The sequence below is a fragment of the Eulemur rufifrons genome, chromosome 23 (assembly GCF_041146395.1).
Source record: "Eulemur rufifrons isolate Redbay chromosome 23, OSU_ERuf_1, whole genome shotgun sequence".
Classification (NCBI taxonomy): domain Eukaryota; kingdom Metazoa; phylum Chordata; class Mammalia; order Primates; family Lemuridae; genus Eulemur; species Eulemur rufifrons.
In genome coordinates, this window is record NC_091005.1 from 4,562,532 (window position 1) to 4,836,675 (window position 274,144).

The 274,144-nt window shown below is 53.6% G+C and overlaps 7 protein-coding genes and 1 pseudogene across 17 annotated transcripts; 4 read left to right on the plus strand and 4 right to left on the minus strand.

Moving 5' to 3' along the window:
- Nucleotides 1–533: 533 nt before the first annotated feature.
- KIFC3 (kinesin family member C3) lies at nucleotides 534–36,883 on the minus strand. 6 transcript variants are annotated; one of them, XM_069456653.1, is made up of 21 exons: nucleotides 32,764–32,972; nucleotides 29,811–29,953; nucleotides 25,722–25,860; nucleotides 22,678–22,880; nucleotides 12,773–12,838; nucleotides 12,175–12,318; nucleotides 11,789–12,028; nucleotides 11,110–11,283; nucleotides 10,418–10,565; nucleotides 10,204–10,334; nucleotides 8,494–8,605; nucleotides 7,213–7,394; nucleotides 6,385–6,489; nucleotides 4,621–4,751; nucleotides 4,082–4,205; nucleotides 3,385–3,514; nucleotides 3,060–3,289; nucleotides 2,605–2,739; nucleotides 2,102–2,210; nucleotides 1,506–1,532; nucleotides 534–1,168 (listed from the first exon to the last, which is right to left on the minus strand). In XM_069456653.1, exons 1-20 carry the CDS (start codon nucleotides 32,933–32,935, stop codon nucleotides 1,528–1,530), a joined length of 2,823 nt encoding a protein of 940 aa, XP_069312754.1. In that variant the 5' UTR covers nucleotides 32,936–32,972; the 3' UTR covers nucleotides 534–1,168; nucleotides 1,506–1,527. The 6 variants fall into 6 exon arrangements, with proteins under 6 accessions (XP_069312754.1, XP_069312760.1, XP_069312756.1 ...); XM_069456655.1 differs by lacking the exons at nucleotides 534–1,168; nucleotides 22,678–22,880; nucleotides 25,722–25,860 and adding an exon at nucleotides 36,785–36,883 and having other exon boundaries at nucleotides 1,439–1,532; nucleotides 32,764–32,974; XM_069456657.1 differs by lacking the exons at nucleotides 534–1,168; nucleotides 22,678–22,880; nucleotides 25,722–25,860; nucleotides 32,764–32,972 and adding exons at nucleotides 32,429–32,714; nucleotides 36,785–36,806 and having other exon boundaries at nucleotides 1,442–1,532.
- Nucleotides 36,884–76,830: 39,947 nt separating this feature from the next.
- On the plus strand, nucleotides 76,831–76,915 carry LOC138374082 (U4 spliceosomal RNA; annotated as a pseudogene).
- A 14,349-nt stretch (nucleotides 76,916–91,264) lies between these two features.
- On the minus strand, nucleotides 91,265–160,532 carry CNGB1 (cyclic nucleotide gated channel subunit beta 1). The gene is made up of 34 exons (XM_069497848.1): nucleotides 160,448–160,532; nucleotides 150,017–150,195; nucleotides 147,443–147,503; nucleotides 147,109–147,181; nucleotides 146,191–146,278; nucleotides 146,075–146,105; nucleotides 145,817–145,862; nucleotides 144,109–144,184; nucleotides 143,802–143,841; nucleotides 143,230–143,383; nucleotides 142,029–142,104; nucleotides 140,527–140,563; nucleotides 133,978–134,134; nucleotides 133,154–133,366; nucleotides 128,147–128,234; nucleotides 127,390–127,498; nucleotides 122,767–122,929; nucleotides 117,781–117,888; nucleotides 115,655–115,812; nucleotides 114,367–114,522; nucleotides 113,106–113,314; nucleotides 112,166–112,216; nucleotides 111,633–111,719; nucleotides 109,587–109,651; nucleotides 109,226–109,348; nucleotides 106,333–106,474; nucleotides 105,479–105,638; nucleotides 104,230–104,327; nucleotides 104,053–104,136; nucleotides 101,167–101,285; nucleotides 100,793–100,939; nucleotides 94,475–94,694; nucleotides 91,556–91,684; nucleotides 91,265–91,489 (listed from the first exon to the last, which is right to left on the minus strand). Exons 2-34 carry the CDS (start codon nucleotides 150,185–150,187, stop codon nucleotides 91,280–91,282), a joined length of 3,849 nt encoding a protein of 1,282 aa, XP_069353949.1. The 5' UTR covers nucleotides 150,188–150,195; nucleotides 160,448–160,532; the 3' UTR covers nucleotides 91,265–91,279.
- SPMIP8 (sperm microtubule inner protein 8) lies at nucleotides 156,503–163,979 on the plus strand. The gene is made up of 8 exons (XM_069497847.1): nucleotides 156,503–156,593; nucleotides 157,397–157,621; nucleotides 160,949–161,010; nucleotides 161,270–161,444; nucleotides 161,886–161,947; nucleotides 162,134–162,198; nucleotides 162,558–162,590; nucleotides 163,725–163,979. Exons 2-8 carry the CDS (start codon nucleotides 157,399–157,401, stop codon nucleotides 163,753–163,755), a joined length of 651 nt encoding a protein of 216 aa, XP_069353948.1. The 5' UTR covers nucleotides 156,503–156,593; nucleotides 157,397–157,398; the 3' UTR covers nucleotides 163,756–163,979.
- A 4,207-nt stretch (nucleotides 163,980–168,186) lies between these two features.
- ZNF319 (zinc finger protein 319) lies at nucleotides 168,187–174,128 on the minus strand. 4 transcript variants are annotated; one of them, XM_069456358.1, is made up of 2 exons: nucleotides 173,917–174,128; nucleotides 168,187–171,646 (listed from the first exon to the last, which is right to left on the minus strand). In XM_069456358.1, the coding sequence occupies exon 2, from the start codon at nucleotides 171,643–171,645 to the stop codon at nucleotides 169,897–169,899; it is 1,749 nt and encodes a 582-aa protein (XP_069312459.1). In that variant the 5' UTR covers nucleotide 171,646; nucleotides 173,917–174,128; the 3' UTR covers nucleotides 168,187–169,896. The 4 variants fall into 4 exon arrangements, with proteins under 4 accessions (XP_069312459.1, XP_069312458.1, XP_069312457.1 ...); XM_069456357.1 differs by having other exon boundaries at nucleotides 168,187–171,901; XM_069456356.1 differs by lacking the exon at nucleotides 173,917–174,128 and adding an exon at nucleotides 172,974–173,644 and having other exon boundaries at nucleotides 168,187–171,901.
- Nucleotides 174,129–174,947: 819 nt separating this feature from the next.
- Nucleotides 174,948–191,502, plus strand: USB1 (U6 snRNA biogenesis phosphodiesterase 1). Of its 2 annotated transcripts, XM_069497949.1 has the most exons (7): nucleotides 174,948–175,102; nucleotides 175,965–176,131; nucleotides 181,216–181,399; nucleotides 185,556–185,609; nucleotides 187,925–188,030; nucleotides 189,269–189,352; nucleotides 190,407–191,502. In XM_069497949.1, the coding sequence occupies exons 1-7, from the start codon at nucleotides 175,005–175,007 to the stop codon at nucleotides 190,509–190,511; spliced, it is 798 nt and encodes a 265-aa protein (XP_069354050.1). In that variant the 5' UTR covers nucleotides 174,948–175,004; the 3' UTR covers nucleotides 190,512–191,502. The 2 variants fall into 2 exon arrangements, with proteins under 2 accessions (XP_069354050.1, XP_069354051.1); XM_069497950.1 differs by lacking the exon at nucleotides 185,556–185,609.
- Nucleotides 191,503–195,530: 4,028 nt separating this feature from the next.
- On the plus strand, nucleotides 195,531–214,595 carry MMP15 (matrix metallopeptidase 15). The gene is made up of 10 exons (XM_069456592.1): nucleotides 195,531–196,391; nucleotides 206,093–206,241; nucleotides 206,882–207,010; nucleotides 208,294–208,601; nucleotides 208,931–209,092; nucleotides 209,969–210,222; nucleotides 210,549–210,687; nucleotides 211,422–211,572; nucleotides 211,697–211,812; nucleotides 212,938–214,595. Exons 1-10 carry the CDS (start codon nucleotides 196,230–196,232, stop codon nucleotides 213,387–213,389), a joined length of 2,022 nt encoding a protein of 673 aa, XP_069312693.1. The 5' UTR covers nucleotides 195,531–196,229; the 3' UTR covers nucleotides 213,390–214,595.
- A 38,173-nt stretch (nucleotides 214,596–252,768) lies between these two features.
- CFAP20 (cilia and flagella associated protein 20) lies at nucleotides 252,769–266,271 on the minus strand. 2 transcript variants are annotated; one of them, XR_011231290.1, is made up of 6 exons: nucleotides 265,929–266,271; nucleotides 256,112–256,191; nucleotides 255,300–255,411; nucleotides 254,503–254,691; nucleotides 253,693–253,941; nucleotides 252,769–253,196 (listed from the first exon to the last, which is right to left on the minus strand). XR_011231290.1 is itself a non-coding variant. In XM_069456439.1 (6 exons), exons 1-6 carry the CDS (start codon nucleotides 266,010–266,012, stop codon nucleotides 253,191–253,193), a joined length of 582 nt encoding a protein of 193 aa, XP_069312540.1. In that variant the 5' UTR covers nucleotides 266,013–266,271; the 3' UTR covers nucleotides 252,769–253,190. The 2 variants fall into 2 exon arrangements, 1 of the variants encoding a protein (XP_069312540.1); XM_069456439.1 differs by having other exon boundaries at nucleotides 253,693–253,803.
- Between the last annotated feature and the right edge of the window lie 7,873 nt (nucleotides 266,272–274,144).

Genomic DNA, 274,144 nt, shown 5'->3' on the forward strand with positions numbered 1-274,144 from the left:
ACCCCACTGAGGCCCTGCACAGGTGCCCCCAAGCTGGGGTCAGGTGCAGGCCAGCACTACCCCGGGGTGAAGGGGAGGGCTGTACTGGTGCTCAGGGTCCCCTGGGCACTGGGAGGAAGGTGGTGCTCGCTTCTCGCCAGGGCCGAGGGTGGCAGTGGCGCCAGGCAGCAGGGCTGGAAGGCCAGCCGTGCTCTCGGCCAGCCTGACGAGCCTCTGATGATCTCTTGAGCCTCGGCAGCTCCATCAGTTACCGTGGGCACAGTAGGCACCTCAAAAGGATAACTGTGACTACAAACAGAAAAAGTTACCCAAGGTAGGGGCAGTGCTGGCTCCCGGGCTCCCCTCTCCAGTGTTCAGGACACTGAGGGGACAGAGCTGCAGGAAACAGCCAGCAGAGTGAGTAGCCAGCAGAGTGAGTCCACAGGGCATGGCCGTGTCTTGCCCCCCCCGCCACGAGCGGACCGAGAGGGGCTCACAAGACCAACTCTTTCAGACTATACTTGTGTAAAAGGCTTTTATTTTAATAAGTAAAAATGGCTAAGCTTCCAAAAGTTCTTAAATAGCATCTCCAGGGGAGGAAGCCGTCAAGAGGCCAGTGAGCAAGGACAGCCCGGTGCCCGCAGACGAGGGAACCGCCCACCGGCCTCCTGCCAGCCATAAATACAGCCCGGCCCGCGGTAGGAGGGCCAGGCCCTATGTACACCTAGGAACACTATGTACAGTCCCACTGTGGGGTCCCCTCCTTCGGGGACAGTGGTGGGCAGGGCGGCCCTTGGTGCCACCAACCAGCCCCAGTTCCACAGCTCCTGTGCCTGCCTGGAGGCTCCTAAGTCCACCCCCTAAGGAGGGCGCCCAGCGCTGCCGGCCGGCCCGGGCACGAGGCCCCCTCCCACACACTTGTACCCGTCCCACGCGGGCCCAGCTCTGATGGCCGGGCCTGCCCTTCCAGCCCACGCCGTTTGCACCCAGAGCCACAGCCGAGAGCCACCGTTTCCTTCTGAACATGTTTCTCATCTGAGGGGCGACAGGGCCAAAGAGGAGCCTCCGCTCTCGCCTCGGCCTCCCGGGGTCCCGGCGCTGCAGCAGGCGCAGACCAGCAAGGCCTCGGGGCCCAGGTCCCGGCCCGATAGGTGGCACGTCCATCACACAGGCACCGGCCGCGACTTCCCTGCAGGAGCACGAGGATCATCAGCTCCTGGCTACTTACCTGCGGACAGTGGCCCATGGCAGATGCCACCAAGAGCAGGAGGGAGCGCAGCAGAAGCACACAGACAAGCAGGCAGCGGAGGGACGGCCCCAGCCCGGGGCCGCTGGACTCCCCGGCACAGCCCTGCAACCCGAGCGGGCGGGCGGGCAGCCCTGGGCCGCTGGACTCCCCGGCACAGCCCTGCAACCCGAGCGGGCGGGCGGGCGGGCGGGCAGCCCTGGGCCGCTGGACTCCCCGGCACAGCCCTGCAACCCGAGCGGGCGGGCGGGCAGCCCTGGGCCGCTGGCCCCACACTCACCTAGAGACTGCAGCCCCAGCCGTCAGGCTGAAATCAAAGCGACAGGCGTCTCACTGGTGGACTTGCCTCCGGCCAGGACCCCACCGGACTCTACTCCCCTCACCCCTTCGGACTCAAGGACTGGCCAGGCCCTTCCCTGAGTGGGGCCTGGAGCCCTGGATTCTAGTGCTGGGGGGGCTCACCCCTCATCGGGGACATGGAGCCAGCCCTGCCCTTTCCACCACCACCCTCGCCCCAGGGAGCCCGAGGCCTGGGGCCGGGGCACCAGGCCTGCTCTGCAGGGGGTGCTGCACGAGCCCAGCCAGCCACCCTCGGAGAATCGGGTGGGCCTTGGGGCAGCAGCCCCAGCTAGGAGGCTGGGTTCTTCCTTACGCTGCCCCCTCTCCAGAGGCCTCAGGTGTCCCATCTGTAAAATGGACACGGCATAGTCTGCCCTGACTACTTCCCAGGGGCAGAGGAGACTGTCAAACAAGTTCCTGGAGAAATCATATAAACATTTAAAAATGAAAGAAAAGAAAAAGCCCATCCAGGTAAGGCAGCCTGGTCACCCTGGGGGGACAGTCCCCACCCACCCCGGCCACTCCCTCGGGGCTCACCTGAGGGCTGCAGCTTCCTGCGGATGGAGCCAGGGCGGCTCGAGGTCCCGGAGCTGGGGGCCGAATGGGCTCGTGCTGAGGGCTGTGGCGTCTGGCAAGCAGGCTCCCACTGCGGGCAGGGACAGGCACGTGGCCAGGGGCCCTGGCTGCACCCCACCCTGCCCCACTGTGCTTCCTTAAACTCAGTTTCCTCGTCTGCAAATGGGCATGATGACGATACCCTGCGCCTTGCAGTCATTGCCAGGAATAGATAACGTGGGGAAGGAAGTAAACTAGCTATTAACAAGCACCCCATGTGTGCCAGGCCTGCAAACTGCCCCACGACCAGGCAATCACCGCGACAGGTACCTCTGAGGCCAAGAAGGAACACGTGGACGACAGAGGCTACTGACTTTGGGTTCAAGTTCTGGCTCCCGCCCCACCACTCCCGGCTGTCCTCGTGGGCACGGCCTCCTGCCCGTGACCCGGAAGTCTCTGACCCAGCGCCAGCCTGGTCCGCATACCTCTAGATGCTCCTGGCTCGACCAGGACCCGAGCTCGGCCCGGCGTGGCCCGGGGCCCAGCTCCACCGAGCGCACCCGCTCCGCAAACTTGAGGGAATAGAGCGTCTCGCTGGTGTTCTTCTCCACGGGGGACACCTAGGGGGTGCAAGCGCTCACTGCCCACCCAGGCCAGCCGGCCAGCCCCATGGAACCGAAGGGGCCACCGGAAGGCACTGGGCCCAGGGAGGCGAGAAAACTTCCTGGACAAGACTGAGAGGGACAGGCCGGAGGGCGATCAAGGTGGCAGAGGTGACGCAAAGGCGTAGAGGGACTGGGGTACACAGGTGTGTGTGGCCAGGACGGTGGAGACCGAGGGGGCGCATGTCACTGACTCGAGCTGCTGGCAAGAAGGGGCCCTTTGCACAGCCTGGGGTGCCCGGGTCTGGGAGCTGCCCCCCACGGGCCCAGGCCCTCACCTGCACCACCATGAGGGTCTTGCTGTCACCACTGAGCGAGTCCTGCAGCAGGTAGGTGAGCTTGGAGTTGCGAAAGGGCACGTGGCCCTGGCGGGAGCGCAGGGCAGCGATGACGTCTCCCAGCGCCGACAGCGACTTGTTGATGTGTTGTGCCTCCCGCAGGCGGCTGCCCTCGGCCCCGGACTTGCCCACACGCTCCGAGCCAGCCAAGTCCACCAGGTTCAGCTTCCCTGCAGGGGAGGCGCCAGGCCGATGAGGGCTGCCCGCGGGGGGACGCGGGGGGACGCAGGGGTCCTGGGCCCGGCCGCCTGCCGCCCCCGCTCACCCGTGGTGCGCAGGCCCGTGCTGCAGTCCACGCCGCGCACCGTCACGATGAGCAGCGCGTGCGAGCGGGAGCTGTGCTCGTTCAGGTTGGTGAACTCGGTCGTGCGGTTGGTGTGGCCGAACTCAAACACCTGCGGGTGGGGTGGGGAGGGGAGGGCACAGGCACAGGGTTAGAATGGGGGCTTCAGAATCGCTGTCCCGGGATCGCGTGAGCTCTAGAGTTCGAGAGCAGCCTGAGCAAGAGCGAGACCCCATCTCTACTACAAATACAAAGAAATTCGCTGGACAACTAAAACTATATAGAAAAAGTTAGCCGGGCATGGTGGCGCATGCCTGTAGTCCCAGCTACTCGGGAGGCTGAGGCAGGAGGATCGCTTGAGCCCAGGAGTTTGAGGTTGCTGTGAGCCAGGCTGACGCCACGGCACTCTAGCCCGGGCAACAGAGTGAGACTCTGTCTCAAAAAAAAAAAAAATGACCCTGTCCCCCTGAGCACCCCATGAGGGGTGGTAGCGTCACCCTCCACGTGTTACACGAGGAAACTGAGGCTCAGAGAGGCGTGGGGACTTGCCTGAGGACACACACTCGGGACACTGAGTGTTTCCTGCACGCAAACAAGTTTCTGTCCTCCGAGCAGCTCGGCTGCAGTCGGGGTCACCCCAGCATTTCCCCGGCCCCCCAGGCCCCCCGCAGCCCCACACCTTGTTGATGTCATCCACGCTCTGCACCTGGAACTCCGTGAGCCCCGGCACGTACAGCTGCCCGCTGCCGTCCGGGCACAGCCGGATCTCCAGCTTCTCCTGGGGCTCCTTCCCCAGCAGGTCCCTGGAGGGGCAGGTGAGAGTCACTCCCTCCTCCCGCTTCCCGCCCCTGCCTGCACTGCACCCAGCCCACCGAACCTTCCAGAAGGCTCCTCTGACTGCCGGGCTAAGGCCACTCTCCTCCTCCAGCTCCTCCCCTCACTCGGCTGAGACCCGACTGGCGCCCAGAAGTCCTGGGGGTGGTGCTGCTCCCGCCTCCCCATGCACCGCGCCCCTGTGGGCAGGGCCCTGCCACCTCTCTCGCCACCGACACCTGGTGCAGCCCACAGGCCGGGAAAAGGAGCGCCTGGGTCTGGGCCTCCTAGGCAGGCTCAGAGAACCCCTCCTCCCCCCGGGTCCTCTAAGCCTGTCGGGACCCAGGTCAGGACTTCCGGCCAAGCCTCCTCACAAGCCCCCGACTCCGCGCTCGGGCCCCCCACCTGAGGACCTCGTTGTAGATCTCGGCCGCGCTCACGGTGATGGTGTACTCCCAGTCGGACGCCTTCTCCTGCACCTCGGAGAAGAGCAGCTGCAGGGCCCGCTGGTTGATGCCTGGGTTCTCGTGGGACCCCTGAGGGCAGGAAGAAAGGTCCCAGTGAACCAGGCCTCCCCCCGACTCGGGGTGGGCCGTGCAGACCCTCACAGGGCATCTGTCAGCCCCAAGCCCCTGGGCAGCGCTTCACCGGTGAGCCTCCCTGCCCCGACCTCCACCTGCGTGCCAGCCTGCCCCAAAATGCCCTCCACCAGGTATAGGCAACAGCACCTCCCTGGGCCTCAGTTTCCTCACCTTTCAAATGGCATCACCCTGCCAGGAATGCCCTGAGACTTAGAGCCCTGGGGTGAAGGCCCTGGCCCTGCTGGGCCACCAGAAATGAATGACTTCCCTGCCCACTGCCCAGAGGGGGCTGAAGGCCAGGGGGGCTATGAACCAGGCTCCGTGGGTGGCAGAGAGAAGGCCCAGACAGAGGGGAGAGGTGCCCTGGGGTCAAAGGGGCTGGCCAGCCTTTCTAGAAGGAAATATACAGTCTCCCACCCCCAGCCCTCGCCTCTCCTCTGACGGCACCTCCCATCCTACCCCCCATTCCTGCCGCAGGGGCCCCCGGGCCAGGCCTCCAGTGTGCCACGTGCACCTCATGACAGCCTGCTGGCTCTGCCCTGTCCCTCGGGGTCTGCCCTAGCACTGCCTCCCCAGGGGGGCTGCCCCCACACTCCCAAACGCCCCGTCCCTCCCTCCCAGTCCCTCGTCCCAGGCCTTGTTCTCTCCCTGGCCCCCACAGGCAGGTACTGATGCGCTTTTGTGTTCACTGCTGTCTCCCGCTGCCAGGTTGGCTCTGCGGGGACAGGGACTCTGTTTGGGCCTCAGCAGATAAGCTTGGAGAATAGACGTGGTCACCCCAACTCTAAGCAACCCCACGACAGAGCTGGGAGCCCAGGAGGGGCTGCACCCCTCCCCCCACTAGTCCCAGGACTGAGGGACAAGCAGGGTCCAGGCAGGGAGAGAGGGCCACCAAGGCAGGCTCCCGAGAGGTGCTAACAGCCCGGACCAGCAGGGCCTGGCCAGCCCTCTCCTGTCCCCCAGACACCGAGATACCAGCCCTCCTCCCTGACCTGGGAACCCCACGGCACCCCGTTGAGAGCCAGGGAAACGGTGACACCCCAGGGACAGCTTCCCATGGCTCTGTCCACAGTCGAGCCTCCTCTGGGTCCCACTCGCTGCCACCACGGAGGTGACTGGCCACCGCAGGGAGACGAAGCCCCGCCTGGACCCCGGGCTGCAGGTAAGAGCTGGGCTTCCCCCGACAGCCGGCACGTGGCCAGGCCCTCCTGGGCCCTCCTGCACCCCAGGGTCCCCCAGCCCAGCGCGGGGCAGCCACAAACCAGGAGGGCACTCAGGGAACAGGTATGGGCAAAATGAAAGACGTCGTGGTGGCCTGTCCTGGACGTTGGCTGTTGCCCAGCACGCTCGCCCCTGCCCCAGGCCTGCTGGGACCACCACAGGTGCTCTTGGGCACGGCGGCCCCTGTTCAGGCCTGGTGCCTCGGGGCTAACACAGGTCACTGCGCCTCTGCTTCTGGGAGGCTGCGAGGACCCACTGAGGCAAAACACACACTGTGCCAAACCCCAAGGCCAGGGAGGGAACCCCCATCGCTAGCAGCAGGGGGTGGTCTTCACCCTGAGCCCTGGCCCAGCTGGTGGGCACCCACCTCCATCGTGTACGTCTTGCCGGCGCCCGTCTGGCCGTAGGCGAAGATGCAGACGTTGAAGCCATCGATGCAGGAGGTGATCAGGGCTTGGACCTCCTGGAACACCTGGGAGGGAGGGAGGGAGGGAGGATGGAGGTGGGGGCTTCCAGGGCCACTAGGGCCAGGGAACCCCCAGCTGCAGGTCCAGCCGCCTCCCCGGACCACTCTCTCCTTCTGCGGTAACACAGCACGTGCGACTGCCGTCACCTGGCTCACTGCTGAGGTTCGTGACTAGCGAGTCACTCGCTGAGCCATCAGAGGCTGCCTGGCTACCGAAGGCCCCTCCAGCTGTGCCCCGCTGTCCCGCAGAGGGCTCAGCAAGGGGAGGGCAGAGGCTGGCACGTGCCTGGCACCTCTCTGGCCCGGGTTGCCGGTGGACAGAGGACGGGGAGAGGTGCTGGAGCCAGACTCGGGACAGGAGGGCACAGGCATGACAGGCCCCGCAGGCTGCCCGGGCGGCTGAGACCAGCAGATGCTGAAGCACGTGGTTCTCACACCGCTGAGGCCCAGCACTGGGGCGGGGTGGGGGTCCCCAGGAAGGCCTGTGGGACCGACACAGAGGACGCTCCCGGCTGGAGAGGCACGCGAGGTCGCAAAGAGGGGTGGGGCCTGGATCTCTCCTAGGGGAGGCTTCCAGGGCCTCGTCTTAGCTTCCCACCCTCTGCTCTCCTCCCCAGGAGGGACCCTGGTTCCTCAGGTCGCAATCCTGCACCCCAGTCTTACACTTCTCTCCCCTCTCTGCACTGGCACCCCTTCCCAGCAGGCGTCCTCCCTACGGGCCCCACTCACATCCTGCTGCGAGGCCCGCGGGGAGAAGACCTTGTCCAGCTCGAAGGACACAGGCTTGCCCTTGTGCAGCAGGTGGATGACGGAGTCGTCGTCGGGATCGAAGGTCACAGCGTTGGCTGCCTCGGGTCCTTCCCCGTCTTCTTTGGTGATTGGCCGGACACGAGCAATCACCCTGATGTTCCCTGGATAGGTTGGGGATGAAGGGGTGGGCCCAGGCACGGTCAAGACGAGACGGCCTCCACTCTGGCACCCACTGATGTCCTGGTGGCCTAGGGGTCCCCTGCCTTTTATGCAAAGCCCCCCAGGGCAAGGTGGCCCACAAAGCTGTCATCAGTCACTCACACTATAGTATGAATTCATTTAGCACATTTTGTTCCTGAGCAGACTCGTTGAGGGTACAGACCTTGCCTTGGGGACAGGCAGGAGAGGCCCGCTGTAGAGCTCAGCACTGTACCCATTCTGGCTGAGACACCAAAATGGACACTTTTTCTCTTTGGACTTCAGTGTCCTCATCTATACAGTGAGGGGCTTGGGCCCCAGTGAGCCAAGGGACTTGTCTCATCAGTCTAAAGGGCACTGTGAGCGCCAGGACGGGGCCTGGGCATCAGGGGGGCCAACGGGACCAGACGGCAGTGTGTGGCAGTGTGGGCTCATCACGCCACCCCTCGCTTCCAGCCCTGTGCTCTTGGGATGAAGAGAAAACGCCCCCCGCGGTCAGCATGGCCCCACCTTCCCTCGGCTCTTCACCCCCCCACTCCAGCAAGCCCCCCACTCCTGTCTATCCCAGCCCTGGCGCGGGGGCAGAGTCGGGGTTCTCTGGGTGATCGGCAGCCACTGTCCATCCTCCCAGCTAACGCGAGCACCCCAAGGCAGTCTGCGGGCCGCGGCCGTATGCGCGGCGTCTGGAACAGCACCCTGGCACAGAGCAGGCGCTCCCCAGACCTCTTTACACTGAATGGTGGAGTCTCCAGGTTGACCAGGCCCCAGGTCAAAACAAGTGGCCCTCCAGCCAGCCACCACCCAGTGCTCAATACCAGACCCCTCGGCCACCCAGGGCCTGGGGAGTAACCTGCCACGGACACTGGGGCAGGGGCTTCAGAGCTGGACTGATCCAAGGTGGACCATTTCCTAGCCATGTGGCTTCAAGCAAACTCCCTGACTTCTCTATGCCTCCACTTCCTTACCTACTAGAGCAGGACTGTAACAGCTCCTTAATGACAGGGCACAGCTCCAGGGATGACTGCCAAGCCCGGTGGACCCCTATGCCGGCACCGTAGTTACCTTTTAGCCGCACGAGCTCGTTGTGGCACTTCTTGCGTAGCTGCAGCTCCCGGCGGTACTTGCGCAGCAGCTCCTGGTTGTTGCTGTTGACCTCCTCGATGGCCTGGCCGATCTGGTGGGGGGTGCACGCCGCTGTCAGGGGGCCGGCTCCGTCAGCCTTGCTTGCCCGACTGCCCACCCTGACACGGCACTCACTGCCTCCCGCCCTGGGCTGAGCATTTGACACGCGCCATCATGTGTCAAACTGTCCCAGTCACTCCTCTGGGTAGGTACTGCTACCATCCCCATTTTACAGCTGAAGAAACTGAGGCCCAGAGAGGTTAAGCCAATAGCTCAGGCTGCTAATAAGCCCAGAGCCAAGACTCAGCCTTCGCTCCACAGCACTAGCACTCGACTCCAACATGATTTGGCTGGACTCAAATTCCAGCTCTATTCCTGAGTGGCTGGGGGACCCGAGACCATTGGCTCAATTTTCTCATCTGTAAAACGGGCATAATACCATCGAACTCATGAATCTGTAAAGAGATGGTAGGTAAGGATCTCCCAGTAACATTTCATAGGGGGGAAAAAAAGCAAGATGCAAAACCATTCGCACAGTACGCTGGGGTGAACGGGATGCGTACACAGTCATCTGTCCCTTAGTATCTGCGGAGGATTGGTCCCAGGACCCCTGCAGGTACCACCATCTGCGAACGCTTGAATCCCTGACATAAAATGGCGCAGTATCTGCACATGACCTACGCGCATCCTCCGTGTACTTCATTCATTTATTTCCTTTTAGAGAGGAGGTCTCCCTCTGTTGCCCAGACTGCAGTGCAGTGTGGGATCATAGCTCACTGCAGCCTTGAACTCCTGGGCTCAAGGGATCCTCCTGCCCCAGCCTCCCAAGTCGCTGGGACGACAGGCACGAGCCACTGCACCCAGCCTCCGTACACTTCATATCACCCCTAACGATTGTTATACCTAATACAATGGAAATGCTATGTAAATAGTTGTTATACTATGTTGTTTTTTTCTATTATTTTTTATTGTTACGTTGTTATTTTTCAAATATTTTTAATTTGCGGATGTGGAATCCGTGGATACAGAGGGCCTCCTGTGCACTCGTACACGTCCATCGACAGCCTTAATCACGCTCCGAACGCTCTGGGCCAGGCGATGCTGGGCCAGGCGATGCTGGGCCAGGCCGCCTTAGGGGGCAGGGTGGCAGCGAGGCCTTTCCTGTTCACCTGATGCCCTCGTGCAGGGTCAGGCTTCTCACCACGTCCACGTATTACTGATGTAATTTCTTTAAAGGAGAACTATTTTCTATTCCCCAAATATATTAGTCTCTGCAGAGCTGTCGTGCAAATTCAAGGAGCCAACGGCTATAAAAGGCTCAACACGTGGGTGGCACTTAAGAGATGTTGGCTATTCTCATACTGCACAAGTACAGCCTTAAAAAATTAAGTTAAACCTAACAGATCTGTGTTTGAGATACATGTAACAGGTGTGTCTAAAGAATCACAGTAAGACAAATACCTGCCCCCCAAGTCTATTTTCAAACAGGGCCCCTAAGGGGCAGCAGCGTGGGGCGGGTGTTGCCTGGGGGGCTTTGTCTGAGTTTTGGGAGGGGCCCCGGTGGACACTGTGTCTGCCAGAGGTTCCAGGCCTCTCCCCGGTGCAACCCCCCCCAACTGGCCTGCGGTCAGCCACCCGCCGCCGGCTCACCTCGGCCTTGACGCTCCTCAGGGCCTCCTGCAGCAGCAGCGGGAAGCTGCGCACCTGCCGCTTGAGCCCGTTGTAGTCGTTCGTGAGGGTCCGCAGTGCCGGCTGCAGCGTCAGCAGGTTGGTCCGGACACCTACGGGGACACGAGGGGTGTGAGGCACACGGGGACTGAGGGGCAGTGGTGGGGGGCAGGCAGGGCCCAGCCCGCTGGCTCACCTGCCAGGTTCTCGTGCACGGCCTTCATCTCCACCTGGGCTCTGGCGAAGGCCTCCTCGATGGCCCGGTTCTTGTCCTCCTCCAGGGACTGCATCTCCTCCAGCATCTGCCCGTGTGCCCGCTCCAGCTCCGACTCGTACATGGCAATCTGGCAGCCGGGCCGGAGAAGGCTCAGTGCCGCGGGGCATGGGAGGGAGAGGGGCAAGTACCACACCGGGAACGAAGCCCCACCGGTCACCTCACGTGCACACGCCGAGTAAAGGGCTAGAATGGCCTCCCCCCCCACCCAGGGCCGTGAGCTCTGTGCAGCGACTACCTCCCTGCATTAGCCCCGGGCACCAAAACGGTCCCAGACACTCTCCAGGTGCACGAGCCATGTGCCCCGGGAGAGCAGGGTGTGCGCGTGTACGGTGTACGACAGTGACAGGAGCAGCAGCAGAGCTTACTGGGCACAGTCTGGGTGCTGGGCCCTGGGCGAACAGCCTGTTGGGATCACGTTCTTGAGTCCCCACTGTGAAGTGGGTTCTGGAACCAGATCACATTACATATGACAAAACTGGCCCCTGGTCACAGGGCCATTGGGGAAACAAGGGACCGGACCCCAGGTGTGTTGGGTCCCAAATGCTGGACTTCGGCAATGTCCCAAAGGACCCCTGTTCCCGGCCCTCGTGCGCCCCACGCGGCCTGCACACCTGCGCCCGGAGCTGCATGGTCAGCTGGTGCGAGCTCTGCAGCTGCTGCTCCATCTCCTTCAGCACCTGCCTCTGCATGGCCACCTGCTCCTGCAGGTGCTGGTTCCGGGCCTGGGACTCACTGAGGGCCTGCTTGGTCTTGGGCGACTCCACCTCTATCGTCTTGATGACGTACTGCAAGGCGAGGGGGCAAAGGGCACATGGAGGCCTGTGGGCACCTTGACCTCACCCCAGGGCCTGAGACACAGTTTTTTTCTGGGGGAGGAAAAACTGGAGGAGCCTTAAGGTCCTGGCTTTGCATAAAGCTGTAGAACCTCCTGGAACCTTCTCATCTTAATGAGAGCCTACTATGAGCCTGGCTGTGGCCCCAGCCTGGGTACGGAACAGAGCAGAAGGGCCAAGACGAGGCGGAATGCAGAGGCTGCGCTGCATGTGCCTGGCACGCAGTGGGCACCTTGGCTGCAGGAAACCTACTCCGTGCCTGGCCCTGGACTGCGGAAAGGGGGGGGCGGGGCAGGCCGAGCAGCCAAGTGGAACGACTGCTGCAGCCACCCGCTCCCCTCGTGCCCCAGGGCGAGCCCCCTCGCAGCCAGCCCTGCCCTGGGCCAGGGGCCGAGGGCCAAGGTGCAGGCCAGGCTCCCACGGGGCCCCACCCTCGGCCGCCCGGGCCGTGGCTCACCTTGACAGGCGGGGACTGGGCCCGCAGGCTGGCGATGGTCTCGTGGCTGTCGCGCAGGCGCCGGCTGAGCCGCTCCTCCTCCTGCGCCTTCTCCGCCAGGCAGTCCTTGAGCCGCAGCTCCACCTCGGCCAGCCGGTCGGTCTTCTGCTGCACCTCCAGGTTCAGCTCCGACAGCATGCCTTTGTTCTCTGCCACCTCCAGCTGCAGCTGGGACAGCCTGTCCCGGAGCTGGGCACTCTCCTATAGGCGGCCGGGAGGTGCAGGACAAGCAGGAGGCAGACAGGCAGGGGTCCCCATTAGGGCCTGGGGTCCCCATCAGGGCCTGGGGTCACTGTCGGGGGCCGAGCCCTCCGGGCGCAGGGTGGGGGCCGCGGCCGCCTGCTCACCTGGCTGTGCTCGCAGCCCGGGCAAGGGGCGGCCGGCGTCGCCCGCAGGTCCTGCAGCTCCGCCTCGCAGCGCCGCATCTCCTGCCTCAGCCGCTCATTCTCCACCATCAGCAGGTCCCGGTGCTTCTCCAAGTCGGTGCCCCCCTGCGGACAGCCAGGGCTGAGCGGCTGCATGTGGCAGGGCAGGTGGGGCAGGAAGCGGGCAGGGGAGGAGGGCACGGGGCAGGGGAGAGAGGAGGAGACGCAAAGAGAAGGCAGAGGGAGAGAGAGCAAGAGAAAGGCGGACACAGGGCAAAGTGCCCAGGAGAGGAGCAGAGAAAGACGGTGGAGGGGAGAGGGGAGAAGGGGTAAAGCAGGGCCCGCTCCCGCCGCACCCACCCCTCGCTCTATTTCCTGAGTGTGAAAGTAACAAGAAGTCATATTTATACCAGAGTCACACTCCCGTTTTACGCCGGCAAACAAGAATTCACCTCCCTCCCCTCGGAGTCGCTGGGTGGTGACAAGTACTCGGGGTGGCGTGTTTTGAGACAGGTGGGGGGTGTGCGGGCCGGGAGAGAGGGGGTCACACCCTGCACGGGCCGGGCCAGGCCGCACTCACCAGCTCCGCCCGGAGTCGGCTCACCTCCTGGGCCTGGCTAAGGAGCTTCTCCTTCAGGTTCTCCACCTGCCGGCACAAAGCCAGGGCCAGAGTGAGTCTTGGTCCTCACCCCCGCCCACCCGGCACCAGGGGCGAGCGACGTGGCCTTGGTCCTCCCTGTGTCCAAGCACCGCGTCACACCTGGGACTCCCGGTGACAGGCCCCGGGCCCGGGCCTGACAGCCTGCAGCACCCTCTGCCCCCGCAAGGCCAGGTCTGGAGAGCGGGCGCAGCCCAGGTAAGCCCGACGCCACCCCGGGGACCCCTCGCTGGCACAGGCTCCCTTTGTGTATGTAGCTTCCCGTTCTCTTTCTTTAAAACAGCCCCCAAATCGTATCAACGCCCACAAACCCCAGTCCTATTCTTGCCCAGCCCCCAGAATTTTCCACTTTGGCCTCCAGCAAGTCGCCTGTGGAGATGGGCCTCCCAGCAGCCAGGGCACGTTTGGGACCCGTGTCCACCCTGGCTCCCAATCTGCCTTGCGGGACAGCAGGACAGCAGGCTGTCAGAGAGAGAAAGGGCCGTGTGCCCCATCAGGAAGCGACAGTGACCTGGCTCATCCGGACCCCGGCAGACGGGAAGACCACCACGGTGCCAGCCCAAGAGGACAGAGCCCAGGAAGGCCACCCTTCCCTGGAGCGGCCTCTGGCTGCCGTCTCCCCAAGGCCCAGACCCTGGTCTCCCATCAGCCCGTCTCCAGGAACCTCCTCAGGAAATAACCCAAACAGACAAAGACTTGGTCACTCGTGTCCAGACATCAGAGCATGTTTGGGGTTTCTCTCGCAGAATGTTCTGTGACGACCACAGCTCACCTGGGAGAAGCTGCAGCGAGAGGCAGACTCGCTCTGCGCTGGTACGAGAGGTTTACACGAGCAGGCCGTGGCACGCGGTTCTAAGTACTCAACAACAACTAATTCCTAGGTGACAACGTCCCCTGCCTACGGGGGACAGCCAGGTAAGGCTGGCGAGGGGCTGTGCAGGGCCGGACACCCAAGGGTGACCTAAGGAGGCAGCCACGACACGCTCCTCTCGGACCACAGCCAGGTAGGAATGCACGTGAGGCGTCACCAAACTTCTCATCTTTCAACAGAGGCCGGACGTTTGGATTTCTGAGGGGTGTGGGTAACATCTCCCTACTTTACGTGGCTGAGATGTCATCAAACAACAGTCTATGGGCAGCACTCAGCCTCGAAGGTCCCTGCGTCCTGGGGCTGGAGAGAGTGGCGGAACCACAGCAGCCAGGCCCCAGCTCCTCTGGGCAGGCAGGCAGGGGCCAGGGGCCACCCCACCTCTGAAAGAAAGGCCGGCGACGCCAGCCTCGCTCCCTCCTGGTGGGGAGGGGTATTCCGAGACGCAAGACCCAGCTGACGGGCGGGGAGGCCCAGCCAGGCTGCCCACGGCCTCCTGGTGGACAAGCAGGCGACCCAAAGGCTGGGCCCCAGGAGGCACCTCCGTCACTGGCTGCACCAGCATGTTCCTTCCCAGCAACGTGCTGGGCCACGGGCCAAGCAGGGAGGCGACGCTCGTGCCGCTTCTCTGCCCACTGGTGACACCCGTTTCTGCGGCTGAGCAGCGGGTGCGGGGAGTGCGCGATCCCTCTGGCCACAGAGCGGGGCCGGGCTGGCCTGCAGCAGGCAGCCCTCCGTGCCCCGGGCGCACAGTTGGCGACACCCCGAACCACCGTTAGCGGCGTGGCGCGTGCACATACGCTACACGGACTCTACGCAGTCGTCACGGTCATGCTTACCGAGTTAGAATGACACGGGGGAAGGCTCATCAACACAGTGAGCCGAAGAAAAATCTGGGGGAAAAGTCGAGTGTACAATACAAAAAAGGGGTCTCTGTGCTGTAGAATCATACTTGGCAAACTCCTTGTGTTTCTCAGTAATTCTAAGGCTTGAAGAATATTTATTCCTCGTGCACTCCCCCCACCCTGAAATACGGGGGCCTACTTCCCCTTGACGAGGCCGGGGTCCCCCACCCGCACTCCCCCGCCAGACGGCTGCGGCCTCAGCACAGGGCTGGGTGTGCTGACCTCGACTGTCTCCACGCGGCTGCCAGACGCTCAGACCCCGACACAGGAAAAGCGGGTTGGCCAGTGTCTGCTGGGGGGTGGGGTGCCCACCCACCACCCGCCACCCACCACCCACCACCCACCACCCGCCAGCCTGCACCCAGGCTCCTGCCCCCTTCTTGCATCACAATGGGAACCTGGGTGGCTCCTGGGCTCCGTCTGGAACCTCTGGGGGGTAAGGGGCACCCGAAGGAAGGAGGCGGCTGCACTGGGGCAGGCGTTGGGGCACGGAGAGCGAGGCTGAGCGAGGGGGAGTTGAAGAAGGGGCTGTCAAAGACCCCCTTGGGCAGCAATGTCAGACAGTAGGTCATCTCCAGCTTGTCTCCGGCAGCGGGCAGCAAAGCCGGGGGACGTGGCTGAGAGGCGCCGTACCAAGACGGGAGCCCTGGGCAGGGTGCCACCGCCTGCTCCATGGCGAGCGGTGACTTGCCCTGACCAGCCAGCCCCATCTGGGGCCGGGGGGCTGCTTTGGAAGGGCTTGCGGGGAAGACACCAGTTTTTTCCTGGACTTGAAGGTAGAGGTAGGGAAAACAGGCAAGAAGTCTGAGAGGAATGGAGGCACCCGGAGAAAGTGACGGGAGATGGGGCCAGGAACAGCAAGCGCCGAGCGTGGCAGGAGCAGAGAGCTGCGCCTTCACACGCTCCCCGCAGCCCCGAGCCAGCCGTGGCCGTCTGCACCTGCAAGCCCAAGCCGGGAGGGTCCCCAGCGAGTGCCAGCATGGGGTCAGCACGCAGTAGGTGCTCAATAAATACTTCAAGTGACCACCAAGGGGCAGTGTGCACAGTCCTGAGCCAAAGAGCCAGGCCAAGTGAGAAAACGGGAGTCAAGCCAGGCGGCTGAGAAGGTGCTGGGATGGCACCCCGGGCTGTGGCGGGCCCAGGCTGGGCCTGTGCAGCACCGTCCCGGGCCCCAGCTCCTCAGCAGCCGGAGAGGCCGAGCCCTGCCCTGCTCAGGGAGGAGGCGCTGGGCCCGCCCGCGACCTGACACGACCTGTGTGCACAGCGCGGGCACGAGCAAGCTCAGTGAAGGGTGGGTCTGGCCTGCTCAGGTCTGCTCCTGCGGCGGCCTGGCCAACGCCGACCACCTGCCAATTAGCTCCCTACCTCCCAGCAAGCCCAGTCAGACACCGTCACCTGCCTTCTGAGGACAAGAGGAAGCTGGGAAGGCCGGAGGGGCCTGGGACCCAGAGGCCCCACTCCCCTTCCTGAAGGCTTGATGCTGGCTCTCCGACCACCGACCAGCCCTGTCTGGCCCTGTCCACATCCTGCTTCCACTGCCAAGCCTTCACATCCAGGTCCTTTTGCCACAGAGGGGCAGTAACAGCAGTTGACATTTCACATTCTCAAGCCAGACTGCCCGGGTTCTAATCCAGACATTACCGTGCCTGCTGGGTAACCTTGGACAAGTCTCTTAACCTCTCTGTGCCTCTTGGTTTCCTCGTCTGTATAATGAGGCCGCTTCATCGAGGTTGTCTTGAGGATTAAATGAGATGCTGTATGTGATGTGCTCAGAACAGGACCCAGCGCATTTCTCCAATGAAAGGCCTGTGAAGGCAGGAATTTTTGTCTGTTGTGTTCAGTGCTGTGTCCCCAGCACCTGGGACAGTGGCTGACACACAGCAGCTATGCAGTGGGAAGAATGCCGACTGCATGAGGGGCCCGGCAGAGCGAGGTCTGGGGGGGGTCGGTAAGCAGGGCGGGGGGCAGGAGGCGGGGGACTGGGCCGCAGGGCGCTCACCTCGACCCAGAGGCAGGAGCTGCCACTCGACTCCAGGCAGCGGGTGCCACGCGTGGGATTGTCGGCCCAGAGATGCCACATTTCCCAGGATTTTATGACACAAAGGAAGTCCAGATTTTTATGTGACTTTAATTAAGATTTAAATATTGGCAACCAATTTGATTTAAAAATGAGGCCAACTAGAACTAATAAATTCAGCAAAGTTGCAGGATATAAAAATCAACACAAAAATCCGCTGCATTCTGCAACTAACAACGAACAGTCCAAAAAAGAAATTAAGAAAAACAATGCCATTTATAATAGCAACAAAAAAAAGAACAAAATGCTTAAGAATAAACTTAACAAAAGAGGGTAAAGATTTATATAATTAAAACTACAAAGTATCAATGAAAGGAATTAAAGAAGACACCAGTAAATGGAAACACATCCCGTGTTCATGTATTGGAAAATGTAATATTGTTAAGATGTCAACACTACCCAAAGCGATCCACAGATTCAGTGCAAACATCAACGATGTTTCCTGAAGAAATAGGAAAAAATCTTTCCTAAAATTCATATGGAATCTCAAGGGACACTAAATAGCCAAACCGATCCTGAAAGCGAAGAACAAAGCTGACAGTCTCACACTTCTGATTGCTGTACAAACCTACAGCAATCAAAGCAGTGTGGTAACTGGGCATACAAACAGACATAAAGACCAATGTAAGAGAGCAGAAAGCCCAGCAATAAACCCTACCGTATATGGTCAAATGGTTTTCAACAAAGGTGTCAAGATCATTCAATGGGGAAAGGACAGTCTCTTCAACAAGTAGTGCTACGAAAACTGGATACCCACAGGCAAAAGAATGAAGCTGGACCCTCACCTTATACCATATACAAAAATTAACTCAAAATGGATCAAAGACCTAAACGTGAGAACTAAAACTGCAAAACTCTTAGAAGAAAATATAAGAGAAAACATCATGACATTGAATCTGGCAATGATTTTTTGGATATGACAGACACCAAAAGCATGGACAATAAAAGAAAATATAGACAAGTTGGACTTCATCAAAATTTAAAACTTTTGTACAACCATCATGTATCTGATAAGGGGTTAGTAACCAGAATATACGAAGAACTCCTAAAATTCAACAACAAAAAACCCAATTAAAGAATGAGTAAAGAACTCAAATAGAAATTTCTCCAAAGATATACCAATGGCCAATAAGCACACAAAAGGATGCTCAATGTGATTAATCATCAGGAAAATGCAAATCAAAACTACAATGAGATGCCATTTCATACCCCTTAGGATGGCTATTAGAAAAATGAAAACAAAAGGGCCGGGCGCGGTGGCTCACGCCTGTAATCCTAGCACTCTGGGAGGCCGAGGTGGGCGGATCGTTTGAGCTCAGGAGTTCCAGACCAGCCTGAGCAAGAGCGAGACCCCATCTCTACTAAAAATAGAAAGAAATTATATGGACAGCTAAAAATATATATAGAAAAAATTAGCCGGGCATGGTGGTGCATGCCTGTAGTCCCAGCTACTCGGGAGGCTGAGACAGGAGGATCCCTTGAGCTCAGGAGTTTGAGGTTGCTGTGAGCTAGGCTGACGCCACGGCACTCACTCTAGCCTGGGCAACCGAGTGAGACTCTGTCTCAAAAAAAAAAAAAAAAAAAAAACAAAGTAATAAGTGTTGGTGAGGATGTGGAGAAATAGGAACCCTGCCTACTGCATCGCTAGTGGGAATGTAAAATGGTACAGCTGCTATGGAAAACAGTATTGTGGTTCTTCAAAGAATGAAAAATAAGGCCAGGTGCTGTAGCTCACACCTGTAATCCCAGCGCTTTGGGAGGGTGAGGCGGGAGGATTGCTTGAGGCCAGGAGTTCAAGACCAGCCTGGGCAACACAGCGAGATCCCATCTCTACAAAAAACATAAAATTTAAAAATTAGCTGGGTGTGGTGGCATATGCCCGTAGTCCCAGCTACTCAGAAAGCAGGAGGATCCTTTGAACCCAGCAGTTCAAGGTTACAGTGAGCTATGATCCTGCCACTGTACTCCAGCCTGGGTGACTAGCAAGACTCTTTCTCCAAAAAAAAAAAAAAAAAAAATTAATTGATTAATTAATTAAAAATAGAATTACCATATGAGCCATGCTTGCCTATTGGGATAACCGCCCATCAAAAAATGAACCACCATATGATTATGATTATAATCTGAGTATATACCAAAAAAACCTGAAAGCAGGGATTGTACATTCATGTTCACAGCAACATTACGCACAAGAGCCAAGAGGTATGGGCAACCCAAGTGTCCACCAACCACAAATAGATCAACACAATGTGGTATATGCACACAATGGAGTATTACTCAGCCTTAAAAAGGCCATTAACTACTGCCTATAAAAAAAAGACAGAAGGAAAAATGGAAGGACATTCTGACACATGCTACAACACAGATGAACCTTGGGGACATTGTGCTAAGTGACATAAGCCAGTCACGGGACAAATACTGCATGACTCCACTCACGGGAGGCAGCTAGAGTAGTCAGACTCAGAGACAGACAGCAGAAAGGTGTGTGGGTGGGGGGTGGGGGGAGAATGGACGGCACCGTTTGATGGGGACGGGGTTCCAGTCTGGGAAGCTGAAACGAGTTGTGCAGGCGGACGGAGGTGATGGCGGCACAACAGTGTGAATGTACTCGCTGCCGCTGAACTTTACACTTAAAAGGGCTTAAGAGGGCAAATTTTGTTACATGTATTTTATCACACTTTTTTAAATGGTGAAAATGGTGAAAAAGTGACAAAGCAGGCCAAACAGGACACATTTGAGGGCAAAATCCAATCTGTGGTCTCTGAGGACATTTTTTAGGGTTCCGTGTTGAGGTGCAGGGGCGGGTAAGGGGTAGGGGGACACGGGCAGGAACCCAGGAACTCGTGCCTGTGGCTTTGGAGACACCCACAGGAAGACAGGGGGAGGGGAGCCCAAGGCCACCACAGCAGTCCTGGGACTGCTGCTGCCCATGTCCGGGAGGGTCATATCCTGACAGCCACAGCCTCCTTCGGCCACCAGACCAAGACCAGCGGCCCCCGTGGCCTGGGTCAGCCGGGCACCCGGGACTGCAGACCTCTGCCGGAGCAAGCCATGAGTACATGCATCCCCTCCATGGGACACTGAGCGATGAAGAGACCTGAAAAGGCCCCTGCCGTCCCCACAAACGAGCCCAGGTCCCAGCGGTGGTAAGAGGCCCATTTCCCCAGTCAGCTTGGCCAGTGGGGCGGGCGGTGGGTTTCATAAGGTCACCACCTTGAGTCCCCCAGTAATAGGCAGGTGCTATTATTATCCCCATTTTACAGGAAGAAAAGCCGAGCTCCCCAGGGGTTAAGCCTTGCTTAAACAACTTACTTGAGGTCACCTGACCCCTCAGTGGCACGTGGGGTGACACCTCACGAGGCACCGCACTTTACAGTTCACCGTCTTTTCCCTCTCCCCGCTCACAATTGCGCCACCCCATGACCACAAATAAAGAGAGGTTTATTGGCCCCGTTCAGAGACTGGGAAATGAAGGCTGGGAGAGGAAGTGACTTCCTACAGCGGCACAGCTAGCGCGTGGCACAGCCAGGACCGGAATCCTGCTCGTGGGGTTCCTGACCCAAAACTCTTCTCGGTAACGATGGTGGCGCGGCAACAACCCCAGTTACTCCCTGGGGACCGACTCACTGTATACTCTGATAACGTCCATTTCACAGATGGGGAAACCGAGGTGCGGAGTGGTTATTAACTAGCCCAAGGTCACAGCTAATGAGCGGTGCCAAGGTCAGAGTTCGAACCCGGCTCCAGCCCCACGTGGCCGGCCACATCGCACAAGCTCAGACCTTCCAGAGAGTAGCGACGGAGACCAGGTGCATCCCCTCAGAAATTTCCAGAAAAGAGCTGGCAGTCACAGAATCCAAGGACAAACTGAGAGCAAAGACCAGAACGATTCTGAATTCCCAAGTCACAGGGGCGGGAGGTGGGGTATTTCTCAAAGTGGGGCTGGAGAGCGGGGCCCAAAGCCACCAGAAAGGCTGGGACGCCTCACCCTTTCAACTTCCCCTCCTAAAAAGTAGTAGATTTTGTTAATTAAAATAAAAAATATTTTCACAACCTTGTTTAGAGTCGCAAACGGCTACATATTGTTTCATTTGAATGAAATGTTCAGAAAAGGCAAATCCATAGACACAGCAGGCAGATTAAGGGCTGCCGGCGGCTGTGGGGCCGGGGGGGGGGGGGGGGGGGGCGCGGAGGGACTGTTAGGGCGTCTGGGGTGATGAAAACGTTCTTAAATCACACAGTGCTGACCGCATCATCCTCTATATGTACTTAAAAACCACTGAATTGTACACCTTAGAGAAGTGAATTTTATGGTACGTGAATGGTATCTCACCAAAGCTCTTTTTAAAAAACCTGTTTGAAAAATGAAGTGTCTGAACGGCCTAAACCAGGGAAGGCGGGGAAAGGAGGAGGTGCTGCCAGGCTCTCGCCTTGGGCCAGACACGGCCCTGCAGGGTGGGCCCTGGACCCCAGCCCCTCCAGCAGCACCCCCGCCACGCCCTTTCTGCTACCACAGTCCCTTTGCACTGCCTGGTCCTCAACTCCGAGTGCACGCCCCTCTGCTCTGCGCCAGACCTCAGCTCCGGCACTGCCTTCCCAGGGAGGCCGACCCTGACCTCCACAACGGGGTCATGACCCCCTCGGACAAGCACTTGCAGCCCCATGTGGGCCCCTCCCAAAGACCCCACTTTACGTGGGTATGTGGAGCAAACGTCTGTCCTCCCCCAGACGGAGCCTGTTTGCGTATCTCCGGTGCCCAGCTCAGTGTCCAGGACAAAAGAGGTGCACGCGAACATCCGGGGAAGGCAGGCGGACATGCGGCAGGCAAGAGAACCGCAGAGCTGGCCTTGAAGAGCCCCCGGTCAGTGGGGCAGACAGGCCCAGAGACAGCCCAGCAAGGCGGCGAGAGGACAGGAGGGAGACACAGAGTATGAGATGTCCCCAAGGAGGCCCACTCAACAGGGGCAGGTGGGCAGGACAGGAGTCCTTGAGCAGAGGACACACCCGTCAGCTAGAAGCAACGCTGCATCTCGAGAGCACACACAAACGACCTGCTGCCCTGGAACTGGGACCAAGCCACAGTATCCCTGGCACTGTCATGTGCCATGACAGACGGTCCACACGTCTGGGTCATGTCTTTCCTGGGACAGAGAACTTGACTCGACCGGAAGGCAAAGTTGTCAATAGAGAGCCCTGGGCCCAGAGCTCAGGGACCCAACGGCCAGGCCAGGGTGCTGACTCCAATGTGGGGAGGATGTGGCAGACTGGGCTGGGGACCCCGAGGAAGTGGATGAGGCTCAGACGGGCCACAGAGAGATGCTGAGGGTGGGAGAGGACAGAGGGCCTGGGGCCTGCACGGAGAGGGGAAGGGGAGGGGAGAGGAGCAGCCACGCTCGCAGAAGAGGGCAGCAGTCAGCCCCACAGGGCAAGCAGCCCACAGGCCGAGCATCCCCAGATGTCCTTCCGGAAAGCCAACAAAGGAAACGACATTCACGGACATAAACCTTGACTCCCCCTGGCTTCCAGAGGTTTGCGAGATCTTCCCCCACAGGCGCTCACGCCAGCCTCTGTCTTTGCCAAGAAAGCAAGAGAACGAGAAGTGTCCTCCGGTCTCCTGTGGGGTGACCGTCAGCAGCGAGTTTCGTCGGTGCGGCCTGCCCCGTCCAGGGCACCGTGGAAGACAGTGGATCAGCGCGGGCCCCGGGGCGGGAGCCCCCTGCACCTGCCTGCTCCACTCAGGTCTACGTCACTACCGAGGGGCAGGTCCTGGCCCCGGCAACCACCAGGACACGAAGCAAAACGATGACCAGGGTGGGCGGCCCAGGCTGACTCTCGCCACCTCCCAAGCCAGGAGAGGAGATCCCACCTGTCTCCTCTTGTTATGCCAGCGGCCCGGAGGGGCCAGGTGCCCAGGGTGGTCCTCGGACCTGCTCTGCACTGGGCAGTGGCCTCTGCCCATTCCAGCGTCCCCAGGTACCTGGTTCTGCAGCTGGGCGGCTGTGGCTTGCTGGTCACTGTCGCGGAGGACCAGCTGCTCCTGTAGGACCGCCAGCTCCTCCTGTAGCTGGGCTTTCTCCTCCTGAAGCTGGGACATGGCCTCCACCATCCTATGCACCACGGGGGCCGCACCTGGCGACCCCGCCAGGCTCGAGCACCTCCCGCTGCCAAAGAGCCGCCCACCTACGAGCAAAGCAGCGGCTGATGAGCTGGGCGGCAGAGGTCTCACAGCAGCTGGCGGAGGACAGGGGGTCCATCACGGCGGGGCAGGCCATCGGGGAGCAGGAGGGGACGCAAGCAGAGGGCGTGGGGCGATCATCTCGGGCCGGGGTGGCAGCGTGGGTTAGCCGGGGCCTGTGTCAGAGGAAGCCACTTTGGCGGGCAGCTTCTAGGGGGCAGAACTGCCTGGATCAGGACTTAGGAAAACAACTTTCACCGACTGCCCCTCTCAAAGCAGGTGTTCTAGGTCTCGGGGGCTGCTGGCCCCCTCCGCGGCCATGCTGCAAGGAATCACAGCCCAGAAAGCGAAGGGTTTTCACCCGGAAACACCGTCCTGGTAGGAACACGGTTTCTTTAAACCGCAAACCCTCTCCAGAGTGCACAGGAGAGGAGCAGGGCTGCCCAGGCTGCCCCTGCGGGAAGCGGCCCCGGCACACAGAGAGGGAGCAAGGGCAGTGTGTTCGCGTGTGGGGGGCAGCCAGACCAGGGCACGGAGACAGTGGCAACGGGCAGGATCATAGCCAGGCCGGCCCCTGCGCTCGCTGGAAAGGACCCAGCACAGGGACCGCACAGGCACAGGAAAGTGGTAAAAACCGAGCTGGGCAGGAACTCAGCCTTCCTCCTCCTCCTCCTCCTCCTCCTCCTCCTCCTCCTCCCACGGCCCTCCACTGTCCTGTCACCAGGAGCAAGAGAGAGACAGACAGAGGGACGAAGGCAAAGACACAGAATCGAGGCCCATGACCTGCCGTGGGCCTGAGATGCTCATCAGAGCTTGCTCCCCGGGCCCCGAGCACGGCCAGGTCTCTGCAGGCCAGGAGCTGGCAGAGTTCGGAGGACAGAGACAGAGGAGGGGGGAAGGGCAGGAGGCTCTGCCTCCTCCCTCAGGCTGCCCAAATGGAGGCTGGCAAAGTGTCCAACAGCAAAGAATGAAGAGGGGTATCACATCTGCCAGCCAGACGGCCCCCTCCCCCTACCTCGGAGCCCCAGAGCACTGAGCTTTCTGGAACTAGGTCCCCGGGATTCCCAGCCCTGTGCAGGCTGGCAGGGCAGGCATGCACGTGAAGTCACACACACCCTTGGCAGCCCTGACTGGGGGTGTGTCCGCTGCTTTGCAGGGACACCAAATGGACTAGGCTGGACAGGGGAGCTGGGTGGGAGGAGGAGGGGCAGGTGGGCACAGCCGGGCTCCACCCTAAGAGGACAAGAGACCTTCCAGAGAGCCGCGGCAGGGCAGTCCCCAGTTGGACAGTGACCCTGGCTGTGTGGCCTGCACGTGACACAGCATGCACGTCACGCAGAGCTGGCCGAGCTCCTGTGATCTGTTCTAGAGAGAGCCAGGTCAGACGGATGCTTCCAGGCCTGCACACGGGGCTGCTGTGAGCGGCATGTGACCAGCGTGGCCCTCAGCCCTGTGCAGACTGCTGTGGGGTGGCAGGGAACGCACTGGCCTCTGGCCGACAGCTGGCCCTGCCACTTGAGATACGTGTGGGAGGGGGCTGCAGGGTCTTCCCATGTGAAATGGGGACAACGGGCTCTGCCCAAGGGAACCCAGAACCGTGGGGATGCCCAGGTGTGGGCGAATGTTACATGACAGGCCACAGGGCTGAACCGAGACATCGGAGAGCATGTCTTGTCTGGGACGCTGCTCGCGTCACAGGAGGCCACCCTAGTGGGGCTCACCCCGACCCCAGCACCGCCGTGCACAGGTGCAGGGCAGCTGACAGGGGGCCCAGGGAGTGCTCATGGGGGCAGAAAAGATCTTCAAGAAGCCAAGGCGGGGGCCAAGGCAGGGGAAAGATAGGAGGGCGAGGAGAGATCAAAGGGGCACTTGGGTGCAAGGGACAGAACGGGCCCTCGTGCTGAGGAGGCTGCAGGCCCAGGCTGGCCTTGCTGATGGGGGTGAGTCCTCGCTCTTGGTTGGAGCAGGCTTTCTCCTCTCTGCTGTCCGGGGAGGGAGGCCCCCCTAATCAGCTGGACGATGCCCCTTCCCAAGGCCTACCTGCCCACCCCCCAGCCAGGCCCCAACACCTGCTGCCGGACAGGAGCGTCCCAGACAGGTGAACGCGGCTCTGGCACCACCTCGGAACGGAGCGGCTCCTTCCACCACCCAGCAAGTTCAGACACACGAATTAACCTCTTGGCGACAAGAGAGAAACAACACAAAGATCAGCTCCTTTTTCCTTCACACGCTCTTGGCCTTCCCCTTGGTCTCCTTGAGGATGCTGTGCCCCGTTACCACTGGGGACCCCAGCATGGAGCCAGGAGACTACACATAACGCTCGGGGGAGCCTGGAGAGCCTTCCAGAAGAACCGGCCTCTGGATGCCATGGCAGGCCTTGCGAGAAGAGCGGAACCACTGGCCCCTTGTTCTCAGCCTCCAGGCAGGAGAATCAGAGCCCTGTCCTGGGAGCCCCCAGACCCCACCAGCCCAGGACAAGAGGGAGGACGCCAGGCTCTCTGCAGGCAGTGGCGTCTGTGAGGCTGCCACCCTCACCCTGCTTTTGACAGGCGCTGGGAGAGACAAAAAGCGGGGAAATTCAACCCCGGCCCGCACTGGCCAAGGCCTCTTATCACTGGATGGGGCCTTGGTGGCTTTGGGAGGAGGGTGGCACTGAAAAGGGAGGTTATAGACACATCGCTGCCCCCAGATCCGGGGGAAGCAGGCTGGGGTCTCCCAGGGCCATGTCAGGCAGCCAGAGTCTGGCTGGGCAGGACAGGGGTTTGGGGACAGCTCGGCTGCCACAGGAGTCCCTCCTGTGCTGGCCTTGCCAGGGTGTTCCGGGTCAGCGGGCAGACCTCCTTTACCTGTTTTCTCTACATTCATGGCGCCACCAGCTTCCGGGGCCTCCCGGTCCCGCCTGGGGGCTGGCGCCTGCCTCTTCGGGAGCTTCTCTTCTTTCGTCCCCTGACTCTTGCTCCTGCACCCCTTGTCCTGCAGGGCCTGCTGCCAAGACACAACCAGAATCCTCGCGTGAAGGGGACTGCGCTGGGGAGCGAATCCCTCAAGCCTGAGGACGGTGCACACTCGGAGCCAGGGAGGACTCCGGGGCCCAGCAGGTCCAGTCTGTCACCGTGTGAGTGGGGACAACGAGGCCTGAGGTCTGGAAGGAAATGTGCCCAGATCCCACAGCAAGACAGCGGCAGTGGCTTCTCCCGGCCCCCTTGGCAGCCCGCCCTCTGCCCCAGCAAAGAAGGCTCGTGGGCACTGGAAGTCCTTAGGGGAAGCTCAGGCCATCTCCGAGGCAGGAGTCACAGCAGCCGGCTTGATTCGGACCCGCAAGCCCCGCCGCTCACAGGCAACTGGCCAGCCGCACCACACACATCAACCTCAGGCAACTCCCCCAGGATGTCACAGCTGCCACAACCCCCCTGTCACACAGCCCCCCACCTCCAGATGGTGACTGCCACAGGGCTGCACACAAGTCCACCCAAGCAGGGGGAGGGCCCTGGCCCTGCCTCCTTCACTCCCCTGCCCCGCGTGGCTATCCGGGGACCATGGGACCCCGACTCCTGGTCAGGGAGGAGCCCAGGCAAAGGAGGCTGGGACAGAGCAGACGAGTCACAGGCACGGGGAGGGACCAGAGAAAGTCACCCGCAGCTCGCACAGAAAGAGCCCCAAGGCAAGTGGCAGAACCACACGGGAAGTGCACTCATCAACACAAAACGGGTGTGGAAAACCATCCAGGGAAACACAGACAGCGGTTCCGTCTGGGAGGTGGGGGTGACGGCGTAGTGGCTGAGAGTAGAAACAAGCGTCATTCCAACTTTTTGTGAATAAAAAGAAACTTCACAGCAGAGAGGATGGGGGCACAGGGGAAAGGAGGTGGCCTAACATTTCACCTTGAAACTTTCTGGCATTTGAAGTTTTAACCTTATGAACATCAACGCTGTTTTGGGTTTCTTAATGTCAACAGGTTGTCTGGGAAGAGAGACTGGAGACAATTTTTGTGTGTCTTTGTGCCTCTAAATTCAAAGCAAAAAGACGAATGTTAGCTTTTAAAAAATGCTCAGTCTAGTGGTGCAAGGCCTGGTGTGAAGCCAGGCTCTGCCTCGAGTACGCTGTGCAACTGCGGGCAAGTTACTCACCTCCCCTGGGCTGCGTTTCCCTCATTCTTAAAACGGAAACTGTAGCAGCCCTCGTCTCAGCGAGACGGTGCGAACAGTAACTGAGAGAACGTCAGCAGAGGACTCGGAAGGCGGCTGGCAGGTAGCAAGAGCCCGACGCAGGGTACACCGGTATCGTTACGTTATTGCGGTAATCGTCACTTTTTTCACTTTGGTAATCAAAAAGCCAATAAACAGAGTTGAAAAGATCAGAAAATTGACATCAGCAGGCTTGGCGGCTTGCCACCCAGCCGGTCCCTCTCGACCCCACGCACCACTGGAGAAGGGAGGGTGGCGAGGGCCTCCCCTTGGACTTAGGAAAATTCCTGCCAACTTTATTTTGTCCCCTCCCTTTGGCCAACTGCCACAGCAGGCTCGTCAGGGCAGCAGCAAGGGCAGCAGCTGGGAGTTCCTGTCTGCCGACCAGGGCGAAGGTTACACTATTTCTGGCCTGCTGGCCGAGCCACAGGAAGGGCAGACGGCCCCCAGGGGGTTGGGAATTTCTGCAGCACCTCGGTGGGGAGCGTCTCGGGTTTTAATCACTGGACCGAGGCTGGGGGCCGGGCGAGTCACCAAGCTTACTCGGTCACCTCATTGCGCTTGGGACCCACTCTGGCCCGCATCCAGGACCCGGGAGCACTTATAAACGTAGCAGAACTTTACGGGGGCCCGGAAGGACGTGAAGGAGGAAGCTGGTTGCCGGTGGCACCTTCTCAGAGATCCTCAGCAGATCTGCTGACCCCGGGACTCGCGGCAACCGCAAGCCAGCACCCCGTAATCAAAACTCAACAACGGAGCCACCACCCAGCTTGAGGCTGCGCGTTTCTGACCGCCACGTCCCAATTTAACTACCAAGGGCTCAAGTCAGAGCAAAGACCAGGTTCTCTGGTTTCTTTAACTGTTCTCTCACCAGACCTGCTTTTCTCATGACCTTGCAGATAAGAGGAGGACCATCTGGTTCCGTTTTCAGACGAACCAAGCACAGGAGAAGGGCTGAGAAACACCTCGAAACACAAGACTGGCCCCGAAGCAACACCAACCGCTGGGCCCGTGTTCCCATTAGGGGCTGGGGCGACACGCCACCCGGTCCAGGGCTTCAGTCTGCACTAGAGAGGACATGTGTGCTGGGAGGACACACGTGTCTCCCACAGCCCATCCTGCCCACCGTCTGTACGTGTTCCTTCAAGGCTCTGTGCAAATGGGGCTTCCAGAAAGGGCGGAACCGGTGTGTGCACGTCGGGAGACCGTGAGCGAGTAGCGGGCCCTCTCGCACACAAGCTCTCTCGGGGAGGCCATGGCAACGCACCCAGACAACGCTGGTTCTTCATCCTCTGCCACCGTGTTCGTTGGCGCTTGCCGGGTTTGTGTTTGCACATTCACGATCCCCTGGTTATGCTCTGGTGCCTCCGCTAGACTCGCGTCTCTTTCCCTTCTTCACTGTGGCCCTGCTCCTAGCCCAGCACTGGTCACAGTGGGCACTTCATAAACACCTGCTGACCGGGTGTGTCCACCAAAACTGGGCAGAGCCTATCCTGCCCTGAAAATACGCAACACCAACAGCTGCGTGAACGCACAGATATTTGTCTAAGGAGCTCAGTGCAATCAGAAACATCACAGAGGATCGGTGAGATGGTAATTTATGGTAAACCTTGTAGGATATTACGCAGCAGTTTAAAAGAATGAGGTAGTTCCCGACATGCACGAAGAGATCACCAAGACTTACTATTGAGGGAAAGAACTGGTTGCGGAATGATATGTAAAAATAAATAATAAAAATCATCTAAATATAACTAAATGATTATGCAGGAAAAATAAATGGATAAAAACCAAACTCTTTTTTTTTTCTTTTTTATAATATAGATAATTTCTTTCTATTTTTAGTAGAGACGGGGTCTCGCTCTTGCTCAGGCTGGTCTCCAACTCCTGACCTTGAGCGATCCACCCGCCTCGGCCTCCCAGAGTGTTAGGATTACAGGCGTGAGCCACCACACCCAGCCAAAACCAAACTCTTAATAGTGGATTTCTTAAAGATACAGGGCTACAAGAAGCATTGAGTTTTTAGGTGCTATATATATATATGCCCTGTGGGAATTCCTTATACCACGTTATAAGGCCAGTTGTGTGCAGCCGTTCAGATCCCAGCTCACTGTGTGACCAGCAGCAAGTAACTTAACCTCTCTGAGCCTCCATGTCCACATCTACGAAGCTCAGATCAAACAGTAACCATGTCCTGGGACTGCTATGAGGAATATAAGGACAAATATGAGATATATAATGCCTGGCACAAAGTCAGCGTTCAGTAAACAGTGGCCATTACTACTGTTATCATTACAGATTAGCTCTACAACCAAATATACACATGTATGTGAGTTTGTCTTTTCAAAGTCACTTGGTGATAACCCCAAGGGCAAGGAACCGAGTTTTGGTGCAGGCCCCTGCGTAGCTTTGGACCCTCATTCCAACAAGGAAAGACACATGCTGTCCCCTCAGACTCACACGCCTGACGGGGAATGAACAGCTGTCCGAGACCTGACTATTTTCTCAATACCGTGTCCGGGCTCAGCTCATCCCAGCCAGGGTCCCGCTTCCCATTTCGACACCTCAGCCAGGGCGTGGCTGCAAAGCTTCTGTCACCTCCTGTAAGATTCTCCCCCGAGATAACAAAGCAAACTGCTCCATCCACAGGGGCTCGTGGGTGGGCTTGGCAGAGAGGCGCAAGGTGGGTCCCCAGCTCCCCCTCGGCACCTCCTTCCCCCAGGAGGCTGGCGGGGACCCAGGCACAGCGCTTACCTGCACGGTCAGGTAGAGCCCGTGAGGGCTCCCGGGGCCAGTCCAGTCCACACTGAGGGCTCGGCACTGAGCCAGGGCTGGGCGAACTGTACTTCGGGCACTGGACTCCTCGTCACCGCAGACTGGGGTGTCTTTGCCACGCCCTGCACCGGAACAGAGCAATAGGTAAGCCTCGCGGGCTGCTGGCTGAAGACGACTGGCCGGGGACCACTGGCCAGGGCCGAGGCTGAGCTCAGCCATCACACGCTCCCGGCTGGCCCAGGCAGGACCAGGAGGGACTCACACGCCCTCACACGCTTGCCCTACGCTCGGAGGGGAAGGCCCGGCACATGGCAGGGGCTATACTCCTTCCTTACGAAAAGCCACCCCACGACTCTTTTCCAGAAGGGGCCCAGGACCCCACCAGGGGCTCCCCTCCCCCCACAGTGGCTTTGGGGGCTGGCACTTGCTTGATAGAGTGGCAGAAGGAAGCCCATGCCAACTGGCCTGCGCAATGCTTCCAGGAGGTGCACCGGGGCTGTGGCTTCATTATCCCGGCTGCCTCTAGGTGGCAATTTCTCCCCTGCCTTCATTAAGACCAAACCCATGCAGGGCGGTCCCGTCTCCGCTGTCTCCGAAGGCGTATTCCAACCCAGCTAAAGCACATCCCTCATGCCTCTGACACACCACCTCCCCCCCCCACCTCCCGGCATGGATGCCCCCTCCACCCCCTGCCGCAGCCTGCAGAGCCGCATGGGGGACACGGGCTCACAAGGGCAAACTGCAGAGGGACGAATGAATATCCTGAGTGCCAGCCACTGGGCCAAGTGCTTTCTGGGCCCTACAGCCCTTCTTGATCCTCTCAGTTTACTTGTCAGTAAAATGGGGATAACGAACCAACCTTACAGCCCTGTGGTGAAGATGAAATGACATGAGACATATAAAGTGCCCACACAGTGCCAGGCACCCAAAAAGTGCCCATAGTACAGGCCACTAGGACCACAGCTGCAATCAGCTCCTCACAGCCACCCGGGGAGCAGAGAGGCACAAGGCAGGTCCCCGGCTCTCCCCCGGTGCGTCCTCACAGGCAAAGCACTAGGAGCCCAGAAGCGTTAACGACGTGCCCAGGGTCACATGGAGCCCGTATTCAAATCCCACTTGCTAACCAACCCTCTGCCAGCCTACCCCTCTCCAGGTGGCAGTAAGGGGGTTGGGAGGGGCTGCTCAGAGGGGCCCAGGGGCAGCTGAGTCGGCTGAGACCCCACTCAGGGGCAGGCACTGTCCCTGCATCTCACACACAGAATTTCCTTTGACCTCTATCTTAAGCAGATGAAAGTCTGTATAGTCATGTAATCTTTATAATACTCATTTAACAGGCCGGGCATGGTGGCTCATGCCTGTAATCCTAGCACTTTAGGAGGCCGAGGCTGGAGGATCGTTTGGAGCCAGGAGTTCCAGACCAGCCTGAGCAAGAGCAAGACCCCATATCTACAAAAAATAGAAAAATTAGCCGGGTGTGGTGGTGTACACCTCCAGTCCCAGCTAGCTGGGAGGCTGAGGCAGGAGGATCGCTTGAGCCTAGGAGTTTGAGGTTGCAGTGAGCTATGACAACGGCACTACACTCTAGGCCGGGTGACAGAGTGCAACCCTCTCTCAAAAAAAGAAAAACTTCATTTAATAGCCTATATGTGCACACACACACACGTACACAAACAAACACACAGCCCTGGAAGCAACTATATAAAATGTTCAGTGACTAGCTTAGGTGATTATTTTCTTTTTTATATGTTTCTGTGGTTTTTGGTTTTGTTTTCTAAGGAAAAACACTGTCTTACTGGAAAAGCAGTACTCACGTTACATTTGTAATCCCTACGACAACCCTGTGGGGTGCAGACCACCCTCTGCCCCGTTCATACAACAAGGTCCACCGGACCCACAGCCCAGGCTTTTTCCCAGAGGCCCCCAGGGCCCGCCCCAGCCAGGCTATGTTCGGGTGTAACCAGCCCCAGGCAACCACAGAAGCAGAGACCTCTGAAGGCATCGCCGTGGCTGCCACCGAGAGCACTTGTGTGGTGGGAGAGAGGAAACAACTAGGCGTTTGCTGTATGCCCTTCTCTGGGCCTCAGTTTCCCCTTCTGTACATCTAGGGGCTTGGACCTGATGGCCCAGAGGGACTATGCCAGCTCTGACAGGCTGATGGCCTAAGCTCCTTTCCCTGTAGGTCGGGAGCGACAGCAAACTCCTGAAGGCACCTTGCCCGGAGAGCCCTCTCCCCCCCAGTACCAGGGCGACCTGCCCGTGCTGAGCTCAGGAAAGGGTGGTGCCAGCTCCCCAGCAGTCCAGCCCCCGCCAGGAATCAGAGCAGCCACTCGCTTCTTGAGTTCGCGGCACCGGGGGACATGACCCAGAAAGGCAAGCTGGCGCTGACAGCTCCCTGGGGGACAAAGGGGGCCCAGACTCTGACACCCCTTCACAGCCCACCTGCTGCCGGGGGCTCTACAGAAGCACCTAAGATTGAGCACATGGCACCCAAGCCCCGCCAGCCGCGCTCTGAGCAACCTCGGTCGGCTCCTCACGCCGAGCCCAGGCGGGATCAAGTGTCAGTGGCGGCGTGGACGCCAGGCAGCCACTTCACCTACCTTGTTTACCAGCCTCGGGCAGAGACGGGCCAAGGGCCGGCACGGCGCAGAGCCCCGACCGGCGGGGCCAGAGCAGCGCCACCGTCCCCTGCTCCCCGGCCCGTGTTAAAGTTTAACCGGCTTCCGCGAGGCCTCCTTCCAGACGGGCGCGGGGAAGGAGCGCCCGGCGGGACTGACGCCCGACTCCAGCCCGCCCGGCTCTGGGGCTGCCGGCTACCCTGTAATTACCTGACAGCTCTGACCGGGTTTAGGAACCGGTGAGAAGCCTCAGTCTCATCTCTGGTATCTGGAGGAAGGAAGGGAAATAAAGAGGCATTTTAAAAATGCGGACTCACCAGTTCTCAACCTCCCCGGGCCGGTGTGTGGGAAAGGGCGGGCGGCCGGGCTGGCTGGGGCTGGGGCGGGGCGAGCCATCCCCGGCGCGGGCTCCCCGGCCCGGCCCACTCTCCACAGGCCCCGCAGCGAGGGCGTGGCTCCCAGGTTCCACGTCCTGCGAGAGGGGACCATGGCCCGGGGCTCAGCAGCCTCCTCCGGGCGCCGGGCAGCCTGCGGAAAGAACAAGCGGAGACCAGCTTGAGGACACGCCTGGCACCTCTGGCCAGAGCCGGCCACCTGGAAGGACACCCATTACCCAAGGCTGCAGACCCAGCTGCAGTGGCCCCCAAGGACCCCTGGGCTCACAGGACGAGATGGGGCCTGTACCCATCCGATGGAGTTTGTTACCACACAGGGAGGCCCGGAAGTGGGCAAGGAGCATGGCAGGTGTGTCTGCGGCGCCCTGTGGAGACCCCACACCTGAGCCTTCCCTCCCTGAGCCCGGCGGCACGAACACACGCCCGGTCACAGCCCCACGGGGAGGAAGCGCCAGGAGTCGGCAGCATCTCGGTAAGTCTGAGCCTTTTTCTTCAAGACATCTTATTTTTCTAATGGCACCTAACCACAGGCTTAACCCTTAGGCTTCAGGCTCCTCTCCCAGCCCTGCCCGCCAAGCAGCGAAGGCCCTGAATACCAACAGTTCACTCAGGGAAGGCTACAGCCAGTCCTCTGCAAGGCAGCCCACTCACATGCCGACTGGCCTGCACTCCATGCCCAGGTGTTGAGACACACAGATTCATCCAGCCCTCACTTAATAATTACATATAAATACCTGCTAGATGCCAGGCACCTGCCAGGGGACCTCTGTGATCAGGAGACATGTGGCCCCCAAAGCTCCTGGTCAGAAGGGAGATAAAGACTTCAAAACACCCTCACAATCTGAACAGGATTCAGGGAGGCGGGAGGTATGTGCCAGGTACCAGGTGGCACGGGGAATGGGGGGGGACACTTGAGGATAGAAAGCCCCACAGGTCCCTCATGAACTGAACGAATGAATAGAGTTCAAGCACCCACTGCAAAAGTCTTTACTGAGTACCTACTATGTGCAAAGCAGCCTTGAGAGCATTTAAGGTGATAAAACTACTGTCCCAGACTCACACAGTGACGCCATTTGCAGAAAAAGTGAGGTCAACTTGGAGAGGCAGCGTGGGGTTTGCTCTTGGTTTTGACTGAGCTGGGGACACCCGAGGGACTTCCTAGTAGAGCTACCTGGGCTGCAGACCCCTATCCCCATTCCTCACTGCAGCGACCACTTCCTGCCAGGCAGTAAAGACAGCTAGGCAACAGCGTCCACCTCCCGGCCCACTACGGCTCCCCGAGGGCAGGGCTCCCGGCAGCCAGCCTGGAGGTGCACCAAGTATTCACCCAAACCAAGTATTCCGCGATGGCTTGCTGGGTGAACGTCCTGAAACACACACACACAAAAGCTCAGACTGAAGCCCAGAAGAGAGGTCAGGGCTGGACACCAAGACTCAGAGGTAAATAGGGTCACCGATGCCACAGGTGGGGCGTCAGCCACCAAAGGCTGAGCAAGAGGAGAGACAGCTAGGTGGGGACAGAACTCGCTCTGGGGGTGGGAAGTTGGAGAACGGTCAGGGGTGGCAGGCGTGCCAGGCACATGCAGAGTCCTCAGAAGTGGCCGGAGGGCGTGTGGGAAGGAGAGCACGGTCAGTTCCCAGCGAGCCATGCCACAGAGGCACGGACGGCTGGAAGAAGCCGCGACAGGCAGAAAGCCCTGCGGACTCTGAGAGAGAGAAGGGTGGTGGGCAGACTTGGGGGGCTCAAGGAGTGGAGGAGGAAGCAGCCACTTCCTTCTATTCGGCGAAGTTTGGCCAGGACGGGGAGGATGTGGTGCTTAGAGCAGGGGAAAACGGCGAAGGGGAGGCCGAGGGGCAGGAACGACTGAAGCACTAGGAGTGCAGAGCAGGGGCCTGAGGATCTGCCATCTGACGTTTGCAGAGCCCAGCCCTGGAAGAGCGCCAGGCTCCTGGCCAGCGAGCCACAGTCTCTTCCTTCCTTGACTGAAAAAGACAACCAGGAGGAGGAGGAGGCTCCTGGGTGCAGTGTACTGGGAAGGGAACAGGAATGTGGGCCAAAGGAGAGGGCAGAGGCTAATCCAAATACGCGGGCCAGCTCTGAGGAAATTAAGACGGAGCAATGTGGCATGGAAGAAACCAAGCGTCCTCCTCCCCAGCTTGTTTGGCACAGTGCTGGGCACACAACCAACCCCGCAGAGCAGCTGCCCAGCGGGCAAGGGAGGAGAGAGACAGGTCCGTCTGCTTGCCCAGCAGCTGGGAAGGTGGGATGGTGCAGGGGGAGGTCTGCTAAGTCTAAGGGGGCAGGGACAGGAGGAGATAACATTTCTGTGACTCTCAGGAAGGGAAGTTGGGGAGGCAGCCAGGAAGATGTCAGGAAGAAAGAGGAAGGGTGTGTGCTAGATCCCAAAGAGGAAAAAGCAGCTGAATTTAGCAGCCGGAGGGGTGTGAGGTCAAAAGTATCAGTGAATCTCAAATAAGCCAAGAAAGAAGCACTCTCTTGCTCCTCATTTGCATGGGCATTTGATGCCCAACCTAACCTCCTAGGACCTCTACCAACCTAGGATTCATGGGTAGGGCAGAGGGACGGGCTCAGAAGCCTGCTGGTTCAGAACCTGGCTCTACTATGGATTAGATATGCGACCTTGGGAGGACTGCTGTGCCTCATTATCTCCATCCACAAAATAGGGAGAACTCCACCCTACAGGATGGGTGAAAAGATGAGACAATGCTCGCCGTATAAAGCATTCAGAATGATACTGGCACATAAAAAGAGCTCAAGAATTTTATTTTTCAGTGACTCCATTCCAGGGGTGGGTGAATGCAGAGGGGCTGGAGGAAGAGAGGGTATCTAGCTGCCTGTCCAGGTTTAGGCCCAGGGGGGCAGAGCTGCAGCCCTCCCACCTGCCCTAGACCAGGGACACTGCAAAGCATGGAGCACAGACTTGACGGCTTGTCCGGAGCCTCCTGCTGGGGAGGGTTCGGTCCCCCTGGGAGAGCAGGCAGAAGGTGGGGGAGGTTGGACAGGGGCTGGGATCTCCCTTGCACACGGTCACACATCCTGGTTTTTCCAGAGCAAACCAGATTTCAAATTCTCCGCTCCCTGGTGGTGAGCAGAACTCACCACCCTGTGCCCCTAAAGTTCAGTCACTGCAAATACAGGGCCCCATTCTCGGCTGCATTCCTAGCAAATGACTTTCCCTGACCAAGGAGATGGCAACTGTCTCAAGGGCATGGGGAGTCCGTAAGGGCAGAGGAAAAGCCAGGGAAGGTGAAAGGCCAGGGGTGGCCACAACGCCCAACCTTGAGACAGAAGTGTTGGGGGGTGGAGGTGAGGAGTGACAAATGGTACTGGAGAATTTAAATACAGCTTCCTCTTTAAAATCTCCCAGGACCAGGCCCTCCACTGCGCCAGCCAGAGTTCTGCTCCTGGCAGTGTGGGCTTGAAGGGGGTGGCTTCCGGGTTCACCCTCCCTGCTGAGACCTCCCAGCTACGGCTGTCAATGGCCCGATTCCCCACCGGCCAAGGCCCTCCCTCCTAACCTCGGGCCGGCACAGTCCCCCCCGGCCCTGCCAAGGGTAAGGCGAATTGCCCAAGGGACGTGGTGGAAGGAACCCACCGCAACAGCAGCCTTCAAGGGAGCCCCGAGGGCGGGGAGACCCCTGCAAGGAGAGGGGCGGCGCTGACTGACACTCCCGGTGTCAGAACCGGTCCGAGGCTGCTCCGATCCCACAGGACACGCCGCCCCCCGCCTAGCCCTCGGGGCGAACGCTCCACCGGGGACCTCGCAGGGTGGGTCTCGGGCCGGCCCTCCCCGCGCCCCCCGCGGGTCCGGGCGGGCAGGTCCCACGGGCAGGGCCGCGCGGACACAGCGCCCTGAGCGGGCCAGGCGGGGCCCAGCGCCCGGCCGCCCCCCAGCCCGCCCGGCCCCGACTCCGGACTCACCGGCCTGGCGGACGCAGGATCCCGGCGTCGCCGCAGCGCCCGGCCCGCCGGCGGGAGGCAGCTCCACGCCGCCGCCTCCTCTCCGCCCGCTCCGCCCCTCCCGCACACTTTCCACAGGAAATGATTAACTCGGGCCGCGGCGCGTTCCCATGGCAACCGGCTCCGACCCCGGCGGGGGGCGGCGTGCGTGCGGCTTCCACGGGCACTCACGCGCACGCGCCGGCCAGGGCACGCGCCCCCGCAGACCCGCACGCTCACACTCACGCGCGGAGCCTCGGCGCGCCCCGCACACGCCGGCGCACACGCACCGACGCACGTGCTCGTGCGTTCCCAAACGGGCTCTCACGCTACTCCACGCCCGCACCCAGGCTCGCACACACGGTGGCACACAGCCCCACGCCAGGGGGGCCACGTGTACTTCTGCACAACCTCAAACCACAGTGCAAAACTTTCACGTGCTGGAGCGACACCCGTACACTTCTCACTGGGGCTCTCACATAGTCTGTGCATTTTCTCCCCATTCCAGCACAATCACACTCCCGCTCTTACACACGACATGGGGCACGCACACACCTTCCCGTGTCCCCACACACTCTTGGTGCACGCACATGCTCTTGCGCGCCTGGCACCAACAGTAAGCCAGGCCGCTTCATCAGCCACAGCCCCTCTGCCCCACCCCTGCAAAAGAACATCTCCAGAGCAGAAAAGCTGCTTGCGGTCTTTTAAGGTAAAATATTGTTTCAAGCTCCAGTTAAAATGCTGGTAGTGCCGCAGCTCCCAGCCTAGCCCCAAAGGCCACCTCGCACAGCCCAGAGCCTCAGCAGCTGCTGGGGGAGACCAAGGGTAGGCGAGCACGAGAGACAGCTGACCGGAGGAGCCACTGTGTTCTTTGTCTCCCAAACAGAGGCGGCATTTTATTCCAGAGCCAGCAGCAATATCCACCCCCCCCCCAACACACACACACACACACACACACACACACACACACACACACGGTGCCAAAGAGGAGAAAGAAAGCGGCTCAGAACCCAGCCCAGTGCAGGCTGACAGTTCCAAAGATGACCTGAGTGGGGTAGGCACTCTGCCCCTTCCTGCTTGGCTGGGGATGGCCCAGGGTGAGGAGCACAGAGAGGACTGGAGCGGGGTCTCCAAGTCCAGGTGGGCTCTGTCTCCAGCAGCTGCCCGGGCACTGGGCTGGCAGTCAAGAATCTTGACCAGGGACAGAGCCAAGGGCCTGGGCCTCAGATTGTCCTGGATGTCAGACCAGGACAGTCACAGTCCCCCAGCTGGAAGTGGACTTGTGCATGTTTATTTTCTAACTGAGATTCCTGAGCGAAGGCCCAATAGAGAGTAAATGTCACTCTCTTGGACTCGTTCCCTGGAGAGTCAGATTTCTAGCCAAGAACCGGGAGAACCCTCCCAACGAGAGACAAAGCCTCACTTTGAGAGACACCTTCTCCGAATCCTCCTGCCTCTGCCCCCCAAACAGCAGTGGTCGGATGAAGGTGAAATTTCTCTAGATTTCTGACCATGTATCTCCCTTTGTTACAGTCTGTTAGCTGATGGGAGGGGTGGGGGTGGGCAGCGTGCCTGTCCTTAAGTCCTGGTATAAAACCAGAGGTCTTGTCTTACTCGGGAGTTGGTACATTGACAGTAACTGCAGGTTCCTTCCGACAAAGCCAAAGCTAGATTTTAAAATAATAACATTTATTGTGCTTTTTCTCTGATTATAAAAGTAATAGATGTTCATTGTAACCATAATCCCACCCACTGGAGATAAATGCTGCCAACACTTTTATACAGTCTTTTTTTGTGTGCACATAATAGATACCATTTATTCAAAGCTAACACTGTGCCAACCACTGCACTAATCTCTTTATAAACAAATCTCAACCCTGAACACCCTATGAGGTGGGCACCATCATATCAGGAGAGGAAACTGAGCCTCAGGAAGTTTCTTCACAGACCTAGCATGTAATGGAGCTGGGCTATGAGTCCAGTGGGTGTGAGCATGCACACATACACACATACAATACTGTCGTATCTATGTAGACATAAGAGTTTATTAAGATCAAAGCACCAGTAAAGGGAAAAAAATATTGAGGCGCTAAGGAGGAAGCATTTTTGGAATTCTAGCTAAACTCTGACTTGAAATGTACAAGTTAATTATTTCATGATTGTTGGAATTTAAGAATGCACAATGTCACCAGGAACTACATACTGACTCCAAGGTCATTTCTATGCCACAAACTTCACTCATGGTTTTATGCAGAGGTGGCTACCTCTCCTCTGGCCACAGGGAAGGTGGAGGATTTGCTGAAAACTGGCCACGCCAGCACTGAGGTCCCGAACCTGTGGGTGAGGACTCAAGTTCAGCCTTTGGCCTTGATCCTTCCTGCCCACTTCTGGCAGAGGCATAGCTAGTCCAGGAGGGCCAGATGAAAAGCAGTGGGCAGCACACTGCAAATCCATACCCACATCCACCCTGTCCCCAGGCAGGGGTCAATAGTGTCACCTTCGAATTCAAAGGGCCTGAAACCCCTTACCTCTCAGGCAGCCATCAGGAGTACCCAACAGCCCTGAGAGTTCTTCTCCCCAAAGGGAAGGAAAGAGGGGAAAGGAAAAGCCAGATTGTGTTTGATCTGATTCTCACAGCAACCCAACTTAAAGCACAGATAAGATTTACATGATTTTCCAGTTTTCACATTTAACTTGAGATCCAATCTCCTCCAGACCTTTGCAAATGTTGTCCTCCCTGCCCCGAAGGCCTTTCTCCTCCACTAACCTTTACCTGGCCAATTCCTGCTCCTCCCTCCTTTACGTTTAGAGGTCACTTTCCTTGACCCTCCCAGGTACCAGCAGGCGGCTCACCTCTCCCCCTGCGGCATCCGACTTTCCTGTCTACACTGCCTGCTCCTTGAGGGCAGGGCCCTTTCCTGACTTGCTCTCAGGGAAAGCCTCAGCGGACCCTAACTCACGACCTGGTATCACGACATGTGCATCCAACAAACCCACAAACCAGGTAGCATTCAGTGGGGGGAGAACAGAGAACGTGAGCCATGTCCAAACAGACTTTCCTCCCCTACCAAAAGGATCGTTAGCATTTATTTTAATTTGGTCAGTGAGGAGCACACTGCAGCTGTGAAAAACGCGTGTCCCCTCATGATTCTGGCTTCCAGACAGTTTCTTGAAATTAGAGAACATCATTCTGGGATTAAGAGTTGCATTAGCTGCTGTCTTGAACCCACACTTTCCAACACGCCCGCCATCATTCTTCAGGGACACTGCAGGAAGAACTGCAGGGGAACCCCGGGAGGTGAAGGGCCAGGCTCTGCACCCAGCCCCACGAACATGAGTTGGATTTCCAGCTTTGTCCCTTACCAGCTGCAGGACTTGGGCACACCACTCAACCCCTGAGCATGTTAGCAGGAATGGCACGAGGCTCACCCCTGCTAGCTCCTCGGTGCTAGGTCAGGGGGTGGTTTTGGCTACCCTTGGCAGGACTGTAAATTGCTCTCACCCACCCCCGCCATGTGCTCTAGACTCAGCTCCAGCAGCTCGATCAATATTTGAACAAATGGTACCGTCCCCACTGTTTTCCCCCATCCCCCTCCTGCTGCCTGTGTCCCTTCCTTTCTAACAGCTGTGTTAGTAAGAGGAAACAATTCTCCCATTTTCAGAGGTCCCTACAAAGAACCAAGGCAACCTCCCCCTCCAGCCCCGGCCGCCGGAATAAAACCACCTTGCTTTAAAATATCCAGAGGACGGGGAGACTGGACTCAAGAGAGCTGCCCTAACTCTCAGGTGAGCGCAACCTAAAACCTCCTTATGATCCGGGGAAGAATTTCGCAGACTCCCTCCCTCCTGGCACTCCAAGGTTGAAAGCAAAGAGAGGCCTTCTTTTTTTTTTTTTTTTTTTACTTTATCATTTCCTGTAGTCTGAAAAAATGAGAGGAATGCAAACACTGAGGAGATAATGTACTTAAGCACCAGGTAATAAAAAGATTTAGCAAGAATGGCCCTGCCAGAAGCCCAGCCAGATAAGCTCCGCCCCCACCCCCTCCTCTGACTCACGGGTCCTCCCACCGCCACCCAAACACTCCCTGGCTTCACTTCTGCTCCTAAATCGTTCTACCTCCTGGTTCTAAGCCAAGACATGCATTATTAACGCTGTTCCTACTTTTTCCCCATTTCCTCATTCATTTTTCTCCATTTGCTGCAAATTATAGGTGGTGGGTTTTGGGGTTTTTTTTGTTGTTGTTTTTTTTTTTTGACAGTGTCTCCTTCTGCCACCTGGGCTAGAGTGCTGTGAGGTCAGCCTAGCTCACAGCAACCTCAAACTCCTGAGCTTAAGTGATCCTCCTGCCTCAGCCTCCCGAGTAGCCAGGACTACAGGCGCATGCCACCATGCCCAGCTAGTTTTTCTATTTTTAGTACAGATGGGGGTCTCACTCTTGCTCAGGCTGGTCTCGAACTCCTGAGCTCAAGTTATCCTCCTGTATCAGCCTCCCAGAATGTTAGGATTACAGGTGTGAACCACCGTGCCCGGCCTGTTTTTGTTGTTTTAAAGCTTTACATATTTTTTGCACAAATGTAATAGAAAACCAAGAGAGGTGGTAAAAACCCCAAATCCCCAATCCCACCACCCTAGTCTATTGCCATTGGCCCAGACTATTCTTTCTGGTAGCTTGAGCAGACATCATTTCTGTATTAAGGAGAGACAGTATAGAGCAAGGGTTAAAAGTAGGTTTGGGGCCTGGCAGACCTGGGTTTGAATGCTGGCTCAGTCACTTCCTCTGTGCCTCAGTTTCTCCTGTGAAATCAGGGCAGTACTAGTACCGAACCCACTGGCTTATTATGCATGTAAATTAGAGCAAGCCCAGCGTCTGGCACACAATCAGCCTTTCTAGAAACACTTGCTGCAGTTCTGGTGCTAGGCAGAGACTGGATAGAATTTTCTACTCTGCCTTTTCTCACTTCAAATCCCATAATAAGTGCTAGGTGTGGTGGCACACACCTGTCGTCCCAGCCACTCCGGAGGCTGGGGCAGGAGGATCACTTTCAGCCAGGAGTTTGAGGCCAGCCTGGGCAACACAGTGGAATTCCATCTCTTAAAAAAATTTTTTTTCTTTAACATTTTCCATGTAACTTTTTCCTACTGAGGTCTGCTCTGTTCTGAACTACAGACTCGAAACTGAGGATGAGGCTGAGGTCCCACTCAGCACCGGGGTCCCAGTGGCTGGGGCACTCACTAAAAATGACTGGGAAGTGTCTTAAATGGCTGGTAACATTCCACTGACAGGCCCTGCCCCGACTGAGCTGCCCACCCCACGGGGCCCATATCCGAGCGGCTCCCATTTTCTTGCTTTTGTGAACCGCATGGCTGTCACCGTCTCCGCCCCCCACACAGCCAGTTCACTCCGGGGCAGCGGGTAGAGGGGAGGGAGAGAAGGGGTTGTCAACCTCACAAACTCATTCTGAATACAGAGTCAGAGGATTTTTTTTTCCACTTCCCAAACATGTTGACAGATTGCCCCTCAGAAGGGGTGTACCAAATTTACACTGCGGCTGGCAGCATTTTTTGACAAGAACTACTTTTCATGCTAATTTACGGTTTTTCTCTTGGATTTGGAATTCTCGCCCTGGCTGGTTCTCCCGTGAAGCATGAGGCACATAAAAAGACATCTGAGCGATGGCTGTCACCCGAGGGGGGTGTCTAGTTCCTACACGGGCGCTCGGGCTGGGAGTTTCTGTCTCCTGGGCGGGGCCGGGCGGGGCCGGGAGCACTGACTCAGTGCCCCTTTCCCTGGCCTGCTCCTGAGCCCCCAGATGCCTTCCCAGGTGGGTCCTGGGACATCCCAGCACCCTGAGGTCCGGGAGCACCCTGGGCAATCCTAGACGGATACTTCTGAAAGAAAATTCCTCCTGAGTGGGGAGGTGGGGGCAGGGCAGCAGCCAGGTAAGGGAAGCCAGGGGCTCCTGGGAAACCCCAGCCACAGCCTCTGACCACCCTGCCAAACTCCTGGCACCGCTGGCACCGCTGCCTTTAAACTGTAGCATCGCCTTGCCCCGTTCTGCGACAGCCCCAGCATCTCCTCCCAACCCGTCCTTCTCCTCCGAGGGTGGCCCTTGTTTGCAAACAGCAACGGGAAGTTTTGACGCTGCTGATGAACCAGACTCCCACAGCTCTCGGGGCTTAGTCATCAGCGCCACTCTCAACCTTCTGCCTGCCCCAGCGACATCACCAGCTTCCAGGTGACAGGGAAGTGACGGGATCCCTGTAGTTTCAGTGGCTTCCATCTGCCGTCTTCCAGGGGAGGGAAGGGAGGAACTTGCACCCACCCACAACTAGAACGTGCAGGGCCCTGAGTGCCAGGGTGGGCATCTGATCGCATTCAACTCAGCTTTCGCCTGCATGCCAAGCACAGGGCCAACCTCCACGCACGGGACTGGCCTCGCTTTCGTTTAATCTTCGCAACATTCCCTTGTTACAGATGGAGCAACTGAGACTGTGGTATAAGAATGGCCAGGGGAGGGCAGCTTGGAGTGCTGGCAAAGGTGGGTCCATGACACAGGAGATGGGTCCCCAGCCCCCTGTGTGAACTTGGGCAGATTTCCTTCCCTTTCTGGGTCTCATGCCCCTCCCTGGGTACATGAGGAGGGTGGGCTGGTGACCTTCCCGTTCACAGCCCGGAGGAGGTAAGTGGGTCAGTCGGAAGGGAAGCCTGCAACTCTGAGATGCTGCAAGCTACGGCCTGGTCCAAGGGACGGGTCATGGCACCTCAGCACCTGGGCTGGCTTCACTGTTTACAGCAGCTTCACCAGTGAACGCCAGTGCAAGAAAGGAGATCAGTGGTTGCCAGGGGCTGGGAGGTGGCAGGGAAAATAAGGAGTGACCGCCAGTGGGGCTTCTCTTGGGGGTGATAAAATGTTCTAAAATTAAATTATGGTGATGGTTGTACAACTCTGTGAATATCCTAAAAACCACTGCACTCAACACTTTAAATAGGTGAATTGTAGAGCATGTAAATTATATCTCAATAAAGCTGTTTAAGAGGGAAGGGAAGGAAAGAGGGAGGGAGGGAAGGAGGGGATGAGGGGAGGAAGGGGAGGAGGTGTACAGAGGTCAGGCCAGAGCTGCCTTTGGGATTTGCCTTCTAGGAGTGGGCCCCCAGCACCCAGCCCCCTCCCCGATATCCCTGTCCAAGCTCCCCAATTCCAGAGACCGGGAAAGGTATGTGTGAAGACACCCAATTGGCATGCAATTGCTCCAGCTGCCACCGGGGAGTGACAGGAGTCCTGGCTTTGGGTGGTCACCTTCCTCCGAGGGGAAGAAGCATAAATCAAAGAGCAGGTGCGTGGGGGCCTGGAGGAATGGGGAGAAGCTGGTAAAAAAAAAAAAAAAAAAAAAAAAAAAAGGGATGGCGGCCAGAGCGGGAAGCCCCCGAGATGAATCAGGGTGAGGTGTTGCTCAGACAGGGAGAGCGGAGACAAAGCCTGAACTGGAAATGCTGGCCGGCCGGGCGCTCTCAGTTGCCTGGAAACATCTCGGCACTCCAGCAAGCGTGAGGAAGAAATACCTGCCACTCCGGAGGGCCCCACCAACTGACAGCCATGTCTGCTTGGCAGCAGTCGGGGCGCAGACAGCTGCAGCCCGCCCAGGGCAACGCCAGCCCAGACTGCACCCCAAGCCAGGGGCACAGGTGCAGGGCACCCACCACAGGAGCAAAACTGGCCAATAAGAGGCAGGAGCTCATTCCACTCCTGCTGTTTGGGCAACTCGCTGTTGAAAGAGGAGAATCCCAGAGGGCCTTGGAGGCACAGCTTCCTGTCTCAATCTCCAAAGGCAGACGGCCCAGAAAACACCCCCCTGCCACCCCCCAACCAAACCTCCCCGTCCACGCAGGCGTGTGCTCCCCACACCCTCCTCCTGGGGCAGATGGCCCTGGCTGGCCCCATCCTAAGTGAACAAACGGAGACTCTAACCACCTTCTGAGAATCCCGGCCCTGGGGTCAAACCCGCATGGCTGCCAAGTGCCTGCACGGCAATAATTAGGGTTTCGCTCTGCTGTGAGCTTCCAGCCTGGCATCCTGCTCATGCCCAGCAACGCCCGGCAGCCGCGCACCGTGCACCCAGGTGGGCTCGGCGTCCTCACAGCTCCTGCAGCGTGTGCCTTCAGAAGGAAGCGATCTGGGGACTTGGGAGGCTCAAGCCATCTCGGGAACCACAGCCCGAAGACGGAACCGAGTGCTCCCCTGGGCACAATAAGCCACGTGGCGTCTGGCAGAGGTGGAGGAATATACCCGGCACCGCGGCCTGTTCCTCCTGCCATGGAGGGTACACGCTGCTACCTGCCCGATGTACAGATTTCACCCCGGCAGGCTGGCTCCAGAGCCCAGGCCTTGAACCACTGTACCCTACTGCCTCAAGGGTACAGTCAGTGGGGTCCTTGTCACCGTGGGTCACTCCTCTGCATGCACTCAAGGCTCTTCACCGTCTGCTTACAGCCACCCTGCCCAACCTTTTCTCCCACTGACCCCACCGCCACCAAGGCACCCTCTTTCTTACCTCCCTGCCTTTGCACTTACAGTTACCTCCATGAAGACAGCCCATTCGCCTCGTGAGGCCCGATGGAAATATCACCTCCTCCACGGGGCCTTCCTGACACCACCCAGTCTGAAGTCCCTCGGGACCACCGACCCTTCCCTTAGCTCACCTCGCACTGGATTGTGAGGGACTGTCCGTCTCCTACATTAGACTGGAGTTCCCTGATTCAGACTCTCATGCTGTGTGAGTTTGGGAAAAGCATTTGACCTCTCTGAGCCTCAGTGTCCTGAGAATGGGTAATATTTATCGAGCACTTACTATGTGCCAGGTATTATGTGCTAAGTACTTTATGTGCATGATCTCATTTAGTCCTTACAGCACCTACGAGGTGGGGACTATTAATATCCCACATTACTATTGTTAGGACCACTGCCATTATCATTATCGCCGTTCTTCCTGTCCGCCACAAGGCCTAGCATGCAGCAGACACTCAAACTCAGTTAAATTCAAATATGGATGGAAATAGGACGGGCCTTGGATAGGAAGGAGTTCCAGAAACAGAGCCCTGCACGTGCCCCAGAATGCTCCGGCCTAGCCCTGTCCTGGCTGGGTGACATCATCTTCGGAGGCTGATGATAACAGACTGCTGTGACTGGGGATCTGGGGTCACCTACTCTCACTTCTCCCACCAGCCTTTGCTCTACCTACAGAAACAGACTCTGCCCAAACCAGCCGTGCAGTGCACAGAGCCCCAGTGTGAACAGGCCAACGGGGTAAAAGGTGACCAAGATGCTAGGGGTCCCAGGAGACTGCCAGGAGGCAGAGTTGTGCACATGTATAACCAGAGTTGCTTCAGGTTGGTTTTGCCAGCCCAGGGCCACAGGTCCACAATGCATCTCTGTGCTCCAAGCTCCAACCTACTCGGTGTTTTCTAGGATCCACCTCCAAACATTTCCCAGCAGCCCCAGCGGCTGCTTGCAAGGTTCTCTGCCCATCACCTCCCCAATCTGGGTGGGCTGGGACCACATCAGCACCTGGCCTGACTCTTCTACCAGGATGCCCTCTAAGACCAACGCTGCTACCTGAGTCCCCTCACCAGGGTCGCTGCAGTGCCCCACGCGGGTGCTGCACCTGGGGTTGGAGACGGAGGCTCCAAAAACGAAAGTGACGTGAGCCTTCCTGCAAAACATTCCTGTCGGGGCCTGGGAGAAGGGGCGCAAGTGTGTCTGCTCCAACTCCGCCCAGCCGTGGCTTGTCCCACAGCAAAGCTGCCTGGCTTCGTGGGGCCACCAAGTTCTTCTAACTCACCACAAATACCCCAACACCCCCAGACTCCGTTCCTGCCACTGCCCTACTGCGGGTACACGTGCAGTGCTCAGCGCCTGGATGAAGTCCGCACCCTGTGGGGAGTACTGGGGGCTCCAGCGTCCATTCGCGGACAGACTTGAGTGGGCGGCCCCTGCTGCAGACGGACTTTTACATCCTTGAACTTCACGTGGGGTGGAGGGTCTTCAGGGGTCCTGTCCCTTTTCCCCCTGGGGCCTCCTCAGTGCTGATGTAAATCTGTGGCCATGAACAGCCACTGGCAGAAGGGGATGTGGTCAAACTCCCTCACCGGGGATCGGGGCCATTCGACCTGCTGCTGGAGATGTTGGGGAGAGGGGAGGGCGCCCCCACTTTTAATAGCTCAAGTCCTCACAACAACCCCTTTCACAGAGGGGAACACCGAGGCCCCAAACGAGGAAGTGGCCAGACCAAGGCAAGGGCCAGCACCAGGCATTCCGGGGCCGTTTCTGTCCACTGCCCGGGCGGGAAGAAGCCACTTCAACCCGAACGGCAACACCCTCGCCCCGAACCCAGGAGCGGTGACAGGCCTGAGCAACGGAGTCATAGCTGTCCTCCTCGAGTATCTTTAGAGTCCCAGGGGCCTGTCTCTGCTCCCTTCGTTTTGAGCAAGTCCCCCCCGCCGTCCGTCTGAGGGGAGAGGGGCGGAGAGGCAAGGGTTTTGGCTGCCACGGGGGAAACTCGGGCTCACAACTGCCGAGATGAGTCACGGCCGGGCTAGCAGCTGACGTGCCCGTCTGCGTTACAAAACCACAACAGGCTGTGGAGTGACAGCCGGCTGCTCCGAGTGTCGGAGGAATGTTGCTGCCAGACAGGTTTATGAGGCATCTGGGAGCTGAGCTGTGCGCTCCACAAACCAGGCCTGGCTGGTGCCACGCCAGGCAGCCTCCCAGGAGGCCACCGCCACCCCTCCCTGCAACGAGGACTCACAGGGGACCCCTCCCACAAACCTCAGCATAGCCCCCTGCAAGGATTCATGGAGGGCAGACACCCCCTCCAGGCAAGGGCTCATGGGACACCATGACCTGGGGATGCCATCTCTCCCCACCCCGAGCAAGACTGGGCGCCAGGGACGTCGCCGGTGTCCCCCTGCCGAGTCTGTAGGAATCACAGTCGACGCCGAACCAGAAATAAGATGATACAGGGATGATAACCACAAGAACAACAGCCAGACCTTAGCGCGTCCCACACGCTAGGGACCGCAGCAGCGAGCGTTTGTGTACGTTATCACGCGTGTTTGTTTCCTGTGGCTGCTGTAATAAGTCACCGCAAATTGCACGGCTTGAAACAACAGAGGTGGGTTCTCGCACAGTTCCGGGGGCCACAAGTCCAAATTCAAGGTTATCGGTAAGGCCATGCTCCCTCCAGCGGCGCCAGGAGAGGACCCTTCCGTGCCCCTTCCAGCTTCCGGCGACTGCTGGCAATCGTCAGTGCTGCTGGTTTGTAGACAGACCACTTCCATCTCTGGCTGTATCTTTGCATGGTGTCCTTCCTATGTGTCCAATTTCCCTTAGGACACCAGTCATACTACAGTTACTGTTGACTCCAATAGGGTGTGAGCTCTATACACACGCAAAGATCCTATTTCCAAATAAGGTCATATTCGCAGGTGCTAGGTGGACGTGAATTTTGGGGGGAAGCCATTCGACTCAACATAGCACATGTAATCCTCTCAACAAGACTGATACTACTCTTAGCCCCATCTTATACACAAGAGGCTCAGAGAAGTTAAGCGACTTCCCAGAGTCACACAGTAGGGCTTGGAACCCAGCCTCTCATTCTAGAACGCACGCTGTCTTTTCCCACCCATCATCATTGTCGTCACCGTCTCCTCATAGGGGCCCAGGTGTTCCATCATTCACAAAACTTCTCCTGGGCTGGGCGTGGTGGCTCACACCTGTAATCCTAGCATTCTGGGAGGCCGAGGAGGGAGGATCACTTGAGCTCAGGAGTTGGAGACCAGCCTGAGCAAGAGCAAGATCCCATCGCTAATTAAAAAAAAAAAGCTCCTCCTGGCCCTTGTCACATTTTCTTTTTGCTGGCACAACCCTGAACGGCCTGGGTTAAGAGTTTACAAAGGAAACAGAGGCTCTACTAATTAACTTGGCCAAGGCCACACAGCTAACAAGTGGCAGGTCTTTTGACCCCAGGTTGATCATGCTTCATTACATAGGCCCCAAACAGGGACCTAATGGGGACATTCCAGGGCTTTGCTAAGCCAGTGGAGGCTATTTACCCAGCGTGATCGATGGCACTGCTGTGTTTACTGATAGCACCCTCCTGAGCTGCAGCTGCCAAGCTGATAAAAGGTATTGTACATCTGTGGCTTAAATCCACCTCCTCAGGTAGCAACCCCTCGTCCCCTGGCGGTTTTTGGTCAGCAGCAAGACCAGCTGTTTGAGTGGTTACGACGAAGTGGACAAAATTTAGGTTCAAGAATGCACAGGGCCCTCACGGCTTACAGCTGAGCCGTGGAGGCTGGCGGGACAGCAACAGGTGCGGCAGGCGCTGCGCCTCCAGCCGCTCCCAGCGGAGAAGGAGCAAGATACAGACACGGCTCCAGAACAACCCAGAATTTTCTCATTTAATGTTCACAAGGGTCTTACAAAGTCGGTACTGTTGGCACCTGCATTTTTCCAGAAGAGGAAACTGAGGCTCAGAAGATGCTCAGTCTGCAGACACCTCCCGTTTGGACACCACTGCACGGCAGCCAAAGTCTTAACATACAAAAGAGAGTGCATCACCTTCCGACTTAAAAAGCCCCTCCGCGGCTCCCCGTGGAGCTTGCCAAGGAATCCAGACTTCTTACTATGGTCGACCAGGTCCTGCAGGGCTAGCCCAGCGACCGTCCCACCTCAGCTCGGCCCCGGCCACGACTTCCTCCTTGCTCCCCAAGTGTGTCACCATGCCTTTGCACTTGCTATTCCCTCTGCCTGGAATGCCGTTCCCTGAACTCCATGCACACTGGATCCTCATCCTTAGACTCTCAGCTCAGCTCTCCCCTCCCCAGAGTGGCCTTAGAGTCGGTGGCCTTATTCCTTGCTGACCCCAGCACCGGGCACAGTGCCTCGCACATAGTAGGTCCTCAGTGGATTGTTGAATAAATAAATGAATAGATTCAATAGGGAATACAGAGTCATAGGTGGATGACAAAAAGACTGGGAAAAGAGTGGGCCGGCAGGTGGAAGCTGGGGAAATATTGGGAGAGTGGAGGGGGCCGTCTGGGCCTCAAGCCAGGAGGACTTCCTGGAGGAGAGGAGCCAGACCCTGGGAGAGGATACTCTGCCTCTGGCTATAGCTTTGGGCAGGGCAGGGAGCAGGAAGGGGAACCAGGTAACCCTCTGCTGCTTCAGCTACAGACACCACCATAGAGACCAGACCAGGGAAGAATTTCTTAGTCCATGTCCTGCCCCAGGCCCTAACAAGGACTCGGGTTAGGAGACAGGTTTTTTAACTCCAAGGGCGAACTTTCACCCTGCAATCGTCTGTGCCCATCTGCTGGCAATCTGTGCAAAGTGCTGACGCTAATTGCGCCCTTGTTTCTTGCTGGCCTGGGAAAGTACAGAGGTCAGAGTTCTGATTTCTATCAGTACATGGGGGTGGAGGGACTCACGGGTAGGACATGGCTGGGGACCTTGACGACAATTTGCTGACCTCAGAGTTCCAGAAGTTAAAAGAAACAACATCTGCAAGTAAAACACCAAGAAAATTCCCCAAGGCGCGCCTGCCCAGTGGTTACGAGAATGGGCTCCAGGGCCGCCTCTCGTTGGCTGAGCAACCGCAGGCAGGCGCCTTCGCGTTCCTGAGCTGCTTCCTCCTGTGCAAAATGGGAGTCATCTCGCTTGTCCCTCGGGCCGCTGCTGAAGAGACGAATGAGATAAGGTACAGGAAGAGCCTGGAACGCAGAGATGCTCAATTCGCGGGAGCACTTGGGGGCCAGTTCTATGCTGGAGGGTCCCTCATTCTACAAAATACCTGGACTGTCCTCTTTAAAAATGTCAGTGTCATGAAATACACTGGAAAACTCAGGGACTGTTCCGGGTTGAAGGAGACGAAGAGACGTAACAACTGAACGTAACACCTGAGCGTGGATTTCCTTTGGCCGTGAGGGACATTCTTGGGAAAGTTGACAAAATCCCCACGGTCTGTAGATCAGACAGTAGTGTTGTTTCAACGTTAACTTCCTGATTACGATCGCTGTACATTGGCTATAAAAGAGAATGTCTTGTTTTTGGGAAAGACACACTGAAGTATTTAAGGGTAAAGAGGCATTGTATCTGCAACTTACACTTAAACAGTTCAGAAGGAGAGAAAAAAATAGATAAAGGAAATGTAATAAAATGTTAATATTTGAGAAACCTGGGTAGAGCGTATCTGGGTATTCTTTGTATTATTCTTGCAACTTTTCTGTGAAGTCTGGAATTATGAAAGAAAAGAAGAAGAAATGCCTGTCCCCCCCCCCCACCGCCCCTGCCCTTGACAGGATGCAGTCCCGGCAGGGAGAGCGCGTCCTGCTGGTGCCAGGCTTCCGGGGAGGGTGACCAACCGTCCAGGTGTGTCTGGGACCGTCCCAGTTCTAGCACTGAACGTCTCGCATCCTGGAAACTCTCAGTCCTGTGCAGACCAGGATGGTCGGCCACCCTCCCTCCAGGCAAACGCTGTAGGTGAATGACACGGGCACACAATGAGCCCCTGGTGGCCCAGTGAGGCTCCCTGCGTGGGGGAGCCGGGGGTGGGTGGCCATAGTGGGCTGAGTACAGACTGGATGTCTCAGCCCACCCAACACAAGCTGGGCCAGCGACTTCCTGGCAAAATCAGGTGTTCACGGCCCTTTGCCTGGCCTCTGCCGAAGCCCCACAGTGGAATGGAACAGGCGGTGAGGCCCACCCTGCCCGGCTGGCACCTCTTAACTAGGCCCTCGCTCAGCCTCAGGCAAATAGTTAACCTGCATCCCAAGCCTACTCAGCTGTCACCGCGGCCAGAACCCAACGAGAAGGATGGACGGATGTCAGCAACCTGCGCCCTGGCTCCGTCAACAGGGCACTTCACAGCGGAGGAATGTGGCCAACAGCACAAGGCGGCCCCAGCCTAGCCCTGGGGCAAGCCCCAGCTGCTCTGCAACTCCGATGGCCTCCCAGGGGACTTGCCTCCTGTTCCCCAGTGAGGGGGGAGCCTCACACCTGAGTGAGGTAGGGACAGGCGCCACTGTCTGCCCCCCCCTTTTGTCCCTCCCCCACAAATGCCAGGCGTCTGAGCCAAAGCCGGACTCTGGCTTGCTCCCAGCCTCGCAGGGCTCCGAGGAGGGAAAACGGGATTTGCACGCGAGCTTTGAGCTCCATTCATGAAAGCCGAGATGCATGTGATTATTACGAGGATACGAGCTTGCACGCGGCAGGCTGTTAAACACCGCGGGGAGGACGCCACTCCACTTAGCTCCTGCAGCCGCTGCGGGGCCAACTGTGAGTCAGGCTTTGACCTCGGCCATCTTCTTAATTTAGAGGAGTGGCAGCTGCCCACCCAAATTAGCTGCCCCGCGTTCCTCCTTGGCTCTGCAGCTCACGTGCCTGTGTCTGCCTGGGTTACTCTGAAAACCAAGTCGGCACGTTGCACCGGGAGGTGGTTTGCTTGACTGTTTTTAAGCCAAACACGTTCAAACGGTACAAACCATGGCGAAAAATCAGTCTCCCCCTCGCCCCAACCTCTGTCCTCCACCCACCTCCTCTGAGACAATCATTGTGACCAATGGCAGCAGGATCCTTCCCCAAAATTGTCCCCATGTATAAGCTCACACTAAAAAATCGTCCCCTCCCTCACAAATATTAGCACCGTTCACACGCCGTCCTGCATTTTGCTCCCACACCAACTCCTGGACAGCCTGCCACGCCACACAGACACATCTGTGCTTCCACGGGTGGGCTTTTTTAAAAAAGAGTGAATGTACCCAACTGATTTAACCAGCTCCCTACTGGTGGGTAATTGAGTTATTTCCAGTCTTTTGCAACCGCAAGGCTTCCAGACATGTCCTTGTACCTAGATCCTTGCTCTCATTTACAAGCACAGTAGGTATTCCTAGAAGTGAAACTGCGAGCATTATTGTTTTTAAATCGTAGGTAGGAACCACCACCCTCTTGAGAATCTCATGAAAATTAAGCATCCTCTCTCCAGAAAAAGACCCGTGCGGTTATTTTGCGTTCGGTTTCTGGAGGGAGACTCGCAGACTTCATTTAAAGGAGTTGAGGAGAACGGAATACATGCAGGAAGATTATATCCGACCATCACGTTGTGTGTGTGTGCGTGTGTGTGTGCATGTGTGTGAGTGTTTTGATTTGGTCGTTACACAGGAAGCAACCAGTGTGTTCTGCTCACTGCCACAGAGACGCCCAGCAGGGTTGGGTTCTGATTCCAGAAGTCAGATTCTCCGTCACGCTCTGCCGCCAGGGTACGTACCTCTCACTGTCGCCATGGTCCTTGACCCCAGACTCCGGAGCATGCTGCTGAGCTGCAGTGCTGGCCCTCAGGGGGCCGCCGGGGCTCGGGGACCTGCGGCAGACCCTGCCCACGGCCGCTCGGAGCTGTGAAACCAGACCCCGCCGAGGAAGCCTCCGCGGCTCGCACGCTCACCGAGGCTTTAATATTTTATGCCGCAGCCAGTAAGGACTCAGGTTCGCAACAGTGGCCTCAGGAAAGCACCGTGCAGGAAGCACAGACCCTGTCATCTGTCGTGCAGGGTCCGCAGCAGCTCCAGGGCTTGCACGGGAGAAGAACTCAAAGGAAACAGAGTCGCTGACAGCCCGGGGCTGGCAGGAACCCGGCGTCAGTGAGCTCAGGGTCTGACTTCAGTGCCCTTGGGAGCCAGGAACTTCCCTTGGGCCCCGGCCACAGGCCACATCTCGGTGTCCAGATGGCTGCACATCGGAGGGCACTGCCACCACGAAGAGCGGAGGCCGGACAGCCGAGGGCCTGGCAGACCGTCCGCGGGGCCGTCCACCTGGCGGAGCTCCACGCTGGGCAGTTCCCACAAATCTGGAGCCCAGCCAAGGAGCCACCGGCGTCTGGCACGGAGGAGATGCCCAGCACCTGTCACCCCGTCCCTTCCTGCTGCCTCTCCCTCCGAGTTCCTAGAGCTTGAACTCTCTCCCGAGCCCCCTGCTGCCCGTGTGACACGTCACGGCCATTTTCTGAGGTTGAGCAGTCAGCAGCGTGGGCTTCACCCGCCAGGCTGTGGATGGCCAGAAACCCTCCCACGCTCCCTGAGTGACAACTTCCCAGCAGGCAGAGGATGCGTGTCTCACACTTTGGAAAGGAAGGAACTAAGAACTCCCATTTCTGGAACCCCATGTCAGTTCTAGAACATTCCGTCTAGAACAACTAAAGCCAATTTGCCAGTTCCTACCTCACATTTTCCTGAGCACTCACTACATACCAGGTACTGAAGCATTTTAGATACGTTAACTTATTTCTTTCTCCCAAAATCCCTTGAGGTAAGTTCTATTAATATCCCTACTTTTGAGGTGAGGAAACTGAGGCACAGAGAGATGGAGAACTTGCTCAAAGTCACACAGCTGGTAAGCACGAGGGCTGACTTGTAACCCAGGCAGCCTCGCTTTGCCTGTGGCCCTCCTGGGGGCTTTTCCCTGAGCAGCCTCCAGCACGGAGAGGGGAGGCTCTGGTCCTCCTCCTCGCGAGGCAGCCCCTGCCTGTGCCTGTCCCCGCACAAGTGCTGTCCTGCGTCAGCTCTGTCACCTCTGCCACGGCCTGTGCGTTGGAAGCGTGCCAACGTCCCTCTCGCAGGCGAGGGTGCCGGCGTGCAGCAACCCGCCCAGCGAGGCGGGGGCAGAGCCGGGGCTCAGCCCAGGGCTGTGCCGTCTGGGAGCCCAGGCCTCGCCGGGCACCGCACGCGGAGAACCACGTGCAGACGTGGCGTGAGGACACGCAGGGAGTGAGGCAAAGGCCGGGACGCAACGTGGGCGGCGGGACGGGGAGAGAGAGAGAGGCTGGCGACAAAATCTTGTTTACAACTCTGCCAAGAAGACCTACTTGTCATCACCTACCTGAGGGTGGCACCCCTGAAGAGACAGCCTGGGTGGGGCCCCGTGGCACTGGGCTGGGGTCCGAGCCGGGGATCTTGTCCCAGCTCTGCCCTGACAGATCTAGTCCTTTCGTGGGCCTGGGTGGAGAGCAGCCCTGGTTGTTCCTCTGGCCCTGATGCTTTGTGACGCTGGAGCAGGAAGCAGGGCTGACCGCAGAAACCCTTGCCCAGAGTGGCCTTTCAGTAAGTGCCGGAGAACAGTCCACTCCCCGGGGGAGGCATCCAGCCATCCACACATAAGCCCCTCACCCCCGAGCAGAGGGCACCCACGTTAGCATTGCTGACTGAGCACTAACCAGCCACTAGGAGTCATGGAGCTACCTCTGTTGGCCACTTCTCATAGATTAAAGCAGACACTGCAGCTATACCCATTTTACAGATGAGAAAACTGACGCTCAAAAGTGAACTTGCTCAAGGTCACCACAGACCCAAGCACCAGGCCAACTTATCCAGTGAGGTGCAGTAGACACAGTGCCTAGGGCACCTAAAGCTTTTAGGGACCCAAAACATTTTAATTTCACTTAAAATCAGAAGGGAAAAACGGACTTTTAGGACAAAGAAAACATTTTCATGTCTAATATGAATATATTCATCTTTATACCAATGTAGTAGTAAAATCTATTTTTAAAATTTTCCTTTTTTTGGTGAAAAAGGGGAAATTTTTTTCTGGTAAAAGGGGTTCACAAAGACAAAAGTGCCCAGGGCTCGCACAAGTCATCGCGCCGCCCTGAGCAACCAGGACCGGAAGCCAGATCCATCCCCCTCCACAGGCTGTGCCTGTCAAAGAAACCTCCAGCCTCTCCCTCAGTGTCAAAGGAGCCACCAGGGCAATCCCGGGGAAGTGCAGAGTTGACACCTGTCCCTGGAAGGGTCACAGCCAGACGGCCACTCGGCCATGGGCATGTGCCCTGCTGGCCACAATCCCTGGTGGGCAAGTGGCCCGGGCTCAATTCCTGGCCTTCCGAGAAGCCACTAGAGCAGAGGAGCCACACTGCGGGGGCCAAGTCACTCACGGGGAGAAGGGGAGGACAAGGTGAACCCTGGGAGGCGCTTGTCCCCAAGCTGGGAGTTGCCAGAGAGGATGACCAAGATTATCTGGAAGAACATTCCAGCTTTTCTTCTTCACATGAAAGAGAAAAGGGGATTCTGTCTTTGGAAGTGCAGACATGGGCCGGGTGAACCAAGAGCGCTGCCTTTGGAGACACACAGATCTGGGTTTGGGTCCCCACCCCTGCCATTTAGTCTGCTATGTGACCTTGATAAAATGACTTTACCTCTCTGACTCTGGTTTTCCTTCTGTGAAATGGAAATCATAGCAATCCTCCACCCCCATAGGGCTGGCGCGAGAATTGGCTGAAATAAAATGCTTTCTATATAGTGAAGCAGTTGCAAAAAGTAAAAGCCAGAAGAATATTTATTCACTTGTTCGGGAAACAAAAAAATGGATCCCCACATTCCTTAGGGCTCTCGGTAACTGCCATGCCGTGGGCTTGGCTGAGACACTGATACATTTGGAGAAGCCAGCGTCATAATAACTGAGGTCACACCATGACATCAGCCTTTTTTCCCCTTCATCTTTAAAGGGACAATTTAGGCAGGAAGTAGGGTTCTTGCTAATGAAAGAAGAGCCACGCCTTCAATTAAGGTGTCATCAGAGTCAGAAATTCAGCAGCCGGGGTGACGGTGACCTAAGGCACACTTGAGCCTCGCCAGCCCAGCATTACACAACCCAGGGCAGAAACCGTGAAATCAGAACAAAGGCCTGAGTAATAAGCTGACCCGGGTTCTGTCCAGGTGAGTAGCCCTGTGGCTCAGGTGAGCCTGTCTCACCATGGAGACCCGGCGCTGTACTTAGAACCACAGAACCACAGCGGGGCCAGGAGGCGGAACCTGCTAACCCGGCAAGGGAGTTTGTCAAGGTGGTGTGAAAGCTCTTGGCGGTGGACACTCCTCTGATGACAGCACTGCCCGCCTAGCCCTGCTCTCTGGGAACGGTGCTTCTCCAACTGCGCCGTGGGCTGGGCGCGGTGGCTCACGCCGGTAATGCCAGCACTTTGGGAGGCTGAGGTGGGAGGATCGCTTGAGGCCAGGAGTTCGAGACCAGCCTGGGCAACATGGTGAGACTCTGTCTCTTAAAAAAAAAAAAAAAAATGTAGCTGGGCATGGTGGTGGCCTCTGTAGTCCCAGCTGGTTGCTTGAGCCCAGGAGTTTGAGGTTGCTGTGAGCTATGCTGATACCACTGCACTCTAGCCCGGGCAACAGAGCAAGACCCTATCTTCCAAAAAAAAAAGAAGAAGAAGAAATACTACACTGTGCACAGGAATCACCTGGGTTGTTGTTAATGCGGCTTAAGCTTCAGTGGGTCTTGGGATTCTGCATTTGACAAGCCCCCAGCTGACGCGGATGCAGCCGGCAGGCAGTGAAGGCCTAGACGTTCCTCCCACCCCACCGACCCCTTGGGCTGCCCTTCCCCACTGGACCAGGGAGCCGTGACCGGCTTGTACTCCACAACCGAGACTGGGGGAGCCAACAGCGCTACTGTACACCGGCCCCTGCATGATTCCCTTGGGGCTGGGGGGAGAGGAATGGGATACAAAATGAATTAAACGTAAACATTTGTGGCAGGATAATTTATTGAAAGGTTAGTTTTTCTCCCAGCATGCCACTGCCCACCCCCCATACTCTTTTCAGCTAGCAAGATTCTGGGATGCCTTCTTGCCACACAGATTTAAAAATTACAACGAATTACAGTCATCAGACATTTTCCTTTTACAAACAGAAGACTCCAGATAAAGGCCAGCCCTCTCCCATCTCCCCTACCCCCCCCTTAGGACTTCCTTGCCTACACTGATGAAAAGGTATTTTAAAAAGATTTTTGCAGACTCATCTTGGGTGGACTCTTCCTTTCTTTTATAAAAATGTAAGCCCAGGGGCCCAGGAAAGCAGAGGGGACAGTGGCTCCCCACTCCCATCTTGTGCAAGATGTGCTGGGTGAGGGGCGCAGAGAGGAGTAGTGATGACATCAAAAGGTCCATCAGGACCCCTTCCCTGAGTGTTGCGCATAGTTGAACCATAGCATTCTGGGGGTGCGAAGCCAAGCACCCTAGGGGAGAGTCCTTCCTGTAGGGACAAGCCCTGCACTGGAGAGCAGGGCTGTGCTCGCCGCTAGTGCAGCTGGGCAGGGCTGAAGCCCAGAGGGGAGCTTCCAGCCACGTCCCAGGCCCCTGCCCCAAGCATCCTCTGCCTGGAGGGAGCCCCCCCAGACTCCCAGGATCCAAAGGTCAGGGCACCCATGGTGTCAGCATCAGAGCCATGACATACGGACGTGCAGAGCTCCTGCCCCGACTCTCGGTGGGTTTCCCATTCTAGGAGGGGCAGGGGCCCCAATATTACTGAAAAGGAATTTGTAGCCACCTCTCTCCAAGGGAGCTTGGGGTCAGACCTAGAGGTATCAGTAGTAATTTTTAAAGTGGTATCATACACACTGCATATATTTAGTTTAATGATATTCGATACTTAGAAATGCATTTACCATTTTACTTTTAGGTATTTACTAAGAGACAGGGTCTCACTCTGTTGCCCAGGCTGGAGTGCAGTGGCATCACCATAGCTCACTGCAGCCTTGAGCTCCTGGGCTCAAATGATCCTCCCACCTCAGCCTTCATAGTTGCTGGGAATACAGGCACGTACTACCATGCCCAGCTAATTAAAAAAAAAATTTTTTTTTTTGTAGAGATGGAGTCTCACTATGTTGCCCAGGCTGGTCTCAAACTCCTGGCCTCAGGAGATTCTTCAGCCTCAGCCTCACCAAAGCACTGGGATTAAAGGTGTGAGCCACCGTGCCCATCCCCATTTTAAAGTACTACATTCACCATAGCTTAGGAACACATGATCAAATAAATTGTCTGAAAAAAAAATTGCTAAAGGTTACCATCTGTGAAAATAATCTCTTAGGGCTGTTTTTAAATGGAACTCTCCTTGTTTTAACTATGACAGGCCTAGGAAACATCAGCTTGTACCTAAGCAAACTGCATTCCCTGACATTTTTAAAACATTCAAAAAAATTGTTGCAAAGGTTATAAACATTATACAGTTCATTCATTATTCAACCAAATAGTCACCTTTAGAGTGTTAAAATTCTGAATTCTCTGTAAGACAAAAATACCTTCAGATGCCATCTAGACCCGTGTCACCGATCGGTGTCTGCCACACTCGACTCTGCAGAGGCAGCGATGAGTTAGTAACGCTCAGACCTCTGCCATCGCTGCTGGCCACTGTCCTCCAAGAGGGACATCTTGGAAACGGTGGGAGATACCCGGATGTGACAGTAAAATTCAGGAGGGGGAAAAAATGCAATAAAAACACTTCTTGCGCTTTTCTGTCTGGCAAGGCTGACTGAGCCCCCGCAGGCCCCTCTGCCCCAGGAGTAAGAACAGGGGAAGGCTCCCTCTTTCGTTCTGGGCACCCAGTCATGGGAGAGGTGCTGCCTCTGCCCTGCAGGCGCGACATCCTGATACGGGAGGAGTCGCTGATACCTGATTGCATTAGAAGGTTCTGGCAACAGGAAAAGAAAAACCAACAGCCTGCTCTGAAAATAAAGCTGGAACACATTTCAAAAAGCAACAAAGACGAAAGCCTGGAAAGTTAAGGCACCTATCTTCCAACTATGACGATTTGATAGCACAATTTTCCTCTGTGGATTTTCTGTAAAGACCAATATGACTATCGTAAGTGCTGACATTTAGTGGGTGCTCACTCCATGCTGGCATTTTCTGTGGCATTTTATTAGATTATCAGAACAACCCAATGAGATAAGCACTGCTCTTGTCAGCTCTGTTTCATTGACTAGGAACAGAGGAATTAAGTGTTTTTTTTTTTTTTTTTTGAGACAGAGTCTCACTCTGTGGCCCGGGCTAGAGTGCCATGATGTCAGTCTCGCTCACAGCAACCTCAAACTCCTGGGCTCAAGCGATCCTTCTGCCTCAGCCTCCCGGGTAGCTGGGACGACAGGTGCGCAACACAGCGCCCAGCCAGAGTTAAGTGATTCACCCAAAGCTTTGTGGCCACCAACACTCCACTGCAGCCCAGGCACCTGCCTCCAGCACTTGCTCCCTACCCAGAACGCCCTGCACTCCGCAGCGAGACCAGCCCGCAGCGGGACGCGGCCCTCAGCTCACACGTCTCAGCGCAACTCAAAGGTTGGTGCGGGCGTTTTCTCACCGGTCTTCATCGGAGCCCCTTGGAAGGGCTGAGCGTTATTTTCTCTTGACAAAGAGCTAAAGCTCTGGCTCAAGAAGTTGAAGGGCTGATCCAAGGTCAAGAAGGGAATTAATGGTAGAATCATTGTGGTCTCAGCCTGAAAATTCCCTCTCTCATTGAACCATCCCAAAAAAGGCACAAAAAGAAAACAAACGTACACTCTGGCCCCAAAAGCGTTTTCCTGGCTTTCGTCTCAGCCCTTTAAAGGTGCATCATTGGCTCTGTTTTTGTCAAACCAGTGTGCATAGTGTGTGTGTGTGTGTGTGTGTATGTGTGTATAGTGTATATAGTGTGTGTATGTGTGTATAGTGTGTACAGTGTGTGTGTATAGTGTATGTGTGTGTATAGTGTGTATGGCGTGTGTGTTTTGAAAGGGCAGCAGCGTTGGGGAGGGGGACAACTGAGGAATTCAATCATCTCAGTAGGAAAAAAACCATCACAACACTGAAAATGTAGCAGCAAATATGACGTTAGGTTGCCATAGCAACCACTTAATTGACATTTTCATTTTCCTAGCATTTGTTCCGGCCAGGTGTGGGCAGACTCGTGTCCTCAGGGACGTGCGAGGATGAGGGTGTGCCCATTTCCCCCGTTCGTGTTCCTAACTGGGGGGCTGGTACGGCTCCCAGACGAGGCCTTTGGAACCGGGTCTCTCCCGGTGCACGGAGAGCCCTCTGTCTCAGAGCGCCCACAGCACGCAGAGCCAACATCACTGTGGAAAGACGGTGGAGGAGATGACATTCCTGAACTTGTTCACTGCATGGATGGGACGCCGAGGCTCAGAGTGGCTGTGACCAGAACCCAGCCCAGACCCAGGTCCCCTGACTGGCTTGCTAGGCCAAAGTCAAGTGGCAGGGGACGGGCGGGGGGAGGTGGGGAAAAAAATGAGGGGAGGACAGAGTATAGCATTAGCTTAAATCCATGACCGTGAGGGTCACCTTTTATCCTCTCAAGGAGCAGTCATTTTCTGCACCAAACCACACACTCCCAGCAAATCTGCTGCCAAAGGACAAACAGAAAAACGCGGGCGACAAGCGGCATCTCCAAGCTCAGCAACCGGGGACGGAATGAAACTCGGATTTACCTGCCAGCGCAGCTGATGTTCCCTTGACAAACCTCCTCCCAGCAGCCTCTGCCATTCAGAATTCATGCGTCCCTCGAGCTGCACCGCAAGAGGAGAGGCAGCCCTGGCTGGGTCCTCGCAGCCACGCGGTTTTTGAGGATGACGCTCACAGAATACTAAACACATCCCGGGAGTTCCAGACACGGCCACCTGGTCACAGCCCTGCCTGCTCTTGTCTGCAGCAATTTCTCTCAAAGGTGAGGCTCCGTGCATGTCCGCCACCAAGGGTGTGCACACAAGACAGCGTTCCGAAAGCACAGGGCCATGCAGGGAAATCGGAGCCAACAGCGAATCATTTCAGCGGGGACAGGAAAATCTTTAGGTGGGAAATATTGCTTTTCGTGACTTCCCGGTGAGGGAAGAACAAGCTGAAATTGCTATGCTCCTTCCATATCCCAGAAGGCACCGTGCTTTCTAGAAACCCATCGGGGTAATGCTTTAGCATAGCTTTGCTTAATCCATTTCTTGATGGGTTTATGCCCTGTCATCTTTGCTTCCTGAACCATTCCTGCATCTTAGAGTCACCACAAATCTCATCATAGAAAAATCTGCACCATCTCTGTGTGTGAAAACCGAACAACAAAAAGCCACCGCCACGTGCAGGTGCGTTAAGCTCTTGGTGGAAAGATGACTTGGATGAAATGGCCCCTGGGAAGTGCAGGGAAGGCCCGAACAGCAGGGTGCAGGGGCGAGGTAGGGGGACACAACGGGGCTCTTCCTAAAAACCGAGGACAGCATCTGGGCACTAAGCCTTTTTCTCCCCTAAAACATTAAGGATTATTTGTAAATGTCTCTGCAATGGAAACAGCCCCCCATTCACTTTATTTTTAATTTCATTGAAATTTATCTTAAATCATTTCCTGGGAGTTGAAAATGCAGGCATTTTGGCTAACATTATCCTTCAATGCTTTATATTTGAATCCAATAAAAGCATCAGGTTATCCAAACTTATTCAGATGGAGGTTTTAGATTTTTTTTTTTCCCCAGGATCTAAAATTCCATCATACTTGAGCAACTCATATTTGTCAATTTGACAGTTTTGGCACTATTTTAAGCACTTTCTTTATCATCACCATCTTTTTCCATTGACAGCTCCACTCTTATCTGTCTGACGACTCCTTCCTTGGCCATTGGCCCGTCCCCTTCCTGATCTTTCCTCCCAGCCTTCCCAGTCCCAGTCAATGGCCTCGATTACTCAAGTCAAAAACCTGGAGTTCTCTCCCTCCTCAAAGCCACACGCCAGCCATTAGCCAATCCAGTGGGCCCTTCATGCAGACGGACATCAAACCCGACCGCCACCTTCCTCCTTGACGACTTTGGAAGCCTCCTCACTGCGCTCCCCGTGTCTGCTCTGGCCCCCCAGCAAGCCCCCCTCCCCGCCTGGGCAGCCAGAGGGACCTTGTGAACACACAGCTGACACCATGTCACCCTCTTCAGTCTCTCCTTCAACAAAGACTTGCAAACCTCCTGTGGGCGGCGCTGTCCTAGCACTTGTTGGAACTTGCATTCTCGTCAGAGAAGCAGCAGAAAATTAAAGAGTGAAATGCAGAGTGTGGTAGAGGATAAGAACTGCAGAGAAAAATAACTCAAAGAAGGAGCACATGGCGTGGTGGGTGGCTGCATTCATTCCGGCTCTTTAGGGGGCTGCAACTTCGGGTAGGGTGGTCGGGGGAGGCCTTGATGAAAGAGGCATCCGGGACCCAAAGGGGACAGAGGAGCAATCTATACAGCACCCAAGGGAGGGGCTGTCACCCTCCTACGGCTCCTTGTTACACTAAAATAAAACCCAAACTCCTTACCATCACCCATGAGGTCCTCCTACAGGATCGGGGCTCTCGAATCTTCTCTGCCTTCAGTTCCAGGCCTCCAGCCACATGGGCCTCTTGGGTCTGTCACCTTGCCAGGCTCTTTGCCCGAGTCTGGGCCACCCCGTCCACCCCCTCTACAGCCCTTCCAGTCCCCAGCTCTTCCCCTTTTCTCACTGGCTGGCTCCTGTCTACCCTTGGGGCTTACAAAGGTCACTTCCTCGGAGAGGCCCTCCCTGCCCACTCCCACCTCCCATCACCCACCTCCTGTCTGTGTTTTCATCTCATCAGGGTTCTTATCACTGCCTGAAACTATCTTGTTTACGCCGCTAGGAATGTGAGCTCCAAGGGGGCAGAACTGTGCTGGCCTGCTCAGGGCCAGATGCCCCCTGCCTGGCTGGGTATGGAGCAAACATTCACCGCTGATTTATGGAGCGAAGGACTTGATCAATCAAGTAGAAATAGGTAACAAACTTGTAACTAATTCACGCAATCAGGTGTAGCAAATCACTCAAAAACTCATATCCAATCCCCATCTCAGGCGCTACCATTTTATCAACAATAACAATAGCAATAAAAACAATTCAATAATTCATGAATAATTTCATAATTCAATTGCACTGTTCAATCCTACTCATAACTTGAGCATTGACGCAAAGCCCTTGGCACTCACTATCTCTTTTCATCTTCCTGACAACCCAGTGAGGGGGATGGTCCATTATTCCCATGGTAATAGGTCCAAAAACAGGTTTAGGAGATGTTTTGTGACTTGCTCGAGAGCACACAGCCCGGAGGGGGCAGAGCGGGAACCCCAACACTGGGCTACACAATTGCGTTCAAATCCCTCTTGGTAAATATCATGAGCACCCATTGTGTGCCAGGAACCGCTTGAGAAAGAATTTCATAGACAAATTAGAGTACCATGTTTCAGATAAAAAGGTTTTTCAATTAATTCTGAACCACTTGACGAGACTCAACCCTAGGATGGTAGGAATGTGACTACTAAGGACCCTCTGAGGAGCGCTTCGGGCCACACGCTTCTGGTCAAGGCCCTGGGCCAAGCACTTCACGTGCTTTAATATCATTGCTGCTAATATCCCCTTTGCACAAGCGGAGCAAACTGAGATACAGCGTGAGCAAGTGACTTGCCCGAGCCCCATGCCAGGAAGTGGTGGGGCTGCATAGATACTTAGCATTAGAAAAACCTGGTGCTCCGTGGGTCAGATCTGGGCAGCTGGCAGGGGCTTCTGAGAGTACAGAAGTCACCTTCAGACATGTCTGCAGGGCCTAAAGGAAAACATGCACACTCCACCCTGGAGCAGGTTCTTCCCCTTAAAGGTAATGGGACTCCATTGCCAAGGGCAGGTAACGGGCCCTTCTGCTCCTTACCTGCAAGCCGTGGCCTGGCGTCTCTGAGATCAGAATGCTTCCTGCGGAGGGGGCTTGGAGTCTGGCGAGAAAGTCTTCATTGGAAGGGCCAGGCCAGTCCCAGCCGGGGGCCTCCTCGTGGCCCGTGCTGGGGTCTCTGTCCCACGCTCCCCTCTGCTCCCTCCTCAGGGCCCAGCTGTTCGAGCTCAGCCACACCAGGGCTGGGACTACAAACATGGCAGCCCTCGGCTGCCCCCTCTGCCAGCCTGGGGGAGAACAGCTTTCTAGGCCGGAGCCTGCAGCAGCCTGTGCCCTGGAATTTTCTGCTCGGCTCACCAATTCCTAGCTGGACCCTGCAGCGGCTTCAGTGTTGAACAAGGCGGGTATTCAGTCTTTAATTCGGCAGTTAAAAGGCTTTGAAGACAGGATCTTCTTCAGTGTCCAGGGAATGGCCCGGGTCACAAGCAAGCACCTTGAAACGTTGCCCTTTGGGTCTTCTAGCCAGCACGCTCCTCTGCAGTCCACAGGGTCTTCAGGAGGATTAGAATTGTCATAGCAGGGGGGCAAAAATAAGTTAATTAGGTCCCTGACATCCAAGTGAGAACTCAAAACGTCCAAAATTGAGCTTTGGTTTTCATTCTTCCCCAAATTCCGCCGCACCCTCAGCCTTCCCAGCCCACCTACTAGCAACTGCATCCTTCCGGCGACTCCGTGCAAACTCCGCAGGTATCTTTGCTCCCTCTCTGTTCCATGCTGCACCTCATAGCAGTTGCAACTGCCGTGGGCTCTACCGTCAAATGTTATCCAGAACCTGACATTTTCATCACCTCCACTGCTCCCACCTGGACTCAACAGGCTCCAGCCTCCGACCCACCACAGCCACCTCTCAACTCGGCAGCCACAGTGATACTGATAAAAGCGAAGCCAAATCACCATTACTCTCCTGCTCAGTCTTCCGTGGCCCCCATATCACTCCAAGTAAAAGTCAAGGTTATACAGCGGCCCCTCCAGCCCTCTCTGCTCCAAACCTCCCACCGCTCCCTCCCTCTGCTCCCAAAATCCTCCAGGCACCTTTAGGGCCTTCGCATTGGCTATTTCTTCCACCTGGCTCCCTCCCCGCGTCCACACCTGCTCAAGTGCCTTTCCTCAAAGAGGCTCTCCCTGAACACGTTCCTCTCCCACCTCCACCTGGTCCCTTATTCTGTTTGATCGGGTTGTTTTTAGTCATAGCACTTAACACCTTCTAACATGCAGAAGGATCTATTTATTTGTTGTGCCCCTCCTGCAGTATCTGTTTGCCTCTGCCAGGGAGAGTATGATCTGCAGGGTGGAGATCTTGGTTGATGCTGTTGGCCGGCATCCCCCAGGCGGCTGGTACGGAGCCTGGCATGCCCATGGGGTTCTGGGAAGATTTGGGAAAGGAAGAGCAGCCCCGAGAGGGCATGGGGCTGTCGTCGAAACCAAGATGAGCAAAAGAGAGGGAAAGTTTTTGACTTTCCTGTCCCTCAGGGAGATGAGACCGGGAGAGGAGATAGGAACGGTGAAGGTGTGGGGCCCATGTAGGCACCCCCCCATCACAGCCCTGACACTTGTAAGCCTATGCCCACCCCCACCCCACCCCACAGAGCAGGAAGGTCCTTGGCCTCCAGGGGTGGGGAGCCAGGTGAAAAGAGAACTCCACCCCCATCCCTGGGTGGGGCTGGGCGGTAGAGGACCCTCACCGTGGGGTCCTCAGCTACCCTGAGAGCACCGTGGGGCTCCCGCGCCCGACCCGGAGCCAGGCTGGGAGAAGCAGACATGCACCCTTCCCTACCTGCAGCCTCCCAGCTGCCTCCAGCCCGCACGGGCCTCGCAGCCTTGCTAAACAAGCAGCACTGCTCAAGAAGGCGAGCGGGAGAAGGTGATCCCAGCAGAAGTGGGCTTGCCGCGGACGCTGCGATGCAAGGTTCTGCTGGGAGACCCGGCCACCTGGGCGAGAGCGGACCAAACGGGCGCAAATGCTCTGGTCAAACCCTTTAATGAAGCTGGTCACAGACAGCCCGGGCTCCCTCCTTCCTCTCCATCTGGTTGTTAACGAGAATGAGAAAAGCAGATTACAAGTGTCACCCCTGTGGCCGGTTCAGGGCTGCACCACGGGTCCAATTTCCTCCCCAAGCACACTCAGGTATTGGGTTTGGAGAAACTTTCTACTTAGATGAATTTCACGAGCTTGCCTGTGACCTGGGGTAATTCTTAAGAACAAAACAAACAAATGAATTCTACAGAGGAGTTTGTTTTCCTTTGTGATTCTGTGGTGTGAGAAATATATTTAGCATTTGTCCCAGGTTCCTGGCACAGAGCTCCTAAAACCCTCGGAATTTCCTAAATGACAGGAGTGCCTTTTGTTACTGGTTAGGTGCCCCTGTCAATCACGCCCGAGTTTATGCTAATGAGGAGTCTTAGGGTGGAGCCCCTAGATAGCCTCAGGATGGGGCTGGTGACGGGAAAGGGATTAAAAGGACAGAACGCTAAACCCCAACCATGACCTCGGGGAAGTGCCGGGTGGCGCTGGAGATTGAGCTATTTAAAAACTCTTTAAACAAGGAGATTTCAAGAGCTTCCTGGTTGGGGACTGGATCCACTGCCTGCAGGGTGGCCCACCCCACCCCCAGGGGACAGACCTTGCGCTAGCTACCTCTACAGCTGTATCCTCTGTAAGAAACCAGTCAATTGAAGTAAAGTGCTTTCCTGAGTGCTATGAGCTGTTCCAGCAAAGTATCGAACTCGAGGAGGGGCTTGTGGGAACCCCCTGAAGGCACAGCCGGTGGGTTAGAAGTCCCGGTGGTCTAGGGCTGGTGACTGGCACCTGGAGTGGGGGCGGTCTCTGGGGCTGAGCCCCTTAACCTGTGGGATCTGAGGCTAACTCCAGGGAGAGTCGGAATTGAATTAAATTGTAGGACACCCAGCTGCTGTCTCAAATAATTTGAGAAAAAAAAACCACACACACACGTGGTGCTAAGAGTATTCTATGGGCAGAAAGAGATCAGAGGTTCCGCAAATTGAGGCTGTGCATGTCAAACACACAGGGCTGCCCAATTTTGTCATCAGCAGGGGAGGCAAGCCCTGAAAAGGGGATTTGCAGGTGATACTGGGTGCGTGAGAGAAGATCAAAGACTTTCTTTCCCTTTGCCTTATTGCTGAGTATATATTTTTAGATTAAGTCCAGATGCCAGAAGAGTCCATTGCAAAACAACTTTGAAATACTCTGAGAAATTAGTTTTGGAGCATCTTCGTTGTTAACTAAGAAATAAATCGGAAGCCAAAGGTTTTTTATGGTTATTTTCTGTCTAATGCCTTGAATTTGCCATACGTTTTGGAGAGTCTATTAATGCTGCAAGCTCATTTTGTTCAGATGAGTATTCATTTGTTTTTATGATGCCCTGGGAAGAGGTGTCCGCATTGTTGTCATTTAGTCATTGTTTTCTTTAGTCCGAAGCCGGAGAGTGTTTTTTTTTTTTTTTGAGACAGGGTCTCACTTTGTTGCCCAGGCTAGAGAGAGTGCCGTGGCGTCAGCTTAGCTCACAGCAATCTCAGACTCCTCGGCTTAAGCGATCCTACTGCCTCAGCCTCCCGAGTAGCTGGGACTACAGGCATGCGCCACCATGCCCGGCTAATTTTTTCTATATAGATTTTTAGTTGACCATATAATGTCTTTCTATTTTTAGTAGAGACGGGGTCTCGCTCAGGCTGGTCTCGAACTCCTGACCTTGAGCGATCCACCCGCCTCGCCCGGCCTCCGGAGAGTGTTTTAACTGACAGAAAAAGGACCACACAGACAGCCAAAATTCAGGACTGGCGTTAAGATGCCCGTGTGAATCTAATTTCCAATTCTGTGTGCAGACCACTCAGTGTCTCTTTTGGGGCCAGATGAGGTGGCTCACGCCTGTAATCCTAGTACTCTAGGAGGCTGAGGCAGGATGATTGCTTGAGGTCAGGAGTGCAAGACCAGCCTGAGCAAGAGCGAGACCCTGTCTCTACCAAAAATAGAAAAATTAGTGAGGCGTGGTGGTGAGAGCCTGTAATCACAGCTACTTGGGAGGCTGAGGCAGGAGGATCGCTGGAGCCTTGGAGTTTGAGGCTGCAGTGAGCTCTGATGACGCCACTGCACTCTAGCCTGGGTGACAGAGCAAGACTCCCTCTCAAAAAAAAAAAGAAACAAAGAAAGAAAGAAAAAAGTGTCGCTTGCTACACAGAAGCCCTGAGAGTGACTACACAAAAAGATTTAGCGTGTCCTAGAACTTTATGCTTGTGATACCTTCAGGCAGCCATAAGGAAAAACTGCTGAGGTTTTTCTGTAATAAAAAAAAATAATAATAAACAATTTAGATTCCCTGGAGGCCGTGACCTTAACTTGTTTGTTTTCAGGGCAGAAAATACTTAACATAAAACTAAGCTTCCTGAGAGAATTTCTATGATGATTTAATTTCTTCTTTCTTCCCTTGCCCCGCCCCCCCTTAAACATTGATCCTAGAATCCTAAAAATGTTCTTCCCTTAGATGTCATAAGGAACACACTTTTCATGTGCTTTTGCACAGGCAGAGAACAATAGCGGCTGAGTGATCAGATGGTACAGGGATTAGCTGAGGAGTTAGTAATAAGCTTTAGAGGTTTATACCTGTAGCTCCATTAGTCAGAATTAGAGTCCTATTTGTGGGAGACAAAAAAAAAACAACCCTGTTAACCAATTCAAGGCAATGACCACAATAGTTTCTTGATAACTGGTGCTCTCAGTAGAAAGGGCGAGTTGTAAATAAGCAAAGCAGCGAAACCCAGATTTCACTCATCAATGTACTCCCTGCAGACCAGTTTAATTGAGATAAATAGCCTTGTAGATAATGGCAACGTAAATGTACACACACCAGATCAATTGAGATGAACTGCTCTGTGTGTATCTGTGGAGTCATTTACTTTGCCGTTACTGATTTAATTATTTTAAAGTCCTTATTAAGTGTTCCGTGGGTACAGATACTTCTCGAAGAATCTGAAAGTCAGTATAGTCTGTTAAATTACAGAGTTAGTGCTCTGTGTCTTAGGAAGGGAAGGAGTACATGAACTTGCTGCTTCTAGGTGTGAATACAAGTGCTTAGAGTGTTCACCGTTCTTAACAGCATGGTTTTCTTTTATTTTCTAATTTTTTTTTTTTTTTTTTTTTTTGAGACAGAGTCTCACTCTGTTGCCCAGGCTAGAGTGAGTGCCGTGACGTCAGCCTAGCTCACAGCAACCTCAAACTCCTGAGCTCAAGCGATCCTCCTGTCTCAGCCTCCCAAGTAGCTGGGACTACAGGCATGCACCACCATGCCTGGCTAATTTTTTCTATATATATTTTTAGCTGTCCATATAATTTCTTTCTATTTTTAGTAGAGATGGGGTCTCGCTCTTGCTCAGGCTGGTCTCGAACTCCTGAGCTCAAACGATCCGCCCACCTCGGCCTCCCAGAGTGCTAGGATTACAGGCGTAAGCCACCGCGCCCGGCCAATTTTCTAATTTTTTTTTTTAAGAGACGAGGTCTCGCTCTGTCACCCAGGCTAAAATGCAGTGGTGCCATCATAGCTCACTGCAGCCCCGAATTCCCAGGCTCCAGCGATCCTCCTGCCTCAACCTCTCAAGTAGCTCGGACTACAGGAGGACACCACCAACGCCTGACTAATTTTTCTTACTTTTTGTAGAGATGGGATCTCGCTATATTGCCCAGGCTGGTCTCAAACTCCTGGCCTCAAGAGATGAGTCGGTGGGACTGCAGGTATGAGCCACCTCGCCCAGCAGACAGCATGATTTCAAGATTCAAAGGATTTTCGATACTTCACTCTTGTTTGTAATGGGGAATTTTGTAAAGGGGGAACTTTATTAAAGGGAGAGATCAACTACTTTTTCTCCTTCACTGATACTTTTCCTTAATGGTGGAAATCTCTGAGTAAAACACGCTGAAAGTATTAATACCTGGAAGTGCCCGAGATGCCCACATCCTTAAAGAACGAGTCTTTTTCACCCAAGGTGCTCAGCTCTCAGCCGTCGGTCTCCTTTCAGTGTTTTAGCCGTGGGCAATTTTTCCTGCGTTATTTCTTTGATATTTTCCTCCCTTTCATTTTCTTTGTCCTCTCTGGAATTCCTTTGGCTCAGTTTTTTTGACTTGCTGATTTAATTCCTTTCTTTTCTCTTCTCTCTTTCATCTTTCTCTTTCTGTCCTAGTTCCTGGAAATTGTCCTCAACTTTATCTTCCAACCCACCCATTGATTTTTCTCCTCATATTTTTTAATTCCCCAGAGACTTTTCTTGTGTGCTGAATAGTCATTTATTCAACAGCGTTTCAAGAGTGTGCAATTGCATCTCATTTCTGCTACTAATTATACTATTAATTTTGGTGAGATTTTTTTTTTTTTCTCGTCTGCTCACTGGATTGTCTCTTTTCTCTGCCTCTTTTTTTCCTATTTGTTTTGGTCTCTAGTTTTCAGTTAGAGACACGCTGTTCGATTTTCCATGCTTTCTGCTCATACTTAAGACTGCGGCACCGCAGGGTCCATTGGAGACGGTGTACGAGGGCAGAGCGTGTGATCGGAGCAGTTCGCTGTGGGGTGATGGGGTGGGGACCTGGATTCCTGCCTGCAGGACCCCACTGTGGGTTTCATTAGATCCTTTCTCTTGAGCTGGTCTGTTTCCCCACAAGTGGATCGTCCCATCTTCCGCTCCCTCACTGGGTGTAACCCCAGCTGCCAATACTCCGAGACCTAAGAGAGGGAGGAAGGCCAGAGGTCGCACAGCTCAGAGTGACAGTTTCACTTAACTCCTGTTCCCGGTGCCTCATCGACTCCCACCTCTGTGCCAGGTGTCCCTAAATCCAGACTCCTTGTCACCTTTTGTCTGCTGTTGTTTTCCTCTTCTACTATCTATGTCCCTATGGATTTTTGCTTTTTAAATCCTTTACAACTATTTCAATTGAATTTGGATTCAAGAGATGAAAATGAATGCAAATGTTCCGGCCTCCAAATGAAAGTCCTACATGTTCATATCTTACATCAAGAGGTTTAGTTCATGGGTTTTAACTGGGCAACCAAAAAAATAAATAAATAAAAAAGAAAAGGTTTAGTTCAAAGTGCATTTATATTAGGAGTAATAATTGTTCCATAAGCTCCAATGAGCTCAACTGGGGGAGAGTAAAGGAACCCATAAGGTGAAAAGATTCGACGTTCCACTTGAAATGGTAGACTAGCAATTCTAAGTAGACTGTGAAAAGCTAAATATGTATATTGTAATTCCTAGAGCAACTAAAAAAACTTTCTTTGTGGAATATTTCTTTGTACAGAATGGCTAGAAAATTTTTTGTACCAAACTAAAACTAGTACGTTCTAGTATATTTCTTTGTATAGAAAAACTACGTAAAGAGATATAATCAAAACCCAATAGATAAATTAAAATGGTATCCTAAAAATCTTCAAATGATCTAAGAGAGGGTAAGAAAGGGCAAATAGAGAAAAAAATAAGGGGAAAAACAGAAGCAATATAATGGTGAACCTAAATTCAAACATATTAATAATTACATGTAAATATTCTAAACACACCAATTAAAAGACAAATTGTTACACTGGATTTTTAAAAAGACCCAACTATATAATGTGTATAAGAAACCCACTTTTGGCCGAGCGTGGTGGCTCACGCCTGTAATCCTAGCTCTCTGGGAGGCCGAGGCGGGTGGATTGCTCAAGGTCAGGAGTTCGAGACCAGCCTGAGCAAGAGCGAGACCCCGTCTCTACTAAAAATAGAAAGAAATTATATGGACAACTAAAAATATATATAGAAAAAAAAAAATTAGCCGGGCATGGTGGCGCATGCCTGTAGTCCCAGCTACTCGGGAGGCTGAGGCAATAGGATCGCTTAAGCCCAGGAGTTTGAGGTTGCTGTGAGCTAAGCTGACGCCACGGCACTCACTCTAGCCTGGGCAACAGAGTGAGACTCTGTCTCAAAAAAAAAAAAAAAGAAACCCACTTTATATACATTGATATAGGTTTATTTGTTAAAAGTATGAAGATGAAACAATATATACCATGCAAACAAAAAGCTGGCGTGGCTATATTAAGATAAAATAAATTTCAGAGCAAGACTAATTAACCATGGATAAAAAAGGATATTACAGGATGATAAAAGGGTCAATTTACCAAGAGACATAACTCTCCTAAATGTATGTGCCCCGACAACAGAGCTTCAAAATATACGCAGCAAAAACTGATAGAACTAAAAGAAGCAATGGACAAATCCACACTCAGGGCTGGAGCCTTGAACATACCTGTGGTATTATCATCTGTATATCATCTATAGCTATATGTTGGTTTTCATCCGAGGTTCTTGGCTCATAACTCCCATGGCCCTTGTTACAGTCTGTTGTTACAATGTTGGGCGTGTTAGGCCGCAGGAAACAGAGTCTCTCTGACCTTCTCCTGCCCCGCTTTCACCTGGCAGGCCTCTAATCTTCCCCACCCTTTCTGATTGTGGTTCATAAGACCCTCATTCCAGGGAGGGTCCCGGCCCACATCCTGGGGGAAGAATGTTGACATGAAGCTCTCATGAAACCCCCAGAGGACCGGGTTCTGAGAGCTTCCAGGTAGCTGAACGCCTGGAGGCTCCTGGAGGGTGGTGTGGCCGGAGAGGGCGGGAAGCTCTAACCCCCTTTCCCCCATACCTTGCCCTATACATCTCTTCACCTATGTCCTTTATAATATCCATGATAATAAACCAGTACACATAAACGTTTCCCTGAGTCTGTGAGCCACTCCAGCCAACTCATTGACCCAAAGAGGGGGTCGTGGAATCCCTGATTTATAGCCAGTCGGTCAGAAGTTCCAGAGGCCCGGTGTCTGAAGAAGGGGGGAGGGCAGTATTGGGGACTGAGCCCTCAACCTGTGGGATGGAGCACTCTCTCCAGGTGGATAGTGTTGCAATTGAACTAGACACTCAGCTGCACACACACACACACACACACACACACATTTGGGTACAGAAGTCTGTGTTGATTGTTGTGTGAGAACAGAGGGGAAAACACAGTTGGAGAGTTTTTCCGAAACAATACTTCTCTCGGTCATCAACAACACTTACTCGGAATAAGTAAGCAGAAAATCACCGTCAACCCCCTGGATCTAATTGGCACCTATGGAATACTCCACCCGGCATCAGCAGGATACGCATTCTTTGCAGTTGCACACAGAACATTTGCTAAGTTAGACCATATTCTAGGTCACAAAACAAATCTCAACAAGTTTAAAAGGATTTAAATCGTATTTAAACTGAATGAACATGAACATACAACATATAATGTGGGTACGAAGGGCTTAGAGGAAAATTTACGACATGAAATGCTTATCTTAGAAAAGGAGAAAAGCTCAGCTTCCGCCTTAAGACACTAAGAACAAAATAAATCCAAAACAAGCAGAAGCAAGGAAATAATAAAGTTAAAAACAGAAATCAATACAATTGAAAACGGAAAAAGAACAGAGAAAAACACTGAAACCAAAAGCTGGTTCTTTGAAAAGATCAATAAAACTGACAGAATGACAAATAAAAAGAGAGAAGACAGAAGGTACCAACGTCAGAAGTAAAAGAGTGGGTGCAGCGAAGACCCCACAGACGTCAAGGATAATAAGAAAATACTACAAATCACTCTACGCACATAGGTTTGACGATTTAGATGTAATGGACCCATTCCATAAAGCTACAAACTAACAAAAGTCACCCGAGAAGAAAGAATAGACTAGTGCTATATCTGTTAGAAGTTGAATTCATAGTCAAAATAATTCCAAAAAGAATATTCTAGATCTAGATGGTTTCACTGGCAAATTCCACCAGACTTTTTTTTTTTTTTTTTGGAGACAGAGTCTCAACTCTGTCACCTGGGCCTAGAGTCCCATGGTATCAGCCTACCTCACAGCAACCTCAAACTCCTGGGCTCAAGTGATCCTCCTGCTTCAGCCTCCTGAGTAGCTGGGACTACAGGCGTGCACCATGACGCCTGGCTAATGTGTTCTATTTTCAGTAGAGATGGGGTCTTCCTCTTGCTCATGGTCTCAAACTCCTGAGCTCAAGTAACCCTCCTGCTTGGGCCTCCCAGAGTGCTAGGATTACAGGCGTGAGCCACCGTGCCCCGCCCTCCACCAGACATTTAAAGGAAAGATAACCAAGGCATCGAAGCTCATGCCTGTAATCCCAGCAACTCAGCAGGCTGAGGAGGTAGGACTGCTTAAGGCCAGGAATTCAAGACCAGCCTGGCAACATAGGGAGCCCCTGTCCCTAAATAAACTGTTTTAAAAATTAGCTGGGCATGGTGGCACATGCCTGTAGTCCCAGATTGCTTAAGCCCAGGAGTTCGAGGCTGTAGTGAGGTGTGATCACACCAGTGCACTCCTGCCTGGGCAACAGAGGAAGACGCCGTCTCAAAAAAAAAAAAAAAAAAGATATAGAAAATACCTGTTCCTTACACAATCTCTTTCAGAAATAGACAAGGGAACACTTCTCATTTCATGAAGTCCGCGTTGCCCTGACACCAATGAACCTGATAAACTGATATTAGTAATGCCCACAATTGACCACGCACCACAGAATCCCTCTGCTAAAGGTACATCAGTGCTTCAGTTCCAAGGCAGAGAGGCACAGGCCCACCCTCCCTGTGTGCCGTGTGTCTTTCCAGGGATGTCCAGAACAGAAGCACATATTCTTCCGGTTTCTGCCAGCCTCCCCGGTTTCTGCCAGCCTCCCCGGGAAGAAGTGAACTTGAAGGTCAGGAATCCCCACACCTAAGATGCTGCCCCTCCTCCACGGGGAAGCCTATTCCCGAACCTTGCTCCAGGTCCCCTGGGACTCTTCTCCCATTTCCGACTTTGTGAATCTCCCAGAACCCCCAAAACTTCCTTCCTCTCTCTTTTCAAATTTCCTGATACTTAATGAGCAATGGAATTTAGCTTCTTTTCGCGTCAGAGCCACGCCACAACCCAAATGCCCACGGCAAGTCTGCCCAGGGTGAGGACCTAGAACACAGAAGCCGCTGAGGCCACTTTTAGTGTTTAGTTTTTATTGTTTCCTTCTGTCACACTGCAGGCATAGAGGACAGATGCCCACTGTGAGGTCCGTGAGCTAGTCACAGAACATCAAGGCACACATCATGACAGCCGGCGGTGTCCTCGCTGGAGTTCTGCTCCAGGTGTGTCACTGAGTGTCATCTACTTTCTGTAGCTCACCAACTCACAAGCATGCCTTTTTGGAACCCTCCCCTCCCCTAACAAATTTAAATAGAAGTACGTCACTGAATCCTCAAAACAAATTTAATTTCGATGTGTGTCAAGACAGACGAGTGCATGGAAAACCAGTCTACGAAGTATTCTTCGCTTTTATGACAAAAGAAGGTAAACAAAACGACGCTTTTCCTTTACACGCGTCTTGTCTTACTATGATACGTAGGACCACATCCACCTCTTTATTTCAGAAGATACTCGAACAGTTTCTATTCGGGAGACGCCAGAGTGAGAGTTCCCTGAAGCCGTGGTTACCCCACGACTGTGCCCCGTGGTGGGCAGCGAGGATGACACTGGGCCTCACCCCAAAGGGGACACCCAAAGCCTTTCCAGAAACATCTGCGCTAAAGACATCTGTCTCCCACACACCCAAAACAGGCGGAGAGATTATAGTGTATATTCTCCACTGAGTACTTCTCCCTGCTTCATTCCGGATGGAAGGACAGGGGGTGCTCCTCACCGTCCTCCTCCGGGCTCTGCTCCGAGCGGTTAGAGGAGCACCGACAGGGGTATTAATGACAGCCGTTTCCACTGCGCGTTCAGCGCGGACCCCAGCATGACGTTGTCTACACCCGGCGTGGAAATTCCCCTCGCACATCCCCGCAGTAATGCCACACTTCCTGCGTTGGTCACACGCTCCCCCCAGAATTGAAAAGGGAGGCGAGCGGGGCAGGGAAGCTCCCACTCGCTGCCGTGGAGACTGTGCAAAGGCAAGGTCAAGTTCAGAACGTCAAACCGGGCGTCCGAAGGAGACGGACTTGCATGATTTCACTCACCGCCACCTGTTTCAATCTTCTGTCTCAACACCTTTCCCTCTAATCCCGTCGCCACGCAGCCTTAGAGAACGAAGCGGTCGACTTCGTAAGTCAAACGGAGCTGACCAGGGCAAACGGCTGGCCGGGACATCCTCGAGGGCTCGTGGACGCTCGGGAACCAGTTTGCACCGAGGGTGCCGAGGGCCAGGAGGGCGAAGGCAGCGTTGTGATAGAAGCCAGCTTCGCTACAGGTAAAATATTGTCACGCTGAAGGGGTGGACGCACCCGTCATCACGTATATAGCGAACAGATAAGGAATGTGCGGGTGAACTTCTGGGAGCACATCCTGGCAGGGGAGGTTTCTGGAGACAAAATACTAAAAGCTAAAATGCTAATACTAAAATACTAAAAATGCCTGGCACTTAGTAAGTCCTCAAGAAATGGCAGCTAGTTTTGCGCAGTGGCAGTATTGTAGCCAATGAGGTTTATCCGAGATGCAATTACTGCTAAAGTTTAAAAAATTAAAAAAAAAAAGAAAAGAAATGGCAGCTATTATCGCTCTTAAAGTAAACCCCAAACTTGGAAATCTATACAAGCAAAACAAATTATCATGAGCTTAAAACATTTAAAGGATCCTCTTTCACCCAAGATTTTACTGCACCCCTTTCCAACCATGCCCCCCCCGACACATCTGAAACACGATTCAGTTCACAGGCCATTTAGTTTGAGGTGCCAAACGACATTAATAGTAATAAGTATAATGAGTGCTTGAGCAGGGCAAAAGGAAAACAGGAGGGTTCTGGACTTGGAAATTCTTAAAAAGGCAGTTTCTCCAGGGCAAAGGGGCAGCCCCCTCGGCAGCCCCAGAAGTTCTTTCCCTCCGGCCACAAAGGAAGCCACAGCTGCCCACCGAGAAGGCTACTTCAGGCTGGTCTTGGTGACAGTGAGCCCAGGAGAGAGAAAGAATGTCCTCAGCCCTCATTCATTGATGGTGGCAGCCAGAGGAAGGGGGCTCTGGTGGAAACAGGATTTGGACAATTAAAAGGAAGTTGTCAGTGGCATCTCCCGGAAGAGGAGGAGGACAGTGAAGGTGGCAAGAGGAGTCTGTTTCCTCCTAACTCTGATTGGTCAGTGCTGGGGATGGGAGAGGGATTGGGGTTTGTGACGCCGTTAAGTCAGGTGGGGGTTGCTCACCAGGAGCATTTTATGTACAACTGCCCCCCTTATCTATGGGGGACACATTCCAAGACCTCCCAATGGATGCCTGAAACCGCCGATAGCAGGGAGCCCCACGGATACTATGTTTTTCCCATCTGACAGCCCAGACGCCTACGCAATGACTAACAGGCAGGAGGGAGTGTATACAGCGTGGATACCCTGGACGAAGGGATGATTCACGTCCTGAATGTGACTGTGAGAGACTTCAGTAAGCTACTCAGAATGTCATGCAATTTGAAAGAATTGTTTTTTTTTTTTTTTTTGAGACAGGGTCTTGCAACGTTGCCCAGGCTGAAGTACAGTGGCACAATCACAGCTCACTATAACCTTGAACTCCTGGGCTCCAGCGATCCTCCTGCCTCAGCCTCCCAAGTAACTGGGACTACAGGCAAGAACCATCACGACCAGCTAATTTTTAAAAGTTTTTAGTAGCGATGGAGTCTCGCTGTGTTGCCTAGGCTGGTCTTGAACTCCTGGTCTCAAGGGATTCTCCCGCGTCAGCCTCCCAAAATGCTAGGATTGATTACAGGTAGGAGCTGTGGCACCCAGCCAAAACTTATGACTTGTTTATTCCTGGAATTTTCCGCTTAATATTTTTAGATCACAGTTGATCGCAGGCAACTAATACTTCAGAAAGCAAAACCGAGGATAAGGCAGAACGAATGTACTTCAATTTGAAGTGCCATTAAATTGCACTTAAGAAATAATTTCGAGCATTTTATCCAAGTAATATGTGCATTTAATTAAAATTTAGTTCCTTCAATGCGCAAAAGTAATTCAAGCACCGGAGTGATAACAATCTTCCCAGGGTATTAGCTGCAATCCCAATCACTGTTTTCCAAGGAGGAGTTGTCAGTCCTGCTCCTGAAATCTCTCTCCAGCACGCCTTGCCCTCCCATCCCCACGCCCGGGCCCGGCGGGGCGTCACCTTACCGAGACTTCCTGGCCTCTGGGCCTCCATGAAGCTGCCAGGGCCTCTTTCCGAAAAGCAACTCCGTCCATGACATTCTCTGAGCTCTACTCCTTCGTGGGCTGTCCCACAGCCTTCAGGATAAAGTACAAATGCCTAAGCGTAACACTGAGGAAGCCTTTCCCGTCTGTCCCCTCTGTCCCAGATAGCCGCCTGCACCTTGCCCTGTGCCCTTTGGTCGCTGCTCTCTCTGGCAAACTGCACCCGCTCTCCAAGCCTTCGCCTGTGATGCTGTCTGCCCGGGACCCGTTCGTCCCATTCCTCAGCCCGCAAGATCCTATGTGTCCTTCAGCCTCCAATGTTACTTCACCGAATCTTCTCTTTAAATCCCTGATGCCGCTAGTTGCAAATTCCCCTAAATGTACTATAATCACCTCTATTATAGCATCTTTGAATTAGGGCGTGTTTTGCAACTTTTTAAATTTTAATTTTAATTTTAATTTTTTGAGACAGAGTCTCACTCTGTCACCCAGGCTAGAGTGCCGTGGCGTCAGCCCAGCTCACAGCAACCTCAAACTCCTGAGCTCAAGCAATCCTCCTGCCTCAGCCTCCCGAGTAGCTGGGACTACAAGTGAGAAGCACCGGGCCTGGCTAATTTTTTCTATTTTTAGTAGAGATGGGGTCTTACTCTTGCTCAGGCTGGTCTTGAACTCCTGGGCTCAAGCGATCCTCTGGCCTCGGCCTCCCAAAGTGCTAGGATTACAGGTGTGAGCCACCACGCCAGGCTAGGGTGTGTATTTTATTTTATTTTTTGCATTTCTGTTCCTAAAAGAATGTAAATTCCTGGAACCGTCATCTCATCTGTTTTTTAGACTCAATGCCTAGCACCATGCAAAGCAAAAAGTATTCAATAACTGCTTCTCGAATGAATGAACGGATGGTATCACCCAGCTGCCAAAGTGCTTTCTGCAAAGCGAATCTGACCACATCCCTCCCTGAGCCGTGCTCGTCCTGGGCTCCCTCCTTCCTGGCTGATGAGGTAACACTGGAACCTACTAACAGATAAGAGAAAAGAAAAAAAAAAAAAAAGGAAGGGAACGATCTCTGGGCCTCTGATAAATTACTTATTTTCACTGAGTTTCTGTTTCCTCATTTGTAAAACAAAAGTGTTGTCCGGATGAGGTTTAAGGGTATCTTCCAGTTCTCGAATTCCAGCCTGCCCGGCTCCCGGAGCGGCTGTTGCCCGGAGTCTCTGGCAGCCACAACCCGAGTCTTAGCACCACCTAGTGGCAAACAGGCGCCTAACAGAGGGGCAGGAAACGCCAACCTCGGTTATGTTATGAGACGGCAGAGAAGTAGGTCGAACTTGCAAACCTGAACTTAAACCAAGAAGCCTAACTTTATCCTGGTGATGGAATAACTAATTCGCCTCAGACCTTGCATGAAGTAGACAGTTAGGATGCCTAAAACATGAAAAAAGCAATAAAACAATTCCTGTGTACCCCGGCCTTCTTGTCCTTTTATGAATTTACTGTTTGCTACTTTATTTATTTTCCTTTTCTTTTTGGTAGAGATGGGGTCTCACTCTTGCTCAGGCTGGTCTCAAATTCCTAAGCTCAAGCGATCCTCCCACCTTGGCCTCCCAGAGTGCTAGGATTATAGGCATGAGCCACTGCACCAGGCCGGAAAAGTACTTTTGAAGAATCTATGGTATAGAATTCTAATGACTCAATAAAACCAAAAATTAAGTATTTAATTAAGAGTATATATGTATTTTTCACATTTCTTTCTTTACCTTCATTGGATTGTTATAAGAAATGTTGGCAGGGCCAGGTGGCTCATGCCTGTAATCCTAGCACTTTGAGAGGCCGAAGTAGGAGGATAGCTTGAAGCCAGTAGTTTGAGATCAGCCTGGGCAACACAGCAAGACCCCACCTCTACAAAAAATGAAAAAAAATTAGCCAGGCGTGATGGCGGGTACCTGTAGCCCCAGTTACTTGGAGGCTGAGACAGGAGGATCACTTGAGCCCAGGCACTGTCGAAGTTACAGTGAGCTTTGATTGTGCCACTGCACTTCAGCCTGGGCGACAGAGCAAGACCTTGTCTCTTTAAAAAAGAAAAGAGAAAGAAATGATGTTAAAAATCCAAATATGACCAATGAACACTATAGTAAATATTAAGAATGATTCTGAGAAGCACCAAACCATGCTCATGTGTAAGCTTCATTAAAACTTACTAAAACAATTTTATTAACCTAATATTTGTTTTCTAAATTGCTTCCTGGTTGCCAAAAGCCAAGAATCAACCAACCAATTAAATAAAAACAATTTTTTTAGTTGAACATTTACTGAAGGAGAACTACATTGAGGATTTACTATAACCTGTCCTGAAACCCCTTTCTGGACAAAGCAGACGTGGGAGGGGTCGGTACTTTACAGGCACTTCAGTTAACAAGGGCCCTCGAGTGGGGAGCCGGTGAGATCAATGCCACGTTTAAGCCACTTCTAAAGTGAGACTCCAATGTAATGGGCAGTTACATTTGCAAGTTACAGTCACCTATGTCTGAATGCACACTACTTTATATAATAAGTCTGTTCTTATACATCCTGTCTCATTGGGGCTGACAGAGTTTGGGTAACTATTTATTGAAGGACAAATTACTCTATTTGCAGCAATTCTTACTGCAGAAGCCCAGGAACACAGAGAGCATAAATTTGAAACTGGACAATTTCACTGTGGTGCCATATGTTCCAAACCAAAAATAGGGCTACTTGTACGGACAAGAACGCTCACAGAAGAGACAAAAGGAAACCGGGAACTGCCAATACGTGTCGCCTCCAGGTGATTTCTCGCTTGACAAATTTATGACCTAGAAGTGTTTGGAAAAGGAAGAAATTGCAGAAGGAAAAACAAGTCAGCACTTTTCTGGCAGGAGTCTGAGCCCAGTGGTGAGGTTTTGGGGCCGGCTTTGAAGGAAGAGGATGACTCGCTGGGCACAGGCGTTCCAGACACGAACAACATAAAAGAATGTAGCCAGTTACGGGTGATGGACGTGTGTGGCAGGCCCGTGCCTGATCTTGGTGTTTTACCTGCCATTAGCGATGTGCCTCAACCTGTGCGCTTACTATGGCCTCTTTGATGGCCAACACGGTTACATTAAGGATGCTGTGTTTTCCATTTGGATCTGCTCAATTTTATCCAATAAATTCAGAAAGAGTTTCAAACATACAGAGTTGAAAAACAAACCCTAAATAAGTAAAACGTTTAACTTCTAATAACGCTTAAATAGGTAACCAAAGCACTTCCAGAGAAGATCCATTAGCCCGGTGCAAAGTCAGGAACTTCGTAATAAAACCTCGACGAGAAAAAACACCTGCAATTAATGTCATGTCTCGTGATTTAAAGTATATTTTACGTGAACGTGAAAAATTACCTTCTGAAGTCGCACCCATTGAAATGTAAATGGGCTCGTATTCTCCAGACTCCTCCATTTCGTCCTGAAATTCCATTGGTAAATTCTACATGTCCATAGACGCCATACTTCGAGGTTTTTATAAGAGTTATTTTTTCCTGTGATGAATACTCGGCAATTCAGGCCCATCTTTTCACATGCTGCTGTCCCTTGATTAATGGACCTGCCATCTCGATGAGCTGATATCACACCAACCAAGCCTCAGCCTGAAAAATGTCACTGCTTATCCGGGTTGGCCAAGCACCCTCTGTTTGATGAGCTTTGTGTGCCTCCCAGCAGCACCTAGTGTTTCATCCTGGGTTTGGTTAATGATAAGGAAAGTTACATTAAAGTAGATAATTGAATTATTTAATTCAGTAGAAATAACTTCTTTTGTTCGAATAATGTGCTTCATGTGATGGGCATTTTTTTTTTCTATTTTTCACTTGTGTCAGCTAAGCTGCTACCTAACCATTTAAATTAATGTGTAGGTCATTGTAAGCAACGTTATTTTTTTTTTTAGATTCTGCCTGGAGATAAAGTCTTGCAATAAGAGTTGTTTGAAAAGAAAAAGAAGTACTTAAATGAAAATATTTAACTTTTATAAGTCAAAGACACAGAACCCATAGTTGAAAGTATACTTTGGTAGTCAATACTCAATTTTGCCAATTTTGCCTGTCCTTTTTTTTTTTTTGAGAGATGGGGTCTTGCTGCTGTGCTGCCTGGCACTTACAGTTTTTATGTTGTTGGTAAGATTCCGTTTCAGTAAAAGAATCGTAACTATCAGACTGTAAATGGGCAGAGTTATAGGCTACTCTACACTTCTGGATAGACAATATTCTTTAAAAAATTACATAACCAAGGCCAGGTGTGGTGGCTCACACCTGTAATCCTAGCACTTTGGGAGGCTGAGGCTGGAGGAGCGCCTGAGCCCAGGAGTTTGAGGTTGCTGTGAGCTATGATCGCACCACTACACTCCAGCCTGGGCAACAGAGGAAGACCCTGTCTCAAAAAAGAAAAAAATTACATAACCGTTGAGTAGGACAAATTTCAGAAGATTATAAAGACCAGTGATCCCAAAGTTATAAAATAATGGACTACCCCCCAAAATATATTCCACAATGTGCATAAGGGAAAGTACTTGTGTAACCACCAAATGCCATGCTAGGGCCCAAATAAAAGAAGGAAAGTTAAAAAAAAATACATATATATATATATATATATATTTATATGTCTACCTCAAAAAACAAAACAAAACAAAACAAAAATGAATAACCCTAAGACTAGAATACAGATTACATAATTTCCATGAATAAAAAAATCAAAACCATCATAAAATAGTAAGAAAGGGAACATAAACCTTGAGCCAAGACAGCGAGACATAGCATCCAATGGCAAGGGGGCACAGGGCTCTTGTAGGGCTGCCAGGGACAGGTCACCCAGGCCAGCACAAGGACTGGAAGGCTAAGAGGGATGTGGGGACAGCTGAGTCACACGTATACCAAATGCCAGCAACATCCAGGCTAAATGTCCAACACCCAAGAGAAAGCCAATGACAACATAGAACGAGCTGGGGACATCCTTCACCAACATTCCAATGGCAACGAGAACAGCAGGCTGTGGGAAGTGTAAGCGACAAGACACTCAACTGAACGCAACATAAGAAAGCTCAGTGAAGGTACCCAGACACGCAGCTTACTAATGCATGGAACATAAAGAGATTTAAGCAAGCTTTCAGGAGAAACCAAAGTTTATGATAAAACAAAACATTTTAAAAAATGCGTAAGTTCTCTACAGCTGACCACTTCCTCATTTTGTTATATTGTCCTAAAAGATTGTCTCTAATCATTCTACGGTGACTCTTCTGCTGGGTATTCTATAAACGTCAAAAGACATTTGCTAAGTAGAGCAACTCCAAATCTTCAAGCATGCATAGTTGTGCCATTCAGTGTCATATCATTTGCTAACAAATTAATGAGAGAAATATTCTTATTTTTTCATATTAGAAATCTCATGCAGATATTTTTAGGGTCCTGCTCATTAGAATTAGGTGAGTGGGCCAGGCACGGTGGCTCACGCCTATAATCCTAGCACTTTGAGGATTGCTTGAGGCCAACAGTTCGAGATTAGCCTGAGCAAAAGTGAGATGCCCCCACTCCTTATCTCTACAAAAAGTAAAAAATTAGCCAGGTGTAGTGGTAGTGCCTGTAGTCCCAGCTACTGGGGAGGCTGAGGCAGGAGGATTGCTTGAGCCCAGGTGTCTGAGGTTACAGTGAGCTATTATGATGCCACTGCACTCTAGCCTGGGTGACAGAGGGAGACTCTGTCTCAAAAAAAAAAAAAAAAAAAAGAATTAGATGAATGCCCTTTGATTTCCTTCTAAGCAAGTCTGAGAAATTCTGTGACTCCACAAGCATTATTCTTTGTTTCAGTTTATTGTTTTTGTCTTCGGAGGCATTACTCATATCTGGGAAGAATTGCCCCAGATTGCAATGGATAATTCAAGTCTGACTCCTACAAAAGTTCTAATCTCCTTTTCTACTCTTCAAAAATTCCCTCTCCATAGTCATCATGTAATGCTCCTGAGAAGTAATTAGAAATAAAAGCTCTACATACGTCCTTAGTTCTATCCTTCCAAGTAAATTTAGATTCTGATAGAATGCAAAGTATTATTCTCTGGTACAAAGTTTTGTGGCTCATAAATTCTTCCTGGCAGCTTTCTTTCCTAGTGGCTGCTGTACGTGACTAATTTGCCCAAAGTCATCCAATATCTTATCCTCCACTGAATTGAGGTCAATCTGATTTTAAAACTTATTACTTACATTAGACTTACATATGGCAGTTTTCAGTATTATCTAAATTTTCTGTTTTTTGTTTTCTTTCTTAGAGAGGAGGTCTTGCTATATTGCTCGGGTTTGGTCTAGAATTCCTGGCCTTTCTTTCTTTCTTTCCTTTTTTTTTTTTTTGAGACAGAGTCTCACTCTGTTGCCCAGGCTAGAGTGCCGTGGCGTCAGCCTAGCTCACAGCAACCTCAAACTCCTGGGCTCAAGCAATCCTACTGCCTCAGCCTCCCGAGTAGCTGGGACTACAGGCATTCGCCACCATGCCTGGCTAATTTTTTTTTCTATATATATCTTTAGTTGTCCAACTAATTTCTTTCTATTTTTAGTAGAGACGGGGTCTCACTCTTGCTCAGGCTGGTCTCCAACTCCTGAGCTCAAACGATCCACCCGCCTCGGCCTCGGCCTCAGCCTCCCAGAATGCTAGGATTACAGGTGTGAACCACCGCCCAGCCCCGGTTCCCACCTTTCTTTAAGGAGCAAAACACTTTTGGTTTCAGAAATTTGGAAATATGAAAGATGGGAGCCCAGTTTCCTAGACTCTTCACGTACCTTGATATTCAGCTCTGTAGCCAGTTAATTGCTTTCATCTGAAAGGATAATAAAGCTTCCCTCATCTCCAAATAGCCACAGGTGTGTCTAGGTCCTTAGGGAAAGACCCAAGGGGCCAGAAGACTGCAGCCCTGTATCCCTCGGTATTTACATGTCAAAAGGGACGAAGTCCCAGAACTTGAAGATACCCCAAGTGGTCAAAGCAGAGACACACGGGGCTATCTAGCTCCTGGAGAGACTTTATTTACGTACCAAAGGGTATGGCTAGGTTAGGGTAGGTAGGTAAGGTTAGCTTTGGGGCCCACTGTTTCCAAGGAGACCCCTCCAGGACGGGAGGGGACAGCCACCTCCTTCCCCTTATATGCAGAGAAACTTTACTTTTTCTTGTCTGTTGTGTCTGGCTATTTGCATAGGACATTCCCTGGCCAGGAGTGAGGCCTGGGGGAAGGGTGGACGTGGGGAAGATGTACTTATTGTTTATTTTAATGCAATTATTATGAAATCTCTCTCTGATTCAGAAGACCTCGTGTATGCATTCAAGATAAAATTGATAAAGATCTATGTTAAAAACCAAACACTGACAGCAGACTGGGCGGGTCATTGTCCTCCTCCACCAATCATGACCGGCTCTGGAGCAGGGCAGAGATGAGGCATCCAATGAAAAGCCTGGCCCCGCCCCTCCAGGCTGGGCGGGGCCAGGATGCCCCAGGCCCGAGGTTGGCAAGGAGACTGCCGCCCTGAGTGCGCGGGGCGCGCGACGCTGGTGCCCGCCTTGCACAGTAGCCAGGTAAAATGCTGGACACCACGCTGAATTTGAATTTCGGATAAAGAACAAATAAATTTCTTTAGCTCAAGTATCTCCCAAATATTGCACGAGATGATTAATGTTTTTAAAAATCCCAACTCATCGTTCACATGACGTATAAATTCAACTGGGCTTCCTGTATTTTTTTTTTACTTGCTAAATCTGGTATTCTACTGTGGTGACCGGGCAAGACCCCTGGAGATGCCAACACCTCAAGCGCATTGAAAGAATAAGAGAAAGAAGGACACTCAGGCCTTCCTACTCTTCATTCCTGAAGGGCTGTTGGAGGCGCTTGTGCTCAGGATTCGGAATCCAGGACGTGTGAATCCACAATTTTTTTGGTTACAGTTAGTTTGTCTGTATTTGCTTCCAGGTTGTGGAATCTTCTTACAACAAGACTAACTGAGAGGAAAGCTGTCTGAGGCCCTGAAGCACAGTCACTTCTGTTCCTAGCACTTAACAATTGTTAAAGGCAGCCATGAGGCAGGATCTGTCTAAAAGGTCATTAATGAGGAGGGTTCTGTCCTGAACAGGGAGGGAGCTGGGAAGAGCCTGTGGGACGTGAGCCTTGATGCTCAGGGTCTCCTTGCCGGATCAATTGCTCTCTCCCCGTGGGCTGATCGTTCACTGACGGGTGTTTGAATTTGGTCTTAGTCAAAACAGCCCCGTCTCTCCTCTGTTCCCTTCTCGAAGGGTCTTTTTCTGAGAGGTGGATTTAGAAACCAGAGGTGCTTGTGCTAGACCAAAAATCACCCCCAGAATGCCTGGCCTAGATCTTGAGTTTTAAGTAATCAGGAAACTCCCGTGAGTATTTTTGTCTGCATTGGTTCGGTTTCTTTCATTGTGAGCTATAAAAACCAACTCTGACCAACTTAAGAGCAGAAGGTGACGGAATTCAAAATACACAAGGTAGCTCGTGTAATCAGGCAAAGGCCGAAGACGAGTTCAGGAAGGACAGGAGCACAAGCAGGAATGAGAATCTGAGCAACAGGAATGAATGTCCAGTGTGGTCAGAGAGTCAAGGTTGTGAGGCATCTGCTCCCACTGTCTTTCTTTTGCTCTCCGTTTCAGTGCTCTTGTATCAAGATGTTTTCAGCTGCAGGTAACAGAGATCCTGACTAAGAATGGCTTAAATAATAAAGATATTTCATTATCTCACATAACAAGTTGTCTGGAAAAGCATGGTTTCGGGTTGGTTTGGCAATTCAAGCATGTCACTGTGCACATGGCTTTGATTTTTAGCTCTAAAGTCACAAGACGGCTGCTGCAGCTCCAAAAACGTCCTCACATCCGTATCCCAAGCAGGAGGAAAGAAGGGCAGCAGCAACAGGGGGTTTTCTTGATTCATTCATTGGTTGGAACAGGGCCAAATGGCCACCCCTAGCTACAAGGAAGGCTGGAAAGGCAAGAATCTGGCAAAAGAGAACAGAGAGCTGTGATTGGCTTTTACCAGGGCTTTATGTCCTGGGGCTGGGCATGTTGTAAATCAGGGGTCTGTTAGCAAGGAAGGGGGGTGATAACTCTCAAGATTCACTTCCCAGCGAAGACAGCCAATGGGCCTCGCTTGGGTCACCATGTTTAAGTCACCATGTGAGACTGCAAGGTAGACTTCCACAAGGGAAGCAGGACCCTGGGGCTAGAAAAAGACAGATGAAAGCTGAGTGCAGAAAAGACCTCTCCACCTCCCTTTCTTGTGGGCTTTTCAGAGAGTGGGTGGTAACCAACCTAGCCAGGACAGGCTGTATCATTTGTGGGGCCCAGAACAAATAAAAATGCAGGACCCCTCATCCGAAAATTAAGAATTTCAAGCACAGGGCCTTTTTGAGGATGGGCTCTGTGTGACTGCACAGCTCACAGGCCCGTGAAGCCTGCTCTGGGCCCAGCCCAGAATGCAGTGATCACCCTGGGACAGTAAGCCTTGTTGGAGTGTTTTAGTTTCTGTTTTTGTATTAAATTGGGTTAAATCATTAATGGATGGTATAGAAGTCTGGCCTTAGATTAGCATAATTAACAAGTATCCAAATCCTTTGTACATAGTCTCAGTTAAAGAGCCAAGAAAGAGGTGATCAAACCCCGCTGTGTGTGTAACCCTGGGCAGAGTCAGAATTCAGAGAAGACAAAGTTCTCCAGGGGCTTCCAATCTACTGCGACTGTAAGACAGTAAGGGGGGTGGTGAGTTGGTTTTATTCCTCATGCCCGTTCAGGCTTCACAATGCCAGACTACGATTTGATCATAACACTGGGCCTTAGCAGTACAATACATTGTCTCCATCTTACAGATGAGGTCAGGAAGAGGCCTGTGGTCTTCCATGGTGTTCGGCCAAGTTGGGATCAGAAGCCAGGAAGTCTGAAACCAGAGTCCATGTTCATTAGCACTTTGTGGCATTGCCCAAATGGGGTTGGGGAAATTGTGAGCAGTTGGCTTGGTGAGACCAGACACAAAGGGGCTATTGATGTGAGGAGCTTACAGTCCTAGTGGGCCATGGAGGTTTGGTAAGGATATTACTGCGGCAACAGGAACGCAGGGTGGATTGTAGCCCCAAGGATGTGCACAGGACATTTGCTAGGAAGCCTGAGCCTGGAAATGCACCTAGTTTTTCTCAGAAAGATGTGTGTCACACACAGCCCATTTCTGAAATGAATCCGCAAGCCAGGAATATTTGTCTAGATACTTTAATTAAAATGCATTGTAATATGAAAGCTAGAGTGTAAATACAGTGTTCATGTTGACTAAGAAAACAGATTCAAATATTCCAGGTAGCTGAACACATTTTGATAATGAAATTTTAAACAGCTTCTAGGTTTTAATATTATTTAAAATATTTATGTACTTAAAAAAATAACTTGCTATTCATTTTCTATCAAAATGCAGGAAACGTTGGGACATTTTAATTGGGTAGCGATTCAGCATACATAAATAAAGGTCCTGTTTCAGCTGTGGAATTACAGCACTTCCCAGCTCTACCATTCATACCTCGGGGACCGAACAGTCCAATTCAATTTAGAGAATAATGCCAGCCTCAAATTCAATTTACTTAATATCCAAGGTTGCGGAAGTGTTTCGTTTAATGAGATAACTCAGTGAAATTAAGAGACTGCTAATCTCATTTCAAAATCAATTTCCTTTCCAGGACAATTCTTGGGAAACTCAAGAAGCTCTTGCTTTATATAATAAGCAGTATACGTTCAAGAATTGCTATCTAAAAGAATAAGTACATTCATATAAAAAAGTTCCTTGTAAAGTAGGATCTCACAGTGAAGGTGCTGTTGAAACATTTTGCCATCTCTTGGAAGGCAGTGTGTTTACTTTATTAGTATATCTGGGACACTTGCTAAAGATGGCAGCATTCTCCACGCTTGGATCTTAGAATACATGGGGCAATATGCAAATGATGAATGGAGATCATAAGAGAAAACAATCTGCCTAAACTCCCAGACTGCCCCCATTTAAAAATAGCATTTACCAGTGAACTTCTCTCTGTACAAGATTTTTTTATTGCAGCATTATTTAACAGCATCAGATTGGAAGCAACGAAAATGGCCTTCAGTGGGAGAGTGGTTTAAGTGTTATGATGCATCCATGCAATGGACCAGATTGCTGCCGTGAAAAAATAAGCATGCTCTTTATGTTCTGCTTGGGAACGATCTCCAAAAGAAATTAAGTGAAAAATAACAATGACTCTGGGATGTCAAACCACTTCTGTTAAAAAAAAAAAAAAAAAAGGAAATAAGAATTTACATATTTCCTTGTGTTAGTGTAAGTTATCTCTGAAAGGATACACAAGAAACTGACGACAGTGGTGGTTTCAAGGGAGGGGAGCACAGAGGGTGCCATTTTGTACTTAAGTAGCTTTTTAAAAGGGCAAAATAATAATGTCAATCGTCATTATATTCAACACGATGATTACCCAAGTCATGTGAGAAGTCATCAACGAGATAAATCTGTTTGTGACTCCGGGATTTGGAAATGCTTAGACCAGTCCCGGAATTCCCACAGCGTTTAATTTCTTTCACAGTGGAAATGAACGTTGTTTATAGGTGACGGACAAATATATACATTTGCAAGCCTTCAAGTACCCGTGATTTTGTAGAAAATGGGCAGTGCCTACCGAATTCCAGGCCCTCTGTGTTCATTGCTGCTGGTGGGAACAAATGCCCCAATACTAGAATATTAGATTTCGTTTTTAATCACTCGCTCCCCCAAGAGCCATTCAGTATGCAAATAAAATCCTCTCAATAAATATTCATGGATGGAATGACCCTGGTTTTTTCTTTTCTTTTCTTTCTTTCTTTTTTTGGAATCATAAAAGCAACATGAGATGATCTGGAAAGCTCTGGGGAATTGAAGTGTTGTCATCAGCTGTGAGATTTCATTTTCTAGGATTAATCGAAGTTGCTGCCACCATCTCTGTAGCAAGGGTGTCACAAGCAAGGAACAGGCTGACTCCTGCTGACCGACGGGGCCTCTCGGGGTGGCGGGCAGGGAAGACCCTGCTAAGGGGCTGCCCCTTCGCCTGAGGAGCCCCCGTCCCTTGCCAGTAAGTGCATGTCCATTTCATCTGTCCTGAGATGATGGCATCTGACTCGGAAGTGAACCGAGTCCGCGGAAGATGAGCACTAGCCACCTAATGACAGCGTGACTGTCACCGCCCAGCAAACGGAAATAGCGTCCCATACTCAGGTGGCGACTGCCATCGTTCCCACCGAGTTCAACAGCACGGCTGCCTCCTTTCTGCCAAGTGTTTTCTATCCTTGAAATGTGGGAGAAGATTCCTGAGGGGAACCCCCCCCCCCCCGCACTCCGTAACCCTCGACTTCACCCCTTGCTCCCCGGCTCCCCCGAGCTTCCCACCGTGCTGGGCCCGTTCCACGCTGCCTATGGAAAAAAAAGTGGGAAATAATTTTGTTCCTAAAAATAGTGACAGTCAGGGTGGGGATCTCAAGTGACGCTGGGAGCTTAGGGACGCGAACACTTGACGGAGTACGCTGGTTACAGGACCAGCCTCGCAGGGGCCGAGGTCGCCGCAGGCGTGTCGCGGGCGGTTGACTGCGAGCCGCCGGGGCCACCGCTGCGGAAACGCGCGGGGCCTGGACGCACCTGCCGGGCAGCGCCGTGGCCGCCTCACTCCGCCGCCTCTTTCTTCTCCCCGGACATCTCCACCGACAGGACCTGCTCGCCGGGCTCCCGGCCCGGGCTCATGCGGATCCGCACCGAGCGCTCCTGTGGCCTGGCCGCCCCCTCCTCACCTCCCTGGGGACTCCCGGGGGACGCAGGTGGCGGAGAGTGTTGGGCCAGGGGATCCAGGGGCCCCGGGGGCGCCGGGGGTGCGGGCTGGCCCGGGGCGGCCTCCTCTGCAGGCGCAGGCTGGTCTGGGGGCACCAGCTGGTCTGGGGGCGCCGGCTGGTCCGGGGGTGCAGGCTGGTCTGGGGGCGCCGGCTGGTCCGGGGGTGCAGGCTGGTCTGGGGGTGCAGGCTGGTCCGGGGCGGCCGAGCCGGCCTCTCCAACAGCGTCCTGAGATCTCTTGGCCTGGAATCCGAACAGGTGACTGGTGAGGCACAGTCCGTCCAGGGGGTCTTGAACACCTTGCTGTTCCCGCCTTCTCCCCGCCCCCGCAAGAAGACAGCAAAGTGCTAGGGGGGAAATCTAGCGGATCAGCGTGGAGCCGCATCTGGGTTATTTGGGAGAAACAGAATATGCAATGGGGAAGTGCAAGGCGTAGGCCTCCACGTTGGGAGGGTCTTGGGCATGTTTAGATCTCTCCTGCCGGGCTGGAAAGCTGGATGAAGTACCGAGTTCAAGGGCAAAGCCAGGCCCCTGTGCTGTTGAGGAAGGTGGTGACCTGCGGGGAGCTGCCACCAAGGCCTCTGCAAAGGCTGAAACGTCCTGACCCGCCCCGTTACCAGGAATAGGTGCTCGCGGGGGTGACGAGCCAAACTCCAGGCAAACAACGTAAAGAGAGATGAGGGCAGGAGCCAGTGGGGCCACTTTTCTGGAAGGTCTCAAAGGTTGAGAACCTCAGGGGAACAATGGGGCTGGGTGCCACTGGCATTGGGCAGAGCTGACCCATGTTGGGGACTTGGTGGGCACCTCCAGCCTCTGGCCTGTGCGGCCTGCCACAGACGTTGGCCACGGTCTGTGTATGGGCAGGGAACTGGGGAAAAACCCAAGCCTCCGTGAACACCTGTGGCTCCTCCTGCTCTGTGCCACCCACCTCTGCACGGAGGACACTGGAGAGGGTGCAGCTGCAGAGGAGGGGGCCAGCGTGGTCCTTGCCGCAGAGACCCACGTAGGGCGGCAGAAGTGAATTTAAAGTGAGAGCAGCCAGTGTGCTTGTGAGGAATAGAGACCCGCCCCCCAAGTTTGCTCAAGTCATAGGGTGTGGAAGGAAGGGAACAGAGACGGGGGACAAAGATGTCCTTGGAACTCGAGGCAGCCCTGGGGACCTGCTGCGCGCTCTGTCTCGGTGTTTCTGCATGTTTTGGTGCACCTGTCCCAGCCTCCTCTGTCCACCCTGAATTCTGACAATGCACTTCCAGGGCAAGACGCTCAGATGGTGACCGTTGTGACGCTTCCCGAGCCTCATGCCATGAATGGACCGGAACGGGACCTTCATGGGCAGGTAGTAAAGTGCTTTGCTATGTTCCAAATGCTTTTACACAAAGCATCCAGGGGTTCCTGCTTGATCTTTACAACCCCACGCGGCAACTCCGAGTAATCCGGGTCTCAGAGAGCTTGAGTAGCTTCCCAGGGTCTCAGAGCTAGCCGGTGACAGAGCTGGGATTTGGACTGTGTCTCAGGACTTCTAGTTAACAGCTCTTTGCACTCTGCTGTTCTGCTCTGGTTGTTCTAAATCGGAGGGGGAATGCCTTTTATTAGAGCGCTCATGCAAATTTCATTCACGGCTCAAAGCTGCCCCAGCAAAGAGCTAACACTTAGGAGCAACAAACCCATTTCAGCTAAATGCCCTTCACTGTACTGAGAGACATTTTAACATTATTTTTTAAATTTTATTTATTTATTTTTTTAGTGAGATGGGGTCTTGCTCTTGCTCAGCCTGGTCTCAAACTCCTGAGCTCAAGCGATCCTCCTGCCTCGGCCTCCCAGAGTGCTAGGATTACAGGCGGGAGCCACTGCGCCCTGCCCCTGAGAGACTCTTGACATTCACATCTACTCAGCCCTTCACAGCAGCCAGGGCTAAAGACCCCACCGTGCCACGTTGACTGTGACAGTTTGTGAGCCTGGCAGTTGTGTCTTTCCTCAATTTGGGGCCATTGGTGGCTATATCTAGAGAATGTCTTGGAACCCTAAGTGGCTTTGATGTCACTCACCAGACTCCGGTTGTCAAACGACCTCTGGATGGGTCCCCTGGACTCTAACACCAGCCTGGACTGAGACTGAGTTTGTTGTGCCCCTTTGAACTCTGTCACGTAGACTGTTGTCCTGCTCCAAAGAGTCCCTGCCACTGAGCCCCCACCCGACCCCGGTCCCTCTGCCCTTTCCCAGCAGCCTTCCTAAAGGACAGTGGTGATTAGACATAATTAGTGTAATCATTCTAACTGGCATTCTTGGCTTTAGTCACAGAAAAAAAATCCCAGAACTAATTTTAGTGTTCCCTTTGGATTTACGGGGGCAGAGGCGGTTGGCACTGTGCCTGTCTATGCGGCTTTTCCTCTCAGATGTTTTAAACTGTCACCGACGCAGTATTAACCATGAGGCATCACTGTCACCTGGACAGGGGCCTTCCCTGCCCACACCTTCCCCCTCCTCTACAGCAGCACCCAGGCTTTCCTTTAGAGACCCTCCCCGCCCCGACGCTCATTCAGGGGTGGGCATGTGACCCAGGCCTGCCCAGAGCACCACAGTCCCCGGGCCACACTGAATGGCTCAGGAGGTGGCGTGTGAGCCAGTGTGGGCCGAGGACGGTGAGTCCTGGGACATTTGCTCGACTCACCGGGAAGGAGCGCTTTCTGTCGGAGTTACCGCAGCAAGAGGGTATAATCCCAGAACTCGCGGGCCTGCCTGGAAATGGAGCCATCACCGAAGGCGGCGGGGACGATAGAATGGGGAACCTAGTCCCACTGGCATCATCTGGGCTTCTGGAACCATCTTGCCTGAACTTTCCAATTACGTGGCCCCCAGGTCCCCATTTTCGCAAGCTAATTCGAGCTTGCACTCTGTCACTGGCAACCACGTGAGTCCTGACTGTCAGAAACAAGGGGGGGGGAAGCCCCTAAACCTAAATGTGGGGTCCGCTCTCCCAGGTCCCTTGGCCTTGCCCGGCATGCAGGGCGGGGTGGCTGGGTCCGGCCGCATTACCTGTTCCAGCAACTCCTGCTGTTTGGCGGCCGCCTCCAGTGCGGCCAGCTCTTTGAGTCGCGCCCTGAGGTGGGCCAGCTTGCCTCCTTTGCCCCCCTTGCCGCCCATCTTTCCGGTCGCAGCGAGGGCAGCGCTGAAGAGCTTCGGGGTGCCCGCCCGGGGGGGCAGGATGAGCACGCTCTTCTCCTCCTTGGGCTTGTTGTTATTCTTGAGCATGCGCCTGCAAGACAGCGGCACCCACGGACATCACGAGCACGAATGGAATGGAAAGGGAGTCTCGTTTATGGAAAACCCTTTGGCCGATGATTTCCAAGGGCTTTTTCTGGGCTGAGCGCAGAGCTGTGCGCTTTACGCATAGGATCTCATGGAATGATCAGAACAACTGTAATGAGTGGGTCTTACTGTCTGCATTGTATAGATGAGGAAACTAAGGCTCAGAGAGGTTGAACAACTTGTCTGAGGTCACACAGGTAGGAAATTCCGAAGGGCACTTTAATACATGGAATCAGAAATAAGATGCCCAGATGAAAAAGGACCCAAAGATTTTTCCTTCTCCTTCTGCTTTATTGTCACCTCCCTGTCATCACCATCACAGTTATCAGCACTAGTTACTGAGTGCCCGTATGTGTCAGGCCCTCTGTTCTGTCCTTTACAGCCACTCTTGTGTGGCTCCCATAATCCCCCTTCCTGGTGCTCACATCTGACCCCAGCACCCCAGATCTTAATGATCACAAAGCAACATCGTGGCCATGATGTTCTTGGATGCTGGCAATACTCCTGTGACATCGAAAGGTCTGGGCTTATTGTGGCTCTGACAGTTGGTGAAACCGAGGCTCAGAGTGTGGGGAGTGACATGTTCAAGGGTACCAGAAAGTGGCAGAGGCAGAATTACAACCCAGATCTGATGCAATGTACCCTCCTGTTTCTCTAAGTAAGGATAGAATTTTCCATCGAACAGAGTCCCAGCCTCTTTCAGGGAATTTTTCACTCTACAACCGCGTGATGAGTGGTTTGGCTCAAGAACAAATGAATTTCGCCTGCAATCAGCGGGCTTAGACAATGAATTGGCAAATTCATTCATCAGGTTCCAGCAAAACTTATTTGTTTAAAAATGAGGCCGTTCCTGGCTGCTTATCTAATCAGAGGCAATGGGCTTAAATTGTGTATACTGATATTAATTGCCGAGGATTTGCATTTCCTCGCTGGGGCTCCCCGGGGAGAACACAAACATGATTCATCAGAGTCCTCTCACACGCCAGCCGGCACTGTCCCTGTGTTATTTGAGTCCATAATTCACAGCGTGACAGTCCACAGGAAGGCTCAGCGTGGTGCTAAAATGGCACAAGAACTATCTCTTGGGCCTTTGCTGATTGCTAACGGCTGTCTCTGTTTTGAAACACTGAGCTGGCTTCTGGGACATTTCCAGGCTAGGGAAATTTATCCTTATTTTCAGATGATGTATCTTCCCTGTAATTAGGATGAAACAGTTGTCCCTGGAGCAAGTGACATACATAAGACCTCGTCATCCCCCTTTTGGAGTGGCCAAGCCAGAGATCTGAGCACGTCACTTTTGGGGGGCCTCAGGTCCCCCATCTGTAAAGGTGGGGGATTGCACAGCACAGAATGCCACACGTGGGCCCTCTGGTTCTCAGACAGTGTCTCTCCCTTGATGAGAAGACCCCGTACATGATCCCCTGCCTTTCTAGTCGAGCCTGGCCCAGTCCCAGGCCCTCTGTGCTGCAGGGCCCGTTAGCTCCTCCCACTTTCCCCGCCCCCCTCCTGTGTCTCAGCCTCCTCCAGCGAGGGGCGCACAGACACCCTCAGGAATGGGGTCCAATGCACTGCTCTTAGGACAGCCCTGCAGGGTCCCAGCCGACTCGCCAAACCCTCACCTAACCCACCCAGAGGGATGGAATGACAGCTACAAGCATGGATTTCCTGAGCCTGATTCCTCTCCAGGGGAGCAGGGAGAGAGGAGGGGAGACCTAGGGCGAGTTTGCACACATAAGCAGTTGCAGCTCTTGATCTGCGGCAATTTCGTTCTCTGTGAACACTGAATCAGCAAATACCGAGGCACGGCTCCTGGGGGAAACGCAGGGCTGGGTTTCTGCAAGCCTGTCATCACCACAGTCGTCCCATTAACACACAGACTCGTCTTATGTGTGTTTCTGTCTAAAGACATCTTAGTTAACATAGATTGTTGCTTCATTAGCATTGAACGCACAGCCAACAGCACAACTCATGCCCGAGTGAAGCTCATCTAACACACACGTTTCCTGGGTCAGGCACATCACAGCCTTCTTGTGCTCAAGAACACGAAGCACCTCAGCTCTGTGCTTGGGGGCCATTTTAAGCAGCGAAATCACCAACAAAGTGCACAAATATGCAAAAATGTGGTATTAAACAGGCCACGAAACAAGACACCTGTTTACAGTATGAAAGCTGTCGAAGGCAGAGCTGGGACCTCAGCTGGAACGTGCACTTGAGGTGACTCAAATTATTCGCCACTCTGCGCATGTCCACAAAAGCCTGTAAGTATTGAACTTGGGGTTACAAACGCATTTTAGTGAGGAGGTGAGTTTGCAAACATGGAGCCCGTGAGCAACGAGGATCTACTCTGCTTCCCTGTCCCCGGCACTCAGCGGGTGTGAGAGGGGGCGTGGGCAGGTTCTGTGGGAAGAGTTGGCATAGACTGGCCTTTGGAAGGCTCCAGTGTGTTCCCCGAGAGTGGGCAGGTGAGATGGGTTAGGGGGCAGCTTTCTTCCCCAGGGTACTCAGCGCCTGGTGTGAATGATGCTGGAATGTCAACAATGGAAGCTGCCGAAGGGATCCTGTGAAAATCTGATTCACATCAAGTCATCCTCCGTATAAAACCCTGCATGGCTCCCATCTCGCTCCGAGTAAAAGCCAAAGCCATTACAGCCTTTGCCTGCAAGGCCCAGCCCAATCTCTCCCTCTTGACTTCTCTGATCCCACACCAAGCCACGCCAGTTTTCTTGCTGTTCTGCCACCCACACACTGAGCCTGCTCCTCCTCAGGGCCCTTGCACATGCTGTTCCCTCTGCCCGGAATGCTCTTCCCTGCAGGCAGTCCCCCAGCTCCCTCCTTCACTCTGTGCAGGTCTCGGTTGAAATGCCTCCTCTTCAGAACCGCTTCCCCTGACCTGCTTAGCTCACATATCTCCTCCACCACCTCCTTCTCCTCGAGTGGCTTTGTGTTTCCCCGGAGCCCTCAGCCCTGCTCACGTATCACGTAATCGTTCATTTTCCCACTGTCAGTTTCCTGAGTAAAATGTCAGCTTTGCTCGGTCCCTGCCGTGTCCCCAGGGCCTAGGACTAGAATTGTGTACTCAATAAATTACTGCGTTGTGTGCATGGATGTTGGTGAATGTGTTCCCGTTATTAGGACCGTAACAATTGTGGTTTATTTATGGCATCATTTCACAGAGTGACATGGAGAGTAAGAATATGTGATAAAAGGCAAGGGGGGAAAAACCAGATGTGTGGATTAAAAAGGTCTTATCCAATTGAATTACAGAGAATTTGGTGGATAAGGAGGAACAACCATCATTACTAACATGTGTTGAACTCTCCCAGATGCCAGGTGCCCACGGCAGGCATTCCTGCCCACTATTTTATGTAATCTTCGCAACAGCAAAGGAGAGGGTTAATACCTTAATTTTACATTGTTGAAAACTGAGACCAGAAAAGTTAAGTAACTTTCCCAAAGTCACACAGCCAGTACCTCCCTCACAAGATCTGAGCCCCGCCAGTCTCCCATGCCTATGGTGAGTGTCCTATCACACCGTGCCGCCTCTGTTGCTCAGTTTGAAACCTGATCTTAAGGGATGGAAAGCAAAAATCTGCTTTTCTTAAAAAAAAAAAAAAAAAAAAGTTACCTGTTCCCCAATAATGCAAAATGCAGCTGCACAGATGCACTGTAGCACCGGTCGTAATTGCAAAATACTGGAAGTGCCCTAACTGTCACAGGAATGCGTGCAACTGGGGACAGGCACGAGGAAGCGGTCTGTGGACTGACGGGAAATGATTTCCGGGATGCGCCGTCATGTGAAAAAAAGCAAAGCACAGAAAAGAATCTCTAGCATGCTACCTTTTGTGTAAGAAGCAAGGGGTGATCAGAAAATGTTCACAGATCCGCCTATTTGTGTAAAAGTAAACACAGGAAGAAAAAGGAAAAAACATGAACTAACAAGATTGGTCACCTGTGGAGGGTGGGTGACAACGAGGGCAGGGAAAGTTGGGACACTTTTCTGAGTAGACCATTTTGTAGAGTTTTGACTTCCGGAAACACGTTAATGTTTTATATACCCAAAACAACAACAACAACAAAATCAACAAGGATCCGTGGCCAGGGAGCCCTGAAACAAAATGCAAACTGAGACAGACAAATAGACCTGTGTTTTGCAATAATCACATTCAAGGGAAGAGGGATGAGGATGAATGCAAATAGCTTGAACACGATTCTTACGTCATACACACTCAGACTGAAGACAAAAAGAGCTGCATCCAATGCCGAACTCCACTTAGAAGGCTTACTTTTTTGTTTTTCACAGTGGTATGGGAATTCTGAAACTATGTCTCTCAGTGTTGGACGGGGGACTTACAAGTGTGGAAAAGAAGATAAGAATGAACTCTGTGCTGTTGAATTGGAATAGTTTTATAGATCGATAGGTAGACATGGACAGAAGAATCAATGTCGACATATATATGTGTATGTGTGTACAGATATGTATTATATGTATATTTGTATATATACATACAGGTAAGCATGTGGGTGTGTTTCTTAGGTCTGTCCCCCGAGGAGGCCTAGTCTCGCCCCGGTAGCAATGAGTGCACCTAGGACTCAGATCTTGGTTTCTAAAACCATTTCCCACTAACAGGAATCGAGGCCCCTTGGAGAAATGGCCATTTCCAAGGCTGCAGCAGGGAAGGTACAAGATGAGCCAGGGCATCTCGTTCCTTATTCTCCCTTGTGTAAGCCTGGAAGTGCCAAAATATGATGAAGATATAACAAAGGGTCATAGAGCCAGCTGGAAAAGGTGCCAATGGCCAAATTGGAACAATCTGAGCATCAAAATAATGACTGTAACATGATATTCATGGAACAGAGCAAATCTATACTTATATAAATAGATCAATGAATAAACAAACAAACGGGAGAGAAGGAACAGCCCTCCCTACAGTTGACTGCTAGCTAATAAACTCGGGGTGACGGAGTTAGAAAATTACCATCTGCAACCGTCACAGCAATCACTGATTTAGCCAGGGGCCATCAGTGGATGCCCCAAGTAGCGGATGAAAGCTCAGTGGGGCACAGGACATTTATATAGTTTCAAAGTGACTCCCCACGAATCACTTATGAATTAGTAAGCAGTAACTTCTTAGTGCAGAAACCTTAACCAAGCAATCAAAGCAAAAATCATCAAAGCTGGGAGAAACTAGCATCACGTGCCTCTCCATACGCTCACCGAGAAAGACACATTGCTGCTGGGATATTCCTGCCCAAAATTCAGGACCTGAAGGTCATTACGAGAGAACATCAAATCCAAATTGAGGGACATTCTACAAAGTAACTGCACACTCGAATGACTTTGGTCATTAATGGTAGAAGAGGACTGAGAACCTGTCCCAGATCAAGGGGACTAAGACTGCATAGCGCCTTAACGCCATGTGTGACCCTGGAATTGATTCAGGGATGGACAAGGAGAAAAGAACAGCTATAAAAGTTGGGGGCGGGCGGAAAAGAAAATTAAAAAAAAAAGAAAGCTATCGGCCGGGCGCGGTGGCTCACGCCTGTAATCCTAGCACTCTGGGAGGCCAAGGTGGGCGGATCGTTTGAGCTCAGGAGTTCGAGACCAGCCTGAGCAACAGCGAGACCCCATCTCTACTAAAAACAGAAAGAAATTATATGGACAGCTAAAAATATACATAGAAAAAATTAGCCGGGCATGGTGGCACATGCCTGTAGTCCCAGCTACTTGGGAGGCTGAGACAGGAGGATCGCTTGAGCCCAGGAGTTTGAGGTTGCTGTGAGCTAGGCTGATGCCATGGCACTCACTCTAGCCTGGGCAACAGAGTGAGACTCTGTCTCAAAAAAAAAAAAAAAAAAAAAAAAAAAAGAAAGCTATCAAAGTCACTTCTGGGACAATCAGCAAATCTGAAGGTGGATTATGGATGAGATAAAATAGCTTTGTTCCAATACCACATTTCCTGATTTTGATAAAGGTTCTGTGAGTAGGTAAGAGGAAGTCCTTGTCTTTAGCAATCTTTTTTTAAATGAAAAAAAAATGTTACGTACCTGGCCTTCTTCCGGAGCAACTTCTGAGACTCAGGATAATGCACCAAAATTTCGTTCAGGTCCTTCTTATCCAGAATGAAGAGGTTGGCAAAGCCGTGGGCCACCACGTTAGCTGTGCGCCGGTTCCCGCCCCCAACAGCCAGCAAGCTGGGCAGAGACGAGAAGGGTGAGGCTTTAGGAGGCTGCACTTTTGACCACATCGGGGTCTTCACCTTCACCCCCTGCACAACGTGCCCCATGCATCAGCAGGTGCCGGTGCTAATCCACAATACCTTCCTCGTTTCCACCCACAGGCCACCCCCACCCTCCCCAAGCCCCCTCCCTGTCCCCAGCCTTGGCCAGGTCCCCTCATCTTACCCCAGCTCCCCTCTGACCTTATCTCTCCAAACACAGATCCAGCTTTTAGCGTCACCAGCACGGATTTCCCATCAGGGCCGCCCAAAACCTGCACCTGCCCCGCCTGGATGATGTACATCTCGCGGCCAATCTCCCCCTGAAACAGAGAAGCCGGCGAGTCCCTCTGCCCATCCCCCAAAGCCACCAGAGAAGCAGCCAGTGCTGGGCCCGGAGGCTGGACGTCCAGCAAGGAGGAACCCAGGCTGGGCTGTGGCCCTGCCACCATGACATGGCGTATGGTGAGGGGCCTGTCGCTTCCCTGCCGGGCCTCAGTCTCCCCATCTGTGCACTGGGCGGAGTGACCACCCCTTGCCCTGCCAAACGCACAGGATTATGGTGGGGAGCTCGTGCTGTCATGGAACGGAAAGTGCCAGGTCACCTGGGAGGTGCAGGCGTGTCCTGCAAGTTTCCAATTAGACCCACGCGGAGGCCTGGCACATCCAGAACTGGTTCATGCCATGAGCTCATATCCATGCCTAGCCCTCATCAGGAGCTGGGTAAGCGTTCACTAGCTGCGACAGGAATGATAACAACAGCAACAATAATAAAATCCAACAGGCCCACGACAGTTTTTCTGGGCCAGGCACTCGCTGGCCTAATTGCTTTATGTGATTACACCTAATTCCCAGCAAGCCTCCGAGGCAGGATTACTTTTTGCCAAGGTCACAAATTGCAGATGAGGCAGAGTGGGATTTGAACCCAGACGGGCTGGTTTCAGAGTCCATGGTTGTTGTAGGTTGAATTTTGTCCCCGCCCCAAGATTCATATGTTGAACTCCTAATCCCCAGCAACATTTTGGTAATAGGGTCATTGCAGACGTCATCACTTTAAGTAAGATGAAGTCATCCCGGAGTAGAGTGGGCCCCGATACAATATGACTGGTGTCCTTATAAAAAGGGAAATTTGGGCACAGAGATCGGCATAGAGGGAAGATGATGGGCGGAGACGCAGAGAAGTGGCCGCTGCAAGCCAAGGGACGGTTGTGCTGTACACGGCAGCCCTGGCGAACTAACACCGTGGTCTTAATCCCAAGTTAAACTGAATGAATGAATGGCTTGCTGTGGACCTCAATCAGAAACACCCAGTCTGCCCCGTGCCTGCCAGTACTCACGCCCTCATGGGCCCCGGCCTGGCCTGCCACCTGTCGGTCACCCCGGCGTGGTTAAAAGGGGCAGAGACCTGATCACAGAGGAGGTCTACAGAAAATATAATAAATGCAAAAATGTTCAAGGTGGGTGGAGAGCAAGGACGGTAACTTGGTTACACTTTTGATTTATTCAACACACATTTCCTGTGCATCTCACACAGGCGTGGCCCCTTTAACAAAAAGGAGGAAGGTTTTGTCTGTTTCTGTGCACAGTTTCACACCAGCGGAAGGGTGGCGGGACCCTCACCTCACTAGCCAGCCCCCTGGGTGTCTCAGAGAGATTGTTGCAGAGCAAAACTGGACAGCAGAGGGCGCTGTGCACACGCGCTCACCAAGTGCTCAGTTTAACTTGCAGACTCCTGCCCAACACCTGGTTCACCTTTTCTCATCTAAAGCAAACGCTACATTACCCACAACGATGACAGCAACAGCGCCGGCACCTATTCTGCGCCAGGCATGGTGCCAAACTGTATGCACATCTTGTTCAATCCTCACAACTATAAATATCCCCACTTTACCCATGAGAAGAGCAGGACTGAGACGGCAAGCCACTTGCCCACGGCTTCACAGCAAGGAAGTGGCTCCAATGGCAGAAAAGTCACTCTGTTGTTCTCAGACCCCTCTTGGCCTTCCTGAGACTGCGGCTTTAAATTCTCAGCCATCTGCAGCATCCTTTCTCCCTCTTCCCCGAGCTCTCTGCTTCCAGAAGCTTCACTGCTGCACAGCACAGAACCTGGAGACAGAGGCCTTCCAGAGATGGGGCTTCCCAAGTCTCACAGAGCCTGTCTGCGCAATACTGTCACCCCTGTTCACACTCCCAGCCTCTTTTTTTTAGGGGGCACCCGGATTTGAACCGGGGACACACCCAGCCCCATTAACAGCTCTGTATAAGAGGACTGAGGCCCGGGTTCCTGCCCCCTCCCTCCCCTTCCTCACTGAGTGACTTTGGCCTCACCTCGGGTGCCAAGGACAGGGAGCAGAAAGGGCTCTAGACACCGTTGTTCTAGGGTCAGTGGGTGGTGCCAGGCAGGGAAGGGAGCCTGGTGTAGGGCGGTGGGGAGCGGTGGGGCCTGTGGCATCAGGAGAGGGCACGATGCCCCCCTGTGGGGTGGCCCTTCCTGCACCGCAGCCAACTCTTGCTATTTAGGAAGCAAATTTGCTGTATTCAGCCAGAGATATGGATCTTTATGTGAAACTTTCCAATGTTGAAAGGTTGGGGACTAATTCGACTATTTTTTTTTTTTTAAGATTAGGAAAAAAACCCACAAAATATCTGTGGGCCGGATCCTACCCAAGGGCCACCAGTTTGCAGCCTCTGACCTTGGCCCACTCCTTTCCTGACGGGAAGACCGAGACCCTGGAAGCGGTTCCAGCTACACCGTCAAGGCCCTGCCCCTCTTCAGGCTCCCCGGTTTCCCTTTTTGTAAGGTGGGGGTCCTCATCCAGACCCCCACGGTCCCACGTGGAGAGAGCCGTGGAACTGCTTTGCAAAGCCCGAGGCACATTTGTGTTCACGGCCTAGAGCTGACAAAGCCTCCTAATCCGCTGGGGCCAGGTCACCAGTGCATGGAGCTGCAGCCGCCTCTCTCCCTCCCCGACAATCCTGCTCTGCCCCCGGCTTGCAAACCTCACTGGGCCTTCACGCGAGCCCCGGCCAGCCCAGCTCCTTGCAAGGCAGGGGGCTTGCAAATCCCACATCCCCCGGCAGCCGCCTCACCTTCTTGCACACGTAGTCGTTGGGCAGGTAGACGACAGAGCGAAGCCTCTTCAGCATGTCAAAGATCATCTGCCGGTCACAGCCCTGCCCGAGAGGAGGGGACAGGAACTCTGTTTAGAGGGAGGTTTGGGGGTGGAGCCCCCGGAGCGCTGAGGGTGGGGGCGCTGGCGGGGGTACCTGGAAGAGCGCCACTTTGCTAACGATGCTGTAGTTCACATCGATGGCCAGGTCCAGCCGCATCTTGTCGGGAAGCTGCACCATCAGCTCTGACTCATCTGTGAACAAGACCTGGCAAGAGTCAGAGGCAACCGAGCCCCTCTCCAGGCACACATCTGGGCAAGTCCCCACTGCACTGCTCACCCGGACACACCACTCCCCTGCCACACGGAACCACCCTAGAGCAGAGAGAGCCCTCTCTCACCTCCAGCCCTTTGCCGACACCGTTTCCTCTGCCAGGAACACCCCAGCGCACTTCCCTGACTAACTCCTACTCATTCTTCACAGCCAGCACTAATGTCGCCTCCTCCAGGAAGCCTTCCCTTGACATCTCCCACCCAGCTACTGTTAGCAGCCCCTGTGCCCTAGCTCTTATCACAGCCATTATGGCAACTGTTGATGATCCGTCTTCTCCACTCATACTGTGCGAACAACACTGGCAAGAACTCAGCTCTATCGAAGGCCGGGCGCTGTGGCTCACACCTGTAATCCCGGCACTCTGGGAGGCCAAGGTGGGAGGATGGTTTGAGCTCAGGAGTTCAAGACCAACTTGAGCAAGAGCAATGACCCCATCTCTACTAAAAATAGAAAAAATTAGCCGGGCATGGTGGTGCATGCCTGTAGTCCCAGCTACTCAGGAGGCTGAGGCAGTAGGATCGCTTGAGCCCAGGAGTTTGAGGTTGCTGTGACCTAGGCTGATGCCACGGCACTCTAGCCCAGGTGACAGAGTAAGACTCTGTCTCAAAAAAATTTGAAAAATAAAAAAGAAATAAAAGTAAAGTCTATCAAGTACTTCTATCAGCTGGGCACCTTTTTACTAAGTGTTTTACAAAGATTATTTTATTAAATCCAGCAACCCAAGAGATACCCACCACTACAGTCCCTGCTTTACAGACGAGGAAAGGGCAGTGACTTGGCCCCGGCCACGCAGCACAGGGGGCGGAATCACGATCCCACCCGAGCTGGGGATGCATTTCGAGGTGGGTGCGGGAGGTGGGCAGCCCCCAGAGGGAAGCCCCTCATTCTTCAGGGATCTTGTGCCAGCCCAGCTTGAGGCACATCATGGGCCTTGCTAGACCCGTCTCACATAAATTTTGGGGCCGCAGCCTCAGCGACACAGAGGATGAAGGAGGCTCCAGGAGGCCCCAGAAGGCCCCGAGGGCATCAGGCAACCAGAGCTGGCTGGGCCGGGGTGGGGGAGGAGTCTTACCCAGCATGCCTTGCGATTGCCACGTGTACTCGTACCAGGTCTTGACGCGGTTCTGCACGGACTTGGGGATCTTGTAGAAGTTCATGTACTTCACCGTGCTGTCCATGCAGCTGCGGTAGTAGGTCTGTCCTGCGGTGGCGGCCCCCACCACGTCTCTCATCTGGGGGAACATGTTAGGCCAGGTCAAGGAAGCCACTGGGCCAGAGGGGGGCCACCAGTGGGTTTGCGATGCGTCACTTTACACAGACCAGGAGCAGGTGCCCACGGAAGCGGGCGGGGGTGCCGGGGGTCGGGAGAGAGGAAGGCAGACCTCCATGCACGGAGAAGGTTTTACTGACAGCAAGTTCTGCCTCCAGAGGAGTGAGGCTGCCGGCCCCTGGGGTGGCTTCAGCCCCCTGGGGCCAGACGAGGAGGGAGCATCATGCTGGGCCGGGCCGACTCTGGTACAGCATGGCCCCTTGGTGTCTGACGCTGGAGGAAATGCGGACCCAGTGTACTGGTCCTCAGGGTGGGGCCCTTCAAAGGCAACTTTGAGGACCCGCAATTGTCGCTTCATGCACTGACTGGAATGTAAGATGCTGCCCCAGCATGTCGGAAACACCAGGGGTTTCTCTCAAAGGGAGCACCCCGAATCCTCAGGCTTCGCAGAAAACCATTCAGCCCAGCTCAGGCACATACCCCCAAGGGACGGACGTTTCAAACGGGAATGGCCTCAGAGAGGGAGCGGGAAACAGGGCCCAGGCTCTTCCCCAGGCTTAGTCCGAAAGGAGCAGGCACAGGGGGTGACATTCCTGCAGCAGCAGGAGGGGCCCTGCAGTCCGGTGGGAGGGAGGCCAGCCCGGCGCGCCAGCTACCTGTCCAATCATCACAGAGAAAGCGAACACGCCCGTGAAATAGTTCAGCCCCTGGAAGACAATTTCAAAGAGCGTCCTGGGGTCAGGCAGCCCACCAATGGTGATGAGGGTCTTCACGGCCCAGTAGTAACAGCGAATGTAACTGGAGAGAGAAGAGAAAAGCATCTCGGTCACCAGAGGTCCCGATCTGCTGACCCTGGGTGTCCTGGCTCAGACACCTCTGATAGGTGCATATTGTGCAAACGAGAGAGACCCTTTATAGCTCACAAATGCAACACAAACTCTCTCACACGTGCAGAGCATGCTGCAGTTTGCAGAGCAGCTCTCTGGGTTGGACATGCAGGGACATGATACTGGCCCGATTTACAGATGTGGAAACTGAGGCCCCAGGAGATTTCTAGGAAGAGTTGGCAGGAGGATAGACCAGGGTCTCCTGACTCCTGCTGGCTGGGCTCCTTCAACTCCTGCAACGTTCCTGTAACTGACACTGTCTTTCCCTTTGCTATTTCCATTGCGTTGGTTCATGGAAAGCAAGAGAAACATCAGCCTTGGAAGATATCTTGAGGACCAACTTTTCTGACCCTCTCCCTTGCCTGACCATTTTCCAGACAGGGAAACTGAGGCCCCCAAAGGGAAAGGGAACACCCACGGTCACCAGCTGGCAACTTCCAGAGCTGGGACTAGAACCCAGGGTGCTGTCTGCCTCTCTGAGCTGTCATCCTGCCATCAGTACCCCCCGACACAGGCTGTGAACCTTCAGGAAGGAGGGTGTGGGTAATGGGGTCCTACTATGTGGCGAAAGGCATACGAAATGCCCCAAGTGCTGAATGTGGTCTGAACGTGACCCCCCAAATTCATGTGTTGGAAACTCAATTCCCAATGCAACAGTGCTGGGAGGCGCGGCCTTTGGGGAGCCGTTTAGGGCGTGAGGGTTTTGCCCTCATGAATGAAGCCCATTACAAACGGGCTTGATGGAGGGGGGTTGATCCCCTTTTGCCCTTCTGTCCCTTCTGCCATGTAAACACAGCATCCCCCTCCACGGGGTGCAGGAACAAGGCACCGTCTTGGGAGCGGAGACCGAGCCCTTAACAGACACCGGACCTGCCTGCACCTGGACCTTGGCCTTCCAGCCTCCAGAATGGGGAGAAATACGTTTCTGTTCTGTATAGATTACCCAGCTTCAGGTGTTTTGTTATATTAATGGCCGCACAAAATGGACTAAGACGCTTGTCTAATGATCACAAAGCAGCAAGAGTCCCTCACACACCTGCCACACCTTCAGGCCGAGCCCTCCCAGAGGTGGGCAAAAGGTGGGGCCAGAGGTGGGCAAAAGGTGGGGCCAGAGGTGGCTTTTCTGCGCCTTCCTGGGCTCCGCGCACCAGCTATTTACGCAGCGTCGTAAATGGGACACGGGCTCTGGAGCCAGAATGCCTGGGCTGCAGCCGGGCTCGGCCGCTTTCTAGCCGCACAACTGTCCAAGTTGTGAAATTACTCAGTCTCTGCCACCCTGAGTCTCCTTCCCTGTAAAGCGGGGACGGCAACAGAACACCCTTCGCAGGCGACCACGAGGACAAGATGAGATAGTAGAAGAGCGCCTGGTACTGGTGGGCTCTCAGCAAGACAGCTGTCAAAGCCTCACCATCATGGATGCCTGCCACGTGCCTGCAGTGCGGGATGGACAGACTCGCGCACGTCCTCAAGAAGCCTGCTGTCCAGCGGGGACGGCCTACCAACGTGCGATGAGTACTGGGAAGAGGAAACAGCGGTTGCTACGGGGCGGGGGGAGGCGGGGGCGGGAGCGGTGCTTGGGCGGCTCGGGGCCTCCCTGCCTGTGTCATTATCACCTGTTGCCGGCAAGTTCCACAACGCGGCAAGACCGGCCGGGCCGATCAAGCCCTGTCATACTAGTTCTGGACACCAGAGGGCGCATGAAGTGGCCTTTGACGGAGCAGCTCCCGAGGCTCTGGTGCAGGTGCCACTGGGCCACCAACAGACAGAGGACACAGGAGTGAAGTCCACAAATCTCCGGCTTCTCCCCAGACCCCGGTTGGAGGCATCTTCCGTTGTCACGACACATCTTAGGGACGTCCCTGAAGTCCTGGTATCCCATGCTACTTGGGATACGTCGCCTGCCCTGTGGGGACACTCCGTGCTCCAGTCTGGGGCAGAGCCAGGGCAGGAGGGGCCCGGAACGGGATGTGGGACCAAGCACACGCAGGGACTCGGGGCCTTGAGCCCTCCACAAATGGTGGCTTTTTAGGAGCGGTTTTCATGCTACTGGACTTCTCAAGAATTCTCCTTCGCTACTTGCACTGTGTGACCCGTGCTGGGGTCCCCTGCAAGGTGGCATTTAGAAAGAGCATTGCTGCCAAGGAAGGGCGCCCCCCACTGCTGGGCAGCCAGAGCCCCTCCCCAGGGGGCCCTACAGAAGGAGGTCCCAGCCAGTTGTCACCTGTCCTCCCCTCCCCTGCTTGCCGTCCTTCCCAGGGCTGCCCAGTGGCAGTGGTGCCAGGCTTAGCCCCAGGGAAGATGGTTCTCAGTTTACTGGGGCACAAACCCCTTTGAGAATCTGAGGAAAGCTAGGACCCTTCCCCTAGAAAAGCCAACGTATTGTCAAAATGTAGCTCCAATTTCCAGGAGGGGTAGTGACCCCTTCATTCTCTCCGCCCCGGGTTAGGAACGCCTTTCCGGGCATGCTGGCTTCCCCACGACAATAACCACAGCTAGGAAGTGGGGCCACTGACTCCTGTCTAGGCATAGTCTGGACATGTGACACAGATTAATTTATTATTCCTCCTAAGAAATGTGAATGTAATACTAGCCCCATTGTACAGATGAGAAAACTGAGTCTCAGAAAGGCTACGGAGGTCACGGAGGTGGGTGTGATGCTCACCTGTTTCCCACGCCGTCGTAAACCCAGTGCGTGGAGCCGATGCCCTCGTAGTCCGACGCCCAGTAGTAGAGACAGGAGTTCAGGTGCAGGCTGTAGAGGAGGTAGGCCGTGGTCCTGATGACCCTGCAGGAGGAGGGAGACGCGTCAACACAGTGGCTGAGGGGGTGGTGGCGGCATCTCACTCAGGGGCCAGGACTACGAGGAAGGAGCCAATCCTCACCTCCCCCAGGCTCCCACCTCCGAGGTCCCCCCCGCTGGGACCTGCACCGGAGGGATGGACACCTGGCCAGTGGGAACTGGGCCGGCCCAGCTGGATGTGTTTTGGGGACTGTGCTGTGCAAGCCTGGGGCGGCGGTCTCACCTGTAAACGTAGGCTTTGCTGAGGACGGATTCCAGGCGGTTGTTGAACTCGAAGAAGGCCATGTACTGCAGGAAGACCGAGGCATCAGGGCAGCCCAGGTCCCTGCTGGCACGCCGCCCCCGCCCCACGGGCGCCAGGACAGAGGGCCCTTTCTGTAGCCCCCGGGAGGAGGGGACGGGACAGTGAGTATTCAGAATCCGAGGTCCTCAGCCCCTTGAGGGGTGGAGGCTAGAAACTCCATTCGGGAATCTGATGAAAGCCACGGCCCACCAGAAATGACGCACAATCATGTTCTCACAACTGCATATAATTTCAGAGGACACCGGGACCTCCCGAATCCTGCCATGAAACTTTTAGGGATGCAAGTGTCCCAGGCTAGGGATGCTGTCTGGATGTTTACTTATAAAGAAAGCCATTTTGTGAAGAAACAGCTTCCCTACCACCCCTCCCTTCCATCCTTCCAAGCCTGATTTGCAATAATAAAAGTCTAATCATAACTACTCTCCTTTCTCGTGCACCTGTTACACGACTGGCACTGTATAGACATTACCCGATTCCTTATCTACACGTGAGGGAGGTGTCACCATTCTCCTTCGACAGAGAGAAAACGGGCACCCGGGAAGTCCAGTAGCTTGTCCCGGGCACACGGCTGGTGCGTGACGGAGTCAGCGCTGGAACCCAGGTCGAACTCAAAGCTGCGAGCTCTTTCCATGGCGCTACGTCACCCCTAGATCTTTGCACACATTGATTTTTTTGTATTTGACAATAGTATTTGTCAATTTGTGAAGATTCCCTAAGGGCTATGCCAGTCATCATCCGAGTGTTCATTCTAATTTCCATCCAGAGTTTAAACTGGATGCAGAGTGACAAGTTCGGGTCCCTCTCAGAGTCTCATCCTCTGAGTCGAGCTAAACGTCAGGCCCGTGAGTTACACACACTCACCAGGGCCACTGCGAGAACCACGCCACGGACCTCACCTCTGTATCTGGGGCAAAACTTGGCCTGTGGACTCGACCTTGCTCATTCCGACCTTTGGCTCTAAGGCGCCCTTTGCACCCGGAGGCCGGCATGTGACAGATGAGAATGGTGCCACTTACGGTGCCCCTCGCTCTTGCAGCCAGGGAGCTCAGAGGCAGCTCGCGCTCAGGTGCAGCCAGGTGTGCTTGCTCTCATGGGGGCCCTCGCAGGCCTCCTGCCCTTCTCTGCCCTGTTCCCCTGGGTTACTCATGTTCCTGCATTTGCCTTTTTTTTTTTTTTTTTTTTGGTATATTATTTCAGTACTGTTTTTGGAAAAAGACACCAGGAGACATGAATATAGGTGGTTGGCCAGCAAAATCCACCTGGGGGGTCCCGAGTGTTCCAGCTGGCTGTCCACGCTGGTCACACTACAGGACGGTTACCAGGTCTCCCGTCCGTGCTGTGCCGGCCAGACCCTCCCTGGGACGCTGGGTCCGCCCAGTGAGTAGCACAAGGAACGGCTGGAATGACATGAGCGCTGACCAGTGATGAAAAGGGTGTCGAGTGTACACTCCAATCCGTCCCGGGCACTTCCTCGCTCCTGCGACTTTGGCGAGTCACCAGCCTCTCCAAGAGCCAACTTCCCCATCTTTTAGACAGAGACCATCACAGAACGGAAGCCCTTCTCTTGAGAGTGTCTGTAACTACTGGACGCATGACCAGCAGAGACAGACTGCCTGCATTCAATCCCGACTCCACTCCTTCCTGGCTGTGTGACCTTGGGCAAATTACTTAAACTCTCTGTGCCGCAGTCCCTTCATTTGTAAAATGGTGTTAATAACCCTCCCATCGCGGGTTGAGGAGTAGACATCTGTAAAGTCCGTGGAATGATGCCTAACGTAGTGCCGCAGGAAGCACTCGCCATTGCAATGAACTTTCCACGGAGACACCTATGGAATAAACGCATCTCCCCTTGGGCCGCCCTGCAAGGACACCTCTCCCTCCCCGGTGCTCCTGGGCGTAGACATTAAGACACCAGCGCTGATGGAAGAGTTGAAGGCCCAGCATGGTGGGGCCCCCGAGTCCTACCTTTAAACAGCGCGGCAAGCGCAAGAGGGGTTTCACACCGAATTTCAAGTACAGAAGATCCAAGGGCAGGAGGCAGAGCATGTCCATCTGAAATACCAGCCAGACATCACTGTGAAACAGGGGAGCCTGGGGCTGAGGGCGAGGGGCCTGGGGGCGATCGCTCCCTCCAATGGGCAGGTTCGGGCAGAATGCCCCGGAAGGCCTACACTGAGAAGGCAGAGGGCATCCCACCAGCAAACCCCCGTTTGGCCTTAAAGCCAGTGTTGCCAACCCCAAGGGCAGCTTCGTTACCGTGGACAGTGGCTCTGTGCCACACAGGGAGCTGGCGTGGCACAGACACAGGGAAAGGTGGCCTCCGAGGGCCACCCAGCCTGGGCTGGTCTCCTGGGGCCTGGGGCCTGCAGGACACTCCCAAGGGAGATGGGACCTACATCCCCCCATGTGGCAGGAACCACGTCACAGGGGCCCCCAAAGCACCCAGGGCCTCTGAGATGTCACCTTCCGAGACCCGGGCACACATCCCGGGCACACACCTTAAAGCGCTGAGACTTCAGGTAGTTATTTCGCATGTCCTTTTTGTCGGTCTGGAAGAAAATGGAACAAAGACAGCGAATTGACCTTGGAGCGTAATCCCCGCCCCTATGGGGAGCAGTGGAAATCCTCGAGGAGCTTTGCCTTCCTACGAGAGCGCCAGGTCACCAGCTGGATGCTGACTGCTCGGATGGACAGCGAGAATGTCACACTTACTCTCTCGCCCGTTGGTCCTGCCCAGACCGGCTTTGTCTACCGAGGACCACGCCGGAAGGAGGTTGGCCACGGGATTCTCTTTCCCCTAAATTGTCGGCACACAGTGGAGCAGGTGCCACCAGTGTGGAATTTGGGAAAGTGCCTGGCACAGGGAGATGGAGACTGTGTCCCCCTCTCCTGATAAGTCACAGTCGGGGCCTCAGTGTCCTCCCTGGTAAGTGAAGGCCAGACCAGAGCACGGGGTCGCAAACTGGCAGTGTGTCCTCCACAGGACGCCCGGGGAATGTCGGTTGCCAGCAGTTACCTGTGCCGAGCACATTTCAACTCATCCCCGCTGCAGCGCTACAAGCTGGGAACGAGGTCTGCCCCCATTCTACAGATGAGGAGACTGAGGCTCAGAGAGGTGATTCGGCTAGTTGTGGTGCAGCTGGGACTCGAACCAAGAGCATGTGCACTCAAGGCCATTCTCTGGACCCCTTCTCCATCTTTAAACCCACCAGGTGGTCCGAGGACTGACTCACCTATCAACAGTACCTGATGTGTTCATTGAAGCACATGAAAGGTGTGTTAAATAAGCAACCACACTGTTGACAAGCACAGCAGCAGTGCCTGAGATTTCCTTGTTCACTTATTTTGCTGTCTCTGACAGCATGCGGGGTGGGTCCCCTGAGGGCTCTGGCTGGGGGGTCTGCCCCCGGTCACCCCCTCAGTCCGCCTGCGACTCACAATGATGTCCCCGCCTCTGACGAACTGCAGGCGCATCTGGAACAAGGTCACGTCCAGGAAGTAGATGAGGTCGCACAGGTAATCCATCAGCAGCCAGAGGTGGATGTTGGCCGGCGTCTGGTAGGGGAAGGCCCAGCGCACGGGAATCAGCCAGCAGTTCCAGTTCCAGGCCAGCACCACGAAGAATAGCCACAGGATGTACATCAGGTCTGCGGGGAAGGGAGAGGGCAGGAACATTCTAGAATGTCAGCCAGAAGAGGCTCTTCACCGGCGACATCAGGGGAAGAGCATCAGGTGAATGAGGCATCCTCATTCTACCTGTCTGCACCTTCCTCCAGGTGCAACACGTGGCACTTTTGGAACTGGGTGTGAGTGTGTAAAACTATCTTTGTTTTAAAAATAAATCACTGCTAGGCCCTAATAAATCGGGATACTCTGAGGAGGGAACATGGTGACATTATTGGCCAATAAGGCAGCTAACTAGGAAACCCTTTTGCTTTCATTCTTTTTGAAACTTTTCCAAAACTGTATTTCCTGCCTTGGTAAATACGGAATAGTAAACGCTGCGTGGAGGACGGACAGACAAGTGGGGGTAAGTGGACAGAGGCTGCGGATCACCTGGTCGTTTCAGGAGCCCAGGGTAAGAGTCTTGCCCCAAAATGATCTCCTATGTGACCGTGAGAAAGTCCCTCTCTGGCACCTGCCATGCCCTTCTCAGGGAAGTCAACAGGAAAAGGTCAGAGAAGAGGCAGGGAGGTCCTTTGCAAACTGTAAAGCACTGTGCACATAGGAAGCGGTGTTATTCCTGAGGAACGTGGAATGGCTTAGAGGGAAACCAGGGGAACTCACTTCAGACGCTGGGAGAACTCTGCCTTTTCCTGCTCAAAGCGGGGGATCCGGGGAAGAGCCAGCACGACCCGAACAGGAAGACTTGGCCAAGAGCAGGAGCCCTGGGTCTCTGTTAACTAATTGTGTCTTTAGCCTGGTTACCTTCTCTGTGCCTTAATTTCCTCATCTGTAAGATGGGTGTAATCTTATGTTCCTATTCCAGGGACTTTTGTTGTTTGTTTGTTTGTTTTGAGACTTAGATGAGCAAGTGTGGAATCATTTTGAAAAGTACAAAAGGTCACAAACCCACAATGTCCATGGCCTCTCACCCTGTCTCTCGTGTCCCCTCCACCAACCTTCCCCTCCTCCCCCTCCCACCGTCCTGCCCTCTCCTGGGACGCAGAGGGCGCACCCACTCCCACCAAGGACGCACTGGTCAGTGGATCGATGCTCTGGGGAAACCGGTACTCCTTCCAGGGGCGGCGTTTGAACTTGCAGCAGAGCATGTCGCAGTAGTGCTCCTCCTCAGCCTGCTGTGCTCCAGCCGGCTTCGTGTCTGCAGGCGGCTCTGGGGCCTTCTTGGCTGGGGCTGTGGGATGACATTGGGGACAATCTGACCCAGGTACAGGATACAGAGAGAAGGGTCCCAACTACAGACCCTGGAATCAGAGCTGAGGGGACCCTGGCACCATGACACAGTCTGCGGCAAGCTCTGTGTGCAGAAACTAGGGTGCTCCCTGGAGTGAGCCCCGTAGCTCCCTCTTCAACGGAAGCCTGGAGCCCGCCCAGAAACTCTTGCCAGCCCCCCGTCTGGGAGTGCTTCTCAGAAGCCACCCAAAATGAGGTATTTCTGGGCAAGTTGGATGTTTCAGTGTCTGCGTGTCTGTGTTTGGACCCCCTTGGTTCTCTGATGGTTTAGGGGCATTTTCTACCCAGTGCTCCCCCCACCACGGTTGAAATGCTAAAGGGCCCAACAAAATCAAATCAGGAAAATGTTGCTCTAAGTTCCCGGGAAGGAATCTTAGCTCCTTCATCTCTAAAAAGAGAGGCTGGGTGGGATCACAGCCTCCCCGAGCAGCTGTGCTGATGCTTTTTGTGATCTAGGGATTGGCTCTTACAGGTTCAATGCGGCTACGTTCCTAGCTTTGGGACTGGGGAGTCAGGTTCTGCTAGGTCTGTTGTGGACACCACGAGTTCCAAGACACAGACCTCTTCTGGAAAGACCTGGAAAATCTCCCTGAGAAGAGAGCATGTTTCTTATTTCCTCCTGAGACCTTGAAAGAAAAGCAGCTTTCAGGTAGTAGTGTAAGCACTTTCAAGGCACTGCAGTCTCTGAAAAACAAGACTGCCTGGTCCCAGGGGAGGCTGTGGACACCATCTGTGTGTAAGACCGGAGACACATCCCTGGGTGCGAGACACATCCCTGGGTGGCGCCACCCACCGGCCAGTGGGAAAGGGCAGGAGGGTCAGTGAAAGTGCTTGCCCGGTGGGGGAGGGAGCCAAGCACGGCTGGAGGGTTGGCCGGAACGCTGAGCTTCCCCCTCCTGGGTTCAGATCTAAACCTATACATACGGGACCCCAAATCCAGAGCACGCAGATCTGGGCTTCTCTTGTGCACCCCAAGGCTTTCCTTATGGCCCCCCTCACCATGTGTTGGCAGGGGGCTTTGGAGTCCCCACCCCATCCCGGGCCAGGTGGGCCACCTCCAGCTCCAGACTCACAGGGCTTGGGGCTTTCCTCATCCGAGGTGACATCAGGGTCGATGAGTTTCTCCTTCACCTTCTCTGTCCGCTCCTTGAAGAGCTTCACCAACTCCTGCAGCCGGTCATTGATTATGGCGCTATTCTGGCTGGCCGTGGAGACGGCACGGTCCTGGCCACTGTGGGAACACCACCCACAGCTGAGCAGGAAGGGACCCCTGTGGCCTAGACCAGAGCCGGGCAGCGTCTGTGTCCCACCTTCTAGCAGAGCCTGAAGGAGGTAAGTCCTGCCCTTGTCTCCTTCTGACATCAGAAACGACAGACCCACTGTAATAGCTCCTAGGAGGAAAGTCAGTCTGGGGACAACGACCAGGGGCTCTGGCCCAGCTTCTAGAAAATGTACCTCGTGGATCTGATTCAGATGGGCAGCTCTGAAAAAAACCTTTCCACCTCTAACTTAGGGGGGAACTCTTAGAACTCAGTTTGGAGTTCAGCCAAATCGGGCTGTTAGTCCCAGCGTGGGGTTCACACGAGATATGTGTCTGGGGACAGAACAGAGAGGGGAACAGGGCTAGTTTTTTAGGTTTAGGAAAGAGCTGGGAAAAAGCAGTGCTGACACATTATACATCCTTTAATTTATAGGAATTAACGTTTATGCACTGGTAGCGAGAGACAGAGAGAAAGAGACAGAGAACGCATGAGAGTGAGAGTCTGCCTGGCATCCTACTCAGCGTGGGGGGTGTGCCCTGGGGGAGTCGAGACGTGTCATCAGCTCTCCACTGAGTGGCCTCACTGTGATCATCTCGCTGAGTGTTTTTCTCATACACAGTCGCCACCCAGCCGGGGACTACACTTCCTAGGTGCGGTGTGCGAGCGGTGTGCGAGCTCTCGCCATGGGAATGTGAGTAGATGCGGTACATGCAACTTCGGGCCTCCCTGCTGAAGAGAGGCCTGCAGTGCTCCTTTCTCATGGTGGCCAGTGGACCTTGGAAGCCACACAGAGAAGGTGGCAGAGCTGCTGTCAACTGGGTCCCTAAATGATTGCATGCAACAGACCCTTCCACTGACCCTGAAACACACAACTATTGAGACAACCATGACATAGGAGATATATTCTTGTTCCTTAAGCCACTGAACCTTTGGGGTCTACTCGTTACAGCAGCTTGCCCTAGCTGATACATGGGCCTCCACGTTGACTTTAAGGGTTTCCAAGGGTCATTTGAATTATCATACCTCATTTCAGCCTTATTTTCTGATATTAAACCCTAATCCCACCCTACTACATAAAATGTGCCAAAATGGACAACTGACTACGGGTGAGGCTTAGATTTTTTTTTTTTTTTCCTGCTTCTTTATCTTTTCTGCACTTTCCACAGTTCTGTTAAGCATAAACTGCATAGAATTATGGATAGAAAAAAATGACAGGAAGGAGGGAGGAAAGCCTGCTGTCCCCTGTGGCTAGCCCAGGAGTTGTGGCCGGGCAGGGAGTGTGATGGGGACTCCAGGCCACAACCCAGGACCACCAGGGCATTCACCATCACCCAGGGCTACTGGAACCCTTCAGAGAACACCTCCCATTGGCCCAGCTCTTGGGGCAGTTAGATGTCAGGGACCCAGCTGCCAACGGCATCACAGTGACCGCCACACATTGTACCAAAGACTAGCTACATCGGAATCACCTGGAGGGGAGCGTGTGGAAATGCAGATTCCCAGGGCCCACAGCCTGTGGCTCTGAGCTAGTGCAGCTGCGTGGGGCTCCCCAGGGTGGGACCACTGGAGACCCTGGCAGTCCTCCCCGCCCCCACTGGCCGTCTCAGGGGTTCAGCAATGGGAGCCCCTGCCGGAGGCACCCCTCAGCATCTCCTTTACAAGGGGGCCTCCGCCTAGAGACACCTCCCTCTCCGAGTGGGTCATGGGCACCGCTGGGCCCACAGTTCCAGCCACTCTGCAGATTTTGCAGGACTCCTGGGCCAGCCGGAAGCAGCCTGGGCAGGGGACCCTGCCCTGTCCTGCTGCTCAGAAGCCACTGGCAAAGTCTGCCTCGCAGTGCAGGGTTCTAAACACACCTGTGCTCCCTCCCTCTCCCCCTCCCCCCTTCCCTGCCCAGCCTCCCAACTCTCTGAGACCCCAGAGGTGGCCCCACTCACTCAGTGTCCTGCGGGGTGGTGGGGTCCGACAAGGCGACCACGGGGGACTCGGCTGGTGACAGCACCTTGAGCTCTTCAGCCTCATCATCCTGAGAGGGCAGCCTGCTCCTGCAAGGACACAGACGCAGACGGGGCCTCGAGTGAAGGCAGCCTCCACATCCGCCCAGCGGCCTGGCACGAAGGTGACAGCACTGACTCGGTATCAGGCAAACTTGACTTTGCAGCCTAGGCCTGCCTCCTGCCAGTGCCTGACCTTGGCAGGCGACTTATACACTCAGCTGGGACCCAAACCCAAGTCTTGCCAGGCTTCCAGGCCGGCGCTCGTCCGCAGTCTCCACCACCACGACCCGGGATTCCAGCATTAGGGTTTCTAGGGGGACACAGGAGAGACACCAGCAGCCACCTTTATTCCAGAAGGCTCTGAAACTATCCCGTTACCTTCTGCCAACTTGCCTACGTTGGCAAAACTCACGGATTCACTTCTTTCACACTGGAATGGAAAGGGCAGCCCCACACAAGACTGGGGCCAAAGGTCCCATAGCCGAGAACTAAAGTCAGTCCTCCTGCGGCCAGCCCAGGGCGCCCTCCCGAGCCTGGGCAGCACGTGCTGCCCCAGAGAGCCCAGAGCCAGGAACGGAACATCAGCTCCGGCCCCCGCACCGCCGGTGTCTGGCCCCGTGCTGAGCGCCTGGCGGCATAGCAGCTCCTTAAAGTCTCACAACCGTTTTAGTCGACAGGTGATGTTTTTACCCTTGTCTTACACTGGGAAAATAGAGGCCCAGGAAGGTTAAATGACTCGCCTTAAGGCCCACATCTTGTAAGCGGTGAGCTGGGATTCACTCCAAACCACAGCCTTAAGCTGCAAGAAGGGCCTTGCCTGTGGTTTCCGTGGCTTCGTGACTCCCATCAGTTGCTCCTGATGCTCATTCTGTCCCTGCCCACGGTCACCCCGCCAGCCTCAGCTCTAGAGGCAGGCGTCAGAATTCACCCCTCTTGGGGACAGGCAGAGGTTCACCCCCGTTTCTCATGGGCACATTCAATTTAGCACCTGTTTGTTGGTTTGGTTACTGGTTCATTGTCTATCCTGGCCCCACTAGAACGTCAGCTCCACCTTGATGCATCCCCAGCACCCACGACAACGTCCAATAAATGTTTCTGAAGGAATGAATGACAGGGACAAGAGGAGCCTCACAGGCCCAGTTCACATGCAGAAGGCCAGAGGCTTGGATTCTAGTTTCACATGACCTTCGTCCTCTACCCACCCCTAAATATGCCCCGCCTCTAAGCTGGGTCCATATAGCTTCTCTGCCCATATAAAGGGAACAGAGGTAGGTAGACCAGTTGTCTACAAGCATGGTGGCACCATTTCTGGAACCTTCCCTGAGCCTTGTGCATAACTCAGTGAACTCAACACAGGAACGGATGGAGCAGTGGGCTGCGTGCTTAGGCGCATGAGATTGTCTCTTTTCTCCGTGTTGAAATCTGAGAGCCCTCAATTTGCCACATCCAGCCGTCTGCACTCTGGCAGGCTCCAGACCTCAGCTAAGAAACTACCCAGGAGCTCATGGATGAGAGAAAAAATTAGGAAGAAAAGAACCATTTCTCCATCCAGCCAATGCAGAAGCAATGACAGCTCCCCCTTCGCTGAAATAGTAGTTCATAAAGCCCTGTCCTGCCCTTGACCGTGTGCCTGAAGCTGTATTCAGGGTCTTCTGCCAGTTACCTGCCTCAAGTTCAAAAGCAACTCCAGCCACTCAGCCACAAATTTGTCTCAGAAGGCATAAAAATGTGCCCAGCCTTGATCAAGAGTCCCACTCTTGAGAGAGGAGCCCAAGGACAGGGAGCGGAAGACCAAACACAAGGTCATAGTGCCATGATGACAGTGTGCAGCAAGAGAGTGGAGCTGGAGCTGGAGGAACGTCACACAGCCATCATGAATGTGCACTAAGGAGACAGCCAGCAGTACGGAAACGGGCTCATGGAATGAGATGGCACCTCAGATGGGATCACTTCTTCAGTTACAACCACACAGAATCCCAGGCCTCAAAGAGGCACGGAAGAGAATACAGAGCAATAAAAACACCATCTTGTGGGACTAGAGCTGATTATTTTTCTAGTGTCTGCGGTGTTTCCATTATATTATCTAATAAAATAGAACTACTGTATGATGCAGCCATCCCATTTCTGGGTATATATCCAAAAGAACTGAAATCAGGATTTTTTGCTTATTTGTTTGTTTGTCTTGTTTTTGTGGTTTTATAATTTTATTTGATGTATCTGACAAGCAGCGGTTAGTTCTCATCCCTGTTGACTGCAGATTTTTGAAAGTGGTAACAGGTACTTAGGTAACCGGAGTGCAGAGCTTGTCGGTGAGTCTTCATCCTCATGACGCTTTCCGGACAACTGAGCACGGACACGGTGTGGGACGTTCCCGGACAGCTTTGCTGAGCCTGGTATCCATGCTCACATGTGGAGTCCCCACCTTCTCGGCAAATTTCCGGATCTCTCCGAGTGCCCGAGGGACATGCTTCTCGGGGCCCACTCCAGGGATGCGCTTGTGAGTGTCGATGATGTATCCTCGGGCCACCCCCTTGGTGGTGGCAGAATGGCCCATCTTCTTCTCCACACCCTTCTTTGCGGAGCCATTCTGCTGGGCCCAAGTTCTGAAATCGGGATCTGGAAGAGCTATTTGCCCTCCTACGTTCATTGCCGCGTTACTCACCATCGCCAAGAGGTGGAAACAACCTAAACGTCCATGGACAGACCAATGGATAAACAAAATGCGGCGTAGACATACAAAGGAATATTATTCAGCCTTAAAACAGGAAGGAAATGCTGTCATATGCTACAACGCGGATGAACTTTGAGGACATTATGTTAAGTGAAATAAGCCAGTCACAAAAAAAGCCAAATACTGCATGATCCCACTTATTTGAGGCACCTAAAGTAGTGAAATTCACAGAAACAGAAAGTAGACCTCTTCTCGGCCTTCTGGCTGAGGTCAAGTATAGAAACATGAAGTAGAATGGTGGCTGCCAGGGGCTGGGTAGGGGTGGAGGGAGGAATGGGAGCTGCCATTCATCGGGTACAGAGTTTCAGTCGTGCAAGATGGAAAATTCTAGAGATCTGCTGTACTTTGACACCGTGCCCATAGTTGACAATACTATACTGTACACTTAAACGTTTGTTGAGAGGATTTAAGAAAAGGCCTGGCAAGTTATAACCATATGCAAGTTTTCATAATGGCATCCTGTTAAAATATAAAATAAAATGAGAGGGTAGAAATTAGTTCTATCACATTTACCATACATTATTATACTATTTATTATTATATTATCTCTTCTAACCTATCAGTTTGGATCATAATCCTGAAAGACACAATCCCAAATGCCGTAATCCCAAATACTGAAACCTCAAAAGGTCAAAATCTCTGATGTCTAAAATCCCCCAAGTCACAATCGTGGGATGGTCGCATCCTGCGGTCTGTATACAAGCGCACGGGGAGTGAATTTTCATGGACCTAAGATAAGAGAGAAGCATGGCAGAGAAGATGAGAAAATGGAATACGGAGTGCTCCTGTCGCTGTGTATCAAATCATAGAACTTCAAAAAGAGCAGGGCCACGTAGAAAATGTGAACATATCCCCTGACGTCCTAAAAGAAAAAAGTCAGCTATCCACCATGATGCGAGACTTCAAAGCACAGCTTGTGACCGTGAAACTCGACCAGCACTTACGGACTACCTTGGTGTGATCGCCCATAATCTATCCCTGTAACACCGTTTCTCATACGTTACATTTTCTTTTTAGTTTTTTAGGGTTTTTTTTTCTTTTTCTTTTTCTTAGTGTTTTTTCACTATTTTAAATTGCTAGCATTATTTTTTACAATTCACTGGGATGTATCCCATCTTTGCATCGCTTTCGATATTGGAGGTATAAATTGCGTAGAGATTTTTACAGAGTTCTCATTGGTTTTATGAACTTTTTGCAAATTTGACTCGATAAAAAGCCCATTATCACAACGTTGACTTTGTGTGTCGGCGTCCTGTGTGTAAACAAAAATGTTGAAACTTCCTCCATAAATGAAGAACTGTCCTTTTCGTACATCTGCCCTTGTAAAAGATAAAATTTCTCAAGATCTTGGCTCTTTGGGCCACTGCACACGCGGTGGTGACCCCTCGCGGTTTTGGATCCACCTCGTCAAAAGCCTTGAGTTGTTCATGGATGACTACAGTTGTAAAGTTGGATGCTCACAATTACCAACCATAGTAGTCTGTAGATATGCATTTATACATTTCCCTTTTTGGCCGATTTCTTTCTAAACACGGGTTGTATGCTTATAACTGTTACAACTGTGCAACTATTGGTAGTATACCTAAGTGTTGATGCTTGTAAAAATATCTATGTCGGGCTGGGCGCAGTGGCTCTTGCCTGTCATCCCAGCACTTTGGAAGGCTGAGGCAGGAGGATCGTTTGAGGCCAGGAGTTCAAGACCAGCCTGAGCAACATAGCATCTCTAAAAAAATTTTTAAAATTAGCCAGGCGTGGTGGCGCATGCCTGTAGTCCCAGTTACTTGGGAGGCTGAGGCAGGAGGATCGCTTGAGCCTGGGAGTTCTAGACTGCAGTGAGCTACGACTGAGCCTCTGCACTCCAGCCTGAGTGTGACCTCCTCTCTAAAAAACAAAACAAACAAACAAAAAAAAATTAGAGAAAGAATGTTCCTATTCCCTATTTACTTGTAAAGTGGCCCATAAAGTGTTCTGTCATGTGTTTGTGTTTCTCAAATGTCAATAAATATCTTTTAAAGATTATTTTATCCAGAATTATATTTTTGGGATTTGGATCTTTTGGGGTTTCAACATTCTGGATTATGGTATTTGGGACTGTGTTCGATGGGATTATGATCTGCTCCCCGATCTCCGCATCTGCCGTAGGGACAGGTGGCACAGTGCTGAGAAAAGCCCAAAAGAAGCGTAAAAAAAATGACCTGTGTGTCCCCGAGGCTGAGCCCGGGACCGCAAGGGTGTCAGATTTGGCGGGAGATGGTGGCCGCAGCGGGGGCGAGGGTGGATTCTCCTCCACGATGAGGGGGCGGCTGTCAGCATCGGTATCCTCCACCTGCACTTCTGGGTGCTCTTCTGTGGCAGCCACTTGGGGAGAGGGAGGAGAAGAGAGAGTCAGAGAGAGGGAGAGAGAAGCCAGGCCCCAGGGGGCTGGCTGTGTTCTAGAAGAAAGCATGCTTGGCGGGGGGAGGGGGCCTCTGGCAGCTTCATCTCCCAGCGGGGCGCAGGCAAGCTCCATGCAGGGGTGCGAGGGTGCAGTGCTCAGGGTCCTCTGAGGGCCACAGCTCCTCCAGCCACTGGCCCAGGAGACACAAAAGAAGCCGCGGGAGCTCCTGAACGCAGCCTGGAGCTCAGCCCTCCGAAGCCCAGCCCGGCGTCCCCGTGTCTGGACACGCGTCAGGGACCCAGGGCGGTGACAGCGCTCAGAGAGGGCAGGGGATGCTGGGGGAGCTGGAGACCTGGGGCCGGACCTAGCACAGCCTGGTTCCCCTCTCTGAGCCTCAGTTTCCCCATCCCAAGGTAGGGTGACAATGCCTCCCAGGCGCCCCGAGACAGCCTCGCAGATGATGAGCCAGGCTGGCTGCCTGTGGCTCCGCGGGGCCCTGCGTGGGGCCAGATCCCAGCTCCGCAGCAGGTTTCTTCACTGCTCTCTGCTTCGGTTTCCTCGTCCACAGAACGACAACACAGTAACAACAACCTCTCGGAGTTTAAGTTTAATCTCTGCAGTCGTCCTGAGGTCACGGCCCCTGGACATGAGGCCTCCGTTAAAACAAAGTCTCAGCTCAGAAGGTGCCAGCAGCCTCGCTGAGGCGGGCATCATGTTCTGGCTGCACCTTCTCATGGCCTTGTCCGTAGCATCTAAAATCGTCGTGTCCTACCACACCTAGGTCTGTCCACTGTCCCAGTGTGTCCCTGGGAACATTTCCCAGAGTGTGGGGCTCCCAGGGACCAGGGCAGACACGAGATGATCTTGGGTGGCACAGACAAGGCAGAGGACGACAACGAGAGTGCTGCTCCCGTTTTAATTCTCTCTGGGCCCTGAAACTGCAGAGAGGAAGTCTGGGGTTAGAGCTGCGATGGCCTTAGCGCCTCTGACACCGCCCAGCCCCCTTTCTGCCCCCTTCCAGCTGGCAGCCTCCAGCGGGCCAAACCGTCACACCAGTTGGCTTTCAGTGTATTTGTGGGTATTTCTATTTACGCCTTCTATTTACGGCAAACAATGCTGGTTTTCCATTTGAATAGTAATAAGCAGCCTTCCTGTTTAAATACACATTATTAAATAAAAAAGAATCCAGTGGGAGAAAAATAGGAAGCAAATAAAAGTGGGGTTGATCAGGGAGTGGCCTGTGGGGTGGGCGTTGGAGGAGGAGACTTGAGGGCTGCCCGCTGGAAGGGGGAGTCTGGGGTAGCACCACTTACTGCAGGAGGACCTGGGTGTCACCTTATCCCCTCTCTGTGACCACCTTGGAAGATGAGGGAAGGGTCACAGTGGACCTCTTCTCCCATCCGAGTGCTAGCCAGGCCCAACCCTGCTCAGCTTCCAAGATCAGATGGGACCAGACACATTCGGGGTGGTAGGGCCATAGGTGACTTCTCATAAAACGTTCAGTTCTAACTGCCTGTGCTGGTCTCGGAGGCAGCTTTGCACAGTGTCAACCAAACACACACATACTGTCAAATCAGAAGTGGGCAGGTCTGTCTTGGGTTAAGGCAGAAAGTGACAGAGGTTAGTCCAGAGGTGCCAGGATATCCCCGAATGTTTTGTCGTCAGGCAGCCGGAATGCCACTCTGGGGACCTTGTCACAATTAAATGGATCCAGACAGGCCTCCCCTCGCACTGGCCTCTGAGGGTGCCTCTCCTCCTCGTCTGCCTGCCTGCACCTGGCACTTCTCATTTCCTGAAATGGAAGTTGCTGAGCAGAAAGTCCAGCTCCCAGCAAACTCTCGTGAGTAGATTCTATCTGCACCGGGTCCCCACATTCCTCTTCTGTTCTCTTCTCTCCTTTTGTTGCTGCCCAAGCCTCTTGGCCTGGAGATCTGAGTGAGTGACTTGTTTAAACTAAGTTGTGAGTGACTACCTATTAAAAAAAACGATGGGCCTGCAGAAAGCAATGTTTAACCAAGAGAAAAGAATTACTGATTGTGGAATTTTAGGCGTGGGACTAAAATCCCTCAAGTAACCACCACAAAGCAGGATGAAGGCGTTGATGAGCAGAGCAAGAAGGGGTGGTTTTCCACGAGCACATGCCATGACCACGGCACCCACGTGGGCAGACAGTCCAAGCCATGCAGAAGCACACGCCACGGACACGAACATGCTGAGTAGGTGAAGGTGAGCTCACACTACCTAGGCGACGGATGGAGCGCCTGGTCTCCTTGGCGAAGCTGGAATTGGACAAGGTGGTTCTCCGGGAGGTGAGAACAGGGATGCGGGTGATGGGGCGGCGGGGGTAGATGGGCACGTTGGGGAGGTGCTCCGCCAGGTTTGGGGGGCCAGGCCCAGGGGCCGTCTGGCCAGGGAGCTGGTCCTGCACCAGGCGGTTCAGCTCCATGTTCTGGCCTGTGTTGGCCACGGTGCTGGGGCCAGAGGGTCTCAGGCAGAGGCAGGACCCTGGGGACTGCAGTGAGGAGCACAGAGTTGGGGAAGGCAAGACAGCTGGGTTCCTCCCACCAGCACCAACACACACCAGCCTGCAGCCCCCTGCACTGGCAGCAGTGCCACCCAAGCTCCGAAGCACACTCTTGTCCCTGGAGTTCAACATCTAACGCGTCATCACGTCACGGGGCTGGTCTGCCCAAGAGCTTGGGGAGACAGCCCGGCAGCCCCCCAACTTCTCATGCTGTCTCTGCTTACAAACCAGCAGTAGCATTTCCCATCTCAGACTCAGAATGAGTTAGAATCAAAGAACCCAGAACTCATAGACACTGAGACTCCTAGACCCAAAGAACCCTGGACTCAAAGCTGCTTAGCTTGGTAGAATTTTCCAGACCAGAGAAACCCTGGAGATCAATTCAGTTCACTTCTAACCAGAAGCAGTAACTCTTCCTAGGGCCCTGGGACCTAAACTGGGCGGCACATTGGAGTCACCTGGGGAGGTGTGACGGTTTCTGATAGCCCGGCCCATCCCCGGGACTCTGACTTAATGGTCTAGAATGAGGTCCGGCAGCAGGAATTTTTGAGTCTCCCCGGTGAGTCCAGTGTGCAGCCAAGTTGGAGAACCAGGCTCGAGGCTGTTGTCCCTCAAATGCTGATGTGCAGACAGACCGGTCGCCACGCAGACGCTGATGCTGCAGGTCGGGGATGGGGCCTGGGAATCTGCATCTCTAACCAGCTCCCAGGTGACGCCACAGCTGTGGTTCTAGGCCCACACTTTTGAGCAGCGGTGGACAAATGGCTACGCCTCAGCGCTTCTCGGAGTGTGGCTCCCAGGCCTCCTGCTTCCAAATCACCTAAGCAGGGGGGCAAAGCCACCTGCAGGGCCTGGGTCTGCACCTGTTTGCTCCTGGTCCTACTCATCCATGTGGGGGCCCAGCCTCGGGCGGGGACTTTGTAGGTTCCCTGCAGGTGTGTGTCGACGTTAACAGAGAACCCTCTTCAAAACTCAGGTGGGCAGCGAGCTCCAGACACCCAGGGTCAGGACACCTGGGTGCAGGCTCATGTCTGTCACTGGCTGGCTGGGACATATCATCGTCCCCATCACTGACGCCTCCCCCAGTGCCGGCCACAGATCTGGGTGCACTGTCGCCCCTACTCTGCCCAACAGCCTGTGGGGTAGGGACTGTTATTGCCCCACTCTTCCTGATTTGGGAGTCATGGCTCAGAGAGGTCACAGCACTGGCTCTGGGTCACACAGCGAGGAAGAGAAAGAGGAGCCAGGAGTGAACTGTAGTTTTGTGCCTTGACCTCGGGGCCAAATGCACACACACCGAGCCTCAGTTTTCTCAACTGTAAAATGGTCTGTCCGCCTCCCTGTGGAAGCACCTGTGGCGTGGGGAATGTGGGGGAGGGTAAGGCATGCAATACCCGCAGGCCAGGGCTCAGGGTCCACCTGTCCCCACTACCTGGCCCTGCCGTTGTGTGGCTCTCCTGGACTCCTTCCCCACCGTGCCTGGAGTCCTCAGGGGTGGGGGTGGGGTGGTAAATAACAGCAAAGAGCCCGTGCTGGCTGCAGCCTGGAGATCTTGGCAGCCAGGAAAGCCTCGTAAAGAGACGTGGGGTCTAGCACATGCTGTTTGCAAGCTCTGCTCCCAGTTTTCACTCAGATATGTCTGAGTCAAACCCTCACTGGGCCGCCGGTAGCCCAGAGAGCTGCGTTCTCACTGCGCGGAGCTGGCAGGAGAGTTGGCTGGGAGCCCGGGGGCCTCAGCTCAATTCCCCTAGGGCCTCTGAACTCCATCGTTGGGCTCTGAAGACACAGAAGCCGAGAAGGAGATGGAGGGAGAGGAGGAGGGGTTGCCCCTGCACAAGGCTGCCCCCAGCCTGAAAGCATCCTCGACCTTCCTGTACGGCCGCCACCCCACCGCACGCCACCCCACCGCACGCCTACCTCCTGAGCTGGCGGCCTCCGACTCAGACTCAATCTCAGCCTTCAGCTCAGCCTCTGCCTCGATTTCAGCCTTAGCCTCGGCCTCGAACTCAGCCTCCTCCAGCACCTCCTGCAAAAGTGAAAGTGGAGACAGAAGCTGTGACCATCAGGAGCTCTGCCTCCAGAAGTCCGCGTGGGCCCAATCCTGCCCCTTGCCCTGCCTGGCCGGTCAGGCCCTGCCAGCTGCCCCTGCCCGCCCACCTTCTGGGCATCTGGGGAGACGGGCCACAGCCTGCAGAGGGCAGGGCACAAAGGAGCCCTGGACTTGTCACCTGCGATGAGGGGAACTCCCCGTGCAGCCTTGTACCTGTGGGGACAAGAAAACTAAAGCAGCCACCACGGACTCCCTAACCCAGGACTGCACTTCACAGGTGAGAGCCCTTTCGGATCCTCCCACAAACCTAGGAAGGCATTTATAGCCTCATTTTACACAGGTGGTGGCTTAGGCCCCCAGGTGGGGAGGTGACTTGCCCAGAGTCAAGCAGCCACGCGGGGACCGGAGCCCAGACCTACCCGACTCTTCGCCCACGGCCAAGGCCTCTCCTGACACCGTCTGACCCTGCTCTGAGCAGGGCCTTCCCGGACCCCCCCGCCCTGCTCCCCTCTGTCCTGTGGGCATCTCACCAGCCAAACACCCCCTGGAGACCAAGGCCCCAGCCCTGCCGCCGACACCAGGCCGGGCCTCCGAGGTGCCCTGGCGCCCGGTGCTGCTCCATACCTCGCATGAGGCCTCCGGGAACTGGGTCTCGTCTGCTGCGCTCTGGTCCACGCACACCTGCTCCACCAAACAGCTATCCAGCAGGACTCTGCGAGCCCCAGGGGGCAGGAGGAGAGGACTAGGTTAGGGGTGCGAAAGGTTTCCTGAGTGCCAGGCTCTGTGCCAGGAGCAGGGGGCACAGGGACGCCCAAGAACAGGTCCTCCCCGTCCTGAGGCTCCCAGGCCAGTGTCCTGCTGAGAGTCACTCTGTCTGAAATGCCACACTCTCCTCTAAGGTTAGGAATGAGACAAGGACGCCCACTCTTCCCACTTCCGTGCAGCATAGTACGTGAGGTCCCACCCGGAGCACTTAGGAAAGACAAAGAAATAAAAGGCATCCAAATTGGAAAGAAAGAATTTAAATTCTCCCTCTTTATAGGTGACATGATCTTATATATAGAAAACCCCTAGGCCAGGCACAGTGGCTCATGCCTGTAGTCCCAGCAGGAGTTTGAGATCAGCCTGAACAACATAGCAAGACCTTATCTCTACAAAAAGTTGTTTAAATTAGCCGCGTGTGGCAGCCTGTGCCTGTGGTCCTAGCTACTCGGAGGCTGCGGCGAGAAGACCACTCGAGCCAGGGAGTCTGAGGTTGCAGTGAGCTGTGAGCACGACACTGCACTCCAGCCTGGGCAACAGAGCAAGACCCTGCTTTTTAAAAAGAAAAAACAAGCAGGGTCATATTAATGACTTCCATGGGTCCTGGGCTTACTAGCCTTCATGGGCCCCTTCCTTCCTTTAAAAAAAAATTAGAAATTATTTTTGTGCATTTGTATAAAGATTGATATCTTAATATTATATCTTAAGACATTACAGTCTATCTAAAAGTTCATTTTTGGGGTCTGATTTTCAAAGAGATGAAAACATTCTTGCGGGCCCTGCAAGCATTTGGAGCACTGTGCCTGCCGCATGAAGTCAGCCGTGCGCAGGCGGGTTAGGATGCGTCTGCTGCTGCAAGGGGCTGACTGGTCTTCCCCCGAACCGACGCAGGGCCCTCCTCAGCTCTCTGCCTACAGCGCGAAGGCTCGGGAAGTGAACGGCCCACAGCGCCAGCCTGAGGCTCCCCAGGGTCCTGCTCACTCTGGCTTCAGGTCAGGAAATCAGTGTCTGACCTCGGGCAGTCACCTGGAAGCTCTTGGGCTGCCTCTGCCTGGCCTGTACGGCCTGACTTATTTGAGCCAGGTGAGAAGGACCAGTGAGAATCTCACAGAATAGTTAAAAAAGACTGTCGCGCATTGTTTTTGTGATTCTTCTGGATTCTTCCTCTCTAAACGTTAGTAAGCAGCGTTCCTTGTCTTTACTCCTAAGTACCCACTTTGGAGCCAGCCTGACTCGGGACAGAATCCCAGCTCCGCACTTCCTGGCAGGGCACCCCGGACGTGCAGGGTGCCATCTCTGAACCTCAGTTCTCTCATCTGTGAAATGGGATTAGTAATAGACTCTGCCATTCAGGCTGTCTTAGCACGGCGTCTGGCACAGGAAAAAGTACTAATCAACTGGCAGCTTTGATTACCATTGTCCTTGTCATTATTGTTATTAATCCCAGAGGAGGTGGCAACCTGCAGGGTTACGAAATCACCCACATGGATTGGGGAATGTTTTGCACAAATACCTCCAACTATCAGGAGCCCTGTGGTGGCCCTGGCAACACCACCATGGGCTGCTTGGGGGCCCGTGTACCACAGCCACATTGCCCCGGGTCACCAGTGTGCCCAGTGCCTGCCAAGACCCCCTCTTGCCCAGCCCAGAAACAGCAGGCCATCAACTCCCAGAATGTCCCTAAGTCCCAGGGATTTCCAAGCAGAGGAACAGACAGGAACAGGCTGAGCTGGGCTTCCTGGAGGCCCCCTGGCTTTCCAAGCCAAAGGTCGGGGGAACAGCAGTGGCAGCCAGCTCTCCAGGGTTTATCAGTCATTCCTCCTCCCCCAAGCCCCCCGGAGGGCTGTGCCCCTGAGTTAAGGTTCTCATGTCACCTTCAGCAGACTCTCTGCTTAAAATTCCAACCCCAAAAGAAGGAAGGAGGGAGCCCTTAGGGAGAAACGGCCACCTACTTGGGTCTGTCTGTCTTTGCCAGCAGGGATGCCCATGGTGCAGGAGTTCAGCTGGGGGCTGTGACACTCATCCCACGCTTGGGGTCGGTGCGTGCAAGGGGAGAACTAGCAGAGCCCCGGCCCAGCCATGAGACCAGCTCCGAGCCAGTGTGGCTCGGGTGGCAGATGAGCCACGGGTGCTTCCTGCTGCTAATCAGATTGAGGGGATGTGCAGGGAACTGCAGAAGCGCCCCCAGGGAGGCCAGGTGGAACCAGAAGGCCACGGTTGCTAGGAAAAGCTGAGCTGTTGCCTGCAGAGACCGGGTCGCTAGGCGACCATCTGCCTGTTACCAGGGCTCTCACGTCATCGGTAACCTGCGCCTCTGCAAAGCTGGCCAAGAGCATCCTTCCCCAGCCAGTGGCAGCCCAGCTCCATTTGCCCCAGGCTTCACACCCTGCGGTCCGGGCCCTCGGATCACTCACTCTGTCACCATTGTGCCCTTGTCCCTCCGTGGGCCTGGGGCCCAAAGGTTCCCTGAGTTTAGAACTCTGGGTGAACATTTGTGTGAAGGTGAGGGTGCCTACAGCATCTGTGGGTAACGCTGTAGGTACGTGCTGGTGTGCGTAGGCATGTTTGCAAGGCTGTCGTGTGGCTATGTGCAAGTGTATGCATGTGTACCTGTGTGCACACGTGTGTGTGAACGCGTGTGAGCGTCCTGCGCATGCCTGTGCATATATGCAGCATATGTGTGGAGATAAGTGTGTGCACGGCTATACAGGTAAGCGTGTGCATAACCCAGTGTGTGTGGCTTGTGTCCGTGTGCTGGCACACGTGTACAGTGCAGACATGCACGTGCGTGTGCCCGTGTGTACTGCACTGAGAGAACATATATGCAGTCAGTGCCCATGCATACGTGTGAGCGCAGGTGATCACTGGCCTTCGGGGGTGTTTCGGCTCAAGAGCAGGGCAAACACGGGAGTTTCAGGCCTGCGTGTTGGTGCACGAGTTTCGTGGAGGAGACACTCAGCTGTGCACCCCACGTAGAGGCAGGTAGAAGGCAGTGGGCAAACAGCCCGCACTGAGGAAACCAGGCAGCCTCTAAGGTCTTCGCCTTCCTGGGGTTGGGGGGAGGGTGCCCAGAAGGCAGAATTAGGACTGGGTTATAGAAATCATAGGGAAATAAGCTTAGTTTTGGTGTAAGAACAATTTCACAAGTCGGAGGTGCATGTGGATGAAACAGACAACCTCTGATAGGTGGTGAGCTCCCCGTCATTGGAGGTAAGCAAGGAGAGACTGTGTGGCCTCCTGTCAAGGATGGCAAGATGATATGTGAACTGAGCAAGGTGGACTAAAAGCAGACAACACCGAACAGGCTTCCAGCTCTGAAATCCTGTGTTGCTCTCGTGGTTGAAGTATTTCCTGATGGGGACTAAAAAGACCCTCAGTGGGGACAAGAAGATCAGTGAGTGCAGATGGGGCACGTACTCCAGGCCAGGCCCCACCGCTCCCGCCGTCGCTGCCGGCCTATGGCCCCCCTGCAGGAGGCTGTCGTCATCCCCCGCTTGACGGGTGCGGGAGCAGAAGCCCCGAGCAGGTATGCCGCTTGCCCAGGTCACTCGCAGATAGGGGCAAAGTGGCATTTCTGATGCCAAAGCCTGTGCTCGTGACACCCACGGTGTTATCTTATCTCAGGCCATGGCCAGAGGGACAGGTCAGGGAGAAAGGATGTGGGCCAGGAGGTACCATGGTGGGCAGAGTGACAGGGACAGGGCATAACGCAGCGGCTCGAGCGAGGGAAAGGGTAACTTACTCTCACCTGATCCATGACAACGGCCTCACTGCTCCCTCTGCCTCAATCTCTCCCCAACACACCTACCAGATCACGCCACTCTCCTGCTCACAAACCTTCGATGGTTCCCTATTGCTGTTGCTCTTGGGAAATCAAGTGCAAGGCCTTTACAGCCTGCTTTTGAGGCAGCCTCTCCTCCTTGAAACACTTTCTAACTTGGCCTCTAGGCCCCACACTCTTCTCACTCCCCCTTCACTGGGGGGGCCTCCTCAGTCCTTTCGGGTTCCTCACCTCCCTGTCTCTAATCGGGTCCTCGGGCTGCTCCTCCAGCCACGCTCGCTCCCTGGGCACCTTCTGCAGCCCCCCAGCTTCCGGTGCCGTCTGTGACCAGAATCCCGACATCACGTCTGCAGCCCAAGCTCCCCGCTCCCGACTCCGGACCCAGGCGTCCGCTGCCTGCTCTCCACCCCCACGGGGCTCACCTGCCCCCCCTCCCGTCCACGCCGCGCTGCCAACAGCCTCTCCCTCTTAGTGGTTTCTGATCTCCACTTCTTAGCTTTCATTTTAGCTGAACTCTTCTGTGTGTTTTAATGTTGAAATCTTTATGGATGTTGGCGGAGAATCGACCGTTAATGGGCAACAGAGCAGAATCCAGGGCGGCCTTAGGGGCATCAGCGGCAACCTTGGCCTCAGTGGGGCACAGAGGGGACACAGCCGTGGCTTTGTCAATGATGGGGAAGCCGCGAGCCCTCCGCACATGTCCACCCACGCGTCCATTCAGGCATTCAACTAACATTTATCTGGTGCCTACTGTGCACCAGGCACCGTTCTAGGCTCTGGAGACCTGGCAGTGAAAACAATGGACAAAAGCTCCAGCCCTCACAGAGGTTGCATGCATGCGTGTGTGCATGCGTGTGCGTGTGCATGCGTGCGTGTGCATGTGTGTGGGGGGCTGAGTGGTGGGTCATATGACTCTCAGGTCGTTATGAGCACAGCGGGGGACCCCCAGCTTCTCCCAGCCTCTCTGGTCAAAGCCCAGGGCACACAGCACAGAACAAAGGGCAGGAGCTCCCACCCCAGGAGCCCTGCAGTCCCTCACTAGAACCCCCTCCCTGGGGCGTTCCTTAGCCAGGGGACAAGGGACTTACTCAGGCTCCTTCTCCTCCTCCTCCTCTTCCTCTCCATTCTCTTCCTCCTCCTCTTTCTCCTCTTCTTCCTCCTCTTTCTTCTCTTCTTCCTCCTCTTTGTCCTCTTTCTCCTCTTCCTCCTCCTCTTTCTCCTTTTTCTCCTCCTCTTTCTGCTCTTCTTCCTCCTCTTTCTCCTCTTCCTCTTCTTTCTCCTCTTCAATCCGGGGCAGCTCCCTGAGTTGGGTTAGAGGCAGCAGGTGAGCCCACCTGGCGCTGCCCCCAGAACCCACCTCCTTCCCGTTTTCTGTACGACATCCTGTGACTCCCGAGACTGGGCCTGGACTCTCCACCAAGGCCCTCCAGCCCGGGCAGCCCCACCTGAGCAGCCGCTGGCTCCCTCCAGCAGCACACTCTCTTCCCTGCACGAGGGGTCTGTCCCAGCCCCTGCTGTCCTGGTGGAAACCCTAGGTCAGCCTCTGACCCTCTCTGGGCCTTAGTTTCCCCATCTTAGCAATGTAGGTTATAATTGAATGCGGAAGGACCCCAAGCTATGTTGACTGAATATAGCAAGGCGCAGGTAGGTACATGCGATAGGCTACCTTCTGTGCAAAAGAAAAAGGTGGGGTGGGGGCGCTGCGTGCTTGCCTATGCCCAGACTGTCTCTGGAGCAGCATGCAAGAACCTGGTGGCCGCTGTACCCACGGGGAGGGCAGGGCAGTCTGAGGCAGGGGTGGGCAGGCTCGTTCCCTGCTCTGTGCCCTTCCGGGCCTTTGGGATCCTGCACTGCATGCTTGTCACCTTCTCACACAACGACTCATTTTCTTCAGGGCCTTCTGATTCCCCACCTGGGCATCTCCATGGCCTTGTTCTCTTCTTCATAAGCTGGAACCACCTCTGTCCCCACCGGGCTGCCGCTGTCACTCTCGTGGGCGTCCTCCCAGCAAGGGTCAACCTCCTCTAGGACGAGGTCGGGCTCCACTTGCCCTCCGGGGAGGATGCTGACTGCAGGGGACACAGGAGGAGCCGTTTGTGGGATGTGGGGGAGCGTGGGCTTGGCCTTGGCCGCCACGAGCAGTGGGGAAGTGGCACCGTTATCAGCGGGACCTTTGGCAACCAGATCCGTGCTCAGGTGACGGGTTGAAGCCCACGCCCATTTGCCCTGTCTCCTTCCGTTACTTCTCCCCTCTTCCCTCTTGAGACAGAGCTTTGATTACGGTCTATCAAGTTCGTGTCTCACTGGGGGCTCCTCAAAGGTTTGTGCAGAAGCAGAAACGACGCTTCTAATCCCAGCATCACAGGTGACGCCAGAAGCCCCAGGCTTGGGGCCCACTTTGCTCCACCCAGGTGCAGGGTGGCCTGGACTGTCCTGAGGGCTGCAGAGAAAGCCTGCCCACCGCCTCTCCTCTCGATGCCGCCCCCTGGTGACAGCATACCAGTAAGCTCAGCACTTGCTTCCGGGAGTCCTCTCTCTCCTGGGCCTAGAGGCTCCACCCTCCAAGCGAATTTGACTTTCTCATGGGGACGGTCCCACCTTCGGAGAGGAGTCTGTAACTTGCAACCCTTCTCCGTGCACCCTGGTCCTTGACGATGAAAACACTCTGGGCGTGTGAGCTTGGCTCAAGCACATAGAAAGTGCAGAGGTGCCTCACGGGAACCTAAGCCCACCCCCAGGAGGCTGTCGGGGAGAAACGGGGAGATAGGCTGGGTACCAGGTGTTCCCAAAAAGCTCCAGGCATCTTGGTGGCCCTCAAGCCAAGCGTGAATCAGTAACGCTGACTTTAAATGGAAGCTGACCGCAAGTCTCACCCTGTGACTTTGGAAGTTACTGCTCACGGTGTAGCATAATAATAACAACGGTAACAGTAACCACAGCTACATTTTTGATACCTACTATGTGCCAGGACCTGTGCTAAGTGATTTATATGGATTAACTCCATCAGTTTTCACATCAGCTTTTTGAGGTTATCATCCCCATTTTATTTTCTCCCTTTTGTATTTTATGCCCCATTTTACAGATGAGCAAACTGAGACACAGATACATACTTTCCCGTAAGGGAAGCTGCCCATGCACCAGGGGCAGAGCTCCCAGCTTCTGGGTACAGATATCAGCCCTGTCTCGCAGAGGAGGCGCTGCCTGCCCTCCAGGAAAACCCCCACAGGCATCCTGAACGGGCCTTTTGCATGGTCAGCCCTGGCTCCCCTGCCCTGAAAACGTCCCTGGGGTTTGACCAGGGAGGCTCCTCTTAGCAAGACCCCGAATCCGGTGGTTCGGCATGTTGTGCGTGTCATTCTGTGCTCCTGTCCAGCAACGGCGTAGCATCTTCTCTCTGAGCAGCCCCTTGGGGTTCTGTCCCCTGCTTGGGCATAGCAGAGGACATCCAGGGGACAGAGCATCCCCTTGCCTGCGAGCTCATTAGCTTTCGCCATACTCTCCCCATTTTAAAGACCAGAGAGCGGGCTCAGAGAGGCTGAGTGTCCTGCCCAAGGCCACACAGGAAGCTGGAGGCAGAGCCAGGTCTCCTGACTCCCGTGTCCCTGGCGTGCCACCCCAGGTGATAAGCATGCCCCGCGAGCGTCTCACTGGCACTGGCGGCCACTCCGTGATGGGTGCTGTCCTTAAGGGCTGATGTGGTCCTTGCTTACACACTTGCTTTCCTTTTCACAAACCTTTTCTTTTAGGTCCTATTTAGTGAACAAGCATTTCACAAGAGTTTCCTGTTTTCATCTCTGCAGCCAGCCTGGGACATGCCCTATACCATACCGATTTTATAGCTAAAGGTTCGATAGCTCTGAGAAGAAGACGGTGGCCTTGGGCGGGGATGGGGCACTCTGGCAGGGGCCCGCAAGCCTGGTGCGGGAGCCGCTGGCCTGCCCCTGGAGCTCCAAGCCTCGCCCTGCAGGTGTCTGGTCCACGGCTCTCCCCTTTGCCAGGTGCCTGGGAGCTTTGGGTGCTCCGGCTCACGGGGAAACTGCTGCTCTATCTGGTCAGCACTGCCACCTCCTGGTCAGCGACCTCTCTGCCCTCGGGGACATCAAATGGGGTTCTGACCCCAGCCAGTGAGAGTTGGCAGCCTCATCTGGGGAAGGAGCTCCTAGGCCAAGCCTGGGCCACTGTCAAAGCCCTGGCTCCAAGCCTCTGTCCTCTTGGGCAGGCCTGGCTTGTGAAACCCCGTCCCCCTGCCCCTCCCTGGTCCAGGCCCACATCTCCTCCTGCCTGGCTCCGTTCCAAACCACTCACGCACCGGGCACTTCTCACAGTATGGTCCCAGCCCCTCCCCATCATCAGAATCAACTGGGGAGGTGGGTGCTTCTCAAAGAAGCAGATTCTCAGGCTCCCCGTAGTCTTGAAGATCTAGGGGTGGGACATTCTTTTTTTTTTTTTTTTTGAGACAGAGTCTCACTCCATTGCCCAGGCTACAGGGCCATGGTGTCAGCCTAGCTCACAGCAACCTCAAACTCCTGAGCTCAAGCGATCTTCCTGCCTCAGGCTCCCAAGTAGCTGGGACTACACGGGTACACCATGACACCTGGCTAATTTTTCTATTTTCAGTAGAGACAGGGTCTCACTTTTGCTCAGGCTGGTCTCAAACTCCTCCCACCTCAGCCTCCCAGAGTGCTAGGATTACAGGCATGAGCCACCGTGCCCAGCCTGGGACATTCTTCATAGTTGTTACCAGGTGCTTCAGAGGTGGCCCTGCTTTGATTGCTCTCCCTGCCTCAGATGCTTGCTCAGCCCCAGAATGATCTTTCTGAAGTCACTCCCCTGCTCAACCACCTTCAATGGCTCCCCATTGCCGACAGCCTCATCTTCTAAAGTCAGGCCCCAACTTTTCTTTTTTCTTTTTTTTTTTTTTTGAGACAGAGTCTCACTCTGTTGCCCGGGCTAGAGTGAGTGCCGTGGCGTCAGCCTAGCTCACAGCAACCTCAAACTCCTGGGCTCAAGCGATCCTCCTGCCTCAGCCTCCCGAGTAGCTGGGACTACAGGCATGCACCACCATGCCCGGCTAATTTTTTGTATATATATATTTTAGTTGTCCATATAATTTCTTTCTATTTTTAGTAGAGACGGGGGTCTCACTCTTGCTCAGGCTGGTCTCGAACTCCTGACCTCGAGCGATCCACCCGCCTCGGCCTCCCAGAGTGCTAGGATTACAGGCGTGAGCCACCGCGCCCGGCCCCCAACTTTTCTAGTTGTAGCTTTTGCATTAAGGATTCTGGGCTGCAGATGAGCTGAAGCACAGCCCCCCACTCTCCGGTACACTCCCTCCCTCCTGTACCTTCAGGCGTTCGCTCACTTTATTCTACCTATGGGCATTGCCCTCCCCTCATCGGCTGTTTGAGGCCTTGGTGGGGTCTCAAACTCAAAGGCCTAGCGGGGCGGGTGCCAGCTGCTGCTCCGACTGTCCTGACGAGCACAGTGTGGGCCCATGACAGCCAGGTCTGCCCAGTTTTCAAAAGAAGCCAGTTTTTTTTTTTGTACATAAAGCCACCTGACATTTAAATGTTCACAACTAATTCTAATTTTTCCAATCACTCCCTGGCTAAAGCAAAGACATCTGTGGGCCAGCTGGGCCCCGGGGCACCCGGCTCAGGCCCCCCGGCTACTTCCTCCCTTCCGCAGCCCCCACACCCCGGCCACAGCCTATACGGTCCACCCGCTCTCAAAACCTAAACAAGCTTTGTCCTATGCAATGATATCATGCCAGCGCACGTTTGATTTATGCTTTTTTGTGCTTCCTTAATGTTAATTACAACGTGTGTAGCTGTCCACTGGGCGTCCCCGACCCTCCGAGGGAGAGAACGTGGCCAGGCCCAAGGAGAACCTCTTCTGGGGAAACTGTCCCATGACTGTGTCGGGCGCCACGCTGAGGGCTGTGCAGGTGTCCTCTCACAAAGACCATCAATGTCAGGGTCCTCCATGGGCCTTTTATTTTAATTAAAAAGAATATTTCAGAGATGGGGTCTCTCTCTGTCCCCCAGGCTGGCCTTGAACTCCTGGGCTCCAGCGATCCTCCCACCTCAGCCTCCCGAATAGCTGGGCTACAGGCGAGCGCCACTGTGCTTGGCAATGGAGCTTCCCCCAGCCTCCCGGTGGGAAGTCCTCCTGTTTTCTAGCCTAAGTCTCACAGGCTGCCCGGGGCTGGCCTTTCCCTTGCTCCAGTCTGGCCCTGGCCCCTTGCCAGGCGCTGGGGAGAGGATCTGGGGCCGGTGCAGGTGACTCTGGCTCCCCTGGTCCTGCCTGGCAGTGGGGAAGGGGCAGGGGTTCCAATGGGGGGCAGCCCGTGGCCACCTCCCCACCCCCGGGAGGTCTTCTCTTCAGGGCATCCTTCTGTCCTTCCATCCGTCCGTGTGTCCACCGCGCTCCCAGATCCCTTCTCCCTTGTTTCAGAGGCCTCCAGCTGCCATCGCCCCTGGAACAGAGGAGAAGACAGAGGGTGGGCAGCCGGGTGGACAGGCGGAGGGGATGAATGAGCCAGTGACAGGATGGCCGAATGGATGGGGGCCTGGGACACTCGTCCCCCAGACCCTCAGAGTCTCCCCATGTCGTGGGCTGACTAGGGTCCCCCAAAGAGATAATCCCAAGTCCTAACCCCATTACGTGTGAATGTGACCTTATTTGGAAATAGGGTCTTTGCGGGCGTGATTAAGCTAAGGATCTCTAAGTGGGATCATCCCGGATTTAGGGTGGGCCCTAAATCCAGTGGCTGACGTCCTTATAAAAGAAAGGAGAGGGGGCTCGGGCGCGCAGACACAGAGGAAAGGGCCGTGTGGAGACGACGCAGGGGTTGGAGTACAGCCAGAGCCCAGGAAGGCCGAGGACTGCCAGTGCCGCCAGAGGCCGGGCTGGGGAGAGAGGCACGGGACCGATGGTGTCCCTGTCACAGCCTCAGAAGGGACCAACCCTGCCAACGCCCTGAGTCTGCACTTCTGGCTCTTGAATTGTAAGAGAATCAGTCTTGCTGTCCTGGCAGCCCCAGGAGACGAATGCACGTGGGCTCCCGGCCCTGTGCTGGGTCTGTCCTCGCGGCCACCCCTGTGCCCACCCATGACACGCTCCGGGAACTGTGCGGAGGCCGGACCACAGCTGGCTGGGGACCCCGGCTCCTTCCACGGGAGCAGAGGAGGAGCAGAGGGGCCTGGGCGCCCCGTCCTCAGAGCAAGGCCTGGCCCCTGGAGGGTCTCTGCCCCAGGAAATATTTTTGGTTTTTCTAACCTTTGCCTGACTGAGCAGCTGCTGCCGGGCCAGGTGGACTCTAGTGACCGCTCCACAAGATGTGCTGTGTGACCTCGGGCAGGTTTCTTCAGTTCTCTGAGCTCTGCTCCCTGCCTGCCCCTACAGCTATGGGGGTCCCTGCTCTGTCTGCCCCAAGATGGCCAGGAGCTCCATGAGAGACCGAGTGTGCCCTGCTCTGAGCTGGCAGGCTCTCCTCCTCCTCACATTGTCACAATTACCACAAACCATGACGCCTCCCTTGGACCCTTGTCAGGCCCGAGTGCCACAGTTGGCCAGCCTGACTGTCCCAGGACACGGAGGCCACCTCAGCTTCAGAGCGCTCATGAAGACCACCAGCCATCGGCCCAGTGGGGCTGGGGCTGGGCACAGCCTCGCAGACACAGTGGGGCAATCCTGGGACATCCTGAGGCCCACGGTCACAGGGCTGGGGTCCAGGATGGAACAGGGGATGCCACCACCCCCAGGCCCTGAACTCTGCTTTGCTCACCGCTACAGCCCATCACAGGCCTGGCACATAGTCGGCCGTCCGTAACTATTTGTTAAACGGACGAACGAAGGAACGCCCAGTGCAGGCCTTCCGGAGGCCACGGAAAGAAGTTAGAGCAGATCCTGCCTCTAGGCCCTTCCTGGCCTCAGTCCTCTGTCCCCAGTCCTGACTCAGGGCTGGGAGGAAACGCATCACATACCTGCCCCACCCGGCTGCAGGTGAGGGGGACGCCCAGCTCAAGGGACCTGGAGTCTGTGGGGTCTGGTTCCTCCAGGGAGACCCCTTTCCCTTCGCCCCTCTGCCCTCAGCAGGACTCTGCTTGGCCAGACCCACTTGCCCACTGCCAGGGGGAGGTGGGCTGAGCTCTCTCTGGGGGTTGCCAGCGGGAAGGGGGGCCCTTCTGACTTGGCCTTGGCTGTTTTCTCCGGATAGAAAGGAGCTAGAAGCCAGGCCCAGGAGGCCCTCCAGCCACCGTCTGGCTCTCGTACCTGCTGGGGCTGACCAGAGGCGGGGCCTGCAGAGCTCCAGGCCAGGAGACCCCGACTGTGCCCCTCCCCCGTGTCAGTCCAGGCCGGGCCAGGGACTGCCCCACTGCCCCCAGGCGCTCAGACCCGAGGACACCGAGCAACCCTCCCAGAGATGCACACCAAGACCCGCTAGTGTGCCACTCACTGTTCTGCACGTCACACGTCCCAGGGCAGTCGGGCTCCTGCTTCGGGAGAAAAGAGGAAAAACTGCTGTGGCCTCCTTGCCACAATCCCTGCTTCAACCCCCAGCCCGCGCAGGCAGGAGCAAGAGGGGCTTTCCTGCCAAAGACCCCAGAGCCTCAGCCTACTCCTCCCTGCTTCGCTGTCCTGCCTCAGGTCCGCCCTCGCTCTAGCCTCCTTCCGCCAGGACTGCTGCTGGGCACAGCCCCTGCCTGGAACTCTCTGCATGAGAGACCCCTCCCGCCTTCCTTGGAGGGTGGCCTCAAAGCTCCCAGCTCCACACCTTCCCCTGGCCACCCCGGCCCTCAGGCCCCCTCTCTTGAGGGCAACATCCTCAACCCGTTGTCCCTGCCCTAAGGCCCCCTTCCTCCTCCGGGAAATTCTAAGCTGAACTTCCTCTGCCACCTGCAGAGGCCGCAGGCACACGGGGGTCCTGAGGCTCCCTGCCCCTCCTCCGCAGCCTCCCTCCCTGGGAGCCAGCCCTGGGGGAGGGCCAGGTGCATGGGGCTGCAGCAGCCCAGGCCCCGGTCTGACTCCGGCCATGTGACTTGGCCCACCTCGCTGAGCCTCAGTTGCCCCATGAACTGGAGAAGAGGGTCCCTGCTGTGCCCAGCGCCAGTGAGAGAATTAGGGGAGGGGAGAATTAGGGGAGAGCGTAGCAAGGTGGGGGTGCCTCCAGACAGCCACAGCAGGGCCACCTGCTCAGGAGAGCCAAGCTGGGGCCTTGAGTGACCCAGAGGCCCAGGCCCTGGCCAGGCCGCCCTCTCTTCTGGGCCTGGACATCTTTGTTTACAGAACTCTGTTCCTATATTCTCATAGCCCAGAGTGATAACAGGGGACCGTTAGCCCATTGCTCAGGTGGGACAACCGAGCTTCTGAGAGGGCCAGGGCCAAGGTCATGCATCCAGAAGGGAGATTTAGGCCTCCCGCCTCCCAGTTCAGGTGCCTTTATGGAGATGTCCAATTGTCACCGAGAAAGAAGGGCCAGGTTTTTAGGGAAGGAGAGGAGGGGGGTGACAGAGGCCCTGCTCCCCTGGCCACCCAGGCTGCAACCCCAGGCTGTCAGGAATGCACATAGGGCCTGCTGGCTTCCTGTGAGCTCCACTTCTTCCCAAAACATTCCAGTCTCTTTTGTTTCTGGACCTTTGCATATGCTTGGAAGCCACTCCCACCAGGAAGCCTTTCTTGATGATCCTGAAAGGCTCTACCTCTGTGGCCTGCATCCTCTCTGCTCCCCCCACGGAAGCACCTCCCCACCATTGACGAGCTCCTGGCAGGCAAGGCTGGGCCAGCACGTCACCGTCACCATGGGTGGGATGAGCATGTGCTGTGCAGACAGGCAGCCGTGTGGGCTGGGCTCCCTCTGCAGCTCCCTTCCTGCCCCATAGCTCCAGCCCCAGGGACACAGGCCAGCCATCCCACCCTTACCAACACCGCCCGGGCCCCACTCCCCGGCCCGGCACTCACCTGCTCCTCCGCTTTCCCGTGGAGCACTGGCTGCGGCAGGGCCTTCTCCAGCCTGTGCAGGACCCACGCCACCAACCTGTGGGTGGGAGAGTGGGCCGTGTCCAGGTAAAAAGGCTTGTGGGGAAACTGAGGCCAGAGTCAGCTCCCTCCCAAGGCAGATAACAAGCCTACCAAAAGGCAGAGCCTGCTGGAAGCCAGAACCCCGTCCTCCAGGCCGAAGACCATTGCTTCCTCCTCATCTATCCTAGGTGAGCCTCTGCCAACTGCTCAGGCCTCGCCGGCCGGGAGCTCAGGCTCCTCCATCCCCCCGACCCCACAAGTGCCCCGTGGGCCTTTCACATACCACGGGGGCGGGAGCATTTGGCAACATCGATCCCAATTTTAAATGCAAGTATTCTTTGGCCCAGTAACTCCATTTCTGCTGATTTAGCCTACAGGTTTACTTATGCGATATGTGTACCATTCATTGCAGCTAAAGAGCGGAAACAGACCTAAATGTCTGCTGCATGGTTAAATAAAAGCTGGTACATCCATATAATGGAGCACCACTACACAGCTGTTAAAAGGAAGAACAGCCAGGCTCGGCAGCTCACGCTGGAAATCCCAGCACTTTGGGAGGCCGGGGCTGAAGGATCACTTGAGGCCAAGATTTCGAGACCAGCCTAAGCAACATAGTGAGACCCTGTTGCTACATAAAATTAAAAAAAAAAACCCAAAACAAGTAGCCAGCATGTGCCTGTAGTTCCAGCTACTCAGGAGGCTGAGATAGGAGGATCCCTGGGGCCCAGAAGTTTGAAGCTGCAGTGAGCGCTGATGAGGCCACTGCATTCCAGCCTGGGTGACAGCGTGAGGCTCTGTCTCTCAAAAAAAAAAAAGAATAAAATAAACCCATGTGTATAAAACCACCACTAAGATACATTTTTTAGTTTTAAAAAAAAAAAAAGCAGCAAGGTGCAGAAGAGTATTCTAGTTCGCTCTTGTGTGTTTGAAAAGACAAACGTGCTCACGAGCCTGGACACACGTGGAGAATGAGGAAGGGAAGAAGCTGCTCACGTGGTTGCCCCAGAAACCGGCCTGGAGATCCGGTCGCAGATTCTTCCAGGTGCATGTGTTACATTTATCATTTTAAAAACTAGTTCTGTGAAGGGCGGGTGTTGGGCTGGGGCTCCCCGTGGGGGGCGTGGCACCTGGGGTGGCTCACCTGGCAGGGTCCGAGGGTGGCAGGGAGGACCCAGGCTGGGGCTCTGGAGCCGGCTCCTCCTGGGGCTCCTGAGGGCCGGGCGTGGGCAGAGAGGGGCTCTCCGGGGCCTGCGGCGGCGGCGCGGGCTCTGTTTCCTGGGCCGGTTCCAGAGGCGCTAAGCAGTGGGGAGAGCAAGGAGCTAAAGATGCCACAGCAGGGCTGCCTCCAACCCCGCCAGGGCACGGGGGGCCACATTTGAGGTGCTAAATGACTGACTGAGCAGGGAGCCCCCCGGGACCACCCCAACAAGCCCTTTCATCAAAAAGCCCAGACAGTCATGGAAACTGAGACCTAGGGACGGGGAGGGGCTTGTCCAAGACCGCCCAAGTCTGTCCCAGGCCTCTGGCTTCCCAGCCTGGACTCGGGAGGGGGTCCAGTGCGCCCACAGTAGCCTGCTCCCAGCCATCCCTGAACCCCTCCCCAGCCTGGGTGAGGGCTAGGAGCCTCCCCTGGGCTCCCGGGGCCCCAGATTCCACCCCCCGCCCAGCCTGTGACCATCCCAGGCAGCCCCTCCCAGTCTCCCCTCCCTGTACCTGGGCCCAAGGCAGGATCTGTGGGCTCATCTCTCCAGCCCTGGATGATAAACAGGGAGTGGGGTCACGGGTCAAAGCCAGCCCCGTGCACTCCCCACCCTGGCCAGTGTGCCCTGGCCTGAGGCTGGTGGCTGGGGCTCTCCTCCTCCCCTGCATCCCTCCGCCCCTGTCACAGTCACTCCTCCCCACCAAGGACTCTCCACGGAGATCATCTCCTCTGTGGGTTCTGCGGATGGGGAGAGCCCGCTGGGGCCCCAGAAACGCTCCCAGGGCGTCAGCAGCCGGCCCCTCCTTCTCCTCGACTCACCTCGGCGGTTTTCGGGGGCTGCGGCAACACTTTCTCCAGGTTCTGTTCCAGCCACCTGAGCAGCCATGGCCCAGTCCTGCGCAGGGGCCGGCGGTCAGCCGAGTGGCCTGAAGGACCGGGCCAGCCATACTGCCCTGACTGCCCACTGGGGGCCAGGCCTCAGCCAGCCCTCCCTCGCCCTTGGCTCCCATTCTGCGTGGAGGGGCTTGTCCAGGATACTCTCAAAGGGCCCCAAGGTGGTGGGGAAATTCCACCCACCTCAAAGCCTGCCAATCTCCAATGCCCACCCAGGGCTGGACCAGGCTCTGGAACTATAGACCCAGCCTTGGCCTCCTAGGGGAGCAGGTGAGGAGTGGGAGCTGCTTGGGGACCCGAATGCAGGGGGGCTGCCTGTGACTGGGACAGACAGGGCTGGCTTCATGCGTGTGTGACCCGTGCAATAACACAGGGCCCCGTACCTGGAAGGGCCTGTGTCTGGTTTCGTGCTCTGCTCTCACAGTCTGAAAATTCTTTAAAAACCGTTATGAAGGGATCCTGCATTTTCATTTTGCTCTGGGCCCCACAGATTATTAACATGTAGCTGGGCCTCGGGGCAAACGATGGCTCCAGACCCGCCTGGCCTCGGGGGAGCCCCACCCTCTTCAGGGAAGCTCCATGATCCCAGGGCAAGCTGTCCCCACCGGGTATGGTCCAAAAGAAAGCTGGCAAGTCCCCTGGGTGCCCTCATCCTAAATCACCTGAACGGTCCCAGGAATTAGCTGAGCAGCCCTCAGAAAGAAATCGTGGACCAAAAGAAACACAGAGAGCGAGCGAGCTGGGGCAATGAATGGATGAGTGGAATGTGCTTACGTAACGTATTCATCCATGCATTCGTTTGTCCCACATGTGCTGGGTCCCCGCCCTATCGCAGGCCCTGTGCTGGGCACCAGGGCTCAACAGTGACCAGGACAAAAGCCCCCGCTCTCAAGGAGTCAACAGTCTAACGAATGCATGAGTGAAGGGATGGAGATGGAATGAACGGAGAGTTCTAGCAGAAATTGCAAACTGGAAGCTTCAGGCTTACTTTACAGGTTCACAGTGTCCTGAAAACTTCTCGACCAGTTGGCAACATCTAAAAATTAAGGCTTTTACATAAAAACCTGGATTTCTAGCTTGTCTTGAGAAACGGGAGGATCTGGCCACACTGACCCGCACTCCTGTGAGGCTGAGACACGCCGGAACCGAGCAGGGCCCCTCCCTGGAGCAGGACACGGGTCCCCACTGGCCACCGTGCCCCTCCCCCAGCCTGCCACCCTCACTGACGAGGCCCCTCAGTCAGCTCTGAGGAGTCAGTCGCTGTTGTCAACTGTGAGGCCAACCTGGGCACCCCGATGTCCCCACGGTGGTCCCAGCCTTGCTTCCAGGCTCCACACGGAGCCCGCGGACATGATGCCCCTCTCTGAGGATCCTGTCCACGCCTTCTTCCCCTTCTCAGAGGGTGGCCCCCCCCAGGGATCTCCCAGTAATCAGCAAACTGGGGACAGCACAGGGTCCATTGTCCCCATTCTATAGGTGGGAAAACTGAGGTCCAGAAGAGATGAGAGGCACGTTCAAGGTCCCACACTGAGGTGGTAATAAACCCTGCTCCTGAACCCAAGACCCTCAGCCCTGGGCACACTGCTCCTCCTACCACACACTACAGACGACAGTGACAGTGACAGGGACTCACCCAGTGTCCTCAACTGTAGAGGCCTCATTGGGTCCCTCTGTGCACCCTGCAGGGACAGAAAATAAAGAAAGGCAGTCAGCAGCAAGAGACCACGTGGAGCCCCCTGGTCAGCCTGGAGCAGGCACCAAGAGCCCGCTCGAACCCAGGGCCGGTCAGATGAGAAGCTCCGGCTTGGGTGGACTCTCCCCAAGGGCCGGGCCCACCCCAATGGCCCCTCAGCTCCTGCTCCTGAAAAGCCGTCCCGTCCCTTGGTCTTACCTGCGTCCCCCGTGCCACACTGCCCAAGGACCTGCCGGGGACAGACAGACGGAGGTGGGCAGGGAGCCCAGGACAGCCTCCCCAGTCCCTCCCAGCCCCCCGCACCACCGCAGTACCTGAGCCGGGTCCTCCCTGCTGTAGACGGGCTGCGGGACGACCTTCTCCACACCCTTCCAGAGCCAGGTCAGCACCCGGCCGCTGGGACTGTGGATGGACAGAGGGACCAGCCTACCCTCGGCTCCCCTCACCCTCCCTGGTCCGCATGGCAGCCCACAGTGTCCTGAAGAACTTGGTTGGAATCCCAAACCAGTTTCCCCACTGTAGACTTCAGACATGTCACCTCCCCCCATCCCCGTGTCCTCCTCTTGAAAATGAGGGACACCAGGGCTTCAGGAGGCCAGGTACGCCCAGTGCCATTAGGAGCCCACCCTTGTGGCATGCTTAGGGCACAGCAGCCGGGGCTATCTCCCATCCTGCCCCCCGCCAGCTCCAGGGGCCCCCGCCTGCACTTGGCACACGTCCGGCTCCAGAAGCCGCGGTTTCCATGGGGTGCACCCCACGGCTAAGGCTGAGCGGCCTAATGTGAGGGCCACAGACCCACTGGCTGGGGCCAGCCCCGCGCGGCCAGGCTCGGGAAGGCAGGCACCCATGGTCTGAAACGTCTGAGCCACCTGGGAGATTCCATGCGAAAGCTTGGATTTCCGGTTGCTCTGGGAAAATCAGAAGCTCTGGCACGTTGGACCTGCACTTCCCCCAAGCACTGGGGAGCTTCTGGCGCCCGCAGGCGGGGTGCTCATTACTGTGGCCACCGTCCTCTGTGTCTCTTGTCACATTGCCCATTTGGCCCAGGAGACGCCCACTCTCCCCCCGAATGTCCTGGGGATGTCGCTGGGCCTTTGCCCTCAGTGACTACAGACCCGACTTCAGTGCTCGTCCCCCACCTCCACCCCACCCCCACCCCCACCCCAGCCTCCCTAGCTGGGAGGGAAGCTGGGTGGGGGCTGGCCCTGAGGATAGGGGAGGGTGGTGTTTACCTGTTCACTTCTGGAACCACAGTGACCTGGGCCTGCAGGGATGTGGGCGGAGTAGGGACAGCCTCCTGGGTCTCTGGAAAAGAGTCCCTCATACTTTAGATCTAGGGCTTCAGAGAGGCCTGTTGCTTCCCCACTGGGCAGGTCAAGTCAAAGGCAGAGGGGAGGGGAGAACCCCAAGGGGTCAGAAGGACACGGTTCCAGGTCAGCTCAGCCGAAATGTCTCCAGGAGCCCAGCCTTAGCTTCTTTGAGCCTCAGTTTCCTCATCTGTGGAATGGGCCTGCCAGCCACATGGGCTGCTGCAAGGCTCTGCCAGGCTGGGCTTCCAGCACTCACCCTGAGGGCCTGGGTCAGCCTTAGCCACTTCCTCCTCCTCTTTGTGCGGCTCTTCAGGGGGCTAGAGGATTCAAACAGGACCGTGTAAGCCCCAGGTGAGACCAGCCTGGTTTAGACAGGGGCGGCCCCTGATTCACCCACAAGGGAACCCCACTCCCCAAAGGACTGAACGGCTCTAGTCTCACAATTGTCCTTGTAAATCCTGGGGGCCTCCCCTTCCAACCAGGGACACTCCTTTCCCCCCAGCCCCAGGGGCCCCTCATTCATGGCTGGGGCCCTCACACCCCTCAAGGTGGCCTCCCAGACCAATCACATCCCCCAGCAAACTGCCCCACTTTAGTGGCCTAGGAAGAGGAGGAACAGTTGGAGATAGTCATGAAGGCTGGGGCAAGCGGGGCGGAGGGGTGGGGGAAGAGGAGGCGAGAGGAACCCATCCCCCTCTCCCCCAACCAGAACCCTCCCTCTCTTTCTGGCTCAAACTTTCCATTCCTCTCTAGCGGCCAGGTGGAGCTACGCTCTCCATCTGCCTCTCACCTGCCTCTGCAGCCACAGCTCCTGCCACTGCATGCACATACGTGCATGTGCAAACATATACATGCATATCGACACAAACACACAACACGAGCATACTCTCACATATGTTTACATACATGCACAGACACAAATATGAGCATTACACATGCACAAAACCAGTGATGCACAAATGTGTATATAAATGCATAGACAAAAATAAGTGCATGTGCATATGTGTGCACACACATACGCATGCATATTCCCAACACACATGCACATGTGTATAGGCATATGCACAGATGCATGCATGCAGACACACATATGCGTATACCTGCCAGCATATGGACACACAAACATGTGCATACGCATACAGATACATTTGCATATACACATAGATGCAGAAATATGTGTATACACACATACACATGTATTTAGTCACATAAACATAAGCATATATACATACATGTGCATATTTGTAAGACACAAACATTTGCATACATACATGTGTATATGCACATGCACACAAACTTCTACATCTAAACCTATGCCTGAGCATACATGCACAGACACACATAATGTGTATATATATACACATGTTGAGGCATGCAAATATGTGCATACACACAATACGTGTACAGATGCACAAACACATGCATACACATACAAACACATGAATGCATTCACATCCTCAGAAACATGAATATATACCCACTAGTACACTTATATGCACATGGAACCAGACACACTAAAACATGTACATGTACACATAAACACATATGTGCACACACATGCACATGCATACCTGCACACATTGGCGTGCACACCCAATTTGCAAATGCACATGTATGCACACAGACATACCACTAAGGAACACCACACACACATATGTACATATGCATGTGTACACATGCAACACACACACACAAACACACACACAAACGCTATACCTGTTTCCTAAACACACCCTGCACTACTCCAGTAATGACCTTTCTTCTGTCAGGAATGCCGCTACCTCCCCATCTCCCTCCATCTCTGCTCCGCCCTCCATGTCTAGGAAGTACTCCCCCACCAGTTTCCAATCTCCAAAGTGAAGATGACTCTCCCTCTCCTGAGCCCCGTAGCTCTCAGTTTGACTCACTTATATGGCCCTCCCAGAGGGTAAGCCGAGGTCAGTGTTGGAGCTCAGCATACTCCCTCATCACCTGCATCTCCTGGCAGAATGAACTGCCAAGGTACTTTTCTGCTAGTCCCCAGGCGCAGTGCCTTGTTCATCTTTATGCCATCAGCACTGAGCACAGGGCCTGGCATCAGTTAGAAGCTAAATCGAATCTGTCGAAGTGAGCTGCTGAAGTAGTTGTCATCAGGCTCCTGAATGGATAGAATTCAGAACTGGCAAGTTCTGATGTGCTCAAAGGAAAGTTCTAGAGAAATGCTCTTCAAACTGTTACTGGCCCATGATGACGAAGCAGTTTGCATCAGAATGTATATCAGTGCACTGCTTCCTTCATCAAGAAAATCTTACTGCAAAACAAATATTAACAGCAACTGAACTTAGCAGTGTGCTTAGTTACATAGCAGATTTACATTCTGGTGCAAGCTCCTAATTTCAGCATGGACTGGAAACAAACAATCCATGGACTGCCTCCTTTGAGTAGCTCTGTTCTAGACTCTAAAGTTTGGCAAAATATGGCCCGTGGGCCAAATACAGCCTGTTGTTAATTTTTGTAAATAAAATTTTATTGGAACACACCTATGCTCATTCGTGAATGCATCATCTATAGCAGTTTTCACACTCTAATGGTAGAGTTGACTAGTTAACAGAGATGGCATGACCCATAAAGCCTAAAATATTTCCTATCTAGCATTTTACAGAAAAAGCTGGCCTTGGGCGGTCCAGTCTCTGGGCCTGAGCTTCCTCATTGGCATGGGTGCTGGACCAGGCACTGCCACATCTCCTTCTGGCCCCAATTGCTGTAGACGGCCCATGGGGAGCAGATGGCTCAGGCTGGAAGTCCCCAAGCAGCAAGGCCAGCCTGCCCCTCCTCGCCCTCCGCGTCTCACCGTGGACTCGGCCTCTGGCTCGCCCTCCTCAGGGGCTGTTTCAGCCTCCGGTTCTGGTTCTATCTCTGGCTCTGGCTCCGGCTCTGGTTCCGTCTCCTCCTCTTCCTCCATCTTGGTCTTCTGAGGGGGGCCTGGGGGCTGGGGCAGCACCCTCTGGACCCAGCCCAGCATCCTGATGCCTGTAAGAGACACAGTCCTTAGACGTCCCCAGCGTGCTCACAATGGCTGCCACCATTCGTGGGCCACTTCTGTGAGTTGCGCATTTCCTTTTCCTCCCATCATCTTTAAAAATATTTCCACAATTAGATCTCTAGGTATTTACCTTATAGAATTACTCGAGGCCATACACACACGTGTATCAAGAGGTTGGGTGCAGCAATGACATAGCAAAAGATGAAAAACACCCAAATACTCGTCAAGAGGAGACTGGTTATTGCAAAGTACACAGATGCTCACGTGTAAGAAGGGCATGTATTAAATAAATTACGACACTTGCAATAATGGAATATTATGGAGCCGTTAAAAAGAAAGAAGCAAATCTATCTGAACCAACATGAGAAGATATACATGCTCTGGAGTCAAGTCGTAAGATCAGTTGAACTCTCTGTGCCTCCATTTGCCTGTCTGTAAAATGGGGATATTAATAGTACCTACCTCACGGGTCGATTGTGAGGATGAAATGAATTGATAAGTGCAATATACTCAGAACAGTGACTGCCACGTGCCGAGGGCTTAATAAATGTTGGCTCTGACTGTTACGTGGTGTCAAGTGAAAACACTAGTTGTCCAATATCATGTGCTGCGTAATGCCATTGGAAATTTTAAAACATACATTATGAGTAACATACGAATAGAAAATCTGTTTTGCTTACGATAAAATTAATCTATGCTCATGATTTTTAATTTTTAAGATAAAATGCCAGGTAAACCTCTTTTCGTGGTTTACTGTGATGTTTCAGTCCTACCTTATATGGGTTCAGTTTCTGGTTCATGTACCTTTGGGGGATGGGGAGCCCCAGCCCTTACGACTGAATCCCTGCAGGATGGCCTGGCCCAGCCGGCACTATGCAGGTCAACGTGTGCAAACTCTCAGCCCTGGATGGGCCCTTCAAGGCCATGCCCAGCACCGGTGTGCCCCAGCCCTCCCCCAGCCACGGGCAGCCCAGGCATTGGCAGAGTGCCTCTCTCTGCCAGGGACCCTGGCCCCAGGCCCCAGGACCCCTGCCCTGACCTCCGTGCCTGCTCTGGTCTCAGCAGCCCAGCTTCTCCCATGAGAGGCTGTGGTGGGGACAGAGCCCTGGGTGGGGTGTGAGATCCCTGGTTCAGCCTCCAAAAAGTGAACTTGGGCCAGACACGGCCCCTCTGGCCTTCCCTTTCCCTGTGGGGGATGTAGACACAGTGATCTCCCACATCAGGACTGCCCATGGTCACATGTTGGGATGGCAGATTCCATGGGCCCCAGCAGGTCACAGGCAGCCCCAAGAAACAGAACTGAGCTACGTGCTCTCCACCCACAGCCACACTCATCCTCACTCTCACCACCACGCCCCACACTCCCAGTAAAATAAGGGTTGTCATCAAGGAGCACAGAAAGGTCAACAGACTCACTCGCCTGAGGTGACATGGCCAGCAAGTGGCCAAGCGGACTTTATGCAGGGTCTGCCCCACACCTAGCCCCGGGTGGTCCTGGCATTTGCTGAGCATTGGCCTCTTCTCTAGGCCAGACCTGTAGCCCCTTTCCCAGAGGGCAGCCATTCAGGCTTGCATTTTGGAACCTTCTGGAAATGACTAGGGAAGCCTCTCCCACCCCCAGTTTTTCTTCTTCCCGCAGTCTCAGCCATTTCCTCCTGGATGGGAATTTTTGTAGGTCCCTCCCACCTTTCTGCCATGTCCCTGCTGACTCCACTTTGATGAGGGAGGCTTGGAGGGGAGGGGGACCTGGCTGTGGCAGCTCAGGGAACCAGGGGTTGGACCACCTGTGTTTTTAGAACCCTCCAGGTAGCTGGTGAAAATACAGATTCCCAGGCTCCCCCAACCCTCTGGGGGGACTAAACTCACATGTCACAAGCTGCCCTGAAGATGCTGATGCACGCTAAAGTGGGAGCTCCACAGGGGGAGAGGGAAGCTGCGGGCCCCACACCATGTCTGTTTCATCCTGCCCAAAGGCCTTGCAAGAGGGAGAACACGGGGATCCCACCAGGGGTCCCACCAAGCCTCTACCTAATTCTGAGTTACCTGCTCAGACGCCAACCGCCAGCCAGCAATTGCCTTCTCGCTGCCACTCGGAGCTGGCCTCTCAGACCCAAGAGGGATTAATTGGCAGTAGCTGGGCCGTGTGCAAAGGATTAGCAGGTGCCAAATGGGGGCAGGGTAGAAAACAGGTGGCTGATGCCCAGGGAACAAGCAGCAACCCCCCAGTGTCCAGCAGGGACACGGGTTCCAGGTTTGGGGTACCATGAGTTGTCAGGGGACCTCCCCAGGTACCAGGGACCCAGTTTCCCACACACCCTGGCCAAGCCACAGAGCGGCTGGCGGGAGAATAACAGCGTGGAGTCCCCGTGTGATTCCTAGAGACCCCTCAACGTGGCAGGGGCTTGTCAACACTCAGCAGAGGCTGCTCTCCAGCCCCGGTGCCAGGGTTCAGGCAGGTTCCCTTTAGCTCAGAGTCTTCTGTAGCTTGGGCGGGGTCTCAGCAGCCCTGCCCTGGGCTCTGCCAGGGCTGAGCCTTTAGGAGGGACCCAAGGACTGGCAGGTGACTGATGTATCCGACTTGCCCTGTGAACTGAGGCTGGACGCTAGAAGGGAGATGGAGATCTGGGGGGAGGAGGTGCATGGGACAGAGGCCCAGAGAAGAGCGGCTCTGTGTGGGGGCAGGGCCGGGCGAGGTGCAGTGAGGGGATGTTCAGCAAAGGGGCGGGGAATCGATCTGTCGATCTGCAACATCGCTAGAGCTCTTCCTGTGTGCCAGCCTTGGCGTGTTGAACAAGACAGGCATAGGCCCTGCCCTCACGGAGCTTATCTTCCAACAGAGGAGACAGCAACAGAAAAGATCAGTGACAAGTAAAGAAATATTGCAAATGATGTAAGTGCCATGAAAGAAACAAGGGCAGAGACATGGGGGGGAGCGGAGGGAGGGAGGTGGGTAAACAGGCCTCTGTGAAGAAGTAGAAAAATATGATATTTGAGCTGAGACATGAAAAGCAAGAAAGACTCAGGTATGAAAGATGTGGGCGAACGGTACTCCAGGCAGAGAACACTGCATGGGTAAAAGGTCCCGAGGCTGGAATGGGCCTTACGGAACAGAAAGGGGCCCCACGGGCCTGGAGGTCGGTGGGTGCAGGGAGGAGTGGCGGGAGGTGAGGCCCAGAGGGGACCGGGTCAGCTCACGTGGGGCCTCTGGTCCACAGGAAGGAGTTTGGGGTCCAGCTGATGGACCCTGGAAGCCCATGATGGTTTTGAACAGGGGCTGGACGTGACTCACGTGGCTGCCGTGTAGCCGGCAGGAGGGGAAACAGGAAACTGGTCAGAGAGCTGCCAAGGGACAAGCCAATTTGTGACTGGATGACGCCTGAGCTCTTCCTCCAGTGCTGGGATTCAGGACATGCAGCTCCCCTCCCCCAAGGCAAGTGGTGTGAAAGAATGTTCTCTCTGCCAGCAAGACCAAAGCCCAATGGCAAAGCTCAAAGTGGTCCCTGCCCCCCGCCCCTAAAATATGCCAGGCTGCAGGGGGTGAGAGTGCCTCCCCACGGCATCCCCAGCCAGGCCCCTGCAGGGACCAGCAAGCTCTTCTGCTCGTCCTGGGCCTGCAAGTGACACCCTGTGTCATCGGTGACATGCACCCTTGCCTCCAGCGTGGTGGGGAGAGATGGCGGGGCTTGGATATGCAGGTGGCGGCAGAGACAGAAGCGAAAGGGGATAGAAAAGGGTGCTCAGCTTGGGCGACTGGGTGGCTGGTGGCACATTTCCTGCAAAGGGGAGGCCCGGGGCTGGTGGTTGGGAGGACAAGCTTTGGGGGGAAAAATCACGAACTCTACTTTGTTAGGATGTCTGAGAAACATCTGGATCCAGCTGGAGACGAGCAGTAGGTAGGGATGGGTGTGTGTGTATGTGTGTGTGGGGGGCTTAGAGAGACGTGAACTGGAGATGGAAATTTTGGAGGCATCAGCTTGTAGATGATGCTTAAGGCCCGGGACCGACTGAGATCACCTGGGGAATGCAAGGTAAATGAGGGAGAGGACCAGAGGTGGCACCTGGAGCACTGTGGCCCACTCAGAGGGTGGGGCGAGAGCAGGAGCCAGCAGAGGAGGCCGAGGCACTGCCGGGAGCGTGAGGCGAGGTGAAGGCCAAGGGCAGCGGCTGTGTTGGGCCGGGGAGTAGTCAGACACGGCTGCATGGTCCGAGGCCCCGGGTGCTCCCCTGGCTTGGAGCCCTGCGGAGCGGGGAGCGAGGACAGAGTTCGGGGCCTGGGTGAAGAGTAACGGGCTCAGGGTGAGTAAAATGATCAAGCCACAGCCGCACGCCACAGTTGGAGCACACAGTGAATCTCACCTGCGTACGCACGCAGGGAGAGAAGCCAGATTCAGAAGCCCGGGCAGTCCCTGTATACAAAGTCCCCAAACGGCAAAATTAACCTGTCTTGTCTGTGGCTGCAACCATGGGTAGAAAAACTATAAAGAAAAGCAGTAGTTATCCTCTAAGGCGGGAAAGTGGGTCCCTCTTGCAGGGGTGGGGTTGTGATTGGAGAGGCCTATGTGGTGGCTTCTGGGGACTGGCAGGGCCCCCTGTCTTGCTTTCTTTTATTAATTTAGCTGGCATCTATTTTTAAAAACAACTTTATGGAGGTATGATTTATATGCCATAAAATTTGCCCATTTTAAGTGTACAGTTTGATGATTTTTTAGTAAATTGGTTGAACTATGCAACGATCCCACCATCGAGTTTTAGAACATTTCTATTTCCCTAACAGGACCCCTCATGCTAGGTGACAGTCCCTCTCCATGTCTTGCCCCCAGCCCCAGGCAACCATGAATCTGCTTTCTGTGTCTATAGATTTGCCTTTGCTGGACATTTTATATTAATATCAATGGATCACACAACAGGTGTCTGGTGTCTTTCACGCGGCACAATGTTTCAGCGGTTCCTCCACCTCACAGCATGTATCAGTACTTCATTCCTTTTTACTGCCCAAGAGCATTACATGGTATAGATACACCACGGTTGGTTTATCCACTCACCAGCCAGGGGACACTTGCACTTATAGCCACTTTGGGGCTATAAATAATGTTGCTATGAGCATTTGCATGAAGTCTTTGGGTGGACATATACTGTCATTTCTCTCCAGAAGATTCCTAGGGGTAGATCTTCCATCTGACCCAGTCATATGGAAAATGTGTTTCACTTTTTAAGAACCTGCTAAACTGTTTTGCAAAGAAGTACCCCATGTCTTGATCGGGATGGTAGTTACATGGGGTCTCGCTTTATAAATTATTATTCTAGTTACATTATGTATTATGCATGTTCTGTATTTTCTTCTATTTTATAATTTTTAAAGAGTCAAAAAATAAATTGGGGGCGGGGTAGTGAGTGGAGTCAACTCTGGGAAAGCTTTCTGTAAGGGGCAGGACTCGGGGCTGCTGCTCTGGGGGCTGTGTGGAGACTGGAAGAGGAGCATCCAGGGAACCGAGTCCTGCAGGAATCTCACAGGACCAATTAGGCTCAGCACCTGGGCAGGTATATGCAAAGCATATGCCAATATAGGCAAATAAGTTTGGCTCCTCCAGGGTTTCCTCACCTTGGCGGTCTGTCTCTAATGGTTGTGACCAGGTTGGTGGGCAGTCCCCAGGGCTTCGGAGTAATGGGCTCAGGCACTCCCAGCCTGACTTTCCAGGGAGGGAGCAAGCGTGCAGTCCTGCAGGCGGCTGGGGTGGAGTATCAGCTGCTAATCCCTGGCCTGCTGAGGCCACCACTCTCCCTGATCCCCTCACGCAAACCCTGGAGACTGGCCACAGCTAATCTCCACCCGCTGGAGACCCAAGGGCTGGCAGACAGTGCAGTGCCCTCTTCCCTGAGGTTTGCAGGGAGGGCACAGCCCTCCCAGGTCCCAGACCCCTAATGCAGGGGCTAGAGCCCTTGCCTAACACAGAGGGGACCCTGAAGGCCCTGAGAGAGACAGAGACTAGCCCAGGCTCACACAGCCTGTCTGGTGTGGGCTCAGCAGCCATCCCCAGCCCGCCCTGGCACGGCCACCTCCAGGGAGCCCCAGCGCCCTGTCCGACATTTCCCAAGATGCCTGGCCTGTGCTGAAGCCTGGGAGAACGTGGCCAGTGCACAGGATTCTGGCAGTGGCTCTTCTCAGAGCCTGTGGTTGCCGAGGTTGCCAAGGAGTGGGAGCCTCACAGTCAGGCTGCAACGGGCATTGTCACTGCACAATGCTCCTTTATTCTGCTGCTGTCTATAAGGCACTGGGGTCCGGCCCAACCTCCCTGCCTCTTCTGCCCATTAAGCAGTCAAAGAGCTGAAAGTCCTCATAATCCTGTGCAACTGGGCCTGTGCCCTGAAGGTGAGATAGCGGCTGTCGGTGAGTTAGAAGCTGGGAGTTCTCTCTACCCCCTCTCTGTGCTCCACTTCTCTGCCCCACCCCATTCAGTCCCTTCTGGGAAGCTTCCTCCTGCCTTGTCACTATGCCCACTCCCTCTTCTTCCAGGGTCCAAGGCCCCCTCTCCTCCTGCCCACCTATCTCCCACCTTCATCTCTGACTTCCAACTCAGGGTCAGGAAGAAAGCAAGCTGAGTCAACAAATTCTCACTAAAGTGTAAATGACTGAAAGTCTCCTGGGAACATCTGCTTTTTAAAGGGAGGCACTGGGTAAACAGCAATGTTTTTCTAGTTCAAGTCTATCATGTCACTTCCCTTCTTTAAAACGTTCCTATGTCTCTCTGTAGGATTTTGAAATGCCAGATACCTTAGCTAAGGCAAGTCCACAGTTATTCACCCAGAGGCGTACAGCATACCGAGCTACATTCTGAACCCACTTCTGCTGCCCTTTCCTGCTTATTATTTCAGAATAGACTCAAATGCCACCTCTTTTAGACCATTCCTTGAACACCCCAACTCCAGCCGCCCCAAACACGCACCCTGTACTGACCTCCCTAGCAGCCCGTAGCACCTACTGTATGTGTTTGGCGGGGGCGTCCCTCTGTTGTCTGAGTGTTCCTGCCACCACATGCTGAGCTTCTGAAAAGTGGCCTGGCACACAGTAGGTGCTCAATAAGTGTTTGATAAGCAAACAAATGGGCACTGGCCAAGGTTGTGTTCCTGCATAGAAGGGTGTCTGGCTGGCATGAGCCCAGGGTGGGCCCCTTGGTACCCTCTACTCCCCAGCTATGGCCCGCATCATCGACCTGGTGCCCTGGGACGACGGTTCCATGCACGCGTGTGCATGCCCCGTCATCCCGCTCCCGCTGGAGCGGCGGCGCAGGCAGCTGGCCAGCGTGAAGCAGCAGCTCTACCACCCAGCCCTGCCCACCCTGCGCCGCATGGACATGGACACCGTCAAGGCCTGCCTGCCGGACGAGCACTGCCAGACCACCACCTACTGCCGCAAAGGTCAGGCCACCAGCACTGGGTCCCCTTCGGGCCTTTGGGGAAAGCATGGTGGTCTGGAGGAAAGAGATCTCAGCGGGAAAAGCTGTGAGTGGCAGGTGGAGGGATTACAGGGGCCAGGCCCCGCTCTGCTACTCCTCCTGGATAAGGTCTGAGCCTGTTTGCTAATCGGTAAAGTTCTCAAGATGACAGCGCCTGCCTCACCGGGCTCTTGCAGGGTTAAAAGGAGACAAGGCATGAAAGGCACTTAGAGCAGTGCCTGGCACATAATATGTGCTCAACAAATGCTGCTGCTGGTGGTGGGCTTCATGGAGAGAAAACTGGCCAGAGGTTGGTGGGTGCAGCAGCAGGAGTCGCAATAACAGCAACAATAACGACTCCGCCCAACCATCTCTCCACCTGGAAGAGGGAGGGCAAGACCCCTCCTCACTTCCCCCATGAATAAGTGCCAAAGGGCCCCGCGGGCCAGCGGGTAACCTCACATGGGCTGAGGAGCTTGGCTGCGGGGGGGATTTGCAAGATATTTAGGAGATAAAGTCAACAGGAGTTGGTTTTGGGGGCAGGGGTGGGAGGGGAAGAGGGGCAGTCCAGGGGCACATCTAGGCTCCGGCTTGGTGACAGGCGGGGTGAAGGTGTCAGAGACCGCACAGAGATCACCAGAGGCCCCCGATGGGAAACACAAATCAGGGGAGCAGGTGGGGACGGGTGGGGAGGGGAGGGCTGACAGAGCAGCAGTGGAGCACGCGCACCTGCCGCCTGGGGGCCACCCTGGGCTCCACTGACCGTGCTGTGTGGGAAGGGCCAGCGAAGTCATCGCTTCTTCCGATTTCCCGCTTCCAAGAGAAGCCAGGAATCTGGATTTTTAAGGAAAGTTCTGATTTAGATATGCATTTTAGTGTAAGCACATGCTTTAAATAAAAGTAACAGAATCACAATTTCAAAACTCAAAATGCTGTAACGATATACACAGTGGCAAGACTCACTCCCAACCCCCTTGCTGGCAACCACTGGTAGTTTCTAATATATCTTTCCATTGTTTACTAATGCAAACACAAACATATATTCTTTTGCTCCCTGATTTTCTATTATAAACATTTTCAAACAGAGAAAAACTGAAAGAATATTACTATGAGCACCCATTACCTGCCTCCTGCTTCAACTGATTTTTGCCAAGTTTGTGCCCCTCTCTCTCTCTCTCTCTCACACACACACACACACACACACACGTGTGCACGTGTTCATACACACTTTAGCAAGCAGCTCCCAATGACAAGAAGAGCCTCCTACACGACAGAATACCATTATCACACCTAGGAAAGTTAATAATTCCATAATATCTAATACCCAGACCATATTAAAATCTCCCCAATTACTACAAAGATGTCTTTTACAGCTTTAAAAAAAGTTTGTCTGGAACCAGGATTCAGTCTAGGATTATACACTGCAATTGGCTGTTACATCTTTAGTCTTAGTCTAACATAGTCCGTCCATTTTCCATTCCCCCCCTCATAATATGGACTTTTTTTTTTTTTGAGACAAGGTCTCTGTCACCCAGGCTAGAGTGCAGTGGTGTCATCATAGCTCATTGCAACCTCAAACTCCTGGGCTCAAGCCTCAGCCTCCCGAGTAGCTGAGACTACAGCTGCATGCCACCACGCCCAGCTAATTTTTCTATTTTTCATAGAGATGGGGGGGTCTCACTCTTGCTCGGGCTGGTCTCAAACTCCTAATCTCAAGCGATCCTCCCGCCTAGGCTTCCCATAGTGCTAGGATTACAGGTGTGAGTCACTGCACCCCAGACCCAAACAGTTGTGTTGTAAACCATCTTCCATGGTGAATGTGAGTGACTGTTTCCTCATGGTGTTCTTTACCCGGTTCATCTATTTTCTGTAAACCAGAGCTAGGTGTAGAGGCCTGGTTGGCCAGGTTAAACATCGCTGGTCAGAATCCTTCACAGGTGATTAATGCCACATTTGCTATAATACCGCAGCAGGAGGCCCATAATATCACTATCCCACTGTTCGTGATGCTAAGTTTGATGATTTGGTTAAGGTGGTGACCTGAATGTATACTCTTCTCTGCCTCCAATAGTTGGGTTTTAGGTTCTAAGATAAATGCTAGTGGCCGGGCATGGTGGCTCACACCTATAGTCCCAGCTACTCAGGAAGCTGAGGCAGGAGGATCACTTGAGGCCAGCAGTTGGAGGTTGCTGTGAGCTAAGCTGACACCATGGCACTCTAGTCTGGGCAACAGAGTGAGACTTTGTCTCAAAAATAAACAAATAAAATAAATAGCAGTATATGGTATATACTCTTCTGCATCTTGGAGATCTTGTATAGAGAACTTCCTCAATCTATCTTTAATAGCTACCTACTGAGGATGTAGTATAATTTATTATCCAGTCCTTTAATGATACACATTCGAGTTGTTTCCAATCAGTTCCTATTACAAACAACACTGAAATGGGTAACCCCCCACCCACATCATCTGTACAACTGTAAAGTGGAATCTTGTACAACTGTAAAGTGGAATGAACTTCCAGAAGTAAGAATGAAATGTCAAAAGGCATGTGCATATATATAGATCTGATAGATAATTGCTTTCCCTAGGCCCAATCAGTTTATACACTGGCAACGGATGAAAAGACCCTATTTCCAAAAACTGCATTAATTTTTGGATTGTTTCCAATCTGATAGGCGAAAATTGGTATCTTAATGTAGTTTGAGTACTCATTCATCTTATAAATGAGGGTGAACACCTTTTCATACTTTTAGGGACCATTCGTATATGTTTTGTGTTTGTGTGTGAACTACCTAGGCATGTTGTTACCTGTTTTTCTTTTTCTTTTCCTTTTTTCCTTTTTTTCTTTATGGTCTTGATTTTTAGGTGCTCTTTCAGTATTAGGGAAATAGCCTCTCACCTGTAAAATAAGTGGAAAAAATTTTTCCATTTGACTTTTGACTTCTTTTATGTTTTTGCCATGCAGAAGTTTATTTTTGTGTATCCAAAGTTATTAAGCTTTTCTTTAAAGTGTCTACATTTTTCATTAGAGTTATTAAGGCCATCCCTGCCCCAAGATTATAAAGGAATTTGCCCATGTTTTCTTCTAGTACCTCTGTGGTTTTGTTTTTTCCATTGAAATCTTTGATCTCTTTGGAATTTATTCTGTTGTAAGGAGTGATACATGGATACTATCTTACCTTAAATTTTTAAACGGCCTCAGATATTTCAAAAAGTTTTTAAAGCATGGTGTGGGCCAAATCTCTCCTGTGTATGCCTGTGATCCCTGGTGGAAGAGATATCTCTTCTCCTTTTCTCTTCTTTCAATAGATGAGTTTGACAACGCCCATTTCACACTCCTCGGGGTCCCCAACAAACCCCTGCAGTGCTTGGTGAGTGTCCTTTGCCCCCAGCCAGCCCTGGGTTCCCTAAGAGGCACCAGCCTGCCCCTAGCCCCAAGCTTCTCCATGAGCACGTCCTCAGCTGCCTATTTGGGGCCCCACCGCTACCACCCCCCCATCCTGGTTCCCGGGCACCCCGTCGGTCAGATGGGCCAATGGGCCGACGAGGCTCAGCCTATGGGGTGGGCTGGGACGGCCCCCCAGGCTCCCGCACCGACAGCCACAGCCCTGACCCACGTGGCCCCGGCAGGACATCACGGCGGCCGGCCGGAAGCTCCACAACAGGTACCGTGAGGGAAAGCTGGCGCCCATCGCGCCGGGTATCAACCGGGTCGACTGGCCCTGTTTCACGCGCGCGATTGAGGACTGGTCCCGCTTGGTGTCCTCGGCCGGGGAGTTCAAGCTACCCTGCCCAAGCAAGAGGGGTCAGTCTGGCGGCCACGGGGGGTGCCCCAGGGCGGGGGAGACGGCGGGGCAGGTGGGCCGCGGGGCTGCAGCGGGGAGCGAGGGCTGCGGGCTCCGTCAGGGACAGGGCGGAGGGGCTGGGGAGCCGCTTGGACACTTACAGTCGGCGGGACTCAGCTTGGAGAGGGACCCGGAGGCGGGGCTTGTCCTGGGCGGGAAGCGGGAGCCAGGTCGGGGCCAGGTGGAGTCGCCACGGGGCGGCGGCTGAGGGCGGGGCTGGTTCTGGAACTAGCGGGGCGGGGTCTGGAGGCGGGGCTTTGGCGCGGCGCGGCGGAGGAGGCGTGGCCTGTTCTGGGAGCAGGTGTGGGGCGGGGCCCGGCCTGGGGGCGGGGCCTAGATAGGGAAGGGCGGGGCTTGTCTGGAACGGGTCGGGCGCCTAAGAACAAGCGCTCTCTCTGCAGTCGAGGGTTTCAGCGGCTACGCGGTGCGGTACTTGAAGCCCGAAGTGACCCAGAGCTGGCGGGTAGGGCCGCGCACTGACCGGTCCCCGGGGTCCTGGTGGGGAAGGAGAAGACCGAGAGCAGGGTCTCCCAGTGCCGGGGCGGAGATATCCAGCAGGGAGCTCTGTGTGGGGCGTGGGCGGCAGGGGGGTCGGGGGCGTCCATGCTTCCCCAGCTCACCGGCCGCCCATCCCTGTGACCCGCCCCAGTACTGCCTCAACCAGAACCCCAGCCTGGACCGCTACGGACAGAAGCCCCTGCCTTTCGACTCCTTGTAAGTGATGCCACACGCCTCGGGACCCCGTAGGAGGGAGGGTGGGGTCGTTGCCGCCTTCCTAGTGCACACCCGGGGCCCTTGGAAACGTGAGACCTGGGAGAAATTGATTGACTCCGATACACCACAAGAAAATTGCGATTTCAAAAGGAACAAATGTTTAATTGCTACCAAATGGTGCACCTTATCATCCAGTCCCGGCAACTCCACCCTTTCGGAGTAGGGCCGTTAAGACGGAGTGAAGGTGCAGTGTAACCCTCCAGGTGGGATGGCGGGGAGAGGGGTGGCTCCCAAGGTGGGAGTCGGCCCCTGGGAGAGGCGCCTTTCTCACCTCGGACACTCACCTCGTTCTTTCCCAGGAATACCTTCCGCCGCTTCGGCTCCCACTACAGGTAGGGGAATGACCCCGCCCCCGCCCCGCAGCCGGCCACGCCCCCGTCGGGCCGCGCGGGGCAGCCTCAGGGCGCAGCCGAGTCTCAGAGCCAGCCCCCTCCACGCGACGCCTGGCGAGGGAGGAGGTGCCCTCCGGACGATGTCGTGGGGCGCGAGCTGCTCTGCTCCCGAGACATCCGCATCTGGCAAATGCTCCGCCCACTGGGCGTGGGGTGGGGGTGAGGGTGGGAGGGGGTGCATATCCCACCGGGTTTGGCCCAGAGGAAGCCAAAAGGAAGGGGGCGTTACCTGGAAGGATAGTAAACAGACCCAAGAAACGCGACGGAAAGAGCCAAGAATCTGCTTCCTAGGATGCAGTCCTAACGGAGGGGGCGCTGTTCCCAGCGGGGTCACCCCACAAGTAAAGACTTGAAGATGGGAATAAGATGGGGGATGCTAAGATATTCAAACATCTTCATAACTGGACCTTCTCCCACCTCTCCAGCCCCACTTTGTACACTTCAGCAATACCAGACTCCTGGTGGCACCCAAACCCAGCAGCACCACCAAGCACTCCCTCACACCTCTGCCGGGCTGTTCCGGCTCCTAGATGGCCTTTCCTCCTCCACCTGGAAAACTCCTCCTTACTCTTCAAAGCCCAGCCCAGATGTCCCATCTCCCTTGAAGTCTTCCCTAACCCTCTGCCTCTTCCCACCAGCTGACATTCCTTGGTCACCACCTATGGGGCCCTATCTCAGACCACTGCACTCTCATTATTGATGAAAAGTTGCATCCCCCCTCCTCATGCACACACAGAAGAAAGCTTCCGGGTTTTACTACTGTATGATGCCTAACAGAGTAGGTTCAGTAAATCCTTGAAAAGTGGGGGGAAGCAATTCATGATTGGGGGTCAGTGAGAGAGAAGGATAGGGCCAACCCAAAGTGGAGGGGGCTTGAAAGCTAAGGAGAACAGCTGGAAATACATAAAAGAAAATAGGGAGCCATTGCAGGCTCTAGAGCCACACAGAGGCAGGATGGAAGCTGTGTTTTCAGAGCCTTGAGGGCAGGAAGATGGGTTTAGGGGGAAGCCTAGAGAAAGACAGCCTGATTTTTCCCCAGGACACCCTGGACCTCACTCCTACTTCTCTCCACAGTCGTGTCAACTACCTGACCCCCTGGCATTAATCTGTGGAAAGGAGGCTGACCTCCAGGCTGTTGGACCGTGCCACCTCAGGTCTCCTGGCCGGACAGAGGGCATGTGGGGGCACCACCCATCTCCCCAGGGGTTCATCCTGACTAGAAATAAACTTGCTGCTCCCTCAGGGAAGCATGAGACGGGTGTATATCCCTGTGTGTGTGTGTGTGTGTGTGTGTGTGTTGCACAGGCTGGGAAAGGGTCAGGACCACAGCCAACCCCTGGAAGACTGGTGAGGGCTGGAGAAAGCTGTTTGATTACCCCCGGTAGAGAGTCAGGGTCTAAGCCCCAAGGCCCAGCCAGGGCTGAGGAACAAGGGCCAGCCTGGGAGTTGGGTTTTTCTTGTGCTCCTGTCCCCTGCTTGTAGCCCCACAGCCATGCCCCCTCCAGCTCAGATACTCTGAATTTGAACCCTAAGGAGAAAGGGAGGAGGTTAGAAGGGATTTTTAGGTGCCTCTTTCTGAAGCCCTTGCCATACCAGCGTGCTCTGGGGGGCTTCCCTGTGCCCAGGGTCTCCCTAAAGAGGTAGAGGCAGGCTCGGGGGCGGGGGGGCTCTCTTCCCTGTGAGGCAGCAGAATGTAGAATATAAACCTGTGTGAGGCCCTTTCCCAAGCCCTTTCCTCCAAGCCCAGTGGACAGTCCATGCTGGCTTGAACCTTGGAAACCATTGGCAGAGCCCCCTGAGCCCCTAGTGTCCCCCCCTGCAAATGACAGCTCAGAGAAGAGGGGGATTTGCCCAAGGCTCACAGCAGGCATGGTGAGACAGGACAGGCGGACAGGCGGGGAGCTCCGGTGAACGTGCTGAAGCATGCGACAGGGAACCAAATGACGGAGTGTTTTTCCTGGCCCTGCATCCTTGACACTGTGACAGGGCAAGTCCTTCCCGGAATGTGGCCCAGCCAACATTTGAGGCCTGTGCCTGGGCCACGACCTGTGCTGGGTGCTGGAGGGACCCAGACAAGATGCCATCGCTGCAGTGCAGCGGGAGAGAGGGGCAGGCCCAGCCAAGCCAACCCCGAAAGCAGAATGTGAGCACCCCTAGAAGACCATGTTCCTCCAGCCCAAGACGCCGTGAATGGTAACCCAACCAGCAATTTAATTAAAGGTTCTTGCCCACCGATTGTACGTTTGATCCTGATTTCACAAATATAAAATATATGTGCCTACGGATAAAGGAAATACAGAATAGACAGGCATAAACAAGCCTGATGTTGTGTGCAATTTCCATTTTTAAGTGGAAGGCAATGCATTAAGCACTTCGCAGGCCCCATGAGATGTGTGCTTTTAGACCCACTTTACAGATGATGCAAGGGACTTGGGGAGGTTAAGTGGCTGGCCCAAGACCACAAAGCCAGTGGAGCTGAGAACTGAAGCCAGCCTGCCTGACCCCCAGGCCTGTGGCCACCATACTCTACTCCCTTCCTGCCACGGGAGAGATGCAAAACAAGAGTAGGGAGGAAACCAGAGGGGGCTTCCTGGCGGTGGAGGCATCTGACCAGGGCTTAGAGGGAAGACAGGTTGTCCATCAGAAAAAAGCTCTCTTGAAGTTGCTGGCGGTGGCAGTCTGCAGTCAGAGGACAGAGGCCAAGAGATGAAAGGAAGCCCCATCCCCACCCAGCCTGGGCCTCTTTCTCCCCACATGTCAACCTCCTCTGAGCATCCAGGGGCTCTTTGCTCATTATAAACAGACCACATCAGGAATCTTCCCTGCAACCACAGCCTTGGGGACAGCCCAGCCTCCATGGTCTCACCTCTAGGCCTTCCAGGCCTGACCCCAATCCACGACCCTCGCCCTTTATCCCAACACAAACCTCACAACAGCCTTGCTGTTCCAAATGCTCTGGGCTCTTGTCTACCTCTGAACCTTGGTTCAAAGTCTTCCTTTCACCCAAAATGCTTCCCCACCTCCTCCTCCTACACAAATCCTATCCTTTCTTCCAGGCAGGCTTCTATCAAGTCCTCGCACCTCCCTGTACACTTCCCCAAATCCACAAGGACAGGGCCCGTGGCTGTTTCACGGCACTAACTCATGCCCTCTCGTCCACAGTGGGCTCACGTACCAGCTCCTCTCATCTCTCCAGCTGGACCTGGGGCTCAGGAATGGGGCCTGTGGTTTCCCAGAACCAACACACCAATCTGGACTAAATAATTTTTGTTTTGGTTTGATTTTTTGTTTTGAGACAGGGTCTTGCTCTTGCTCTGTCGCCCCTGGTAGAGTGCAATGGCTCATAGCTCACTGTAACCTCAAATTCCTGGGCTCAAGCGATCCTCCTGCCTCAGCCTCCCAAGTAGCTGGGACTACAGGCACACACCACCATGCCTGGCTAATTTTTTTTATTTTTTGTAGAGACAGGGTCTCGCTCTTGATCAGAGCTGTTCTTGAACTCCTAAGCTCAAGGCATCCTCCCACCTCAGCCTCCCAAAGTGCTAGGATTACAGGCGTGAGCCACTGTGCCAGCCCATGTGGACTAAATTACATACCTACTATTAATACAAAGTAACACACAAAATACACTTGCTCACTCAGGGCCTGGGGCTGCCATGGGGGAGTGCAGGGGTCAGGTGAGGCTGAGCTGCTGGCAGGGAGGACGCCTGCATATAATATTTTGTACCGGAGGTCAGCAGTTTTGACATGTTTTTGGCCCTACCTTTGTAGACACGAAAACCTCAAAACTGTCTCATCCGAAGTTCTTGCTTCGTGCCTGGCAAACAGCAGGTGCTCAGCAATGCTTGCCGATGAGCAAAGGCAGGAAGGCAGATCCAGCATGGGGGTGGAGAAACACACAAAGAGGGAGGCCCCTCCCACCCCCACTCTCCCTTGACCTCCTTTTCAGGGCCCTGTGGAGGCCCCGAGCATCCCGGCTGGAATCTTTGCAGATTTGAGAAAATCAATAGCAGCCAAGGCTATTCAAGGAGTCAAGACCTTCAAGGAACAAAGAAACCACCTGCTGGAGGATGGGATGTGGAGCTTGTCACGGGGGAGCCTGGCCCACGCTGGGAGGCCTTTATGGCCCTGCCTTTGCACATCTGGGAAGACAGAGCACAGTGGCTCGATTCCTCAAGGGGCTGAAGGGAAGCCGGAGGGGCCGGCTGCCCCGTCTGCCCGCTGCTGAAGAGCTGTCCTGCTCCCTTGGCCAGACCCAGGGCCAGGACAAGCTCTGGCCAGCAAGGAGTGGGTTGGAGCCAGCACCGCAGGCTTCAGTGGCCGGAGAGGGAGAGCTGCATGGCTCAGAGCCCAGGCCTGTCCTGGCCCCACTGCGCACACGGCCTGCGTGCAGGTGCCAGGCTCACCTGGCCAGCCCCACGATTACAGGCTACTTTCAGCACTAACTGTGTGGCACTGGACGACCCCTGGGCCTCTTAAGTGTCTGCAGAAAGGGAGCACTCAGGTCTACCCCACACACAGAGGGAAAAGGAGGAGCATGGGGTCTGGGTCACACCTGGGGGCCCCCGCCTTTCACTAAGCCTTCTGCACCCAGTCTCTGAGCACACTGTCGCGTGGACAGCTCCTGCCTTTTAACTTTCTACGCCCACCGATCTCCTCCAGGGCAGGGCCCTGCTCACCACCCTCCACTGGCTTTCGGACGCCCAGGCCTGGGGGGCCGTTTCTCCCTTTCTCTCCCCATCTCCACCCTCACAAGACAGCAAGGGACAGAGCCTGAGTTGCAGCTGGGCCACCTGGGCAGGGATGGGATACAGCAGGAAAGGTGTGTAGGCCAGGCTGGGCATGCAGAAGGGTCACTGTGAGACAGGGTGAGTGACCAGGGGCCAGAGCAGGCCACCCCCTGGGGAAGGACAGGGCTGGCCGGGTCCGCCACTGCTGCAGGCAGGGCTGAGCAAGCTCTTGTGCTTACCGGGCCCAGTCCTCAGCCTCTGGCCCAACCTGAGCTGCTGCTCCCTCACAGCCTAGCTCCTTCCTCTGGGGCTGCGGCTAAAGCCCAAGGAGGTCCCGAGGCTGCGGGCCCATCCGCGAGGGCCCAGGGTGTCCTGCACTTGGCACTGTCAGCATCTTCACAGATTCCCCACCAGGGCCTACCTGCAGGCTCCAATTCTCACAACAACAGAGCAAGGCAAGGTTAACCTCCCCATTTTACAGATGAGGTGACCAAGTCCCAAAGAGACCCCCAAGGCCACACAGCCAGACGTTCAAAGCTCAGGATTCAAACCCAGCCCCAAGTCCCAGTCCCCAAACTGCCACTCTGGCCTGCACACCTCTCTGCCTCTCCGTGTCCATCATTCCCCTAAGCAAGAAGGCCCAGGACAAGCAGTGCTTTGGTCTCTGATGGTCAATGTCTTTACTTCTAAAGCATACATTGGACTCACTATATATTAACATCAAAAGTGGCTACCGAAAATGGAGTCATTCTTTTTAAAAATCCAAATTCTCACATTTTTATATAAGATCCAAAATGACATGAAATTAAACTATACAATGATATGAATAGTATAACAAACTGCTTTTAGAAAGCAAAATGAAAGGAAAAAATGAGCAGTTGCGACTGTCGTAAGCCTGGGTTCCATGTCTTTTGAGGCATTGTGACAGAGAGCCAGCACCGAGGGAAGGACCAGCCCCTCTCTGCGGGCACAGGAGGGAACCCAGTCTGATAGCGGAGGCGAACGCAGCTGTTCAGACTTCTCACGGTACGAGAGAAGCAAGGTGGCATCTCCCTGCCCCTCTGGGACCTTGGTGTGCACTGATTGGTCTCCTTTCAAGACCCACGACCAGAGAGAGGTGGCGCTGGAAGAGGGCAGGAGGCAGAGCTGGCTTCAGAATGATTATTTTGCTAATCAAGGTCCTTCTCGGCTGCCTGAGGAGGACCCTGGCTGTCCAGCGACGCAGTCAGCTCCATCCATCTGCCAGGCACCTCTGGTTTCCTTAACCTACTTGCTCCTTCTGCTCCCCCGCCCCATGCCCTGTGCACCCTCCGCTCCATGGGCCCTGTGGACAGCCAGACACCTAGAGGGACCCTAGGAGGACCCAAAGAATGCTCTGGCCTTTGAAGTAGCTGGATGTGGTCCAGGACACCTTGGCAGCACAGGACCCCTGGGGCCAGGCCAGCAGCCAGACTGATGGGGGGTGGTACTCCCATGGGCTGGGAGGGCACTGTGGGGTCAGAGGCTGTTCCCCCACCCTGGGTGCCCAGGCCTGGTCTTGGATCTGGGGCAGGGCTGGGGCAAGCTGATTGGGGCTGAGCCCCCGACACTTTGGTTCATACAATTCAGGAAGAGGACATTGTTCGACTCTGCTGGGAAGATCATGGGCCAGGCCCTGATTCCTCCCAGCCCTGGGTGCTCTAGTAATCCCCTCCTTTCACACCAGCAGTTTTGTCTGCCGGCGAGCACGTTCCCCACCACACATGGGAACCATGCTGCAAAGGTAGGAGGGTACTTCCAAAACCGTGGGATTAGCCTCGGAACAAGCAGGCTGCCTTTCCTCTTTTCCCCATGGATGGCACTGTCCCTTGGCAGAGGTGTCACAGAAACCTCTCTGCTTCCCCTTCTGGCTGAGCCCACTGGTCTCTAGGCAGACCCAGCCCAAAGACCCCCATTCTGCACATCTTAGAAACCAGGGGTCACACTGCCCTTGGCTGGACCAGACAGAGGGCTGTGGCCCATGGTCTGCCCTTCTGGTCCCCAGGACTACATCACAGAGCTGGCCTTCTCCCCCAAACAGCAACTTGATGCCTACACCCAGCCCACCGCTGGGGTCCAGGCCCTTCTCCCAGACCTTCCACGACCATCCTCTGTTCTAATCTATCTGGTTTCTAATGAGGTTGAAAGATTAGGGGAGGTTGGGCTGGCATCACCCCATCCTTGGAGCAGGGAGAGGCCACTTGACTTCCAGCCTGGTTCCAATCCTCCAGAAATAAGGGAGGCTGACGGCTCTCAAGAAAGCAGATCCTGTGATGGGAAAGAGATTTATGGAATGAGGACCGGCCACAGCGATCTGGCTCCCCACTGCCAGGCTGGTGCCAGGAATGCTAAGCGCCCACACCCTCCACCTGCCTAGTCCCCTTCTGACCTCACTCCCAGGGCCGCAGAACACCGAGCTGGGTGGGGGCTGGCTGGGCTGGGCCTGGTGGGCCCAGGGCGTGGACTCAGGATAGGCCGGTAGGGGCCATGGCGCCGACTCAGGGTAAGCAGGCGGCTACCTGGTAGGCGCCCTCGGCGGCCGCGGCGGCCGCACTGTGCTGCGCGCTGTGCTCCTGCAGCAGGGCCACGTCCAGGAAGCGCTCCCCGCACCACACGCACTTGAACTGCTGCTCGCGGGCGTGCACGCCCTGGTGCTTGTTGAGATGCTCCCGCTGCTTGAAGGCCTTGTCGCAGTTGGGGCACTTGTAAGGCTTCTCGCCTGTGTGCACCCGCCGGTGCCGCTGCAGGTCTGACGCGTACTTGAAGCGCTTCTCGCAGTCCGGGCACTTGAGCGGCTTCTCGCGGGCTGGGTCGCAGCGGTGCTGCACGAACTCCGACGAGGAGAAGAAGCGGCGCTCGCACATCGTGCAGCGCAGGGGCTTCTCGGCCGCCGCGCAGTGCGCCAGCTGGTGCTTTTGCAGGGCCGACGCCCGCTTGTAGGCCTTGTTGCACACGGGGCACTTGAAGGGCCGCTCGGCCGCGCCGGGCAGGCACTTGTGCCGCAGCAGCTCGGCCGACTGGTCGAAGCCCTTCTGGCACACGGGGCACTTGAAGAGAGTCTCGAGGGTGTGCACGTGCTGGTGGTAGAGCAGGTGGCTGGGCTGCCCGAAGCCCTTCTCGCACAGGCCGCACTTGAAGGGCTCCTCGGTCTTGTGCGTGCGCCGGTGCCGCATGAGCGCGTACTGCTGCTTGAAGCCCATCGGGCACAGGTCGCACTTGAAGGGCCGCTCGGCGCTGTGGGTGCGCTCGTGCTGCCGCAGGTCCGACGGCCGCTTGAAGGCCTTCTGGCACTCGCCGCAGCGGAAGGGCCGCTCCCCGCTCGGCGTGCACGGGTGCTGCAGCAGCTCCGACGACTCCTTGAAATGCAGCTCGCACACATTGCAGCGGAACAGGTGGTGTTCGCCCGAGTGCGCGTACATGTGGCGCACCAGGTGAGAGCGGTGCTTGAAGGTCTTCTCGCAGACCGCGCACTTGTAGGGCCGCTCGGAGCTGTGCGTGCGCTTGTGGTGCACCAGGTGGGAGGACTGGCTGAAGCTCTTGTCGCACAGCGTGCACTTGTACGGCTTCTCGCCCGTGTGGATCCGCTCGTGCCGGGAGAGCTCCGACAGGTGCTTGAAGGGCTTCTGGCAGATGGGGCAGCTGTAGGGCTTGTCGGCCTGCTCGGCAGGGGCCACAGCAGCCGGCTGGGGTGCCGGGGGAAGCGATGGGGCGGCAGTGGTGGCCGGCTCGGCTGCCTCGGCGGGTTTGTAGGTCTTCTCGCAGATGGAGCATTTCACCAGGCCGGTGTGCGCGGTGTGGTGCTGGGCCAGTGAGGTGAGCAGCGAGAAGCCCATCTTGCAGACGCCGCAGACGAAAGGCTTCTGCTCAGCCTGCACGCACTGGTGCTCCAGCAGGTCAGTGGCCTGGTGGAAGATCTTGAGACACTGCGTGCACTGGAACGAGCGGTCGTGGCCTGCCAGGCACTGGTGCTCGTGTGGGCTGGACAGGTGTGCCAGGTCGTGACCACACACACCGCATTTGGGGCCTGGCTCGCCTGCTGCCTGAAGGGGCACGTGTTGTGGGGGCTGTAGGCCCGGGTCGGGCTGCAGGAGGATGCCGTAGACGGCGCAGCCCAGGGGGTTCTCAGCCGTGCCCGGGGGCAGCGTGTGCTCGGCCAGGGCCGGTGGTGGCTCTGCGTGGTGCTGCGGCTGCGGTGGCTGCGGCTGCTGCGGCTGTGTCTGTGGCGGCTGCTGCCAGCTTTCCGACATGCTTGGGAAGATGAAACAGGGTTTGGAGAGTAATGGCTTCAGTTTCCCGCTTAAGGTGACCCAACCCAGAGAGAGAAGCTGCCCGATCTCAGGGATGGACAGGGACCTCAGACAAGGCACAGAAGAGGACTGCTCAGACAGCCCAAGTCATTAACCAAGAAGACAGACTACAAGGCTCTGTCTACAGGACATGGGGGCTCTTCAAGGCAGGGTCCCAGCAATGCCAGGGAGGCTCTGCCTTCCCCAGGGGTCGGTTCTGTAGGGAAGAGAGAAATCGTGAGCTTGAGGCAGGAACAAGCAGCCATCCCCTGGGCCCTCTCCCTGCTGTCGCAACACTCACCACGCGGACATAACCACAACAGGGAAGGGAAAGGTGCTTAGGGCTGGGACACCTCCACCTGTGACCAAAGAGGTCTGTTGCCAGCTCAGCTACTCCAGGCAAAGGGGATGGCAGCTGCCCCTCCCCCCACCCCCTCCGCTCCACACCTCTGGGCCAGGGCGTCCCAGCTTCCACGAGTCCCCTGTAGCTCTCTGCCAACCCACTCTAGCCAGGTGTCTCACAAGTGAGCATCTGGGATGATCTGACCACAATACAGAGGCCTCCTTGAGGCCTGCCAGCTCCTCTCCCACTGGCACCCTGAATCTCAACCCAGGACACACTGCTCACAGGAAGAGCCTGCTGGGCCAAAGAGGCCAGGCCTCCCAGGTCTGACAGGCCACTGGTAGCCAATATTTAGGACAACTACACAGATCCTAGGACCATCTCAAAAACTCTTTCCTGTGAGAGGCTGGCCCACATGCCTGTCCTCTCTCTACCATAAAAGCATGGATGGCCTTACAGGGACCTGAGCCAGTGGATGATGGGGGCTAGCTGACAGGTCCACGGACCCACCAAGCCTCAATGTCCACATAACAGGACTTCCTTATTTTAGTCATCTCCTAGAGCTGCGGTCCCCAACCCCTGATCCGTGGCCTGTTAGGAAACAGGTGCACATCACCACCTGAGCTCTGCACGCCCCTCCTCCCAACAACATCCCCCCCCCCCCATCCCCAGTCTGGGATGTGGAAAAATTGTCTTCCATGAAACCGGTCCCTGGTACCAAAAAGGTTGGGGACTGTTGTCCTAGAGCACCGAAAAAAAAAAAAAAAAAAAAAAAAGTCCTAAATCTTCTGCATGGGCAATGTAGGATGTAGGCAGCGTGCTGACCACACAGCGTCTCTCTCATCGCCTCTCCAGAGACAACCCCGTTCCCTTGCTCCAATCTGTAACGTGCTGTGTGATGAATGGAAGGTAAAGCCCACCCAGCCCAGGCAAATCTCTAACTCACCACTTTGCGGCAGCATAAGGTAATGCCAGCGAGAGGGAGGAACTTTTAGAATCAGATGCAACCCACTTCCAGGTTCCCAGCTCATCTGCCTCTCACATATAAAAGTTTGTAAGTTTTCTCCTGAGCAGAGGAAGAAGGAAGGGGATGCCTTCACAGGCCAGTCTGGCCTCTAACTGTTCTGCCAAAGAAACAGAAGAGTCAAGCTAAATGCTGTCATCCTCAGCATCTTCCGGGAAGGGAGGGAGGAAAGGAGTGGCTGCGCTGGGTGGAGGCAGCAGGTTGCGTGAACAAGCAGGTACCACTGGGTTATTCAAGCCTTCCCAGGACAGACACGGGAAGGTGGGCTTCTCTGAACGCCATTAGGTCGGACTGCGCCACACCACTGTTTTTTGTTTTTCGGGGTTTGTTTGTTTGTTTGTTTGTTTCCTGGCATGAATGGCTGCTAGACCCAGCGACCCCTGGCCTGGGCTCGCAACCTCACTGCCCACCCCGGCTCTCCTCCGCGAAGGTGCAGCCAGGAAGCCTCTCTGATCACTTGGCAAAGGGGAGGAGGAACGAGGGGAGGGGAGGTAGGGGAGACCCCCACCTGAGCCCCACCCCAGACCTTCCTCCTCCCTGGGAAACCGAAGGAAAGCCGATCACCTCCAGCCGGCCCTGCCCTCCGGCCCAGATGGGCTGCGTCCTGTCAGCCCTCGCTCGGGACGGCCGGTCCCGGGCAGCCCGAGCGCGGGCCCCCCAGGTGGCTGGGCCCGAGGAAGGCCCCAGGGCCGCAGGCCGGGCCCAGGAAGCGGCTGCGCGTCCAGGCCGGGCCTGGACCGCCCAGGAGCTCAAGAGGCTGCCGGGTCGGGTCGGAGGGGCGGGGGGCGGCCGGGCCGGCTGAGGAAGGGGTGCGGCGGGCGCGGGAGTGGCCCCCAGACGCGGCCCCGGGCGCCCCGCCGCTCACCTGCTCCAGGCCGCCCGCGGGGCCAGGCGCGGGGCGAGCGGCGACCAGCTGCTCTCTCGGCCGCCCCTTTATTCCGGCTCCATCAGCGGCGGCGCGGCCTACGCGCGCTGCCAATCCCCGGCCTTGCGTAGCGGCAGCGGCCGGCTCGGGGGCGGGGAACGGGCAAGCGGCGGCCAGGACGGAGGAAGCGACGCGCGCGGCCACGGTAGCGGGGCCGGGGCGAGGAGCGCCAGGAGGGCGGGCGGACGGACTGATGGCCTTGCAGAGACAGGCGGACGGGCGGGCGGCGCGAGGGCCAGGGAGGCGGGGCCGGGGGAGGAGCGGCAGCTCGGGCGGCGGCGAAGGCAGGGGCTGCGGGAGGAGCGGGCGGCGCGGAGCGAGGCCGCCCCCTGCCGGGGACCCCGCGGCCGGGCCCGGTCGGACACGCCGGGTGCTCGGGGCGGTCTCCAGTCGCCGGGCCCGGGCGCCTCGGCTAACCTTGTGAGGGCGCTCTGCTCCCGATCACCAGCTCGGCCTTAGGGGAGGGGGCTCCCGGGGTCCGCCCCCGGCCCCACTCTGCACCTGGGGGAAGAGGCTCCCAGATCCTCTGATCTTCTGGAATTGACCCGCCTCTAACTGCTCCGCTTGGCTCCAGGAGGAGGGGCCCCCAAGGCTCGGACTTTGGGCCAGTTTGAGGAGGGGGCTCCGGGACCTCTGATCCTGGAGCTCGGAGGGCAGGGATGCCTGCTGGGTCTAGTGCGCTGACCCGGGGACCGTCGAGTCAGGGAAGTCTGGTTCTGGGTGGCTGCAGACAGAGCAGCAGAGAGGTGAGGGGACAGAGCGATCTGTGAAATGGGCACATGAAGGCCGTGGGCGGGGGGTGCCCCGGGAGGCTCCAGGTAGCCAGCACTCCACGAGGGCCGAGCCGGCAAGCAGCATGGACCGGGTGGGCTGAGTCTTTGCTGCTGTCCTGCTGGGTCCCGCCCCTCCCGGCCCCGCCCCGAGGCGGTGCTAGCTCCGCCCCTGGGAGGGCACTTCCGGCGCAGCGGAACTCCGGGTGCCGGGTGAGGTTGCCGGCGGATCGGCTCTGTAGTCTCGGACGAGGACCCATGAGTGCGGCGCCCCTGGTGGGCTACAGCAGCAGCGGCTCCGAAGATGAATCCGAGGCCGGAGTGCAGACCAGGCCGGGGTCTGGGGCCCGCCGTCGGTGAGGAGCGGGGAAGTCTCGGGAGGGCTCGGATTCGCACGAGATCCCTACCGGCCCTGAGGGTCGGGGGTGCGGGGCGGCTCCCGGGGACGGAAAAGGGGGCGCAGGAGGAAAGGAGGATCCAGAGGACGCCCCTGGACAAAGCCCCAGAGTACCCCCACCTGGCTAGGGCAAGGTTGGGGGGTAAGACACGGGTTCGGGTCCAGCCTCCGCCGCTGGCCCACTCTTGCCTGGGGCGCATCACCGTGCCATCTTAGGTCTGTTTCCTCGTTGGAACACAGTTAGAGTAATAATAATTGCTAAAGCGTATGGAGAGCTTTTGCATTCATCCAGTATTCCTGTATTCTGGAAACTCAGCAGTGAACAAAGCCATGGAAGTCTCTTAATTCCTGGAGCTTAGGTTTTTAAATGCCAGGCCTTATCTGTCCCGAGTGCATTCCAAGCAGTATCTCAGTTGATCTCACAATAGCTCTATCAGGTAGAAATATACTTTACAAATGTGGAATCTGAGGCCCAGAAAGGAGACATGACTTGCCCAAGATCACAGAGCTAGAAAGTGCTACACCAGCTCAGGCCTGTCCAGCTAGGGAATGTGATGTCTGAACTACACATTGCTGTCTGTCCAGTTGTTTCCCCGTGGGGACTATGTACCCTGCTAAGGTCTGCCTCCCAGAGTTGTTGGAGACCCCAGTGAGATAATCCTGGGGAAACAGCTTTGTGACTCCCTAGAAGCTGCTTCCAGCATCTGGCAGGAACTACACACTCAGGGTCACAGTACATAGGGGGTTACAACTTTTGTTGTATGTACAAAGGTAGAGAATTCGAAGAGGATAAATGTTCTGGTTTTCTTTTTCTCTTGCAGTGGCCAGAGCCCCCTTCCCAGTCAGAGGTTTCCAGTCCCTGACAGTGTACTGAACATGTTCCCGGGCACTGAGGAGGGGCCTGAAGATGACAGCGCAAAACACGGGGGACGGGTGCGCACCTTCCCCCACGAGCGGGGCAACTGGGCCACCCACGTCTACATACCGTGTGAGTAATGCGTGAAAGGCAAGTGGCTGAGATCAGTAGGTGCCACTTGAGGGAGGAATCTGGCCCCAACTAGAAAGGAGAAACCAGGAACCTGTGACACTGGTGGTGGGAAAGATATTGACTCAGCAGGGAGAGAGCAAGTTTGAAGAATTGGGGATTTTTCTATACCCTTGGTTTCAGTTTGAACTCATTGCCTGAAATATTCTTTATTAACCCAGGTATAATGTTCTCCCTGCTCATGAGGAGGTGATCAAAGGAGGTTCTGGGGCAGGGTGTTAAGGCCATCCCAGGGTGTAGCTAGCACTTTATTTCTGAGAGTGCCCAGGCTGTGCTGGGCTCAAGTCCCACCCTATCCCTGATGAGCAGGTGGCAAGCAGAAAATGCCCAGGCTTCAGAGTGAGACCTCACACCTCTACCCACTACTCTGGGTGCCCTTTAGCAAGTTACCGGACTTCTCAGAGCCACAGCTTCCTCACCTCTAAAGTGGGCATAATAGTAATACCTATCTCCTAGGATTTTTGCAAAGATTAAATGAGATAATCTATGTCAAATTCTTAGCATAGTACACAGAGTAAATGAGGACTCTTACTATTTTTGTGTTAGATCAGGTAAACTCTTGGAACCTTCATTTCCCCATCTGCGGAATAAGGATCAGACTCTCTCCACAGCCTATTTACCAGGGCATTTGGGCAAATTGAGTAAGATGCGGGGTGTGAGAAGACTGTTAACCCTGCAGCTCTAATCGCATGTTTGGTAAAAAGCAAATAATATGTGAACATACAAGGGTGGTCACTGGAGTGTTCCTTGTCTTCGTGAAAAATTGGAATCCTGCTAAATATGTATTAATAGGAGACTGATTAAAGAAATGCAGTGTTTCTCATTAGTGAATTCTTATGGAGCTGTCATTATGAGCTTGACCTCTACTGAGACAAAGGATGTCCAACGTGGAGTGTTATAGGTAGAAAGCTAGTTGCAGAACAGTTTGAATGGTGCACTCTCATTTTTTTAAAACAAATAATATATGTAATTAGTATATGCATTGAGAAGAAGCTGGGGAAATAGGTGCCAACATGTTTATCTCTAGGTTAGTGGTCTTGAAAGTGGGATGTGTGTTCCTTGGGGGGGGGGGACAGGAGGGGAGGTCAAGGTGATCCATTAGGGTATGGGAAAAAAACATTAGAACTTTTTAATCCATCTCTTTATGTCTCATCTTTTAAAATTTCTGTTTTTGAGAGTACACATTTTATAACATGCATAATTTTACAGAGAAGAATGAATTTGTAATTTATAAATATATATTTATTGGATGTATGTGGCAAACTTGTTTTACTAATGGGCTGTATGATCACAATACTTTGGAGACCACTGCTCTAGGCGATAGGATTTCAGGGGCCCCTGCTTTTGCCTTTGCATATTTTTTTAACTTTTTTTGTTTTCATAAGCTTCATTTTTTAAAGCAGCGTTAGGTTCACGGCAAAATTGAGCAGAAGGTACATAGATTTCCTATATACCACCTGCCCTCACACATGTGTAGCCTGTCTCATTATCAACATCCCCCACCGGAGTGGTACATTTGTCGCAATTGATGGGCCTGCATTGACATAGCATAATCATCTGGAGTCCATACTTTGCAGTAGGGTTCACAGTTGGTGTTGTACATGCTATGGGTTTGGATAAATTTAAAAAGACATGCATCCGCCATTATAGCATCATACAGAGAAGTTTCACTGCCCTAAATATCCTCATGCTCTGCCCATCCCTCCCTTCTCCTTAACCCCTAGCAACCACTGATCTTTTTACCATTTCCATAGTTTTTCCTTTTCCAGAATGTCATATATATTTGGAATCATACAGAATGTAGCATTTTCAGATTGGTTTCTTTCCTTAGTAATATGCATTTAAGGTTCCTCCATGTCTTATCATGGCTTGCTTGATAGCTCATTTATTTTTAGCACTAAAAGTCCATTGCCTGGATGTACCACAGTTTATTTATCCATGCACCTACTAAAGAACACCTTAGTTGCTTCCAAATTTTGGCAATTATGAATAAAGCTGCTGTAGACATCTGTAGGCAGGTTTTTGTGTGGGCATAGTTTTCAGCTCCTTTGAGTAAATACCAAGGAGCACAATTGCTGAACTGTATGGTAACAGTATGTTTAATTTTGTAAGAAACTGCCAAACTGTCTCTGTCAGTTGATACAAACAGTGGCTGTATGTATCATTTTGCATTCCCACCTGCAGCGAATGAGTTCTTGTTGCTCCACATACTCATCAGCATTTGGTGACGTCAGTTTTATGGAGTTGAATCATTCTAATAGGTGTGTAGTGGTATCTCCTTGTTTCTTAATTTGCATTTCCCTGATGACATATGATGTGGAGCATCTTTTCATATGCTTTTTGCCATCTGTATATCTTCTTTGGTGAGGTTAAGGTCTTTGGCCCATTTTTAATTGAGTTGTTTGATTTCTTATTGTTGAGTTTTAGGAGTTCTTTGTATAACAATTCTTTCGAATAACAGTTCTTTATCAGATATGTCTTTTGCAAATAGTTTCTCCCAGTCTGTGGCTTGCCTTTTCATTCTCTTGATGACAGTGTCTTTCACAAAGTAGAAGTTTGTTTTTTTTTTTTGAGACAGAGTCTCACTCTGTTGCCCAGGCTAGAGTGAGTGCCGTGGCGTCAGCCTAGCTCACAGCAACCTCAAACTCCTGAGCTCAAGCGATCCTCCTGTCTCAGCCTCCCGAGTAGCTGGGACTACAGGCATGCACCACCATGCCCAGCTAATTTTTTTTTTTTTATATATATTTTTAGCTGTCCATATCATTTCTTTCTATTTTTAGTAGAGATGGGGTCTCGCTCTTGCTCAGGCTGGTCTCGAACTCCTGAGCTCAAACGATCCGCCCACCTCGGCCTCCCAGAGTGCTAGGATTACAGGCGTGAGCCACCGCGCCCGGCCTAGAAGTTTTTATTTTTAATGAAGTCCAGCTTATCAATTCTTTCCTTCACGGATCATGCATTTGGTGTCATATCTAAAAAGTCATTGCCAAACCCAAGGTCAAGTAGATTTTTCTCCTGTGTTATCTTCTACAAGTTTTATAGTTTTGCATTTTTCATTTAGGTCTGTGATTCATTTTGAGTTAATTTTTGTGAAGGGTGTAAGGTCTGTGTCTAGATTCATTTTTTTGCATATGGATGCCCAGTCGTTCCAGCACCATTTGTTGAAAAGACTGTGTTTTCCACATTGCATTGGCTTTGCTCCTTCGTCCAAGATCAGTTGACTATATTTATGTGGGTCTGTTTCTGGGCTCTCCTTTCTGTTCCATTCATCTATTTGTCTGTTCTTTCACCAATACCACATTCTCTTGATTCATAAGTCTTGATGGGTAGACTGGGTCAGTCTTCCAACTTTTTTCTTCTCCTTCAATATTGTATTGGCTATTCTGGGTTTTTTGCCTTTCTATATAAATCTTATTATCAGTTTGTTGGTATCACAAAATAACTTGCTGAGATTTTGATTGGGATTGCATTGAATCTATAGGTCAAGTTGAGAAGAACTGACATCTTGACAATATTGATATTCCTATTCATAAACATGGAATATCTCTCCATTTAGTTAGCATTTCTTTAATTTCTTTCATCAGAGTTTTGTAGTTTTCCTTATATAGATCTTGTACATATTTGTTAGATTTATACATAAGTATTTCAGTTTAGGGGGTGCTAATATAAATGGTGTTATGTTTTAGTTTCAAATTATATTTTTTCATTGCTGGTACATAGGAAAGCAGTTGGCTTTTGATTTTTTTAGTTAATCTATTTATTTATTTATTTAGACAGAGTCTCGCTCTGTGGCCCCAGCTAGAGTGCAGTGGTGTCATAATAGCTCACTGCAACCTCAAATTCCTGGGCTCAAGGGATCCTCCTGCCTCAGATTCCCAAGTAACTGGGACTACAAGTGCATGCCACCATGCCTGGCGAATTTTTTTCTATTTTTAGTAGAGACGGGGTCTCATTCTTGCTTAGGCTAGTATTGAACTCCTGACCTGAAGCAATCCTCCTGCCTTGGCCTCCCAGAGTGCCGGGATTACAGGTGTGAGCCACCGCACTCGGCTGAGCAGTTGGCTTTTGTCTATTAACTTTCTATCCTATAATCTTGCTATATCATTTATTCCAGATTTGTTGTCAGTTCTTTCAGATTTTCTGCACAATCATGTCACAATCTATGAACAAAGACAGTCTTATTTCTTCCTTCCCAATCTGTATACCTTTTGTTTCCTTTTCTTATCCTGTTGCATTAGCTAGGACTTCCATTGTGAGGTTGAAAAGTGGTTCCAGGCACAGTGGCTCTTGCCTGTAATCCCAACTACTCAGGAGGCTAAGGCAGGAGGATTGCTTCAGGCCAGGAGTTCAAGACCAACCTTGGTAATATAGTGAGACCCGATGTCTTAAAAAATATTTTTTTGTTTAAATTAACTGGGCGTAGTGGCACGACTACTCGGGAGGCTGAGGTGGTAGATCACTCGAGCCCAGGAGTTCGAGGCTACAGTGAGCTATGATTGTTCCATTGCACTCCAGCCTGGGCAACAGAGCAAAACCCATCTCTTAAAAAAAAAAAAAAGAAAGAAAGAAAGAAAAGAAAAGCCGTGGTGAGAAGGGACATCTTTGTCTCATTCCTGATCTTAGTGGGAAAGCTTTGAGTTTCTCATTATGGTGTGACAATAGCTGTAGGATTTTTGTAGACATTCTTTATCAAGTTGATAAAGTTCCCTTCTCAGTTTACGGAGAGTTTTTATCATGAATGGGCATTGGATTTTTGTTGAATCTATTTATATGATCATGTGATTTTTCTTCTCTAGCCTATCGATATGATGGATGTTTACTTGAATTCTTTATAATGAGCATTTGTGAATTCTATACCCAGAAATACATGGTAAAACATGGGAATACACAGACATAGGCTGCTGCCCCAAGTAATTTTTTCCCCCGAAACCCAGAGTAATAAGGGCCTCTCTCTGCCCTCTGGGCGTCTTCATTTCGCCATGACACCTTGGGCAAGAGAACAGCCCACCCGCTTCCCTCTCCCCCTGCAGACGAAGCCAAGGAGGAGTTCCTGGATCTGCTTGACGTGCTGCTGGCCCGCGCCCAGACCTACGTGCCCCGGCTGGTGAGGATGGAGGCGTTCCACCTCAGCCTGTCCCAGAGCGTGGTTCTGCGCCACCACTGGATCCTCCCCTTCGTGCAGGCTCTGAAAGAGCGCGTGGCCTCCTTCCAGAGGTGAGCGCCTCCCTCTGCCTCTCAGCGCCTACCCCTCCAAGGCTCCTCCTCCTTTTCTGAGCTACTGTGGGCAGGTAGGTGTGGGGTGTGTATTACCCCAGCAAGCAAGTCCAAGCCTAAAGGGCAGAACACAACATCTTCTGGGGCTGCCTGCTCTATAGCTCATCCTTGTGACCTTGGGCACGCCAGGCAAGCTCTTGACACCTCTGATTCCTTATCTGCTATACAGGAAAAACCAGCCATTTTCCTGCATACTCTCACGCTCCTGTGACTAGATGTGTGGGGGTTTTTCTCACACCAGCCAATTCTCCAACTCTCCAGACGCCAACTGGACATCCTACAATTTAACTCAACTCAGACACTGACAGCCCAGAGTTAGGGAAGACTTAGTAGGTTAAAGGCGAGTGCCACAGGCTGGCCTCCACTTGAGATGCCAGCTGCAAGGGTCGGGTCCCCAGGTTACCCACAGCTTCTGTCTGATTTTGCTACAAATCAGAAGTTCTCACGATCGCCTCCTCAGGTTCAATCATTTGCTAGAACAGCTCACAGAACTCAGGCAAACCATTCACCTGTTAGATTACCTGTAAGTTCCAAGCTTCTGATCATGGCTTGCTTGGTCTTTCTGGTGACCAGCCCCCAACCAGGAGTTGCCTCCTTAGAACAAAAGACGTTCCTATCACCCAGGAAATTCCAAAGGATTTAGGAGCTCTGTGTCAGGAACTGTGTAAAAGACCAAATAATAGAACAGGAGAGGCCCCCAGCACCGCCACTGCTTAGGAAATTACACGGCTTTTGGGATCTCTGTGTCATGAACTGGGGGCAGAGGCCAACATATATATTTCTTATTATTTCACATCTGCCTACAGGTCATGGTAGTGGTGGTGGCTACCTCAGAGGGGGCTTGTGAGGGTGAAATGAGACCCTGTGTGCCCTCAGTGTGGCACCTGGTAAAGGATCAAAACAGGACCCCACTTGGTTTTGTCTGCCAGCCTAGGGCCCTTTTTTCCCCTCAACTATTTCATAGCTTTTCTCCTACCAGAAATGCCTTCACTGCTAGACCTGCCCAGATCAAAACCCTGCTCTTGCACTGAGGCTTTCCCAGCGGGGGTCCCCCACACCTCCACCAAATCCCTCAGTCCCAGTGATCCTCTGGTCCTGCTGTTGCTCACCCTCCTAGTGTCAGTTCACGCCTCCTCAGGTCCGGTGGTTCCTGTGTCTGTCTCCCCTCTGGAGCCCAAGCTCCTCCACGCCAGGACTGTGGCTGCTCCCTGAATTATCCCACAGCCTTTTCCCACATCCCTCCTCACTGTAGGCATCAAACAGATGCTGAGTGAGTGAGCAGGAATGAGGGAGCCCAGAGAAGAGGGTCCTGTGGACCCTCTGTATGTTGGTACTAGAAGGAGCCCAAGAAGCCCCGCAGGTGGTAGTTTTCTGACTCTGTTTTTATCAGCAGAACCTATCTTCAAACCTTGCACAGAAGCCTGATGTGTAGATGTGTAAGACAGACAAAAACAGCTTCTAGCCAAAGCCACACCCGCACAGCCCAGGAGGCCTGGAATTCCATAGAATGTCTCTGCCCCGTTGGAAAACTACCCATTTAGTTGAATCCCCTTCTGAGGACCAGAGGAGGAAAGAATTTATCCCAATCCAGTCACTTAGCCAGAGAATCAGACTAAAACTCATCTTTCAACCTAGTCCAGCCCTCCTCCCTTTTTTGATTGTCACTCTCAAACTTACTGAGCCACATGTATGTTGCCAGGACTGTACTGACAACAGGTACCAGAAACCCGACCCAACGTGGCTTAAACCAAAGGAGAATCTATAGGCTGGTGTCACTGAAAGGTTCAGAGGTTACACTGGCTTTAGCACAAGTGGATCAAGGTGACCAGAAGATGTCAGATGGCACCTGACTCTCACCATCCCAGCTCTATCCCCCTGTGGTGGCTTCATTCTCACAGTGACAGAGGAGGCCACCGGCATCTCCAGGCTGATGGTCTACCAGCCTGGAAAGACAGCCCACTTTTCTAACTGGCCTCAGCATAAGTCACGGGAATGACGGATTGGTCTGACTCAGCTTACGTGCTCTCCCTTTGTGAGTGAAGAGTTCACAAACCCTTTCCTCTTCTGTATGAGAGCGCTTCCCTTATCGTGCTGAAGCTCTGAGCCCTAAAGGTGTCAGCTGTGTTACTTTTGTGAAAGTGACCGACTGGTGCCCGGCATCTGGACTGGGAAGCCCGAGTGAACGAGGCCCCTGGGGGGGGGAGGGGGGAAGCCATGGCTTTGGGCTTCCCTGAATGCAGTGGTTCTTTCACTGGGCAATTACCTCGCTAGGACCTCTAGAGACTTTGCCCGAGGGCCATTGCTAGAGGTGCCAGTGGGGTGTAGATGTGGCTGTTCCCTGGCTCACCGGGAGACCAGAGAACAGCACCTCGGCCATCTCTGCGGAGATGGATCTCATGTTGTCCTGCTGGCACACGGCGTTTCCTGCCCCGGGTCCTCAGGGAAGCCAGGCCAGGGGTGGTCTCTTCAAGTTCGATTGTCTGGTTGAGCCTAAGATGACCAAGAGTGGGCAGTGCACCCCCGACTCTGTTGCTGTGACTGAGGAAGGGCCATGCTCTGAATGGCCAGGCCGGGGTCCGGGGCCCGCCGCTGGCGTAGGCTGGGGAGCAGCCCTGCCACACCAGGGTAACAGGAGAAGGGGTGTGGGTTGGGCACGAACATCCAGTGTCCATTGTAGGATTTTTGGTAGATACTTTGCAGAACTCTTTCAAAAATCTACACTCCAGAGCAAGAGCCTGAGCAAGAGCGAGACCCCATCTCTACTAAAAATAGAAAGAAATTATCTGGCCTACTAAAATATATATAAAAAGCCGGGCATAGTGGCGCATGCCTGTAGTCCCAGCTACTCGGGAGGCTGAGGCAGGAGGATCGCTTGAGCCCAGGAGTTTGAGGTTGCTGTGAGCTAGGCTGACGCCACGGCACTTACTCTAGCCTGGGCAATAGAGTTAGACTCTGTCTCAAAAAAAAAAAAAAAAAAAAATCTACACTCCAAACTCGTGGTGGTTCTATCATCCCTTACGATTTCCCAAAAACTGATGCATTAGGAGGTTGAAGGCTGTCTGTGGAGCAGAAAGCTGACTGACTGACTTTCTGTCCTTAGAAAAGTTGTAAGACTCTACCCAGCATGCTGGTGTATCGCGCCCCCCTCAGACTGGGGTGAGACCCTTGGCCTGGGAGACGTAAAATGATCTTTACCTGTGTAGGGACTTGCCAAGTTGGCCCATGAGTAGCAGGAAGTCAGTCTGTCCCTCTGAGATCTCTAGTGTCCCTCAGAACTCAGCCAGAACCAGCCATAGCCAAAGCACTTAACCTATTTGAACCTCACTGGTCCCTGTGTTACTGTTCTGAGGGGTGAGGGGGTGGGGTTTCTGTCTTGATTTCACACCAACAGAGACCCACTTCCCCTCACTAAAGGGTCAGAGGTGAGGGCAGGGACTTGGAAATCAGACAGACTGAGGTTCAAATCCTGGTGCACTGAACTCACCTTCCCCAAGCTTCAGTTTCCTAGTCTGTAAAATGGGCACAGTTACAGTGCCTGCCTTACGGAAGATTCCACAGGCTGATGTGCACAAGGCCTTAGCTCAGCCCCCGGCACACAGGAAGTGTTATTATTGCTTAGACTAAGTGGGAGTTGTCTTTTTTTAACCTGCAAGAACCAAACTGGCCCTGCTCTTTTGTTATGACAGAGGGGTCCATTTGTCGTCTGTGGTGAATGCATCTTGCTCTTGCTCTGTAATCCCATCTTGCCCTTCCTCAATAAACTTCATTTTGCACTTAAAAAAAAATTGGCCTTTAAATGATCTATTATCACCTACCTAATGACTAAGATTCAGTTCCCATCAGTAAAGTTGAGATGATCTCAAATTGTTCGTTGGAATGAATGGCTATTAGCAAAGTGAAATTTTTGCTAGCATCTGGATGGATGCTATGTGTCACTTGGACGGGTTCAATCTACCTCCTCTGTAACGGGGTGTCAATATTAAGTGTAAAATGAGCTAACTATATTTTCAAAGGGCTATTTTTAACATAAACTTTTTTTTGGCTTTTTTTCTTACTATTCTTTCTGAAATATTGTCTTTCTTCTTCTAAATTTCAGATTCTTCTTTACTGCCAACCGGGTAAAGATTTATACCAATCAAGAGAAAACCAGGTGGGTCCCCCCCACCCCCAGTCACTGCCCGAAGGAGATTCTTTGGTGCAAAGATTGAGAGGGCGCTTTGCTTCTGGACTTGTTGGTCCCCAGCTTTTTGTTTGTTTTTAACCAACTCTGACTACGAAGATGGAAGTTCCCAAATCTGAACCTTTCATTAAGAAAAATAACTGGGGAAGGAGGGAGGAGAGGTGGAAAAGTTGAGAAAACCATCTTGGTTTAGTGAAAAAAGCCTGTGAAAGTCAGAAAACCTGTTCCTGTCCAGCTCTGTCCCCGGTTGCGACATGTGGCCTGTCCCTTCCCCTCTGCGACCTGCTGTTTCCACACCGACACACGCCCCACCTTGATTCACCCATCACAGGGCAGCTGTGAGGTGCAAATGAGCCCAGAGGGGGCTTTGAAAAGTTAAAAGTACTAAAGTGTTAGATGAACATAAGAAGAAATTATTATTATCAAGACTTCAAAGCGAGCCTCCCTGTCTGATCCACTTCACTTCTGAAAGGAGGGCTCATTCGCTCATTCGTTCCATGCTGCACAAGTTTGTGAGCACCCACGCGTGCCGGGCACTTGCCGTGTGCTACAGATTAAACAGTGAAAGGCAGACACAGCTCCGGCTGCAGGAGAGACAGACAATAAGTAGATGAGAGTGTTAATACCTATAGTGTGATACGATCAGTAATCAGGAGCAGGTGGCAAAGGAGGGTGCCAGGGAAGTGGCCAGGGAGATGGCATTCGATGGTGACCTGAGGATGCGAAGGAGCCAGCCTTGGGAAGAGCTTTGCCGCAAGAGCTTCCAGCAGAGGACACGGCAGGCAAAGTGATTCCAAGGCTGGGAAGAACTCGGCATGTTTGAGGAGGCCAGCGAGGTGGAACCCAGGGCGGGGGGCACCCGGGAGGGACAGTGGTGGGAGACGAGTTGGGCGGGGTTAGCTCAGGCAGCGCCTTCCAGGTCCAGTAAGGAGTTTGGATTTTCAGTGCAATGGAAGCCGTTGGAGGGATCGGAACAGAGGAGAGGCATGATCTGACTTACGTTTGTAAATGTCGGTCTGGCCAGACTGTGTCTATGTCTGTGGCCACAGAGTCTGGAGAAAAGATACAAGGCAGCAAGGCTAGATGCAGGGACACCAGAGACGAGGCAGGTGTCGTTGTCCGGGGAAGGGACCCGGGGGTGGCCTGGCTTAGGGTGACGGCAGTGGAAGAGCCAAGAAGTGAACACATTTGTGATGCGCTGCAGGCAGAATCAACCGGAATCACCAGTGGGTTAGATTTGTGTGAAGTGAGGGGAAGAATTAAAGTCGATTCTTAGGTTTGGGGTTTGAACAACTGGCCCCGTTTTCTGTGATAGGAACACGGGTGGGATGAAAATCAAAAGTTCAGCTTTGCCGCTGTTTTTTTGTGCCTGTTAGGTTTTGCTGCCCATGAGACCCCCAGGTGGAAATGTCACATATCAATTGGGTATCCAGGAGAGGGGCCAGCTGGAGGTAGAAATGTGGGTGTCATCGGCCTGTGTGGTGACGTGGGCCTGGGTGAGGTCGGCCGCTGGCGAGTGCAGGGGGGAGACCAGAGGGCTGAGGAGCGAGCTCTGCAGCCCTCCTGGGCTGGGAGGCTGGAGAGACGGGAGGGTGGCAGGGGAGACCGAACCAGGAGGCCAGAGGTAAGATCAAACCAGGGCTGCGTCGGGTGTGGTGTCTTGGAAGCCACGGGAGAAAAGGGTTTCAAGGAAGGAAGAGTCAACTGTGTCAGACACTGCCGAGCCGTTGATATGCAGCTAGAGAAGTGTCCGTTGGACTCGGTAACGTGGAGACCACGGGCAACTTTGACGGGAGCACTTCCAGCAAAGCGGGTTGAAGATGGGAGGTGAGGAAGTCCAGACGGCAAAGGCCAATAAATCATCTTTTGAGAAGTTTTACTGAGAACAGGGTGGGGGCTGGCTAAAGACAGGGGCTCGGGGAGGTTTTTAAAGAAGAAAGAACGTGTCTGAGTGTAGCAGAAGCAGAAAGCAAAGTCCTTGAGAAGAGGCATCGGTTACAACAGGAGCAAGGACAGAACAGGGACACAGAAACTTCTGGGTTCGTAGACGTGGCAGTGGCAGGGAGGGAGGAGAGAGGTGTGTTAGAAGTGGGGAAGGAAAGCGTAAAGGCAGAGGAGGACAGGGTGGGTCGGCTCGGCTCGTGGGGCAGGAAAGGGAGCCCACGAGGGAGATGGGGTGGGACTCACGGCCCGGGCCTCCGGCGTCCTCTGCCGCAGCTCAGACGTTCGTGTTCTCAGAGGCTGCACCTCATGCCCGTGTTGTCGCCACTTCTTCCTCTCCCCAGGACGTTTGTTGGGCTTGAGGTCACCTCGGGGCATGCCGAGTTCCTGGACCTGGTTTCAGAGGTGGACAGAGTCATGGAGGAGTTCTGCCTTACCACTTTCTACCAGGTAACGCACAGGGCTGCTGCCTCTCCATCGGCCCCCCTGTAACTGGGATAAAACCATCCTTAAAGCAGCCCTTGGGAGAGGCGAAGTGAAGAGCCTTCAGCACTTTCCTGTGTGGGGTGTCCCCCACGCCAGCCTTCAAAGGACACACGTCCCTGGGAGCTGAGGACTCTGAGGTGTGGTCAGATACAGCCCCAAAGTCCCACATTCCTTAGAAATCTTGTGTTCTATCTTACATGTGCTTGAGACTTACACCTTCTACTCCATGATGTATCCATGTTTGTTTCTATGTTTTTAAAGAGTAGTTGTCAAAAAAAATAGATGCTCCAGGAGCAGGGATTGTAGCTTCCCACGCCTTCCTGCATCTTGCCCAGTGCCCTCCAAAGGTACCTGGACTCGAAGTGGACTATCAAGGTTTGAAAGGGCCATTAGTTTTATTTGATATATTTTTAAAAACCATGTTGAGGTATATAAGTATGAATTTGAATGGTCATAACTATTGTTTCTTCAAAATTTTAGACATTTTGGGTTTTGTTCTTTTCTTCTGAAAAGTATGGCATCTACTGGAATGTCCTAGACCAGAAAGTAGACTAAGAGCCTGGATTTTCTTTCATGTCCCCAGATTTAAAGATTCTCTCTATGATAATTTTAGGGAAAGCCTGTGAGAACAGGACTGTCTTAGCTCAGCTGCCAGAGCAGAATACCATACCCATGTCTGGGTGGCCTAGACAACAGAAATTTAGTTTTGCACAGTTCTGGCGGCTGGAAGTCCAAGATCAAAGTGACAGCATGGTTGGTTTCTGGTGAGGGCTTATGGACAGCAGCCTTCTAGCTGTGGCCTCACATGGTGGTAGAGGGGAGAGAGAGAGAGAGAGAGAGAGAGAGAGAGAGAGAGAGAGAGAGAGAGAGAGATTGGAGTGCACAGGCTCTCTGGTTTTCTTATAAGGGCACTAATCCAACTAACGCTAATTATCTCCCAAAGGCCCCATCACTAAATACTATCACATTAGGGGTTAGGGCTTCATGAATTTGGGGGAAGCCCAAATTCTGTAGCAAGGACCAACCCTAGACTGTTTCTGTCGATGGAGGGGGCTTGGGATCAACACCGAGGGTCTAGTCTCCCACATGGCAGGCCAGCGATCCACAGGGATACCACGACAGCCCTGTCACAGACCTGCTCTGATGGCGGAGCCTGCCGGGGCAGCCAAGGGACTGCCTGCCTCCCCGCTTTTCCTCTCCAGGACCCTTCGTTCCACATCAGCCTGGCCTGGTGTGTGGGCGACGCGCGTCTCCAGCTGGAAGGGCAGTGCCTGCGGGAACTACAGGTGAATGCCCAGGGTGGGAACAGAGCGCGCTGAACTCCAGAATGATGGGATGGATGTTGGGAGGGGGAGGATTGGGCATCCAAACGCGAATTCCTGGGAAGCAAGTGACATGGCAGGAGACCCTAACACCTTACCTTGCTACTCAAGCTGTGGTCCCCGGGCCAGCAGCCTCCCTGGGAGCTTATTAGCAATGCAGACTATTTGGTCCACCCCAGACCAAAGAAATCAGAACTGCATTTTAACAAGATCTCTAGGGATGTATGCGCACATTAAAATTTGAGAAGCACTGCCCTAGAACACTGATCTGTGAGAAGGCTGCAGGCTTCCCCTAAAATCCTCACCTCCTGCCCAGAGGTCCAAGGGTTGGGCCTGGCAGATACTGGAAATGAGTGAAGTGTACTAGGTATAAGGAACATCCAGCCCTCAGAGCCTATCATATTTTGATAAGTAGGTGAAATGTTTCACTTTCCCATCTGTGCCCTTGGAGAACAGTGTACTGTATCGGCCTCTGGCAGGGGAGCCAGCAGGGAGTTTGGCCATTCAGGAATGTGGGCCTAGTATTGCTAGCACTTCGGTTTTTTCAAGAGAAGCTGGAAACACAGATTTTTATATGTAATCTCCCAATTTTCAAATGTTGGCAAACTAATTTGGATTTTTAAAAACCACGTAAGGCAAACACAACACGTGCAGGCTGAACACAGCCCATGGACTGTCATCAAGAAGCCACCTCGCTCTCGGCCTGATTATGCTAGAGGTGGCAAAGAGCTCTGGTTTCTGGCCCCAGCAGACCTGGGTCCCACTCCTGCTTTTATTGGCTTCTGTAACCCAGGGCTCTGAGCATCTGTGTGCTCATCTGTAAAGCTGAAATGACAGGACTGACCTCACAAGATTACAGAAGTGATGAGACGAGATGACTAATGCAGAGCCTGGAGCCTGCACAGCCCTTGGGTCCCTCCGCCTCTGAAGGAGTCGGGCAGGCTGGTTTTGTTTGCAGTGCCCTCTGGGTCCGAGATTTTCTTTAACGTGCCTGTCCTCTCCCGGCTGCTGTTTTAAGGAAATCGTGGATCAGTTTGAAGATGCTGAGATGCTGCTGCGTGTGCACACTGAGCATGTCCGCTGCAAGTCTGGGAACAAGTTCTTCTCCATGCCTTTGAAGTGAGCACCAGACGCATGCCTTTCCCAGGCCCCTCTGAAGGCCAGGCAGAGGTGGAGAAGCTGGCTAGAACCGCCTGGGATGCTTCTAGCCTCCTGCTAGGAGGCCCCAGCCCTGCCTTCAGCCTGGCAGGAGATGTAGCCACTCCTCATCCTCCCTTGGGGGCTCCTCTCTTTGTCCTGGCCCTTTTGGGTTGCAGGTTGAGAGCGGCTGTGTTGTGGTCATTCCCACAAGTTGCCAGTAGAGGGCAGCCTGGGCATCTTAATTCTTGCTCTATGGTGTTTCTGCAAAAAAAAAAAAAAAAAAATTGGGGTCACTGGTGAGCCCACCCACACTCAGCCAGAATCTCCACTGTAGTCCCTCTAATGAACAGCCCCTCCTTGCCCTTCCCCCTCCCCCCACTTCACAGTTTGTATTTTGATGCCATTGGCCTCATCATGCCCTGGCTCATCCCTGGTCAAGCCCGGACATAGGGTGCTTCAGTGGGTCTGTCACCCTCCTTCCTTGATGCATGTCGCTTTTATTTATTTACTTTTAATCTCACCCTCCTCCTGTGCCAGCAGAGGCCATTTCAGGGCCAAGGTACAGGGTGCTAATTTGTGGTTCAGCACCAGTTTTCTCCATTCCTTCCTCCCACTCGCCCCCAGCCAGGTGCCTGGGGAGACTTGAGCAGATGTTTCATTTTGGCCGGGCCGGTGGCCAAAAGCCAGGCCTCCAACGCACAGTGACCTCTGGCTTCCCGCTTCCCGGTCAGCTTTCCCAAAGAGGCAGAGCGGGGCCTTCCCCCAGCCAAACTTCTCCCCGTGTTGCTGCCTCCTGCCTGCTGTGGCCTGCGGGCACTCTGAGGGGGACCAGGGAGGTGGGCTCGGGGGATGTACAGGATTTTTATTTTTTGATCAAGCCCTCTTCAGGGCGAAGTCCCCGTCCTCTCCAGTTGTCATCTGGATTGCTGGTGATGGATGAAGAAATCTTTCTATGTTATAGTTTTAAATTATGTTCACCAAATAAAAATTGCATTTTTTATTTTGGATCTTGTTTTGGACTGCTTGTATTCAACACAGTGGAAAATAACTTTCCTCTTCCCCCAGCCTCTCTGACTGTGCTTCGCAGTTTAGGAGGACTCTTAGGAATCTCTGCTCTGACCGCTAAGGTGGCCTCGAGAGGCATTAGTGATGTCTTGGTAAAATGACGGTGGGGTCACCTGGCCTGCCAGGCCTGCACCCAGAGGTCACACATACCGCATCTGGCCCAGGGCTTGGCACGTGGCAGGGGGTCACCACCCCATTCCTCGCCAGTGTAAGCATAGACATTTAGACCTTGTGCTGCTATGCCACTTACTAAGGGCTTCCTAGGACCTTCTCTTCTATTCCTCCCAATAACCCCGCTGAAAATTAAACAGAGTAGGAAGGAAGATTACGCTTTTATGGAAGAACAGCTAATGTTACTTCTTGGGGTCACGTGGGAAATCAGAAGAGCCTGACTCAGCCCAAGCCTCAGTGCAGCTCCGGGGCAGCCCTGGCACACTGCCTCCTGGTCAGGCCTGGGCTCTGGGCAGGCGGGCTCTGGGGGGCCTGTTGCTCTGGCTCCCACGATGCCCCCTTCAACTCTGCCTTTCCTGGACCAGGCTCCCAGTCACTGCACTGGAAAACCCAGGAAATCACAACCTGTGTCTTGTTCCCCCACCCACCCTCACTGCATTATCTGCTGACTCGGACTCGTGGGTATGTTGGTTCTTCTGGAGAAGGAGAGGAAGCCAGGCATGCTTGCTGGCTTGCAAGCCACATGGCAGCTCTGGCCGTGCAGCCTGCACTTGACTGACGCCTGCTCTGTGCCAGGCCCTGACCTGGGCACTTGGGTCAATCCGGCTGGGTCTGGTCTTCTGGACGCTCACAACAGGGGAGCAGGCAGGGTGCACAGAGAAGACTCCCATCCCAGCTTCGCACTCCCCAAAATTTGGGCACTGGCTCTTCTTGAGGGGGGAGGAGACGGCTTGATGTAGGGCCTCCATTACCAAGGCCAGGGAGACAGGACTGGGCCATTCCCCTGGGGGAGGATGTGGCTCAGGGAGTCCGTCTGTGCTGAGGATGGAATTAGAGTGCAGCAACTTAGAGAAATGGGCCAAGATCAATAACTGGCTCTTCAGTGGAGAATGGAAGGTGGCAATGGAGGAAGTAGAAGATTCGCGGAGGGGGAGGGGGTGGCAGGCTGGGCTGAGGAGGCCGGGCAGCCAGGCTTGGCGGGCACCCAGACATTGTGCCTCTGGAGCACCGCGGTCCAGCAAGCGCCGCTGACAGTGCAGAAGCAGCCGGGGCTCTTCCATAAGAGGAGATGTGCTCTGAGAAAGCTGGAGGGAAGACCGGAGCAGGCTGGGGTCCCCCCCAGGCAGGCTGGCGTGCAAAGAAATGCTCTTGATGGGGATTTTATCACACCAGGGAGAGTGCAGAATCAACACATCTGGCCTCAGTGTCCTCAGATGTTCCCCGCAGGGCAGGGAAACGATCATCTCACAGCCAATTTGGCCGATTTCCACCTGGCACTCGCCAGCCTCTCCAGACCACCCCAGCTTTGTTTCTAAGGGAGAGGGAAATTACCTCGGCTTGCTTGTTTATTCTTCCCTTGTCTTGGCACCAGCAGACCCAAGGCCTGCCTCACCTTTGATGGTGTGTCTGGTGCACCGCCTGCGGGGCCCCTGGAGGGGCAGCTGGGGGGAGGGGTTGTCCCCAGCCTAGCTCCAGCCCACAGCAACTTTCCTTCCCTGAACAAGAGACCTTGCCACTACCTGACTCAGAATGCTCCTTTTGCAAATGAGGAAACAAACCCAAAGAGGCAGTAACTTGCTCCAGGTCGCCCTGTAAATAATTTGTGCTGGTGCAAGAACCCAGTGACCTGGCTTCTAATCCAGAGCTTTGTGTACAACCCCTCCCACCACAACAGAATCCCAAAGTGAAACTGCTCTGAAATGCCATGTCTGGTTTTTTTTTTTTTTTTTTTTTGTTGAGACAGAGTCTCACTTTGTTGCCCAGGCTAGAGTGAGTGCCGTGGCGTTAGTTTAGCTCACAGCAACCTCAGACTCCTCGGCTTAAGCGATCCTACTGCCTCAGCCTCCCGAGTAGCTGGGACTACAGGCATGCGCCACTATGCCCGGCTAATTTTTTCTATATAGATTTTTAGTTGTCCATATAATGTCTTTCTATTTTTAGTAGAGACGGGGTCTCGCTCAGGCTAGTCTCGAACTCCTGACCTTGAGCGATCCACCCGCCTCGGCCTCCCAGAGTGCTAGGATTACAGGCGTGAGCCACCGCGCCCGGCCAACCATGTCTGGTTTTTAATTCAAAAGACTCCAAGAAAAAAATGTGGGGTGGGGTGGGGGAGGGGAGGGTTGTCAGGATATAGATGAAACAATACCTGCAAAATGTGGACAATGGTAAAAGCTAGTTGGGAATTCACACAGCTGAGCCCCACTGGTCCCCTCAGGCCTTGGGTACTGGTCAGACCCGGTAGGGACTCAGTCAGCTTGTGACAGGTGGATGCACAAACTCACCTTGGAGCCCCGAAACACCTGCAGCAGCCAGAACCAGTAAATGGGAGCTACAAGATCTGGTCACAGGGGATGTCATTTTCTTAAGGCAGATTGACCCAAGAGAGGAATCTCCAGAGAAAAAACAATCACCGGGCCTGTCCCACCACAGGCCTCTAAGACGGTTGCTCAGGGTTCCTGGGCTCCTCTCCTCCCTGGCTATCCACATAAACACAAATGTTTTTCAAAATTAGCCGATTGGGAATAGATACTGTGAAAGAATGCGATGCGGTCATTAAACAGGGACAACCCTGCTGTCCGTTTCTGAAGACCACTGCACATTTCCCGAAAGCAAATTTCGAAGCAGAGAATTTAGAAACCCATCTCCCAGGTGAGGAGCCCCCACGGAGAAGTTAGTCCATGGAAATGGATGAAGTTGACCCACCTTTTCTCCAAACTCCGACTTCTTTTGCCCCAGGAAGCTCCGCCAAGCGCCAGGGGCCGTCCCCGGGCCTGTCCCCACCAGGCGAGGTCGGCTCACACAGGCCATGTCTAAGGCGCTCTGCCAGCTCCGATATCCGATTTCCGGAGGTGAAGCCGGCTGGGTGGCCAGAGGGCCTGCTCCGGGGAAAGCGCCCTCAGGTGTGGAAAGCGTCCGTTTCCGGGGCGGCCGCTCCCGACCCCGCCGGCCCGTCCCCAGCGCCAGGGCTGCCCTTAGCCTGGAAGCGCGGGCTCTGCGGACCTTCGACCCGGGCCTCCAGCGTCCACACCGACCCCGTCTCAAGCGGCTTCCGTCCTAGAATTTGATCCAGCACGTTAAACTCCGCGGGAAGGTTTGCCCGGCGCCTGCTTGAGCCGCAGGGTCGCGCTTCACGTGCACGAAACAGTGGCCAAAGTGCTTGGACACTCTGTGCCAGGCCGGGAACCAGGGTTAGGAAGCCTTACCTAACCCTCACCCAGCTCTTCGCCCCGCGTTTTAGATAAGGACACGGAGGCTCAGAAAGATTAATTCGCCCACGTCTAAGCCGCAGCCAAGGAGCAGACGCAGACTCGAACCGCGTCCCCCAAGCCTGAGCTCTCGCCGCCCCGCGACACCCTCGAGGCGCCCAGCCCCTCACTTTGCGACTGAGGAAGGTTTCTGAAGGGCCAGACACCTTCAGGGTTTTGAAAAGAGGGGTCGGGCCGACACAGTTCCAGATTTTTCCTTTTTAGCCTAAAGCAGGACACTTGGTTCCGTCCTCCAAGACCTTCCCCCCCGCCTCTGCCTCAGTATCCCCCAACGCGCCAGGTAGAAGGAGGAGTCGTCTGCACTCCTCCCCCTCTGGGAGACCACGCCTTCCTCGCCTCCTCCCTCCGCGGGGAGTCGCGCCGGAGGTCACCCCCGCCCCCCAGAAGCAGGGTTCGGAGTGATGCGGGGCAGGCTGGGGAGGTTTCCCGCCGTCAGAGAAGAGTAAAAGAGCCACCCACCTGCCGGGGCTCCGCCGCCAGCACCTGCTCGGGGGAAACCCCAGGCCCAGGGACCGCCCCCGGCCCCCGCCGGGGTCCGCGCGCAGGGAGCGCGCTGGCCCTTTAAGAGCGGCGGCGGCCGCGGCGCGCGGGGAGGAGTGCTGGGAGCGCCCGCGGCCGCGCCGAACTCGCCGGGGACGTCGGGCGCCCGCTGCCTGGCTCGCTCGCCTGCTCGCTCGGGCCGGCTCCCTGCGCCTCCTCCCGGGACTGCGTGGGGCCCCGGGCCCGGCGGGGCGCGGCGGCGAGCAGAGTCCCCGGGCAGGAGGCGCGCGCTCCGGGCAGCGCCCGGCCCCGGGCATGGACAGAGGGAGCTGGGCGCGCAGGGGGCGCCGCGGGACCGGGCGGCCGGAGCGCTGAGCCAGACAAAGGCTCAGGAGTTGCGCCTGCTCTCGGGGGCCGGGCCCCGAGCGCGGGGCGCCGAGGCTGCGGGACCCCGCGGCGGGCAGCTCCGGCCGGCCCCCTCTCCCGCCGGCGGACTCCGCGCGCCCGGACCTGCCCTGCCCGCTTCTCCTCGGGCTTGGGAATTTGCCGGGGGGATCTGAGCGGCTCCAGCGGGGACCCGGAGCCAGAGGTCCGCCGCGCGCCCGGCCGGCCAGGAGCCAGGGAGCGTCGCAAGTTTCCGAGGCGCGTGCGAGAACCGGGCGCCCGCGAGCGAGCGAACCCAGCGTGCAGCGCCTCCGGCCGGGCTGGGAGCCGAGAGCATGGGCAGCGACAGGAGCGTGCCCGGACGGCCGGGCTGGACGAGTGGTCTCCCCGGCGGCCGGGAGACAGCGGCGCGGCCGCGACTGCTGCCGCTGCTACTCGTGTTTCTGGGCTGCCTGGGCCGCGGCGTAGCGGCCGAGGACGCAGAAGTCCATGCCGAGGTAAGGACCCCGACCCTGCCCCCTTGCTGCGGGGTGGGGACCTGGGGGAGGGGAGCCAGGCCTTAGCCTGGGGCGTGGAGGTGGAGGGAGCGGAGACGCGCCCCCTGTGCAGGGGGCGGCGGGGAAGAGAGGGGACCTGGCAGGCTGCTCGTCGCCAGCTCGCCCTCTGCGGCTCGCCTCTTTTCTTGGAGGGCGTAGGGCTCGCACCCGCCCTCTACCACAGCAGCCTACCTAGGGCACTGACCCGCCCCAGCCTGTGTCCCGGGAGCCGCTTCCGCACCGCCCCCCCAGCTTCGCCTCCCCTCCCTTCTTCCCTCCTGGGCAGCTGATTCCTCGAGAGCCGGGCGGGCGCGCCGTGGCGCTCTTTGCGAGTGGGGAGGGGGCTGCTCGGGGGCGACCGCGAGCGGAGCAGGAGCTGGGCAGCGCTCCCGCCTAGTAGCCTCTGGTTCCGGTGACACCGAGCCGCGCACGGCGGGCTGGGTTGGGGGAAGGGGTGCGAACCGCTGAGGCAGCAGACGAGGGTTGCGGGGGCGCTTTGGCGACTTTCTTGCGCTCTTGCGCGGATGCCTCGCCACGCCCGGGTGGGGACCGAGGGAGAGACCCTGTCGCCCCAGCGCCCCTACACGGAGGCCCGGGTCGGTGAGGGTGGACTCTGCGCGCGTTCTCGCTGCGAGCCCTCCTGACGCCCCTGCTAGGGCCCGTCTCTGGATTGGTCCCGCGGGTGACCAGGCGCGGCCTCCCGGAGCAGAACCGAGTCCAGCTAGCACCCCTGGCTCTTTAGGGTCGCCGAGCACCGTCCTCCAGAGCGAGGACAGTGAAGGCGCCAGCTCCATTGCCCCAGGGCAAAAGTGGGTCCGTTCTTTCCCGACTTCTAAGACCCTGCTCCCTGCCCCAGATAGCAGAGGAGAGGATTGGGCTGGGAGTGGGGAGAGAGCCTCCTTGGAGCCTCCTCTGTGCCGGGCCGGGTAGGCTGGAACCTCGGTGCCCTTGGGCTGCCCGGGCTGCGGGCCTGAGCGCCGTTTCTATTTGCAGTGGGCCGGTGCTCCCTCCCAGCCCAGGGCGGCTTTCTCACCTCCCGCGGCTGCCTGGGAGATTTTTCCGATGGAAGCCTGCCCTTCCCCGCCCTACTTTAATAAAAGCATGGAGGAAGGGCAGGGAATTCCTCCTGGGCTCAAGTTACACCTGCTCTGCCCTCTCTCCCTGGCCGGGCCTGGCAGGAGGCAGGGTGGGAGCCCAGCCCATGCCCAGTCTGGCTGCCCCTCCCCCACTCGCACGGGCAGGCAGGGGCTATGGGGGCTCCGCTGGTGGGAATTGCCCCTTAGCTTGTGACGGAGGCACTGAGCACAAAGTACTGTTTGGGCACAGCAGCCACCCTGGAGTGGAGTACCAAAGAATTTCAAGTCACACAACCCACCCTTGAGTTATAATCTACTTAGGGATGGCATCTCCCCACAGGAAGCAGTTCTGGACCAAGCTGGAATTTGGTGGCCGCGCATTGGGAATTGGCATCCAAGAGGGCCAGGTGCTGAGGTGCTGGAACCTGTGGTTTAAGGGGTTTCACTCTCTTTGCTTCTGCAGTTCCATCACCTCCCACCCCCACCCCCAGCTGAGGAGCCACCCACAGCTTAGCGCCTCCAGGGAAGAGAGCCCTGGCTGTACTGAGGCCACCGACCTGGCCCTAAGCCTGTGGTGCACTGGCTAGGGACTCTGTGACAGGCCTGCAGCCCCACTCCTGGGAGAAACTTGGGTTGGGCCTAGACTGTGGCTGGAAGAGACTCTGGAAGGTTTAGGGAGCCCTGAATGTTGGAAGCCATGGTGGATAGAGGGCTAGAGATAGGTGGACTGTCCTGGGTCCTAGAGTTGGCCTTGGGGTACAGGCTGCTCCTGGAGTCCCATCAGCCAGGGGACTGTGGGACTCCTGAGCCTGGCCTGCACCCTGTGTCCAGGACCTGCCTCCCTTGGAGAAGGGCTCTGATCCTCACCCCATAATCACACAGCTCCAGGCTTCTGGTCAGGTCATGGCTGGGACCTTCTCTGAGCAGCTGAGCCAGAGCCAGCCCCTCTCCCCTCCCCAGGTGGAAACCACAGGACTTTCACCAGGTGAAGGAGTCAGGGAGGCCGGCATGTGCCAGGAGACAGCAGACACCTGCAGCCTGTCGGGCCACAGCCTCGGGAAAGCCAGTACTGAGCTACTCTGCCCTGTCCCACCTTCTCCCTTGAATGTGCCGCCTGGAGCCCCACCTGGCTGCGGTGCGGCTGTAGCTCCCTGCCTACAGCGCGGAGAGTCCAGGCCCCACTTCAGATCTCTGTCCTGATCTCTCTGGCCACAGCGCCTGGCAGACTTCAGTGCCTTTAGTTTTCACCGTAGGAGCTCTTGTCTTTACCCACCCACCCCCAGCCCCTCCCCCCCAGGCACAGTTCAGGCCCTCAGCCCACCCTGCGGTGGTGACTCAGGCTGCCAGAGTTCACAGGTGTGGTGCCACTGACACACCCACCTTCCCCAAGGAGACCCTGAGTACCTTCCATGCCTCCACCTGGCAGCTGAGCAGGAAGCGCCCAGGAGGGAGGGGGCAGCTGGAATCCTCATTTTGACCTTCGAGTCTGCCTGGTGAGCCACAGCCCAGGCTTCCTGTGCTGGCCCCCGGGGGCCCCACTGGTCCCCCCTGACTAATACTCTTTCTTGAATGTGGAGCATAAACAGTGGAGGCCCTCGGTGCTCACCCTCCAGGGAAAAGGGTTAATGTCAGGACCTTGTCATTGAGAACCTACGGAAGCTGAATCTTCTCTCCTCCTCCCTCCCTCCCTCCTCTGCCTTTTACTCCGTTCTCTTGCTACTAACAGCCACTCTTCTCCTACTGTTTCAAGACCTAGAGAGAACTGGTCTGATTGGGCTGTGCCCTTCATACCCAGCCCTTTGTCATGTGTCTGTGTCTGGGCTGCCCTTGGGAGCCTGTCTGCCGCCTCCTTGCAGGGAACGGCCCAGAATGTGCTCCTTGTCTGAGCAGCGCATTGGCTTAACCTGCCCACTGTGACCCCTGGACACAAATACCTCCTGTGCCCCACCCTGAGCAGGGTGGAGACTTGTAAAAGACATTCCTGAATGTGGAATGGAAACACACCTTGACCCCACCCCCACCCCCAGAGACCCTCCAAAAGCCCACCGCCCTCCCGTGTCTCTGATGGCAACACTGCAGGCATGGCAAAGCCCTTCCCTGCCGAGCACTGCGTCTGGCTGCCCCTCTGTGCTCCTTTTGCTCGATTCAGATGTTCCTGCCATCGATTCAGATGTTCCTGCCATCGGCACCTCTGCCCAGCTGGGAGCTCGACTTACACCTGAGGCCAGCTGTGGTGGTCCCTGTGGGCAGCACTGCTCCCCAGATCAGATCAAAGTACACATCCTCCAGATTGTCCCAGTTGGACACTCAGGAGCAGGCAGAGCCCCATGGCCAGCTTGGATCATTCTCCATTACGAAGAGGGTCCTGGGAGAAGCCCACAGATGAATGTGAGGACCTGGGAGCCTGAAGGTAGCTAACATGTCGGGTGCTTGTCCCCGTCTGGCTGCACAAGCACCCCTGAATTAGGGCTTCTATGTCAGAGGGACTGTTCTCCAGGACATTGGTTCTGGGGCTACCTGGAGCTCCCCCCTTTAGGGGAGGTGACAGATTTTGTAGCCTCAGGCAAGAACAGCAGAGGTGTCTGAGCTGGCTTGGATCAGAGGAACCAAGAGGGATGCCCCTTCCCAGATCCCGCTGCCCCTGTGGGAATGGAAGGAAATGTGTGAGAAGACCCAATTCAACCCCCAGTGTCAGGATAGATGGATGAACTTCTGGGTGCCAGCCATGAGCCAGCCCTTGGAGGGGCCCCACATCCTACCGCCATCAGGGGGTAAATCCTGGAGGCCATGGTCTAGATCAGCTCTCTGGGGCTGACCCTTAGCCCTAGTGACTGCCGCCTGTAGGGGTGACAGCCCAGCTCCATGCCCAGCATTTATAAGAATGGCACCTGGTACATAGGAAGTACTTAACAAAATAGTGACAAAAACACCATGACAGTGAGAAGCAAATGGCATTTGCCGTTAGGCAAGTCACTGAACCTGTCTGAGCTGCAGTAGCCCTGTACCATGGAAATAGCAGTGGTATCTGCTTGATGGACTTACTGGGCAGATCCATCGCATTTACGTGCAAAACGCTGAATGGCTGAACGCTGTGCACAGTGTTCGGCACGTGGGGCCCAGAGAGGCTCAGGTGTTATTTTTGTGCGCCTGCAATGTATTTAGTTCTGCCCAGCACACAGCCGAGGGGTTGTGTAAGCGTTTTCACATTTACTCCTCGCGTTAACTCTTCAAGTGTAGGTGCTGTCATTACCCCGTTGTACAGAAGAGGAAACTTAGACTGTGAGTTGAGAGGAATTACCCCAGATGCCACGCCAGGGAGTGGCAGAGCTGGGGTTGGAACCCAGATCACTCTGGCTTGGAGCCCAAGCTCCCAACCCCCGTGCTGGGTCAAAGGCTGCAGGTCGGAGCCTGGGGTGCTATCCTGGGGAAGTTCTGCCAGGCAGGGGCCTGTGGGCCTGAGCCAAGTGGGAGGAAGTTCCAGAGGTGGGGCCAGAACTGCCCTGAGCTGTGGGAGCCGAGAGCAGGCTCCGCCCTGTGGGCAGCGCCACCTAGGAGTTAGCCCCTGCAGGGGGGTTTCCAGGTGAGGCCCCAAGGCCTGGCCCCCAGCCGAGCCCAAAACTCCCGCCAGCAGAGGCCTCTTTCACCCCACCCACCGGCCAAAGGACCCGTTTGTTTTTTCCTCCAGGTTAAGGAGTGGGGGTGGGCTGGGAGGCTGCAGGGTAAAGAAGCGGCAGGACGTCTGCCTCCTCCTTGCTTCTCTGGCTGGACTCTCCCACCGCCCAGAGTCCGGGCCCCAACCTGCAGCTTCCTTTAAGACCATAGTAGGAAGCAGACTTATGCCCAAAATGAGCAAGTGTGTCCTTCTAGAACTGCTTAAATATGGACCATGCTGCCTCTAAAGGTAGTAAGAAACCCACCAAGGACTGGAGACCTACCTTGGTGTCCCTTTTCTTTACTGGCTGTGGGGCTGTCGCGCTATTTATTCTCAACCCTGTTCGGCAGGTGGGAGGTGAGAATCTTGGCCCTGTTTTACAGGAAGAGGAAACTGAGGCTTAGAAAAGTTGTCTTAACCATCTTCAGTTACACAAAGGCCTGTTATGCCTGGACAAGCAGTCAGGACCGAGAGGCACATATGTCCCTGCGAGGCTGATTTCTGCGCAGCCCGAGGAAGAGCTTTCTGATAGTCGTTGCTGCCCCGAGACAGGACGGGCTGCTCGGGCGGCGGTGAGAGCCCCATCTCTGCGGAGATGCAGGCTGGACGAGTCAGCTGTAGTGCACGGAGGCCTCAGGGAGATAGCTGGGCTTGATGGCGTTGGGGTCTTCCAGCTGGCGCGTGGGCTCTTGGCTCAGGTCCCCTGGACAGGGTGGGCCGTGGGCCTAGAGTGCACGCCGTGCCGCGCAAGGCTCTCCTGCTCGTCCCTTTCAGCACCGGCTCTGTCCCCGCACGGCTGCATGTGCAGAGCCAGACAAAGCCTTGGCCTGCTCCCAAGAGCCCTCAGTACTGGGACCGTGGGGCAGGGGAGACGGGCGTGGTGAGGACCTCACAAGGTCAGAGAGGTCTGGGGGCCGGACCCCTCATTAGCAGCCCTGACAAGACTCCTTTTGTGCCCGGCTGGGCAGCCCTACCCGGGTCTGCTCAGAGAGAACCTGGGTGACAGAGGCAAAGCGGAGCCCAGTAGAAATTGTCCTTATCATCGCCCAGGGTCTGATAAGGGCCCAGTGGGAGGGGCAGCTGGCTGACTCCACAGATCTGAGCCTGGGAGGAGCCGTGGCTGTGGCTGCAGTGGTGGCAGCAGCGGGAGCTCACCCCCCTGCCCCCACGCTGCTCACTGCACGGCATCGATCTGGTGGCTCCTTCTCAGACCAGCCCTCTCGGCAGGCCTTGAGCAGGGCCTCGCGGCCCAGCGCCCAGACCCCGCCGGAGATGCTGCGTGTGGGGAGGATTAGGGACCCTCCCCCCGGGCTGTGCTGGGCACTGCCCCTGAGAGGGGCTGTAGAGCCCAGTGTCCCCAGCCTCAGGCCAAGAAGGGAGTGATTCTTCAGAAACAGCCTGGTCCAGCAGCACTGCTCACAGGCCCCACTTCCGGTCCCCTCTGCACCCTGCTGTGTGTACACCGGACGTGCCAGATTCTCAGGTGCTAGGTTTATGGCCTCTCCTGGTGGCCCCACATCCCCTTGCCTGGGGCCAGCCACTCACTTGAAGTGTCAGTAAATACTTATGGGATGGGGTCTGGGGCTCAAGAAAGAAATGGCTGAGAGAGCCGCGGTGGCCGGGGGCTCCCACAGCAGCCTGCCACTCTTGGCTGCAGGTAGAGGAAGCTTCATGGCCCGAGAGCCTGCCTTCCCTCCCATCAGACGGTGGCCTTCATGGAGGAGGAAACCAAGCCTTGCTTTAAATCCTGCCCCTACTCTCCCACCTACCGACTTCCCTGAGCCTCAGTTTCTCCACCTGAGAAATAGCTTCGCCCCCTTGGCTCACCCCACCTATGAGACTCTAGGTGACAAGGAGAAAGTGCCTTAAGGGACAGTTTTTACAGTCACCAGTAGAAGCAGCAGAGGCTTGAACACAGCCCCTCTACCTGCTTGGGGACTGGGAGGTCGTGACCTTGGGGATCACTCCCACCTTTTGCCCTATGGCAGCAGAGCACCTCTGCAAGCTGCCCCCCAACCCCATGCTGTCTTTTCCTCCCAATATGTCCTCGCCTCTAGAGCTTGTCCCACCCAGCGTGGCAGGCGCGTAGCAGGAAACCACCTCCCGGACACCGGGGAAGGGAGAAAGCCCACAGCCCTGCCGGAGGTGCTGCTGCTGCTGGGCAGATTTATTGGCACTTGGCGTTCAGCCATCCTGAGCACGCGTTTGCCTGAGTCAGGCAGGCCCTGTCGCTTCTCCTTGTCATCTAGAGGCTCGGCTGGTCTGCGCCAAGGCCATGTTTCTGCTTACTCGACCCCACCTGCTGCCGAAGGGGCGGTGTGTCCTCAGCCTCTGGCTGTCTGCCCCAGCAGCGGCTGTGAGGCACTTGTCACCAGGAGGCTGAGGTTTGAGGCTTGACTGATCGTGAGATGGAAGCTCTTCACTTCCCTGGGACTCAAAGGGTGCTTATCCGTGTGTAGGAGGGTCCGTAGGGCCTGTGGGACCTTCCCAGCAGCCCCGGAGTGGAAGGGGCCCTCTGCCCCATCCCCCCTGCTGGTCTCTGGAGCTCTTCTCTGCAAACAGGCCACCTCCCTCCCCAGGGCCCCAGCCTGAGCCTCCCCTGCCCTCCCCTCCTGTCACTCTGCAGACACTGCTAATCAGCCCCTCGGTGGCCCGTGATTGCGCTCCCGGAGATATTTTTACCGTATGCAAATAGGTGATGTAGAGGTGCCCTCATCTGTCAGCAGCCAGCCCTCCCCACTCCCTGCCTCCAGCCGGGCCCTTGCGCTGTTAGAGCTGGCTGGGGCTCGTGCCTCGCCTTCTGGAGCTCTCCCAGCATCTTCAGGGAAACTGTCCTGTAGGGGTGGTAGACCTGCCGCTACCCACCGCAGGAGCCTCGGGAAAGGCTCCCCGTGCTGGGGAAGAGAAGGGGGGTGCCCACGACATCACCAGTGTCTGATGGAGCTGGGGGAGGCAGCCCTGGGCCAGAGAGGCAAGGAGAGCGGGCGGAAGGGCCGTGGGTTCTCCTGCTTCCCGGGCTGTCCAGTCTGTCATTGACGCATCTGGTGAGCGCCTTCCCCTGCCCAGCACAGTGCCAAACATGGCATGCACTTCCCATCTAATCCAGCGCCTGCGAGATGAGGCGGGCCCTCATACAAGCTCCCATTCACTGATGACGGACTGAGGCCCGAGACGGCCTGGGGTTGCACCTCAGGAATGGCCAGGCCAGGATCTGCCCCAGCTCCACGTTTCCCGGCTCCGTGTCTCCGCCTCATTGCTCTGTGGCTGTTTCCCAGGGTCCTGAGAGGCCTCGGGGCTGTGGCCGTGCATCCGGCCTGCGACTCGGCAGCTCCTCAGCACGGCGCGGCAGCTGCTCCGTCTGTCGGCAGCCTGGGTGCCGGCAGGCCGGGCAGCCCAGCCAGACCGGGCGCCTGGCCATGGCACCGAGGGAGCAAGTGCCTGAGGAGTTGCACGTGACCGTGGCAGGCAGATTCGTGGGTGTGGCCCCCGCTGGTCGACAGCGTGGCTGCAGCAGCCACCTCATCCAGCTACTGTCCTATCTCATGGGCCCTTGGTGCAGCCGTCACCTTCCAGGGTGGCTCAGAAGGCCACTGTTCCCACTCTAGAGGCCCCCAGAGGCCTGGGGTAAGCAAAGACACTTGGCTTGTGGCCAAGGCCCAGAGCAGTCCGGCCTCTGCTCACCGCCTCCCGCGGTGATCACATGCTCACTCAGCCTCAAGGGCATGAGGTGGGCAGGGCGGAGCCCCCTTTCTTACCGTAACTCAGCCTCCCTCTGGACTGTCAACATGGAGCTGTGACTTCCTTGCTCTGTGGGTGCGCTGGGTCTCCCAGGGAGGTTGCACGTGCCTGGAGGTCAGATCACCCCAGCCCCCAGCCCCCGACCCCCAGCTGGCACAGAGAGGGTGCTCAGGGAAGTTTGGCTGGGCGAGTGGGTGGATGGATGGGTGATAAGACTTGCTGAGCGAGCTCTCAAAAGGTCCGGGTGTGCCCACTGTACACCAGATGCTTCTCCCTCAAACCTCAGCCCAGCAGCCCCGTTGCTCCCTGTTTTGCAGATGAGGAAACTGGAGCCCGGAGAGGATAGAGAGTTTGCAGCAGAGCAGGGACGGGGCTTCGGGCCTCTGTCCCACCCTCTTGGGCCTGGGCGGGCTGCCTGGATCTGTGTGCTCTCCTTCCAGGAGGTTTAGGGTCTTTGGGGGAGCAGTGCCAGGGGTTCCTACGTGGTTAGGCCTCGGGAGATTCTGAACCCTTTGGTGTCTCTGGCAGTCCACTTAGAGGAGAGGGGCCCACCCTGGAGAGGCCAGGGCAGTAATCAGGACAGCTACTATGGACACAACTTCCATTCTAATGGGGGAAGACAAACAGCAAACACCAAATATATAGTGTGTCACAGGGTGGTAAGTGCAGGGGCCGGTGCAGGGTATAGCTGGTGGCACCTTTTTTACATAATGCCCAAGAACACCTCAAATAAGGTAATGTTGAAGCAGACGCCTGAGGAAAATGAGGATGTGAGCCATGCCAGTGTCTAGCTGGGGAGCACGCCAGGCAGCAGGAACGGCAAGTGCAAAGGCCCTGAGGCAGGAGCGTGCGGCAGGCGTGGGAGGTAGGAGTGAGGTCAGAGGGCTAAGGGGGGGTCAGGTCGTGAGGGCCTTGCAGCTCCCGTACAAATGGCTTTTCCCGCTGCAATGGGAAGTCTTTGGAAGGTTCTAAGCAGAGAACTGACCAGACGTGACTTGGCCTTTTGTTCTGGCTCTCGTGTGAGAATGGACAATAAGGGAGGTGGGTTCCCAGGCTCACACGGTCGCCGTGGCAGGAGGCGATGACGGCTCAGATGGGGCGATGGTGGCAGAGGCGGTGAGCGGTGTCAGTGCAGGCTGTGCTTGTTTGAAGGTGGTGGTGCCAGGACCTGCTGACAGGTTGTGGCTTCTTTACAGAACTGGCTGCGGCTCTACGGCTACCTGCCCCAGCCCAGCCGCCACATGTCCACCATGCGCTCCGCCCAGATCTTGGCCTCAGCCCTCGCGGAGATGCAGCGCTTCTATGGGATCCCCGTCACGGGCGTGCTCGATGAAGAGACCAAGGCGTGAGTGTCCCTGTCCAGCCCCTCCCAGACCCCACAGGCACCTGCCCTCCTTCTGGCCTAGTCTCAGGAGGGTGTGGCATGTAGAATTTCCAGACAAGAGTGGCCTAGATAAGAGGTGGCAAATGGTTTGGTCATCCGTGCCAATTCTGATCTATTGCGGTGGCTGCCTGAAGCCCTGTATAGAGAAATCTCCTAAGGCGAGATCTGGGCTCAGCAGCGAGGAGCACAGTGATCGATTAGTGATGTCTGCCACAGGCATGGGAATGGGAGACATAGTACTGAATCCCTGGATGGGATGTCCTAGCTGGGCCTTGCTCTGAATCTAATCAAGATGACATAACCTAAAGCTGGGTCCTTGAGGAGAACGCACAGAGCATAACACAGCAAGGACAGGAGGCCTGAGGAGCAACACTCCTGGTCTTGGGTGGCACTGGTGAGAAGGGGCTCACCTTACTGAGCCACTGCTGGGCACTCAGGCTTCCAGTGCAGGGTCATTTTGCCTGTGTTACTGGAAGGGGCAGCTGGGCGGCTGGAGGCGGGAGGGGCCTGGCAGGAGTTGGACCACCTGGAGGAGGCAGAGCCAAAGCAGGCAGGCGTGTTGCGGGAGGCTCCGCGCTCACCCCTCTGCCCCGTGGTCCAGGTGGATGAAGCGGCCCCGCTGTGGGGTGCCAGACCAGTTCGGGGTGCGCGTGAAAGCCAATCTGCGGCGGCGGCGGAAGCGCTACGCCCTCACCGGGAGGAAGTGGAGCAACCACCATCTGACCTTCAGGTAGGGCCAGCTGCCCGGGCAGGTGCCCTGCCTCTCTCGGCGGGCTGAGCCTCAGGCTTCCTTTCCCAGCAGCCCACCCCAGGGTGCCCGGCCTGGACAGTGCATCCTGCTCCCACGCCGATGGGACCAGCCGGCACTCCAGGTAGTCTCCCTCCAGAGGTCGGGACCCTTGGGGCCACTTCTGCTCTGTCCTTCCACACCTCCCACCCGCCAGCAGTGTTCCTGCACCAGCACAAACTGCAGGGGAGGCCAGGGAGGCCGGGGTACAGGAATCTATCCTGTGAGCAAACAGCAAGTCGCCTGCGGAAACCCTGGTTCAGGGACCCTCATCCTTTCTGCCGAGACCTTCAGCTAGAAAACCCCCTGAGCTGAGTGTGCCTTGAGCCATGGTCCCCTAGGGCCCCCCGTCCTGTTCCAGTCCAGCCACCGCCCCCACCCAGAGCTCCATCTCCCAAGGAAGAGCAGCTCGAGGCCTTAGATCTCAGGCCTCCAGGGTGAATTCATGGTCCAACCAGCACACAGAAGCTTAATCTGATTTATGTGAGTAATAGCAGGCCTCACCACACGGCCCTGGCAGGCTCTGTTGTGCTCTTCCTGAGTCATTTAATCCTCCCTGGAACCCGTGAGGAAGTTACTCCCTCACCTCCTTCCCACCGAACAGATGAAGAAACTGAAAATCAGAGAGACAGAGTCACTTGCCCAAGATCACACAGACGACACTAGAGCTAGGCCTTGAACTCAGGTCTGCCTGACCCTGGAGCTCCACGGCCTGTGCATGGCCTGTGTTTCCCGAGCCTCAATGTTTACATCCCATTCCCTGGGTCCTTCCCCCAGCCACATAGCGCCTGCACTTTTGTTCACTTAATATCTTTCTTCTGTGGTTTTTTTTTTGTTGTTATTTTTAGAGGCAGGGTCTTGCTCTGTTGCCCAGGCTGGAGTGCAGTAGTGAGATTCATAGCTCACTACAGCCTCCAACTCCTGGGCTCAAGCGATCCTCCCACCTCGGCCTCCCAAGGTGCTGGGATTACAGGCGTGAGCCACCGCGCCCGGCCTGTTTAATGTCTGTCTTACTTAAAATCAGTTCATTTGCCACAATGCAACCTTATTCAGTAATATCTTAATGAACTCTTGGATTTGACAATTCAGATTATAATTCATGTCAAAGTAAACTGCTGGTTGACACTGACAGGCATGTCACCTCACACGCTCCTCGGGAACGTGCTAGCCGTGGACGGCAGCCCCCGTCCCTGCACCCACCCGCCCGTCTTCCTGCCCGCCCGCAGCATCCAGAACTACACAGAGAAGCTGGGCTGGTACCACTCGATGGAGGCGGTGCGCAGGGCCTTCCGCGTGTGGGAGCAGGCCACGCCCCTGGTCTTCCAGGAGGTGCCCTACGAGGACATCCGGCTGCGGCGGCAGAAGGAGGCCGACATCATGGTACTCTTTGCCTCTGGCTTCCACGGCGACAGCTCGCCATTTGACGGCACGGGTGGCTTTCTGGCTCACGCCTATTTCCCTGGCCCCGGCTTGGGCGGGGACACCCATTTTGACGCAGATGAACCCTGGACCTTCTCCAGCACTGACCTGCATGGTGAGGACGGCTGGCCAGGGTCGGGACAGGGCAGGCAGAGCAGAGCTGGGCACAGTTCCTGAGAGGGTTCGCCAGCCGTGGGGTTGGGAGGGGCAAGTTCCCCTGTGTAGGTCTCCAGATCACCACACTTGATCTGTCTCTTGTCCCATCATCTCCAAGGGGAGATAGGAAGGGATTGTTGTACCCATTTCTCAGATGGGGAAGCTGGAGGCCAGAAGTCTAAGCAGCTCAGCCTCTTCCAGGAGTGAAGAAGTGCAGGCTGTCTGGAGGGTCTAGGGTGGCCGGGAGCTGGGACAGGCCAGAGCTGACTGTGCTGCCCATCCCTCAAGGGAACAGCCTCTTCCTGGTGGCGGTGCACGAGCTGGGCCATGCACTGGGGCTGGAGCACTCCAGTAACCCCAGTGCCATCATGGCGCCATTCTACCAGTGGATGGACACCGACAACTTCCAGCTGCCTGAGGACGACCTCCGGGGCATCCAGCAGCTCTACGGTGAGTGGGCTGCGGCCAGGGGGCCCTGTGTACCTGCTCCCAAGTCCCAGCCTAGTGGGCATAGAGATTACTGCCATCCCCATTTTGTAGATGAGGAAACTGAGGCCCAGTGAGGATTAGTGACTTGCTCACATCACTTGGGGAGTAAATGGTGGAGCTGGAAATCAGACTCAGGGCTGGCGGGTTCCAGGGCCCAGCCCTAACCGGAGCTCTGGGCTGGGGCCATTGAGGGGACACAGGTGGCTCCAGGGCCCATCGTGACTCCTTTCCTCCTCGGCCTTGGCAGTGTCCTCCCCAGACCAAGAGTGCCCGGGGAGCCCAGGAGCCCTCCCCTCTCACCGTCACTCCCAGCCAGAGCCTGTCACGGCTCTCCCCTGAGCATTGCCGGTGTGTCACTTCCCAGTGGCTTTGAGCAGGTGCCACCCCACCTAGGCCCCTTCTGAGAAAGCCTCCAGTGGTGAGGTCTCTGGGGCCCGTCCAGTGGGTCAGGGCCTGTGCCCCCTGCCCACACCGCACCCTTCCTCAGGGCTGGCAGCACCTGCCTTGCCGGGCGCCCGGCAGACGCCCCTCACTGCTTCCCCGGCGACTCGGGAGTGAGATGGGCAGTCCGCAGAGGGGTCAAGATGTCCGAGGCCAGAGCTGTGCTCTTGCCCCTGCGGCGTCCGCTGCCTCCCAGAGCCTCCACTGGGGCAGCCTGGCAGCCTCAAGGGACCCAGGCCTGGTGTGGGGGAGGGGTCTGCCGTGGACGGATAGGACCTTTCACGGGGGTGGGCCTGTGCTGGGGCCCTGGGGGTCCAGGGTTCTGCAGGGAAGAACCCGCCCTCCTGGCTGTCTGGGGATGCCCTCTCACTTCTCGCTCCCCACCTCTCTCTGCAGGCACCCCAGATGGTCAGCCGCAGCCCACCCGGCCTCTCCCCACCGTGACACCCCGGCGGCCAGGCCGGCCAGACCACCGGCCCCCCCGGCCGCCCCAGCCACCACCCCCAGGCGGGAAGCCAGAGCGGCCCCCAAAGCCGGGCCCCCCAGCCCAGCCCCGAGCCACAGAGCGGCCCGACCAGTACGGCCCCAACATCTGCGATGGCAACTTTGACACAGTGGCCATGCTTCGCGGGGAGATGTTCGTGTTCAAGGTCTGGCACGGGGACAGCCTCCCCCAGAGCCTTGCCCTGCCTGGCTGCTAGGGCGCCCCTGCCCGTCCCTCCCTGAGCGGGCCCTGAGGAGCCACCAGACCCTAGACCAGGAAGAAACCAGGCCCAGCAAACTCCAGTGCCAGCTCCCCAGCCCGGGGCTCTCTCCCGGGTGCGGCCATGGCTTTCCAAGCTGCTCCCCCACCCAGCATATCTCAGTGACCTGCCCCCACACACTCCCGGACCTGGGAGGGGGCGGATTGAGGACACGGCCTCTCCCGACCTGGCAGCGAGCGTGCACGACCCACTTACGCCCATACCCTCCCCAGGGCCGCTGGTTCTGGCGAGTCCGGCACAACCGCGTCCTGGACAACTATCCCATGCCCATCGGGCACTTCTGGCGTGGTCTGCCCGGGGACATCAGTGCTGCCTATGAGCGCCAGGATGGTCGTTTTGTCTTTTTCAAAGGTGAGCTGGGGTGGGAATGGGGGCAGGGAGGAAGACAGAGGCGGCCGGCGGGGCAGTCCTGGGACCCTGGAGGCCAGAGGCCGTCCTGAGTCGGGGCGAGGGCCTGTCCACGCTCTGCAGCACAGGGGCTCAGCCTTGTCTCCCTCTGTCCCGGTCTCAGAAGATCAAGTCCCCCAGCCCACTCTGGGGCAGGATCTCTGGTCTGTCTGCAAAGACGAAGGCCTCGAGGACAGACACCCTCCCCACCCCGCAACCCCCGTGGTTTGGCTGTGTCCCCTACTGGCCGGAGCCTCAGCGAGGCAGGAGCTGCCTGAGGACAGGGCCGGGCCCACACTGAAAGCAGGGAGCCCTGGGCCACGTGCTGGGAGGGCTGTGGGGCGCTCCCGATTCACAGCCCCCCGACCCAGAGGCCAGGCAGGCCCCCTCTGTACTAGAGCTGGGGGGGGGTGTTCACGTGGGAATGCAGGCCTGTGCACGGTGTGCGGGGTATGTGCGGGTGTGAGCAGGTGACTTGTGCTCATGGGAACAAGTGTGTGATGTGCAGGTGAGTTGCACTGTTGTGAGCACGTGGGTGTCGACACTTGCCACGTGTACAGGGCTGCATGATTTTGTGTGTTGGGGGAAGGCGGTGGATGTGAATGGAGTTGTGGGCCCAGCAGGGCATGCTCTGTCCCCTTCCCGCACACAGCCCTCGGCCCAGCCCATCCTCACACGGCCTCCCGCCCCTCCTGCAGGTGACCGCTACTGGCTCTTCCGAGAAGCGAACCTGGAGCCCGGCTACCCCCAGCCGCTGACCAGCTACGGCCTGGACATCCCCTACGACCGCATCGACACAGCCATCTGGTGGGAGCCCACGGGTCACACCTTTTTCTTCCAAGAGGACAGGTGAGCAATATGCCCCCTCCCCTGCAGGGAGAAGGCCCCACCCAGGCCCCCTCACCCTCAGGTCTACCTGGAAGGAGACCCCGGCAGGGTCTCCAGGTCCACAGCCTGGGGCTTTTGGTCACAGGTACTGGCGCTACAACGAGGAGACGCAGCGTGGAGACCCTGGCTATCCCAAGCCCATCAGTGTCTGGCAGGGGGTCCCCACCTCCCCCAGAGGGGCCTTCCTGAGCAACGATGCAGGTACCAGGCCAGCCCCTCCCTGTTTGCCCCGCACTCACCGTACCCCTGCTACACACACAGGGAGGCAGGGCTTGCCTGAGGTCACCCAGGGATCTGGCACAAGGGGGACACAGCAGTGTCATGCCCAGGGCTGGGAGCCTCCTGAGCATGTCCTCCTTGTCCTCCCTGTGTGGTCACCATCCCCTTTTATGGACGGGTGGACTAAGAAACCAGAGAGCTTGAGAAAAGTGCCCAAGATCCCGTGGCTAGGAAGCTGTGGGCTCGAGCCGCCAGCCCAGCCTGCTTGTGTGCAGAGCCAGAGCCTGGAACTGCCTGCTGCCCCCAGACGGCCCTCGGGGAGCCTCGAGCCAGAGCAGGGTGGGCTTGGCTCAGAGTGCTGGGGCGGCTAGTGTCCTCCCAGAATGTCAGTTACGCGCCTAGAAGGGAAGCCTGGTCTACCTGTCCTTACAAGCAACAGGGACCTGTGGCCCTTATTTCTCCAGCAGAGTGTCTGGTGCATTTAAGAAACACCATCGGCCCTGGTTCTGAGTTCATGGTTCTCAGACTCGGGGCAGACCTTGCTCGCTCTGCTAGTGCTCAGTGTGGTCAGACAGCTTCTATGTGTGAGCTTGTCACTCCGCTGTGATCTTACTGTGTCCAGCAGAGCACAGACTCGACACTTGGTTCCAACCTGGCCCGTCCAGCATTGACAGGGCACAGGCAAGGTGCCCAAGGCCAGAGAGCCAGTCCGAGGCAGCAGCAGGCTCCGCTCCAGGGCCGCTGCAGGGTGGCCTTGTGACTTTGAGCAAGACCCTGGCCTCTGGTGGGGGGTGCAGCCAATCCCAGGATGGGGCAGCAGGGTTCCCCGACCCAGCACGCTGCAGGACCCTTCCGTGCCCCGCCCCAGGCAGTGTCAGCCCGGTCAGGAAGCCCCGGGTTCTAGTCATGCCTTTGACCCAAACCCCTCTGACCTTCAGTCTGGCTGCTGTAAGTTGGGCAGGGGCAGATTTGAAAATGCTCGGGGAGGCAAGTAAGAAGGGGGCATTTTAAAGCCAGGGCCGTTTCAGTGCATCCTGGTCTCCTCTGGGGGCCTCTGCCGGTGGGGGGGCCCGGCCTGAAGCCACTCCGGCCCGCTTGCCCCCGCAGCCTACACCTACTTCTACAAGGGCACCAAATACTGGAAGTTCGACAACGAGCGCCTGCGGATGGAGCCCGGCTACCCCAAGTCCATCCTGCGGGACTTCATGGGCTGCCAGGAGCACGTGGAGCCAGGCTCCCGCTGGCCCGACGTGGCCCGTCCACCCTTCAACCCCGACGGGGGTGCAGAGCCCGGGGCGGACGGCGACAGCGCCGAGGGCGATGCAGGCGGCGGCGAGGGGGACTTCGGGGCGGGGGCGGACGGGGACAAGGACGGGGGCAGCCGCGTGGTGGTGCAGATGGAGGAGGTGGTGCGGACGGTGAACGTGGTGATGGTGCTGGTGCCGCTGCTGCTGCTGCTCTGCGTGCTGGGCCTGACCTACGCCCTGGTGCACATGCAGCGCAAGGGCGCGCCCCGCGTGCTGCTCTACTGCAAGCGCTCCCTGCAGGAGTGGGTCTGACGCCCAGCCCTCCTGTCCTCACGGTGCTCGGGGGCCTGTGGTTCTGAGAGGGCTCCAGGGCCTCCTTCCGCCCCTGGGTGGGGACCCCTCCGAGCCCTCAAACATCCGGTGGTCCTGCCCTCCCTATTTATGCCCAGGTATTTTTTTTTTTTTTTTTTTTGGCACCTTAAGTGAGCATTTGTTTCTGCTTTCCTGACCAGGACAGGGTGTTTAGAGTTTTCTAAATGCAGTTCTGCTCCAGACAGGGAATTAGGCCCTCGTCCACCCCTGGCTTGGCCACAGCCAGAGGAGCGCAGGGGCAGAGGCCTGCAGTGGAGCACGGCCCGCCTCAGCCTGAGCCCCAGGGCCACCACCAGGACTCTGTTTGCCAGCTGGGAGACTGGTCAGCCCCGCTGGGTCCCGTCCCTCCGGAGTCTGGCCTTAGGAAGAGCTTTTCGCCCAGGGGAAGCCCCAAGGTGACGGGGAGGGGCCCAGGAGGTGGGCCACTGGCCCCTGAGTCGAGTTGAGGGTTGGTTCCTCCCTGGTCCACTCTGACAGCTCCAGCAACCCCGAGGACCCCGCCCCGGCCCAGGCAGCCCCAGCTCCCATGTGCCCCTTGGGCCCACGTCTCCTTCCCTCTCTGGAGAAGGCCCTGGGCCTGCCTTACCAAGGACCAAAGGGAGTCTGCCAGGGCCCCTCCCCCAAGGGTAGTACTGGCCTCACCCCAGCAGAGACCAGGTGTGGGGTCTTCCCTCCAGCTCCCTGTCCCCCAAGGGACTTAGAGGACAGACACTGATGGGGACAGGCCAGCAGCTCCCCCGACCCCTCATGCAGACTGTGGAACCCCCAAAGGAGCCCACCAGTGGCCAGAGAGGCTCCCCTCCTGCTAGGCTCAGCCCGGAGGCCGGGGACGCTTCCCTCCCCGTTTTCCCTCCCAGACCAAGCAGGAGGCCGAGGCTGGTGGGAAATGGTACTGTATGGCCGGCTCTCTCTGCCCCCCACAGCCTGGGCAAGAGGGGTACTACCCAGACCCCTGCGGGGGCAGCAGGGGGTTCTGCCGGCCTCTCTCCAAGTGGTGGCTTCTCATGGGCCGGCACCGACGTGGGCCAGCAGCTCCCCCCACCTCTGCAGACCCGGAGAGCCAGCCGAGGGGTGGGCGTGGGGGTCCAGCGTCCACCCACATACCTGTATGTCTGTAAATAATCTACACTGATTAAAGTGTACAGCCGGCGAGTGTGGCCTCGTCTGTAAGAGGCCCTGGGCTGGAGCTACAGCTGGAAGGCCTGCAGGTGGCAGGGACTCAAGTCCACACTAGGATTGGGGAACTTGCCCTCAACACCGCGGAGACCATTGGTTCCCAGTACTGCGGGGGCTCCTTCCCAGTGGCCTTTGGGAACAAGGCCTCGGGAGGGCAGAGCTTAGGGCAGCCCTCAGTAGGCCAGGAGCGGGGGCGGAAGGGGACCTGGGCTTACCCTGTCAGGGTGGGGCGGCGAAGGAGGGTGGAACGTGTTTGCCGTTCGTTTGTGCTGGGAAGGGACAGCCCAGCTTCCCACACACCCTCCACCTCCAGGAAGAACCAGGCCGGGCCGCCCAGCCCTCCCAGCAGCTCACACTGGGTCCTGGGCAGCCTGAAGACCCACCCTGGACAGGAACACAGCTGGGCACAAAGATGGAAAACGGTGCCACTTTGGTTCCAAAGTTCCTCTCGCCACACACCGCTCAGAGGGTGAGGGGGAACCCAAGACCTGCACCGGGTGCAGATGAGACCCCAGGAGAGCAGGGACTGAAGTGTCACTGTCCCTTGGGTCTGGGTGTGGCGGGTGAGCTTGAGGTCTGCCTCCGTCCCCACATCCCTGCTCTCAGCCACGCCTATTCGGTACCACCCTGGGCCCCCAGGAATGCAACGACCAGCCACGCACGGCACGGGTCCCGGCCCGCATGGAGCAGGCCAGGTCTCCGCAAGTCCACAGGCAGGGTCCCTGCGGGCTTGCTCCCACCCCTTCCTCTCTTTGTGTTGAAACTGGCCGAGGAGAGGAGGAAGTACTGACCCTCGGAAGCCCCGAAGGCCTCTCAGGCTCATCTAGGAAACAGCCCGTGGGCCGCCCCCACCGCAGAAGGAGGGTCTGGGGCGGGCGCCATCTTGCCGGCTTTCCTGTGGCAGGAGCCGGGGGCCCCACCCGCTCTGCCCACGCCTGAGCCCTGGGTCACCCAGAAGCCCAGAGGTCACCGGGCAGGTGGAGGGCAGTGTGGGGGCCCAGGGACAAGGGAGGGGAGGATGAAAGGCCTCTCATCAAGCCCTTCCTCAGAGCCAAGGCCGGAGGAGAGACTTGGCAGAGGCCGCGGCTCCTCAGGAAACTGCCCGAGGGGCCGTCAGCCCCACGCTCTCCGCTAACGGCCCGGAGAGGCCAGTGGCTGAGGCACAACCTGTCGCTAGAGCCCCGTGTATCCTCACTGGGGGATGGGGGATGGGGGGCGGGCGGAGCAGCAAGGCCCGGCCTCCCCAGGAGTAAACGGGAGCTGCATCTTCAAATAGGGTTTTTTTTTTAACGTGACTGTAACCTAAACTCGTGGCCCCCATTCCCTCAGCGTCTTTTCTTTCCTTTATATTTTCCTAATTCACAAGTAAGGAAATTAAGACATTAAAGATAAACAAAAAGGAGAAAAATACCCGTCACTGTACTCGCCCCCAGCCAGTGTTGACGAGTCAGCGTGCTTCCTCCCTTTTCTCTGCATTTACACGGCCTGGAGTTTCAGAGTCTAAAACAGCCGGGCCCGACGGTGTGGTACTTCGGCCTCAGTACAGCAGAAGAGGAGGATGGGTGGCTGCCAGGTGCTGGCGACCGGGCACGTGCTACATGTGTGCGTGTGACCCAGTTGACTAGCATGTTCCCCATCTGTGTTACTCATGAGAAAAGGCTCAGAGAGGTGCAGTGACTTGGCTAAGGTCACACAGCTAGGAAATGGCCATGCCAGGATTAGGCCCCAGGTGGACCGACTTATACAGCAGCCCAGCCCCACCCCAGCCTTGTGCTGCTAGAGCGTCAGGACAGGGACAAGGGAGCCCCTGCCCACCAGCCTCCCCTCCCCACACATTCTATGCATTGGAGACCCCAGGGCCACCAACAGAGCCTTCTTTCAGACCAGGGCGGGGGGCCAAGCGTGCTGCTTCCTCCCCCTCCGACTTGGCAGAAAAGCCTTTTTGTTGTGGCTCACACAGGGGCCATTCTCCTCCGGCTCATGGGAAGGAATGGTGGCTTCCTGTTCATCCACAGCCGCCCAGGCAAGATGGGACCCTCCGTGTAGGTCCCAGAAGAGGACCCCCTCCATGTCCTCCAGTCCTGGCTCTGGGGCCTTGGGCTGCCAGGCTTTGTCTGTGCCGCTCCCCGCCCCCCCCCCCAATTCTGTAAACCACACAGGGGAGTACGGAACAGCCACCCCTGGGCATCCTGGGCCTCCAGGCACTTTCAGGGCACAGCGATTCCACCCCAGCCCACTGCTCAAGTGGCCTCTCGATCCACAAAGCATGGGCAGAGGCCCCTGCCAAACAGCTTGCCCTGTCTCAAACGTCCCCTGCACTTGCTCACCTCTGTGTCTTTGCTTATGCTGTTCCCTGCCCTTGGAAAACCCTTCCCTGCATATCATGTTATCCAAACGGCACTGGCCCTTCCCAGATTCCTCCCCTGGCTCCCCCAGCACTGTGACTTGGTCACTCAGCTCTCAGCCCAGTCTGCCTGTCATTACAGGCACCCAGACACTAACCATGGCTCCATCACCCACGGGCTGTGCATGCGTCTTTGGACACGTCACTCCACCTCTCTGAGCCCAGACCACCCGTCTGCAGAATGGGCCCGTGGCCACGCTATTCCATACAGTCCTGAGGCTTGATCGAACTGATGCTTAGAAACACTCCCAGCTTGCGGGAAGCTCTCAAGAGTTAGTTGCAAATATCCCTATTTTAAGTGCAGGTAACTGGTGGGCACCGGGGCGGTGTCCAGTTTCCTCTTTGTAGGATGGGGTCAAAAGTCGACCAGCCCGAGGACAGGTGCCCAGGAGGAGGGACATTCCTGTCCCACCCGCTCCCCTGCCAGCTGCTGAGGCCTGCCCTGCCCCAGCCCCTCCCGCACTCGCAGCACCTGCCCCTCTTCCCAGACCCTGGGCGCCAGGCCCCAGGCTCAGCTTTCCTCTCCAAGTGCCCCGACACCTCCCACCCCTACGCGTTTCACCCATCTCGGTCTTCCCCGGAAATAGCCTCCACACCCCCTGCCCTTATAGCCAAGCTAATAGGCTCCTCCCCACAAGATCGCAGCACGAGTTCTTAATGGAACACACCGGATTTCACTAAGAAATTGTTCTGAGTCAGTGGAAAGTGAGGGACAACTGCACCCTAATAATTTCATCAGAAAAATACGGAGCACAATCCTAAAACCCACAGACTCCTACAGATCACCCTCCCGTTACAGATGGGGATACTGAGGCCTGGAGAAGGGGGTGATTTGGCCATGGCCACTCGGTGCATCTTCTTACCCTCAGGCAGGACTCTCCCCTCCCCTCCCCCCGCCTTACCCTCCACCTCCCTCCCTCCCTATCAGAAGATTGGTTCAGCTTTCTTGATAAAGGACTGTTCCGTGCTTCATGGAGCAGTTTTCAAGCCAGCTAGCGAGGAGGAGCTCGGCCGGCAGCCCCTTCCCTCTGCCAGTAGCCCCCCTATTGTCCTGTGAGGACAACCCCTCCGTCCCTCCCCCCAGTCCATGGACTGTGGCAGAGCTGGCTCCGCCCCCTTGGTGGCTGGATGGGCTTGTGGCCCAGGACCAGCTAATCAGCGCCCCAGTGCATGGTTCAGGGTGGGGTAGGAAACCCAAGTCTGGCCAATCAGGGCCTCCCTGTGACCTTTTCTGGAGTGCCTGGGCGGGCGAAACCCTCTGTCTGCAGGGATTGCTGAGCTGCTGGGCTGTGAGCCTAGAGCTGTTTAATGGGTCGTCTTGCCACAACAAGGAGAGAGCCTGCCTCAGAGAGAAGCCAGCACAGAGGAAAACGGAGCCTTGAAGAGACAAAGAGATTCTGGAAGGCATTGTTTGAGCACCCAGATCCAGCCATGCCTGAAGCTCGGGGGCCCTAGGCTTTTCAGTTACATGTACTGATAAACTCCCTTTATATCTTAAGCCAGTGTGAGTTGTTGGGTTTTGGTTTTGTTTTGTTTTTAAATGTTTGTCTTAACTGATGTCCATGGTACCCTGACTTCCAAACTTGTGCCTAGCTCAGTGCATTTTTCTTGGCCATCTAGGACTCCTCAGGGCCTCGCAAAACCCCAGGACTACAAGGCATCCATCTCTTCAACCCTCAAATGTTTACTGAGAAACAGGGCTCACTCTGGGGTCCCTGGCACTACCCGCCAACCTTGACGATGCTGCCTAAGACAGCAGAGGACACCTGGGTCTTCGCAAGAGCCCCTGGGAACCAAGTAGCCAAATGGTGGCAGTTGGTGGGTGGGGAATCAGGGAGCACTGAGTTAATTGTTACATGGGCTTTTTCAGATTACACAAAATAACCCATGGTCAGCCACTGTAGACAATGAGGAAGCCACAGGAAAGCCAGAAAAGACTGAAAAATGCTAGCAATCTCTACTCCCCCCTACCAAACATCCTTAACATTTTAATGTAAATCCTCCAGGCTTTTCCATATGAGTACATATGAATATATTTTATATTTTAAAAGTGAGTTTGTCCTAGACATATTTCCTCACCTGCCTTTTTCATTTCCTATAGCATGAAAAAAATTTGGATGAGAAATTGTGGGATGTAGAGGACATTCAGTTTTTACTTTGTTGTTTGAATTTTTATGAGCATGCATTCTATGCCCATAATGATAAAATGAGTAAACAGTACAATAAGTCCTCACTTCACCTTATCAACAGGTTTTCGGAACCCGCAACTTTAAATGAAACAACATACTATTAATATATAATGAAACCAATTTTACCATAGGCTAATTGATATAAATGAGAGTTAAGTTCCATTTCCAAGAACCTATTGATGATCTTAAGTGAGAACTTACTGTATATTCTAACCCTTTTTGGTGTCCACAGATCTTTTTCTACAACATCCTTTTGGTGGATGCTTCCATGGACACCTGGAGTTTCTTCAACCCAAGGCAGAATGATTATAGATAATATTCGGAAATGCCCATAATTATCACAAATGGTCCTCCAGAGCTCACACTGCACCAGACTCTATATGCCTTATCTCCCACAAGGGAGTTCTTCTGTTTGCACTTTACAGCAGAGGAACCACGGCTCGGAGAGGTGAAGGAGCTTGCTTAAGGCCACACAGCTAATCAGTGCTGCAGCTTGCACTCAAGCCCACAGCTGCTTCCGATCCCAAAGCTCCTGCTCTTAGCCTTTCATTTATTCAGTGAACGGCTCCTGGTGTCAGGGGTCAGACCAGGGGTCTAGGAGTGAGTGACACAGAGACTCTCCCTCATGGCGTCACATTCTAGGGAGGTGAACATGCCAGGCAGAGGGACTAGCAAGCACAAAGATCTTGAGGCTGGGCCGGGCTTGGCACGCTTGAGGGACAGAAAGGGGACAAGCAGGCAGTGACGGGGGGTGGAGTGGGGGGAAAGGGAATAGGGCCAGGCCACGTGGTAAGGAATTGGAGTTGTATTTTAAGGGGTAGGGAGGGAGGTGACATGATCCGATTTATTTCTCTGGCTATTGTATGTTTCACTGAATCCTTCAGAGCGTCCTAGAAGTGGAATTGCCAGCAGTGTCGATTCCAGTTCACAGTGTCCTGACGCTTACTTTACGTACCAACAAATTGCCCTCCGGAAAGAAAGTGGCACCTGTTCCCAGCCCTCCCCACTACCACCGCCAGGTGTGAGGGCGTCTGTGTCAACACGATTGGTGACAGTCATAATAATGCTTTGTTGCTTTTACCTGTGGTTCTTTGATTGCCACTGAGTTTGAACTTTTTTCATATGTTAGTCGTTAAACCTTTTAGGTTTGGGGGTTTTTTAAGGGGAGGGGATAACGGCCCACTCATCCTAATTGCCCATTTTTTGGGGGGGATGTTTCTTCTTATTGATTTGTAGGAAGTCTTTATAGTGTGAGGAAGTTGACCCTTTGTTAATCAATGAACTTTAGAGCTAGAAAGTTCTCAGTCTAAGCCCCTGGTGAATAGATGGGTAAACCAAGGCACAGACAAGCATGGGTACTGACCCTGGTCAGTTTTCTCAGTTCTCTGGAGCCATGCTGCTTCCAGGAGGAAGCCTCAGGCAGCTACAGAGATCCCCTCCCTTCCTCTACGCCCCTCTTAGTGTCCACAGGGTTCTTTCCCTGCCCCCACCCCAATTCCCTACCAGCGCCTCTGATTCAGTTCCTAAGGGAGGGAAAGGTGTTCTGCAGACAACTGGCTCTGCGTGCAGACACCCCCAGGGAGGAATGGGTCCCAGAAAGCAGAGCTTTGTTTCCTGCGGTCGGGGGAGCTGTCCTCCCCTTGTCCCCAGATACCAAGAGGGACCACAGGATTAGGTTAGGAGGCTTACCGCACACATGCGCTGCGCCAGTCACCTGTTCTAGGCGGTGCAGCCTACAGGAACAGACCTTTGAACATTAAAGGAGCATCAGGGAAGGGGCAGTGGGTGAATCTGACCAAGTCCTGGATCAGGGCTCAGAAATCCTTGGTCGGAGCCCGGCTCTGCCTGGGTAACTTACTTGACCTGAGTCTCAGCCTCTGCGTCCTCTGCTGTGAGACGGGGACCCAGTTCCCGGAGTTGGTGCTAAGAATCAGTGAAACGATGGCCTTAAGTAGGTGCAGACGTCTCTGTAATAAAGAGTTCATGATCTTCAACAGAGCAGATATTTCAAGAAGTCAATTGATAGATGGCACATAAATTTAACAGGCTTCTTGCAGACTTTCTGCAAGACGTATATATTTCAAGTATTTTGTCAGTTGGGCCCCTCCACTCCAGGGAACCTAATTAGTCACCCAAGTCGCAGGCCTGGTGACCGACCCTAGCAGTGTGTTGAAAAGCTTTTCAGGCTTTTTATTCCGTGACTCATCAGGCTCCCTCTTACTCCTCCACCAAAACAGGAAAGTGGTAAGAATCTGTGACTTGGAGAAGGTGAGAGCAAAACTAACATCTTTTTTAGTTTGAAGAAATGATCTGGGCAGTTACCTGGGGCTGTTCCGGAATAGGGTGTTAATGGAACAGAAAAATTGAGCTAGATTAAGGCCAAGTAGTCTCAAAAGGTAGTATTTTTTAAATGCTTTGGCAGTGTCGGTGAGGAAAGGCCGTTACAGTCTTTGATGTTATAAAGCCTTAATAAATTACTGTTATAGCCGCTGTCAAAGAAAAAGAAAAGTATGGGCAGGTGCAGGTGTGAGGTTCTGCTACTGCAGTGGCATCAGCCTTTTTCCTGCCCAGCACACATCCTCCCATCTCTTGGCTACATGCCCTGGTTTTCCTCTGGAAGCTACTGCTCCCCAACCCTGAGTTATAGAAAGGCTGCCCCCTGCCCCCACAGCTCCAGGGCAGATGGGACCCAGGTGAAGTCCCTCCCCTATCCCCAACTCCATCCCTGCCAGGGAGGGGCAGTGGTGCAAGTCATCTCTGGCCTTTGTTGTCTTGAAATGAGCATCACACGAGGGAGTAGAGCCACAAGATGGAAAGATGACACTGTTTCAGCCCCTGGATACAGCCAGACCTGAAATCAAGGCCCCTTACTCTTCTGCAAGAGCCAATAAATACCATCCTTTTGGTCAATCCAGTTTGAGTTGGAATTTCTGTGCTTTGTAACAGAAAAAACACAGCCAAACACAGTTGTCCCTTAATCAGGTTCTTTCATTTTGTCACCCAAGTCTGGGGCTCAAGGAGGGGAACAGACCTGTCCCAGGGCACATAACAAGTTAGCATCAGAGCCAGGGCTTTGGAAGCCCAGACACACTCATCCCAGCCACGTTGCCTTGCTGGCCTGCGTCTGCTGGTTTACACGATTCCCAACCCCCAGTCACCGTCCCCGCAGCCATGTGAACTTGCAAGTAAATGAACAGCTTTGCAAACACGGGTCTTGTTTGGTTCCATAAGCCAATCATGCAGAGTTTGGAAATCGATACTAAGAAAGTGTATTTCCAAAACACGGGGGAGGCTTTGTGCACGAAAATGTTCATGCAGCTTTATTTGCCATGAGAGTGACTGGAAACAACCAGTCCAATGAGACACTGATTAAATAAGTTGTGCCACACTCTTTGATGAAATATCAGGCAACAATTGTTTAGATGGTGATTCTGGAAGTAGTTCATGCAGCAACATGGAAATGGATTTGATACAGCTTTAAGTGAAAAAAAAAAAACAGGATAGAAATTGAACAATGATGGTTTTTAAAGTGCAAATGAGTAGGAGAGAAATTGGGAAGAAAAAGGGCTGGCAGTGCTAGATTTTGTATGAGATGTGATGGGATAATGGGTGGCTTTTCTTCTTTCTTTGATCTTTTCCAAACTATTAATAATGTGCATGTGCTATGGAAAATGTCCACTTGTTTTTTTTTAAATTATAATTAGGCCTTTTGTACAGACATAGAAGCAAAAAGATGCTTTGATTCTTTCATGAAACAAAACAGCATAAATACTTTGGTATATAAATCAAAATAAAACAAAAAGAGGCCAGGTGTGGTGGCTCACGCCTGTAATCCCAGCACTTTGGGAGGCTGAGACGGGAGGATCACTTGAGGCCAAGAGTTCGAGACCAACAGGAGCAACATAGCAAGACCCCGTCTCTACAAAAAATAGAGAAATTAGCCAGGCGTGGTGGCATGTGCCTGTAGTCCCAGCTACTTGGGAGGTTGAGGTGAGAGGATCGCTTGAGCCCAGGAGTCTGAGGCTGCAGTGAGCTATGGTGATGCCACTGCACTATAGCCTTGGCTACAGAGTGAGACCCTGTCTCCAAAAAAAAAAAAAAAAAAAAAGGAACAATCAATACAGATGTCATTGAGCACCAAAGTTCTCAGGCAGCCAATCTGTGCTTCAGATGGTCAATTACAGAGGATTTTGGTGGGGGCAAGGGAAATTGGGGCTTCTTCCATAGGGTTGGGGGTCTGGTCCCTGAGACACAACCTCCGGCTCTGAGGGACTGTCCTGGCCAATCCACAGTCCTCACACTGGGGCATCTGGGGCCACCTCTAGCCAGATGTGTGCCCAGGAGCACGTGAGGGGCACACGTGGCACATGGCCACAAGCCACTACCGGCCACTGCCAACTGAGACCAGCACCTTCCCCCATCCTGAGAGGCAGGATGGAAACCTGACAAGCGTGTTTTCACCAACCTGAGAGTTTCGGCCCCTCTCTGGGGACTGTTTGTGTTTCGGGTCACGCGGTTGGCTGCCCCCACCCCCTTCTTTCTTCCGCCAAATTGACATTCCCCAGGCTGCCAGGCCTCCAGGAAGCTGGCAGTCCCTACCCTGAGCTGCCCAGTGGGAATCTCCTCTTTCTATTCCGGGCACTTGCACAGCCTCCGGAACGTTTCATCCCCCAACTAGTCCGCAAACGGGCGGGGTGGTGTCGCGTCTTAGCAACAGGGCGCTGAGGCCCTTGCGACAGCTCGCCCAAGGTCACACAGAGAATTAGGGGCTGGGGTAACATGAAAACTGACCTCCAGCCCCCCGGGCAACCCTCCCCCCACGCCCCCCCCTCCCCCAAACTCAACCACCAGACAGGAATCAGGCCTGGTTAGCAACCTCCCCCTCCAGGTCATTCATTCATTCTGCAAACACTGTACCGGCATCTACTGAGAGCGCCAACGGCACGGGCTGCAAACTCTGCCCCTCTGGCCAAACCTGGCCCACTGCCTGCTTCTGCAAATAAAGTTCTGTTGAAGCGCAGCCATTCCATCCATGTGTGCACTCTCTGTAGCTGCTTTCTGCCACAAGGGCAGAGTCCAGTCACAACAGCGACCATCTGGCTCCCAGTCCTGAAAATTTTACTATCTGGCTCTTTATGGAACAAATTTGTCCTGGAACCACATTATGACTTTCTAGGCTCTTCTGTCTTCATGAGCCCTTCCTTATAAAAAAAATTATATAAGTTTTAAATTATAAATATATACGATTTTAATAATTTTTGTATTTATACACACACAATATTGTATCTTATGACTGTGTTGATATAAAAACAAACATAATCTGGGCTGGACTGTATTCTTTTTTTTTTTTTCCTACTGATTTAAAAAAATATTCTAATATTTGCATGGGCCCCTACCCCTAGAAAGGTTATAGACCCCAGGCACTGGGCCTGCCACACTTCCTGGAGAGTTCAGCTCTGAGCGTGACGCATGGGTCCCTCCACTGCTGAGAGTAGCACCCCCAAAGGGGACATCTCCTATGTTTAGCCCCTCACCTTGGTCCTTCTCATAATAGTAGGGGCAGGGAGAAGTTTTGACAGCTTTGAGAGGCACCATTAAGGGCTCAGACAAAAGGTATATGTTTCTTGGGGTGAAAATTTGCATTCCTTTTCAAATTCCTATACTACATAATTTTCAAATTTTTAATTAGTTTTTTAGAATAAATAATAAATGCATGTAGGTTAAAAAATGTTTTGAATGCCCCAAATAACTTGCAAAGGAATGTAACTCTCCCTCCCATCTCTGCACCCCTACCCCCCTCCCACAGTGGCTGTGCCTCCTCCCAAATAGGTTTCGCATACACACATGGTTACCCCCCTGCTGTTCCCCCTGCTTCCCCCCCCCCCCCCCCCCCCCCGCCCCCTGGCTTTTTTCCCTCTTAAGTCTATATTCTTATGTGTAAATTGATCTTGTTCAGGAGGATCCCTTGAGCCCAGGAGTTTGAGGTTGCTGTGAGCTAGGCTGACGCCACGGCACTCTAGCCCGGGCGACTGAGCAAGACTCTGTCTCAAAACAAACAAATCAAAAATAAATAAATAAATAAATAAATTGGCCTTGTTTTGGTTGAATGGCTCTTTAGTATTCTAATGAATGAATATAACCCAATTAGGATATTTGGGCATTTCCAGTCTTATTCTATTACAACAATGCAACAACAAATACTTCTGTACAGACCAGCTACTCCTGAATATTGGGAAAGGGTTGTTTTTTTTTTTCCCCTACCAAAAAATTCCTCAGAAAAGAGTGAGTCCCTGCAAGTACGAGTTCTCATAAAGGCTCTTCTATTACCTGATGCTTTCTGATTCCTTTATTTTATTTTATTGTATATTTTATTTTCTTTTATATTTAATTTTATTTTTTTGAGACAGAGTCTCACTCTGTCGCCCAGGCTAGAGCGCCATGGCATCAGCCTAGCTAACAGCAACCTCAAACTCCTGGGCTAAAGCGATCCTCCTGCCTCAGCCTCCCGAGTAGCTGGGACTACAGGTGTGCACCACCACTCCTGGCTAAGTTTTTCTATTTTTAATAGAGACGGTGACTCCCTCTTGCTCAGGCTGGTCTCAAACTCCTGACCTTAAGGGCTCCTCCCACCCCGGCCTCCCAGGGTGCTAGGATTACAGGCGTGAGCCACCTCGCCAGGCTTGATTCCTTTATTTTAAACAAGGAAGTACTATTTGAGGAAGATACAATAGCCTGAAATGACCTCAGAGAATTCTAATTTTGGATGTTTATGGCGGTAACCCAGCGCAGTTGGTTGGGGGGGGGGGAAGGAGGCAAAGATATTTAGCACAGATTTAGTAATTTTTCCTGAGGATGTGACTTCACAGTTGCAAGTGTTAAATAACACTGTAAACAAACCCTTTAAAGATTACTTTGGAAAGTGACGCTTTAAAATTAAGAGCTTCCATTCATCAGACACCATTGAGAGAATGAAAAGAAAGCCACAGAGTGGGAGAAGACACTTGCAAGTAATATGTTCAAAAAAGTCTCACATCCAAAATATATAAAGAACTCCTACAAAACAACAAGGAAAAAACCAGATGACCCAAGGGAAAAAATGGATAAAAGACTTGGCCAACACTTCATTTTAAAAGGATATCCCAATGTCCAACAAACATATGAAAACAAGCCGGGTGCAGTGGCACGCGCCTGTAGTCTCAGCTACTTGGGAGGCTGAGGCTGGAGGATCGTTTGAGCCCAAGAGTTCAAGGACAGCCTGGGCAATATAGAGAGACCTTGCCTCTAAAAACAAACAAACAAACAAACAAACAAAAAAAATGAAAACATACTCAACTTCATTAGCTATCAGGGAAATGCAAATTAAAACAACAACCTACCTACCGAGTGACTAAAATGAAGAAAGACAATACTAAGCATTGACAAGAAGTGAGGCAACCAGGACTCTCATATACTGTTGATGGGAATAAAAATTGTACAACTTTGGAAAACAGTTTGGCATCATCTGTGAAGGCGAAACGTGTGCATACTCTGTGACCTGGAAGCTTCACTCCTAGACATATACTCTAAAAAATGCTTACATATATTCACGAAAAGGCAATATAAGAATATTCATAGTACTGTTTGTAATAGCCAAAGACTATAAATAAATGGATAAATAAATTGTGGAATATGCATACAAAGGAATACTTTACAGCACTGAAAACGAACAGACTATAACTACATGTAATGGCATGTAAGAATCTCACACATGTGAGCAAAGAAAGCCAGATATAAAGGAGTATAGGCTGTACGAATCCATTTATTTAAAGTTCCAAAATAGGCCGAACTAGCCAAAAGGTGGAAACAACTCAAATGTCCATCGACAGGTGAATGGATCAACAAAATGAGATTTATCTACACAACGGACTATCATTCCGCCATACAAGGGATGAAGTTCTGACACACGCTATGCTACAACATGGATGAACCTTGAAAACAATATGCTAAGTGAACTAAGCCAGACCCAAAAGGACAAATATTATATGAATGATCTAGAATAGGCAAATTTATGGACACAGAAAGTAGATTAGAGGTTACCAGGGGCTGGGGTGATGGGGAAACAAGGAGTTACTGCTTTACGGTTAAAGAGTCTTTCTTGGGGGGTAACAAAAAAAATGTTTTGGAAATAGACAGTGGTGATGGTTGCACAGCATTGTGAATGAAATTAATGCCACTGAATTTGCTCTTAAAAATGGTTAAAATGGCAACTTTTTAAATATATAAAAACTATATAATAAAAAAAATGTTAAGACTCCTATATTACAAATAAAGAAATGAAGTCAAGAGAGAAAAAAAAAACCAAGAAGCCAAATCAATTGCTGATGTTAGAAGTCAAGATATTTTATGTTTTCCGCTGGGGTGGGGGACAGTGACCAGGGGACAGGTTCTGGCTCCTCACTCGGGTGCTGGTTAAATGGATAGGTTCTCTCTGTGAAAATGCATCAAATGGTATGTCTTTCTGTATGTATATAAGGCTATGAAATATACCCGCAGGACCTAATATTCTGTAAATAAATAACTGTGATTGGGTTAAATTTCCAAGAACAGCATCTTGGGTACACTTTGCAAATACTTAGATTGGCAGTAACACAGGGAAAGCTGGGGAGACGCTCAGAGTGATCACAGTGACAGAGACGAAAAGAAGACAGAGATGCATGTGCAGAAGAGCCGTACAAAGAGCAGTGGAACATAACTGTTTCATGGAATATGAGAGGGACAAAGCTACATTTCTAAAATGATGTATTGTTTTACCTGATAGGTGATTTCAAAATATATATGTGTGCCTAAATTAATACATTAAATATTTTAACTATTTGATTTTTTAACCCACATACCTAAAAGTTATAGGTCTAAGCTGGCCCACAAATGTCTTGTTGGTTTTATTTGTCTTTATTATTTTAAATTGTGGTAAAATGCACATAACATAAAACGTACTGTCTTAGCCATTTTTAAGTGTACATACAGTTCGGTGGTGTTGAGTGTGTTCACACTGCTGTGCAGCCACCACCAACGTCTATCTCCAGAACACTTTTTATTTTGCAAAACTGAAACTCTAATTAAACAGTAAAGCCCTATTCCCCCTCACCCAACCCCCGGCAACCATCATTCTACCTCCTGTCTCTATGAATGTAACTACTCTATGTACCTCGTATAAGTGGAGTCATATAGTATTTGTCTCTTTGTGACTGGATTATTTCACTTAGCATAATGTCCTCATGGTTCATGTGTATTGTGGCATGTGTCAGAATTTCCTTCCTCTCACGCCTGTAATCCTAGCACTCTGGGAGGCCAAGGTGAGAGGATTGCTTGACGTAAGGAGTTCCAGACCAGCCTGAACAAGAGCCAGAACCCATCTCTACTAAAAATAGAAAAAATTAGCCAGATGTGGTGGCAGGCACCTGGAGTCCCAGCTACTTGGGAGGCTGAGGCAGGAGATTACTTGAATCTAGGAGTTTGAGGTTGCTGTGAGCTATGATGATGCCACTGCACCCTAGCTGGGGTGCCAGAGCAAGACTCTGTCTCAAAAATTTTTTCCTTTCCTTTTGAAGGCTGAATAATATTCCAGTGTTTGGATATACCACATTTTGTTTATACATTCACCCATTAGTGGATACTGGGTTGCTTCCACCTGTGGCTATTGTGAATAATGCTACTATGAACAGTGGTGTACAAGTATTTCTTTGAGTCCCTGCTTTCAATTCTGAGTGAAACTGCTGGATGATACGTAACTCTATGCTTCATTTTTGTCAAGAATTGCCATACTGTTTTCCACAGAGACTGCACCATCTTACATTCCCACCAACAGTGCACAAGAGTTCCAATTTCTCCACATTCTCACCAATGCTGGTTATTTTCTGTTCTTTTTTTTTTTTGACAGTAGCCACCCTAATGGATGTGATGTTGGTTTTGATCTTCTCTTCAGGAAACAGAAGATTGTCACATATTTGGGCAATAGGCTACTTCCTAGCATCCATGTGCCAGTATGAATATCTGTGGAATAAATTCCTAAAAGTGACATTCTGGATCAAAGGGTATGTGCATTTCAAAATTACCAAATTGCCCCCATAGAGGTCCCCCACATTTTACTCTACCACAACCCATGTGCCAGAGTGTTTCCCACACGCCATCCCTGCAAGTGATCAAATGTTTCCATCTGCTAACACTCCTTTCTAGTGTCCTCGGTCTCAGGGTGGAGGAAGACTCAACCTTTGCCTTTAGTTCTGGGCTGGTGACACCCTCCTCCCAAATCTCACCCCCTCCATCCCACTCTGCACAGAGGCAGCCAAAAAGATTTTTTTTCTCAGCCACTCCCCAGGCTTGGAACGTTTTTTGGGTCCCCATTACACACAGTTGCCTTGGAGTTTGCCAATGATTTGCTTTTTGAAAATCAATTAAAGCAGCTGCCAGGTTACTCCTGGGTCTTAGTTTGGGTTCTCCCAGAAGAAGACCCTGCGACAAGGATTGTCGTCTATTGATCCAGGAACGTGATAAAGGAAGGGAAGACGGAAAATAAAAGGCGTGCTATCAAGCTAGTTACCACGGTGGGTACCCACAGCTTAACCCCACTGGACAGCCCCGGGAGGCGAGATGGCGTGGAAGGTACACGTCAGAGAGCTGCGGTATCACACACCAACTCCCAGCGGTCGCTGGTTGAGGGCCGCTCTGAGGGTTTCGTTCCCTGGCACCTGCATCCTGCTGTGTGCGCGGCAGCACCCACTCCTGCGGCTACAGGATGTCCTCCATAAAGACATGCAGGAGCTGGCACTGGGAAGCTGGCCCGGCATGCCCAGACGGGCAAAGGCAGGGGCCTGACAGCATCGGCCACACCCTCAAGTCGCGTCTCCCACACTGTCTCCTCTTGAGTGAGTAAGAGAGCCGAGGAGACACCGCTGGTGCACGGAAACGTGTTCCAGCAGCTCATCTCACCTCAGCCACAGGCCCAGCCATGAGGGCTGTTCTGGCCGTGCCTTTCCAGGACCCCTCCGGCCTTCTCTTGCCAGCATCCTGATTCCCCTTGGAGGAGTCGCAGCCATTGCAGGGTTCTCAGTCCACGTGATTGGGATGAGGTTGGCCCCACCCCTCAGAGCCAGGACCGGTCACATGATCCAGGCCCGGCCAATCGTCAGATTCCATTCTGTTGGTCCTTGTGATTGGTTGAAAATGATCACGTGATCGAAGGTAGCCTGTCCCATCAAGGGTAATCTCGAGATTTTTGCTGCCCCTGCTGGTAAGGTGACGTGATTTTTCTGATGGGCTTGCTGATCTGGAACTAATGGACGCCACCTTGCCATCTGAGGTATATGTGTGTTGGGGGAGGGGTTGCCCGAGAGCCACTGCAGGGGAAAGTCAGAAGGGCAGGGAGGCTGATTATGGTGACATTGTTTGAACCTTGGATGGCCTCATGCCTAAAGAGAGGTCTGCCTCAGTGCTGTTCGGGGCCAATAAGTGCCCTTTTAAGCTAAAGTCGGTTTGAGTTGGGTTTCTGTTGCCTGCAGCCAATTAGAGGGCTGACCAGGGCACCAAGGCACCTTGACAGACACAGTCATTGACAATAACTGTGGGGTTCCCCTCACCCACACATTTGGGGGGTGGTGATCATCAAACTGGGTCTCCTACTGGGAGAGGCCCAGACACGGGATGTTCTCCCCCATCACTGGGGGGGTCACAGCAGCAAGATGAGAGGCCTCACCTGCACCATGCCTTCTCTTCTCTCTCCTTTCTTCTCCGCATCCTGCTGTCCAGGCCGCACCACGGTCTCCTAGTCACTCTCTGGGTCTCAGTCCTGCTCTTCCTGCCTCTGGGCATCCCCACACTTCCCCATTCCCACCCAGCCCAGCGCAAATACACCGTCTTTGTGAAGCCTACCTAGACGAGGCCCCAAACAGAATGACCTGTTTCCTCCTCCGTGCTCCTACTGCACTGTTTATATCCTTCTATTTAATGCAGAACTTGGTGCTCATTGTGATCATTCATTTATTCCTTGCTTCCTGTTTTTTACTGAGTGTCTTCTGTGTTCTCAGGACTGCTTTGTGCATTGGGAATATAGCAGAAAACAACACAAACATCTGTTTTCATGGAGCTTGTATTCTAGTAGGGATACAGACAAATCAATAAATCAGTAAACTACACATGGTGTAGTAAGTGCTGTAGAGAAAATCAAGCAGGGAAAGAGGACAGGCAGAGCTGGAAAGTGGGGAGAGGGTGACCTTTAAAATACTGTGGCCAGGGAATGTCTTCCTTCGAAGGTAATATTTGAGTAAAGGCCTGTAGGAGATTAGGAAGTGGAGGAGGTTGAATGGTGGCCCTGAAAAGATATATACACATCCTGTTACCCAAAATCTATAAATGTCACCTTATTTGACAAAGGGTCTTTGAAGATGTGATTAAGATGAGATTATCCAAGAGGGACCTAAATCCAATGACAAGTATCTTTACAAGAAACACACAGAGGGACACACAGAAAGGAAAAGGCCATGTGAAGATGGAAGCAGAGACTGGTGCTATGCAGCCACAAGCCAAGGAACACCTAGAGCCACCAGAAGCTGGAAGAGTCTGGAATTCTCCCTTGGAGCCTTTGGAGAGGGTGTGATTCTGGACTTCTGGCCTCCAGAATGATGAGAGAATGACTTTCTTTTGCTTAAGCCACCAAGTTTGTGGTCATTATGGCAGCCCTAGGAGACTAATACAGGAGGAAAATAACGTGGAAATCTGGGGAAGAATGTTCCGGGAAGAAGCCTCGAAAAGACCAAGGCCTGAGGCAGGGATTATGCTTGGTGGGTTATGGAAGAGCGAGGGGCCCGAGCAGCTGGGTGGTGGAATGGGGGACAGTGGTAGGAGGTGAGGTCAGAGAGGCTGCAGGGGACCAGCTTATGTGAGATCATGTGGAGCCTGGTGGGCTTTGACCCCAAGTGAGGTGGAGCCACAAGAGCGTTCTCTACGGAGGAGTGACATGATTAGACTTAGTTTGAATGAACAAAAGAATAAATGAATGCATAGCAGCCGCCACATCACATCCCAGCTACGTCCCTATCTGTCTACCCTGCTAAACCGTGGGCAATTTGAGGGCAGGGACTATGCCTTAAAATTTTTTTTGCATCCCCAGGGTCCAACACTAATAATGAAAGAGCCTCTACAAATCAAGAAAAAGACCAAAAAATAGGCAAAAGAAAAAGAAATTCAAGTGTCTAACAAACATGAAAAGAGTCTGGCTCAATTGCATTCCTGGAGAAATTGCATTCCAAGAGAAATGAAAACATGTGTTCACAAAAAGACTTGTATGTGAGTGTTCATAGCAGCTCTAATATTAATAAGTAAAAACTTAACTGGATCAGGTGTCCATCAACAAGAGAATGAATAAACAATTTTTATATCCATACAATGGAACACCGTCCCCACCAGTCCACAAGACAAAGTAGTGAACTATGGCAATGACGTGGATACAGCTCACAGACATGATGTTGAATGAAAGAATCGAGATACAAACAGTATGTACAAATGGTATGATCCCATTTATAGAACGTTTCAGAATAGACAAAACTAATCCATCATGAAAACATCAGAACAATGATTGCCTCTGGGCAGTGAGGAGGGCAGAGGTTGACTAGGTAGGGGCAGGAGGGAGTTTTCCGGGGGTCATGTTGAATATCATGTTAGGGAACTGGGTTACGTAGGTGTACACATTTGTCATAACTAATCAAACAATACACTTAAGATGTTACATTAACATATGCAAATTTTACCGGGGGTGGGGTTGGGAAGAACTATAAACAAATGTTGAACTTTTGTTAATAGTAAGCATGCTCAGGTGTTTAGGGGTGAAGTGTGCTGATGTCTGTAACTTCGAAATATTTAAAAAATAAGTAGTCGTGGGTGGATAGATATGTGCTAAGCAAGTCTAGTAAAATGTTAATTGCAGAGCCCACATGGTGGGTAGATAGGTGTTCATTGGAAAATTCTTTCTACTTTTCTGTACGTTGAAAATTTTCAATGATCAGGGATATGTGAATTACAGTGAGACTCTATCTTCCACACACTGGATTGCCAAAGCTGTTAAAGAGTAGTGACACGCCATGGTGATTGTCCTACACTGTAGATGAATGGGACTGTCCTGACGGCCCTGCCCAAAGTCATTGGTGCTCATGCCCCATGGGCTTCCTTCCTGTCCCCTCCTGCCCTGAGTATCTCATACTTTACATACGACTTATACAATGTCATATCCTGTTTTTCCTTCAGAGTTAGAGGGAAAAACTTCTTTGAAAAGCTCTTTGTAAACACTGTACTTAAAACAGGTACTGTGGGATTTGGGTGTTGTTTTTCTGTGATTACAAAGTTCACTGTAGAAAAGTTAGAAAGTACAGAAAAACACAAAGAAGAAAATAAAATTCCCCTGCACCCCTACTGCCTTGACCTTATGTCCCTCCTCCTTCCTGACTGTTCTGTGCATGTCCATACACGCACATGTTCACACCGATTTTTTTTTTTTTTTGAAATGAGGTCTCCCTCTGTCAAGTGCAGACTGGAGTGCAGTGGCAAGATCACAGCTCCCTGCAACCTCCAACTCCTGGGCTCAAGTGATCCTCCTGCCTAAGCCTCCTGAGTAGCTAGGACTATCGGTGTGTGCCACCATGCCCTGCTAATTTTTAAATTTTTTATAGAGATGGAGTCTCGCTATGTTGCTCAGGCTAGTCTCAAACTCCTGGGCTCAAGCGATCCTCCCACCTTGGCCTCCCAGAGTGCTGGGATTACAGGTGTGAACTATAGCATCTGGCCAGATTTTTATGTTTGTGTGTATTTTGTTTTGTTACTTGCTTTTCTTATTTAATAAAATTCTTCTGGGATATGGTTTTGCGGATTGCTTGACTGTCTAATGAGGGACCACATTGTGTCTCTATTTTAGAGTCCAGGTAGTAGGGTCAGCCTGGTTCTTGCTATGCCCCTTGGGGAGCCCAGGATGAGGACAGGCCCACGGACAGAGACATTAGAGCTGTGTAGTCTCCTGGCCCTGGCAGAAGTACCCACTGATCCTGGAGGGGAGTTGCCCTGTTCCCTTGCTGCCCCAGCACCCCCCACCCACCGCCTGGTGCCAGGGCTCAGCTGGGAGCCAGGCTCATAACCGCTCTTTCCTCAGTGTTCCACTGCCTGGCCTGGCCTGGCCCCGCCTGTCCTGAGCTGCCCTCTCGGGGCTGGGTGCGGCGAGGCTGGGCGCGGCGGGGCTGGGCCCTGAGTCCCCCGAGGCTGTGGGAAGAGCGGGTGTCCGGGGCCAGCAGTCAGGGAGTCTTGCTCCTGCAAGGCTTTTGGCCCAAGAAGCGTCCCCAGTCCAGCCCCCGGCCTGGAGGAAACCCCTGCACACCAGGCCTCATTGTGTTTCAGGATTTCCCGTTTCCTGACCGCCTAACCTATTTATGGGCCACAATGGTCGCTTCCCCAGGGAGGCCCCTACTGTACTCAGGCCCACTCTCTGCAGACCTCTGGACTCGGCCCACATGTCACAGGGCCAGCCTGGGATTGGCCCAGGGCAGGGACAGTACATGGGTGTCACCTCACGTGGCAACTTCAATAGATTGATAGACCCTATCAGCCAGGGTGCAAGGTTGCAGATTCCGAGACTCTGTCTGGGCTCAACAAGAAAGAGTTTGACAGGCCACCAGCCCTGACCGCGTGTGTGCAGAGTGGTGGTGAGTGGCATGAACTCACAGGCCCTGGCTAACGTCAGGACAGGCACACTCTGCTCATCTCCCTTCTCTGTCCCACTCTCTTCTTGAACGCCACCTGCCTGTTTGTGCCTCAGGGCCTTTGCTCGTGCTGCCTGTCTTCTTAATAATGTCCTTCCTCCTATCCTCAGCGCTGACAGCGGACAAGGTTTAGCAAACGCAGCAGACACAGTTCAGCCGAGCAATTCTTACTCAACCTTCAAGACCCCAATTCAAATGTCACCTCTTTTGGGAGGCTTTCCTGTGCCCACAAGACTGGGCCACACCCCCATCCAGCACTGATATCATTCTATGGGAGAGACCACCGTGTTTGTGGGTGCTTAGGTCGAGCTCCTCAGAAGCAAAGCTGGAGATGGGAATTCTCGTGCAAGTGGTTTGTTGAGAATCTCAAGAAACCTGTAAGAAACAAGACAGGGCCGGGCTGAGCAAAGATGTGGCTTTGGGGAGCTCGTGCCCCAGCCTCAGCCCACAAGGAGCTCTGGAGTACCAATGGCGCCAGAGAAGTGGGGAATCCAGAGGCAAGGGGACAGGGCCACTATACCCCATGTCCTTGGTCATTGGTCACGACCCCCCAGGCAGGTCCAGCTAATGCGGCTCCCTTCAGCCAAAGGCAGTCCTCCGGACAGGTGTGAGCTGGTGGCAGCCAACAGCCACAGCAGCTGAGGGAAGGGGGCACCAGCCTGGAGTGTCCACACCCTGCCATGGGCGAGCTCCCAGGGCAGGCACGATGTCCGCAGAGCTCACACTGGGCACCAGGGGGCACGTAGTTAGCATCTGACGGACTACGCTGAGCCCAGGGAGGGCAGCGGCTTCAGGACTGGCACTGGCTGACTCTGCGGCTGGTGGGGGTCACCGCCCCGTATCTTCCTGGCAGGCCTGGTGTCCAGGCCCTGGGGCCTCATCTTCCTGTGGCTGTGTCCCAGCCTCCCTCCCCTTGGTCGTGTTGGCCAACTGGCTGGGTGTCAAGCAGGCTCCAGAAAGGCCGCACGCCTCTGGGCAGATGTTCTGGACCTCTCTCTGGCCCTGCCCAACTTCCACTCCCCTCTCTGCCTTGGACATCATCCCTATACAAGTCACCTCTGGGCTGGCATACAACTCCCCCAACCTCTCCTTCCTCTGGAAGCCTCCCCAGACTGGCCCAGCCAAGGGGCCTCTCGGCTCTGGTCCCCACCCTGATGACAGCTTTAGGGTTTATAGTATAGAAGATGGTTTATGCAGGAGCCTCAGTATTAGAAGCTTCAAAATAGTCTTTCTAAAAGGAGTTTTTTTGGGGTCACCGTTTTTACAACCACACACCACAAAGGCAGATCCGCTGTGACAATGTGAGGCAGTGAGGCTGGCCCCGCTGGGTCGTGGTGGCCGTGCTGGCTCACCAGGCCTGTGTCAGGAGGCAGCAGCAATGTCCCAACAGCCCTCTGCTACCCTCAGTGTGGCGGGGTTGGTTGTTACGGGCTTGGAAGGTCACCACTGCTGAGAGGCTGCCTGCCCTGGGGGAATATAGGTATTGGCGTTGCCTTTGATAGTCACTATGCTCGTATGACGTCAAGGTCTGTAAAACTCAAGAAATACGGTTCATCATGGAAACAGGTGCTAAAATCATAACAGACCTATTCTTCATGAGTCCATTTACCCCCAGGAGCTGTGCCAGGCCCTGATACGCAGCACAATGGATGGATGAGTGAAGGGGTGGGGGGCGGGAATTATCGGGTGGGTGGATGGATGATTGGGTACATGTGAATGAATGGATACGTGCCTATTTTGCCAATGAAGAAACAGGTTCTAAGAGGTAGTGGCACTTGCTCAAGGTCACAGGTAAGTGGCAGAACCAGAATTCCAATTTAGCTCCATTAATGCCAGAGCTGAAGTGGGCAAACATCATGAATCAGTGAGTTCAGGTCTTCTGTTATGTTTATGACACCCAACCCCACAATGTAAGCCCCAACTTGTGGGTGCTCCAGTGTGGGGAGAGGAGGAGCGGCCTCTGGGGAAGGGGAGTGGCGACACTGGGGAGGGGCCCCTGTTCTTGCCACTTCCTGCATCCTGCTGGTGGTGCTGGGTGGTCTCCAGCCTGCCCAACCAAGGGGCTGGTTTCAGAGGGGGCCCTGGGGTTTATACTGGGGGGACGGGGGCAGAGTGCAGAGATGGGGCCGGGCAAGACCTGGGTCCCTGTGACCAGGCTACGGGAGGAGTGAGCCACACCCAGGAATTGGGGGCTGGGGGTGGAGGGTGTCACCTACCCAGCTGGGCCCCCACCCCCATGTCTGAGGAGGGTGGGGAAACTGTGGTGGGGTTTGGGGCCAGTGGAGGAAAGAAGAAGGGGGCATGTCTGTGCCCATAGCCCGTCCAGGAACCACGTCTGCTTGGAGGAAGGAAGAGAGAAAACGCTCGGACTGCCAGGCAGGAGGCTGGAACCCCAGCTCTGCCCAGATGCACTTTGCAACCTTAAGTGTCAGGCTTCGGGCCTCACATGAACGACCAGGAATCAGACCAGGTGGCCTGCGGGGATTCTTGGGGCTGAGACAACCCACAGAGCATCCCTGAGTCAGGGAAGGACCTCAGTTCCCACAGGCAGGGGAGGGGCAGCTCCCCAGGGGCAGGAACTGGACCTCAGAGCCCTGGAGGGAGAGGTGGCCGCTCCTCCCCATCCCAGCGGGCCCTGGCGTGCCCTGAGGCGGCAGCGGAGCTGGGCGATGTCCTGAGGCCTTGTCAGTAACTCTGAAATCAGGCAGACCCGGTTCTGGTCTCAGGTCACCACTTGCCAGCTGTGGGCCCTTCCCATCCTTGAGCATCCATGTGGGATGCAGGGACAATGACAGCACCTGTCTCAAGGTCTGAGAGCAACCAGTAGCCAGAGGGCTCAGGGACATGTTCCTGCCCTTCCCACCTTGGCTCCCCTGTGGAACATCAGCGCTAGGGCAGGAGGGCAAGTGCCACCCTCACATTCAGATGACAAAACCGAGGCTTCAGGTATTGACTCAGGCCTGTTTGTTTCCCTGATGCACCCTGCATCTCTCCCACCCGCATGGTGACAGGGGACAATGGCTGGGCTGTCCCCATGTTCTCGCCCGCACCTGGGTACCATCAGCTACAGCCGTGCATGGAAACTCGCGCGCACACACACAGCACGCTAGCACTCTCTAACACGCTCACACTCACACACCCTGCCCTGCCTGCAGGCCCCCCGGGTGCTAATGGGTGGGCGTTGGGAGCAGAGCAGGGTTTTCCAGCTGCCAGGCCCCTTCTGCCAGAAAGTGAGGGAAGAAGAAATGGAGACGGGGGGTGGGGGGTGGCGGATGGGGGGGACGCGAGGTGGGGGAGGCAGCACTGCCCGTTCCATGGGAGGGTCAGTTTTTCCCTGGAAACACTCAGCGGCTCCCGCCCTCCACCCCTCTCCTCCCTCCGCGTTTCCTGCTTCCCTGGAACAAAGGCTGGGGGTGGGGAGGAGGAGGCCCCAAGGTCCACCTGGACATGGACACGCGGTGACTTCACTAGACTGGCTTGGGCCACAGAGCCCCCATCCTGCCCAGCCATCCAATCCAGGCCAGTAGCCACAACTCTGCCTTACAGAGGGAAACTGAGGCAGAGAATAGATCTACATTGGGTGCTGTCAACCCAGAGAAACAGTGCAGTTCCAGCCTTTGGAGGGGTCATGGTGGTCAGCCCCCTGCCTGGGGAAGGCCAGGGCTCCTGAGTGGGGACCCTTCCCTATGGGCCTGCTCAGCTGTTTAATCAAGAAGTTCCTGCTTGTGTCCCACCAGACGCTCTGGCTGTGGCTTGGAACACAGACGGCAGCAGCCCTGCCTCGCTCTGCCCTGGCCCGTGAGTCTGGGGAGACGCGGTGCAGGGGGGCCAGGGCTCTGCCTCCTGCTCTGCGTGACACCCTCTCTCCTCTCGCTGTCTGTGTCCGCTTTGCTCTCCACCAGCCTCTCAGTCTCTCCCCCTCACCCTCTCTCCCTCTCTCCCAGGCTCCTGGCACTCCTCAGCCTCATGTCCAGCTGTCCTGTGGGCGAGTTCCCAGGCTGTTCCACCAGCTCCTCCCCCAGGGCTCCCGGCCCCCTTGGGGGCTCCCCCGGCCCCCTGCTTAGCCCAAGTCAGAGCCCAGGGTGTGTCCTGAGCTGGTGCAGTTACTCAGTCCTGGGATGTCACTGGCCAGGCCCATCCACCTCCTCACCTTCCCCAGGTTCCCACTGGCCCTGTTCTTGCCCCCTGGCCCTTGGCCCAGCTTCTGGCTCCCATCTTCCCCCGCAGCCTCCTCCTGCGGCCCAGGTGGGCGAGGGCCCACTGCTTTCCCAATGAATGAAGCCCCTGCTCTGGTCCCAGACAGACTTGCTGCCCTTCCCGACCTGGCCAAGCACCTCCCCACCCCCACTCCAGCTCTGCAGCAGCCCATCCCCCTCCTGGGCCTCGGTGCGCCCCACCTGGAGAGCCAGGTCTGCCCCTCCCCGGCCCACCTCGCCACCTGCACACACTCTCTCCCAGGCAACTCGGCCTCCCTCCGTGTCACTTCTGGACCAGGACTCTCACCCCCAGCCTCTGGTGGCCCCTTTTGCACTCCCTGCTTCCTGCCTGCCTCCCTCTAAGGCAGGTCTCTGTCCAGCACCGAATGCCGCTGCTGTAGTGTGGGGGACCTCACCGGGCTTGGGCGTGAGAAATCCAGGCACAGACTGGCAGCAGGGATTCCTCACAGAGCCCGGGCGAGGCCAGCAGGACCCCAGAAGAGCAGAGCGGGCAGGTCTCTGCAATGACAAGCCCACCCCTTCGCTCTACGGCAGGCGAGTCGTGCCTTCACCCTGGGGTCCCAGGCAGGCACCCCCAGACCCACTGCTGTCAGGCTCTTTGTTGGGGGGTGGGATCCCGGGGCCTGGCAGACTATAATTCCCCGCCACTGTCTGGCCTGGCCCCAGAATGTCACTGCACCCCACCCTCCCCGCTGCCGGTCGTGAGAGCTGCTGTGGCAGAAGAGAAAGGGGGTCTTTATGCCCACAGGCACTGCATCCCCTCCCGGTCCCCCCACAATCCCCTCTGGTGAAAGGGCCCTTTGTGGTGTCCCAAGACGGGCCAGGGCAGACAGAGCCCTCCCCAAGCAGGAGGTGGCTGCCAAGAGCTCCAGGCTCTGTCCGGTGGGGTCACAGGTCACTATGGGAGGCCTCTGGGCCCAAGGACCTGAGGAAGAGGCCATCTGACAGCAGGAAATGAGAAAGGACACACGGGAATCACAGCGTGTGGGAGCGGGGTTAGGCTTGCTGCGTCCCGTGTCCACACGCCCTGGTCTCGCAGCCACTGCAGAGCAGCTTCCTTGTGGAACTGGTCCCAGAGCGGGGGAGTCCCCTCACACTGACCCCACTGTCCCCACTCTCCCCTCGCCCGCTCTGCTTTCGCTGTTTCTTGAGTCACTTGGCACATGCCCACCCCAGGGACCTTGCAAATGCTGTTCCTCCCTCCTAGAATGCCTCTTCCTGGGACGTCTGAGCTGCTCAGGCCACTCCCCATCCGGCCCCTCTCCCACTCTGTCCCTTCACCCTCGTCACCTTCTACCCTACCACATACTTGACTGTGTCCACTATTTGTCCCCATCTAGAACTAAGTTCAGTGTGGGAACTCACATTCGTATATTTCATGTCCCGGTGCCTGACATCCAGTGGGCGCCCACGGTATTTGTTTGCAGGAACGAATAGATCGTGTCATTTAATTGATCCTTTCTCCCACCCTGAGGGGGAGACACAATGGTTCCACTTACAGACGAAGGCTCTGGGAGCTGAGGATGTCGCCTAAGTTACACAGTGAGAAAGAGGTAGAATTGGCTCCCAGAACACGCCTTTCACCAATATGCTGCTTCCTACCTCCCTGGTGACAGCCACCGCACACACCACGGCCCTGCCTGGCTGGGCTCCAAGGAGGGAAGGGCTTGTCCCTTCAGGCATGTGCCTGAGGCCTTCGGAGGCAGCTCTGGGTTTCGGGACCACATGATCCCTCCCTTTTGTGCTGGAAGGATCCCAATGGCAGGTCCCCCAGCAGTGCCCAGCCAGCAACACCACCCCCGGAGAACAGGGCAGCAGATCCATCACCCCCAAACCTTGCCCTGCGGGTCTGGGTGCTGTCAGGCAAGCCTCCTACTCCTGCTGCAGCCTTAACACCCGTCTGTAAAATAGGGCACTGTCACCTGCCCAGCAAGAGCCTCTGTGAGGAGCAGGTGCGAATGGGCAGGAAAGGGCTCCCAGGACCTGAACTGCAGAGCTGCAGATAGATATAAACGTGACCCCAGCCCTCTGCCAAGGCCTGATGGGCAGGAAGTGAGCCAGAGAAGGGCTCTGTCCCCCACCCCCGGCCCCAGCTGGAGCTGCCAAGGCCCTGCATAGCCTCCCCAGAAAAGCCAGGCCAGCGGTGGAGGGAGGCCCAGGTCCTCCTCCATGGGGGAGAGGGTCTCCCAGGGCAGAGCACCTGGCCCAGGAGCCCTGTGGAATGAGCTAGAATGATGCTGGCAGCCCCTTGTTGGGCCGCGCTGGTCCCTGGGAAATGGGTTTCCTTACAAAGGCCACACTTGGCGTCCCCTTTGGGGCTGCCTACCCCTCCCGTCGACTACCTGTCGTGCCCCCTCACTATCCTGCCGCCCCCCGCACCAGCCCACAGGGCCCCAAGGGCCCCTCTGAGCCAAGGACAAGGCCTTGGAGAGCAGCCAGGCGGCCCCTTCACGTGCAGATGGGGAAAGTGCCCCGGGGAGCAGCAGCTGCGCTGCCCCAGGGTCCCACGGCCCACAGTGGGAGAGCCGGGGATGGGGCCACGGCCTGGCCCTGGGCTCCACTCTGCAGACAAGTCACTCGAGTGCAGCTGTCCCCCCGGCACAGGCAGGCTCTGACCCTGGCGAGGGGACCCCGTCCAGTGCTGCCTCTTGCTCCATCTCTCATTCCCCCCCAGCCCACACTTGCTCCAGCCACAAGGAACTTCCTGCAGTTCCCTCAAACTGGCCGGGCTCCCGCAGCCTCCAGGCCTTTGCCCACGCTCTGCCTGTGGCCTGGGATGTCATTTCCCCCATTCTTTCCCTGGTCAACTTGTACCGGTCCACCAGCTCTCAGCAGACAGTAGACATTGGCTTCCCCCGAGGACTCCTCCTCCCGTCCTGCAGAAGGCGGTTCGAGGCCCTCTCTGGACTCCCACCCACCAGGAGGGCCACTCTGTAGGGGCCGCGGCTCAGCCCCAGCTGCCAGCACCACGGCTGGTACTCAGCAGGGGCTCACTGTTTGCTCAGTGAGGGGGCCTGTGAATGGGAGGGTCTCTGGGGTGGGAGCAGGCCCCGGGGTCACTCCCCTCCTCCCGCCACTCAAGGCAGCTGGGGAGGTGGAAGGGTGCCTGGGAGAGGGCAGGAACTGCCACCCTCGCCTGCACTGTAACCGCCCCCTTGGCAGGCCTGACTCAACCCTCCCATTTCTCACTGCTGCTAACCCCTCCGCTGTTTCCCTGTTCAAATTCCAGACAGAGGAATCCCATGGCCGTGTCCTGGGCACTGACCAGCCCAGGAGTTTATCAGCTACGGGCCCAGGGCAGGTCCACACCCCAGGGAGCCAATGGTTCGCTCAAAAATTCACTCATTCTTTCATTCAACAAATTCTCTCCAAGCTCCACCCCTGTGCCGGGCACTGTGCTGGGAACTGGGATATGGCAGGGAAGAAACCAACGTGGCCCTGGCCCTCTCGGGGTGGACAGTCCAGTGGGTTCCTGTCTTTCCTCCCTACATTTCTGGAAGCCTCGATCTTCCTCCCTGAAGATTTCTTCATTTCTCCTCTCTTTGCCACAAAACCCCTCCTGGCGCCCTCTATGCAGGCAGAGCCAGTCGGCGGCCCAAGGGGGATGCCAACCACAACGACCCCCCTGAGGGCAATGAAACAATGACAGCTACTGAGTCCTGCCCTGTGCATGTGACATTCATTCACCGGGGAATTTCCACCACCCCCTGGGAGGAGCGTGCTGCCGTTCCAGTTGCCGTGCCTGTGAAATGGGACAGCCCAGGGAGGTCCACGTTATGTCCTGAGGCTGTAGAGCCAGGATTCCAGTCCAAGTCGTCATGCCCTAACGGAAGGGCTTAACCACTAGGCCACTGGCTTTTCCAGGCCCAGAGGGTCACATCCTTTGGCTCACTGCCCTACAGACGCCCCACTGGCAGGCAGGGCAGACGCCCCCAGAGGTGTAAGGTCTCCACTGAGTCTGCCTGGGAGGAGGTGCTGGGCAGGGCCCGCCTGGAAGAGAGGGACTGTCACCCCCAGTGGCCCAGCCAGCCCTTTACAATGAGAGACACCGCCCCTCCGACAGCAGCCCCAGTCTCAGTCACAGGGACCTCCTTCCTTCTCCACTGTTGCCAGAGGTCAGGGCCAATGTGGGGAAGGTGTCCACCTTACCCGGCTAAGCCAGACCACACGCAGGACACCAGCTCCAGTTCTGCATCCCTCACCTCCGGCCTGTCTCCTCCCCGGCCCATCTCTCTCCTCTGTAGCCTCCATCACGGGCGGGCTGGCACCTGCACACCGCTACCCCCGAGGCCGTGTGGGCTGCCCTCCAGCAGGCCCCACCCCACTGCCGGGCCCCAACACGGCCATCTGTGTGTTTCTCGGTCGGAAGCCAGGGACCAACTCAAAATAACTATTTCCCTCCACTCCGACACAACTGTCTTCCCTGGGGAGGACAACAGCTGCAAGGGATTAGGGCTGAGGGACGGGAGGAGTGAACCCCCCCCACACACAGCCTCAAGCCCACGGAGCAGGCGGCCATGGCACAGCGCTGAGGAGCCTATGCCCTCAACGTGTCTAGGGCTGCTTTGTTCCCTGGAACAAGGTCCTCTTCCCCGGGAGCTGGAGAAGGTGAGAGGGGATTTGGAGGGTTGCAGCCTCCGCCACACCAGCACAGCCAGGGCTGCAGCTTGGAAACCGGATGCAAAGGACCCACGTGCTCTTGATGAACCAAAAAGCTGGCGTCCCCAGTCCTGGGCCCTCCTCCTGCTCTTCTCTGCGCCCGACTGCCCTTCCCTGTACAGCCTGGTGTCCCCATCTCCGAGTCCCTTAGACCACCCCCCAACGGAGCCTTCCTCCATCCCGAAACTCAAAGGCTAGAGCTGCACCTTTCGCCTGACTGCACACCCTCTCCAGCTGGATGTCTGGAGGGGGAGAGAGCCTGGGTGAGGATGACACTATGTCCCTTTCCTGGGCAGCCCGACTGCTGCTTTCTCCCTCCAGGTCACAAGGGCTCCTGGGGCCACATTTTCAGGCCACCCACCCATGCAAACATGAGGAGAGCTGGCGACACACAGACCTCCACCTGGCAGGCAGCACTCACCTTCCTACCTTTATGGAACCTCTCCCTCCCCACCGTCCTTCCAGCTTTAAGAAAACCTTACATTATATGCATTTTTGGTAAAGCACCTCATATTCTATATGGAACCGAGACAAGATATTCATTAATAAATGAATAAATATCACCCACTTTCTCCTGACTGTGCCCTAATTTATCCTTTCCTCCCCTTGCCAAGGGCAGCTGGGGAGAGTGGAGGCTGGGTATTCTATGACCTGGGTTACTTAGGGTTTGATAATCAGTTGCTCCCTAAGGAACCACCACAAAACGTCATGGCTTAAAACCACCACCATTTTGTCGGCTCCTAATTCTTCCCTTTAGGCTGAGCTCTCTGGGCAGTCCTCCCGCGGAGCTGCGCTCAGGGCAGGCTCAGGGCAGCTGAGGCCGGGAGTCTCTTTCTCCGTAGTCTCGGGCCTCCCTCTCACTCTCCACGTGCCTCTCCGTGGAGTCTCCCAACATGATCTTCCCCACAGGGCAGCCAGGCTTGCCATGTGGCTGCTCAGGGCTTCCAAGAAGACAAAAACACCAGCTGCCAGCCCTCCTCAAGGCCTGGGCCTGGACCTGGTGCAGACTGTCACTTCTGCCACATTCTGTAGTTAAAGCATGTCACAGGGCCAGCCTGAACTCAAGGGGAAGGGACTGCGAGAGGCGTGACGACTAAGAGGTGGCGGTCATTGAGAGGGCCCACAAATTAACAGACTGTAGCAATATACGTGGAAAACGCTGGAAACAGTGCATGAAAAATTTTAACAATGGTAATTTGGGGTGGTGGGAATATAGCTACTTTGTGCTTTTTTATCTTTTTAAAATTTCCTTCTTTCATTTTTTTCCTCTTTTTTGTTTTTTCTTTTTACTCTATACACCACATCACCCACGCTTTTCTGTCTTTACATTTGACAACAGACAGGAGAGACAGGGGAGGCCGAGACGAGGCACCCAGTTAACCGTCTGAGCAGAGCTGTCCCAGACAGCTGTCGCCGCAGGCTTTCTCAGTCCCCAGGGAGTTAGGTACTCGCAGAGCCCTAATGTGGGAGAGAGTGTTGAAGCTGTCCCCTGGCAAAGGGGCCGTTGGGCTGGGCCTGTCATTCATGACAGGCCTGAACTTCAGACTTGAGATGTCATATCTGAGTGAAGTCACTCAGTGGCCGAGGCCGAGAAGGTGACGCACCGCAGTTGGCATGCAGTTCTGAACTTGTGTCCCATCCCTGGGGTTCAATGCCTGTGATACACCCTAATCGTTTTTTAGTGAATCTGCTAACCCCTTCCTGCTCAAAGGGTGGTCCCTGGAGCAGCTGCAGCACGACCTGTGAGCTTACTAGAATTGCAGGATCTAGGGCCTCACCCCAGACCTGCCGAATCAGAATTTGCATTTTAACAACATCCCTAGGTGACTCATGCGCACATTAACATTTGAGAAGCCTGCTCCAATCAGCTTATTAAGGACACAATTACACTACATTGAACATTTACTTGCTGGTGATGACATCTTATTTTGTTCAATGCAGGCGTCTAAACCAGCATTGTCCGTTTGAAATTGCCTAGACCTGCACTGCGCAATATGGGAGCCACTAGTCACGTAGCTGTGGAGCACTTGAAATGTGGCTAATGTAATGGGACTGAAATTTAAATTTTATTTAATTTTAATTAATAAAAATTTAACTTAAATAGCCACATGTGGCCAGTGGCTACCATATTAGACAGGGAGAATGTAAAATCTACTTCATTTTTTAATGGCCCACAAACCTAGACAATTGCCACCAGCCTGGCCCCTTCTGTCTCCAAAAGGACTTGCACAGCCCCTGCATGCCTTGTTATGGTTTCACAGATGAGGCCGGAAAGGTGGTGCCCCCAAGGTCCATGGAGATCCCAGTGGGAGGGGAGGGTGGCAGCTACGATGGGTCCCCCACACCAGGTGAGCTTGGCTTCCTGGGGAAATGGGTGGCACCCTGGAGCACCCTTTAGGCCTCCACAGCCTCCTTGGGCTAGTGGGGTGCCACGGAACACAGCTGATGCCAATACTATGCCACTACATCAGGGCAAGGCCACCCATCTGGGGCTCAGCTGCCTCAGAAGCTCCGGCTTCTTCTCGTTCTTTGAATTTGCTGGGATTTCCTGGGTTGGGGGTGGGGCAGGGGGCCAGGTAGGAGCTTTGGCTATAGGGCATCTCCCTTTCCTGCCCCTCTGCCCGCACACTGACCAAAGTAATCACAACCTTCTGGAAATGGATCTCTACTCCCCTATAATTAGTACAGGGATCTCAGAAATACCTTTTCATTAGCGAAATGAGTCAAGTTCAAAATATGTGACTGGCCAGAAACATTATATAGGTACCTCTGTCCCCACGAAAATGGGGCATAAGAATTGGGTGAGCCCAGGTTTCTCAGACCTTCGGGACATCATAGTCTAGAACTCCTATAGAACCTGCAACTCATCCCTCGAACCCAGCCACCACACACACACACACACACACACACACACACACACGCTCACTTAGCAGAGGATTCTCATCTGCTCCTTCTTTCTCATCCGATCCTACTGTGCTCACGTCCTCACATTTGCCACAGAAGTGCCTCAAAAGACAGTGAACAGGCACTTTCACCGAGCGTCAGGAGCAGGTGGCCTGAATCTTTACTGCCTGCTCACTATAAGTTTTGTACTTGTGGCCTGAGACTTGCTTTCACTGTAGCTCACGACCTGGGAGCCAGCGTGGAGGGAATGAGAACTGCAGCTGTCTTACCTCTCACGGTTGGAGGCTCACGTTGGTTTCCAGCACCAAGAAAAGAGGTCCCAGACTTGGATGGATGCTTCAGGTTCAAGTGAACACGAAGGCAGGCCTGGAGGACGGGAGGGGGCGGGCTTTGGAGAGTGACTTGCAACCAAAGGCTCGTGTATTTATGGACTAATTTTACTGTATTTGTTGATTTTACTGTATTCCCTCCAAAACCAGGATTTACATTTGAAGACTTTACGGAAGCAAGGGCTGGGGGAAACCCAAGCGATGAGAGAACCCAGGAAGGCTCTTACTACTACTTGCTGCTCTCATGCAATAAAACAGTAGAGGCTCTCGGTGACGTTTTATACCCCTTTAACAAGGGGTTCTGTGCAATTGCTTTCCATATTCCACCCCTTGCACACTGTTTTGCTTTGCCTGAGACACCATGGATACCAAGAGGCACAATTTTTCCAAGGCTCATGCTCTGGCCAGATGTTCAACGCCTTGCGTGGTTTGCATTACAGGAGCTCACACTTTTAGATTATGGAAAAAGTATAGAGATGCGAGTGACATACTAGAATTGCGCATAACAGGAACATAAGTGGTTTTGGGGGGGCGGCGAGGGGGAGGTTGCAATCTGCAGATGTGCCTGGGGTGAGGTTGCTTTCATTTCTCTTTTCTCCCAGCGGCGTCAGGCCTCTCTACACACAGATGTGTCGCACCAGCTCACTCGCTCCTACTCTCAAGTGACAGAATCACCAAAAAGCCCCAGAAGTTGTTAACATGCAGATTTCTAGGTTGGTTTTAGGTAGAATGAGCAGAATATAGCTTTTGAGGTGGGGAAGATTAATTGCCATTTTAACAAGGGGACCCAGGAAACTGCATATTAATAGGCCAGGGCCATGGAATCAGGATTGGATTTTTTAAAATTGGGTAATATTATCAGAAGAGTATATTAAATGTGTGTAATTTAAATAATAATCACTAAATCCACACGTAAACACTACTCAGGTTAAGAAACAGAGCACTGCGGATACTTGGAAGCCTCCTGAAGCGCCCCTGTCACGGCTGGTGTGCCCACCCCCTCACCCCACCTTCAGGTAAAGCACTCTCCTGAGTTTTAACATGCTCACTCCCTTGCCTGTATCTTAGAACAATATATTGTTTTGCCTGTTTTAAAATTTTATATGAATGAAGCCATACTTATCCCTGAATATTTTCCCCCTACATTTTGATTGTGAGGTTCCTTTATGTCATTGCACCTAGCTGTCATTTGTTCCTTTTCGTTGCAGTGTAGTATTCCACTGTGTGAAGATAACGTAATTGCTATAATCTGTTGTATGTGGACTTCTCTTCCAGCCCAGCTCTGAGGTGAGTTTCACGTGTTTTATCATCAGGCTCATTTTGTTGAGGAGGAAACAGCGGGCCAAAGCAGTGGAGTGATTTAAGTGGGTTGAGCTTGAAACCTGCTTCTACCACTAGAGGTATGTCACTGTGTGACCTTGGGCACATTGATCTCTGCACCTTGGTTTCTTCATCTATAAAATGGGGGAAATAGTTCCTACTTCAGTGTTATGATAATTCAGTAAAGTAATACATGCAAAGTGCTTGAAACATTGCCTGGCCTGTTGAAAGCTTTCAGTAAGTATTAGCTGCTAATGTTACTACACACCTGGTAAACTCTAAATCCTATATTCTCCTCCCCTACAGCACATCGCCACTTCTCTTCTAGAACTCACCCACTTAAGGTGGCTACTTGTACATACCCAAATCTCTACGCAGCAACTAAAATATAGCCGGGGCCTAGCACAGCAACACAATCTGAAAATGTGAATTAGAATTCTGCAGATTCGTCTTCCTGTGGGGAAGGTGCTGGGAGCTTTCCACTGTGTCCCCCATTAAGTCTATTCTAGATGCTTGGTGAGCAGCGGGGGCCTGGCCTTCCTAGCAGGAAGCCCTGGGCTTTATTCCCAGGCCTGGCCTACATGAGCTATGCAGCCTACACGAGCCTTGTAACTGGTGCTTGTCTGTGGATGGGGCTGCAGGATCCCGAGGGCGCCAAATGGAACAGGCATGAAAACGCCGCCACCCGGACAGCACTGCACCAATGTGAGGTGCTGTCTGTGCCATCTCCCTTAGAATTGCCCCCCAGTGCCAGGCCTTCCCAGGCTCCTGGGAGAACACAAATGAGTGGACCAGGAAACTGGAAAGGCTGTTCATGCTGGAAGGCTAGGTGCAGGAAGAAAGGGCAACTGTATTCTAATTAATACATTCAAATACTTTCATTTCAGAAATGGGAACTAGGACTTATATCTTCCTTCATATTCTTTGTACAGTTTGAACTTACCATGAGCACGCATTACTTTCACGATTCATTAATTAAACACAAATGAGCTTTTTAGCCTCAGCCTCAGGCCCTGGAGTTCAGCTAATATGCAAATACTTGGGGACTAACCAGGCCAGCCCTCACTGCCAAGGCAGAGCTGGCTCTACTCCTTGAGGAAGGGGGACGCCAATACAAGGGAGGACAGAGATGGCATATGACTCTCATCAGGTGAACTGGGTCCTTGTCCCACCCCCGAGACTATTAGAGGGGCTAGCCCACCTCTCTCTGGGTTTCTGTCTGGGCTTCATTGTCATCAGTTACCTGAGGATGGCGGGGATGCAGACAAGAGCTCTAGGATCTTTTTCAGTGAATTTCCTGGCACGTAAGCCTTTTGGCTAAAGCCACTGGGGTGCCAGGGCAATCAGTTTGGGAGCTGTTCTCTGGCGTACTTGCATCCCTCAATGCCCCTGAAGGGGACTGGTGTGGCACCGGCCAGTCTTCTAGCCTGGCTGTGGAGGAGGCAGTCAATACGACAGTGGCAAGTAAGGGCCACAGTAGACCTGCTCCCCAGGAGCCCTGCTGGGAACCACTACACGCTCTCCTTCACATCTAGGCCAATTAACTCACGCTCCCTTATTTAGAAAGCGATTCCTTCTAAAACACACCATGACTTCCAAGGAGCTGGGTAAGACAACTGTGCCTGGTCCAATTACCAAGATCCAAGATCCCCCTGGCCCAAGCTCCACGAGGGAGGCCCCAGCCCCAGCAAGCTGTCCTGTCCTTCTTCCCTCAGCCTCACAGGGAGTTGTCATTTTCCTGGTGAGCTGGAAAGCTGACGGCAAGGGGCCCTGTGGTCACTGATGCCACTATTCACCCTGGCCTGGGGCCAGCTTAGATAATACGTCCCGCGGCCCTCGGCGCCCCCGCACTTCCTCTGGGCTGGATATGTGAGGCATCTGGGAAGTCCGCAGCTGCCCCTGCCACCCCAAAGAGGGCGGTGACGTAATGCCCATACATAGTCTGACAAGTGCCCCGGGGTGAAAGGGGCTCTGTGTGGAGGAGAGTGCCGCACTGTCTTTCCCTGAACTTCCAGGAGCACTTCACTGATATCCTGGCACCCAGACGACGTGAAGTTAACCCGGGTTTTCTTGCCACCACAAAAGCATCTTTCATTGCATAACAGACTCCAGATGGGAGGGAAGATTTCACTATACAGTGGCCGGAGACAAGAGGCTCTGTTGAAGCCACTGGCCACCCCCACTCATTTCTGAGGATTCCCACTGGAACCCAGAAAGCTAGGGAGACAGGCGCACGGAGGCTGACGGGGGAATGCTAACATGTTAGGACGGAGAAGCAGGACAACGTTCAGATTGATGGGGGCTGGCCCTGCCAGAGCAGGCTGTCTTCTGGGCTGAGGGGTGCTCTGTGATGCTGAACGACTAGCCTCTCAAAGGAGGGGGGCAGCATCGTGGGGAAGGTGGCTCCAGGCCGGTGGTTAGCATGAAGAGAAGGGGACAGTTGTCTTAACCATGCCCACCTGAGTACCAGGTGCTTGACAACCATGAGGAGAAATGAATACTCAGTGAGGGTCACATGAGGTGGCAGAGGAACACCCTCCCCTCCACCCCTCCATCTCCTGTAGCCCCCACCCTGCTCAGCGATTTGGTCAAGCTTACCCAGAGCATACACTGGACGATACATACGGACACAGACCTGTGCCTCTTGCCATTCAGCTTCTCAGGAAGCAGCAACAGTCATGACAAACTTCAGAACTTGGTGTTTTTACCTCCAACCAAAGTCAAAATGGCAGGTGCCCACAATTCCAGTCTCATCCCTGTGGAACGAAACCAAACCCAAGGGGAGTGTCTGGGGGAGAGAACAGTATCTGGAATGGCCTTTTGCTCTCTCACTGACTTTGACATTTTTATTGCATAAATATTACCGTTCCCAAAAAATCATTTTTATAGTATAAAAAAAATACAAGTGATAAAAAAAAATTCTGTCCAGATGTAAACACTGTACCAGTTCTTCTGTGTCCTTCAAGATCACCTAGGTGTATCTATCCACATACCTCTTCTCTGCCCCCAAACTGCATTCCTCTCAGAAATGTTACATACAGTAGAGTTGCATCATGTAAGTGCTTAACTTTTGCAAATTTAACTACTTGTGCCTGGCCAAGAGGAAAAAAAAAAAGGACCAGTGCCAGTGTCATTCCACTACACAGGCAACTGCCCCAGAATAAGCACCAGTGGCAAAAGTGGTGTAAGGTTTCAGTTCCTTCATGCAATATTCTAGTGTTTAAAGTCCCTACACTCAAGCCAAGGACTTCATCCGGAACTCAACTAGGGAAATGGTGATCTGCTCCAACCCTGAGGATACTAGATGTGTTGATTATTTGGAGAGAACATGTGGGGTTTGAAAATGACACCTTCCTAAGGTGGTCAAGAGCAATTTGGACTATATGTCAACTTAGGACCCAACCCCTACCTGGCAACGTGATGCTACTGATGGTACACTATTTTTTTTTTTCCCATTTAGTTTATCTTGAAAGTTGATCCAAATCAGTGCAAACAGTTGACCCTTGAACAACGCAGGGATTAGGGGCACCAACCTCCTGTGCAGTCAAAAATCTGTAAAGAACTTTTGACTCCCCCAAAACTTAACTACTGATAGCCTATTGTTGACCGGAAGCTTTACTGATAACACAGTCAATTAAGACATTTTGTATGTTTTTTATATATATTATATACTATACTCTTACAATAAAGTTAGCTAGAGAAAATAAAATGTTAATACGAAATCATAAATGAGAGAAAATATATTTACTATTCATTAAGTGGAAGTGGATCATCATAAAGGTCTTCATCCTCATAGTCTCCATGTTGACAGGCTGAGGAGGTGGGGGAGGAGGAGGAAGAGGAGGAGTGGTTGCTCTTGCTATCTCAGGAGTGCCAGAGGCAAGAGAAAATCTGCATGTAAGTGAACCTATATAGTTCAAACCCACATTGTTCAAGGGTCAACTGCATAGATGTTTTTCTTTTTTTAAGAAGGTCTTGCTCTGTTGCCCTGGCTGGAGTACAGTAGCATGATCATAGATCATTGTAACCTCAAACTCCCGGACTCAGGTGATCCTTCCATCTCAGCCTTCCAAGTAGCTGGGACTACAGGTATGCACCATGACATCCGGCTGATTTTTTTATTTTTCTAGAAATGGAGTCTTGCTATGTTGCCCTGGCTGGTGTTGAACTCCTGGCCTCAAGTGATCCTTCCACCTTGGCCTCCCAAAGGGTTGGGATTACAGGCATGAGCCAAGTGCCTAGCCAGTCTTGTTCTTTAAATGCTCAATGCAAGATATGTCACAGCATGAAATGTATGCTATTTTCATAACACAGGAAACAAAACCATTAAAAAAGACAAGCTAGGAAAAAATTTACAAACCAAGAATATAACATTTTATTCATTTCCAGATTATGAGTATTACACAGCATATACATATATTTAGATAATATATAAAACAAAGAATAAACCATCGGAAGAAATATTGGTCTGAAATTGCCTTACGTACATCTTTAATTCTGTTAAGTTCATGGTAAATGTATCTCCCCACACTCTGGGGCGGGCAGCAGGATAAACTCCAGCATTCACTTATCACTCACAGGACTGCTTATCCCCCGCTGTATTTACAATGCGATTGCAGAGATATGGCATGGTCACTGGTGTCCACGACAAAGGACACCAAGTAGTAAATAAAAGAACTATAGCAGAGTGAACTAATACAAATATGCTTTTGCATTGTCCTCCAGACAGTTTCTTTTTTAAACTAAGAAGTCACATCCAGGGTTGTATTCCAGTTATTGCTGGAAGGGGGGGGAAAAAAACACAAAAGAGGCATCAGTTTAAGCTATTGGAAAATAATGGTCAGTGCCACCAGCCCCCTACCTCTGGTGACACTCGAGTGGACACTAGGCTGTGGGGAAGGCATACATGTCCACAGCAGGCAGGCATGGAAGCACCCACTATTGTGTTAGAGAGGACCCATCAGCTGATAATTTTGGACTGATAAAGAGGTTCAGATGGAGGATATTCTTTGAAAAAGGTGAACAGGAAGCAGCAGGATGCTCCCGAGGAAGGGCAGGATCACCTTGTGAAGGTGGAGACAGTAATAACAGAACATTTCATAAGATCATTCCTGATTCAGTGCTGATGTTGGAAGAAAACTTAAGATCTTATGACATAAAGGTGCCCGAAGTGTCAACATAGAGAGGCTCTGTAGCTGAACTCTTAGACTAGAGCACTTTCCAGAAGCGCAATTCCCCCAGCTCACTGTTTGGCCTTCCCTGAAGGCCGGCTTACCTTGGCTTTGTTCTGAACTGGGAGATACAGTTTGAACTCCGCGGGCAGTTCGTCTTCTGAGTAAAGTCTGTCTGAGAAGTAAACCCGTCGGATCCGACAGTTTGCATGGATCTGTGGATGCAAGGCTTATTTTGAGAGGTTAAACATGCCTGATTTCCCTCTTTTCCTCATTTGTCTACAGGCCCTCTCATGGTACTGTAAAAGCTTATTCTCTTTTGAGATCTCCTTGGCTTGGCTTAGGGGTGGATTCTAGCAAGAGGGAGATTTTGCTTACTGTATTCACCCACTATATCTGAGCAGACTCCTAAATATTTCCTGGACCTTTTTTTTTTTTTTTTTTTTTTTTTTTTTGAGACAGAGTCTCACTCTGTTACCCGGGCTAGAGTGCCATGGTGTCAGCCTAGCTCACAGCAACCTCAAACTCCTGGGCTCATACAATCCTACTGCCTCAGCCTCCCAAGTAGCTGGGACGACAGGCATGCGCTAACATGTCCGGCTAACTTTTTAGTTGTCCAGTTAATTTCTTTCTATTTTTTAGTAGAGACAGGGTCTCGCACTTGCTCAGGCTGGTCTCGAACTCCTGACCTCGAGCGATCCTCCTGCCTTGGCCGCCCCGAGTGTCAGGATTACAGATGTGAGCCATCGCGCCCGCCTCCTGGACCTTTTTGAAGCCAAAGCTCCCTGGACAGTGACTTGGGAACTTTGGCCAGAAACCCATACTGTTCTGCTATATGGGCCACAAGCCAGTATCAGATAGTGGATACCCCCTGCACCCCCAATTTTGGGCTCCATTTGGAAAAGGAGCGATACCTGCACTCTTAGGGTCTCGATGTAATTTGTGCCATACGCTCGCCGGGTGAAGTCTGATAAGTTGAACTGAATTTGGTTCCAGCCATCATCCAGCCGCATGGGCATGGTACAGATGAAGGGTTTCACCCGGGTAGTGCTCTGGTAGTTACTTGCCCGAAATCGTCGACGCACATTCTTGTCATCTAGTACCTGTGAAATACAGAGAAGAAAAGTAGCATTAACTCCATCTTGGAAGAAGCAAACAACCTTGTTAAGACAAGGGGCTGAACTCCCATAGCCTAGTTTCCCAAGGCTGAGACCCAGGGGAGAATAAACAGACAGATACAGGTCATACACTGGATGCAGATGGCCCGGAAGTAGCAAGTTTATCTTGTTTGTTGCCAAGGCAACGCCAGCTGTTATGACATATGACACACCCGGCAGGCTCTTAAGCCATAGAATGATTTCATAAACATTCTTCCCTTTGAAAAATCAAAAATACTAAAATAGTGAACAGTGACCCAATATTAAATAATTATTCCCCAAATGGACACTATGCTATCTCAAGCTTGAAATCTTGCAGCTATTTATTAGATTTTCTAGGTGCTTACTTGTTTCTTTAAAAACCTGCCATTAAATTTCCATTACTAATACCAAATTTATGTCATAATAACAAGGACTGCATCAAGCATATAGTAGAGGCAGAAAAGAACACATACATAAGGACAGATGCTTTTGTAGGGCTAGTTTTTCCTGTGAGTTGAAAGCTATCTCTTTGGTATGGCCAAGAGTGGACACAGTTATGTGCACATACTTACCTGTACTTCGAAGGTAAAATATTTCTTCAGGTTTTTGATAATCATGACGAGGAAAGGAAGTTTAATTCCCAGTGTCTTCTTAGGGTCTGCAGGACATGTGATATATGTGGTACTGTAGAGAAACGAAATACCAGTAAACATACAACTTGTCTTTTTTCCTTTGTGGTATGTACAACAATAACACATGGTCCAAGAGGATAAACTGGAAAGAAGATCTAAAAGATTCGGATAAGTAATTCAATGAGTCCCTCAACCCTTGAGTCAGCTGATGCTTTAAAAAATGCTGGACTCAGAAACAAAAGCTTAACATAAACAATAAAACATCTGAAAAACAGAGCCAGACCAGTGGATCTTAGGAAGTTCTTCCAGTGAGAGAAGACTTCAATTATGGTCCGAGAGTGTCACCAAATTTTAGAAAACCAAAACTAAGACCACCGTGGCACTGAAAACCACACTGGCCACCCACTGAATGATCAGTACAACCCCACCCACGCCTCCCAACACACACTGTGGTTAAACAGTAATAACATAGCTAATACATAGTGCTTACTATGAGCTAAGCATGGTTCTAAGTGTTTTATACATATTCACTTATTTAATCCTCACAATAACCCTGTAAGGAAAACATACTATTATTCTCCCCATTTTACAGATGAAGATATTAAGGCCTGGGGGATTAAATAACATAAGCTCCAAGTAGCAGAGCTGGATTCACTCAGGCAGTCTGACTTGGCAGTTTGTGCTATTAACTTTTATGATATACTGCCTTCCTGGTATATGATGTCTCTGGGAGAACAGAATTGGCAACCTACCTGACATTTGTCCCTTCAATCTCTAGCACCAGAGACTGGATGTCATTATCAGTGATTCTTTTGATGTGGCCATTCCGCACCTACAGGGAAGATAATTATATTGGTACTGACATATTTGGCAACAACATTGTAAAGATTTTGAAAGCTGAATAGGACCATTTAAGAAAAACCACAGTAGCCCAAGGGGCACAGCATAGAAGTCTGTAACACTATATGCCAAAGCTTACATGTAAGGAAGCCATGCTGTTACCTCTATACAGGATCCATCAACCACCACGGGAGTCCCAGGTAATTCAGCAATCTGTAAATCAGGATAAATTTCTTCCCGAAGAAATCTACTCAATTTAAATTCAACTAATATTTACTGAGTGCTTACTATGCACCAGGAATGTTCATACATATTCTCTCAATCCTCACAACATAACAATAAGGTAGTTCCATTTTACAAATGTGGACATTGGCACCCAGCAACTACAAATGACAGATCCTAAGTAGGAGACTCAGGATTTACCAGGCTTTCCACTGCCCCATATTGCCTCGTATTTCTTTGGTCAGAAAGGTCAAAGCTGAGTGTCACTGAGAAGGAGGGTGGCAACAAACGATGAAAACATTCCTCCCCTGGGTTTACTCCTACTTCATGTTTCATTATCTTTGTTTCCCTAATTTTCTACTTTTTCAAATACGAATTCAAGTCCCATCTGTGTCACACACAGATGCCTCCTTCAGCATTTTCAGCCCACACTGACCTCTCTTTTCTCTGATTTGTTTTTCTGGCTCATGTTGTTTAGAATACATCATTTAGCATTTCGTCTACACTGTTTTGTATTGTTTGCTGCACATGTAGGAGGTACATGATGTGGAGGAATCAATATTTAATACAGATTCCTCCTCTCAAAATATTTAGGAAAGAACAATTATCTTCAAGCATTAAACTCTTAAGCACCTAATATGGACAGAGCAGAGATATGCAAAGGCCCTTTGGAAACAGGGCAGGATGTTAGGGCTGAATGTATTAGCACATGAAAAAGTTCAACTAGGTTTAGCACAAGAGACATTAGAAAGACAAACATATGGTCTTTTCCTAGGTATTATGAAAACGGCTGCTTTGGGCTGTCATCTTCAGTGATGCAATCAGAATGACTAAAGCTCTCCTTGTTCACTAATCAGCCTTCTGATTACAATTTGGCTTTCCATTGATGTGCACACAGACAACAGTGTTGGGTCTGACAGTTGTATTTTTCAACACAGATTATTAATTATATGGCATTCTGTTTTTAGACATTAGTTTCTGTGAACTCTGTTACTGTGAGTTTGATCTAATTGTGGTGTGCTTGGTATTCTCCAGATGACATCTGATATCACTGCCCACCCGCTTCTACAACTACGACTAAGTCTTGTCTCCTTAAAACAGTATAAGCTCAAGCAAGAATACAGAACAGTCATTAAGCATCACTTGTCTTCTACAATGCTTAGTACTGTGCTAGGCATAAACTAAGCATTCAAATATTTGCTGACTTCTGGAATTTGTCACCCTAAGAGTTGGCACATATGAATAGGTTCAAGGACGGTTTTTAAAAAGTTCCTGGATAACATATCCACCATGGACTATTATAGGAAGGCAGAGATACATCACAAAGCCCATGAGGCTGCCAGCATGAAGAATGCTTTCCCATAAAACATCCTTTGGTGCCCACTGTCAGAGACAGAACGCGGGGCTAGACAGGACCCCTGCCTCTGCCAATGTAGCATTTCTTGGTTTCTCAAGACACAAACGTCACATTGAAACAAAGCTCACAATGTTTAGTGCCCTCCTGCTTTGAATTCTGGGCCTCTTTCCAAGGGAGATTAAGAGCACAAAGGCTCGGGTATGTGTGGAACATGCCAACACTGCCCACCTCGTTCTCCATCTAAATGCTCCCAAAGTTGGGATATTCCCCCTATATTTTCTGTGGAAAATCAGGCAGACTCGTTGGTGAAGAAAGAATTAATCAAGAAATTATTCCCAAATAATGTGAGCAGCCCCACTGCTAAGAGCTGGCAGTATGCCAACAAGATGTAAACACTACTTTTATAACATACCACTAATTATTCAATAACATAACCATTGTTTCTTAAAAAGCAACATACCATAAAGATCAAATAGATGGTTAAATTGAAAAGATTAAGAAGTAATTAGGGCCTGAAGACTACTATTGCTAAAAAGCAACATGTTGCTGTGTAGCCAACATTGTTTTAAAGCATGGCCTCAAATCTTACATCCCCCAAGGTCTCTCAGGCCAGAGTCAACAAGAGTCCTCCTCAGCTCCAGAAAGACCAGCCAGATCTCACAGGGAGGAAATGTTAGGGAATCTGCCTTCTGCCCATCTCAAAGTTTATAGCAGATGACTTCACTGGAACGCTCCAGCAATTCTGACCTATTCAGGTCTTTACAAAAGAAAACAAAGCCTTACACCGCCGCAGAAGCCAATACTGGAAGCTAGAATAGACTCCGTAGTATTCTAAGCTTCTGCTCCAGAGGCAAGCTAACTTTTAGATGGACTTTTGATAACTTCCTAAAGAGATTTCTTTCCTTTTCAGCATTATTAGCTAACAACCACGCTCACAAAGTTAACACTTACAAAATAAATTGATGTGTCTCACAAGAGAACTCGGAGGGGTAAGGCAGCTTTTTTGAAGGAGTACCCATCAGTCTTTCTAAAATTTAAACCTGGCTGGTGATAAGACAAACTAAACAGAGCTTTGTCCAAAGAGAAAGTTGAGAGCCCAAAGAAAAACACTAGTATCCCCAGTGTTTCCAGAGGATGAAAATCAAATTAAGTTGATTTGCTAATAAATTATGATTTTTCTGCTTTGTAAGTTCAAAGGGCTGCAAATACAAACTCACTGGGGGAAAAAAAAAAAAAAAAGACTAGGGTAGGGGGGCAATTAATCAAAGACATGAGCATTAGAGGGTAGGAACCTTCCCAAAGCCTCCACTCTAGGCTTTAAAAGTAGGATCAATGTAGAAAGTGGGGGTCAGCAATTTGAGGCAAGGCCTCCCAACCACCCTGGCAATCTGGTTATCACTGCCTTAAATTATAAAGGTCTTCCAGGAAGCAACCCCCTCTCCTCACACCAGCTTCCGACAAACACATACAATAAGATACATGTCCTCAGAAAGCAAACTTCCTCCCCTTAGCTTCTTCCAGCTCAAAGGTCACTGGGCAGGCCTGGCTTTCGGATGAAAAGAAAATGAACTGGTCAGCATTTATTTATTGCTCATGGTAGAAGCATGTTTTATTTTATGTCCCTCTAAATCAGAAAGACCTGTTTTTGACTTGTTAATTCTTTTTATTCATAACACGGTCCCATTATCAAAGTATGGCCTATAAGTATTCTATTCCTCAAAAAAAAAAAAAAAAATTTAAAGCCAATCTCATTCATTTTTTAATTTCATGAATTTCCCATTCCCCTTCCCATAAGCTGGAGGTACTCAAGCAGCTTCAGAACCCAGTTAACGGGCGATTACAGATCAGAATGGTTCTCAGCCTCTGCAGACACCACGAAGTGACTGAACCTTCAAGCTCGTCTTACAATCACTCTCCCAGGCTTTCCATGGTTGCTGGGGCAACTAATAAAGAACACTGATATTTTTCCCCCAGTGTAAGCCCCAGGGAGGAGGGTTAAGCTGAGAGAGGGAAAAAAAAATACTACTGGGATAGGGAGGAAGCCAGCTGATGCTATATATTTCTGTGAGTGATTTAAAAATAACAGGAGTTGTATCCATTCCCTTCCCCTCCCCCCACTTTCATTTTTCTGGCTCCACCCCCTTACCCTGGCGGGCAGCTGAACCCTCAGCCATCTGGCATCCTAGTCTTAATGACACATGTTCCAATTTACATTAAGCCAGTAGAGCTGTCCAGTTTAGCAGGAAAGTTCCTGCCCTGGGTGTGGGGCCCAGCTCCAAGTCAGAAATAAGGCAGAGAGAGACCTCTGTAGGGAGAACTGGGCATAGCTCCGACTCGACAGACAACGCCTGGGCCTTGCAGGCTCCCAAGGGCCAAAGGCTTCTCTCCCTTTGCTGTACTTCACAGGGACTGTCCAGACAGCAGACACGCAACTCTGGGCATATACATACCACCCCTTAGTCAACATGAGGACAACTGTGCACTGCTAACCAGTGTTTTCCTATCAGTGCATTCAAAAGGCAAGTATAACTAAAACTTGTGCCCTAGTCCAATTACAGTAAAAACTGTTACTCAGAATAATGAAGAACATCGTCTGACTGACCCTGGCAAGGTAAAAAAGAAAGAAAAAAATTGTACTACCTTTATGTCCAAATGCACTCAATTCTACTACTGGAAAGTGCATCAGTTTAACATGTATCAACAAGGCTTGCTAACTATTAATAAAATCTAGGGTGTAAGCTTTTTTCCTGAAGAGGGACTGTGTTCATTTTTAAAAGCAGGCACAGGCAATGGCAATAACACTATCCAGCAACAAAAACAACAAAAGACTCTGGTGCTAACACTTAGTTTGGGAATAGGGGAGAAACAGCAGCAGCTGAGAGAAAGACAAGGTAAGAGTAAAGAAATACAGAGAAGCTTTCAGGAATTAACATTCTCATCTTGTGGACTTTTAGGATATTGCCAATAAAGACTGAATATTATTCAATGTTTTACAGAGGCGTAAGTGGGAACAGAACCTCCTGGTACTTTCCTTACAAACCAGAAGTAATGTTTACATTAAACATAAGAGTCTTTTAGGCCGGGCGCGGTGGCTCACGCCTGTAATCCTAGCACTCTGGGAGGCCGAGGCGGGTGGATCGCTGGAGGTCAGGAGTTCGAGACCAGCCTGAGCAAGAGCGAGACCCCCGTCTCTACTAAAAATAGAAAGAAATTATATGGACAACTAAAAATATATATAGAAAAAAAATGAGCCGGGCATGGTGGCGCATGCCTGTAGTCCCAGCTACTTGGGAGGCTGAGGCAGTAGGATCACGTAAGCCCAGGAATTTGAGGTTGCTGTGAGCTAGGCTGAGGCCACGGCACTCACTCTAGCCCAGGCAACAGAGCGAGACTCTGTCTCAAAAAAAAAAAAAAAAAAAAAAAAGAGTCTTTTAATAAACGTAAGATTTGCTGGTCCCAGAAGTTAAGGGAATATTATAAAGAAACACCTAATTTATTCTATGCTCTTGGTTTAAAAATTTACAAAACTCTCTATCAGGAAACTTAGTGTAGCCAGGAACAAAGACCTTAAGAAGCTAATTTCAGGCCAGGCGTGGTGGCTCAAGCCTGTAATCCTAGCTCTCTGGGAGGCCGAGGCAGGCCGATCGCTTGAGGTCAGGAGTTCGAGACCAGCCTGAGCAAGAGCAAGACCCCATCTCTACTAAAAACAGAAAGAAATTATATGGACAGCTAAAATATGTATAGAAAAAATTAGCCGGGCATGGTGGCACATGCCTGTAGTCCCAGCTACTCGGGAGGCTGAGGCAGGAGGATCGCTTGAGCCCAGGAGTTTGAGGTTGCTGTGAGCTAGGCTGACGCCACGGCACTCTAGCCCAGGCAACAGAGTGAGACTCTGTCTCAAAAAAAAAAAAGAAGAAGCTAATTTCAAGTAGGCCGGGCGTGGCGGTACACACCTGTAATCCTAGGACTTTGGGAGGCTGTGGCAGGAGGATTACTTGAGCCCAGGAGTTCAGGGTTGCGGTGAGCTGTGATCGCACCACTGCACTCCAGCCTGGGCAAAAGAGCAAGAGCTAATTTCAAGTGTGATGAGAAGTAGAGGTTTTATGAATAAATATAAATTAACTTAGCCTGGAAAGTCAAGGAAAGGCCCCCTGAGAAAGTGCCTTTGAACTCTGTCCTGGAGACTAATGAAGAGATAGAGAAAAGGGGGTCAGGGGTGGGGCCCAGCAGAGGGACCAGAAGTACAAAAGCTTGAAGGTGAAAGAGAACAGGACTTCTTTCAATTTAGTAGGAGGCTACTGCTAAGAGGGGGAACCTGGTGAGGTGACCCTGAAGAACTAGTTAAGCAAGCGCCAGACCATGCAATGTGTGACTGCAGTTAGTACTTAATAAGTTACGGCATGTAGTATTAAATATGGCAAGGAACTGAGGGATTTGCTCAAGACTAAAATAAAAAGTTTATAACTGAGCCTAGCATTCAGATGCCTAGGAATAGTAAGTATAGTAAAACCATACTTCAGAAATTGTATAATTTAATATATAGAAAATAGTAGCTGGGCATGGTGGCACATGCCTGTAGTCCCAGCTACTCGGGAGGCTGAGGCAGGAGGATCACTTGAGCCCGGGAGTTTGAGGTGGCTGTGAGCTAGGCTGACGCCACGGCACTCACTCTAGCCTGGGCAACAAAGCAAGACTCTGTCTCAAAAAAAAAAGAAAAAAAGATGATGATATACCTTCCCAATAAAAATAAAACAGGAAGTGTCAAAGTGAAATGTCAGAGATATCAGCTGTCAAATTTAAGAAAATTGGACATTTCATAGTTAATAACCTAATGTAAACTTTTTTTTAAATAAGTAGGATACTTATGATAAAAAGTATAGTGTAGTAAATACATAAACCAGTAACATAGTTGTTCTTTACCAAGTATAATGTACTGTACATAAATGTATATGCTATATGACTGGCAGTGCACTAGATTTGTTTACACCCACTCCCAAACACATCAGTAATGCATTGTGTTATGATGTTAAGATGACTATGATGTCACTAGGCAACAGAAAATTTTCAGCTCCATTATAATATTATGGAACTGTTGTTGGACATGCAGTCTGTCATTGACCAAAACTTTGTTATATGACCCATGACTGTATATGCCATACCTCATGTTGCTAAGCATTTTTTATATATCTTCATTTCTTTATAACCGTGAGAAAACTGAGTTCTTAAGTACTTGCCCAAGGTCAATTAGAACTGAACAGCCAGGATGCAAATCCAGGGTGTCTGATCACACCGTAGCACTAGGGTTTCAAATAATAAGACACTATTTTTCCCCTTAAGGAACCTGCAGTTAATGGGAATACACAATAGAAAACTGCCATACAGTATGATATAGAGAGCCACAGGAGCACAAGTGAGACTTAAGTCCCCCCCCCCCAAATAATGTTTAAATCGAGATTTGAAGGATGAGATGAGGAGAGGGGCAATGAACTTCAAAGAGTATGGGATAAATTGCGGGGGTTACAAACATTTGTGAGCATGCCATACCCACAAAAATGAAGTTTGCAAATTCACTTCTCACATTCATAGACAAAGCCTAAAAAGAAGTCAAACCTAATTTTCAAGATTCTTCATAGAAACCAAATAGAAACTCTCTCTCTATAAACTCAGGAAGGAGAACAGTAAAGTTTTATGAAATCAGAATAACTAAAAGAAGGCACCACAGGGACTAGACACCTACTGGTAAAGGTCTCGGCCAGTCCTTCCCTCCCCCTAAGCTTTGCCCCATTACAACTTTGCTATATTCCCTGGGAGCAGGAAAAATGTCTTCTTTATCTTCCCAAGTCTACACAATGCCTGTCACTTAGCTGCTGGCTCAATAAATCTCTGGTAAGTGTGTCAATTCCCAGTGTTTCTCCAACTCCTGGAGTCCCAACATTTTCTCAGGACTTTATAATATAGCTGAGAAAAAGTACTCACACAACAAAGCCTATGGATATGGCCCCAAACTTTCCCTTTTCCTCCCTTTCCTTCCTTTGCCCCAGGGGAAAAACAAACTCACTCCTAAGCTCTTTCCAATCATAAGACTTAGAAACATATAATTAATTTCTACCAGTGTGAGAATTTTGCTTGAAATGAGTGTTCTACAGGCTTTGTTTGCCAAAACGTCTGTTTAATTTACTCCATGTAACCCTGCCAATCAATTTAACAGTGTTTTCACACGTATTTATGTCATTAGGGTGCCATCCAACCTCTAGTGGCACTGTTAAGGGACACAGCGCACCATGGTTACTTTGCTTTCATATTCTGTGTGTAAACATGTTGACTAGGCAAAAAGTTGCATTTGAAAAATAAAATGCACCACATAAGATCAAGCCCAGAAGGGTTAAAATGGAAAATTGATCAAAGTTTCATAACGGAAATTCTGAGGCCTCCCTACCACTGGAATTCTTTAGTGTTCGGAAGTTCTCGGACTTGCTCTGAAAACCTCTTCTCCTAGGTCAAGTCGCGGTCTCTATTTCAATTGCCTTATATTGATAACCGTTGTTACCATTCAGTTTCCAAGGTGCACGGGCACACGCGGCCACTCTCTCCATGTCTTCTGACAGCCCATAACTGAGTCAAGCCACAGCTGGGAAGACAACATCCTTACAAAGTTCTCAGATATATGCACCCAGAGGTGCAGTTTCAGAATTTGCAATGCTGTATTCTGCTGTGAACAAAACCAAAGAACTGAAAACCCCAGTAATGTTGAAAAAAACGTAAGGAACGGCTTTCCTATGTATTAGAACTAAGCACTGGAACCAATAATATTCTTGGCATTAGCTCTACCTTGTGGATAGAATCGTCTGAAAGAGATGGTCAGATTTTTCACAGACACTAAGGCCCAAAAACTTCATTACATTCAGATCTTTCAACTGTCTTATGAAAATGAACACTATGTTCCACCCTCAAAGTGCGGAACACACCCTCAGAACGTAGAATTTCCTAGTGTTGACAGGCAGAAGTTCTCTCCCAAGCTCTATGTGGCCCAAAGCTCTCATCTGTGGATGAGGGAAGACAGGGAGTTGTTCTGAGATGAAATTCATTACCAATAAACTCTGCTTTGATTACTCCACGTGCATCTCTATAAAAACACCATTCAGCACACCATCTCTCTCCATTCCCCCCTACGGAGGGCACAACTAAGGACATTCCCTGTATCACCTGTCTTCCACGTTCGAGTGCTTACCTTAACTTAAATTCAAAAATTGGTACCGCTGACTGCCCGGGAATTTGCATGAGGAACAAAATACCAACGTAATGAAATGCAGACCAACTCATAGACAGTTAGAGGTTACTTAACATCTCCAAAAAGTAGACAGGGTCATCATCTCCTGGCGTCAGTGACAGTACCATCTGGTGGGGGTCTGAATAAAGATAATGAAGCTTGTACTGGGCTCTGAGATGATTAACCCAGACAAGACTTTGATTGTCACCATTCTGCAGTTTTCCCGATGGGGAGATCAGGCACTGAAGGCAAAGTACAGACTCCAAGTCCCAAGTCCCAGAGTGTGTGGAGCAGGTGCCAAAGGCCACCGAATTCTGGCTTATTTGGGATCAGTGGGAGGAAGGGAGCAAATGAATGAAACCCAAACATCGCTGGCTTGGCTGGAGCCTTTCTGGCCATGCCTCCATAAGGGTGCCCGAACAAAGGCTCTGTGTCTAGCGCCCTGCACAGTGCCTGGCACAAAACTGGGTATCAGTATTTGCGGAATCTGTGAACAGCAGTTCCTTTCATCTGTACGTCCCCAAAGCTCCCTCACACCAGCTCATGCGTTTCATGCTATGAGATGAGCACTATCGACCCCACTCTATCGATGACAGGGAAGTGGTGGCTCAAAAGAACTGACTGACCGACTCTGTCGCGAGGGACCCGGTACTAACCACACCTCAGCCACGCCCACCCCACAAGCAGCCCCTGCCCCCCGCACGCCGCTAGCACGCCGCCCCCGCCTCGCGCCTCAGTCGCGCCACGCTAGGGACAAGGAACAGCAGCGGCCTCCCAGCCTCTCCCAGGCCCCAAATCGACACAGCTAATCCCCGTCCCCAGCCCCCGGACCAGGAGGAAGCGCGGCCCCTGCACCCCGCCCCGCCGCCGCCCCGAGCCCGACCTTTTTGTCCCAGATTTGCAGGGGTTTGCTGCCGATGCTGTAGAGGATGGAGAGGAAGCCGCTCTGGAAAGTGTTTTTGAACATCTCGCCAGCGGCCTTCTCCTCAGCCGCCGCGGAGCCGACCTAGGCCCGGAGTAGATACGAGCACTGAGTGGCGAAGGCAAAGCAGGGGGCCGGCCCTGGCTCGCAGAAGGGTAGCTGAGCTCCTGACCTCCCGATCTGCAGCCCTCACGGAGGGACGTGGATGCGAGAACGCTACGTCCCCCAAGTTGAGCTCCAAGAAGGACACTCCAAGACGGAAACCACAGCAACTGCCGCCCGCGCCGCTCTCCCCGCCTTAAATCAGGCGGAGGGCCGCCTGCTGCTTAAAATGAATCCATCCGCCCATATGAGCCCGCCCCCGAGAGCGCGGGGCCCAATCCCGCGACAAGGATCACGGACTTCCGGTTCTTTCCGCTCGCAAACCCCGCCTCTAGTTCCGCCTCTTCATGAGAAGAACTCTGTTGCCAAGGAACTAATTTTTTTTATCGTCCTAGGGCTGCTTTTAGACAGCGGGAGGAGACAGAGGATTAAAGATAAGGTGTTAGCGCCTGCGTGGTGTCATGGAAACGGGGAGGGAGTGAGGTGAGGGGTAGTAAAGATCAGGCCCCGCCCCCTGGAGGGCTAGGAGGAGTTAGGAGGGCTAAAGAAAAGCGGAGCGCCCTGGAAAGTGGCTTTACTGGAGAAGCACTTTATCTGGTATCCTGCGAATGCCAAATAAATGCTTGTTGGCCAAATACAGGATAAAGTTATAGCAAGCTAACCAGTATTGAGCACTAATTGTGTCATACTCCTTATATACATCACTGCCTTTAACGTGAGGTCCCTATGAATACGTTAGGTAACTTATGGGGATGCAATCAAAGAAATGCTATCAGGAAAATTTATCACTTTCAATGCGTCGATTGGAAAACAAGAGAGCCTGAACATTAATATAAAAGCAGAAATTAATAAAATCAAACAAAATAAAGACAGTTGAGTTGGTTGAGTTGAACCAACAGCTGATTTAAAAAAAAATCAATACTAGAACATTTTAGAAAAGACATAAAATAAACTTTGCCTCTGCCCAGGCTGGTCCTGCTTTGCAGGCTCAGCCCTTTACTCCTTCAGAGCTTCACGCAGACGCTACCTGTATTAGCTTCCTAGGGATGCCACAACGAATTACCACAATCTGGGGGGCTTAAAATAACAGCAATTTATTCTCTCCCAGTGCAGGAGGCTAGAAGTCCAAAAATCAAGGTGTTGGCAGGGGCATGCTCCCTCTGAAGGCTCTGGGAAAGAATCCTTCCTTGCCACTTCCTGGCTTCTGGTGGCCCCTAGGCAGTCCTCAACTTGTGGCAGCATCACTCCAAACTCTGCCTCCGTCTTCCCATGGCCGCCTTCTGTGTCTCTGGGTCCTCATGTCTTCTTATAAGAACACTAGTCCTTGATTCAAGCCCACCTTGAATCCAGTATGGTATCATCTTGAAATCCTCACCTAATTACATGTGCAAAAACTCTTTTCCAAAGGTCACAGTCTAAAGTTCTGGGTGGGCATAAATTTTGGTGGGGGGACACTATTCAGCCCACTGCACTACTTTACCAAAAAGGACTTCTTTGACAACCCAATCTGAAATAGCCCTAACCCTAACTACTCTTGTGCCCCTATTTTTTTTTTTTTTTTTTTTTTTTTTTTTAGAGACAGGGTTTCATTCTGTCACCCAGGCTGCAGTGCAATGGCACAATCATAGTTCACAGCAGCCTCAAACTCCTGGGCTCAGGCGGTCCTCCTGCCTCAGCCTCCTGAGTAGTCGGGGCTACAGGCAGGTGCATGCCATCATCCATGGCCTACTTTATCTTTTTTCATCACCACTTGGAAGTCTAAATAGTTATTTGTTTATTGTCTGTCTCTCCCACTACTCAATTTTGAGCTTCTAGGAGAAACAATTTGGTCTTGTTTCTAGATGTATTCTTGACACCCAAACCAAGTGCCTGCATTTTTAGGTGGCTATGCACTAAGTATGTATTGAATCACTGAATCAGTCATGGACTCGGGGCTTCTGGCCACTGAAGGCCGACCCTGGGCTCTGTCTCTCCTGGCCTCAGCTGCTCCAGACCCATCCAGTCAGTAGAGACCCTACTTAGCTTGGAATCAGGGCTTGCCTATCCCATTTGCCTGCCCACAAAAGCTCTGTGGTCTCCTGTTGGTATTGTGTTGTTCTCATAACTTTCTCTAACTATGCAATCACCACAATTAAAATAACACCTTGAGTGTGTGTGGCCTCGAGCACTTTGATCAATAAACACTCTGATGGAAGAAATCAAAGTGTTTGCCTCTCCTAACTTCTCATTCACAGCGAGTATCGTTATGAACTGTGGGGTTCAAGATTTATTGTGACCATGGCCTTGGCTACAGTAAAGATTATTTGGCCAAAGGTTTGGAGAATATAAATTAATGGGTTTGCTCCTATTGTAGGCTTGATTTTGGCACACTCCTTCCAGGCTGAAGCTGTTTTCTGTGCATGTATCTATCTCCAGGACCAAGCACAGTACCATCATTGTGGTAGGCACTCAAAGAACAAATGAATGAATGGAGAACTAAATGGTCACCTCAGACACTTACCTTCATTTCAAAAGTAATACAGAGCAAACTAACCTGAAACCATAGATGTCTCACAGAGATACTCATTAAACACTATGGCTCTTGTATTTTGTTTTCCCTTCATTAACAGGACATATGTAAGGACAAAATACAAGTCCTTCTAAAAGTTCATGGAAAATGTGTATTATAAAAAACTATGCATGAATTTAAAAATATTTTTGCACCAAAATAAATGTGTACTAACTTGTTATCACATGTCTGAACAAGATCTACTTTGAGGCACTAAGAAGAAATTATTAATAGTTTGGAGCCGGGCGCGGTGGCTCACGCCTATAATTCTAGCACTCTGGGAGGCCGAGGCGGGCGGATCGCTCAAGGTCAGGAGTTCGAGACCAGCCTGAGCAAGAGCGAGACCCCGTCTCTACTAAAAATAGAAAGAAATTATCTGGCCAACTAAAATATATATATAAAAAAAAATTAGCCGGGCATGGTGGCACATGCCTGTAGTCCCAGCTACTCGGGAGGCTGAGGCAGTAGGATTGCTTAAGCCCAGGAGTTTGAGGTTGCTGTGAGCTAGGCTGACGCCACGGCATGCACTCTAGCCTGGGCAACAAAGCGACACTCTGTCTCAAAAAAAAAAAAAAAAAAAAAAAAGTTTGGAAAGAGCCTCTACTAGAGCAACATGAATTCTGCTAAAATTGAAGCAAGAATAAACATTAAATTTATGGTGACACTTGGGTGGAAGAATGGTGAAAACTCTGATGCTTTACAAAAAGTCGTTAACAATGTCCCAAGGAAATCAGTAGTTTACAAATGGATAAGTCGTTTTAAAAAGGGATGAGATGATGTTGAAGGTGAAGGCCATGGTGGCAGACCACCCATATCAATTTGTGAGGACAAAATTAATCTTGTTCACGTCCTAATTGAAGAGGACCAATGATTAACAGCAGAAACAAAAGCTAACACCACAGACATCTCAACTGATTCAGTTTACACAATTCTGGCTGAAAAATTAAAGTTGAGCAAACTTTCCACTCGATGGGTGCCAAAATTGTTGTACCCACATTGACAGCATTGAAGAGCAGAGCTTTCAATGGAAATTTTAAACAAGTGGGATCTAGATCCTGAAGCATTTCTTTGAAGAATTGTAACAGGAGATGAAACGTGGCTTTAGCAGAATGATTCTGAAGACAAAGCACAATCAAACAATGGCTACCAAGAGGTGGACTGGTCAAGACCAAAGGTCACGGCAAGAGTTTTTTGAGATGCTCAAAGCATTTTGCTTGTTGACTTTCTGGCGGCCAAAGAACAATAACATCTGCTTATTATGAGAGTATTTTGAGGAAGTTAGCCAGATTTAGCAGAAAAATGGCTGGGAAAGCTTCGTCAGAGAGTTCTTCTTCACCATGACAATGTTCCTGCTCATTCTTCTCATTAAACAAGGGCAATATTGCGAGAGTTTCGAGGGGAAATCATTAGGCCTCCGCCTTACAGTCCTCATTTGGCTCCTTCTGACTACTTTTTTCCCTTAAAGTTTCTTGAAACATCTGCAAAGGCCACCCATTTTTCTTCAGTTAATAATACAAAAGAGGCTGCATTGACATGATTAAATTCCCAGGACTCTCAGTTCTTTAGGAATGGACTAGATGACTGGTATTGTCACTTACAAAAGTGTCATGAACTTCATAAGCTTCCGCTGAGAAATGAAGTTTGTATTTTTTACCTTTTAGTTCCATATTTCCATGAATTTTTTGAAGTCCCCTCATGCCAAGAAAAACCTTGCTAATTAACTGCTACTGTCAATGACTCACACAATTAGAACGGAGTAGCCAAAAGTAATACATAAAAACAGAGCAGAGTCCAATGAGGCAGTAAAGCCACTGCAATCTGAGCAGTGGGTGCAGAAGTTCAATTGGTGCAAATCAGGCAATTAAAAGTTGTGCAAAAGGTCAAGTATTGCAAGAGGGGCAAGATATGAGGTGGTCCTGAGAATTCCATTACTATAAGAAGGGGCTTAGCTTGTTCACTTGCAGTTTGAGTAGAACCATCACAGAAGCAGTACTCAGTCTTGTGCCTGACTCAGAATCTCTGACCTGAGTCCTGAGTTAAGGCAGAGTGTGTCACCTTGGCAGGGCGAGTGTCAAAACGCACAGAGATTATGGCAAGTAAACCAAACCCATGACCTCAGTAATCCCTGTCAAACTGAGGAATAACTTTCTGATTATGGTGATATTGTTAAGATATTTGAAATATTTAAGAGGACCTAATACATTAGATGATCTGATACTTTGAATTTAATCTGAAATGCTTAAAGGAATTTGAAATTAGATCCATGATTTTAATGGATCTAAATGTCTAAGAAAATTTAATTAAGGTTGTAAACAATGATTGTTTAAAAGATTTTAATTTATTAAACTTAAGAGTTTAGACTTAGGTTTGTTGGTATTTGAATGCTTAGGAAGATTTCAGGTCTTTCTTAATTGCTGTTGAAAGTGTTTGTGCAAATCAAACAGATTAAATGTGTGACTGAGTTTGAAATGTCTGAGGAAACTAGGTTAAGTGTGCAAGCAATGTTTTCAGTTTAACCCATGAAGTTTTCAATTAATTGAATTTCAAACAAGGATTAAGCAAAAGTGTTCGTATTTATATACAAAATCAACTAGTTTGTAGCCATAACAGGATTTGTAAATTGATCTTAAAGACACAAGACAAATTAGATTGTTAAGGTACAGCTTTAATAACTAAGATATTATTTAAAACACCAGTAACTAAGCAACCCTTTCAGTGCATAAAAGCCCTGCTCAGATGCTAACACCCAATGGACAGTGTCTGTTCATGGCAGTCCAAGCCCAGAAACTCACACACAGCGTGTGCCCTCGAGACACACAAGGGACTTGCTACACACTGGAAGGTATTAAATAGTTTATTCCCCACCTCTCCTTGCGGATGGGGATGGGGATGGGGAGGATAGCAATGAGGTGAGAGGCTGTGCCGCTTAGCTGGGAGGAAAGACGGAAGAGTGCCCTGAATGACCGGATGGAAGACAACTGCATCCCAGCCCAGCACTTACATCCAAAGACCACTGGCTCTGACGATCAGAAAAGAGTCAGCGGTGTGCAGACAAAGCTCCTGCTCATCTGAGAGTGAAACCCAAATGGAACTCTGCTAGGCCGCTGCACATTATATTTTAAAATGATTTTTAACTTTACATACAGTAAAATGAACTTTTTGGCGTACAGTTTTGACAAAGGCACCAAGTCATATAACCATTACCGCATTTAGGACACAGAACAATTCCATCAGCCCCTGACGGCGCCCTGGAATCAGCTCACACTAATCTTTGTAGTCATCCTTGACCCCTGGCACCCGTGGATCTGTTCTCCATCCCCGCAGTTTTGCCTTTTCCGGAATGTCACATAAACGGAATCATTCGGTATGTAGCCTTTTGAGTTTGGCTTCTTTACTTAGCACAATGCATTTGAGGCGCACGTTACTTTAATACCATGCAGAATAATATTCTGAAAAGGCTGCTCATCTATTATTCTACCACCCAGGCCCCCTGGCCAGAGCTATTTTAGAATATTGGCTGGCCCTCAGCATGCTTATTTTTGAAGGCTTTCCCATGGCATTTCAAACACATTAAAATGCAACCATTTTTCATATTTAAGATAACTCTTTGCCTATAATTTTTTGAAAGACTCCTTAGAATTTGCTTTTGGAACTATTTATTTTATGACTGTGACTCTTCACTAATTATCATAAAAATATTTTTAAAAGCAAATATTGAATTTAACAACTAACGAAGTTCACGGGATTGTACATCTTAAGACATTGAATTCCATTTGTTAATTTTTATTTTCAACTTACTATGTTAGAGACAATTTTTTATTTTTCCATATCTCAAACATTTCCGTAGTCCCCGGGAAAGCTCACAGACCACAGGCACCGTGCCCCAGTGCTTGACGGAGCCCCACAAGAATCCCACGTCTAAAATCATCGTGGTTCCAGCCTGCACCAGTGAGGGAAGGCACGGAAGAGCACCCTTTCTAAAAACATCATATGGCGTAATTCTTTTTTAGGATTTTATTTCACATGCATACCGTCCAAAAATATATGTGCAAGTTTATTCATTGCAGTAATACTGAAAAACTAGAAACAACCCAAAGTCTATCACCAACAGATTGCTTCCACTGTGGCACATCACACCATGGAATACCATGCAGCCATGAAAAGGAGCAAGGCAGATCTACACATGCTTACACAGTAACTTTCACAACTAAGTGGAAACACAAGTTGCTGAAAAAGAATGTATAGTCTGATTACATTTCTGTAAAAATGCCAATTATTATTTTAAAATGTTAGTAAATACATAGGAAAAAAAATGGGAAGATGTACAGCAAATTTAATAGTGTTTACTTCCAAGGGAGGAAAAAGCTGTTGTGTGAGTGTGTTGTGTGTGTGTGGTTGTTGAAGGGGGGGGCTTTCAGTATCTGCTTTTCTGGAACATCTGAATTTTTCACCATGAGCGTATGTTACTTTGGTAATCAGAAAAATGCAATAAAACACAAATAGGACTACTGGAAGTTGTGAACTGATGTTCTGAATCTTCAAGTACATTGAGGATGAGCTCAAGATGGGTCTTGGGTTAGCCAGCAACTTGTTCCCTTCTCAAAGTCAAAACAACCTAAGCAAAACACCTCCTTCCGCTTCTTTCTACAGCCAAATATTATTCCACCAAACGATAAATATCCACAAAACCCAAGATTATTCGATATGCTGCAGAGGTTTCTGGAAAAGGAGATTTCCACACTAGGAAGTTAAACAGAGCCTTGGCTGAGGAGGGAAATTGAAGGACAAAACTATCGTTCCAAGTTCTACATGACATCTAAAGAACTCCCAAGCCAATCAACTGTGTATGTTTGGACAAGACCCTCTACATCTGGAAAGGACCTCAAATCCTAGCAGGTCAACATGGAGACAACAGATACAGGCTGTATAAACACACACACACACACACACACACACACACACACGAAGCATGTCCACAGGACATGCTCATTATAATGAGGTATTTTGATGCCGTCCCAGAGATGCAGGAGGCTGCCAGAAATTTGCAGAGCCTTGAGTCAAAAAGGGCCCCAGGAGAGGGACAGCTTGAGAAAACTAGGCTGGTGATGGAGCTGGAAAGTACCGAGTCCATCTGCGTGGTGTCCCGCTGGCCTTTGAAGAGTCTGCTGGCGGCGGCCTGCGGGTCCTCACTTGGTGTCCAAGGGGTCACACAACCTCAAGCTCCCACCTCGAGGAACTGCGTGGACACCACAGAAGCTGGTCCAAAGGACACTGTGATGCTGTGGTGGCCCTGAAAGGGCCTCTTTGCTTTGCCCCCATAATCACATCAGAAACCGTGAGCGTCCACACTGGGTCAGAACAAGCAGCAAAGGGAAGGAATATTACACAGACCAAGCAGCTTCTGTGGAAACCCAGCTAGTGCCTCATCCCAGGGTGTCCGATCTGCCTGTGGCTTCTGCTCTCCACGGACAGTGGAGGACGCAAACCAGCAGCCAGAGGCAAGGCTGGGCAGCCACCACTTTCACCT

Excerpts from the sequence above, each read along its gene's own strand:
- MMP15 (XM_069456592.1), top strand. The coding sequence starts at position 196,230 with ATGGGCAGCGACAGGAGCGTGCCCGGACGGCCGGGCTGGACGAGTGGT. Across the intron at positions 207,011-208,293 it reads AACCACCATCTGACCTTCAG|CATCCAGAACTACACAGAGA; the intron begins GTAGGGCCAGCT and ends GCCCGCCCGCAG. Across the intron at positions 209,093-209,968 it reads GGGCATCCAGCAGCTCTACG|GCACCCCAGATGGTCAGCCG; the intron begins GTGAGTGGGCTG and ends CTCTCTCTGCAG.
- CNGB1 (XM_069497848.1), bottom strand. The coding sequence starts at position 150,187 with ATGCTGGGCTGGGTCCAGAGGGTGCTGCCCCAGCCCCCAGGCCCCCCT. Across the intron at positions 145,863-146,074 it reads GTGTGGCACGGGGGACGCAG|GGTGCACAGAGGGACCCAAT; the intron begins GTAAGACCAAGG and ends CTGTCCCTGCAG. Across the intron at positions 115,813-117,780 it reads ACCACCCCGCAGGACACTGA|TGGCCAGGACCGTGCCGTCT; the intron begins GTGAGTGGGGCC and ends GTGTTCCCACAG.
- KIFC3 (XM_069456653.1), bottom strand. The coding sequence starts at position 32,935 with ATGGTCCCCTCTCGCAGGACGTGGAACCTGGGAGCCACGCCCTCGCTG. Across the intron at positions 25,861-29,810 it reads GGCTCTACCTGACCGTGCAG|CAGGCCCTGCAGGACAAGGG; the intron begins GTAAGCGCTGTG and ends GTGTCTTGGCAG. Across the intron at positions 3,515-4,081 it reads GCGTGGATGACATCAACAAG|GTGTTTGAGTTCGGCCACAC; the intron begins GTGTGGGGCTGC and ends CCCCACCCGCAG.
- CFAP20 (XM_069456439.1), bottom strand. The coding sequence starts at position 266,012 with ATGTTCAAAAACACTTTCCAGAGCGGCTTCCTCTCCATCCTCTACAGC. Across the intron at positions 256,192-265,928 it reads TGCAAATCTGGGACAAAAAG|GTGCGGAATGGCCACATCAA; the intron begins GTCGGGCTCGGG and ends TCTTCCCTGTAG. Across the intron at positions 255,412-256,111 it reads ATTGAAGGGACAAATGTCAG|TACCACATATATCACATGTC; the intron begins GTAGGTTGCCAA and ends GTTTCTCTACAG.
- USB1 (XM_069497949.1), top strand. The coding sequence starts at position 175,005 with ATGAGTGCGGCGCCCCTGGTGGGCTACAGCAGCAGCGGCTCCGAAGAT. Across the intron at positions 181,400-185,555 it reads CGCGTGGCCTCCTTCCAGAG|ATTCTTCTTTACTGCCAACC; the intron begins GTGAGCGCCTCC and ends TCTAAATTTCAG. Across the intron at positions 188,031-189,268 it reads GCCTTACCACTTTCTACCAG|GACCCTTCGTTCCACATCAG; the intron begins GTAACGCACAGG and ends TTTCCTCTCCAG.
- SPMIP8 (XM_069497847.1), top strand. The coding sequence starts at position 157,399 with ATGGCCCGCATCATCGACCTGGTGCCCTGGGACGACGGTTCCATGCAC. Across the intron at positions 161,011-161,269 it reads ACAAACCCCTGCAGTGCTTG|GACATCACGGCGGCCGGCCG; the intron begins GTGAGTGTCCTT and ends TGGCCCCGGCAG. Across the intron at positions 162,591-163,724 it reads CGCTTCGGCTCCCACTACAG|TCGTGTCAACTACCTGACCC; the intron begins GTAGGGGAATGA and ends TTCTCTCCACAG.
- ZNF319 (XM_069456358.1), bottom strand. The coding sequence starts at position 171,645 with ATGTCGGAAAGCTGGCAGCAGCCGCCACAGACACAGCCGCAGCAGCCG.